General features: G+C 48.2%; 1 protein-coding gene across 25 annotated transcripts; it reads left to right on the forward strand.

Moving 5' to 3' along the window:
- Positions 1–10,459: 10,459 nt before the first annotated feature.
- Positions 10,460–165,167, forward strand: ARHGEF10L (Rho guanine nucleotide exchange factor 10 like). 25 transcript variants are annotated; one of them, XM_083453709.1, is made up of 30 exons: positions 30,109–30,401; positions 44,831–44,954; positions 48,319–48,591; positions 49,777–49,804; positions 58,628–58,719; positions 61,096–61,176; positions 61,906–62,072; positions 63,732–63,842; positions 66,207–66,309; positions 72,983–73,084; positions 79,417–79,523; positions 81,455–81,532; positions 85,263–85,442; positions 87,441–87,557; positions 87,979–88,071; positions 89,669–89,842; positions 91,337–91,482; positions 94,588–94,602; positions 95,331–95,515; positions 97,617–97,732; positions 97,950–98,077; positions 99,144–99,244; positions 105,446–105,567; positions 111,658–111,744; positions 112,515–112,735; positions 114,775–114,929; positions 125,853–125,998; positions 151,799–151,973; positions 161,317–161,439; positions 163,384–165,167. In XM_083453709.1, the coding sequence occupies exons 2-30, from the start codon at positions 44,918–44,920 to the stop codon at positions 163,908–163,910; spliced, it is 3,990 nt and encodes a 1,329-aa protein (XP_083309835.1). In that variant the 5' UTR covers positions 30,109–30,401; positions 44,831–44,917; the 3' UTR covers positions 163,911–165,167. The 25 variants fall into 25 exon arrangements, with proteins under 25 accessions (XP_083309817.1, XP_083309823.1, XP_083309822.1 ...); XM_083453690.1 differs by lacking the exon at positions 30,109–30,401 and adding an exon at positions 37,410–37,547; XM_083453691.1 differs by lacking the exons at positions 30,109–30,401; positions 63,732–63,842 and adding an exon at positions 10,460–10,519.
- Positions 165,168–288,358: the final 123,191 nt, after the last annotated feature.

A 288,358-nucleotide genomic window follows, 5' to 3' on the forward strand; every position in this document is an offset into this window, starting at 1 on the left:
AGCCTCCTTATAGCAACACCCATCTATAATACAATCATTAATACAGTGGTACCTTGGGTTAAGAACTTAATTCGTTCTTAACCTGAAACTGTTCTTAACCCGAGGTACCACTTTAGCTAATGGGGCCTCCCGCTGCCGCCGCGCGATTTCTGTTCTCATCCTGAAGCAAAGTTCTTAACCCAAGGTACTATTTCTGGGTTAGCGGAGTCTGTAACCTGAAGCGTATGTAACCTGAAGCGTATGTAACCCGAGGTACCACTGTACCAATAGTTCAAATACCGAATGTAATAAACAAAAATCTGCCCTTATACAGTAGTACCTCTGGATGTGAACGGGATCCGTTCCGGAGCCCCGTTCGCATCCTGAGCAGAACGCAACCCGCGTCTGTGCAGGTCATGATTCAACGATTCTGCGCATGCGTGTGACATCATTTTGAGCGTCTGCGCGTGCGTAAGTGGCTAAACCCGGAAGTAACGCATTCCATTACTTCCGGGTCACTGCAGAGCGTAACCTGAAAATGCTCAACCTGAAGTGACTTTAACCTGAGGTATGACTGTAGAGCCCTTTGTAGGTTCTCCATCGGTCGGAGAAAACAACAGAGACCAACCAGAGAATATTGAGAAGCGAAGCAGCTAATAATTGATTGTTGATTTATTGATTGTTGCAACAGGGTGCTCCCCTCACATGCAGGAAAGGAGGAGGACCCAGAACAAAGGTGTGCCTACCCTTATATAGACATTTTAAATTGCCTGCCCTGGTCCAACACCACCCCCAGAAACATCATACCAACATCACTGAAAGGGGTGTAGCTGAAGACCACCACCCCAGATACATCATACCTACATCACAGAAGAGGCGGTCTACAACAGAAATCTGAGTGCGTTGTTTATCTCAGTGTTTTTCAACCTTTTTTGCGCAAAGGCACACTTGTTTCATGAAAAAAATCACGAGGCACACCACCATTAGAAAATGTTAAAAAAATTAACTCTGTGCCTATATTGACTATACAGTGGTACCTCACAAGACGAATGCCTTGGAAGATGAAAAACTCACAAGACGAAAGAGTTTTTCGTTTTCTGAGTTGCTTCGCAAGACGGATTTCCCTATGGGCTTGCTTCGCAAGATGAAACGTCTTGCGCCTTTTTTTTAAAACCGCCAATGCATTCCTATGGGAAACCGTCAATACACAGCGGTGCTTCGCAAGACGAAAAAACTCGCATAACAAAAAAACTCGCAGAACGAATTAATTTCGTCTTGCGAGGCACCACTGTATATAAAGTAATTCTCTTGAATAGGAATCAAATAAACACAAAGAAAGTATTTTATAATTACTTTATTATGAAATAGTAAGTAAACAGAAATATGAAAAATTATAAAATACTTTATTCAGTGCGCAACCTGGGCCTGTTTGGCTGAAGACAAAGCTGATATTCTGGCTGGAATCGAAGAAAGACACACATGTAGCTCTTCGTCAACAGCTCTCAGTCTCTCTCTGTATTTAGTTTTTATAGCAATCATGCTTGAAAAGCTCATCTCACACTGGTATGTAGTGGAAAATGAGAGCAATGTCAAAATAGCTTTGTTTGCCAGAAGGGGGAACTCCTTGGCAGTATCCAACCAAAAACTGTCCAAAGGTAGATCAGCAAATCTTAGCTTGAAACCACGATTTTGTCTCAGTTCAGTTAGTTCCTCCTGCTCCTGTAAAGTCATGTCCTTTCCACCAACTGATGCTGAGCTATAAGGGTCCCTAACCCAGTCAAGGCATTCAGTGGAGACTGAAGAGAAATAAAATGACAACTTCTCCGGTCCTCCTGGTGACTCGAGTCACGATGTCGTCTTCTCTCCGCTGCTGCACACACTGTGCTCGGGCGGGAAGGAAGTCGGAAGATGATGTCCTACTGTGATAGGCTGGAGTCTGGACCAATCACAGCCCGGACATCAGAAAAGTGGAGGGTGTCCCCCTGAGGAGCGCCAATCGGCGCCCCTGCTGGCCGAGGGTGGGGTCAACCTCCCCCCATACCCAGGACACAGTCCGGCGCCCGCCTAGTGGGCAAAAATTTGAATTATTTTTTTAAAAAATCTTTCGGATTTTTCAATTTTTCCCACAGCACACCAGGCAACATCTCGCGGCACACTAGTGTGCCGCGGAACAGTGGTTGAAAAACACTGGTTTATCTCCTGTCTGGCATGTTACCTGTTAATGGTCACTTAATTGGATTACCTGGGGAGCCAGGCCAGTCTTTTGGAATGAGCCAGGTCACAGGCTCACCCTATTCTCTTAAGACAAGATTTGTGAGCAAAAAGACAATGGGGAGGCCTTTCCATTTTCAACCTTGCAGAGAAATATATGAGGTCAATTTGGGAGGGACAAAATGGTTTCAGGACTTTTTCTGTGGGGTTTCAGACATGTGGTTAATATAAGCAGTTATAAATATATATATGACCTTAATTTTTTTCATTTCACGAATTATATAATTTAGATAAGGTGGGGGCACCCCCCCCCATGTGCTAAAACTGATGGCAAATAATTGAGTGCTTTCTGGCTGGGGAATCCTGAAGGCGAGAGCCAGCTTTCAGATTGCACAGGGCTCATCGGCAAGCACGATTCTCGGCTGCGGAGAGAAAAGGGGGAAGGATAAGCATGAAGCGACTTCTGAGCGCCTAAAAAAAAAAGGAAATTGCATAATAATAATAGGTAAAAGGTAAAGGTAAAGGACCCCTGGATGGTTAAGTCCAGTCAAAGGCGACTGGGGTAGTGGACTAAACCACTTCTGGAGCAACGGGACACCGTGATGAAAACCAGAGTGCATGGAAACACCATTTGCCTTCTCTCCACAACAGTACCTATTTATCTACTTGCACTGGGGTGCTTTCAAACTGCTGGGTTGGCAGGAGCAGGGACAGAGCATCGGGAGCTCACCACCGACGAGGAGATTCGAACCGCCGACCTTCCGATCAGCAAGTCGGAGTGCAGACAAAGGGCCAACGAAATGATCAAGGAGCTGGAGCTGGGATAGCTCTGTTGGTTAGAGCGTGGTGTTGATAATGCCAAGGTTGCAGGTTCGATTCCTGTATGGGACAGCTGCATTTTCCTGCATTGCAAGGGGTTGGACTAGAATCTTTGGGGGGCCTTCCAACTCTACGATTCTATGGAGTGACCCCTGATGTGGGTGCTGAATAATGTGGACGACAAAATATAAATATCTGTGGGACCTTTTTGGGGAAAAACATCCAGGAGTTTTTGAGAACCACCTTCTGGAATCACATGTGCAATAAAATGCAACACTTCCTGGGGTTTGCTCTAGCAATTTTAAGCTGAGATTCCTGAATTGCAGGGGTTCGGACTAGATGACTCTTGGGTTTCCCTCCAACTGTTCTACTATTCCTTCCATCCAATCGGATTGCCCTCTTCCATCGCAGAAGTTGCATTGTTTGCTGTCATTCCAATGGAGGCCTTTCCAACCGGAACGGCTGGGACGTGAGCGTTCTGTGATGTCACAGCAGGACAGCCAATCCCCAGCTACCCCTGCTATACTCCAGAGATATCTGGTTGCCCGGGTGCACTTTAATCGAAAACCAGTGGTAGCAGAATGGATGATGCAAAGACAAGCAGGCGCCTCAGGAGTCGAGACTGAAGCATTGTCTCAGCTTCCCCCCAAAATGGGACTCTCTCGTAAATCCCTCCGATTCTCCAGCTGCGTTCAAAATAATTGGTAGGTTGCCCATGTCAGTTGTCTGGGCTTGTTTGGTCGTTAAAGTCTTCTCGTCGTCGGTGTGTCTGGAGTACAAAGCGCAGTTCGTAACAGGCGGTCAGATTTCTGTTTTGCTCTTTTCCGGATAAACCCGAACAAACCGAATTTAATTTGAAACAAGTGCTATGATAGGAGGGAGTCTGTCTTCACTTTCTCCCCCTTTCCCGCTAGTATATTGAATTTACAAAACTTTTTGTTGTTGTTTAGTCGTTTAGTCGTGTCTGACTCTTCGTGACCCCATGGACCAGAGCACGCCAGGCACTCCTGTCTTCCACTGCCTCCCATAGTTTGGTCAAGCTCATGTTGGAAGCTTCGAGAACACTGTCCAACCATCTCATCCTCTGTCGTCCCCTTCTCCTTGTGCCCTCCATCTTTCCCAACATCAGGGTCTTTTCCAGGGAGTATTCTCTTCTCATGAGGTGGCCAAAGTATTGGAGCCTCAGCTTCAGGAACTGTCCTTCCAGTGAGCACTCAGGGCTGATTTCCTTAAGAATGGTTCTGTTTGATCTTCTTGCAGTCCATGGGACTCTCAAGAGTTTCCTCCAGCACCAGAATTCAAAAGCATCAATTCTTTGGCGATCAGCCTTCTTTATGGTCCAGCTCTCACTTCCATACATCACTACTGGGAAAACCATAGCCTTTACTATAAGGACCTTTGTTGGCAAGGTGATGTCTCTACTTTTTAAGATGCTGTCTAAGTTACAAAACTTAGTAACGTACAAAGTACCTTTCCCAATCTACCAAGCGGATACTCATTTTCTCCAGCTCTGTCTCTGGCTGGCAGCAACTGTCCAGGCAGAGAAGGGTGTTTCTCTGTAGGTACTTCTCTGGTCCCTTTAAATTAGAGGGTGGGGGACCTGAGACCTAGTGGAAGTTTCAGGACAGCTAAAAGGAAAGTACAGCTCAAAAAAAAAAAAAAAGCACATTGTTAAACTATGGAACTACCTGCCACAGGAGGCAGTGATGGCCACAAACCTAGATGGTCTGAGAAGAGGATTAGACAAATTCTTGAAGGAAAGGGCTAGCAATGGCTGAAAGCTACAATGGCTATGCTCTGCCTCCCTAGCTGCAGCCAGCAATGCTTCTGAATACCAGTTGCTGGAAACCCCAGGAGGGGAGAGTGGGTCTTGTGTTCAAATCCTGATTGCTGGTTTCCCATTGAGGCACCTGGCTGGCCAGTGTGAGGGCAGGATGCTGGACTCGATGGGCCCCTGGCCTGTTCCTTCTGCAGGCTTTTCTCATGTTCCTGTGACCTTCTGCATGCAGAGCAGCCGCTCTACCGCTGACCTACAGCCCCGCCAGCTCTAGAAGTTGGGGTTCTACCACCCAGACGCTAAGATGACCCACCAGAAGTTGGCCACCAGCCTTCTGTGCACTCCTGGCTTAGATTGGCAGCAGCACAAATCTGTCAAGAGGATGAGCTTTGCTTTGCTAGGAAGCACCCAGGCAGCGTGGGAGAATCTTAAATTTGATGCCACACCTCTTTCAGGTTAGGCGACTCCCTGCCTGAGAGACAGCTCTCCAAATGCAACGGATGTCTGGGCATAACACTCACACACTCCATTTTTATTTATTACTGTACTACGAATCAAAGCAAGCTTTCCAATTCATATGATCAGATCAGTCATAAATCCCCCCTAGCATTTATGCTTAGTTTGGGGGTGGGGATTTTAATGCCCAATTTGGAGCAACTGCAAAGGGTCTCTGGCTGCCTGTAGGCTTAGTCCTGGATAGAGTTGCCAGATTTCAAAAAGTAAATTTGTTTTAGGGAAAAAATTGCTGGGAGTACCTCCCCCCAAAATAGTGATTTTTAAGCTTTTGGAGTTTACAGTTTCCCCTTGACTCTGTATCCTGAAACCCAGGAGAACGAAATTATTTTCGTTGAATTTTCCCCATTTTGTTGATCAGTTCCTCTAAGTTAGTGAGGATCGGGTCCAAGATAGATGATTCCCCTCGTTGCTTCTTCCACCTTCTGGGAAATGAAATTGTCAGCGAGGCAACAGAGGAGTTTGTCGAACCTTACATTCTTGGCAGAGTTCCCACAGATATTGGGGAAGTTGAAGTCTCCCTGACTAATATATCTCTCCTTTTTGAATGTTTGGTATTCTGCTCTACAAAGGCACCACTCAATTCTTCAGTCTGGCTTGATCTATAGCAGACACTTATAGTAAGGTCACTGTTGTTTTCCCCTCCTTCAAGTTTTACTGATATCCTCTCAATCTGCCTTCCATGGTCCGGGTCATAGATTTACACATCCTTTATATAAAACGGTACTCCTCATCCCTCCCATCATGGATGTTGGCAAATTGGATTTTTAAAAGCCAACATAATATTAGAATTGAAGCTGTCAGAGAAGCTGTGTTTTAACACTCAGGAACTTGGCCAAGTCTTCTTCTTCTTCTTCTTCTTCTTCTTCTTCTTCTTCTTCTTCTTCTTCTTTTGAGATTATTGATTTTTATATTATGGATGTATGTTCTGTATTATTTCATTAATGCTATTGCCTAGCTCAAGTTTGTCATGGCCTTTGGCTACAGCAATAAACTGATGAACTTGAAGATACTGCAAAATGAGTATCCTTGCCCCCGGAAAATTGAGGCTCTGTCTCTGGTTGATCGTCACAACAACCCTGTGAGGTAGAACATCCAAATCCACTCAGCAAGCTTCATGGCTCCTACCTTATCCTCATGTAGACTGAGCTGAGAGACAACCAACCAAATTCACTTAGCTAATACCAGGGATTTGAATTGGGGAGGGGGTATTTTGCCCATCTAAGCCCTGCTCAGAGGAGACCCTGGGGCATATCCATAAAAGTAAAGGGACCCGTGACCATTAGGTCCAGTTGTGGCCGACTCTGGGGTTACAGCGCTCATCTCGCTTTATTGGCCGAGGGAGCCGGCGTACAGCTTCCGGGTCATGTGGCCAGCATGACTAAGCCGCTTCTGGCGAATCAAAGCAGCGCACGGAAACGCCGTTTACCTTCCGGCTGGAGCGGTACCTATTTATCTACTTGCACTTTGACGTGCTTTCAAACTGCTAGGTTGGCAGGAGCAGGGACCGAGCAACGGGAGCTCACCCCGTCGCGGGGATTCGAACCGCCGACCTTCTGATCAGCAAGCCCTAGGCTCTGTGGTTTAACCCACAGCGCCACCTGCATCCCTACATGGGGCATATCCATAGGGAAAGGGAAAGGTAAAGGGACCCCTGACCATTAAGTCCAGTCCCAGATGACTCTGGGGTTGCAGCACTCATCTCGCTTTATTGGCCGAGGGAGCCGGCATACAGCTTCCAGGTCATGTGGCCAGCATGACTAAGCTGCTTCTGGTGAACCAGAGCAGCGTACGGAAATGCCATTTCCTTCCCACCGGAGTGGTACCTATTTATCTACTAGCACTTTGACGTGCTTTTGAACTGCTAGGTTGGCAGGAGCAGGGACCGAGCAACGGGAGCTCACCCCGTCACGGGGATTCGAACCGCTGACCTTCTGATCGGCAAGCCCTAGGCTCTGTGGTTTCAACCACTGTGCCACCCGCATCCATACCATACTTAAGAGACACCCAACAGGCATTTAAAGCCTATGACCCCCCCAATAAAGAATGGGGGAACCATAGTTTTCCCACCCACAGAACTACAATTCCCAGCACCCTTAACAAACTACAGTCCGCAGGATACTTTAGGCAGGAGAGTTAAATGTAAACAGTTACAATCGTCAGTAGGATTGGAATATCACTTGTAGTTTAAGGGTGAATTCTGGACATAATGGAAAGCGTTAAAGGATTTGGGTTATCATGAAAGGGAGGAAAGGATTAATAATAGGACCCACAAAGGGGAGGATCTTGTTTTCCACCACAAAGTGGAGTCTTGTTTTTGTTCTTTTTCTTCTTTTGGAGTCCTTCTTTTGCAAGCCACCAGAGGGCACCCTTGAGCTTCCCCACAAGCTCATCTATTAAGAGCACAGAGAATTTCGATGAGGGAGGCAAATAAAATAAAATAAAAATATTGCAGGGAAAGTCGTCAGCATTTGTGGCTGCATTACTACCCACCCCTTGGGCAGGGGGAGCAAAAGACAGGCAAAGGCGGTCCGAGAATTTCCTTCCTGCCAGCCCAATGACTTCTAGTGGGGATGCAGCGTAAAGATGGTACTGCATTTACGGGATTTTAACCCTGTCCTTCCTCCAAATGTCAAAATGTGAAAAGAGTACAGTTTAAAAAATAAAATAGAAACATACCTAATTTTTCCCCAAAACGATCTCATATCCCCCCAAGTATTCTGATTTAACTGTGATCCCTGCATTGCAGAAGATTGGACTAGATCAGGGGTCAGCAAACTTTTTCAGCCGGGGGCTGGTCCACTGTCCCTCAGAGCTTGTGGGGGGCCGGACTAAACAGTGGTACCTCAGGTTAAGTACTTAATTCGTTCCGGAGGTCCGTTCTTAACCTGAAACTGTTCTTAACCCGAAGCACCACTTTAGCTAATGGGGCCTCCTGCTGCTGCCGCACTGCCGGAGCCCGATTTCTGTTCTTATCCTGAAGCAAAGTTCTGAACCTGAAGCACTATTTCTGGGTTAGCGGAGTGTGTAACCTGAAGCGTATGTAACCTGAAGCATATGTAACCCGAGGTACCACTGTATTTTGAAGGAAAAAAATGAACGAATTCCTATGCCCCACAAATAACCCAGAGATGTATTTTAAATAAAAGCACACATTCTGCTCATATAAAAACACCAGGCAGGCCCCACAAATAACCCAGAGATGCATTTTAAATAAAAGGACACATTCTACTTATGTAAAAACACGCTGATTCCTGGACCGTCCATGGGCCGGATTTAGAAGGCGACTGGGCCGGATCCGGCCCCCAGGCCTTAGTTTGCCTACCCATGAACTAGATGACCCCTTCCAAATTTGCAGTTCTACCAGTCTGTGGTTCTTGTTCTCGGTCAATAGGACCAGTGGGGAATTCTATAGTTCTCCTCAAGGATTTGGTCCCCTAGTGTCTCTTTGAGGGGAAATGTGAGGGGGAACGATGGGAAAAGTCAAAGGAAGACCAAGGCAGGCTTGGCTGCCAGAAGTGGCAAACTTTCCAGGCACGACGGAGCGCTTCTCTCCCCATATTTGAGGACTTGGACGGCAAGCAGGCCTTAAAATTGCTTCCCATTGAGGATGTCCGGAGGAAGCCTTTGGCTAAAAGGAAAACAATGACTTCCTCCTCATCTGTTTATTAGAGGAAACAGACCCGGAGCGAAGACCGCAGGGAAACCCACGCAGCCGTAATCTGAAGCACAGAGCAAAATGCAACACAAGGAAGAACATGGGGGAAAGGCTTAGTGCTTGGCATTCAGAAGGTCCCGGGTTCAATAGGAGAGACTCTTTCCACCCCTATCCCGAAATCCTGGAGGGCCTCTGATGGCCGGTGTAGCTAAGCCTGAGCTAGATGGGCCAATGCTCGGATTGAGAATCTAGTATTGTCTGCACTGACTGGCAGCAGCTCTCTAGGGTCTCAGGCAGGGGACGTTCCCAGCCCCACGTGGAGATGCTGCCATTGGTGATTGGACCCGGAGCCTATGCATGCCAATCAGCTTCTTTACCACGGACTTGCTTCCTGTTCGCTAAACCCCAAGTAAGATTCTAGTCCTCATGTTCCTGAACAAAGGGCTGGTTTAAACAGGGAGCTGCCTTATTCCATGTTGGACCACTGGCCCTGCCTAGCTCTGTATGGCATACACTGATTGGCAGCAACGGCTCTCTAGGGATCCAGGCAGCTGTCGATCCCTGCCCTACCTAGGACACAGAATCATAGAATGGCGGGTTCAAGAGGGACCCCCAAAAGCCATCGGGTCCAGCCCCCCAGCAATGCTGGAATCACAGTTAGGTAAAGGGTAAAGGGACCCCTGACCATTAGGTCCAGTCGTGGCCGACTCTGGGGTTGCGGTGCTCATCTCGCTTTATTGGCCGAGGGAGCTGGCATACAGCATCCGGGTCATGTGGCCAGCAGGACTAAGACGCTTCTGGCGAACCAGAGCAGCACACGGAAATGCCGCTTACCTTCCCGCTGGAGTGGTACCTATTTATCTACTTGCACTTTGACATGCTTTCGAACTGCTAGGTTGACAGGAACAGGGATCGAGCAACGGGAGCTCACCCCGTCGCGGGGGTTCGAACCACCAACCTTCTGATCAGCAAGTCCTAGGCTCTGTGGTTTAACTGACAGCACCACCCATGTCCCTTAACCACAGTTAGTAAAGGTAAAGGGACCCCTGACCATTAGGTCCAGTTGTGACTGACTCTGGGGTTGCGGCGCTCATCTCGCTTTATTGGCCGAGGGAGCCGGCGTACAGCTTCCGGGTCATGTGGGCAGCATGACAAAGCTGTTTCTGGTGAACCAGAGCAGCGCACGGAGCGGTACCTATTTATCTACTTGCACTGGTGTGCTTTCGAACTGCTAGGTTGGCAGGAGCAGGGACTGAGCAACAGGAGCTCACCCCATCATGGGGATTCGAACCGCCGACCTTCTGATCGGCAAGTCCTAGGCTCTGTGGTTTAACCCACAGCGCCACCCACGTCCCTTAATCATAGTTAACCACGTGCAATTTGTGACATTCTGTATGCAAAGCAGGTGCTCCACCTCTGAGCTGTGCTGTCCTTCTGGGAACCCGACCTAAGTCCCGCCCAGCTGACTCAGTTTGCATTTCTGCCTCACCTGAGCTCCAGAAATAGGAGGGAGCGGCAAAGACAGGATCCAAGCCGGGGAAATTGCAAAGGACCACAAACAGGTAAGGCTCCCTGCTGAATTTCAGGGGGTCTCTGCTCTAAACTGAGCATCTCTCTCTCTCTCTGTCTATAGCAATTAATTTTTTGTAGTTTTTCCCCCACACCGAAGCTCAGAGCGGGTTTGGATATGCTTTTGTCTCAGGCCTGAGTTGGGAAGCTGCCTTGTGCGGAGTCAAGCAGCAGGCAGCTTTCTGCTACCTGGAGATGCTGCCAGGAATCGCTACCGGCACCTTCCACTTGCAAATCGGTTCTGCCACTGAGCTGCTCTTGAAGGCTCTTAAAGACTAGCTGGCTGAGGCCTGGAGCTGTTGGCCCAGTGACAGAAGAGAAGGGAGCATGCCTGAGCATGTGCAGAGTGCTTTTCGTTCAGCCACCAAGGAGCAACCATTGGCAGCTCATGTTAACCCTAGGATTCAGACAAAGGGGGTCCAAGCTCAGATCTGCCTCTGTTTCCCCTCTGTAAAATGTGCCCTGGATTGGCTCTGTTCCAGGGGAACAGCGGGAAATAAATTATAATATAATATAATATAATATAATATAATATAATATAATATAATATAATATAATATAATATAATATAATATAATATAACTTTGTATGGCTGTGTCTCACACTGTCAACCTAGCCCAGTGCTGCCCACTCTGACCGGCAGCAGCGGTCTTTTAGCTTCGGGCCTTCTGCATGCCAGCTACATGTTCTGCCGTTGACCTGTTTCCTGAAAAGGCAGGTCCATGGGAAGCTCCCTTACACTGACTCAGACCCTTGGACCATCTAACCTAGTATTGCCAGCACTGACTGGCAGCAGCTCTGCAAGGTTTCTGCCCAGAGACCTTCCCAGTCCTACATGGAGATGCTGCTGGCAACTGAGACCTTCTGCATGCCGAGCAGGTGCTCTGCCACTGAGCTATGCCCCACATCTCATGCAAGAATCAATAAATATCCATGCATGTTTATGGGGCATCCCCAGGCAGGCCACATGCAGCTCAGTGCAATTTAGGGATCAGGAGTGATGAGCCCAGACCCAGGGCTGGAAAGGGGACCCCCAGACCTCTTTATACAGCCGCTAGAACTCACTCTAGCCACATCCCTTCTTGCCTGATGACTGCAAGTGAGGTCTAGCACCTTCTGTATGACCAAAGGTCCCCCTGCTTTGCTTAGTAAATGTAAAGGGACCCCTGACCATTAGGTCCAGTCGTGACCGACTCTGGGGTTGCGGCGCTCATCTCGCTTTATGCCGAGGGAGCCGGCGTACAGCTTCCGGGTCATGTGGCCAGCATGACTAAGCCGCTTCTGGCGAACCAGAGCAGCGCACGGAAACACCGTTTACCTTCCCGCCAGAGCGGTACCTATTTATCTACTTGCACTGGTGTGCTTTCGAACTGCTAGGTTGGCAGGAGCAGGGACCAAGCAACGGGAGCTCACCCCGTCGCGGGGATTCGAACTGCCGACCTTCTGATCGGCAAGTCCTAGGCTCTGTGGTTTAACCCACTACGCCATCCGCGTCCCTGCTTTGCTTACATCTTGTTTATTTCTGTATTTATCGCCTGCCAATTCCTTCCAGAAGCTCAAGGCAGCAGCCATGGTTCTCTGCCCCCACAACAACAACCCTGCAGGGTAGGCTAGGCTAAGAGAGTCACTGCAACTGGTCCCCAAGGCATACCCGCCAATATTTCTCCGATGAAAATAGGGACATCCTGTTCCATAATAATAACAGGTAAAATTTAAAGGACCCCTGAACGGTTAAGTCTAGTCAAAGGTGACAATGGGCTGGCAGCGCTCAGCTCGCTTTCAGGCCGAGGGAGCTGGGTCATGTGTCCAGCAAGACTAAACCGCTTCTGGCACAACGGGACACTGTGACGATTGCCAGAGTGCACAGAAACACCGTTTACCTTCCCGCCGGAGTGGTACCTATTTATCTACTTGCAGTGGTGTGCTTTCGAACTGCTCGGTTGGCAGGAGCTGGGACCGAGCAACGGGAGCTCACCCCGTCGCAGGGATTCGAACTGCCGACCTTCTGATCAGCAAGCCCAAGAGGCTCAGTGGTTTAGACCACAGTGCCACCCGCATCCCATAATAATAATAAGATCTGGTGAACAGAGCACAGCAGAGGCTATATTTTCTGAGAATCCTCCGGAAAAACAATCTCTCAAAGGACCTGTTGATGGCATTTTACCATTGTACTGTGGAGAGTGTATTAACTTATGGTCTGTGTGTGTGGTTTGGGAGCTGCATGGTCAGGGAAAAAACAATGCTGTCCAGGGTTGTAAAGACTGCAGAGAGAATAATTGGGTGCACTCTTCCCACCTTGGATCAAATCTATGCTTCCAGGTGCCCTAAGAAAGCGCAGGATACTGCACACCCCGGAAATGATCTCTTTCAGCTTCTTCCTTCTGGAAGAAGATACAGGGTTATAAAGACTAGGACTAGCCGCCTGAGAAACAGTTTCTACCCAAATGCGATTTTGGTTTTAAACGCAGTGTAAGGAGTCTCTATGGGAGTATATTGTATTTAAAAATGGTGTATCAGAGTTTTTAGGGAGCTATCCAGGTTGGGATAGCAGGCTTGCTGGGTTTTGAATGTTTTGTGTAGATTTTTCAGTTTCGTTGTTCTGTATGGGACAATGACAATAAAGATTATTGTATCATATCATAATAATAGTAATAATATTAACAATAATACTCTGCGCATCTTACTGTGTTATGCCAGCCACTCTGGGCGGCTTCCTACATAATAGAACATTAAACATTAAAAATAACCTTCCCTATACAGGGCTGCCTTCAGATGTCTTCTAAAGGTTGTACAGTTACATATTTCCTCGACTCGTGTGTGTGTGTGTCGCATAACTCCATACCCTCCAACATTTCTCCGATGAAAATAGGGACGTCCTAAGGAAAAGCGGGACATTCCAGGACTAAATCAGAAACCAGGACGGCTTCTGTAAATCCAGGACTGTCCCTTGAAAACAAGGATGCTTGTGAAGGTCTGGCAAGGTGACCCCCAGCGAGCGACTTCATGGCCAAGGGCGAGATTTGAACCCAGGTCTCTCCCAGGCCCTTGCCCCACTCCTTCTTTTGCCTGCAGATCAAGCAGCTTTTAAAGCCACAGGTGCCCGACTCAATTAGCAGGCAATTGCAGGGAGAGGAGAATGTTTCCCAGCCTCTCCCAGAATTATTATTTTTTCCAGCATGCCTCTGCTTTTCTCATTTCTCCTGGACGCTCCCGATTTTCAAATGCCCAGTTCGCGAGGGAAGGGCTTCTGTTGTTGTCTACAAAACAATGCAGGAAATGAATGTCTGTGGGGCGTTGGTTTTGGGAAAGGGTGTGGTGTTGTGGCTTGGGGGAAAAGAGCACAGGGATCCTTTTAGGGAAAGAGGCGGATTTAGGGGAGGGTGACCTGGGCGTGGAGCAACTATGATGGAGAATAGAAGGTGAGAGGCAGGGTGTTTGAATTTTGGCGTTGCCCAGGGCGCCACTGAAATTTGAGACCCCAAGGTCATGGGAGAAGTTTTCCTCCCTCTCTCGTATCGCTAGAACTGAAGCTGAAAGTTGGACGATTCGGGACAGAGGAAAGGAAAACTTTCTCTATGCAGCGTGAAGTCAGGCTGTGGAACTCTCTCCCACTGGAGGCAGTGATGGCCAGCAACAGCGGAGGATCTGCTATGAAACTAATGGAGCTTAAGCTTCAGGGGCCCTAATCCTGGAAGGGCCCCAGAAGCAAATTCTGCGCCTGTTGCTTAAAATGTTTGGGTCTAGTTGACCCCATTTGAGCTGCGCAACTCAAATCAGTTGGTTGATTTATTTATTTATTTATTTATTGTTTGATTATATCTACAACAATCAAAAAGCAATGACAAACCTAGACAGCATCTTAAAAAGTAGAGACATCACCTTGCCAACAAAGGTCTGTATAGTAAAAACTATGGTTTTCCCAGTAGTGATGTATGGAAGTGAGAGCTGGACCATAAAGAAGGCTGATTGCCGAAGAATTGATGCTTTTGAATTATGGTGCTGGAGGAGACTCTTGAGAGTCCCATGGACTGCAAGAAGATCAAACCGATTCATTTTTAAGGAAATCAGCCCTGAGTGCTCACTGGAAGGACAGATCCTGAAGCTGAGACTCCAATACTTTGGCCACCTCATGAGAAGAAAAGACTCCCTCGAAAAGACCCTGATGTTGGGAAAGATGGAGGGCACAAGGAGAAGGGGACGACAGAGGATGAGATGGTTGGACAGTGTTCTCAAAGCTTCCAACATGAGCTTGACCAAACTATGGGAGGCAGTGGAAGACAGGAGTGCCTGGCGTGCTCTGGTCCATGGGGTCACGGTGTCGGACACGACTAAATGACTAAACAACAACACAACGATCGAAAGGCTGAGAGTCAGTGGTACAGATGCTGTAAAGATTTGGTGATCAGTCGTAGAACAATTCCAATGAGTTTGATAACAGGGGTTACCCAGACCTCGTGGCTGGTTGAGAAGGTGCTCCCATAACAATTTGGGCCCCCGAAATCTTGGTGTGCTGCTGGCCACCAGTTTGGATGGCTTTAAAGGAGGATTAGATCTTGGGACTCAGCTACATGAGTTAAAAAAACCCATTTTGAATTCGTTATAAACATGCAACACCAGATGGCGATGGAGAGCAAGAAAAATTCTATGCAATTTTTACATAGCGTTTCCTCCCCTTTTGTCATAACGATTTAATTTCTGACTTACCGTATTTTCCGCTCTATAAGACGCACCAGACCACAAGACGCACCTAGTTTTTGGAGGAGGAAAACAAGAAAAAAAAATATTCTGAATCTCAGAAGCCAGAACAGCAAGAGGGATCGCTGCACAGTGAAAGCAGCGATCCCTCTTGCTGTTCTGGCTTCTGGGATAGCTGTGCAGCCTGCATTCGCTCCATAAGACGCACACACATTTCCCCTTACTTTTTAGGAGGGAAAAAGTGAGTCTTACAGAGCAAAAAATACGGTACTTATAGCAGTTTCCTCCCCTGTGTGTAGATCCACCCCGATTCATGGAGGGGAGGGCTGTGTATTGTTACTTGACAGTGGTTCTTCTCTGCCTCCACAGTTGGAAGCAGCAATGTTTCTGAATGCCAGTTGCTGGAAACTGCAGGAGGGAAGAGTTGTGTTCGAATCCTGCTTGCTGGTTTTCCACAGGTGATTGTTCAGCTGCTGTGAGAACAGGACTCGGCTCTAGGTGGGCCATTGGCCTGATCCGTCAGGCAGGCTCTTCTTATGTGCTCATATTCTTACGTGCAATTGTTTTGGAGCAGAAAGGGTGCCTTTTCTTGCATCAGTAGCTGGACTTCACAATTCTATGACCCTAGGATTTCGTTTTATGGGACGCGGGTGGCGCTGTGGGTAAAAGCCTCAGCGCCTAGGGCTTGCTGATCGAAAGGTCGGCGGTTCGAATCCCCGCAGCGGGGTGCGCTCCCGTTGTTCAGTCCCAGCACCTGCCAACCTAGCAGTTCGAAAGCACTCCCGGGTGCAAGTAGATAAATAGGGACCGCTTACTAGCGGGAAGGTAAACGGCGTTTCCATGTGCGGCTCTGGCTCGCCAGAGCAGCGATGTCACGCTGGCCACGTGACCCGGAAGTGTCTCCGGACAGCGCTGGCCCTCGGCCTCTTTGAGTGAGATGGGCGCACAACCCTAGAGTCTGTCAAGACTGGCCCGTACGGGCAGGGGTACCTTTACCTTTACCTTAGGATTTCGTTTAATTTTGTGGTTTAATTTCCCATTCAAATCTTTTCTGATGAAACGCAGCATCAAAGGATTTGAAATACGCAAGCAAACAGTGGGCTACTGCTTCACCAGCTGGGCCGGCAAATGCCTTGCGTCACCCGAGTCCTAATTCAGAGTTCAGGGGCCATCTAGTCCAACCCCCTGCTATGAAGGAATCATTATGCAAAGGCTGTTCCCATCTATCTCTGCATTACAAGGAGCATGTTGATGGGCTTGTAAATAAGCAATTTTTCCTGTGGTGACTGAGAGCCATTCCCCAGGCAAGGAAATCTATAAACCTTTTTCTTTTCTGATTTATTTTAGCTTGCAGTCGATTAATGTGATCTATACGTGATCTTCTAGGATATTCCTTTTTTCATTTCTTGTTGAAGCCTTAATAATAATAATAATTCTGGACTTATTTGAAAACTTGCAGTCATTGCTACATTATTTTTGTGCATTCCTGATAGCAGGCCCTCTCCTTTGAATCTTATGTCGCCATGACCTTTTGGTTAAAGCAATAAGCTGGCTTGCTCATCAGTCCAAGAACCTTGGCTTTCCTTTTAAACAAAGCAGAACGCAGAGTTTCTCAACCTCATGTTCACAATGTCTACTGAAATCTCTGGCGCATATGTGTGAGGACCAGGAAACCGAATTACACAGGGTTTGACTTTTGATCCATCCGGCTCAGTATTTCCTACTCCAGCCGGCAGCAGCCATGCAGGATCTCAGGCAAGATGTCTTTCCCAGCCCTACATGTTGACAATGGGGACTGAAAATGAAACCTGCTGTATGCTAAGCAGAAAACAAATAAAAATCCTAGTCCTCATGGTTCTGGGGAAAAAGGGCTGATTTAAACAGAAACATACGAAGATGCATTGTAACAAGTCAGGGGGCTATGTAATGTCTGCACTGACTGGCAGCAGCTCCCATGGGTTCCAGGCAGGGAACATGCCCTGGAGATAGATGCCTGAGACTGAACCTGCAGCCTTCTGCATGTATTATATTATTATTATTATTATTATTACATGCCCATCTGGCTGGGTTTCCCCAGCCACTCTGGGCGGCTCCAGACAGAATATTAAAAACACAATAAAACATCAAACATTAAAAACTTTCTTAAACAGGGTTGCCTTCAGATGTCTTCTATAAGTCAGATAGTTGTTTATTTCCTTGACATCTGGTGGGAGGGCATTCTGCAGGTTGGGCGCCACTACTGAGAAGACCTTATGCTTGGTTCCCTGTAATTTGGCTTCTTGCAGCGAGCAAACTGCCAGAAGGCCCTCGGGACTGGACCTTAGTGTCCGGGCGTAACGATGGGGTGGAGACGCTCCTTCAGGTATGCAGGGCTAAAAGTCATTTAGGGCGTTAAAGGTCAGCACCGACACATTGAACAGTGCTCAGAAATGTACCCCTGAGCTATGGCTCTTCCATAGAGCTGTCCTATGCGCACACTTCCTTGATATTCTCATTGATTTCGGCGGTAACAATTTATTTTGTTTTTCTTGGCACCTATTTTGGATTTCCATTTTGGGTTGTAGTGGGCTGGTGGAAACGAGACACACAAGGGAACCTCAGCTGCATGGAAAATAGCCGGGAGCCCTGACTTGACGGAAAAAGGTTGCACAAAGCGAGTTCAACAAAAGTTCCTTTAAATGCCGAAACCAACCAGCTTGTTATAACCAGGCATGTTGTTGCGTAAGGTCTCGGTGGGATCCGGATAGGGCTGTTGATCTGGCTTGCCCGGTTCGTCTTCCCAGCTTCTGATGGCAAAACAGCTTATGATTGTTGACAGTCGGGGATTGAGGAAGATTTAAGTGCCAGATTTTAGTGGGGATGTCCTTGTAATTTGGGGTAGGGCAGGGGAGACCAAAGGTGTGTCCTCTGATCTCCCGTCCTGAGTCAGCATCTTGTAGCTCAATACTGCCTGCATTGGCTGGCAGCAACAGCTCTCTAGGATCCCCCCCCCAGCCCTGCCTGTAAATGTTGCTGGGGATTGAACCCAGGGCCTTCTGGATGCAAAGCAGGCGCTCTACCAGAGAAGAATGGCAGATCAAGTTGATGGATTATGGAGAAATGGCTAAAATGACCCAAAGAGTCAGAAATTAGGAAGACCAAAATTTTAATCTCTATCTATCTATATCTATCTATCTATATCTATATATCTATATATCAATCTATCAATCTATCTATCTATCAATAATCTATCTATCTGTCTATCTATCTATCCATCCATCTATCTATATCTATATCTAATCTATGTCTATATCTATATATCAATCTATCAATCTATCAATCTATCAATCTATCAATCTATCTATCAATCATCTATCTATCTATCTATCATCTATCTATCTATCTATCTATCTATCTATCTATCTATCTATCTATCTATCATCTCTCTCTCTCTCTCTCTCTCTCTCTCTCTCTATCATCTATCTATAATCTATAATCTATCTATCATCTATCATCTATCTATCTATCTATCTATCTATCATCTATCTATCTATCTATCATCTATCTATCATCTATCTATCATCTATCTATCATCTATCTATCATCTATCTATCTATCTATCTATCATCTATCTATCTATCTATCTATCTATCATCTATCTCTATCTATCTATCATCTATCTATCATCTATCTATCTATCTATCTATCTATCATCATCTATCTATCTATCTTTCATCATCTTCATCATCTATAAAGCAATGCAGCTGCTCTATTATGGAGCTATGGTGCTTTGCTTAAAAGGAGAACAAGATCCCAGTCCTCATTCTATGCTTTCTCAAGGCCAGAGTTCAGGGATGATGGGAGTTGTAGTCCAACAACATCTGGGGACCCACAGGTTGAGAAACACTGACCTAAAGGAAGCGTGCCAATTCTCCACTTGATTCTGTCTTATTTCATTTATTTTCTTTCAGAAAGTGGTGGACTCTCCTTCCTTGCAGGTTCTTAAGGAGAGGCTGGATGGCTGTCTGCCATGGATGCTGTACAGTGGTACCTCAGGTTACATACGCTTCAGGTTACATATGCTTCAGGTTACAGACTCCGCTAATCCAGAAATAGGGTTAAGAACAGTTTCAGGTTAAGTACAGACCTCCGGAACGAATTAAGTACTTAACCTGAGGCACCGCTGTATTTGCAGTTCCTGCATTTCAGGGGGTTGGACTGGATGACCTTTGGTGTCCCTTCCAACTCTACAATCCTATGATTCTGTACTGCCTCCCCTCCTCCCTTCCACCCCTGCCTTGCCACTCTGACAGTCTCAGTTGCTTAACACAGACTTCCAGCAAGCGTAATCCACCTATTGGGTTGCTCAGGTCGGGCTATCTGATCAAGGAAGTGCCTCAAATCCCCATTGATCTTTCCCTTGACGGATTTTTACTTTTTTATTTTTTTTAAAAGCAAATTAAAAATCTATATCGCAGCTCTTTTTGCAGCTAATACCAAGAACGCACGGTGGCATTTTAAGAAATAAAACCCAGATAATCTTAGCACACCTGCTTTTAAAGATGAAATGACAGGTTTGGGAAGGAGACAGTCACTACGTGTCAGAAAGGAGCTTAAGACTTGGCTGGGTGTTGCTGGTGGATAAGGGAAGAAGGGATTGGAGAGAGAGAGAGAAAGAGAGAGAGAGAGATGGGGAATTCTGTTCTTACCCACAAGATTTCTCTCTCTAAGAAGGTACCTAAAGTGCTCCCACCTAAAATGGGACAGAGTCCGAGTTGCCTAGCATAGATATATTTGATCCAGACATACCGTATTTTTCGCTCTATAGGACGCAACTGACCATAGGACGCACCTTGTTTTAGAGGGGGAGAAGAAGGGAAAAAAATTTCTCTCCCTCTCTGCACAGCGCCCTTTCAGCGAAGCGGCAGGAGAAATGGAGACCCTTCCATTTCTCCTCCCGCTTGGCTGAAGGGGTGATGTGCAGCTCTCCCTCTCTGCTGAAGCCGGGAGAGTCTTGCTCTCCCAGCTTCAGCAAAAGGAACCCGAAGCCTCTGGCTATCCCTGAAGCCTTCGGAGCGCAGTGCAAGTTCCCGCTGCGCTATCCAGGCTTCAGCGAAAGCAACGAGAAGCCTCCGGAGTGGTCCCTCTGCGCTTCAGAGGCTTTGCATTGCTATCGTTGAAGCCAAGGAGCCTGCATTCGCTCCATAGGACGCTGTGATGGCCTGGGATTCCGATTCGGAGGATGAAACAGAGGAATCCCGGCCTGCACAGGAGTCCCCGCCTCCAGGGCCGGCTGAACTGGGGCCAGGCCTAGATGCTGAAGAGCCTGCACCTGTGGCAGTGCATCAGGAGCTGGCCCCAGGTGAAGCCCTTCTGGCCCCAGAGAGGCTTGACGACTCAGTGGCCACAGGTGAGCCTCCTCCAGGGCCCAGTAACCCTTCGGCCTCTCCTGATCTGCAGAGGTTTAGAGCAGAGAGGCGAAGGGAACTGGTTGCCCCCAGGAGGAGTGCTCGCCTTAAGGCCAGAGGAGGCGGGGCTCCTGGGGGCCGGGACCGCCCCTGGCCTTAGAAGAGGATAAAAGCCCAGTCAGCCCGGCCCCAGGTTGCGGGAGCAACGTCGTTGTTGGCTTCGGACCTTCCAGCGTTCTTGATCCCTGCTCGGCCTCCTGTTCCTGACTATCCGGTACTCCTGTTCCCTGCTCGGCCTCCTGTTCCCGACCATCCGGTGTTCCTGTTCCCTGCACAGCCTCCTGTTCCAGCGTTCCTGTTCACCGCCCGGCACTCTGCCTCGGACCTTGCCCCTCTTCGTGTGGACTTTGCTACACCCAAGGTACCTTACCCCCGGGACCAGCACAGTTTGCTCCCGCCACCTCCCGCACTCCCCCTTCGTCGGGGTGCGTTCGGGAAGAGCCAGAGGCCATGGCTGAACAGGCGGCTGCACTGGTGGCTTTGGCCCAGGAGAACCAGGCCTTGTCTCACACCGTGCAGCAGCTCAGTGACGCGGTTGAGGCACTTCAGCAACGCTTGGAAGCCCTACCGGCTTCTGGGGCCGACGCCCCGGCTCCGGGCAAGTACCCAGTGGCTTTGCCTGAGAAATTTGATGGAGCCCCGGCCAGCTTTCCCATGTTCCTGGCCCAGGCCAAACTGTATATTCAGGGGCGAGCCCGGAACTTTCCTGACGACCGTACCAAGGTGCACTTTTTGATTAGCTTGTTAAAGGACCAGGCGGCCAAGTGGGCGTTGCCGCTACTCAGGCAAGACTCCCCCTTGCTGGCAGACTATACGGGGTTTTGCAATCGTTTGGAGGCCGCGTTCGGCAACCCCCAGAAAGAGAGTCAAGCCAACCGGGCGATTCGGCATTTGAAACAGGGCAAGTCCACGGTGGCCACATATACCACGGAGTTCCGGCTGTTGGCACAGGACTTGACCTGGAATGACTCGGCACTGCGGGACCAGTATCTCGAAGGGCTTTCGGACGAGGTACTGGACCAGTTGGCCACAATGGAACGCCCCACCACGCTGGACACTCTCATTCAACGGAGTCTACAAATAGGCGACCGGTTGGAGGATCGTCGTCAGGCCCGGGGTCGCCGACACTTCCAGTTCACGGCACCAGCTTTTTCCGGCAGCCCCACGGTCACAACTGATTTAACGGAGGAGCCTATGCAGCTCGGGGCAGTGCGGCCACGCCTTTCCCCCGCAGAGAAGGCGCGGCGTCGGGATGGAAATCTCTGTCTTTACTGTGGCGGAAGTGGACACTTCGCTCGGTCCTGCCCTGAGAAACGCCAGCCGCAGGGAAACCGCCAACCCCAGTAGCTGATGGCCCTAGCTACCGGGGGTCCCAAACCGTACAGAATGGGCCCGCACCAATGGACTTGCAACATCTTATGGTTTCGGTACGTTTATACCCTCCAGGTGGGCCCTGGATCCTCACCCATGCTTTGGTAGATTCAGGGGCAACCCGCTCCTATATGGACGCTGCTTTTGCCGCCCATCATCAGGTGCCACTTCGGAACAAGCCAGTACCGGTCCAGGTGGAAGCGATTGACGGACGACTTCTGCGTTCAGGTGCCGTTACTCAGGAGACCCAGCCTCTGGTCCTGTGTCTCCAGCAGCACCGGGAGTTGCGAACTTTGGACATTGCCTCTATGCCCCGCTTCCCCCTGGTGCTCGGGATGGACTGGCTGGAGGCCCACAACGTTCAGATTGACTGGGTCAAACGGACCGTGCACTTCCCAGACCCATGTTCCCATGCTCAATCCGGAACGCTGGCGGCCGCGCCCTCAGAGGAGGCAGCACCCACGCTCCCAGCCGTGTACCAGGACTACCAGGACGTGTTCGAGGAACGGGGGGCAGACCAGCTGCCGCCGCATCGGCCTTTTGACTGCGGCATAGACCTCCAACCCGGAGCGCCTTTACCAGTGAGTCGCTTATATTCCCTAACAGAGCCAGAGCGCGAGGCTTTGCAGGACTTCTTGCGCAAGAACCTGGAGCGTGGGTTCATTAGGCCTTCCACCTCGCCCACCGCGGCGCCGGTGCTTTTTGTTAAGAAGAAATGTGGGGAACTCCGCCCTTGCCATGATTACCGAGCCCTGAACAAAATTACCGTCCCAGACCGGTACCCCTTGCCCCTTATCTCGGAGCTGCTGGAGCGGGTGCAAGGGGCACAGGTGTTCACCAAGCTGGACCTCCGGGGGGCCTACAACTTGATTCGGATCCGAGCCGGGGATGAGTGGAAGACAGCGTTTGGGACCCGGTACGGGCAGTTCGAATATTTGGTTATGCCTTTCGGTTTGTGCAACGCGCCTGCTGTGTTTCAACGCTACATCAACCACGTGTTTCAGGACCTGTTAGACAAGTACGTGGTGGTGTATTTGGATGACATACTGATTTACTCCCGTGACCCGGCTCGCCATGAGGGACATGTCCGGACCGTGCTGCAGCGCTTGCGTGAGCACCGTTTGTACGCAAAGCTCAGCAAGTGCGAGTTCCATCAGCGGACTGTGGACTTCCTTGGTCACCGGCTCTCTCCAGATGGGGTGCAAATGGACCCGGGGAAGGTGACAGCGGTTCAAGAATGGGCGGCACCCCGGAACCGCAAGGACCTACAGCGTTTCCTGGGGTTCGCCAATTACTACCGGACCTTCATCGCTGATTATGCTCATCGCACCACCCCGTTGACCCGGCTACTGCGCCCAAAGACGCCGTTTTCCTGGGACAAGGAGGCAGAGGAGGCGTTTCAGGGGTTGAAGGCCTGTTTCCAGAGGGCACCAATCTTACAACATCCTGACCCCTCTCGACCCTTTGTGGTGGAGACCGACGCTTCCAGTACGGCTCTCGGTGCCGTCTTGTCTCAACAGATTGGTCCTGAAGCGCCACTCTTACCCTGTGCCTTCTATTCCCGCCAGCTCCTACCAGCGGAGCGTAACTATACTGTGTGGGAGCGGGAACTACTGGCCATCAAGGTAGCCTTTGAGGTCTGGCGCCACCATCTTGAGGGGGCACGACATCCGGTGGAGGTGAGAACCGACCACCGGAACCTGGAGTACCTCCAGACCACCCGCAAGCTGAACCAAAGACAGATCCGGTGGGCGTTGTTCTTTTCCCGGTTCCAGTTCCGGATCCGCTACATCCCTAGCTCTCAGAATCAGAAGGCGGATGCCCTGTCCCGGAAACCTGACGACAACGCAGACACGGTACAGCAAGCAGAACCCACCACGATCCTACCTCCGGCTGCATTCCTGGCCACCCAGGAGGCGCAGCCACTGCAGGTTCGGGTGCGGGAACAGCAGCGGGTCGACGCTTGGGCCCAGGAACGACTCCGGGAGCTGGCTGAAGGGTCCAGCCCACAGTATCCGGGGCTGGTCCTGCATCAGGGCCTTCTGCTGCACCACGGTCGTTTGTACATCCCGCCAGGGCCACTACGGCTGGAGGTTCTCCGGATGGCCCATGATGCCCCAGCAGCGGGGCACTTTGGACGGTATCGGACCACCCATCTGGTCAGTCGAGAGTTTTGGTGGCCCCGCCTGAAGGCTGACGTGGCTCGCTACGTTGCTGGTTGTGATGTCTGCCGGCGCGCCAAGGGACCTACCGGGCGACCCCCCGGCCTACTTCAGCCATTGCCAGTTCCACCGCACCCTTGGCACACGGTTTCGTTGGACTTTGTAGTGGACTTACCCTCGTCTCGTGGCTGTACCTGCCTTCTGGTTTTCTCCGACCATTTCACCAAGATGGTGCACTGCGCTCCCTGTCCATCTGTACCCACAGCCAAGGAAACTGCTCAGCTGTACCTTCAGCATGTCTTCCGCCTGCATGGCCTACCTGAGCGCGTGGTGTCCGACCGGGGCGTTCAGTTCACATCCCGGTTCTGGCAAGCACTACACCGGACCCTCGGGACGGAGGTCTGCCTCTCGTCAGCCTACCACCCACAGACCGATGGCCAGACGGAACGGGCGAACGCGGTGCTGGAGCAGTACCTCCGGTGTTACTGCAGCTACCAGCAGGATGACTGGGTCGACCACCTGGCATTGGCGGAGTTCGCCTACAATAACGCGGTGAATGCGTCCACCCAGCAGACCCCGTTCCAGGCCAGTTATGGTTATCATCCACGGCTGTTTCCAGAGGTGCTGCCGACATCCGCAGTCCCGGCGGTGACGGAGTGGCTTCAAGAGCTCCAGTCCCAGCAACAGCTTTTGGTGGAGCAACTGCACCAGGCCAAGGAAGCGTACAAGGCCCAGGCCGACCGCCACCGCCAGGTGGGGCCGGAACTTCGCGTCGGTGACCTGGTTTGGCTCTCCACTCGCCACCTCCACCCCTCTCGACCTTCGCGGAAGTTGGACGCCCGCTTCACCGGCCCGTTCCCTATCGTAGACCAAGTCTCTCCTGTGGCATTTCGTCTCCGGTTACCCGCAACCCTGAAGGTTCACCCGGTCTTCCACAGGTCCCTTTTGAGTCCGGTGGCCCCACCCGACGAGTTCCACCCGAACCGTCCCCGACCGCAGCCAGTGTTGGTTCGGGGAGAGCCTGAGTACGAGGTGGAACGCATCCTGGACTCCCGATACCGCAGGGGGAAGCTGCAGTATCTCATTGACTGGAAGGGGTACGGACCGGAGGACCGTTCCTGGGAACCAGCGGCCAACGTCCACGCACCTGCCTGCCTCCGAGAGTTCCATGCGACGTACCCCGGCAAGCCGGGTCCGGACCCTCGGTTGAGGGGGGGGCCTGGGAGGGGGGATGGTGTGATGGCCTGGGATTCCGATTCGGAGGATGAAACAGAGGAATCCCGGCCTGCACAGGAGTCCCCGCCTCCAGGGCCGGCTGAACTGGGGCCAGGCCTAGATGCTGAAGAGCCTGCACCTGTGGCAGTGCATCAGGAGCTGGCCCCAGGTGAAGCCCTTCTGGCCCCAGAGAGGCTTGACGACTCAGTGGCCACAGGTGAGCCTCCTCCAGGGCCCAGTAACCCTTCGGCCTCTCCTGATCTGCAGAGGTTTAGAGCAGAGAGGCGAAGGGAACTGGTTGCCCCCAGGAGGAGTGCTCGCCTTAAGGCCAGAGGAGGCGGGGCTCCTGGGGGCCGGGACCGCCCCTGGCCTTAGAAGAGGATAAAAGCCCAGTCAGCCCGGCCCCAGGTTGCGGGAGCAACGTCGTTGTTGGCTTCGGACCTTCCAGCGTTCTTGATCCCTGCTCGGCCTCCTGTTCCTGACTATCCGGTACTCCTGTTCCCTGCTCGGCCTCCTGTTCCCGACCATCCGGTGTTCCTGTTCCCTGCACAGCCTCCTGTTCCAGCGTTCCTGTTCACCGCCCGGCACTCTGCCTCGGACCTTGCCCCTCTTCGTGTGGACTTTGCTACACCCAAGGTACCTTACCCCCGGGACCAGCACAGACGCACACACATTTCCCCTTAATTTTTGGAGGGGGAAAAGTGCGTCCTATAGAGCGAAAAATATGGCATTTCATCCAGTTTCTCTGCTGCCTTGCGGGGTCTCTTCGGGAGAAGAAAAGGACAAGGAGCAAAATTTCCACAAATCTGGAACGGATGGCGCCTTGTATGCCTCCTTCCAGCAACTCCTGCCACCAAGCTGCTGCCAAACACATTGCTCTGTTTTCCTTTGGACCCAGTGGCGTAGCTACAGAAGCAGCTCTGGTGCCCAGGGCGGCACCCGCTGCCTCCCCTTCGGCTGTAGGGTGGCTGAAGGGGAGGTGGCAGGCAGACGCAAGCCCAACACTGCTGTTTTGGGTAGCACGGAGCCTGCAGGCACCTGAGCCGTTGCGTCACTCACATGAGAGACATGTGGCTCGGGCACACTGCAGGTCAGGCCCCACGGTAAGTGCCACCCTCTGCAGTGTGGCACCCAGTGCCCCCCCAGCTAAGGCCAAAAAAAGAGGTAAAGGTAAAGGACCCCTGGACAATTAAGTCCAGTCAAAGGCGACTATGGGGTTGCAGCGCTCATCTCGCTTTCGGGTCGAGGAAGCCAGCGTTTGTCCACAGACAGCTTTCCAGGTCATGTGGCCAAGAGGACTAAACTGCAATGAGATACCATGACGGAAGCCAGAGTGCATGCAAATGCTGTTTACTTTCCCGCCGGAGTGGTACCTATTTATCTACTTGCGCTGTCATGCTTTCGAACTGCTGGGTTGGCAGGAGCTGGGACAGAGGAACGGGAGCTTGCTCTGTCGCGGGGATTCGAACCGCCGACCTTCTGATCAGCAAGCCCAAGAAGCTCAGTGGTTTAGACCACAGCGCCACCCACGTCCCTCTCCCCAGCTACGCCTCTGTTTGGACCCATCAAAAAGGCCAAGAACAGGATTTTGTCATCTGGGCACCCAAAGACCTCCTTGCACACCACCCAGGCTTGCTCCCGGGGGGAGGTTGCTTGTGTGCTCTTTGACTACAGCCCTGGAGGCTGTAGTGTACTCCAATGTTTCTCGAGACAGACGTACGCCAAAAGTGCATTTCCTGAGTTTTTGCATATTGCAAAAGAGGAAATCCATTGTGCAATCATACCAATCAATTTTGCATTGATTTATGCCATAAGATTTATTCCCCACTTGGTTGTATATCTGAAGGAGCGTCTCCACCCCCATCGTTCTGCCCGGACACTGAGGTCCAGCTCCGAGGGCCTTCTGGCGGTTCCCTCACTGCGAGAGGCCAAGTTACAGGGAACCAGGCAGAGGGCCTTCTCAGTAGTGGCGCCCACCCTGTGGAACGCCCTCCCATCAGATGTCAAAGAGAAAAACAACTACGGTACCTGACATTCAGAAGACATCTGAAGGGAAGTTTTTAATATGTGACATTTTAGTGTATTTTTCATCTTTGTTGGAAGCCGCCCAGAGTGGCTGGGGAAACCCAGCCAGATGTGCGGGGTACAAATAAATTATTATTATTATTATTATTATTATTATTATTATTATTACTGTAACAGGAAACCTCAAAGCGGTTTACAAAGTTATCAATGAAAACAGTGAAGGAAAAAAGAAGGCAACTTCTTTTTTCTCAGTTTGGTGGGATTTTATTGAATACATAGAAAATTTACATTTGTCTCTTCCACAAGCTTCTCGGGGAATTTGAGATAAGTAACGTTGAAGTGGTTGAGAATTTTTATTGACATAATATAAAGCTTTTGGCTCTTGCTGCTCCTAGGCTTATATTTCTGTACATCTTGCAAGTTTGGTGTGTTACACACTCCTCATTTCTTATGGCAGTACGCTCTGCTTAACTACAGTCGTACCTTAGTACTCAAACAACTTGGAACCCAAATACTGCAAACCCGGAAGTAAGTGTTCAGGTTTGCGAACTTTTTTCGGAAGCCGAACATGCTCCGTTTTGAGTGTTATGCTGAGGTCTGTCTGTTTTTGCTATTTATTTTGTATTTTTGTGGCTCTTTTTTTTGTTTTTGTGACTGTGTGGAACCCAGTTCAGCTACTGATTGATTGACTGCGTGCCTCCAGTACATTGTTTATTGCTTTCATTTTATGGATCAATGGTCTTGTTGGATAGTAAAATTCATGTTAAATTGCTGTTTTAGGGGTAATAACGATTGAAGAACCAATAGTAAGTGTAAAAGAAGGATTAGAAGAGATTGAACAATTTGGGAAAGTGGCAGGGTTCAAACTAAATAAGAAGAAAACCAAAATAATTGCGAAAAATATGGAGCAAAGTACCATAGAAGCAATGCAACAACAAACAGAGATAGAGGTGGTTAAAAAGGTAAAATGTTTAGGAATTTGGTTACCTCCTAAAAACATTGATTTATTTCAGAACAATTATATACTGGTATGGAACGGGATAAGGAAAGATCTGGAGGTGTGGGGCTGCATTTTGCATTACTTTCTATGGGAAAGCGTGGCTTGGTTTTGGAACACTTTGGTTTTGGAACAGACTTCCGGAATGGATTAAGTTTGAGAACCAAGGTACCACTGTATTGGTATCTTATCGCAAATATCTGGAAAATCAGCCTCATCATATCTCCTCATGAATATGACATCCCACGCCAGCTTTGGTTTGGCGGGGGTTTTGTGTGTTAGTCTCATGAACTGCTATTCTGTTAGCTGGGTTGTATGGATAAAATTCAATAAAAATACTTTTAAAATTATTTAAAATAATAAAAAATAACAATAAAAAGTAATATTTGAAAGATATGTGATTTTAAGTTGTTTCAAACTATTTGAAAATGGTTGCAGCCCACTCAAGTACCTTAGGGCTAAGAGCAGGCAATTAATAATCACAGTAGCAATAATAATATTATTGTGTTTTTCCTAATATATGCATTTTCAAACGCAACTTCACCTCATTTTGGTATGCAATGCACACTCTTTGTGTGTGTGTGTGTGTGTGTGTGTGTGTGCGCGCAAAGCAATTATTCCAAACCTTTTTCATGCTATTTTCCCTAATCCATGTATTTTTGCACACTTTTCACCCCAGTGCTTTAGACGCATTTCTAGGCCAGAGTACTGCATTGCAAAATTAAGAGGCTTGTGGATTTTCAAGGGTGCATTGAAAGGTTTTGCAGGGTTTTCTTTTTTTTTGTTTGCAGTGAAAACCCCATGTTTTTCCAGCGGCCCACAAAACCAGTAATCGATACATCAAACATGGGGTTCGTACTTAACATTAACATTGTTCTGATGAAAATAGGGAGGTCTTGTATAATAATAATAATAATAATAATAATAATAATAATAATAACACACTTCCCATCGGGACTGGGTTTCCCCAGCCACTCTGGGCAGCTTCCAACATATATAAAAACAGAACGAAACATTAAACATTAAGAAACTTCACCATTTTTCTTTTCATTCTTATTTATGATTACGTTACTTTGTCAAAATAATAAGAAGAAAACAAATACACTACAACAAACACAAAACACAAACACAAACAAAAAAACCCTTTCCTATCCATGGCTGCCTTCAGATTTCTTCTAAAGGTTGTCTAGTTACTGATCTCCTTGGTTCGGCCCCCCCGCATAACTCCAATATTTCTCCAGTGAAAATAGGAACGTCCTAAGGAAAAGTGGGATATTCTGGGATCAAATAAGAAACCGGGACAGCTCCTGTAAAACTGGGACTGTCCCTGGAAAATTCAGGACACTTGGAAGGTCTGTGGATTGCAAAATTCAGGGTCCCTTCCCAACCAGTGCCAAACTGTTGTTTCACAGCCTTTTGCGGTCGCCGGGCCTTCTTTGAGGAAAGAGAGAGTGAGAGAAAGTGGGGAAGAGAGCGGTGGCTTGTTCGGAGACCTTCCACCTCTGTCCTCTGACGTGAGGCGCCTGTGGTCCAGCCTCCCTCTCCTCCTGAATATTCATGGCCGGAGAGCCTCTACGGAGCCTGGAGAGAGGCGGAGAGGCCCACAGCTGCTATAGGGGGGAGCCTCAGAGCTCTGGGATCAGCTGGTAGCTCTCGGCTGCTCCTAGTGACCGAGAGAGGGGGCGGATGGAGGCAGCTCCCTCCCTGCCTCTCTCTCTGTGTGCAGCCTGGACCGAGTACCACATCGGTCACAATTCGGACAAGGCCTAAGATCTCCTTTCCAGCGATGGACGGAAGGCCAGGCAGCGGCGAGGAGGCTTAGCCGGACTCATCCATGCACCCTCTAAGCATGGATTGGCGGCGGAGAGAGGAAGGCACCGGACTCCCAAGCCGCAGCGTGGGGCTGCTGCCACAGACCGCTTCTTTGTAACATCGCAACAAAGAGCAGCGAGAGCTGCGGGGGGTAAGTGGACTGACCCCCCTCTTTGACCTTTCCAGACTCCTTTCTGGGAAGGCCACTCGGAGGCTAGATTTGTCCGGCAATATAGACCATGTGGTTCCTTTCTCTCTCCCCCACCAAAACAAACCTCCCTAAATTTGCCTTCTCCCTCCCCTCCCATTTCCAAGATTTTTAAGATGGGACCATAAAAGAGGGTGTCCGCACGTGGCAGAACGCCCCCCCCCCCCCAAATGCCCTCGTGCTTGGTGCACAATAGCAAAGCTAGATTTTTTTTAAAAAAAGCCGTTTGGAAAATTACCCCCGCCTCCTGCCACTTGCGGAAAGGTTAAGCCCCACGCCACCATATAATGCACCCCCTGCAAGGCCAACGGGACGTTGGTGACCTTTGCGAGGTCAGCAGAATTGACAGGCGCTTGACGGAGACGCGGTTTATATATAACCCTGCTGGGGTGCATGTAAATCAATCTGTCTTGGGATGGGGGGGGGGAGAGGAAGCGAGGAAGGGGAATGTGTGCAGAGATGAGCGTGGGTTGGTTTTTTTTTAATCGCTGGATGTGTTTTTGCGGGGGGCATGGGTGTGCGCTCTGGGGACAGTGGGGAGTTCTGCGGGCGAATTTCAGGGGATGAGGGAAATCAGGTGATGGAGGGAGCCACGGCCGGGCGGCATGCCTGAACACCCCATGGAGGGGGGGAATACTTGGGCGCAGTGCTCCCTACCTAGGAAAAGTGGCGATGAAGCCCCAGAGCGAGAGATAGACCTTTTAAGGGACAATGAATAAGTGAGCAAGGAACAGGGTTGTTTGGGGCAACAGGAAACGATGACATAGATCGCGGAAATTTGAATTCACACCAAACGTTTAAGGGATGTTCAAAGCACATGGCTCTGCCTCCCAAAATAATTCCAGGAACTGTAGTTTACCCCTCACGGAGTTGAAATTCCCAGAACCCTTAAGAAACTAAAGGACCTGTAGTTTAATCACACGAAGCTACAATTCCCGGTGCCAACATGAGAGTGGTCCATGGCACCTCTGCTTACAAAATGTGCTTGAAAGTATTGTGTTGATGTGACTAACAGATTAATTAAACCTTATGGGGACTTAAGTCACACCGTCAGACGTGTAATGTGTTACCCTTATTTGACAGACCTGTATATACGCACCTATGGGTGCAGAGGGCAAATGAATGAATGAAATAAAGTGTAAACAAGAGGGTAAAATGGCAAAGGAATATGAACAGGACCATTCAAGTAGAGCTCAAATGTGCGCAGATTAAGTGTCTGGGAAAAAGTTGGAACCTCAACGGCAGAGCATTTGCTTGGAGTGCAGAAGGCCCTGGTTCAATGGCATCTCTGCATAGGGCTGAGAGTGTCCCCTGCCTGGAAACCCAGAGGTTCATTGCTGCCAGTCAGTGTAAACCGTACTGAGCTCGATGACTCAACAGAAGGCAGCTTGGCACCGCTGAGCAGATTGACACCTGTTGTGGGGGCAGGGATGCTTGGTCTCCGTTTCCGGCTGAAGCAAACAGAACCAAGCTTTCGTATTAGTTCAGGACGAGTAAAAGAAAGTCCTTCTTCATGCAGCCCAGAGTTAGACTGTGGAACTCCCTCCCACAGGATGCAAGGATGGCTCCCAACGTGGATGGCTTTGAAAGAGGTTTGGACAAATTCAAAGAGGAGAGGACTGTCGATGATTACTAGCCGGGATGGCCAAGCTCTGCTTCCACGGTTCTGAATACCAGTTGCTGGAAACTGCACGGTGTGGGGAGACTGCTCTTGCGTTCGAATCCTGCTTGCGTGTTTCCCATTGGGGCACCTGGTTTGACTACTTTAAGAACAGGGTGCTGGACAAGGTGGGCCACTGGCCTGATCTGGCGAGATCTTATGTTAAAAAACACCCTGAGAATCTGAAATCGACAGTCTCCCACACCTCATTCCAGCTGTTCTGATCTTTAGTTTCTACTTTCCCAACTCTTCCTCTCTCTTAAAAGGATTGCATTGATTTCCACATATAAAGGTAAAGGTACCCCTGCCCGTACGGGCCAGTCTTGACAGACTCTAGGGTTGTGCGCCCATCTCACTCAAGAGGCCGGGGGCCAGCGCTGTCTGGAGACACTTCCGGGTCACGTGGCCAGCGTGACATCGCTGCTCTGGCGAGACAGAGCCGCACACGGAAACGCCGTTTACCTTCCCGCTAGTAAGCGGTCCCTATTTATCTACTTGCCCCCGGGGGTGCTTTCGAACTGCTAGGTTGGCAGGCGCTGGGACCGAGCAACAGAAGTGCACCCTGCCGCAGGGATTCGAACCGCCGACCTTTCGATCGGCAAGCCCTAGGCGCTGAGGCTTTTACCCACAGTGCCACCCGCATCCCACAGCGCCACCCGATTTCCACATAGATCTGGCATTAAAGGGTCTTGGGAAATGGGGTCATGTGATCGTGCTTTAGACTGGAGAGGAGAAGATTTCGTGGAAACACAACCTTGGCCTCCTGATCTCTGAAGGGCAGAAGTTGCAGTAGACTTTTGGTCCCTGTTGCTCCAACGAAGCAGGAACTTGAGCCAGCAGGTGCAAATTTCAGGGGAAGTGGCTTTTGGTTAAGCATTAAGAGAAACTTTTCTTAAGAGTCGTTTGCTAGTGGAAGACACTCGCTTGGAAGATGAGGAGCTCTCCTTGGCTTTGGAGATATATATTTTTAATAGCAGGTGCTGGACCAGTGGCAGATTGTGGGGTGGAAAGCAGCAGTAGGCAGATTCAGAGGCAGCGACTGGCATCCTGGTTTTGTCTGCCATCCTCCTGCTGAGTTCTTCAAGGGCAACCCTGAGACTGAAGAGGAGGAAGATGGCAGAAAGGGCCATCGCCCCAGGACTGGATGTAAGTAAGGAGGCAGGCAGGCAGGGGTTGGCCGAGGCTGGGGGTGCAGGGCACAGTGCCCTATTCACCTTCATGGACCACCCAGGGACGCGGGTGGCGCTGTGGTCTACACCACTGAGCCTCTTGGGCTTGCCTAATGGAAGGTTGGCAGTTCAAATCCCCGTGACAGAGTGAGCTCCCATTGCTCTGTCCCAGCTCCTGCCAACATAGCAGTTCGAAAGCACGCCAGTGCAAGTAGATAAATAGGTACCGCTGCGGCGGGAAGATAAACGGCTTTTCCATGGGCTCTGGTTTCCGTCATGGAGTTCCATTGTCCAGAAGCAGTTTACTCCTGCTGGCCACATGTCCCGGAAAACTGTCTGTGGACAAACACTGGCTCCCTTGGCCTGAAAGCAAGATGAGCGCCGCAACCCCAGAGTCGCCTTTGACTGGGGCTAGTCACACTTCTCTGAAGTCTCTCAGCCGCACTCAACTCACAGAGTGTTTGTTGTGGGGGAGGAAGGGAAAGAAGATTGTTAGCCGCTCTGAGAGTCCTTAAGGGGAGTGAAAGGCAGGGTATCAAGTCCAAACTCTTCTTCTTCTACTTCTTAACCGTCCAGGGGCCCTTTAAAGGTAAAGCTAAAGGGACCCCTGACCATTAGGTCCAGTCGTGGCCGACTCTGGGGTTGCAGCGCTCATCTCGCTTTATCGGCTGAGGGAGCCGGCATACAGCTTCTGGGTCATGTGGCCAGCATGACGAAGCCGCTTCTGGCGAACCAGAGCAGCGCATGGAAACGCCGTTTACCTTCCCGCTGGAGTGGTACCTATTTATCTGCTTGCACTTTGACGTGCTTTCGAACTGCTAGTTGGCAGGAGCAGGGACCAAGCAACCGGAGCTCACCCCATTGCGGGGATTTGAACCGCCAACCTTCTGATTGGCAAGTCCTAGACTCTGTGGTTTAACCCACTGTGCCACCCGTGTCCCTCCAGGGGCCCTTTACTTTTTTAAAAACCTTTTAATGGACTGAACAGACATATTTTCAAGACGCTGTATTAGAGATCCTGCAGAAGACTAGATGACCACTAGGGCACCTTGCAACCCAACGGTTCTAAGATTCCACAGGGGGTGGCCACACCTCATGGGTAAGGCCCCTGTTTTTTGTGTGTGGAAGGTCCCCACACCCTCTAAGTGTCCCTATTTTCCAGGGACATGTGTCCTATTTTCTAGCTGCTTGATCTGCAGGTGAAACAAAGTGTGAGACAAGTGCCTAGGAGAGACCAGGGTTAAAATCTACCCCTCAGCCCTGCTGTCATTTGCTGGGCGTCATCTTGGCAAGTGTCCTTGTTTTCAAGGGACAGTCCTGGATTTACAGAAGCTGTCCCGGTTTCTGATCTGACCCCAAAATGTCCTGCCTTTCCTTAAGACGTCCCTGTTTCCATTGGAGAAAGTTGGAGGCTATGGAGTTATGCAAACCCCTAGCCAAGGAGATAAGCACAACCTTTAGAAGACATCTGAAGGCAGCGAAGTTTAATGTTTCATTGTGTTTTTAATATGTGTTGGAAGCCGCCCGGAGTGGCTGGGGTAACCAGTGAAATGGGCGGGGTATAAATCATGAAATTACCATGATTATCATTATGGAACACGACGTCCCTATTTTTGTCGGAGAAATGCAGGAGAGTATGGATCCCTATTTCAAAGCTGGAAGACTCAGAGAAAAAGTTCTTCTTTGTTAAACTCTGGAACTCCCTGCCACAGGACGCAGGATTGCTTTGAAAGAGGGCTGGGCAAATTCAGAGAGGAGAGGACTATTGATAGCTACTAGCCCAGGATGGCTGGAGGCAGCAATGCTTCTGAATACCAGCTGCTGGAAACTGCAGGATGGGCAGAGGGTTCTTGAACCCGTGTCCCATTTGTGGGTCTCTGCTTGGGGCATCTGCTTGGCTACTGTGAAAAGAGGGTGTTGGAGTTGATGGGCCACTGGCCTGATCCATCAGGCTTTTCTTATGCTCGGAATGTACCTAATGGATGGCAAAACCCATTTTATGGAGGTACCGCCTTTGAAATGTTTGTGTGTATGTGTGTGTATATATTTAAGGTAAAGGGACCCCTGACCATTAGGTCCTGTCGTGACCGACTCTGGGGTTGCGGCGCTCATCTCGCTTTATTGGCCGAGGGAGCCGGCGTACAGCTTCTGGGTCATGTGGCCAGCAGAACTAAGCTGCTTCTGGCGAACCAGAGCAGCGCACGGAAACGCTGTTTACCTTCCCGCCGGAGTGGTACCTATTTATCTTCTTGCACTTTGACGTGCTTTCGAACTGCTAGGTTGGCAGGAGCAGGGACCAAGCAACGGGAGCTCACCCCGTTGCGGGGATTCGAACCGCCGACCTTCTGATCAGCAAGCCCTAGGCTCTATGGTTTAACCCACAGCGCCACCTGGGTCCCGTATATATATTTACATACATACATATAAATAGCAGCAGTGGGAACCGTGTAGAGGAAGAGGAAGATGGGGCTTCTGAGGGCAGCCATCTGCAAAGGGCACAGATCTGTTGGCCCCAGGGGACAGTGCCAAAGAGCCACAGGGCTCCCTTCGCTTAAACTTTGTGGTTCTAGTTAGTGGGGCAGGGATCTAGTTCCTGCCTAGGTACCCCCGCAACACCACACATCCACTTGCTTGCCTATAAATTAAGTTCAAATTCGTAGCTCAGCCTCCTGCAACCTGGTGCCCTCTGGGTGTTGTTGGACTACAACTCCCATCGGCCCCAGGCAGCGTAGTCAATAGTTGGGGTGATGATGGGAATCGTAGGGCAGACCCACACTCTACATTCAGTGGCGTAGCGTGGGGGTGCAGGGGGGGCGGCCGCACCGGGCGCAACATCGGGGGGGGGGGGGCGCGCTCGCACTCGCAGCTCTCTGCCCCTACCTGGCTCACTCACTCTCTCTCACTGCAGTGCTGGCTGTGCGAATCCGATCCGAGCCGCCGGGTCGCCGCCCACTGTGGAGGGGAGGGTGCCAGGCATGCGGTGCGGTGTGGAGAGAGAGCGAGGGACTATCTGGGGGAGGGACAGTGCAGCGGCGGGGGGGGCGCAAATTACTTGCCTTGCCCCGGGTGCTGACAACCCACGCTACGCCACACTCTACATTTGAAGCATATTCAATGCAGGGTTTTTAAAGCACATGGCTTCCCCACAAGTGAATCTTGAGAACTGTTGTTTTCCTCTCCCGGAGTTCCCATTCCGCAAACTGCAGTTCCCAGAAAGTCACATGCTTAAAATGTACAGTGGTACCTCCGGTTACGTACTTAATTCGTTCCAGAGGTCTGTTCTTAACCTGAAACTGTTCTTAACCTGAAGCACCACTTTAGCTAATGGGGCCTCCCGCTGCTGCCGCACTGCTGCTGCCCGATTTCTGTTCTCATCCTGAAGCAAAGTTCTTAACCTGAGGTACTATTTCTGGGTTAGCGGAGTCTGTAACCTGAAGCGTTTGTAACCTGAAGGGTATGTAAGCCAGGTACCATTGTACATCGAATACACTTTAAATGCAGAGCGTGGGAATTGTAGTTTGTGAAGGGTGCTGGAAACAGGAGTTCCATAGGGAGGAAATCTATGGTTCCCAAGAGGGTTTTTTTTTTGGGGGGGGGGGGAGGTTGGGTGACTCAGATGTGCATCGGACATGATTTAAATGTACAGTGTGGCTCTGCCCGAAACATTTGGAGGCTAGGCAGGCTAGAGAAGGCTGCTGGGGAGCATGCCGTGGTTTGCAGGCAGTGCAAGCTGAGATCTGTACATGCTCAGGGGCACTCTTGGCTTTCCCAGCTGTGTGCTACACGTGTTGGAGTGCGCAATGACATTTAATGCACGCTGGGTGCTGCCTTTGAGGCAGAACTGAAGAGGAGGAGCTCCTTGCTGTTTTCTGAAGCGAAATCCGAGCTGATCTGCCATTTGTTGCTCCGTGGCCTCTTGGCGAGTCCTCCTTGTTACCGTCCCAATCTGGGACGGGTGTCGTAATGGTTTCCTAGGCCCTCTGCCTCCTCTGTGATGGTTCAGGCAGTGTGACTGGAAGCCTGCGTGCCGGAGAGGGCGGGGCTCTTTTTTCTTTAGCTGTGAGGGGAGGAGGAGGCGAAGGAAAAAATGTATATTATTCAGCGGATTGTTCCAAGGTGGCTCAGAAAAGCCTCAGGGATGGGAGTTGAAAGGAGCCTTTTTGCATGACTAGCCCAGCGGCCTCAACGCTGACTCAGGCCAAACCCTCTGCTGAGCACAGCATCCTGTTCTCACAGCGGTCAAAACAGATGCATCTTCTGGTAAGCTGGCATCCAGCTGCAAGCCCAAATTCAAGGTAAAGTGGTACCTCAGGTTAAGTACTTAATTCGTTCCGGAGGTCTGTTCTTAACCTGAAGCACCACTTTAGCTAATGGGGCCTCCTGCTGCTGCCGCGCTGCTGGAGCATGATTTCTGTACTCATCCTGAAGCAAAGTTCTTAACCTGAAGCACTATTTCTGGGTTAGTGGAGTATGTAACCTGAAGCGTATGTAACCTGAGGTACCACTGTATTACTATTAGACCATAGAATCCTAGAATTGTAGTCTTGAAAGGTACCCCAAGGGTGTTTGTTTGTTTGTTTATTTGGTTTTTCAGATTAATTTTTTACAGTCACATATCCAACATACAACATAGAAACAAGATTCCAGAGAATCTCCTGGATTTCCCTCCTCCCCTTTGTGGGTCCTATTGTTAATCATTTCCTCCTGCATCTTCTATGATAATCCAGAATCTTTTACCTCTCTATTGTGTCCAAAATTCACCATTAAACTACAAGTGACATTCCAATCCTACTAACGATTTTCACTGTTTACAGTGATTTTAAAGATAAGTTTCCCCCACTCCTTATTAAAATTTTGGTCTTCCTGAATTCTGACTCTTCCGGTCATTTCCGGTCCACTTGATCTGCCATTCCTCTCTGGTCGGGATTTTATCTTCTTTCCATCTCTGGAACAAAAACATCCCCGCAGCCGTGGTCGCACACATAAATAGCCTTTTCTGCTCCCTTGGGATTTTAGGCACCGAGAATTTCTAAATGGAAGGCTTCGGGTTGGGTTTTTTTAAGAAAAAGTTATTTTAAACATTTTTTCCAACTCATTATATATCGTTTCCCAAAAACTATTTTCCCACCTTACATTTCCACCACACCCCTAAGGGTCATCTAGTCCAGCATTTCCCAACCTTGGGCCTCCAGCTGTTTTTGGACTACAACTCCCATAGTCCTCAGCTAGCAAAACCAGTGGTCAGGGATGATGGGAATTGTAGTTTGAAAACAGCTGGAGGCCCAAGGTTGGGAAACACTGATCAAGTCCAACCCCCTGCAATGCAGGAATCTCAGCTAAAGCATCCATGACAGATGGCCATCCAACCTCTGCTTAAAAACCTCCAAGGAAGGAGAGTGTCCACCAATTCACAAGGGAGTCAGTCCCACTGTCGAACGGCTCTCATTGTCAGAAAGTTCTTCCTGATGTTTAGTCGGAATCTCTGTGCTGGTCCTGGGGGGTTACCGTGTGGCGAGGTCCATGTCCAGTCTGGGGTCAAGGGTGTGGTGTGTAGGCTGTCCATCAAGACAGAAGCAGGGTCCAAGGCAAGGAGTCGGGGGAGGTCAGGAACTCTGGCGGAAGAGCAGGACAGGGTGCTGGCAGGAACAGGCTACCAACAATGTTGCTCCCGCAACCTGGGACTGGGGCTGACTGGCTTTTATCTGCCCTGAGGCCTAGGGCAGCCCTGGTCCACAAGTGACTCGCCTCTCCTGGCCTGGAGGTGAGCACTCCTCCTGTGGGAACTTAGTTCCCTCTGCCCTGAGCCTCTGCAGCTCAGGAGAGGCTGGAGGGTTACCAGACCCAGAGGCAACCTCCTCTTCCCCTGACAGGTCTGAGAGTGGAGCACCTGCAGGCAATGGGTCCTCCATCACCTCAGGGGCCAGAGCAGACTCAGCTGGTGCCTGCACCTGAGGATCCAGCACAGGTGAGGACCCTTCAGGCTCAGGCCCCAGCCCCGGCTCAGCTGGTTCTGGAGGCGGGGACTCCTGTCCAGGCTGGGATCCCTCAGGTTCAGCCTCTGAGTCCAAATCCCAGGCCATCACAATCTCCTTCCTTGTCACTTAAAGCCATTGGTTCGAGTCCTACCCTCCAGAGCAGCAGAAAGCAAGCTTGCTCCCTCTTCCATGTGAAAGCCCTTCAGGAATTTGAAGATGGCTTTTATATCACCTCTTTATCTGAACGATCGTCGTGCCCCAATTATGCCCAGGAGGCCGGTTCAATATGCACATGCCTCACATTTTAAAACTAGGGTCACATACAGTGGTACCTCGGGTTACATACGCTTCAAGTTACAGACTCCGCTAACCCAGAAATAGTGCTTCAGGTTAAGAACTTTGCTTCAGGATGAGAACAGAAATCATGCTCCAGTGGCGTGGCGGCAGTGGGAGGCTCCCAGTATGTTTCCGAGCACAATTCAAAGTGTTGGTGCTGACCTTTAAAGCCCTAAACGGCCTCGCTCCAGTATATCTGAAGGAGCGTCTCCACCCCCATCGTCAGCCCGGACACTGAGATCCAGCTCCAAGGACCTTCTGGCGGTTCCCTCACTGCGAGAGGCCAAGTTACAGGGAACCAGGCAGAGGGCCTTCTCAGTAGTGGCGCCCGCCCTGTGGAACGCCCTCCCATCAGATGTCAAAGCGATAAACAACTACCTGACATTCAGAAGACATCTGAAGGCAGCCCTGTTCAGGGAAGTTTTTAATATGTGACATTTTAGTGTATTTTTCATCTTTGTTGGAAGCCGCCCAGAGTGGCTGGGGAAACCCAGCCAGATGGGTGGGGTACAAATAATAAATAATAAATTATTATTATTAGCTAAAGTGGTGCTTCAGGTTAAGAAAAGTTTCAGGTTAAGAATGGACCTCCGGAACAAATTAAGTACTTAACCCGAGGTACCACTGTATAACATTCGTTCTGCCCTTGCAAGAAATCACTCTTTCATTGGGGAACTCCGGAACTCCCTGCTGATTGATATTGGGACAGGTATCTCTTCGCCGTATTGTTTTTGGTGAAAAATGTGGAGAACAGGATGGGACCATTGGCTCAATCCAGCAGCTAGGCTTTTCCAACAGTCTCTGTTTCTCTGTCTGTGTGGTTTGGGCAATGTTGACACAACGCTGGAGATTGAGCAAGTTTGGGCTGTTCTCTCCCAGCGAAGAAATGTCTCATTGCTGGGAGCGATTGCTGGTCATGTGGACATTCTTGGCTCCTGGAGATGTTTGGTTTCTCCAGTTCAAGATTTGTGTGTTGTCGAAAGTTCTCTCTTTGCTGCCTGCCCCTCCTGACAGCCAAATGATCTGAAACCAAATGAGAGATCTATTTTCCGGAGGCGGCACAGGGAGAGAGGTTAAAGATTTAATCGCCGGCCCAAAGGTGGGATTGAACGGCAGGCGTTGAACCGGGGAAGAAGAATTTCCAGCCCACAGGCTGAATGTGGCCCCCTGGCTCTCTCAATCTGGCCCACAGGACTCTCTCCAAGCCACTCCCCTTGTCCCAAATCCACACCCCCTCAGTGGCCCAGATCTGAACCCTCCTCAGATTCTTTTGCTTGGCTGAGATGCATCCCTGAAGTGTTATCAGGCTTCTGAACAGAGGAGAGAGAGAGAAGGGGAAAAACGGTGAGACTGTGTGTGTAGAAATCGCTGGCCTTTGCTTGGCTGAAATAATAGAAAAATAGAATGGTATTGTTGGAGGGAACCCTAAGTGTCATCTAGCCCAACCTCTTGCAATGCAGGAATCCTGGGGTGGACTTGAACCACCAACCTTCAGAAAGTTGCCTATTGCCCCACCCACTTTTACTCCTGACCACGCCCACTTCTGAACCCGAGACACTTTGCCTGTGCTGAGCCACTGAGTAATTAAACAATTATTATTATTGCTGTTGGAAAGACCCTGGCCCATGAAAATAATTGTGGTTTGTTTCCCCTGGATTCCTAGCCTTATTTATTTTATGTGCTTTTATACTTTCATACTTTACATTTTGGATTTTAACAGCATTGCTCCATTTTTTAAAATGTTGTACACTGCTGAGAGATTTTTTAAAAAATGTGCTTTATGAATGCTTTTTTGATGAACAAATGAATAAAGGAAAATAAAGGGTGAATGTTAAGCAAAATGTATAGTCCGAGTGCATGGGCAGGGCTGTATGTACACACACACACACACACACACACGCACACACACACACACACACACACACACACACAGGTGTACAAACATACACAACCACACAAACAAAATACTTACTCTTGCATTAGAACTAGAAAAAATGGCCTGTCTATGTGGAAAATTGCAGTCAGATGTGACGTGACCTATCATATACAGTATTTGCATTCCCACTGTCAAAACAATGTGGATTTTATTGTTGCATTCCTGCAACACGCCAAGCCTGGCCAAGCCTCCCTGTGATGTTCCTGGGTGTTCTCATCACCTGGGAGGAGAAGAGGAGAACTCCCAGCAACAGAATGCAGACAAACATTCTTGTCCTGTTGGGAAAGTGAAAGATTGGCTTGGCCAGGAGACGAAACTCTAAAGGGCCCCCACAGTTATCCAGAGCAAGCAGTGCCCATTTTAAAACAATATACAGTGGTGCCCCGCAAGACGAATGCCTCGCAAGACGGAAAACCCGCAAGACGAAAGGGTTTTCCGTTTGCAGAGGCGCTTCGCAAGACAAATTTCCCTATGGGCTTGCTTCGCAAGACGAAAATTGACAAAAATTCTTGCGCTTTTTTTCGCTCCAAAACCCCTTTTTCTGAAGCGCTAAGCTGCTAAAAGCATTTTAGCAGCAAAAACGCTAATCCCTTAAGCCTTAAAAAGCCGTTTTTAGCCCTTAAACTGTCAATAGCGCTAATCCGCTAATGGGCTTGCTTCGCAAGACGAAAAAACCGCAAGACGAAAAGACTCGCGGAACGGAATCTTTTCGTCTTTCAAGGCACCACTGTACAGAAGAAGAAGAAGAAGAAGAGTTTGGAATGGATATCCTGTCTTTCACTCCCCTTCAGGAGTCTCAAACATTCTCCTTTCCCTTCTTCCCTCACAACAAACACTCTGTGAGGTGAGTGGGGCCGAGAGACTTCAAAGAAGTGTGACTAGCCCAAGGTCACCCAGCAGCTGCATGTGGAGGAGCGGAGACGCGAACCCAGTTCACCAGATTACGAGTCTACCACTCTTAACCACTACACCACACTGGCTCTACACCACACTATACAGTGGTAGCTTGGTTCTCAAACTTAATCCGTTCTGCAAGTCCGTTCCAAAACCAAAGCGTTCCAAAACTAAGGTGCGCTTTCCTGTAGAAAGTAATGCAAAATAGATTAATCCATTCCAGACTTTTAAAAACAACCCCTAAAACATCAATTTAACATGAATTTTACTATCTAACGAGACCATTGATCCATAAAATGAAAGCATCAATTAATGTACTGCAGTCACAGAATCAATCAAATCAATCATTAGCTGAACTGGGTTCCGCACAAAAGCAAAACAAAAAAGCCACAAAAACGCAAAATAAATAGCAAAAACAGACAGACCTCAGTGTAACACTCAAAATGGATGTGTGGCACTCAAATTGGAAGCGTAACACTCAAAACGGAGCACGTTCAGTTTCTGAAAATGTTTGCAAACTGGAACACTTACTTCCGGGTTTGCAGTGTTTCGGTTCCAAGTTGTTTGAGTACCAAGGCGTTTGAGAACTGAGGTACCCCTATATATAACGGAGGCTGAGCATCAGGAAGCCTTACTGAATCTGTCGACCCGCAGATCTTGTGGCTCCATGATATACCGAGAGCCCTACTTGTTTCTTGACAGCTTCCATATGCTCACCACCTGACAGATTTGCTCTAAAGCTTACTGAGGTTTGCTTCTTTTTAAAAAAACCAATACCCACCATCTGGCTCCGACGGGTGAGTCTGCGATGGAGGAAAATTCGCAGACTTACATCCTCCCTCGCCCCCTTGCAAAAATAAGCGGTGGAAATGGTTAATTGATCTAGAATTTTGCAAGTCTTTTTTTTAAAATAAAATAAAAGTGAGTCAGATTTCACTGTAGGGCAAATAATCACTACAGTGGTACCTCAGGTTACATGCGCTTCAGGTTACATACGCTTCAGGTTACAGACTCCGCTAACCCAGAAATAGTCTTCAGGTTAAGAACTTTGCTTCAGGATGAGAACAGAAATCGTGCTCTGGCAGCGCGGCGGCAGCAGGAGGCCCCCATAAGCTAAAGTGGTGCTTCAGGTTAAGAACAGTTTCAGGTTAAGTACGGACCTCTGGAATGAATTAAGTACCTTGTGGTAGCTTGGTTTAAGAACAGCTTAGTTTAGGAACAACTTAGATTAAGAACACTGCAAACCCGGAAGTAGGTGTTTTGGTTTCTGAACTTTGCCTTGGAATAAGAACGTGTTTTGCTTCCTTTTGAGTGTGTTCCAAATGTAAATTGAGCCCCCAGCTACTATGGGAAAGCGTGCCTTGGTTTAAGATTGCTTTGGTTTAAGAACGGACTTCCAGAACGGATTAAGTTCGTAAACCAAGGTACCACCTTACTCCTGCAAAACCTGACAAATGGGTAACAGGATCCACATGAGATTGTCTGCAGTTTTATGGACTCTGCCATATGCCAACTCGCAGAGGCTGGAGGGTTTTCTCCCTCTTCTCCTGCATCATCATGTGACAGGGCTAATGGCAGAAGGAGGGTTAAGGTTCCTGGGACGGGGTTCATTGCATCTTAGGACTCAGCTGTTGTTGTTTAGTCATTTACTTTTGTCCGACTCTTCGTGACCCCATGGACCAGAGCATGCCAGGCACTCCTGTCTTCCACTGCCTCCTGCAGTTTGGTCAGACTCATGTTGGTAGCTTCAAGAACACTGTCCAACCATCTCGTCCTCTGTCATCCCCTTCTCCTTGTACCCTCAATCTTTCCCAACATCAGGGTGTTTTCCAGGGCTAAAGGTAAAGGGTAAAGGGACCCCTGACCATTAGGTCCAGTCATGACCGACTCTGGGGTTGCGGCACTCATCTCGCTTTATTGGCCGAGGGAGCCGGCGTACAGCTTCCGGGTCATGTGGCCAGCATGACTAAGCCACTTCTGGCGAACCAGAGCAGCACACGGAAACGCCGTTTACCTTCCTGTCGGAGCGGTACCTAGTTATCTACTTGCACTGGTGTGCTTTTGAACTGCTAGGTTGGCAGGAGCAGGGTCCGAGCAACGGGAGCTCACTCCGTCACAGGGATTCGAACTGCCGACCTTCTGATCGGCAAGTCCTAGGCTCTGTGGTTTAACCCACAGCGGAAGGATATTGAGTGGAAATAGTCCAGATCACAAAAGAACATTGGATGCACATATTCTGCAACTATCACCTTTCTGCCTGAACCAGATTCTGGGATTCCCAGGCAGGGAAGCAACTGTCTTAGATGGGGGAAAGCATTAGGGGGAAATGAGACTGGGGGATTTGCTTCCTGGAAGAACAGAGTCCCACCTGAACAAATTTCTTTCCCCCCCTTTCCGCTTAGGAAAACAGCAGGGAAAGGCTCCGGGAGAGAAACGTCAGAAAACAGTGGTTGAGAGACAGACAGACACACAGACAGAGAGAAAAGGAGATGGCCACCTCTCAACCACCCCAACCGTCTTCGATAGGTACTGTCACTGAGGCATGTCCTCTTACACTACTTCTGGCTATTTCTGCTTTTTCTAAAGAAAACTGGTACCTGGAGACTTAGGGCTGTTAAGGAGGGGAAAGGTTTTATTTGACAACAAGATTAGCTAAGCAAAAGATCTGCCAGGAGATGGAATTCTTTGAAGACACAGATATTTAGATCTATCTATCTATCATCTATCTATCTATCATCTATCTATCTATCTATCTATCTATCTATCATCTTTCTTTCTTTCTTTCTTTCTTTCTTTCTTTCTTTCTTTCTTTCATCTATCTATATCATCTATCTATCTTTCTATCTATATCATCTATCATCTATCTATCTATCTACAGTATCTATCTATCATCTATCTAATCTATCATCTATCATCTACCTCTCTCTGTCTCTCTCTACCTACCTACCGCTCTCTCTATCATCTATATCTATCATCTATCTATCTATCTATCTATCTATATCTATCTATCTATCATCTATCTATCTATCTATCTATCATCTATCTATCTATCTATCATCTATCATCTACCTACCTACCTGCCTGCCTACCTACCTACCTTCCTCTCTCTCTCTCTCATCTCTCTCTCTCTATATATCTATATATCTACTGTATCTATCCATCATCTCTATCTATCTATCATCTATCTATCATCTATCTATCTATCATCTATCTATCTATCTATCTATCATCTATCATCTATCTATCTATCTATCATCATCTATCTATCTATATCATCTATCTATCTATCTATCATCTATCTATCTATCTATCTATCTATCTATCTATCTCATCTATCTATCTATATATCTACTCTATCTATCCATCATCTCTATCTATATCTATCTATCTATCTATCTATCTATCTATCTATCTATCTATCTATCTATATCTACCATCATCATCTATCTATCTATATCATCTATCTATCTATCTATCTATCTATCTATCTATCTATATCTATCATCATCATCTATCTATCTATATCATCTATCTATATATATATCTACTGTATCTATCTATCTATCTATCTATCTATCTATCTATCATCTATCTATCATCTATCAATACCTATCATCTATCATCAAGATTTGGTAGATGCAGGCTTGTAAACAAGATGGCAAATGCACTTCTTATATTCTCTTCAGTTCCTTAAACTACTTGCAGAGTTCTTACAGCTTTAGGTGTTAATACTTGGGTTCCAAAAGAAGGTGGTACTTTCTGTCAGTTTTCCAACCTTCTATAAATCTCACTCCACCAACCTCCGGTCTACCTGATCCACTCCTCATCAAATAGCCACACCTTTCTGGTTTTTATTTCGTTTTTAAAATAGAGATTGGGGCAGGGGCAGCTGTCTAGGAAACTGACGCATGCCCCACCACCCAGGTGACGCAGAATACGTTCCAGCCGTTCAGAGGGAAACTGAGCTTTCCTGCAGATATAAAGCAATTTTCTAGTCCTCATTGGTGCTGCTAAGGCAGAAACAACAAATTATAAGGGGTGGTGCAAAGGAGGTCCTGGGTGTAATTTTTCAGCCATCGGCACATAAGTCTTGAAAGTGCTTTGCGAAATGTGTTGGGTTGTTTCCGCACAGTTATTTTATCCATTCTGAATCTTTCAACGTTCAGTTTCAGTGGATGGCTGTGGTTTCTGACGTTACAAGAGACGGAGGAAAACTTGTCTCTAGATGCTTTCTCCAGGCTACGCATCATGTTATAAACATCATTGCAGGGGGGTTGGGCTAGATGTTTTGAGGGGTACCTTCCCACTTACAGTTCTATTGATTATGTGGAATCAGCAGACAAAAGTCTAAGATCTTTTCCTTCCATCGCCAGCCAGGTCAGTTTAGAACTTGGCAACAGAGGGCAGAGCTTCTAGCACAGTATTCGGTTCCTTCCTGCTCCCGATTTAGCACGCCCTCCTAGCCTTGAGCTCCTGCCAGAAAGCAGGGAATTAATCCTGAGGCATAAAACCTCGCCGCCACCTGCAAACCTGTTTAATGACAGCGGCTTGAGTTTGCAAACACTCCCCCTCGCTCACCGTTTGCCGCAAGGCAAAATAAACTATTATCGGGTTATTATTATTTTTTTTTAAAAAAATTGGAATATGGGGAGAACAAAGGAATCTCTATGTGCCTTTTTTAATGCCTCATAATGCTCGTTCTGCATTTGCAAGGACTCAACCAGATCCTCCGCATTGGAACTCCCTGCCTATTGATAACAAACAGTGCTGTGTTAACGGAAAAATCCAAGGTTTCCCTTGGACAAAAAACAAAGACACCAACCAGGATAACTTGGAGCAAAACAGCCGCCTGTAGGCTTGGCCTTTATTGATCTGTTGCAACAGAGTGCTCCCCTCACCTGCAGGAGAGAGGAGGGACCCAGAAAAATGGCATGCAAGGCCTTATAAAGACTTTTGAAATTCCCACCCCCAGAAACATCATACATACATCACAGAAGGGGTGTAACCTAAGACCACCCCTCAGATACATCACACCTACATCACAGAAAAGGGGGTCTAAAACAGAAATTTGAATACTGTTTTTCTCCTGTTGTTGTTTATCTCCTGTCTGGCAGGTTACTTGATTGGATTTCCTGGGGAGCCTGGCCATTCTTTTGTTAGTGATGGATACTTAGTTCCTGGGCCAGGTCACAGGCTCACACCCTATTCAAACACAGACATACCCTTAAGATAGGATTTGTGAAGGAAAAGACAATGGGGAGGCTTTTCCTGTTTGACCTTGCAGAGAAAAATTTGCTCAGTTTAGGAATCAAAATGGTTCCAGGTTGGCCTTCCTGTGCTGATCTATGTATGTGCTTGGTTGGTACACTTATGAACATTACCATATATCTAAGACCATAAATTCCTATCACAGCTGTGTTCTTTTCAATGCCGGCCAAAAACATTCATGGGCCAGCCTGCCCAGATGCTTAGAAAAATGATGTGAGTTCCATTTTAACTTTAAAGTATTGCATTTCCCCCTCGATTTCCTTGTTTTATCTTTTTGTAAACAACAGCTTTTTAAACAACAACAACCACCACCAAGAGGTGTATAAATGTAATGAAATAATAATAATAATAATAATAATACAGCTAAATGGGACATAGGAGCACAAGAATCTGCTTACCAGGCATCAGAACACTTGTCCATCTAGTTCAGTGCTGCCCACACTGGCCGGCAGCAGCTCTCCAGGATTTCAGGCTGTGTGCAAAGCAGGTGCTCTCACCCCTGAGCTATGGACATTCCCTTAAAAATAAAGCAAGCTTCTGGCCCTCATTGTTCTGAATGAAGGGCTGCAGACCACCAAATTGCTGATTTGGGTGTGCCTCCCTGCTCCCTTCTGCTTTCCAGGAGACGGGGCCACGCAGGGCGTTTTGGAGATCTCGACGGAGGGGGACGATGAGGGGGGCGAGGCCTTTGACTTTGAGGACAGCGAGGACGAGGACGGCCGGGTAGTGGTCAGCAATGCCAGGACCGAGCTGGGCACCAGGGGGGCTGTGCAGGGACCACCTCAGAGGCGGAGATCCAGCATCAGCGACGACCTTGAACCTCTGGATGACTGGGAGGCTGAAGAGGCTTTGCTGGAGGACCGGGTCCCTATGACCCATTCTGACTCGAACCTCGGTAAGTGCGTCTACACCAGGCTTCTGAACCAGTTTCAACCCTCGACCAGTTACCGGCAGCTTGTGGGTTTTGGGGTGGGGGTCAGTCTGGATGATGTCTAGAGACTCTTCCAGTTCTCAGGGTCCAGTACCCAGTAATGGTTAAAACCTAAGGGCTCATCTAGATTCTGCATTAAAGAGCGGGTTTCCATTCGATAATTTCCTGTTCTCAGATTTTCAGTCTCTCTTTTTAAAAAATGTATCTTGCTCAGGGGTCAGCAAACTTTTTCAGCAGGGGGCCGGGTCACTGTCCCTCAGACCTTGTGGGGGCTGGACTATATTAAAAAAAAATTAAATTGAACAAATTCCTATGCCCCACAAATAACCCAGAGATGCATTTCAAATCAAAGCACACATTCTACTCATGTAAAAACACCAGGCAGGCCCCACAAATAACCCAGAGATGTATTTTTAATAAAAGGACACATTCCACTAATGTCAAAACACGCTGATTCCCGGACAGTCCATGGGCCGGATTTAGAAGGCGATTGGGCCAGATCTGGCCCCCGGGCCTTAGTTTGCCTACCCATAATCTTGCTCAATTAAAACCAGGGAGCTCAGAATTACCGTATTTTTCGCCCTATAGGACACACTTTTCCCCCTCCAAAAATGAAGGGGAAATGTGTGTGCGTCCTATGGGCCGGTGCGTCCTATGGGGCGAAAAATACGGTACACGCTTCGCTTGCCCTGCCCTTCCCTCCATTTTAAACCTCACAATGACCGTGTGAGGTAAGTCAGGGCTGAGGGAGAGCAAAGGTCGTCCCATTGAGCATCATGACCGGCCGGGGATTCGGACCCAGGTCTCTCTGGCCTTCCTCCAACCCCCTCTCAGCATAGCTGTCAACCTTCCCTTTTCTTTGCGGGAAATTCCCTTATTCCAGCGCCGTTTCCCGCTGCTTCCTGCTGCTATCCCGGATTGTTAGATATCCCGTAGACTGTCCCCGAGACAGGTGAGGCTGCTGATCCCTTATTTTCAAATCTGAAAGTTGACAGCTATGCCTCTGAGCCATAGTAACCAATCTGATACGTTGCAATTCCTGTACTGCAGGTGGTTGGGCTAGGTGAGGATCTATGATTCTGTGATGCTAGAACTGATGACTTTCTTGGGTACCAAATGACCATCTTTTGTCTATTTCTTTCCCGGCAGATCACCTGGGCTCACAGACACATTCAGAGTAAGTGGCTCTAAAAAGAATTCTGTGCATGCATACTGTAGATATATTGTATGAAATATACTCAGAGTCGCAAAGTGATTTCATGCTCTTTATTCAGCTCATATTGGTGAGGAGGAATGAATGAAAGTCCCCTCAAAGTATCTGCTTTATATACATTATTTACACAATGCGCTGCACATGATTGGCTAATTCCGGAATTCTACTGTAAGCCAATCAGGTTGTGGATTCACTTCTATCTGGAACATGTTTGGGTGGTTCCTGCCAACCAATCATACTGCTGCATTGTTCTAGGACCAATCAGACTGCTGCATTCTGAATCCTATTGTTGTAGGACCAATCAGACTGCTGCCTTTTGGATCCTATTGTTCTAGGACCAATCAGACTGCTGCAGTTTGGATCCTATTCAACTCAGTACATAACATAGTATTTTTTAAAAGCAAGAACGGAAAACGAGCATTTGTGAGATGGCGTGAAGAAAACCCCAGCCACCTCACCCTTCCTGCTTTTGGTATCAGTGTTTCTCAGGGCAACCTTTCCTTTCCAGAGGTTATGCCTGGCATGTATCTTTGTTAATTTAAAATGGAACGCGGGTGGCGCTGTGGGTTAAACCACAGAGCCTTGGACTTGCTGATCAGAAGGTCGGCGGTTTGAATCCCTGCGACGGGGTGAGCTCCCATTGCTCGGTTCCTGCTCCTGCCAACCTAGCAGTTCGAAAGCATGTCAAAGTGCAAGTAGATAAATAGGAACAGCTTTGGCGGGAAGGTAAACGGAGTTTCTGTGTGCTGCTCTGGTTCGCCAGAAGCGGCTTAGTAATGCTGGCCACATGACCCGGAAGCTGTACGCCGGCTCCCTCGGCCAATAAAGCGAGATGAGCGCCGCAACCCCAGAGTCGGCCACAACTGGACCTAATGGTCAGGGGTCCCTTTACCTTTTATTTGTTATGTGCAAATGGCTTTAGGTCCATAAATTACCATTTGTCATATATTCAACACAGAAAACAGTGACAATTTGTTGTTGACAAAGGACAGCTAAACAGCCTTGGTCCAGTATACCTGAAGGAGCGTCTCCACCCCCATCGTTCTGCCTGGACACTGAGGTCCAGCGCTGAGGGCCTTCTGGCGGTTCCCTCACTGCGAGAAGCCAAGTTACAGGGAACCAGTAGTGGCACCTGTGGAATGTGTCCTGTGGAACGCCCTCCCATCAGATGTCAAAGAGAACAACAACTACCAGACTTTTAGAAGACATCTGAAGGCAGCCCTGTTTAGGGAAGCTTTTAATGTTTAACAGACCACTGTATTTTGATACTTTGTTGGAAGTCGCCCAGAGTCGCTGGGGAAACCCAGCAAGATGGGCGGGGTATGAATGAATGAATGAATGAATGAATGAATAAATAAATAAAATTATTATTATTAAGGGCCCCATTACCTTCGGTAGCTTAAGGCCTCATCAAACCTAAATCTGGCCCTGCCACTGGTCCTCCCTAACCACTGGTCATGCTGTCTTGGGCTGGTCAAGGAACACCTGTGGGGTCACAGTCTCCCCATCCCTAAATTAGACCCTCACTTGCCTTCACTGCCCTGGGCTACTTCCATCACAACTCTGCCTTCTTTTAACACATCAATGGAGAACCTGTCGCTTTTCAGGTGCTTCTGGAAAGCAACTTGCCATTGAACATTGGTCATTCTGGCTGGGGATGATGATGGGAGTTGTTGTCCAGCCGCTGCAGCTTGCCCATTCCTGAACTAGACCCTCACTTGCCTTCGCTGCCCGTGGCTGCCTCCATCACAACTCTGCTTTATACTAAAGCAGGGAGGAGAAACCTGCAGCTCTGCCGATCAGGGCTTCCCAGACTCGGGTCAGCTGTTTTTGGACTACAACTCCCATCATCCCTAGCTAGCAGGACCAGTGGTCAGGGATGATGGGAATTGTAGTCCAAAAAACCAGCTGGAGACCCAGGTTTGGGAAACCCTGCCTTCGATTAAAGAAGAAGCTATCAAATATATTGAATGGTGTTCAGTTAGGAGTCGGCGGTCAGGAATGATGGGAATTGTAGTCTAAAACCAGCCGGAGAGCCAAGGCACTTCTCCAGCTGGAATCTAGCTTCCTTTTACTACCCCTGACTTGGCACCGATGGGAGTTGTAGTCCAGCTCCATCTGTGAGGCCTCACCCTGGCTCACCTGAGGCTTGGGCTATCACCCTTGCTAGCCCAGAGACATCTTCTGGGTGGGGGTATCAATTTCAGGAGAAATGCCTAGAGATCGTGGTAGCTGCTTCCTCCTAAAGTTCTTGGGTTGTTTCCTGGATCTGGCAGCTGGAGGGTTAAACGGCAGGTAGCTCCCTCTTCCCTACTGACTCCTTAGCCCCTCCCTCTCCAGGTGATAAGAGAGGGAGCTTTTGGGATGCAGCCAGCAGTGCCTGCAGGCCTTGAGTGTCAAGGGAAGTTCTTGTTTACATGGCCTGGTCTGGCAGCTTAGATTATGGGTGTTTCAACAGCCTTTTCCTCTCAAGGTAAGGGGGTGGGGGCCGGAGAAGTCCAAGTTTCCCCCATGCAAGGCAGGCTTCAGCCTTGGAGGAGGAAAAATGTGTTTTTAATCCTAATCCCTACCAGGTGGAACCAGGTAGAAAACAGCAGCTCAGTATGGGAGACCTAAATTATAATAATAATTTTATTTTTTCTATTTATATTCCGCCCTTCCCGGTTCAGAAAACCGGGCTCAGGGCAGCTAACAACAAATTTAAAACAATTGAGGTAACAAAAACCCCATAAAATACAGTATAAAACATGAATAACAATAAATTCAGAATTCAAAAATCAATTTAGGGGGAACCAAGGAACAAGAGTTCCTCTGAGCATGCACAAAGTCCAGGCGGTTTGAATCAGTACCACTGGGACTGAAAAGGTCTCCAATTTGTCAGGCGTCGTTCAAATTTGTCGGTTGGTTTGTTTGCAAAGCCTTACTGGGTATAAGCGACAGGGTTTAGTAACTTTTAGAAGGCAGGTTTTTCGTGTTTGATATTGACGCAAGGATCCTGGGGAACACATTCAAATCTGGGTGTCTCTGTGTGAAAATTGCTTCGCAGATAAAACTCTTGTTGCACCCCCACCACCCATATAATTCTTGGCTTGGCTGTTGTTGTTATGCCTAGAGTCTAAAAAAGGGTGTGTGTGTTAGGGCAGCAACTTAGGCCTGGAGGAGCTAATGTGGACCCCTGAACCTCTGGGTGTGGCCCCCAGAAGCCTCCCCAGGCCACGCCTCTCCCTAGCCCTGCCTTGCACCCTCTTGGAGGGATTTTGCCTGGCTGAAAGTGGCTTCCCTGAAGGTCTCCTACTTTGCAAGAGGGAAGTTGCAGAGAGCAACCAGTTCCACGTATGAAGAAAGGTTGCTGTGTTTCGGTCGTTGAGAGGACTAAGAAGAGACCTGCTAGAAGCGTATACAATTAAGGAAAGTTTCCCTCCATCTCTCATGACACTAGAATCGGTGGGCGTGCAACGCAGCTGAATGTTTGAAGATTCAGGTCCGATACAGGAAAATCCTCCTTCACATTTGTTGCTGCTGCTGTTGTTGTTTAGTTGTGTCCGCCTCTTCGTGACCCCATGGACCAGAGCACGCCAGGCACTCCTGTCTTCCACTGCCTCCCGCAGTTTAGTCAAACTCATGCTGGTAGCTTCGAGAACACTGTCCAACCATCTCATCCTCTGTCGTCCCCTTCTCCTTGTGCCCTCCATCTTTCCCAACATCAGGGTCTTTTCCAGGGAGTCTTCTCTTCTCACGAGGTGGCCAAAGTTTTGGAGCCTCAGCTTCAGGATCTGTCCTTCCAGTGAGCACTCAGGGCTGATTTCCTTCAGAATGGATAGGTTTGATCTTCTTGCAGTCCATGGGACTCTCAATTCTCCAGCACCAGAATTCAAAAGCATCATTTCTTTGGCGATCAGCCTTCTTTATGGTCCAGCTCTCACTTCCATACATCACTACTGGGAAACCTCCTTCACATAGCGGAGAGCTAACCTGCGGAACTCGCTGCCACAAGAGGTAGCGGTGGTCACCAACTTGGACGGCTTTAAAAGAGGATGGGACAAATTCACAGAGGAGAAGAGGGCTATGGATTGCTCCTGGTCGCAATGGCCCTGTTCTGCCTCCACAGTCAGAAGTAGTGATGGAACTTGCAGGAGGAGAGAGGGATGTTGTGATCAGATGCTGTTTCTGAGTTTCTGTTTTGTGGCATCTGGTCAGCCACTGTGAGAACAGGATGCAGATTAGATGGGCCACTGGCTTGATCTGGCAGAGCTCTTATGTTTTTAACTCTGCAAAGGTAAAATCCACAGCGGTATATAAGCGTACCAGCCAAACATTTCTCCTGAAATAGCAATTTTCCTCCATGCTGGTCCCCACGACATTGCAGAGTACAGCTCACGAAAGCCACCATGCTGCTTTCTGCCTGCAGATTCTTAAGGAGGGGGAAAAAACTGCAAGACATATTTCCAAAAACCTGGTTGCTTAATCAGCCTGTTATTCAGCTTATTTCCATAAGCCCACTTAATTTAATTGCTGTTTTCTTCCCAGTGATTACCTGGCGTTTGGTTTTGAGAGCTAGCTTTGCTGTTGACAGCCTAAATATTTACATTGTTTCCTTATGTTGATGGTCAAAAACAAATGTTGTGCGGGATTAAGTAGATTCAATACGGATAAAAGAAAGCCCTCCTCCGCCCAAGGCGTAGTTAAACTATGGAACTCCTTGCCACAACAGGCGGTACTGACCGGTGGCCGCCAACTTGGATGGTGCATTTTCATGAAAGACCGTCAGCACGTGCTCAGAGGTGCCCTGTTTCCATGTATGTCTCTTATTCCCATTTGTGGATCACTCAGGGATTGATTCCCCCATTTTCACTTTTTCCTTAGAGCAAGCCTGGGGGCCTCCCTCCACGTTGGGGCTGGTGAACTCTTTACGTGCACAGTGGCTAGGGGTGAGCATCTTGTCCTAAGGGTGTCCCCAAGCTTTCTTTCCTGAAGTTTTGGCTTTGTGGCCGGAGGAACAGGGATGCAGGGTATTGCGAAACGTAGATCCCGGAGGTGACATATGAACTTTGGAATCTGGGGGCCTTTATAAAAAAAGAGAGAGCTGTTTTGGGAAACCAGGAAGACGGGGATTTCCAAAATGTCATGGAAAGGCAGGTTTTAATATGTATATCCCAGACCAGATGGCGGTGGTCAAGGTGGAAGTCCAATACTGGCCTCTAGTGGCAGCTGGGGGGAAAGTATTTATTTTTCAACGGCTGTTACAATTGCACTACAGTGGTACCTCGGGTTACATACGCTTCAGGTTACAGACCCAGAAATAGTGCTTCAGGTTAAGAACTTTGCTTCAGGATGAGAACAGAAATTGTGCTCCAGCAGCGCGGCAGTAGCAGGAGGCCCCATTAGCTAAAGTGGTGCTTCAGGTTAAGAACAGTTTCAGGTTAAGTACGGACCTCCGGAACGAATTAAGTACTTAACCCGAGGTACCACTGTATATTAAAAAAAAACCACACACACCAAGGCCAGTGGCTCACCTAGTCCAGCATCCTGTTCTCACAGTGGCCCAGAGATGCCCCTCTGGGAAACCGGCAAGCAGGATTCGAACGCAGGAGCAGCTCTGACCTCCTGCGGTTTCCAGCAGCTGGTACCTAGAAGCATTACTGCCTCCAGGTTTTCTTTCCTCCTCTGTCAACGAGAGGCTTTTAGCAATCCATTTCCAAAGCCCAGCCATTAGAGGACGGTGTGTGTGTGTGTGTGTGTGTGTGTGTGTGTGCAGACAGGCAGAGAGCCAGCAAGAGGCGAGGCCTGGCATCTTCAGAAGGATGCTGAGCCTTGGTGGGGGGTGGAGCAAAGCAGCCGAGGAGGGCGAGGCGGAAATATTGATCGCTGCCTTGCCTGGGCACTGTCAGCATAAAGGCAAGAGGGAGAGAAATTGCGCCTTCCACTGCAGCGAAAGGAGCTGAGGATAAAATGGCGCAGCAGCCTTTGGAAGCTGGAGCTGCAGACTCGGGGCCCACAAGCTGCCTTTAAGGGTAGGTCAACTGAGCTGATTTGGGGATAATTTCTCCCACTGCATAGTCTGCCCCATTGCTGCGATTTGGGTAGTGGGCGGGGGTTGAGACTCGAAGCCACAAACCTCTTCCCTCCCCACTGTGTTTTCCTCTTGTGCTGCTGCTCTTAGATAGCAAGCCTGTGGGGAGGGAGCCTCTGGTTTTGAGTAGCTGCAGGGGAGCTGTGCTGGGAGCTCTTTTGGCACGAGTGCGAGGTGTAGTTGCTCGAAAGCCGGGTGTGTGTGTGTGAGGGGAGGAGGAGCCTCAGGTTCGGGGGCCAAATGTATCCGCTCTCCCCAGTTGACCTTCCAGAAGTGCTTTTTGCTTGGCTGCAAAAGTTTCCTTGAACTCTGTTTGCGTGTAATAGCTAGCCTAATGTGCAGAGGTGAAATTTGCATCTGTTGCTTCCGTCCACTTTTGCAAATGGACCCGCCCACCTCTGACACGTGACCTCGGAAGGGAATTGCTTGCTCAGCTTTTGCTGTAAGTTGTGCCAAGAAAGTATCAGTCATCCTCTGTGGGAGGGACTTCATAACTTAGGGGCTGCCACCGAGAAGGCCCTGTTCTGAACCAACCTCTGAGAGCAGCAGAGGAACCAAAAAGACCCTATTTGCCGATCTTAACCCCCCCCCCCCAATCCACCAAGGGGGAAGAATGTAGCCTTTCGGCTATTTGGGGTATGACTCATTTAGGATTTTAAACTTTAACGTTTAAAACATTTTGATTAAACAAAATTTCACTAAAGTCAAATAAGGGCTCCACGGGGTTGTCAGTTGTGACTTAAGAACATCAGGAGTGCACAGCTGGATCAGGCCGATCGCCCCTCAGGTCCAGCATTGTGTTCTCACAGTTGCCCAACCAGATGCTCCAAAATCCACAGGCAGGATTCGAACTCAAGACCATCCTCGCCTCCTGCAGTTTCCTGCAACTGGTATTCAGACGCACTGAGGCCTCCAGCCGTGGAGGCATGGCTTGGCCGTCATGGCTGGTAGCCGCCAGGAACCTAATTCTCCTTCACAGATTTGTCTGCTTCTCTTTTAAAGCCTTCCACGTTGGTGGCAATTTCTGCCTCCTGTGGCAGGGAGTTCCACATTTTAACTGCGCTGCATGAAGACACGTTTTTTGCATCTCCTGAGTCTTTAAACATTCAGCTTCCGTGCGTTCCAGTGAGGGGGAAGGAAGCTTGTTTATGCGCTTTCTCCATGCCACGTATAATTCTAGAAATTTCTGTCATATCACCTTTTACTAGCGTTTTCTCTAAACTAAAAAAATTCCCAAATTTATCTGTTTTATTTATTAGATTCATCATAAGATCTCAGGGCGATTCAACAGGGTAAATATAATAATAATAATAATAATAATAATAATAATAATAATAATAATAATTTTTTATTTATATCCCGCCCCCCCCCCAGCCGAAGCCGGGCTCAGGGCGGCTAACAACAATAAAATAATACAACATTCTAAAATCATTTCATTATAAAATTAATTCAAATCAAATTAATGGCAACCATTGTGCTAGAGTTCTGTGAAGATTGCCAAAGGAGGGGGTCAGGCTGTGCCCTGGCCAAAGGCCTGGTGGAACAGCTCTGTCTTGCAGGCCCTGCGGAAAGATGTCAAGTCCCGCTGGGCCCTAATCTCTTGTGACAGAGCGTTCCACCAGATCGGAGCCACAGCCGAAAAAGCCCTGGCTCTTGTTGAGCCCAGCCTAACCTTTCTGTGGCCTGGGACCTCCAAGATGTTTTTGTTTGAAGACCGTAAGTTCCTCTGTGGGACATACCAGGAGAGGCGGTCCCGTAGGTACGAGGGTTCTAGGCCGTATAGGGCTTTAAAGGTTAAAACCAGCACCTTAAACCTGATCCTGTACTCCACCGGGAGCCAGTGCAGCTGGTATAGCACCGGGTGAATGTGATCTCGCAGCGAGGACCCCGTAAGGAGTCTCGCGGCAGTATTCTGCACCCGCTGGAGTTTCTGGGTCAGTCTCAAGGGCAGCCCCACGTAGAGCGAGTTACAATAATCCAGTCTGGAGGTGACCGTCGCGTGGATCACAGTGGCTAGGTCAGGGCGAGAGAGGTAAGGAGCCAACTGCTTAGCTTGGCGGAGATGAAAAAATGCCGTCTTTGTTATAGCTGCAATCTGTGCCTCCATGGAAAGGGAGGTGTCGAAGATTACACCCAAACTCTTAACGGACGGTGCTGGCACTAATTGCACCCCTGCAAGAGATGAGAGTTGCCCCCCCAATCTGATATCGTCCCGACCCAGCCAAAGGACCTCTGTCTTTGAAGGATTTATCTTCAACCGGCTCCCACGTAACCATCCAGCCACAGCTTCCAAAATGCTGCTTTTTGGCTAGAACACTTAGGAGTGTGTGTGTGTGTGTGTGTGTGTGTGTGTGTAGCAGCTTTTCTCTGGGTTGTAAAGCGAAACACCCTTTTAAAAATCACTCCTGCGAGTTCAAGAACCTTGCAAGTGTCGCAAACCGGTTTGGCAAAGTCTGTAAAAGAGCACCGACTTTCTGTGTTTGCCGAGAAACCACATTGCGAAGACCTGGAGGCAAGTGTCCTTGACCGTCTGCCCACGGCTATCCTCTTTCTGAGCCTGAGTTTGAACAGGATCCCTGTTTGCGTACCTGTTTTTTTAAAAGCGAAGAGCAGGTGTGCTGAGCCGCCGGGAGTTTACAGGTCTTTTGGGCTGTGGGGTGTGGAGGAAATGGCTTGAGGCATCCGCCCGTCTCAAGGTTGTCCCTTTTTGCCTTCAGGTTCCTGGGCGCCGTCAGCAATGGGGAGATTGCCGGGAGCGCGCAAACTGGGGTGCGGTCCCACAGCTGGAAACGGAGGAACTCCCGGCGAGGTAATGGCCTTGGGGGACGCGGCATTTGGGCCTGAATAATAATAATAATAATAATAATAATAATAATAATAATAATAATAATTATTTGTACCCCGCCCATCTGGCTGGGTTTCCCCAGCCACTCTGGGCAGCTTCCACAAAGACAAAAAATACGCTAATATGCCATACATTAAAAACTTCCCTGAACAGGGCTGCCTTCAGATGTCTTCTGAATGTCAGGTAGTTGTTTATCTCTTTGACATCTGATGGGAGGGCGTTCCACAGGGCGGGCGCCACTACCGAGAAGGCCCTCTGCCTGGTTCCCTGTAGCTTTGCTTCCCGCAATGAGGGAATCGCCAGAAGGCCCTCGGCACTGGACCTCTGTGTCCGGGCAGAATGATGGAGGTGGAGACGCTCCTTCAGGTATACTGGGCCGAGGCTGATTAGGGCTTTAAATGTCAACACCAGCACTTTGAATTGTGCTCGGAAACGTACTGGGAGCCAATGGATTCCTTGTGTTGATTCCTGTGTTGCAGGGCGTGGACTAGATTACACCTGGGACCCCTCCCAACCTTAAGAGTCTTTGATTCCGTCATTCATTCATTCATTCATTCATTCATTCATTTATTCATTCATGTTAAAGTGTTAGTTCTGACCTTGAAAGCCCTAAACGGCCTCTGTTCTGTATACCCGAAGGAGCGTCTCCATCCCCGTCGTTCAGTCCGGACACTGAGGTCCAGCTCCAAGGGCCTTCTGGCAGTTCCCTCCTTGCAAAAAGTGAGGTTACAGGGAAGCAGGCGGAGGGCCTTCTCGGTGGTGGCGCCCGCCCTGTGGATCGCCCTCCCATCAGATATCAAGGAAATAATCAACCACCTTACTTTTAGAAGACACCTGAATGCAGCCCTGTTTAGGGAAGTTTCCATCATCATCATCATTTTTTTATTTGTATACCGTCTTTCTATCTTACAATACTCAAGGCAGTTTACGAGCTGAAGATCTAGCAATCTAATGCGATACAAAAATGTGATAATAAAACAAAACTTTAAAATAAGCAACCTACATCAAAAAGTAACACTCAGCAATTGTTATAGTATAAAATAATAATATCAACAGATAAAAGTTAAACAGAAATCCACTCAACAGTTACAATAAATAATTTCTAAGCTATAATCAGTAAAAGAACGGCAAGCCACAGTACGTAAAATAATACAATACAAATTCAGAAGCAGAGACTAGAGGGTAGAAAGAGGCCTTGCCTGATGGAGTCTTTTAATGTTTAATGCTGTATTGTATTTTTAATATTAGGTTGTGAGCCACCCAGAGTGGCTGGGGAAACCCAGCCAGATTGGTGGGGTATAACTAATAAATAACAACAACAACAACAACAACAACAACAACAAACAACAATAACAACTAATAATAATAATAATAATAATAATAATAATAATAATAATAAATAAATAAATAAATAAATTATTATTACGCAAAGGTTGGGTGGCTATCTGTCCGGCATCCTTTAGCTGTGATTCCTGCTTTGCCGGGGGTTGGACTAGATGACTCTTAAGGTCCCTTTCAATGCTACAGTTCTATGATCTGAGGGTTTGGGGAGTACTCTGGACTCTTTACCATACAAACATTCATGTTTTCGTTCCAGCAACCCACAGGTTGTACCCAGCTTAATGAATGAACCCAGAACCATAGGATGCTGTGTCATATATGGAGCCTGGATCATTGATCCATCTAGTTCAGAGTCGCCTGCACTGACTGGCAGCAGCTCTCCAGGATTTCAGCCCTGCCAGGAGATGCTGCCAGTGTAGGTTGAGCTTTGGACCTTCTGCCCGCCAAGCAGGTGTTCTGCCACTGATGTGGCCCCTCGGCTCAATATTCTGGTCCTCGTGGTTCTGTATAAAAGGAAACATAAGAAGCTGCCTCTCACCGAGTCAGACCATTGGTCCACCTGGCTTAGTATTGTCTGCACTGACTGGTAGCAGCTCTCCAGGATTTCAGGCAGGGGTCTCTCCCAGCCCTGCCTGAAGATGCTGTCGGGGATTGAACCTGGGACCTTCTGCACGCGAGGCAGGTGCTCTACCCACTGAGCCACAGTCCTCCCCTGGTTATGCCACGCCAGTTGCCTTCAGTGGGTCTACTCTGTCAAACAGTGAGCATGCACCCCAAGCTTCTAGACCTCATTGTGGCTTTTCTGTCCCTTCCTTACTGATCGAGCAACATGATCCTGTGCACAGGCAGTGTTCCGAAAATGCTGTGCAGTGGGAAAACAGTTGCCGGTTCAACCAGAGTTTCCGGGCGGTAGAAATTTCCCCGTTTATTTTATTTTTATTTTTTCTGGCCTCGAATCCAGCCACTGCCTCTTCCCACCTTGTGTTGATGTCGTTCCAGGTGGTCAGGCTAACCCCCCAGCCCCAGAAGATGTGATCTATGATGACGTTCCTTACGAAAATGTGGACCTGATCCAGCGTGGTACGGCACCTCCCACAATGCCTCCTTTACCTATCTAGGTTCTGTGTCTTGTTACCTTGAGCACTATCGTTTCCCCTCCTCCCTATTGATTTTAAATCACAACCACCTGCATTGTTTTCCTGAAAGCATCTTCATCAACACTGAACTCCAAGCCACGGTTCATCAAACGACGATTCACCAAACCGGGGTTTGTTTGAGATGTAGGGTGGCTTTTTCAAATTGCTGTTTTCCTTGTGCAGAAAAAAGTACACAATGAACTTAGTGCAGGCGAAGGAAGATAACACAACTCTATAGTAAGTGTTCTGTAGATCCTCTATTTTAATTTCACTTCCGGCTAAGCTACAGGAAAGCAACTGCATGGGTTGGGCTAGATGATTTTTTTGGGGGTCTCTCCCAAATCTACAGTTCTACGATTCTAATTTCCAGCACTGAAGGTCTCTAGCCTGGAAGGTTTTGCAAAGCGGCCAGCCTTTTCCTGCCTTAATTCATCACACTGGAAACGTTATTCCTCGTTCTCTGTGTTATTTCCTCCTTCCACTTTCAGGGGCTGCCTTGCTCTGCCTGTCGTCTCTCATCATATTCTATTCACACCCTTTTTCCTTTCCTTCTCTCCCTTGGAAGGTTCCTGTTTCAGAGGACCAGTATCCACCCATCACCATCCTTCCCCAGTCGCGCCCACTGTTGCGTCTCTGCGGTCCTTTTCGCTAACTCCCTGTCTCGTCCTTCCAGATTCCGACAGGAGCCTCATCTACGAAGATGTCCATCAAGATGGACCACAGGAGACTGAAGATCTAGGCTGGAGCTCCAGCGAGTTCGAGAGCTACAGCGAGGAATCTGGGGAGGAGAGCAAGCCGGGTGCTGAACCAACAAAGCACAAAGTCTCTTTCCAGCCAAAGGTAACAGGAGAGGGAGAGAATCTTGCACGTCCCTCGTCGGAGGCAATACCCCATAATAGCAGTGGCTGGGAATCACCACCAGGGAGAGCTCTGGTCCTGCTTGTGGGATCCCCATTGGATGGGCTGCTGGCCTGATCCAGCAGCCAGGTGGTTCTAATGCTCGTGTGGCCTGCTTGTCCTTGAGGACTAGGAATTTAGGACTCCAGTCTGAGTGAACACCAATATCTGCTCTGATTTGTTCTCCATGCTTCAAATGAGCACAGAGCAGGGAGGCTGGCGCTCTTCAGATGTTGCTGGACCACAACTCCCATCATCCCTGACCCATCGGGGCTGGGGAGCGGTGGGGAGTTGGGGTCCAGCAACGCCTGGAAGGTTGAAGGTTCCCTGCCTCTGAACTAGACTGTCCCTTGCCTTCACCACCCTTGGCTACCTCCACTTCACTTCTCCTAGCTGCCTCCACCACTTGCCTTCACTGACCCTAGCTCCTTCCACCACTCACTTTCATGGCCCCTACTTCATCTCTTGCCTTCACTGACCCTAGCTGCCTCCATCACTCACTTTCGTGGCCCCTACTTCATCTCTTGCCTTCACTAACCCTAGCTGCCTCCATCACTCGCTTTCATGGCCCCTAGTTCATCTCTTGCCTTCACTGACCCTAGCTGCCTCCATCACTCACTTTCGTGGCCCCTACTTCATCTCTTGCCTTCACTGACCCTAGCTGCCTCCATCGCTTGCCTTCACTGACCCTAGCTGTCTCCATCACTTGCTTTCACTGACCCTTGCTGCCTCCATCACTCGCCTTCATGACCCCTAGATCATCGCTTGCCTTCACTGACCCTAGCTCCTTCCATCACTTGCTTTCATGGCCCCTACTTCATTGCTTGCCTTCACTGACCCTAGCTCCCTCCATCACTTGCCTTCACTGACCCTAGCTCCCTCCATCACTTGCCTTCACTGACCCTAGCTTCTTCCATCACTCGCCTTCATGACCCCTAGATCATCACTTGCCTTCACTGACCCTAGCCTCCATCACAACCCTGTCTTCTTTTAATATGGGGAACCTGTGACCACTCTGGATTCAGCCAGATTAGAAGTCCCATTATCCCTGACCGTTGCCCATGCTGGCCGCTGGGGCTGCTGAAAGTGAAAGAGTCCAGCCACATTTTGTTTCCTTACACGGCAGTTATCACCCACCTTTTTCCTCTTAAGGAGCTCCAGGTGGCATATATAGCACTCCCGCCTCCTTTAATCCCCATAGCAACTCTGTGAGGGAGGTTTGGCTGAGAGAAGGCAGTGACTGTCCCCTCAGGTCACACCCAGTGAGCATCATGGCCCGGTGGAGGGATTCGAACCCCAGTCCTGGTCCAGCACTCTAACCATTATGCCGCACCCACTCAAATAAGGGATCAGGGACGGAGGGCCCTTTCTAGACAGTCAAAGGCTGTGTCAGGGCTGCTTATGGCTGTTGGCTGTCCTAACCCCGCTGCTAATTTGAGGGTGGCTTGCTGGTGGTTTGGGGTCTTTTGCCTTTTGTTCTGGGTCTTGGCTTAGAGCATCGTGTGTCTGCTTACCTGGATTTTTCTGTCTCTGCTTCCCCCCTCCTTGCTGCCGCGGCTTCCTCTGTCCTCATGCTGGCTTTTTTTTGGGGGGGGATACCAGCTTTCTCCTGACCTTCATAGGTTGAAGGAGAGGTACTCCCGGACTAAGAGGGACATCCAGGCTTTGAAAGTCGGGGGGAGAGATATGCTGAAGCAAAGATACGACGGCAAGGTACTGTCTTTCCTCTGCACCCCCTCGATTCCCCCCCCACTTCTCTTCTGTGTTTGGGTCGCGAATCACACTCTTCCTTTCTGCCAACCCGTTGCCCCCCTCTCTCTCTCTCTCTCTCTCTCTCTCTCTCGGCTTTGCAGAAATTAACCTATTAAAATCTAAAAACACTAAAACGCTGCATCTTTTTCGCCTTGCAGTTTCCTGTCCTACACAGGAAGGGAAGATTTCTGCACTCCAAGGGGTGGGGTGGGGGTGCTGCCAGCCAGGGGGTGGGGCCAGAGGCCAAAGTAGGTGGAGAATAATTGTACTTTTGCAAAGGTACCCCAAGAGTCATCTAAGTCCAACCCCCTGCAATACAGCAGCTGTAAACACTATTTATTGCATTTATATGCCATGGCGCAAGGCCTCCTTTAAACCCCACAACAACCCTGCAAGGTAGGTTAGGCTGCGAGGCAGTGACTGCCCCCCACAAGGTCGCCAGTGAGCTTTATCCCAGCGGGGATTCGAATTCTGCTCTCCCAGGTCCAACACTCTAACCACTGCACCACTTGGCTTGTTTCCACGCACACGACTGTCTCTCTGGCTCTGCCGTCCAAGCAAGCAAGAGGCATGATCGGAGCTCAAGGCAAAAACACTGAGATTCCTTACCAAAGCTGAACTTGTTATTATATTCCCTGCTCCTTTGTTGCTCTGTTTATTCCTATGAGCCACCCATCAGAAATAATAATAATAATAATAATAATAATAATAATAATAATAATAATAATATATTTATTGTCATTGCTCCCTTCGGGGACAACGAAATTACTTGACTGCTCCATAAAAACACCAATTAAACAATACAGTATAATACAGCAAGGGAGATTAGATGACTTTCAAAGTCCGGGCTTCCCATTCAGAGCCAAGATCGCTCTGGAGAAGAAGCTGTTCTTATGACGGCTCGTTCTTGTCTTCATCGTCCTGTATCTCCGTCCCGACGGCAAGAGCTCGAAGAGACAGTGACCAGGATGCGATGGATCTTTTACCATGTCCAGTGCCTTCCTATGGCACCTTGTGGCATAAATCTGCTCTAAGGTGGAGAGTGGGCAGCCAACAATGCTCTCTGCTGCCTTAACAACCCTGCACAACCCCATCCTGTCCTGGGTAGTACAGCTTCCGTACCACACACATAAGCCATAAGTGAGCACGCTCTCAATGGCACAGTGATGGAAGGCAAGCAGCAGTTTCTGCGGAAGATGGTTTTTCCTTAGTATTCTCAAAAAGTACAGTCTCTGCTGCGCCTTCTTCACAAGCCCCCTTGTGTTGACACTCCAGGACAGATCCTCTTGTAATTCAATGCCCAAAAATCTGAACATTGTTAAAGTGGAGAGGGGCGGGCAACCTGGGAGATGCCCCCTCACCTAAATTATAAATCCAAGCTAGTGTATAAAGTCTTTGCAAGTATTTTAAACCACTATTTTTAGTAGAAAGGTGCTTTAAAACAACAACAACAACAACCCTGTGCCGTTTTGCAATATGTGGGCTGCAGATGTGGGTGGCGCTGTGGTCTAAAGCACTGAGCCTCTTGGGCTTGCCAATCAGAAGGTTGGCGGTTTGAATCCCCTTGATGGAGTGAGCTCCTGTTGCTTGCTCCCAGCTCCTGTCCACCTAGCAGTTCGAAAGCACACCAGAGCAAGTAGATAAATAGATACCACTGCAGTGGGAAGGTAAACAGCGTTTCCATGCACTCTGGTTTCCATCACAGTGTCCCGTTGCACCAGAAACGGTTTAGTCCTGGTGGCCACATGACCCAGAAAGCTGTCTGTGGCCAAATGCTGGCTCCCTCAGCCTGAAAGCGAGATGAGCACTGCAACCCCATAATCGCCTTTGACTGGATTTAACCGTCCAGGGGTCCTTTACCTTTATCTTTATATGGGCTGCATTCAAATTCTTGTAGGCCTAGTTCCCTGTAACTTCGCTTCTCGCAGGGAGGGAACCGCCTGAAGGCCCTCGGAGCTGGACCTCAGTGTCTGGGCTGAACGATGGGGGTGGAGACGCTCCTTCAGGTATACTAGGCCGAGGCCATTTTGGGCAGGCTTCCTGAAACTCAGCCCTCCAGATGTTGTTGGCCTACAACTCCCATGATCCCTAGCTAGCAGGACCAGTGGTCAGGGATGATTGGAATTGTAGTCTCAAAACATCTGGAGGGCCGAGTTTGAGGAAGCCTGGTTTAGGGCTTGTAAGGTCAGCACCAACACTTTGAAGTGTGAAATTCTTTGAAAAGAAGTTGATTGCTGGATGAGATGGGCGCTGGGCATGATCCAGCCCAGCTTCTCCTTACGTTCTTGTGCTGATTTCTCTCCTTCTGCGCCTGGTTCCTCGCAGATGACCCAGCTGATGAAAGCGGCCAAGAGTGGCACGAAGGATGGCCTCGAGAAGACCAAGATTGCCGTCATGAGGACTTTCATGAATAGGAAGGATGTTCCAGGTAACATTTCATTCTGTTAGTGTTAGCCGTGCTTTCTTGGGTGACAGTGCAAAGGACCCAAGAGCCCTGCTGGATCGCAGCAAAGACCTCTCCAGTCCAGAATCCTTTTTCCCATGTTAACCAGTCGGATGCCTTCAGGAAGGGCTCTCCTCTCCCTATCCTGAATGAACTTTTCACCCATTTTGATGCCTAGCCATGGCTTCTTCCCAAGAAACTTGGCACCCTCTGTCTCCAAGATGAAGGACGGGATGCTCAGAGGCCACAAACCATGATGGCTATGTTCTCTCTCCACTGATGGCTCAGGACTGCAATGCCTCAAGGACCGCCTCTCTATTCTATTACAGTGACCTCGGGTTACATACGCTTCAGGTTACAGACTCCGCTAACCCAGAAATATTACCTCAGGTTAAGAACTTTGCTTCAGGATGAGAACAGAAATCGTGCTCCGGCGGCAGCGCAGCGGTGGCGGAAGGCCCCATTAGCTAAAGTGGTGCTTCAGGTTAAGAACAGTTTCAGGTTAAGAATGGACCTCCAGAACAAATTAAGTTCTTAACCCAAGATACCACTGTATTCTGTTTCTATGCCACTTTTTATTTATTCAAATAAATCCCGAAGCGGCTTACAAACAAAAGATAAACATAACATCATGGAACATCACGAATATGGCGTAAATCGTATGGAAAACATAACAGATCATCAGTAAAACAATCCCAAATTCCAAATAAAACAATTATCATCCATGTAACGCTATTAGCAAAAACAACAACTAAAAATAAGCTACACCAAAAATTGTATTATAGGATTCACAAAGTAAGACAGCATTCATATCTATCAAACAATATTAACAACATATGAAGATGCCCAGACTCTGAGATCTTCTGAGGCCCTTCTTAATGTGCCTCCTCCTCTAGAGGTCCAGAGGGTGGCAACATGAGAACGGGGCCTTCTCTGCAGTGGCTCCCCATCAGTGGAATGCTCTTCCCAGGGAAGTTCGCCTGGCGCCTTCATTATACAGCTTTCGTGTCAGGCAAAAATGTTCCTTTTTAACCAGGCCTTTGACTGATTGACATCCAATGCCCTTTTAAAATGTGTTGGAGGGGAATTATTGGATAGTTTTGTTATTATTTTTATTACCTATTTGGTATTTTTATATTGCGATTTTATGTTGTAACCACCTTGAGACCTGCAAGTATAAGGCGGTACAGTGGTACCTCAGGTTACAGATGCTTCAGGTTACAGACGCTTCAGGTTACAGACTCTGCTAACCCAGAAATAATACCTTGGGTTAAGAACTTTGCTTCAGGATGAGATCAGAAATCGTGCGGCGGCAGCGGGAGGCCCCATTAGCTAAAGTGGTGCTTCAGGTTAAGAACAGTTTCAGGTTATGAAAGGACCTTCGGAACGAATTAAGTACTTAACCCAAGGTTATCACTGTATACAAATTTAATAAATAATAATAATAATGGCTACTGTAGTGGTTCTAGGGATTGCTTGTGCGTAAGTTGCCTTTACTCATGGCTAGCTTGGATGGTTGAACCCTTTCTGACAGGACAGCCTCTAATCCGTGGCTGCCTCAGTCGCTGGCAGAATCCGTCAGTGGGCGTTTCTTAAACCGCTTCCAACATAAAAGCTGTTTGACGCCCAGTCTCCTCCCCCGTTGCCTGCGCGAAAGCTTTCTGCGCAAGGTGGGTGTGGGCAAAGGAGCACTTGTGCCCTCTCCGCTGGTCTCCTGCGAAGAGTCCTGGAGCCACCTCTCCGATTCCTCTATCTCCTCCCCTTCTCCACTGGTGTTACGCTGATTACCTTCCCCAGCGGATGGGCTATCCCTCCTCCTACTAGGACCCTCTCCTCCATCGTCCGGGAGCCTCCTCTCCGCCTCCCGCTCCGATGGCAGTTCCCTGACAGCTACCATTGCTGGGAATCACAACTGGGGAGTGTTGCTGTTGTCCTCAGGTCCCGCTTATAGGATTCTCATTATGGAAACCTCGTTGGCTACCATGGGAACAAGTTGCTGCCCTGATCCGGTGGCAAAGCTGTTCTTAAGTTTCTCAGGTTTGGTCTTTCCCCGTCTGGAATTCCCAGACACTTTCTCTTTCATTTCACTTCAGAGGTTGAGTCATACATTCACATCCTGCTTCTGTCTTCATCACAACCGCTTCCATTGAGTCACTGAGAAAAACTCCTGTGCGCTGCAGAGAGGACGATGAATTTTGCGCACGTCACAGGAATGGCTCTTGTCATGTGGCTTCTGGTGCAGCAAAACATCCTGCGCTTAAAAATAGCATAAGACTCATGCACGGGCGTCGTCAGGATTTGTTAGGGAGGGCAGGATTCATGTTAGTAAGGAGGCAGAACTGAGTTATCTGCTACACGATTGATCGGTTCGTTAAGTACCGTATTTTTTGCTCTATAAGACTCACTTTTCCCCTCCTAAAAAGTAAGGGGAAATGTGTGTGCATCTTGTGGAGCGAATGCAGGCTGCGCAGCTATCACAGAAGCCAGAACAGTAAGAGGGATTGCTGCTTTCACTGCGCAGCGATCCCTCTTGCTGTTCTGGCTTCTGAGATTCAGAATATTTTTTCCCTTGTTTTCCTCCTCCCAAAACTAGGTGCGTCTTGTGGTCTGGTGCGTCTTATAGAGCGAAAAATACAGTATTTTTGTTTATTTACTTTGTGGGGTGGGGTGGGGTGGGGGGCAGCTATGCCCATGGAGCCATGGGGTGTCTAAAGAGAAGCTCTTTGGGCATGAACTCAGCACACCCACCCACTGGCGGAGGAAGAGGAGTGGGGTGGGGAGTGCACTGCCCCCGGCAGCGTGATCCTCATGGGGTCCCATCGTGGCTGTCCCTATGCCCGCGCTGGGTGCCGTGCCCCCACAGGTGGCATGCTACACCCCCGGGATGCATGCGAGCCCCAGCTCTCCACTCCCCGGTGCTGGAGCATGAAGCTCTGCCACTGCATACCTCCCTGTTCCTAAAAATAAAATAAAAATCCACTGTCCTACTTAGGGGATGAGTGTCTAGCACCATGGTTGTAGCTGTACAGTGATACCTCTGGATGCAAACGGGATCCGTTCCGGAGCCCCGTTCGCATCCTGAGTAGAACGTAACACGTGACTGCGCGACTCACGTTTCACCGCTTCCACGCAGGCGCGTGACGTCATTTTGAGCATCTGCACGTGCGCGAGCGGGCAAAACCCGGAAGTAACACGTTCCGTTACTTCTGGGTCGCCGTGGAGCGTAACCTGAGAACGCTCAGCCTGAAGCATATTTAACCCGTGGTATGACTGTACAGTCGTACCTCAGGTTAAGTACTTAATTCATTCCGGAGGTCTGTTCTTAACCCGAAACTGTTCTTAACCTGAAGCACCACTTTAGCTAATGGGGCCTCCTGCTGCTGCCATGCCTCCGGAGCACAATTTCTGTTCTCATCCTGAAGCAAAGTTCTTAACCCGAGGTACTAGTTGCGTGTTAGCGGAGTCTGTAACTTGAAGCGTATGTAACCCGAGGTACCACTGTAAAGGCTTTCTTTTATAAAAAACAAAAAATCTTGCATTATCCTACACTGTCTTGTAAATCCCTTGATGTGTGCTAAATGTGTCGAGGGGACATATTTATTTCGTTTCTTCTTGCTACGTTTTATATTCCCTCTTTCTTCCAAAGAGGCTGCTATGGTTTTGCTCTTCTCTTCCCTGGATGATGAGGCACCCTTGGTGAGGATGCTTTGGGTTCGGCCCGTCAGCCTGGGTCTTCTGTCCGATGGGGACGGCATTTCCCCACCTCCAGCCTGCAGGGATCTGAGATTACATCCGCGAGCTCCTTTTCGTAACCTTGGGTGCAGCTCAACAGGCCCTGGAGATTTGAATTCATAGCTAGGTGTTCCCTTACTTTTTCTATCTTTTCCTATCTTGGGCTATAGCCCTTTCCTTGCATCATTTATTCTGTTATTACCAGGTTGGGCATTGCTTTCCCTTTGGGTTAAGACAGAGGCAAAGTAGGTGTTTTATCAGTTCTGCCTTCTCTCATCTTTAGAGGAAGCTGTGGCTGTTTAAAGCGATGTTTTTTTTCTGGCGGTACTCAAGCGTACGCAGTAACGGCACCTTTTCCCCCTGTGAAGAAAATCACTGGTGATGTTGTAGGGCTTTAAATGTACCTCCTCCTCCTCCTCCTCTTCCTTCTTCTGCAATCCCTCGTAGCCGAGTAAGATTGTCTTCCATAAACACGGTTTTCACAGTGAGTCCATAAGTGACTGTGGAGGGCAATTCTGGATCTACACATCTTTCCACAGTGGGGACCCACTGGCGGACAAAGGTGGGGGCGGGGCTGGGTGCCATCCCGGGTGTGTGTGTGTGCCACCATGGCCGCCCCTGCCCCCCCGGGACTCAACCCCCCCAAGACACTCGCTGCTTGCTGTGGACCCCTGGGACTTGTGTCACTTTCCGCGCACACCCCAGGATGTATCCAGGGCAGCTGTTTACCAGCTCCATCTGGTACGCAGGCTGAGACCCTACCTGCCTGCGGACTGTCTCACCAGAGTGGTGCATGCTCTAGTTATCTCCCACTTGGACTACTGCAATGTGCTCTATGTGGGGCTACCTTTGAAGGTGACCCGGAAACTACAACTAATCCAGAACGCGGCAGCTAGACTGGTGACTGGGAGCAGCCGCCGAGACCATATAACACTGGTCTTGAAAGACCTACATTGGCTCTCAGTTCGTTTCCGAGCACAATTCAAAGTGTTGGTGCTGACCTTTAAAGCTCTAAACGGCCTCGGTCCAATATATCTGAAGGAGCGTCTCCTCCCCCATCGTTCTGCCTGGACACTGAGGTCCAGCTCTGAGGGCCTTTTGGCGGTTCCCTCACTGCGAGAAGCCAAGTTACAGGGAACCAGGCAGAGGGCCTTCTCGGTAGTGGCGCCCGCCCTGTGGAACGCCCTCCCATCAGATGTCAAAGTGATAAACAACTACCTGACATTCAGAAGACATCTGAAGGCTGTCAGGGAAGTTTTTAATATGTGACATTTTAGTGTATTTTTCATCTCTGTTGGAAGCCGCCCAGAGTGGCTGGGGAAACCCAGCCAGATGGGCGGGGTACAAATAATAAATTATTATTATTATTATTATTATTATTATTATTATTATTATTATGCTGCTCCTAGTGCTGAAAGAGGTAGCTCTGCCACTATGGGGACATAGGATTCCAGGCAGGAGTTGATCATGGTGATTCCTGGCCTGGCAGCCCAAACTCTTGCACAACTGTGAGACCATGCATGTCTGGGAGGGTCAACTAAGTTTTACTCATTGAAATTACCAGAGGATCCCCATGAATTTCAGTGGCTTTCTCTTTCTTTCTTTCTTTCTTTCTTTCTTTCTTTCTTTCTTTCTTTCTTTCTTTTCTTCGTAGCCAAGTATGATTGTCTTCCATAAACACGGTCTTAACAGTGAGTCCGTAAGTGACTGTGGAGGCCAATTCTGGACCCACATGTCCTTCCACAGTGGGGACATAGGTTTACGGGTGGGAGTTGATCGCGGTGAGGGTTTGCCAAACGTGCCTTCCTCTTCGCCTGTTTCTCCCTTTCGTTCTGAGTTTGACTTCAAAGCCCCTGACACCTTTGGTAGGCCCACAGCTTACATGGGGGTTACGTTCGGGCAAAGGCCAAAGCGCGGAAAGTCAGGAAGACCCCCCCCCCCGAACCTCTCCTGCATGACTATCCCTATCTTACCTGCGAGATTTTGCTGGAATCCTATGCAGCCTTCCAGAAGCCTCATGCAACCTTCCCAGAGCCTAATAGAGGTATTATAAAGCCCTTTTAGCAGCAGCAAAATCCAGCGCAGAAAGAGCCTTTTAAGCCCTCTGCCATCCTTACTCGGTTCCAGGAAGCTTGCCTGCCGTCTCGGACAGTCTCTTCTGACTGTTCCTCACCCCCCAAACGAGTCTGTGTTCATTCATTTATTTTCGCAGCATCTGCGCAAAGCTGTAACTAAATCACACGTAAAGTAGCTTTTTTTAAAAAAAAAATTTGTTTGTTTCACAAGGAAATCTTTAATAAAAACAAACAAAGAACAGGTTTATTTGCTGCATGGTGCAGATGGGGCTCATATCAGCTGCTTGCCCCAATTCTGTCTGTCTGTTAGTTTGTTTGTCTGTCTCTCTCATTCACACTCACGGAAAGTACAGCAATCTTTTCGCTTGCGTGTGCCACGCTGAGTTCACAAGGAGGATTCCCAGCCGCAGGGCCTCTGAGGCCACAAAACCCCACTTCCCTCTCTGGGCAGTTACAAAACATCCCTGGGGGGGGGGGTGTACCTCCTTGCAGGATCTGCTTACGTGGGCAAAACGAACAACTGGGAACAAGCGGAACTTGCTTCGATTTTTCATGTTTCTTTCCTCTTGTAGCTTAGCTAACTTAACCAGGGCAAATACATGCATATAGATGCAATTGGAACGCAGCTAGGGCATGTGCCGTCTGAAGCTGCACCCTGGGAGACAAGCACCCACTTTGCTGGTTTGGGGTGGGGGGCAAAAATCCCTTTGGGCTTGCTGCCCCCCTCCCCAGTGGCTGTTGAGAGAACTTCCCTGAAGTTAGCAAGCATGCCTGGCTGTGTAAGGAAGGGGAGAAGAGAGTAAACACAGTATTTTCTTTCTGTTTTTCTCGTGATGTTTCCCTGGCTGTAGGGGACGTGGAGCCAGGCAGGAGCGCCATGGAGCCAGGCAGGAAGCGCTCTTTGTCCTGGACTGGGGAGCTCTCCAAAGCCCACAAGTTGTCAGTGGACAGAGGTACGGATCTGGGGGCCTCTTGCCCTCCCGGATCCTGTCTCCATTCGAGACGAGGTAGCATGATTTGCAGTGGAGTTTTGTTGTGTGTGAGCTTCTGTGTCTTAGCTTGCCTCTGCTAGTGAAGAGGGCCTTGCTGGGGGTTGCCCCCCCCCGGAACCTGCACACTTTGCACATGCTCGAGAGTGCTGTTGTTTTTGCAGAGCCTGCCAAAAGCAGGGCGGTGTTGCTATGGGGGGGGGGGAGGGGGGAATCTGGAAGCCCTGCTCCCAACCACGTACACAAACACAGAGGACCGCTTCGACCTCCCGCAGCCAGAACGCATTGCAACTAGTGGCCTAGAGCAAAGGCACTCTGTGTGTCCTCAGAGACCCTCTGTTATTTATTTAGTTTATAAAAAATATTTCCATACTACTATCTTCAACACCTCCCTTTCCATGGAGGCACAGATTGCAGCTATAACAAAGACGGTATTTTTTCATCTCCACCAAACTAAGCAGTTGGCTCCTTACCTCTCTCGCCCTGACCTAGCCACTGTGATCCACGCAACGGTCACCTCCAGACTGGATTATTGTAACTCGCTCTACGTGGGGCTGCCCTTGAGACTGACCCAGAAACTCCAGCGGGTGCAGAATGCCGCGGCGAGACTCCTTACGGAGTCCTCGCTGCGGGATCACATTCACCCGGTGCTATACCAGCTGCACTGGCTCCTGGTGGAGTACGGCATCAGCTTTAAGGTGCTGGTTTTGACCTTTAAAGCCCTCTACGGCCTAGGACCCTCATACCTACGGGACCGCCTCTCCTGGTATGTCCCACGGAGGACCTTACGGTCTTCAAACAAAAACATCTTGGAGGTCCTGGGCCACAGGGAGGTTAGGCTGGCCTCAACCAGAGCCAGGGCCCTGCAGGACTTGACATCTTTCCGCAGGGCCTGCAAGACAGAGCTGTTCCACCAGGCCTTTGTGGTGAGCGAGCTTGAACCCTTGCTTACTGTGCGCAGATCTGGTTGCGCCTTCTAGTTGCGGGTGCGGACCTCGTAGTTGCTTGTGCCAGCCGCTGCATAGAGGCACACCTGTGGCTAGAGCTCATGGTTGACCAACATTGCAGTCTTCGTTGATGTGCTAACCCTTGCTTTCCGTAGTTCGCTGCTTTGACAGCCTTCGGATTTTGGAATGTCAGATCTTCAGGGCAAGGACTTGCCTGCCTTTTCTCCTTTGCTGTTTTGGGACCCTCCAAGTGTCCCTATTTTCCAGAGGCAGTCCCAGATTTGCAGAAGCCGTCCCGGTTTCGGATTTGACCCTGGAATGTCCCGCTTTTCCTTAGCACGTCCCTATTTTCATCATAGAAATGGGCATGGAGTTGTCCGACCCCCAAGCCAAGGAGAAACAACCTTTTAGAAGACATATGAAGGGGTTAGCCCTGTATACGGAAGTGTTAAAAAAAAGTTTAATGTTTTATTATGTTTTTATACACAGTGGTACCTTGGTTCTCGAACTGCTTAGTTGCCAAACAAATTGGCTCCCAAATGCCGCAAACCCAGAAGTAAGTGTTCCGGTTTGCAAACGTTTTTTGGAAGTTGAATGTCCGACACACCTTCCGCTTCCGCAGGAAGCTCCTGCAGCCAATCGGAAGCTGTGCCTTGGTTTTCAAATGGTTTTGAGAGTCAAATGGACCCCAAGAACGGATTAAGTTTGAGAACCAAGGTACCACTGTATGTTGGAAGCCGCCCAGAGTGGCTCAGGCAACCCAGTCAGATGGGTGGGGTACAAATAGAATTATTATTGTTATTGAATAGGATGTCCCTATTCTCATCGGAGAAATGTTGGCAGGTGTGAAGGTTGCTCCAAGGGACGCTGATGGTGCTGTGGGTTAAACCACAGAGCCTAGGACTTACTGATCAGAAGGTCGGCGGTTTGAATCCCAATGGGGTGAGCTCCCGTTGCTTGGTCCCTGCTCCTGCCAACCTAGCAGTTCGAAAGCACGTCAAAGTGCAAATAGATAAATAGGTCCCGCTCCGGCAGGAAGGTAAACAGAGTTTCCGTGCGCTGCTCTGGTTCACCAGAAGCAGCTTAGTCCTGCTGGCCACATGAACCACAAGCTGTACGCCGGCTCCCTCGGCCAATAAAGCGAGATGAGCGCTGCAACCCCAGAGTCAGCCACGACTGGACCTAATGGTCAGGGGTCCCTTTACCTTTTATGAAGGTTGCTCCAGCCTGCTCTGGAGTCAGGGGTCAGCCTGGTTTGGATTAAAGGCCTCGTTTCAACAGAAAGAGAGGAAGCTGTCAGAACAGTGGTCAGCACTGGCTGGCAGCAGCTCTCCAGGGTTTGAGGCAGGCTCCCCCCATGTCCCAGGCCTACCTGGAGATGCCGCCAGGGATTGAACCTGGGTCCTTCTGCATGCCAAGCAAGTGCTCCAGCCCTGAGTTACACCCCTTCTTCTCTTCGACTTCTGCCACATGCTCCATTAGGAAATGATTTCTGGGGGTTAATTTTAAGAGCTTGCAGGCTCCTCCTTCACCTATGCACCTTCCATTATTTTTATTGTTTTTAGTTGTAGAAGACAGGTGGGGGGGGTGTCTTCAGAATGCAGTTGCATTTAATACCCCGTTGCATCTGGAGGGCAGAAAATAACAGAAGCGTAAAGGTAAAGGGACCCCTGACCATTAGGTCAAGTCATGGCCAACTCCGGGATTGCAGCACTCATCTCGCTTTATTGGCCGAGGGAGCCGGCGTACAGCTTCCGGGTCATGTGGCCAGCAGGACTAAGTCACTTCTGGCAAACCAGAGCAGTGCACGGAAACGCCGTTTACCTTCCTGTTGGAGTGGTACCTATTTATCTACTTGCACTTTGACATGCTTTCGAACTGCTAGGTTGGCAGGAGCAGGGACCGAGCAAGGGGAGCTCACCCCGTCGCAGGGATTCGAACCGCCGCTCTTCTGATCGGCCAGTCCTAGGCTCTGTGGTTTAACCGACAGCGCCACCCGCGTCCCCTGAAGCATAGAGCTGGACAATTGGAAAGGGGGGGGGGAACCTTAGGGGTCATCTGGTCCAAACGCCTGGGGTCCTCATAGGGAACCTCAATTTTGCAAACTGACCGTATCTTTGGCAGAAGGTAATTTAGCCGCCGATGCGATTTTTGCTACCTTCAATGCGTCGGGTGGGTCTGCCGGTTTGTCCCTCTCCAAAATATTTTCCTCTGCTGGTGGGGGTTGCGAGGTTCTCCATTCATGCCCCCCTCCAGCCCAGCACTTTCCCTGTCTGCCCCTCTGGCTGTTTCCGTCCCGAACCCTTCTTCCCCGCATGGCTGCTGTCCCAGCAGAGCAGCTGTTCCAAAATTAGGGAAGGAAAAGGTCACCCTTTGCTGGTCTATTTCTGGTGCCCTCCGATCCCCACCCCTCCCTGGGCAGCTAACACCCTCCGCTGCTCTTCCTTCTTTTGCCCTCCGCCCCTTCTCATTTGCCAGCTCCTCCTTGCAGCTGGCTGCGATGCAACCTTTCCGCTGCCGGAGACCCCTTTGCCAAGATCTCCCCGCACGCGAGTGGGAACTAGAGATTGCCCTGAGCTCGGAGAAAGAGGAAGTTTGGGGACAGTCAGTCGAGGCTGGCTAGAGGGTTTGGTGGGACGGGGTGGAGGGTCGGGCGAGCGGCACCCCTGAAGGGTGAGATGTGGCGTAAACGGCACCGGTCCAACCGGGACTTCATCATCATCCGTTCCTCTTCCTCCTCCTCCTCCTCCTCTTCGTCTCTTTCAGGTAAGGTCCCTTGCATTTATTTATGTTTGACTCAGGCTCCCTCCTTCAGCAAAGAGCCAAGCTCAGAGGTCCCATCAGCCGCTGAGGTTTACTCCTCTCTGGCACCCCCAAAGAAAATAAAAATAAATCATTGTCATGTGCCACTCGGAGATGACTCAGCAGGCAAGTTTTGCTTGCTGTCGGGGTCTGGGACGGGAAGGTGTTTTTCTCATCTTCTTATGTCATGGATGCTTTAGCTGAGATTCCTGCATTGCAGGGGGTTGGAGTAGAATCAGGGGTCAGCAAACTTTTTCAGCAGGGGGCCGGTCCACCGTCCCTCAGACCTTGCGGGGGGGGGGCGGACTATATTTTGGGAGAAAAAATGAATGAATTCCTATGCCCCACAAATAACCCAGAGATGCATTTTAAATGAAAGGACACATTCTACTCAAGTGAAAACACCAGGCAGGCCCCACAAATAACCCAGAGATGCATTTTAATAAAAGCACACATTCTACTCAAGTGAAAACACCAGGCAGGCCCCACAAATAACCCAGAGATGCATTTTAAATAAAAGGACACATTCTACTCATGTCAAAACACGCTGATTCCCGGACCGTCTGTGGGCCAGATTTAGAAGGCGATTGGGCCGGATCCAGCCCCCCGGGCCTTAGTTTGCCTACTCATGGACTAGATTAATCTTGGGGAGTCCCTTCCAGCTCTAGAATTCTATGGTTCTATGAAAGCGGAGGTGGTTAAAGCCAGTTTAACTTAAGAACCTGGTTGATTGCATACTCAAACCTTTTCTCCCTTGCCATTTGCCATATTATTCCGAGGGCATTCTGATTTCCCATTCCCATGGTTGGGAGAACTGGGGAGTTGAGACTTCCCAAGCAGTGAAGGGAAATGCTGTCTGCGCACATGTTCAGCCTGGTGCAGCATGAAAAGGCAAGCTGACCCTTGACCCCAGAGCAGGCTGGAGCAACCTTCACACCTGCCAACATTTCTCCGATGAGAATAGAGACGTCCTGTTCCATAACAACAACAATAATTTTATTATTTGTACCTCGCTCATCTTACTGGGTTGCCCCAGCCACTCTGGGTGGCTTCCAACATATATAATAAAACATGTAAAAACTTCCCTATCCAGGGCTGCCTTCAGATGTCTTCTAAAGGTTGCATAGTTACTTATCTCCTTGGCTTGGGGGGTCATGTAACTCCATACCCTGCAAAATTTCTCCGATGGAAATAGGGACAACCTAAGGAAAAGCAAAGGGACGTGGGTGGCGCTGTGGTCTAAACCATTGAGCCTAGGGCTTGCCGATCAGAAGGTTGGCGGTACGGATCCCCACGACGGGGTGAACTCCCGTTCCTCTGTCCCTGCTGCTGCCAACCTAGCAGTTCGAAAGCACATCATAGTGCAAGTAGATAAGCAGGTACCGCTCTGGCGGGAAGGTAAACAGCGTTTCCATGTGCTGCTCTGGTTCACCAGAAGCAGCTTAGTCATGCTGGCCACATGACCCGGAAGCTGTAAAGCGAGATGAGCGCCGCAACCCCAGAGTCGGCCACGACTGGACCTAATGGTCAGGGGTCCCTTTACCTTTGCCTTTAAGGAAAACCAGGACATTCTGGGATTAAATCAGAAACTGGGACGGCTTCTGTAAACCCAGGACATCCCCTGGAAAGTAGGGACACTGGGAGGGTCTGAAGCTTCCCTTGTGGGGTTGCAATCTGAGCAAAAGCTCCATCGGCCCCCTGAGTTGGTAGGAAGGTAAATGCAACAGAGGGAGACGAATACAGAGCCTTGGGTTCTGGAAGACGCGGCAGGAAAGGGCTGTGATGATATCACGGAGGACAGAAACGCCTGCCTCCTGCTGCGAGGCGTCCTGTGATGATGCGATGATGGTAGCGGCTATCGTCGAAAATAAAAGGATGACGCTATCATTTTGGCTCGGTCTACAAAGCATCTTGGAACTTGCACGATTGTGCTGAGATGGTTCGTTTGGGGGCATTATTTCTCTGGACTTTGAGCTGCTCTGGATACATGGTTGTGAAAGCTCCAGGATGCAGAATTCTGTGTCAGATACAGAGGGTTGTTTTCAAGAGGTCCCTAGCAGGCTCTGAGAGGAGAGTTGAACAGGGAATAGCAACTTTTAAAGAAAAGGGCACAGGGAGTCATATTAGACCCAATTAACAGACATGGCTAATCTGGGTCCCTTCGTTTCAGTGGGGCCACCCTGGAAGGATTTAATGGGACACAGCTCTTTCCTGAGCCCCTTTAAGGAGCATGAGGCTTCTATGAGGACTAGAACCATTAAAAGCAATGCTTTGATGTTGGCAGCTGAATCTTTAAGGGTGCGTTGCTGGACTGACAATCCTGAAAGTGTGTGTTGAATCCTCTGGGAGAAGCAAAATTCACATTTCTAATTCCACGTTTTGGCTGGTTGTCTGAATATGCCCGTTCCATATTCCCTGTTGCTTTGTTGTTCCTGGCTGCCCACAATAAAATTCTTCCAGCGCATTGTGTTGTGTTTCTCCCTGCAAGGGCCAGTAGCCCTGGAGATGACCTTGTGTGAATCTTGTGTCTGCATGCGTCCCCTCCAGGCGATTCCGAAGAGGAGGAAATGGGATTCCTGGAGGTCCCGGTGAATGATTTGAAGCACCTGTTTCCCGAGTTGGGCCCAATGCCCGAAGGGTTAAGCCCTCAGCAGGTGAGTGCTTGGGAACGTGGCTCATTCTTAAGTTTTGGAGCACCTTGAGGGAGGGAAAGCTGCACCCACCTTGGCTGTTTTGGGGAAAACTCTGGCTTTTGCAGAGACCCTAAAATATAGCTCAGTGCCTGTGGATATCCATTTTTTTTTTTTAAAAAAAGATCTGCTAACAAGTGATGAGAAGGACTTTTTTTGCCCGAGATCTTAGAATCTAGAGACGGGGGCAGGGAACCTTTTCCAGCCCAAGGGCCACATTTGCTTCTGGGAAGCCACCCGAGGGCCGCATGCCACTGGTGGGTGGGGCCAGAGGGGGAAATGGGGGGAGCGATGCCTGCACATTTCGCCTTTGTAAAAAAAGGCTTCTTTTACAATCTAGAGGCATGATCAGAGTTAAAGGGCACCTTTTGCAGCCAGGAAAAAAGCATTAAAGGAGGGTGGGAAACAGGGCTGGTGAGAGGCATGGTCTGGGATAGGGTCCCACCGGCCAGAAAAGAGAGCCCTGGGGTCCGCAATTGGTCTCCCTCCGCTCCTCCTGCTGAGGGTGGCACTGTGGTCTAAACCACTGAGCCTCTTGGGCTTGTCGATCGGAAGATGGGCGGTTCGAATCTGCACAACGGGGTGAGCTCCTATTGCTCTGTCCTAGCTCCTGCCAACCTAGCAGTTCGAAAGCACACCAGTGCAAGTAGATGAATAGGTACTGCTGTGGCAGGAAGGTAAACAGCATTTCTGTACGCTCTGGCTTCCGTCACGGTGTCCCGTTGCGCCAGAAGCAGTTGAGTCATGCTGGCCATAGGACTTGGGAAGCTGTCTGTTGACAAACGCCGGCTCCCTCGGACTTAAAGCGAGATGAGCGCCGCAACCCCATAGTCGCCTTTAACTGGACTTAACCATCCATGGGTTCTTTACCTTTACCTTTTATATATTAGTCCTTGGTAGGCCATTGCCCTGATTGCTCCCACCAGACTGGTATATTCTGCAACACATCCTTGAGCCCTGAGTTGAAGAAAAATAAGGCACTCTGCACATGCCCAGAGTTTTCTTACAACCAATCCCTCTTCCCGTGGAACTCTGGGAATTGTAGCTCCATGAGCAGGGGTCTCCCTTAGTGATGCCCAGCCCCCTGAACAAATGTCTGTTCCTAGGAGTCGTTGGAGGAAGCCACGATAACAGCTTTCCTACCGAAGCACCCTGAAATTAATACGTAATTGTGTTGGTTTTGGATAGAAAGGCAAGCCACTTAGGTTTTAGAGGAACTCCAACTGTAGCAGGCCAATGCAAGTAGATAAATAGGTACTGCTGCGGTGGGAAGGTAAACGGCGTTTCCATGCGCTCTGGTTCCCGTCACAGTGTTTCCGTTTTACCAGAAGCGGTTTAGTCCTCCTGGCCACATGACCTGGAAAGCTGTCTGTGGGCAAATGCCGACTCCCTCGGACTGAAAGCGAGAAGAGTGCCGTAACCCTGTAGTCGCCTTTGACTTGATTTCAGCATTAACTTTTTTAGTGCTGATCAGTCCAATAGACCTATTTGGTCCCTGCATGCTGCCCTAGCCGGCAGTTCTTCCTCTCTCCTCCATGATGCTCTCTTGAGTCACCCCAGTGGCATAGCGTGGGTTGTCAGCACCCGGGGCAAGGCAAGTAATTTGCCCCCCCCCGCTGCACTGTCCCTTCCCCAGATAGTCCCTCGCTCTCTCTCTGCACCGAACCGCACGCCTGGCACCCTCCCCTCCACAGTGGGCGGTGACCCTGCGGCTCGGATCGGATTCGCACAGCCAGCACTGCAGTGAGAGTGAGTGAGTGAGCCAGGTAGGGGCAGAGAGCTGCGAGTGCGAGCGCCCCCCCCCCCGATGTTGCGCCCGGTGCGGCCGGCCCCCCCTGCACCCCCCACGCTACACCACTGAGTCACCCACACCTAATCCGATCCCCTCTCTACAGGTTGTGCGCCGCCACATTCTGGGCTCCATCGTCCAGAGCGAGAGAAGCTACGTTGACTCCTTGCGGAGGATCTTGCAGGTGAGAGAGCTTTCTGCTTCGTGAGCGGGGAATCAGGCACAGGGCCTTCTCGGAGGTGGCACCTGCCCTGTGGAATGCCCTCCCATGAGATGCCAAACATCTATTTGACTTTTAGAAGGCATCTGAAGGCAGCCCTGTTCAGGGAAATTTTTGGTGTTTTACTGTGTTTTCAATTCTTTCTTTGGAGCTGCCCAGAGTGGCTGGGGGAAGCCACTCAGTTGGGTGGCATATAAATAATAAAATTATTATTTTATCAACCTTTTGTCCCCACCTGCTCTTGCCCACCCACCCCTGAGCGAGTGGCTTCCACTGTCCTCTCACCAAACATGAACACAAACTTAGCAAAAGCTGCCATATACTAAGTCAGGCCATCAAGTCCTCTTCCCACCTTAGATCAAATCTATGCTGCCAGGTGCCATAAGAAAGCTGCAGAGATAGCGCAGGATAGTGCACACCCCGGAAATGATCTCTTTCAGCTTCTGCCTTCTGGAAGAAGGTACAGTGGTGGCTCGCAAGACGAAATTAATTCGTTCTGTGAGTTTTTTCGTCTTGTGAATTTTTTATCTTGCGAAGCACGGTTTCCCATAGGAAATGCATTGACGGTTTCCCATAGGAATGCATTGACGGTTTTAAGAAAAAGGCGCAAGACATTTTCGTCTTGCAAAGCAAGCCCATAGGGCAATTCGTCTTGTGAAGCAACTCAAAAAACAAAAAACTCTTTCGTCTTGCGAGTTTTTCGTCTTGTGAGGCATTCGTCTTGCGAGGTACCACTGTATAGGGTTATAAAGGCCAGGACTAACCGCCTGAGAAACAGTTTCTACCCAAATGCAATTCTGCTTCTAAATGCAGCATAAGGGGTCTCTATAGTATAGTGTATTTTAAAATGGGGTTTCAGAGTTTTTAGGGGTTTTTGAATTTTATGTAGTTTTTATGTAGTTTTGTAGTAGTTTAATGTAGTTTTCAATTTCATTGTTCTGCATGGGACAATCACAATAAAGATATCGTATATCGTATAAGTCCACCTAGCCCAGTGTTGTCTGCACTGACTGGCAGCAGCTCTCCAAGGTTTCAGGCAGGGGACAATCCCTGACCCCAGTGGGAGATGCTGCCAGGGACTGGGCCTGGGACATCCTGAGTGCAAGGCAAGGGCTTTACCACTGAGCTTTGGCCCTTTCGTGTTTAAAGTAAAGCAAGCTTCCAGTCCTCATGATTCTGAATAGAGGGCTGATTTAAACAATGTCACCTTATATTGTCAGACTAGCTTAGTATTGTCTACACTGACTGGCAGCAGCTCTTCAAGGTTTCAGACAAGGCGTCTTTCCTAGCCCTACCTGAAGATGCCACTGGGGATGGAACCCGGGGCCTTCTGCAAGCCAAGCAGCTGTTCTGCCCACTGAGCTATAGCCCTGTCAAGGAAACCAGGAAAGTCACACATTTCTTGGGAGATCAGCTTAAAAAACAACAAAAAACCCCAGGAAATCTCTTTCCCTTCCCCAAACAAGCAAAAGTCGTCCTCTGAGCTCTACCCATTTCACCAAAAGCAAAGAGACATTCTGGTCCTCAAGCTTCTGGGCAACTAAAAATGATCTAAACTCTGTGTACACATCCACATGTGCCCCATTGTATTTTAAACTTAGAGAGGCCAATGAACATTCATCTTATTTTAATGAACTGACTTTTGCACAACTTCGGGAAGCTTTTACAGAGTTACGATTAAATACAATAAACTCTGCTTATAGAGATGGGAGAAACAGAGGCATACCAAAAAACGAACGTGTTTGCATTAGGGGATGTCCTGAAGTAGAGGACCTTATGCATTATATCTTGCACTGTCCCTTATATGATGATGCAAGAGAAAGATTTTTAGTACCTATAATGACAAGATCCCCTGGCCAGAGCCCCTCTGACATGATTTTATATCTCCTCGCAGACACAGATAAGTATGTGACCTGGTGTCTAGCACTCTTTGCAAGGAAAATTAGAGCAAATTATATAGCCAAGGTAGCCATCAACTGTAAAGGAGATGACTTTGACCCTATCTGTCTACATGAGGCTATGCTCTATCTTTGTTGCCAAACTCCGAGTATAAATTGCACACTGTATTAATTGACATTGTTTTTTGATATATTAGTGGCCATGTGATGATTTTAGCTTATGAATTTTGTTGTTTAATGTCTTGATTTGGGGTACTTTTATAGCTCTGTTTAGAGTATGTAATGTTTTGATAATATAAATGTTTTAAGTCTTTTGTATCAATCCAGTATATTTTCTTTTAATTGTCGAATGATTCTGTGTACATTGCAGCAGCCTTTGGCTATGTGCAATAAAACTGAATGACTGACTGACTCACTCGCAGCAGTTCTCTGGGGTAACAGGCAGTAGATGTTCCTAGTCTTTCCTGGAGAGGCTGCTGGGCGATGGAAATTGAGACCTTGTGCATTTTTTTAAAATCATTTTTATTAATTTTCCAATAAAAACGGCCAATCAGCATATCCAATCATAATCCAATTAAAACAAAAAAACTAAAATAAAAAAGACCAAATTATAATCCAATTGTAATTACAGAGGTGCCCCACAAGACGAATGCCTCGCAAGACGGAAAACCCGCAAGACGAAAGGGTTTTCCGTCTGCAGAGGCGCTTCGCAAGACGAATTTCCCTATGGGGTTGCTTCGCAAGACGAAAAATGACGAAAAAATTTGATATTTTTTTCCGCTCCAAAACCCCTTTTCCTGAAGCGCTAAGCTGCTAAAAGCATTTTAGCAGCAAAACCGCTAATCCCCCAAACCTTAAAAAGCTGTTTTTAGCCCTTAAAATGTCAATAGCGCTAATAGCGCTACTCCGTCAATGGGCTTGCTTCGCAAGACGAAAAAACCGCAAGGATTCTTTTCGTCTTGCGAGGCACCACTGTATTAATTTTTTGGGGCTCCCCATAGTATGGACTTCTGAAGCATATTTCCAAATCTTCATTCCTTCCTCTCCTTGTTGTTTTCCTATTTTCCACATCCCAGTTTAAATGCTTTAAAGTTCTCTGTCCCTGGCTCTACGATTCTCAATCATGTCAGAAATCATTTTTCATTTCGTCCGTTGAATACGGCTTTATTTCTGTAAATATATTTTTCAACTGTCTATTTGCCAGCGCAGCTTTCCCTGACTCCATTCCAATCTTCCAATCCGGGCTGTTGTCCAAGTATGTTGTCTGAAGTTTAATGACACATCAACTCCCAAGTTGTTAATCATTCCAATGTGGGCTGTTGTCCAAGCTTTTCGTTTGAGATTTAATAACATAGTAGCTTCGCTGTGGGTTAAACCACAGAGTCTAGGACTTGCCGATCAGAAGGTCGGTGGTTCAAATACCTGCGACGGAGTGAGCTCCCGTTGCTCAGTCCCTGCTCCTGCCAACCTAGCAGTTTGAAAGTATGTCAAAGTGCAAGTAAATAAATAGGTACCGCTCTGGCGGGAAGGTAAACGGCATTTCCGTGCGCTGCTCTGGTTCACTAGAAGTGGCTTAGTCATACTGGCCACATGACCCGGAAGCTCCCTCAGCCAGTAAAGCGAGATGTGCGCTGCAACCCCAGAGTTGGTAACGACTGGACCTAATGGTCAGGGGTCCCTTTACCTTAGCTTCCATATTGTTACTGTAAAGAGACCTTGTTCATTCAAGGCAAATACTCTGTCAGGGAGCGACCTGCTTTTCACGGCTCCGTGTCTTCCATCTCCACTGCTGACAGGATTACAGGAACCCTCTTGTGGAGATGGAGCCCAAAGTTCTCAGCCTCCGGAAATGCCAGGTGGTTTTCTTCCGGGTCAAAGAGATCCTGCAGTGCCACTCCATGTTCCAGATCGCCTTGTCTTCGCGCGTAGCTGAGTGGGACACCACGGAGAAAATCGGTGACCTCTTTGTGGCCTCGGTGAGTGTTTGCAGGACTCAGCTGGGCAGGGGCGTCACATTCCTGGAGGAGGAGGATGAGGATGAGGATCAAATTTTAATTATTTTTTTTAAATATAATTTTTTATTAGGTTTTTTTTAACATATCATTTTCAACAGTAATTAAACATACTTTTACATCTTATTCAAATTTTTGACTTCCATCAATCCTGTCTGAAAATTTTCCAATCTAATCTCTCAGTATGCATTTCTTATCTTCCCTATGACATTTCAAACTCATAACCAATATCTCTTTCTTTTTCTACTTTGTAACACTTCGTATATTTCTCCTTACAAAACTTCTTGTAGTCCTACTAGCGTAATTTGTTGATTACAGTTGCTCTTAAAATAGTTCATATACTTCTTCCAATCTTCTGTAAATCTCTGGTCCCGCAGGTTTCGAATCCTTTCTGTCATTTTGTCCAATTCTGCATGGTCCATTAATTTCGTCTGCCATTCTTCTTTCGTTGGAATTTCTTCTTGTTTCCATTTCTGGGCTAACAATACTCTTGCTGCAGTTGTTGCATTTAAAAACAATTTAACATCTTGCCTATTAATGTCCTGACCTATAATACCAGGTAAAAATGCTTCTGGTTTTTTTTTTAAGAATGTATATTTCAACATCTTTTTCATCTCATTATATATCATTTCCCAGAAGTTCTTTACTTTTTTACATTCCCACCACATATGATAAAATGTTCCTTCTTTTTCTTTACATTTCCAACATTTATTATTTGTCTTATACATTTTAGCTAATTTCACTGGTGTAATATACCATCTATACATCATTTTCATCATATTCTCTTTCAAAGCGTTACAGGCTGTAAATTTTATCCTTTCATTCCACAACCTTTCCCAAGTACCCTCAGCCTTCACCTTGTAGGTCCATAGCTCCTGTGTGGAATGTCCCTGGAAACTTTGAGCTGCTTCAAAGGACAATCAATAAGGGATGAGGAGGGAATCTGAAATGGAGAAAAGCAGCCCTTCTAGTTTAACATCTTTGGAAATGGAGAAAACAGCCCTTCTAGTTCAGTGTCGATGGTCTGGGCAAATGGAATGGGCACTAACTTAGTTTAATGCCTACGTTCCAGGAGGCAACGATGGCCCCCAACTTTGTTGCTGTTGTTTAGTTGTTTAGTTGTGTCCGACTTCGTGACCCCATGGACCAGAGCACACCAAGCACTCCTGTCTTCCATTGCTTCCCGCAGTTTGGTCAAACTCATGTTGGTACCTTCGAGAACACTGTCCAACCATCTCATCCTCTGTCATCCCCTTCTCCTTGTGCCCGCCATCTTTTCCAACATCAGGGTATTTTCCAGGGTGTCTTTTCTTCTCATGAGGTGGCCAAAGTATTGGAGCCTCAGCTTCAGGATCTGTCCTTCCAGTGAGCACTCAGGGCTGATTTCCTTCAGAATGGAGAGGTTTGATCTTCTTGCAGTCCATGGGACTCTCAAGAGTCTTCTCCAGCACCAGAATTCAAAAGCATCAATTCTTCTGCGATCAGCCTTCTTTATGGTCCAGCTCTCACTTCCATACATCACTACAGGGAAAACCATAGCTTTAACTATATGGACCTTTGTCAGCAAGGTGATGCCTCTGCTTTTTAAGATGCTGTCTAGGTTTGTCATTGCTTTTCTCCCAAGAAGCAGGCATGTTTTAATTTTGTCACTGCCTTGCCGTGGCGAAGGGGCTTGAATAACTCAGAGAAGCTATGAGCTATGCCGTGCAGGGCCACCCAAGATGGACAGGTCATAGTGGAGAGTTTTGACCAAACGTGATCCACCTGGAGCAGGAACCGGCAAGTCACTCCAGTATCCCTGCCAAAGAAACTCCATGGACAAAGGCCTCCAACTTAGAGGGCTTTAAAAAATCAGACATATTCATGGAGGAGAGGGCAGTCAATAGCTACTAACCACAATGGCTTTGCTCTGAACGAAATAGGTGTGCAAACTCACTCTCTCTCTTCCCGCTTCCACCCCAGTTTTCCAAGTCTATGGTGCTGGATGTCTACAGCGAATACGTCAACAATTTCACCACTGCCATGTCCTTGATCAAGAAGGCCTGCCTCACCAAGCCTGCCTTTCTAGAGTTCCTCAAGGTCAGTAGTTTGCTACAAGAGCTGGGAATTGTAGCCGTGGCAGGGGTGAACTAGAGTTCCCAGGATTCTTTGGCAGAAACGATGTGCTCTAAATGTAGGGTGTGGGTGTGGCATGAGCGAGGACCAGGTTCATGTTCTGACTCTGCTCTGGGCTAAGAGAGCCATGGGCCAAGCTGCTCTTTCCTGGCCTCGGTTTTCCCAGTCTGTAAAATGGGTATGTTGCCGCAAGGGTTGGTTACGGCAGTGAATAGGATAGGCTCTGCCAAGCCTCCTGCATGCCAGCGTTGGGTCCAGAGACTGGAAATTTGCTGTCTGGGCTGAGAAGCCCGACCAGCATTATCTCCAAGGAGGGAGGTTGAAAACCAACAAATTGGAAGCCAGAGGTCCTCACATTAACAGCGGGTGATTCTTCTCTTGGCAGAAGAGGCAGATGGGCAGCGTCGACCGGGTGACTCTTTACGGCCTGATGGTGAAGCCCATACAAAGATTCCCCCAGTTCATTCTACTCCTCCAGGTACCCTTTTAAAAGTGCTTATCAGATTATTTCCAAAGGTGAGGGAGAGCCTTTGCCCTCTATCCCAGGGGCCAGACAGAAAGGTCTGAACAACCTCATTTGCAATGCTGTGTACATTCCCAGTTGTTTTACCTCAGAAAGGATATTGTGGTGTTGGAAAAGGTTTGGACAAGGGTAACCCTATGGAGGAAGGTTACAGCATTTGGGACTTTTTAGCTTAGAGAGAAAGTGAGTCAAAGGTGACTTGATGGAAGTTTATAAAATTTAGACCTAGCTTGGAGAAAGTGGATGCAGAAAAGAATTTCTCCCTTTCTCATAATACAGTGGTACCTCGGGTTACATACGTTTCAGGTTACATACGCTTCAGGTTACAGCCTCCGCTAACCCAGAAATAGTACCTCGGGTTAAGAACTTTGCTTCAGGATGAGAACAGAAATTGTGCTCCAGCAGCACGGCAGCAGCAGGAGACCCCATTAGCTAAAGTGGTGCTTCAGGTTAAGAACAGTTTCAGGGTAAGAACGGACCTCCAGAATGAATTAAGTAAATAATAATAATAATAATAATAATAATAATAATAATAATAATAATTTATTATTTGTACCCCGCCCATCTGGATGGGCCTCCCCAGCCACTCTGGGCGGCTTCCATAGAACCCAAAAATACACTAAAATATCACACATTAAAAACTTCCCTGAACAGGGCTTCCTTAAGATGTCTTCTGAATGTCAGATAGTTATTTATTGTTTTCAGCATTCGAAAAGCGAAATGATCGGCTTCTGAGGTGCCCCTGTCTTTTTATATGTGCTGGAAGCTGCCCAGAGTGGGGTATTATCATCATCATCATCATCATCATTATTCCTGGCTCCTACCTACAAGTTTCCCACGGGGGGGGGGGGCATCTGGTTGTCCACTGTGAAAATAGGAGGATGGGCCTGATGAGTCCTTGGCCTGATCCTGCAGCCAGGATCTCCTTATGTTCTTAGGTTCCTCATATCATTGGAGGGGAAGACCAAGCTGGGAGAAGGATGGGTGGAAAGTTTGCTTTGCGCATGGGGTGGAAATGCATGTCTCAGCTACCAGCTTGCTCCTCCATTGGCCCAGGTGTTTTATTATTATTATTATTATTATTATTATTATTATTATTAAGTACAAATTAGAAAAAAATACAAACATACAAAAAAAGGAAAATACATGTAACCAAGAGAAAATTAGAAAACATTTTACCTCTTCTCATATTTACAATTATTTACACCTCTACAAAACAATATTCACAATAAAGAAAAGAAATGAATGGTAAAATATAAAAGAAAACAACAAGAAGAAGATAAAGAAAATGAAGAAATAAGATAAATAATTTTAAAAGTAGATAAGTATTCACTATACACAGCCATTTCCAATCTATATTTATGTTCAATGATATCCTTATCTATCTTAATTAAAATATTTTTAAAAGACTTCCACTGTTTGCCTCACGCGTTTTTGGTAGTCCATTCATCAAAACCTCTGTTCTTTTCCTTTGAGTCTCCTTAATGGCCCAGGTGTTTGGGGTGGAGGTCCCTCTTCCCGCCTGACGGCTCTCCCCTTCTTCTTCTTCCAGGACATGTTGAAAAACACTCCCAAGGGCCACGCTGACCGGCTCTCCCTCCAGCTGGCTCTGACGGAACTGGAGACCTTGGCGGAGAAACTCAACGAACAGAAGCGACTGGCGGACCAGGTGGCCGAGATCCAGCAACTCACCAAGAGCGTCAGCGACCGCAGCAGCATCAACAAGGTAGGCTCAAGTTCTGGTCTTTCGAGTGCTTGAGGGATGCAAAGACCAAAGAGGCTCTCTCCTCATGACCAGCTCTCTGACCCACTCTCTGACCATCTGCCAAGACACTTAGCTGACATAGGCTGCACTCCCATGGCTCTTGATCCCCGTTTTTGCAGTTACAGTGGTACCTCAGGTTACATACGCTTCAGGTTACAGACTCCACTAACCCAGAAATAGTACCTCGGGTTAAGAACTTTGCTTCAGGATGAGAACAGACATCGTGTGGCGGCAGCGAGGGGGCAGCGGGAGGCCCCATTAGCTTCAGGTTAAGAACAGTTTCAGGTTAAGAACGGACCTCCAGAACGAATTAAGTACTTAACCCAAGGTACCACTGTGTATTTTATCACATTTTCAGAAAATCCATCTGTATAGTCGTACCTTGGTTTTCTTTCTCCCCCCCCAAATGCTTTTTAAATTAATTTTCCAATTTAAACCAACAAAATTCAATAAATTTCAACAATCATCCACACACATCCTTATCCACCACTCTGCTGAGCAATGACTTCCCTCCCTCCCTCCAACAAGTTTTCCTATTTCACTCTACTTCCCAGGTGGTCTGTGGGTTAAACCACAGAGCTTAGGGCTTGCCGATCAGAAAGTCGGCGTTTCAAATCCCTGCGACGGGGTGAGCTCCCGTTGCTCGGTCCCTGCTCCTGCCAACCTAGCAGTTCGAAAGCACATCAAAGTGCAAGAAGATAAATAGGTACCACTCCGGTGGGAAGGTAAACGGCGTTTCCGTGTGCTGCTCTGGTTCGCCAGAAGCAGCTTAGTTATGCTGGCCACATGACCCGGAAGCTGTATGCCGGCTCCCTTGGCCAGTAAAGCAAGATGAGCGCCGCAACCCCAGAGTCGGCCACGACTGGACCTAATGGTCAGGGGTCCCTTTACCTTTACCTTTAAGGAAAAGCAGGACATTCTGGGATTAAATCAGAAACCGGGACGGCTTCTGTAAACCCAGGACTGCCCCTGGAAAGTAGGGACACTGGGAGGGTCTGAAGCTTCCCTAGTGGGGTTGCAATCTGAGCAAAAGCTCCATCGGCCCCCTGAGTTGGTAGGAAGGTAAATGCAACAGAGGGAGGCGAATACAGAGCCTTGGGTTCTGGAAGACGCGGCAGGAAAGGGCTGTGATGATATCACGGAGGACAGAAACGCCTGCCTCCTGCTGCGAGGTGTCCTGTGATGATGCGATGATGGGAGCGGCTATCGTCGGAAATAAAAGGATGACGCTATCATTTTGGCTCGGTCTACAAAGCATCTTGGCAGCTTGGAACTTGCACGATTGTGTTAGTTGGCCACGACTGGACCTAATGGTCAGGGGTCCCTTTACCTTTACCACTGCCCTTCAGGTGGAATAATCTCGAGATCTTGATGGGGTGGCTGAAATGTCCTAAGGTCCCCCAATTGATGGTTTCCTCTCTATCTATCTCTCCCAAAAATGTCCTCCCCCCCCAGCTGTTAAGCTCAGGCCAGCGGCAGCTGCTGCTCTGTGAGACCTTGACGGAGACAGTCTACAGCGACCGCGGCCAGCTCATCAAGTCCAAGGAGCGGAAAGTCTTCCTGCTGAACGACATGCTGGTCTGCACCAACATAAACTTCAAGTGCGTGTCCAGACAATTTCGCGGGGGTGCTTGCGAGAGGTGGAAGGGTCTGAGAGAGAGAGATCGGGGCATAGCTGTCAACTTTTCCCTTTTTTAAAAGGGAAATTCTCTTATTCCGAATAGGATTCCTCACAAGAAAAGGGAAAAGCTGACAGCTATGGATTGGGGCCCGCTGCAAGGGCCTGGGAGGGCTGCTGCGACACAACCCCAGTTTCTGCAGAGTCCGTGTGGGTGGAATCCCAATCAGTTGAATCACGCAGCTGACTCCCCATATGGGAAAACCATCCGATAGGAGTGGTATTCATTATCGCTGGACATCACAGCATGTTTTTAAAAGCATTAAATAAGGGGAAAAAAAACAGGATGAAGTAGTATATTGCCCCTGAGAATGCAGGTGAAACTCGGAACATTAGAATATCGTGGGAAAGTTCATTTATTTCAGTAATTCAACTTAAAAGGTGAAACTAACTACCGTATTTTTCACCCTATAGGACGCACTGTCCCATAAGACGCACCTAGTTTTTTTTTTTGGGGGGGGGGAAATAAAGGGGGAAAATTATTTCCCCCCAGGCACGGGCCTGGGGTGGGGGAAGCCCGAGCTTCCCCCGACCCCAGCCCCCAAACAGGCAGCTCTCTGCAAGCTGTGGGAGCCCAGCGCTGGCTCCCGCTGCTTGCTGAGAGGTCCGCGAAGCCTGGACGCACTGAGCCAGTGAGCGCAGGCTTCAGCATGCAGCCAACTCTCCGCAAGCAGCGGGAGCCCAGCGCTGGGCTCCCACAGCTTGCGGAGAAGTGCACGAAGCCTGCATTCGCCCCATAGGACGCACACACATTTCCCCTTCATTTTTGGAGGGGAAAAAGTGTGTCCTATAGGGCGAAAAATACGGTAATATATGAGATAGACTCATGACATGCAAAGCGAGATATGTCAAGCCTTTATTTGTTACAATTGTGATGATCATGGCGTACAGCTGATGAAAACCCCAAATTAACAATCTCAGAAAATTAGAATAATAAATGAAATCAGCAAAACAAAGATTGCAAATAGAGCAATATTGGACTTCTGAGAAGTAGAAGCATGCATATGTACTCAGTACTTGGTTTGGGCCCCTTATGCATCAATTACGGCCTCAATGCGGCGTGGCATGGATTAGTTTCACCTTTTAAGTTGAATTACTGAAATAAACAAACTTTTCCACAATATTCTAATTTTCCGAGTTTCACCTGTATTTCCTCGTCTTCTTTCGCAAAGCCCCAAATCCAGTACTTTTATTCTGTTCTGCTTGTATGCTTTTGAAAACAAATCAAGTAGCCTGGCTTGCTTGAGGAGCTAAACTTAAAAAAAGAAATTGGAAGTTTCTCCTGTGTGCCTTCGCACGCCAACTCTCTGCTTGCTTTAGAAAGGATAGAGCCCACTTTGCCACCTAGAAATGCGTGTTTTGGTTTTTTCTTTCTTTTTCCCACCTGCCAGGAACTAGTGTTAGACGCTGCTAGGGTGACACCTCGCTTCGATGCTTCGAGGTGTGAGGTTTTTTTTGTTTGTGATGCTAGGATGCCTTTGTGTGAGGCAGAGGTGAGGAAAACGGAAAAAAAATCTTCCTTTGCAGAAGTTTGCTCACCTGTATGCTTGATGTTCCGAAGCCTTAACCGGGAATATCGAGAGGAGAAAAGTGGTTAATGCACTCGCCTGCCACTTATTTTATTGGTTGCATTTATATCTCACATTCTCCTCTAAGGAAGGTGGCTTGTGTTTAAAAAGGCCTCCGCATTTTGCTTCCTGTGGGGGGGCGGGCTGCCCTGAGTGGTTTTCTTTTCATATATATATATATATATATATATATATATATATTGTCTGATGTAAGAGAGTCAAACAATGATACGACATTTCGTAGACATCTAAAGGCAGCCCTGTTTCGGGGAGTTTTTATTGTTCGATGTTTTGTTTTGTCCTTTTTATATTCTGTTGGAAGATGCCTAGAGCGGCTGTGACAACCTAGTCAGATGGGTGGGGTACAAAGAATAGAGGACTTTTTATTAAGCTGTCCCCCTCCCTCATTCAACCCCCACTACAACCCTAGAAGGAATCAGACCAGAGGCCCCAATGGGAAGTCCACAAGCAGGGGGCAATAGCCCATAGCTGTCAATTTACAGATTTGAAAATAAGGGACCATCAGCCTCAAAAATAAGGGATCAGCAGCCAAAATAAGGGATATTGCTTAGCTTATACATAAATCCAGCACTGATGGAGCCATGCTGCTTTTGCTGCGACTGACTGTGTTTTGCAGGGGGTTGGACTAGATGATCCTACGCCTCCGGCTTCCCCTGGCAGCGCGGTGGAAGTCTCGCAAGAGAGGGGCTGCCTGCCTGCCCGCTGCCACCCGTCTCCTCATGACACGCGCCTTAGGGGAAAAAGGGAGAGACGGAGACACAGCAGCTCGTGCACGCTCTCTCTCGCGTGGCGGAGGACCCCGTGCCGCTGCTTCCCTCCCGAGCCGGGCGAGCATGAAACCCAGGAAATTTAAGGGACATCATCAATAAGGGACAGCAGTGGGACAAGGGCCTGGGATAAGGGAGTTTCCCGCCAAATAAGGGACGGTTGACAGCTATGCAATAGCCCCCTCTTCTTCGGCACACTTCGCTTGGTTGTGCGGCTGTGAGATTTCATTTCATTTCCATTTCACTTTTAGTTTGTACACTGCCTTTCTAAATTACTGTACACAAGGTGGTTTGCAAGCTGAAGAAATTACAAAGTTTGAATGCTTTATAACAATCTGATCAAATACGAAAAAGGTCGTAATAAGAGCAAGCAGCATATCAAATAAAGTAACGTCCAAGAATCCATTAGAAAACAACAGTACACAATATCAGCAAATAATAAACGGAAATTCTCCCTTAACAATTGCAATAAACAATTTCTAATCAATAAAAAAAAATCAGCAAGTCCCACGGAGCATAAAATAACACGATACAAACTGAGAAGCAAAGACACGCAACTTAGCATTTTTTATTTAAAAAAATATCCCTGAACTCCTCTGGGTTTCTCTGAGTTTTCCCTGGGGTTTCCGAGATTCCAACAATGACTGCTCCTTTGATCTTTCTCTTCCACAGGCCGATTAACTCCAGGTAAGGCAAGGTTTGGGTGGTTTGCCTCATATTTTATCAGGGGCACAATTTTTGGCATGCTGGTGATGGATTGTAGTGGGCTTTCGGTTGCTTCTGCCTGCTTAGTGTTGGTATTGGTATTGGTATCACAAATATCTGAAAAATCAGCTTTATCATCTCACGCCATATGGCATGGGATATGACATCCCACGCCAGCTTTGGTTTGGCTGGGTTTTTGTGTGTTAGCCTCACAAACTGCTGTTTGAATTTGAGAACCAAAGTACCACTGTACTCTCCCCTCCTGCGGCGTTGTGTTCAGAAGCATCACTGCCTCCGGTTGTGTTGGCAGAGCATAGCTGTCATGCCCTCTCCTTCGCAAATTTCTCTTTTTAAGGCGTCCAAGCTGGTGGCTGTTACTGCCTCTCATGGTAGGGCATCAGAAGAGCCTGGTTGGCTGGATTAGACCCTGCAGTCCAACCTCCTGTTCTCCCAGTGGCCAACCAGATGGGATATTTGCAAGTGGGACCCAAACACAACTGCCCCCTTTCCTTTCTGTGGCTTCCAGCAACCGGTGTTCAGAAGCGTGGTGGTTCTCTTGAGCATGTTGCGATGGGTTTTTAAGCTTGGCTGAGCTTGGGATTGAGTAGCACCCCTCTCCTGCACGGCTGGACTGGATAAAAAACCTTCTTCCTCGACAATTATTTTTCTGTAAAACTGGATTCCCCTCTCCCGCCCTCCTCTCCTTGCAGGGGGCAGCTGGAAATCAGCACCCTGGTTCCCCTCGGCCCCAAGTACATCGTGAAATGGAACGCCGCCCTGCCGCAGGTCCAGGTGGTGGAAGTCGGGCAGGAGAGCAGCGCCCACGAGAAGGACAACGTGGTCATCCCCAATCTTGGGCTGAAGAAGCACATGCCAAGCAGCCAGTCCTCACACAGTGAGTAGGCGCTTTTGCTTCCGATCGAACCAGTTTTGGAATGCGATCCAAATCTTTTTTTTAATATAAAAAAAATTATTAGTACTTTTACATAAAGAGAAAGAAAGAAGAAAGAACAATACAAAAGTACAGAAAATAATACAAAATCAAAAGAAATACAAATAAAAACAATTCCATTTTCATAGAGTTCCTTGCATTTACTTATTTCCCAGACTTCCTCACACCTCCCCTCACTGTATTCCAAGTTAAAAATTTAATCAGCAAATCCCTTCCCTCTATCTTATCTTAATCTTATCCAAATTTTTCATACTTAACCGCATTGTTGCTATTAACCCATTAGCCTCCATCCGATGTCATTCTAACATTCATTAATCTTATAGTATTTCTGTAAATAGTCTTTAAATTTCTTCCAATCTTCATCCACCGTCTCTTCTCCCTGGTCTCGGATTCTGCCAGTCATTGCTGCCAGTTCCATATAGCCCATCACTTTCATCTGCCATTCTTCCAGAGTGGGTAAATCTTGTGTCTTCCAATACTGCGCAATAAGTATTCTTGCTGCTGTAGTAGCATACATAAAGAAAGTTCTATCCTTCTTTGGCACCAATTGGCCGACCAGAATGCGATCCAAATCTGTCACTTCAGGGGTGCCCAATTTTTCCCCCAAGAGGGGCCAGATTTGATGAAATGAACTTGTGAGGGCTGACCAAAGTTGTTGAGCTGGAACACAAAAAGGAGACTTTTGAGGGCGCCCGAAACTCTTCGCTGCTCTTTTTCCTCCGGTTAATGAGGAGATTAAAGGGTAGGAGGTGCTCAGAGCGGCTGCTTGCAATGTCACTTGTCGTTGGGTTGGGGCTATTTTTCCTCCTTCCTTCTGTGTTTGGACCTGCTCCATTTCAGACACTTAAGAGATGTGACCCATCCCAGTTTAGGGAAATTTTTAATGACTGATTTATTAATGTATTTTTAACCTTCTGTTGGAAGCCACCCAGATGGGCGGGGTAGAAATAAATTATTATTGTTGTTGTTATTATTTATATAAGGGACCACCTCTCCTGGTATGCCTCGTGGAGGACCTTAAGGTCCACAAATAACAACACTTTGGAGGTCCCGAGCCGCAAGGTGGTTAGATTGGTCTCAACTCGGGCCAGGGCCTTTTCAGTACTGGCCCCGACTTGGTGGAACGCTCTGTCACAAGAGACCAGGGCCCTGTGGGACTTGACATCTTTCTGCAGGGCCTGCAAGACAGAGCTGTTCCACCTGGCCTTTGGTTTGGACTCAGTCTGACCCTTACGTTTCCCTCCTCTTATGGTTTTGATCTATCGGCTACTTTTAAAATGAGGCTGCATTTTAAATTGCATTTTAACATGTATTTTAAATTGGGGTTTTTTCCTATTATGTTTTTATTGTAATTTTACTGGTGTTAGCTGCCCTGAGCCTGGCTCTGGCCAGGGAGGGTAGGGTATAAATTAAAAAAAAATATTTAAAAACTGCCACATGGGCCAGATTCAACCAGCCGGGGAGCTGAATTAGGCCCCCAGAACAGACTTTGGACCTGCCTGCTTCAGGTCCACAGCAATTGGGGAAAAAATAAAAATAAAATAGTGACGTCCCAGCTGTCTCCTCAGAAATCAACGTCCTTCATAAGTACCCAGGGCTCACAAGGCAATTCTATACCTCCTTGCAACATATAATGTTGCTAGATTCTGCACATCCAAATTAACTTGATTTTCTCATTTATTCATCTACTTTAAACATATACTCTTATAAAACTGCAGATGATTACAACAATCCTGCCAGTGTTCTTATCTGTTTAAATTTTATTTTATTTTTGCAAATATTCCATAAACCGTTTCTATTCCTTTGAGGTTTTTCGCAAACCATGTAGCGTATAAATGAATGAATGTAAATTCTGTAGATTTATATAAAATGGGCTTGTTACGGCAGGATGTTTTCAGAGAGAAAAATGCAACGGCGTTTGGGTTCTCCTTTTTTTTAATCGACTGGCTTCTAGTGTTTAGCTGTGGACATGGCTTCCTTTGGGCTGCTGACGTCATTGTGTCGTTTGTCCTTGTGGTTTCTCCCTGTCCCTTCTTACCACCAGATAAAGTGTACCTGGGTCCTCCTCGCCTGTTTCAGGAGCTACAAGATCTCCAGAAAGACCTGGCTGTGGTGGAACAGATCACTCTGCTCATCAGCACCCTTCATGGTACATACCAGGTGAGCCGTGTGAGGGTTTGTTTTAATAACCCTTCAACATAAGGTCCCAGGGCGGGTTACGACAATTAAAACACAGCATTAGGATTAAACGACAATGCACAATATTGATGATGATGATGATGACCAAACTGCGGGAGGCAGTGGAAGGCAGGAGTGCCTGACATGCTCTGGTCCATAGGGTCCTCTTTTCTTTAATTTTCCCCTCTCTGGTTCCTAGAATCTAAACATGACTGTCGCTCAGGACTGGTGCTTAGCTCTGCAGAGGCTGATGCGGGTGAAAGAGGAAGAGATCCATTCTGCAAACAAGTGCCGCCTCCGTCTCCTACTCCCAGGGAAGCCAGACAAGTGGGTTATTCGACCTTCAGCTATTTATTTGCTTTTTTTATTAAAATGCCCCAGGCACTGGTTGTGGCTGATGGTGCACTCTAAGCCTTTGACTCCAACTCCATTAAAGGTAAAGGGACCCCCGACCATTAGGTCCAGTCGTGGCCGACTCTGGGGTTGCGGCGCTCATCTCGCTTTATTGGCCGAGGGAGCCGGCGTACAGCTTCCGGGTCATGTGGCCAGCATGACTAAGCCGCTTCTGGAGAACCAGAGCAGCGCACGGAAACGCCGTTTACCTTCCCGCCGGAGCGGTACCTATTTATCTACTTGCACTTTGACGTGCTTTCGAACTGCTAGGTTGGCAGGAGCAGGGACCGAGCAACAGGAGCTCACCCAGTCATGGGGATTCGAACCACCGACCTTCTGATTGGCAAGTCCTAGGCTCAGTGGTTTAACCCACAGCGCCACCTGCATCCCTTCCAACTCCATTAGCCCACTTTAAAACACAAAGTGCCATGCCGACTTTTGAGTTACACAGGATTCTTCATCAAGCTGGATGCCCTCTAGATATTACTGGAGTCCAACAACACCTCCCTTTTCTACATCCAGGTTTAACAGGCAAAGGAGGATGCAGAATCAATTGTCTCCAGCAAATACATGCTCCCTACTTTTTTAAAAAAATATCTTTATTAATTTAAAAGAAATTTCTGAAAAACAGACGTACATACAAGGAAACAAACATACAACCAATCAAACAAACAAATAATAGAAAAATCAAACAAACTACCACACTATAAGATATAAGAAGATTAATATACAGTAATTATCATCACATATATTCCTGGTATTGAACTCAATTATAAAATTTATAGAAAAGAAATTTAAAACTGACTTCCAATTAATCTCACTGTGCTTTGTCTATTGGCAGAATTAGACTGATCCCTGTATTGTATAAATATAATTTGTAGGGAGTTAAAAGGAATGATATAAGAAATATGTAACTGTGTGGTATAAAGTAATGGTTAGACAAAATACACGCTCTCTAATCCTTTTTTTCTTTCCCTTTCTGGACTCTTTCCCACCTCAGGTCTGGGCGCCCTGTCAATGTCATGGTAGTCTTCATCACCCCCAACCCCCTCAGCAAGATCTCCTGGGTCAACCGCTTGCATTTGGCCAAAATTGCTCTGCGTGAGTAACTTCATTTTTAAAAAATATTTGCCGGATCAGCTGGTATTTTGACAATGTGCTATGCAGGCTTCCAGGTTACACCGGACTCTACTTTAGGATGTTTTTAAGGAGGGAAGAAAGAAATCGAGTGAGAAAACAAATGTTTTGAGCAAAACTTTGCTTAGCAAGGGAATGTGAGAGATTTGACATCTTCTTGTTGGTTGGTTGATTTTTTTCCATGGATTGTGGGCTGCCTTTTAGGGTCAGATAAAAGGTTTTTTTTATTATAGCAAGGCCAGCATCCACAAACGCCCCTAGGAGGCTCACAAGGAGATTGTGAAAGCCCTGTTCATAGCTGTCAACTGTCCCTTATTTGGCGGGAAACTCCCTTATCCCAGTGCCGTGTCCCGCTGCTGTCCCTTATTGATGATGTCCCGTAAATTTCCCGGGTTTCAAAGGAAGTAGGTCCTCTCCCTCCCTCCCTGAGTCCGACTCGGCCTCTCCAACCCTTCTCTTCGCCAGCGGTGGCAGCAACAACTATACCCCGCAGCTGTGCGCTGCTCTGTCTCCCCCCCAAGCCCAGACCCCCCCAGGCAACAGTCTTCCCCTGGCCCGAGCCCCCTTGTCTTCCTCCTCTTCCTCTTCGTTGTCTCCGCCTCCTTTCTCCAGCGGCAACAGAGGCAGCGGCAGCAGCAAAAGCGCCGCTGCCGCCGCCCCCTGGCCCAAACACATCACCCCGCCAGTTTCCAGGATCCTCGAGTCCCTTCCCGTCAGGGAACGGCGGCGGCTCAGTGAGAATCCCCCCCTCCGCCTCCTCTCTCCTCTCAGCGACAGGAACAAACCAAGCCTGCCCTGAGTGTGCGGGGGGGGTGTGTTTTGCAATCTCAGCCCCCCGCTCCCCCTTCTCCTCCCTCCCATCTAACGCAGCCGCGCAAGCTGTCCTCTTCCTCTCTCCCTCCCTAGGAAGTGTGGTGGGGAGAGATGAGTGAGCGGGGAAGAAGCGAGAAGCGGAGGGCATGGCGAAAGGAAGGCTTGCGGGGAATGGGGGGAGCTGGCCAGCCCCCACTTCATGCTGGTCACATCATGGGAACCACTGCTTGAGGCTTCGTTTGGGTGCTGGTTGCCTAAAATCCCTTATTTTGGCTGCTGGTCCCTTATTTTTGAGGCTGCTGGTCCCTTATTTTCAAATCTGTAAGTCAACAGCTATGGCCCTGTTGCTTCTGTCATTTGGTGATTCACTATCCAAAGGTAGATAGCCTCTGAGCATCATGTCTTAATAGCCATTTATGGATGTGGAGGTGGCCGCAGTGGTACCCACTGGAGACTAGTGGGGATGAAGGCAGAGAGACCAAAAAGTGGGTGGAGACGGTGATTGGCTGAGCCAGAGCCAATGAGAAGCAGCGCTGACCGCCCCCCCCCCAATGGGGCTGTTTGGTTGTTGGTTTGTTGATTGCATTTCTAATCCCCTTTCCTTCAAGGAGATCAGAGCAGTGTACGTAACTCTCCCTCCTGTCATTTAGTCCCCTGCAACAACCCTGTTTGGAAGGTTAGGCTGCGAGGCCATCCAGCAAGCTTTGTGGCTTAGTGGGGAGACTTTCCCAGGCCCTAGTCCAGAACTCTAACCACTACACCACACTGTTGTTATCAGAAGGCAGGCAGATGGAGGCTGGCTGAGAGCAAAGCCGGTCTGATGGGGTGATGCCCCGCTTGCCCGAAATGGACCAGCCACTTCTGAGCTCCAGAGAAACGGAAAGAAGTATTCGGGGGCAGCCTGATTCCCTGTGGAAGTGAGTTCCGTAAGTGTGGGGCTACCACTAAAAAGGCCTCATTTGATCTGCAGTTCACCATGGGCCTCTGCTAGATAGACTTCTCACTCCCCCCCCCAAATGACTTGTGCCTACACCCACTGTCTTACAGTGGGGATAGGCAATCTTGTTCCACACTTTGTGAGAAGAAAAGCTTTGATTTCTGCATTAAAGTGGGTTGGGCTAGATGACCCTTGGGGCCTCTTGCAACTCTGCAGTTCTATGGTTATTTAGTCTGTCTACCCTTTTTTTGCCTGTGTCCCCCCCGAAAAAAGAAACAGCACCTGCCTGTTTTCATATATTCATAAATTTCAGGTGTGTGTCAATCTTTGGGGAGTTTGTTATGAGGTTCCCCTTCCCGCATCTAATTAGCTGCCTTTCGCATTGTGTTTTTGATTTTTCTGTAATTAAAGATCCCAGCCGCCACTCCCAGAGTTTCCCAGCGAAGGAGAAAATAAATTATACTGTTTTTGTCCCCCGTGAACGTCAGGAGTATAAACTAAATTTTCAGGAAGGAAAGACAGACACTTGAGTGTCTGGGATGTTTTTCTCCTTCTAACCTGATAATATTTCCCATCTATTGGTTTTAAGCAGTTGGTCCCTTAAGCAGTTGCCGTATTAAGCGGTTGGTCCCTTACCTTTCTCGCCCTGATTTGGCCAAAGTGATCCATGCGATGGTCGCCTCCAGGCTTGATTACTGTGATACGCTCTACGCAGGGCTGCCCTTGAAGCTGACCCAGAAACTCCAGCGGGTGCAGAATGCTGCGGCAAGTCTCCTTGCCACGGGATCACATTCATCCAGTGCTTTACCAGCTGCACTGGCTCCCGGTGGTGTACAGGATCAGGTTTAAGGGACTGGTTTTGACCTTTAAAGCCCTATGTGGCCTAGGACCCGCATACCTTTGGGACTGCCTCTCCTGGTATGCCCTGTGGAGATCCACAAATGACAACACTTTGGAAGTCCCAAGTCGCAAGGGTGGTTAGATTGGTCTCAACTAGAGCCAGGGCCTTTTCAGTACTGGCCCCGACTTGGTGGAACGCTCTGTCACAAGGGACTAGGGCCCTGCAGGACTTGACTTCTTGGTGTTCCACCAAGTCGGGGCCAATACTAAATAGGTCCTGGCTCTAGTTGAGACCAACCTAACCACCTTGTGACTTGGGACATCCAAAAATGTTGTCATTTGTGGACCTTAAGGTCCTCCGTGGGGCATACCAGGCGAGGCGGTCCGGTATATAATTAATAATAATAATAATTTATTTCTACCCCGCCTATCTGGGCGGTTTCCAACAGAAGGTTAAAAATACATTAATAAATCAGTCATTAAAAACTTCCCTAAACAGAGATGGGTGACATCTCTTAAGTGCCTGAAACAGAGCCGGTCCCATTACAGAAGGAAGGAGGAAAAATAGCCCCAACCCAAAGACGAGTGACATTGCAAGGTCGTCCTTCCGAGCAGCCGCTCTGAGCACCTCCTGCCCTTTAATCTCCTCATTAACCGGAGGAAAAAGAGCAGCGAAGAGTTTCGGGCGCCCTCAAAAGTCTCCTTTTTGCGTTCCAGCTTCCTCCGAGCTCCCTCAGGATGCTCTTATCACCGTTCCCTATTGAACTCGAGCAAAACTGCTGCAGCAAGAAAGTCTCTCTCCCCCTCGCCTTATTTTTAAATGGAAGAGAGAAAGGTTTGGCTGGGGGGGGGGGGGCTGCAAAGAGAGAGAAATTCATTTGAAAAGCTTATTTGAATTCCCGTCTTCCCGCAGGCACTGATGATTTGATTTCCTTGGTTTTATATATATATAAAAGCAGTTTGTTGGCCTATTTTAATCTGAAATGCCTGGGGGGAAATGACTGCAGTCTCCACTTAAAAATAAGATGTGTGTGTGTGTGTGTTTCTTTTTTAAACGTGGAGGAGCGTTGACTTTATTTTCTTGCAGCTGCTTTTCTTTCCCCCATAGCTGCTGAGGGTAATGCAGAGGGTGCTGCCTTTTGTTGTTGTTTAGTCGTTTAGTTGTGTCCGACTCTCCGTGACCCCATGGACCAGAGCATGCCAGGCACTCCTGTCTTCCACTGCCTCCCGCAGTTTAGTCAAACTCATGCTGGTAGCTTCGAAAACACTGTCCAACCATCTCTTCCTCTGTCGTCCCCTTCTCCTTGTGCCCTCAGTCTTTCCCAACATCAGGGTCTTTTCCAGGGAGTCTTCTCTTCTCATGAGGTGGCCAAATTATTGGAGCCTCAGCTTCAGGATCTGTCCTTCCAGTGAGCACTCAGGGCTGATTTCCTTCAGAATGGATAGGTTTGATCTTCTTGCAGCCCATGGGACTCTCAAGAGTCTCCTCCAGCACCACAATTCAAAAGCATCAATTCTTCGGCGATCAGCCTTCTTTATGGTCCAGCTCTCACTTCCATACATCACTACTGGGAAAACCATAGCTTTTACTATACGGACCTTTGTCTGCAAGGTGATGTCTCTTCTTTTTAAGATGCTGTCTAGGTTTGCCATCCCTTTTCTCCCAAGAAGCAGGCGTCTTTTAATTTTGTGACTGCTGTCACCATCTGCAGTGATCATGGAGCCCAAGAAAGTAAAATCTCTCACTGCCTCCATTTCCCCCCTTCTATTTGCCTTAGGATCCTAGAATTGTAGAGTTCAAAGGAACCTCAAGAGTCATCTATCCCAACCTCTTGCAATGCAGGAATCTCCACTAAAGCATCCATGACATATGGCCTTCCAACCTCTGCTTTAAAACCTCTTGAAGGGAGAAAGCAGCAGGGGGAAGGACCTCTGAAGGTTTTCAGCATGCAAACAAAGGCATCCCCACAAGGAGACTTCAGACCGTTAATTTGGCATCTATCCTCCCTGTACCCCCAAAAAACCACAACATTGTGCTTTGGGGTACAGATTTGTTGTAAAGTAGGACATTCCGGGGGATCCTGTGGAGAGACAAAACCACCTGTGGGGCCCCAGATGTTGTTGAACTACAACTCCCATCACCCCTAGCTAGCAAGGCCAGAGCTCAGGGATGATGGGAGTTGTAGTCCAACAACATCTAGGGACCCGCAGGTTGAGAACTGCTCAGAATGGCCCCTGATTCCACCTTCTGTGCGACAATCCTTCGCTGTCCAAAGTTGGCACAATGAGTAGAGCTTGCCCTCTGTCTTGCTTGCCAGGCTCTGGGATGCTCTTGTGTGGGTTACAGAATGGTCCTGGGAAACTCCCGCAAGTCTCCAGAGCATGGGTGGGCAAACTAAGGCCCGGGGGGCCGGATCTGGCCCAATCGCCTTCTAAATCCGGCCCACGAACGGTCCGGAAATCAGCGTGTTTTTACATGAGTAGAATGTGTCCTTTTACAGTGGTACCTCGGGTTACATACGCTTCAGGTTACATACGCTTAAGATTACAGACTCCGCTAACCCAGAAATAGTACCTCGGGTTAAGAACTTTGCTTCAGGATGAGAACAGAAATCGTGCTCTGGTGGTGCAGCAGCAGCGAGAGGCCCCATTAACTAAAGTGGTGCTTCAGGTTAAGAACAGTTTCAGGTTAAGAATGGACCTCCAGAACGAATTAAGTTCTTAACCTGAGGTACCACTGTATTTAAAATGCACCTCTGGGGTATTTGTGGGGCCTGCCTGGTGTTTTTACATGAGTAGAATGTGTGCTTTTGTTTGAAATGCATCTCTGGGTTATTTATGGGGCATAGGAATTCGTTCAATTCCCCCCCCCTCCAAAATATAGTCTGACTCCCCACAAGGTCTGAGGGACAGTGGACTGGCTCCCTGCTGAAAAAGTTTGCTGACCCCTGCTCCAGAGCCCTATAGGCAAGGCTCTCTCACAGCCTTAAAAAAAGGGTATCTGTTTTTCAGCGCCCCATTCGAAACCATGATTGCGTACGTAAAATCTGCCCACGTTTTGTGAGCCCACTGTCCCCGCCAGCCTGGGCCAGGTGATACCTGGTTTTCAACATTGCAATATACCACCAGCTAAACATTGCAATGTACCGAAATACCACGGTGTCTGAAAAAAGGATGGAACTATGTAGAGGCGAATACTGGGGCTGGGCGATATTTGGTTTTCAACATAGAGATATATCCTTGTGAAATAAGGATGGAGATGTTTTTAAACTTCATGAGATATCACCAACCAAACATTGCGACATACCGATATATTGTGATATATCGATACATCATGGTATATGTCTGAAATAAGGATGGAACCATCTAGAGGTGAACACTGGGCTGGGTGATAGCTGGTTTTCAACATCGTGATATATCACCAGCTAAACATCATGATATTCATCTCTTCACCATCCCCTCTGTTCATCCATTTCAAACCCCTCTATTGTCTCCCACACGGATGGCTTCACCAGTGGCTGTTTCTCCTGAGCCCAGAAGGATGTGTGACTCACATTCCCTCTCTTCTCTTGCAGGCGAGGAAAACCAGCCTGGCTGGCTGTGCCCGGAAGAGGACAAGAAGTGCAAAGCCCCCTTCTGGTGCCCCATTTTGGTCTCCCGCATGCCTGCCTTCTCTTCCAGAGCTCTGGACCTTCAGGTAAGACAGACCCACACCCTGCCCCGATGGGGCCTAAAGGACATTATGGGCCAGAAGGAGTGTGGGTTAAATGGCTGCCCTCTGCTGGTTTAGTGGCCTGGTTCATCCAAGCATAGTGCTGTCTGCACTGGCTTCCAGCGGTTGCCCAGGATTTCGGGCAAAGAAGGTTCTCACTCCTAGCTAGAGATGCTGCTAGGGGATTTTTGCATGCAGAGCAAGAACTCAGCCACTAAGCTACTAGGGTTGAGCGATATCTCGATATATGCCCCATACCGGTCTGAAGTGCATATTGTAATAGTGGTTCCATAATTTTTGACCTGGCAATATATTGCAAATCATGATTTGTGTTTGTGTCCTATGCAAAAATCACAATATTGGGGAAACTATGAAGCCAGTCAATGCCTCTACTGTACATAGCTCCATCCTTATTTCAGACATTGTGATATATCGGTGTATCGCGAAGTTTTAGCTGGTTGAAAACCAGATACCGTCCGGCCCTAGAAGCTACTTGTTGTTGTTATTTAGTCGCTTAGTCGTGTCCGACTCTTCGTGACCCCATGGACCAGAGCACGCCAGGCACTCCTGTCTTCCACTGCCTCCCGCAGTTTGGTCAAACTCATGCTGGTAGCTTCAAGAACACTGTCCAACCATCTTGTCCTCTGTCGTCCCCTTCTCCTTGTGCCCTCCATCTTTCCCAGCATCAGGGTTTTTTTCCCAAGGAGTCTTCTCTTCTCATGAGGTGGCCAAAGTATTGGAGCCTCAGCTTCACGATCTGTCCTTCCAGTGAGCACTCAGGGCTGATTTCCTTCAGAATGGATACGTTTGATCTTCTTGCAGTCCATGGGACTCTCAAGAGTCTCCTCCAGCAGCATAATTCAAAAGCATCAATTCTTCGGCGATCAGCCTTCTTTATGGTCCAGCTCTCACTTCCATACATTACTACTGGGAAAACCATAGCTTTTACTATACGGACCTACAAAGCTACTGTCGCTCCCCAAATATAAAGTGAGTTTCTAGTCCTCAGGGTTCTGGATAGGAAGACATCTTCTACAGAGTCAGACCTTTGGTCCCCAGGGTTTCAGGCACGGATCAAGGACCACTGAGCTATGCTCAGTGTTCATCTTAAAATAAAACAAGTCCTCTGAGTTTAAATAGGATGCTTCCTTATCTGAGTCAGATCCTTGGGCCCCAGTACTATCTGTGAAGATGCTGCCAGCAGGGATTGGACATGCAAGCAGAGCAAGCGCTCAGCCCCTGAACCACCCCGTCACAAAGCTCAGCAATAGAGAATGTGACTGACAATGCTTCTTCTTCTTCTTTGGCGATCAATCGTAGCCGAGTAAGATTGTCTTTCATAAACACAGTTTTAACAGTGAGTCCGTAAGTGACCATGGAGGCCAATTCTGGATTCACACGTCCTTTCACGGTGGGGACATAGGTTTCCGGGCAGGAGTTGATCACGGTGAGGGTTTGCCAAGCGTGCCTTCCTCTTAGCACGTTTCTCCCTTTCGTCCTGAGTCTGAGCGTCTTCAAAACCCATGACACCTTTGCTAAAGGCTGTTTTCCAATTGGAGCCCTCGCAGGCCAGTGTTTCCCAGTTGTCTTATATTCCCCAGTGTTTATATTCCTTTTTTTTTTAAATTCTAGATATAGGTAGGTAGCTGTGTTGGTCTGCCGTAATCGAAACAAACAAACAAAAATTCCTTCCAGTAGAACCTTAGAGACCAACTAAGTTTGTTATTGGTATGAGCTTTCGTGGTATATAGCTTTATTAGAATAGGTCTCTCCATGGTTTTAAGTTTGGTAATAAGCTGTAAACTTAAAACCATGGAGAGACCTGGTCTGAATAGAGACATTGGATTCTTATCTCATTATACATGACAAATGGCCATCTCATCCCTTGCTTTTTCCTGTGAGACCAATTGAAGTCATTAACAGTCATCAACTGGTTTACCACACCTATCAGCCAATCACCCATTCCCGCCACTCTTCTGGGTAATACCCCTCCCCACCCTCTCACTATATATAAGGGTCTGGTGACTTTTGTTTCAGTGTATCTGAATAAGTGTGCATGCACACGAAAGCTCATACCAATAACAAACTTAGGTAAAGGTAAAGGGACCCCTGACCATTAGGTCCCGTCGTGGCCGACTCTGGGGTTGCGGCGCTCATCCCGCTTTATTGGCTGAGGGAGCTGGTGTACAGCTTCCGGGTCATGTGGCGAACCAGAGCAGCGCACGGAAATGCCGTTTACATTCCCGCCGGAGCGGTACCTATTTATCTACTTGCACTTTGACGTGCTTTCGAACTGCTGGGTTGGCAGGAGCAGGGACCGAGCAATGGGAGCTCACCCCGTCACGGGGATTCGAACTGCCGACCTTCTAATCAGCAAGCCCTAGGCTCTGTGGTTTAACCCACAGCGCTACCCGCCTCCCCATAACAAACTTAGTTGGTCTCTAAGGTGCTACTGGAAGGATTTTTTTGATTTGCCTTGAGAGAGTCTTTAAATCTCTTTTGTTGACCACCAGCATTACGCTTTCCATTCTTAAGTTGGGAATAGAGCAGTTGCTTTGGAAGACAACAATCAGGCATCCGCACAACATGACCAGTCCAACCAAGTTGATGTTGAAGAATCATTGCTTTGACACTGGTGATCTTCGCTTCTTCCAGTACACTGGTTTTAGTTCGCCTGCCTTCCCAAGTGATGTGTAAAATTTTCCGGCGACGCTGTTGATGGAATCTTTCGAGGCATGCCTGGCATGCAGAAGGCCCCAGGCTCCATCCCCGCTGGCGGCGTCTCCAGGCAGGGCTGGGAAACAGCTTCCTGCCTGAAACCCTGGAGAGCCACCGCTGCTGCCAGTCAATGCAGGCAACATGGAGCTAGATGGAGCAAGGGTCTGACTCCGTAGAAGGCAGCTTCCTCCATTTCCTATGCAGTCAAGCAATCCTTTCCTACGGCGTCTGGCAGAGTAAACCCTTCCGGAGTTCCAGGCGGGGTGTGTGTGTCTGTCTCTGCCCTACCTGGCGATAGAATCAGAATTGTAGAGTTCGAAGTGGTACCCAAGGGTCATCCAGCCCAACCGCCTGCAGTGCTGAAGAATTCCAGACAAGCGGCCACCCAGCATCTGCTTAGAAACCTGCGCTGAAGGAGATGCCGCCACCTTCCGAAGGAGTCTGTCTCACCATCAAACAGCTCTTGCACTCAGAAAATTATTCCTAACGTTTAATCGAACTCCTTTCCCATCGTTTGAACCCGCCGGTTCGGGTCCTCCCCCTGGATGCTGCCTGCGGAATTTGAACCCGGGACCTTGTTTTTGTTCAAAACATGGGCTCTGCTCCCGAACTACCTTCTCTCCTTGCATCCAATAAAGCAATCCTTTCCTCTTTTAAGAACCGGAGGAAATCTGCTTCCCATCGTTAGCGCTGCAGAGGGCTTCTCAATGTCACCCCCTCCCCAAAAAAAATCCAATTAGCAGCAAATGCAGAAGTTTCCTGGCCACTCGTTGCATCCATCTCAACCCCACCCCTCCAGTTCTAGAGGGAACAGCTGTGTGTGTGTGTCAGTGGTGGCTTCTCTGTGTGTGTGTGTTTCTGGTTTTGTGTGTGTGTGTGTTCTCTCTCTCCTGAAGGCCTGGCTGCCGTTTTGTCTAATTAGACCAAATGCCGGGGAGATTTCCTCCGGGGACGGCGAAGAGTCGTCGTCCCCCACCCGCAACGCTTCTCTTTCTTTGCCAAAGCTTTATTCCATCAGGCTGGCTTCAGATTTTACTTCTTTTGATGATCTATGGTTTCAATGCAACCACCCGGCTTGGGGAAAAAAATATGATGAAGGCAAGCAGCTGGAACGGGGGGGTGGGGGGAGGCACGCGTCTGGATACATATATTATGATTAATCCACAAAGCTCCTTTGACTCCAACATGTCCTTTCCTCCTGTACCCTAGAGGATCTGGGACAGCTTAGGGGGCCTTTAAAAAAAACAGTGTAAAGTGTGTCCTTTGGTTTCAAAGGGATCCCTGAATTTCACCTCTGGTGAAAGACAGCTGTGCTCTCTTTTTTGGGGGGGGGAACATGGAAAGTTTTGGATCCCCCCCCTTTTTTCTAGGTTGAGGGGAAATCGGCTCATGCGCCCCATGGCGGAGCTTAACTCTTGCTGCAAAGATTAGCTATTTCATAGTCTAATCCAAGCGTAGGCAAACTCGGCCCACCAGATGTTTTGGGACTACAACTCCCATGATCCCTAGCTAACAGACCAGTGGTCAGGGATGATGGGAATTGTAGTCCCAAAACATCTGGAAGGCCGAGTTTGCCTATGCCTGGTCTAAATTGAATGATAGGAGTCTGGAGGCACTTGGAGGATGGGTGGCGGCTAACAGATTGAGGTTGAATCCTGACGAGAGAAGTACTGTTTTTTGGGGACGGGACAGGCTGGTGTGGAGGACTCCCTGGTCCTGAATGGGGTAACTGTGTCCCTGAAGGACTACGTGTGCATCCTAGGAGTCATTTTGGACTCACAGCTGTCCATGGAGGCTCAGGTCAATTCTGTGTCCAGGGCAGCTCATCTGGTACGCAGGCTGAGACCCTACTTGCCTGCTGACTGTCTCGCTAGAGTGGTGCATGCTCTATAATAATAATAATTTATTATTTGTACCCCGCCCATCTGGCTGGGTTTCCCCAGCCGCTCTGGGCAGCTTCCAACAAAGATTAAAAGTACATTAAAATGCCACACATTAAAAACTTCCCTGAACAGTTATCTCCTGCTTGGACTACTGCAATATGCTCCATGTGGGGCTACCTTTGAAGGCGACTCAGGAACTGCAATTAATCCAGAATGCGGCAGCTAGACTGGTGACTGGGAGTGGCCGCTGGGACCATATAACACCGGTCTTGAAAGACCTACATTGGCTCCCAGTATGTTTCCAAGCACAATTCAAAGTGTTGGTGCTGACCTTTAAAGTCCTAAAAGGCCCCAGCCAAGTATACCTGAAGGAGCATCTCCACCCTCATTGTTCAGCCCAGACACTGAGGTCCAGCTTCACTGTGAGAAGTGAGGTTACAGGGAACCAGGCAGAGGGCCTTTTCGGTAGTGTCACCCGCCCTGTGGAATGCCCTCCCATCAGATGTCAAGGACTTATAGAAGACATCTAAAGGCAACCCTGTTTAGGGAAGTTTTTAATGTTTGATGTTTGATTGTGTTTTTAATATTCTGTTGGGAAATCCCAGAGTGGCTCGGGAGGCCCAACCAGTTGGGTGGGGTATAAATAACATGTTGTTGTTGTAGTTGTTGTTAGTTGGAAGTCATCCTGAATAAATTATCATTTATTATTATTAATTCTGTGGAACACCCTCCCATTGGATGTCAAGATCAGTAACTAGACAACCTTTAGAAGACATCTGAAGGCAGCTCTGTATAGGGACTTTTAATGTTGAATGTCTTACTATGTTTTTATATATTTTGAAAACCACCCAGAATGGTTGGGGCAATATAGTCAGATGGGCTGGGTACAAATAATAACATCATCATCATCATTATTACAATGGTACCTTGGTTTTCGAGCAGCTTAGTTCTTGAACATTTTGGTTCCCAAACGTCGCAAACCTGGAAGTGAGTGTTCCAGTTTGTGACCATTTTTTGGAAGCCGAATGTCCTACACAGTTTCCATGGCTTCCCATTGAGCGCAGGAAGCTCCTGCAGCCAATTGGAAGCCGCGCCTTGGTTTTCGAACATTTTCAGAAGTCGAACGGACTTCCAGAATGGATTATGTCCGAGAACCAAGGTACGACATTATTATTATTATTTAGAATTTCCTTTGTGAGCTCTGAGCATTACATAATGATAGGATGCCTTATGCCCTGGACCATGTAGTTCAGTATTATTCATTCATTCAGCTTTATTTGATTGTTGTTGTTGTTATTATTAAAAATATTATTATTGCATGGTCCCATCTCCAAGGCTCTCTGGCCTGAAACTCTGGACTGGAGGTCCAGTCTAGTCTGTACAAAGTTAGCTGGACCCATGAACTGACTCGGAAAAAGGCAACTTTGTGTGTTCCTAAATGTCCCCCCCCCCTCCTTTTTAATCCTCTGTTCAGCTTGGTGCCGCCGTCCACAGCCCGGTCCATTCTTCCTTGCTGGGTTTCTCCGCTGTCAGCACTTCTCTGCCGCAAGGCTATCTCTGGGTGAGTTTGTGTGGCGAAGCGGGGGCTTGCCATTGACTGCAGGACCAGCCTCCTCTTTGCTTTTTTTGGGGTGGGGACATCATCTGATGCTTGCAGCAGCAATGGCAATTTGGTATAATAAGGGATGCAGGTGGCGCTGTCGGTTAAACCACAGAGCCTAGGACTTGCTGATCAGAAGGTTGGCAGTTCAAATCCCTGTGACGGGGTGAGCTTCCGTCATTTGGTCCCTGCTCTTGCCAACCTAGCAGTTCGAAAGCACGTCAAAGTGCAAGTAGATAAATAGGTACCACTCCGGCGGGAAGGTAAACGGCATTTCTGTGCGCTGCTTTGGTTTGCCAGAAGTGGCTTAGTCATGCTGGCCACATGACCCAGAAGTTGTACGCCGGCTCCCTTGGCCAATAAAGCGAGATGAGCTCCGCAACCCCAGAGTCAGCCACGACTGGACCTAATGGTCAGGGGTCCCTTTACCTTTACTAAAGCCGGTGAGATTTAGGGCAGACAAATCCAGTTGAAGGAAGTGGGAGCCATCTTCAGATTCCTGAATGGTTTTCATGTGGAAGATAGAGCCAGCTTGTTTTCTGCTGCTCTCAAATGGCAAGAAAGATAAATATTAGGAAGAATTTTGGGGTGGCAAGAGCTGTTTGATGGTGGGGTGGACCACCTCAAAAGGTCCTTCATGGACTGGATAAATCTTGAGGTCCCTCCACGATTGCAAGAATACTTCTTTAGGAGAATTCCTTCTCTCTTCCTCTTCTTCTCGACTCCTCTAGGTCGGCGGAGGGCAGGAGGGGGCTGGCGGCCAGGTCGAAATCTTCTCCCTGAACCGGGCAGCGCCCCGTACTGTGAAGTCCTTTCCGGTTTCCGCCCAGGTCCTGTGCTCGGAATACATTCCCGAAAGGAGCGAAGAGGAGAGAGCCGACAGTTTGGAGACGTCTGCTGACCAGGCCTTGCCGCCACAGCCGGTGATCTGTCTCGGGCTGCAGGACGGCAGGTGAGGAAGCGTGTATGCGATTTCTGGCAGGGAGACGCAACAGAGCCTTCTTCAGGCTGGCTCTGCCCTGAATACTTCTCTTTTGTTTCTCTTTTTTTATATACCTCGAGTTACATACGCTTCAGGTTACATACGCTTCAGGTTACAGACTCCGCTAGCCCAGAAATAGTACCTCGGGTTAAGAACTTTGCTTCAGAATGAGAACAGAAATCGCGCGGCAGCAGCGGGAGGCTCCATTAGCTAAAGTTGTGCTTCAGGTTAAGAACAGTTTCAGGTTAAGAACAGACCTCTGGAACGAATTAAGTCCGTAGGCAGAGGTACCACTGTATATACATTTTTATTGATTTAACGTATCAGTTCCAACAGTCATACAACAAAACTTCTCATCTTATACAATATTTTTTAGTCTTCCGTCAACACCTCTGATGGTTTTCCATTCTTCATCACTTATTAAGCATTTCTTAATTTCTATATTACATTTAATTGTCCTTAATAATTCTCTTCATAGTCTTTCTTGCAATATTTCAAATAATCTACCTTATAAAACTTCTTGCAGTCCTACTAGCGTAATCTGTTCATCACCATTACTTTTCAAATAGTTTATTTATTTAATCCAGCCTTCTAAGAATCTCTGAGGGACGCGGGTGGCACTGTGGGTTAAACCACAGAGTCTAGGACTTGCCGATCAGAAGGTCGTTGGTTCGAATCCCTACGACAGGGTGAGCTCCTGTTGCTCGGTCCCTGCTCCTGCCAACCTAAAAGTTCAAAAGCATGTCAAAGTGCAAGTAGATAAATAGGTACTGCTCCGGCGGGGAGGTAAATGGTGTTTCCGTGCGCTGCTCTGGTTCACCAGAAACGGCTTAGTCATGCTAGCCACATGACCTGGAAGCTGTACGCTGGCTCCCTCGACCAGTAAAGTGAGATGAGCGCCACAACCCCAGAGTCGGTCACGACTGGACCTAATGGTCAGGGGTCCCTTTACCTTTAAGAATCTCTGATTTCGCAGGTTTCGAATCCTTCCTGTTAATTTATCTAGTTCTGAAGTTGATAAACTTCATCCTCCATTCTTCTTTTGACGGTAGTTCTTCCTGCTTCCATTTTTGTGCCAATAAACTTCTCTTTTGTTTCTCAGTGTTGGCTGGTCTGTTAGTGCAAGTGAGGCCCTTAGCCATTAGCCCCAGCTAGCCCCAACCTCCCTGCCTTCTTACTTACACCCAGACCAGGGTATGACCTTGTCTGCCAGCTTTCTCCTTAGGGATACCACTTGCAAAAGCCAGCAGGGAGGAAGATGGGGACAAAATGAGCATTAGTTGCCTCTGCCTCTCATTTGCTCTAGCGCCATCTGCTGTTGGGCTCCCTGCATTCTGACCCACCAGTAGCCTTGAGAGGGTGATGGGACTCAGGCTGCAGAGATGGCACAGCAAATTGTTGGCAGTTTGCTTAGGCTGGGTTGGGCTGTGTGTTTTTCATGGTGGGGGAGGCAGAATTCTTTATGAATTGCACTTGTTTTGAAAAACTTTAAAATTGCATTGCTGGTGGTGATTTTTGGCTCCCCCACCCCCGGCAAATGATAAAATCATTAACATTAGCTGGTCTCATTGAATTTTTAAAGTTAATTTATTTTGTCAAAATCTTATACTGTTTGAAAAAAACAACAACTCCCGGTGTGGTTTTTTCAAAAGGGACCAAACGGTAAAATTACCCATAAGAAGAATAACCTAAGACTTTCAAAAAGGTTCAAATAGACTAAAAACAGATTAAAACTCTCTCTCTCTCTCTCTTTGAAATAATTTGTATTTGATTTTACAAGTATAACATTATTACAACACAGATTAAAACTCTTAACAGGTTTGCTGTTGGAGATTTGAACGCCAGGGTTTTCTCGCCTTACATGATTGTGTGTGCGAAACAAGCACAAGGCCTTATTCTGCATCTCTCTGATCAGCCACCAGGGGTCACTCCGTCTGTTCCAGTTTTCCTGTGTTAATCCCTGTCCTCTCTCCACACTCTAAACGGAGCTCTGCTCTTTCTCCCTCCAGCATCCTGGTTTATGGAAGCGTGGACATGGGGACGCAGTGCCTCTTGACCGGCAAGAGCCCGGGGCTCCAGCCTGTCCTCTGCTTGAAGCACAGCCCGGACTACCTCTTTGCCGGCCTGCAGGATGGAACAGTGGCTGCTTATGCGAGAACGAGCGGTGAGCATTGGGCAAGAGAGTTGGGCAAGACCCTGGCTTGGTCCTCGGGTGGCTTTAGAAGAGGGCGAGGCAGATTCACAGAGGAGGCGATCAATGGCTACCAGGTTCCCCCATAGCTGTCAACTGTCCCTTATTTGGCGAGAAAGTCCCTTATCCCAGTGCCGTGTCCCGCTGCTGTCCCTTATTGATGATGTCCCTTAAATTTACCGGGTTTCAAAGGAAGCAGCTCCTCTCCCTCCCTCCCTGCTGGCCAGGGGGGAGGGAAGGCTCCAAATGTGTTGCTTGGCTGCATTGCTCACTCAATAAGGAGTCTAAGAACGACTGGGGGGTGGAGCTTGCATGCCTTGTGCCGATCAAATCGGCCGCATTGCCTGGGGACTCGCCTTTGCTCAGCGCTTCCCAGCAGAGAGGTGATGGTGGTTTTCCTTGCTGCATCCCCTTTGCCGGGTTGCTGCGCTGTGGGAACCACCGCTTGAGGCTTCGTTTGGCTGCTGGCTGGGCTTTCTGCCTTTGGCTCAGAGGGGCTCAGAAGCCGAACATACCTGTGCTCTGAAAATCCCTTATTTTGGCTGCTGATCCCTTATTTCCAAGGCTGCTGGCCCCTTATTTTCAAATCTGTAAGTTGACAGCTATGGGTTCCCCATTGTTGCAGGATGCTTCTGAATGGTGGTCTCAGGAAACCACAGGACGGGAGAGGGCTCTTGTGTTTGGGTCCTGCTTACGGACTTCCCCTTGGGGCATTGCTTGGCTACCATAAGACCAGGATGCTGGACTAGGCGGGCCACTGGCTTGATCCACCAGGCTGCTTATGGAGCCTCCAGGTCCAGGGGCAGTCTATCTAGGTTCCTAGGTTCTTAGGTGCGTTCAGCCCCTGTGAGAGCAGGGTGTGGGGCAGCAGGCCCCTTCTTATGAACAACAGTGAGAGAGGAGCTATGGCCGTCATGCCTTGCTGGTGGGCTTCCTGGAGGAATCTGACTGGTCCTCTCCTTAAAAGCAAAGCAAGCTTCTAGTCCTCATTGTACATAGAATAAAGGGTTGATTCAAACAAGGAATGTAGGAAGCTGAGTCCAACCAAGGGTCCATCTAGCTCTGTATTGTCTACACCAGTATTTCCCAAACGTGGGTCTCCAGCTGTTTTTGGACTACATTTCCCATCATCCCTGCTAGCTAAGGATGATGGGAGTTGTAGTCCAAAAACAGCTGGCGACCCAAGTTTGGGAATTCCTGGTCTGCACTGACTGGCAGCAATGGCTGCCCAGCGTTTCAAGCATGCAGCAGTTTCCCTTGCAATTTGTGCTTTTTGATTCATTTAAAATCTATTTTTATTTCTGGCAGATGGCAAAAGAGATTGGGGGTGGGGGCAGGGAGTGGGGAACCTTCCTCTGTACCTTCACTCCAAACCCCACCCACCGTCAAAATGAAGTAAAATCTTTATGCTAATCGGCTTTTAAAATGCAGGCTCTGGGATTCAAGTTTAGATCTGGAGACAAAACCTCCAATTTGAGCGCTCTGTAATTTCCTATTGATTCGCTGTAAGTTCTCTCTGACGGCAGGGAGGGTGGCTGTTTTACGGCCACTGAAGCCTGTCAGCTGCCTGCTTTAAATTCTCATTCCCTGTAAATGTTTGATGAACAGAGAATATTCTCTCTCTCTCTCTCTCGTTTGGGTCAGTTCATTCTGATTTCACCAGGCACGTCGGACGTCACAGGCGCAGGGCAATGTCACCTGTGCATGCCTCTGTCTCTGTGTGTTTGCATGCCGGGTTAGGGTCATCCTTTGTTTGCTCCAAAGCCGCTTTGATTTGCTGTTTTTGAGGTCTTCTCTGTTTACGGAGAGCGTTTCATCATCCGTTTTTTAAGGCTGAAAACACACAGCAGGGGAAGCCTCGGTCAGAAAAAGCCAACTCTCAAAAGATCAAGGAGTTAGAATACTTTCCCCAATGAGGAAAGGCTAAAATGTTTGAGGATTTTAGTTGTCGGGGGCATATTAAAAAGGGCTGTGTAATTAGGGAGTGGATAGGGAGATGTCCCCAAGAATTTGATAGGATGTTAGGAAGCTGAGTTATATACCTCTGCCACTGAGCATCTGGTTAGCCACTTTGAGAACAGGACGGGCCACTAGCCTGGTGCGGCAGCCAGATTCTTAGGTTGTGCTTTGCGGAGCCATCTGCTTGGCCGCATTTGTGAGCTCAACGGCCCAATTCGGCTGGGTTCTTTTGAATGAGTCCCCTTCTCTCATTCATACCCAAGGTTCATAGAATCATAGGTAAAGGTAAAGGGACCCCTGACCATTAGGTCCAGTCTTGGCCGACTCTGGGGTTGCGGCACTCATCTCGCTTTATTGGCCGAGGGAGCCAGCGTACAGCTTCCGGGTCATGTGGCCAGCATGACTAAGCCGCTTCTGGCGAACCAGAGCAGCGCACGGAAATGCCGTTTACCTTCCTGCCGGAGTGGTACCTATTTATCTACTTGCACTTTGATGTGCTTTCGAACTGCTAGGTTGGCAGGATCAGGGACCAAACGATGGGAGCTCACCCCGTCGTGGGGATTCGAACCGCCGACCTTCTGATCGGCAAGTCCTAGGCTCTGTGGTTTAACCCACAGCGCCACCCGCGTCCCACCATAGAATCATAGATTCATAGAATTGTAGAGTTGGGACCCCAAGGGCTATCTGGCCCCCAGCCCCCTGCAATGCAGGAATCTCAGCTAAAGCATCCATGGCAGATGGCTACCCAACCTCTGCTTAAAAACCTCCAAGGAAGGAGAATCCATAACCTCTCTCCACTGTTGAACAGCTCTTACTGTCCGAAAGATATTCCCGATGTTTAGTTAGCACCTCCTTGTAACTTGAAGCGATAGGTTCAAATCAGGGTGGATTTGATTTAAATCAAATCGATTTCAATCACGATTTCAATCACTAGTCAGTAAGACTTGATTTCAATCACTAGTCAGTAAGACTTGATTTAAATCATTTTTTCTTAGCAGAAATATTCATTCTTGCTGGTATAATCTTAATATTTACCAGCAGATGAAGGTTTCAATTTGGGAATAATAAGTTTTCAGTTTTTACAGTTACATCAAAAATTACTGATTTGGTTATACTATTAGAAATACGTAGACCGATAATTATGAAATTCTTGTGAGGTTTAATAAGTTAACTGTTTATATTTGGACAGCTTTTCTGCTGTGCTTTTATTGGAAGGAGAAAAACAATCCTTTCCTTAATAACAGTTTAAACAATTTATTTAACTAAATCAATAACATTACAGCGTATGTATCCATGTTTGTTAACTGATGTGGTTCAACTTTTTTTTTAAAAAAAACAAACACAACTTAAACTGAGTTTTAGCACACATGAAAAACTTACAACAAATCTTTATTTCCTGATGAATAGCCTTTGGACTATAATGTAACTTAAATAGAAAACTACCTTTAGAAAGATTTTCCCTCCAAAAGCATTTTATTTTAAAAATCCAATTTAAATTAAAAAACGAATCTGATTTAAATTAAAAATTGATTTTTTTGATTATTATTATTTTTAAAAATCATTGATTTTTATCCACCCTGGTCTGAGTCCTACCCTCCAGAGCTGATCAATCAGATGCCTCAATAGGAAACCGCAAAGCAGCACCTGAGCTCAACAGCAACCCTCGCCACCTGTGATTTCTAGCAGTTGGCATTTCGGGGGCATTTACTGCCTCTGGCTAACGGAGGCAGAGCAACAGCCATCAGGGCTGGTAGCCATTGCACCTTCTGGCGCTATCAGAAACCGTTTCTGGTCCTTTTTCCTTACTCCTTTCAATGCACGGAGAAACACCAGCCTCCCAGCTATTGAGAAAACAGGTGCGCCTCCGACAAGGTATCTTTGCCCGACAGAGGTGGCGCCGACCCCCTTGCAGATGCGAGCGGCAGATCGGCCGCACCCACATCTGCCTGGGAGACGGCAAGCTTTCGTTCGCCCCCTTCCCCCGGACACCTTCCCCCCCTCCTCCCCCACCTCCCCCCTCCATCTTCCAGGCAGACACACTTTAATTAAAAACCATAACCGGCTTATGAGACGCTAATTAATAAACGCAAAGCGTTTGCCAAGTGGAGATCGGAGGCTCCGCGAGAAAACATCCGTTTACGACCCCGGAACGGAGGCAACGAGGCGCAGATCGCGAGTGTTTAATGGAACGTGGAGAATGGGGGGTGAGGCGGGGCGGTGGGGGGGGGTTAGACACAAATCACTTTGAAAAACATACAGACTCAAAAGGTTGTGGGGGGGGGGGGGAAGGGAAAGGGAGATTAATCCCGGCCCGATTAGGCAGAGAGGCTCTTTCGAATTCTGCCCCTTCTCCCCCCGAAGATAAAATCTTGGAGGGACCAACCATCCTACGAGGTTGGGTAAACACCGTATTTTTCACTCCATAAGACACACTTTTTTCTTCCTAAAAAGTAAGTTTTGTGCCACTGGGGAAGTGGTAATTCTTTATTGATCTGTTTTGGATGTTGTATGTGATGCCAATAAAGGTTTTACGATACGTTATGATGTCCATGGCTACAGCCTGCACCAAAAAAATCACACACCTACTGTTTCCTGGGGCTGCAATGGTGCAAAAATGTGGTTACAATGCGCGGATCCACATGGATCCTCAGGATCTTTGCATTGGGTCACCCCAAATTCACCATCAGATCACACGTCTATGGCCACAGCATGAACCACAAAAATCATACATCCACTGTTTCATTCAGAATATTTTTTTTCTTGCTTTCCTCCTCTAAAAACTAGATGCATCTTATGGTCAGGTGCATCTTATGGAGCGAAAAATACGGTAATACTGTAGGACAGGTGCACGGGCCTCCAGAAGGCCGTATTCCCTTCCGGGCAAGCTTTTGGGGACCGCGTGCCCCCTGGGGGCCAGGGGCAAAAGTGAGTGGAGCAAGAAATGTAAATTTTGTCTTTGCAAAGTAGGCTGGTGCCTGCACAACTTTGCCACCTGCTCTCTTGCCTCCATCAGGTAAGAGGCATGACTAGAATTTTGTGTGCCTGTTGTGCTGCAGCGGTTAGAGCATCGGGCTAGGCTTTGGGAGAGACACAGGTTCAAATCCCTATTCGGTGAAGAAGCAGCTTCCCTTGGGGGCAGGGGCAGTTACTGCCTTTTTTCAGCCTAAGCTAGAATCCTTTTTCTTTGGTGATCACTCATAGCTTAGTAAGATTGTCTTCCACAAATATGGTCTTAAGTGACTGTGGAGGCCAGTTCTGGATCCGCACGTCCTTCCACGGCGGGGACATAGGTTTCTGGGTGGGAGTTGGTCGTGGAGAGGATTTGCCAAACGTGCCTTCCTCTTAGCTCGTTTCTCCCTTTCGCCTTGAGTTCGAGTGTCGTCAAAGTCCATGACGCCTTTGGTACAGGCTGTTCTCCAATTTGAGCGCTCACAGGCCAGTGTTTCCCAATTTTCAGTGCTTATGTGAGCTCCTGTTGCTCGGTCCCTGCTCCTGCCAACCTAGCAGTTCGAAAGCACATCAAAGTGCAAGTAGATAAATAGGTACCACTCTGGTGGGAAGGTAAACGGCGTTTCCGTGCGCTGCTCTGGTTCGCCAGAAGCGGCTTAATCATGCTGGCCACATGACCCGGAAGCTGTACGCTGGCTCTCTCGGCCAATAAAGCGAGATGAGTGCCACAACCCCAGAGTTGGTCATGACTGGACCCAATGGTCAGGGGTCCCTTTACCTTTATATTTCTAATTTTTTTTTAAGATTTACCTTTGAAAGTGTCTTTAAACCTCTTTTGTTGTTCTTTCTAACCTAGTATCATAGAATGGTAGAGTTTGAAGGGACCCCTAGCCCAACTCCCTGCAATGCAGCCAAACCACCAAACTCCTGGTTAACAGCCCGACGCACTGACCCATTGTGCCACCTAGGGAACCTACCTCAAAGGGTTGTTGTTGGGATTAAACAGGGTGCCACCTGGAGCAATCTTGGAGGGAAAGGTGGCATATCCAGTCAACTAATGGATAATATGAAACTTCCTTCTATGTGCACGACATGTCATGTGTGTGTGTGCTTGCGGGGAGATGTGATCTGGGTGGGCTGCAAGAGAGACCCTGAATGGTGTGAGACCCCCTCGGCTTTCCATCCTCCTTCATCTGCTGAATAATACAAAGGAGCTTTCTGTATCTTGATTGCATTAGATGGGGCCGGTGACAGACTGAAGCTGTGCTGCGTCCCGGAATCAGGGCACTGGGGAGCCTCGCCGAAGCCCATTAAGAATCCCTTGGCTGTTTGCTGTGTTGGTACAGCAGGGCAGCCTTTGACAGTTCCTTCTGCTTTCCCTGTCTCTCCTCCTTTGCCCTTGCAGCAGAGCTGGCAGCGGCGGCTGACGCTTTCAGGTTTTTTGATCTTCCCCTTCCCGTCAGCGTCCTTCCGCTTTCGAGACCGCTGTGGGCCACATTCCCGCAGCCTTTCCTTCAAGGCCGGCACAAAGCAGGGTCACTCATCATCAGCGCCCAAAGCTCAGGGCAATCCTGTGGGTGGGAGAGGTCAACCCGTTCCCTGCGGTGGCCCTGCCCTTTGAGTGATGGGGAAGCTGCCTCTGACACTCGCTTTGATGGGGAGTGGCTGGTCTTCAGGCTCGATGCGGGCTTCTCGTTGGTAATGGGCAGGACAAATGTGGAAAGGTGAAAGCTCTCGTGGGAAAGGACTTGCCTTTGTGGGCCGAAGGTCCCCGGTTCAGTTCCTGGGAGCATAGCCAGGCAGGACTGGGAATACTCCCTGTCTTAAACTCCGGATAGCTCAGTTGGTTAGAGTGTGGGGCTGATAATGCCAAGGTTGCAGGTTCGATTCCTGTATGGGACAGCTGTATATTCCGGCATTGCACCGGGTTGGTCTAGATGACCGCCAGGGTCCCTTCCAACTCTACAGTTCTATTAATCCTTAAAGAGTTGCTGCTGGCCAGTGCAGACAATTGTAAGCTAGGTGGATCAACAGTCTGACCCCAGCAGAAACTTCCTGTTTGGTTCAGAACCATGAGGACTAGGATCCTGATTTTTATTTTTTCGTCCAGATCATAATAGAGAGGGAAACCTATGCTTGTCATATCATAGGTCCCTTATTTAACGCCTGGCATCCCCAGGCAGGTTGGTGGCTCTGTGACATCAGAAAGGCCAGCCAATCGGTGCTATATATATATATATGTGAAGCTAGCCAATTAGCAAGCCTGGTTTCGTAGGATCATACGGCAAGGGACGTCTAGTCCCTTGAATGGATGGCGAGGGACGTCTAGTCCAACCCCGTACTCCTTGGGCAATGTGGCATGTCTGACCAAAGCGGGGTGCAAATAGAGAACAGATATCTCTGTACATCCCAAACTTCAATCTTGTATATCTGTATTCAGCCAGGGAAGCCTTTTTTCACTTCAAGGCCTACCCCCCACCCCACCCGCCGCGCATCTCCAGCACTTTCCCTCTGAGCGTTTTCCTTTTGGCTGGAAATAACTGAGATCCCGTCCAAAATAGCGATGCTTCTGTCTAGCTGGTAAGAGCTACAATTCACAGAGAAAAACGGTGCCTGCGTCGCTGAGAGGGGGAGAAATGTTGAGGCGAAGTGGATAACAGGGAACGTAATAGTGCCATTTGGTGTGTGATTTGCGGTGAGATGCTGTGTGTGTGTGTGTTGGAGCTTCCTGTGGTTTTGCCAGTTACCGATCTGGTCTTCAGTTTGCCATATCAGTGGGGAGAGCTTGCCCCCCCAGCCTGCTGATATGTGGTTTGCCCATGCTGTGGGGCTTTGGGCAAACAGACAGCATTGCCTCTCCCCTCCGCTGTTAAGGTGCTTCCTGTTCCAGCTCCTCATTTTTTATTTTTCTGATTCATAACACACATACAAACACACACACACACCCATTCAGCAGCCATGCAGCCTGTTTCTACAGGGCTTGGCAGTGGCTGGGCTGTTCCGAAGGAAAATAAAAGGCTCATTTCCCATATGTTTGGCCGCCCGTGCCTTGTTTTTGACCCTCTGATGTCCAGTTTAAATCAAAGGCAGCCCTGGAGAAGTTTTACCAGGTTCAGATTTACAGCATCAGTATCTTTTTTTGGAGGGGGAAAAAAAAGTTAATTAGAGCTATAGAGTGTTGCTGTATAGCCCCCACTGAGCCAGGTCCGAATTGCTGAGTCAACATGGAGAAAATGGAGTAAAGTTTTTTCCCCTCCCTCTCTCATAACACTAGGACTGGGGGACATCGGTTGAAGCTCTGTATTGGGAGATTCAGGACAGAGAATCATAGAATTTTAGAGTTGGAAGAGACCCCGGGGCCATCAAGCCCAACTCTCTGCAGCGAAGCGTTAAACTGCAGAACTCCTTCCTTCAGGAGGCTGTGATCGGCACCAACTTGGATGGCTTTAAAAGAGGATTGGACAAATTCACAGAGGAGAAGGTTTTTGGTGGATACTGGCCACAATGGCTCTGCTCCGCAGGATGTGATGTCAGAAGGGCCAGCCAATCAGTGTTGTTTGTGGAGCTAGCCAATTAGCGGGCCCAGTTTCTCCTGAGAGCCAGTGTGGTGTAGTGGTTAAGAGCGGTAGTCTCGTAATCTGGGGAACCGGGTTCGAGTCTCCGCTCCTCCACATGCAACTGCTGGGTGACCTTGGGCTAGTCACACTTCTCTGAAGTCTCTCAGCCCCACTCACCTCACAGAGTGTTTGTTGTGGGGGAGGAAGGGAAAGGAGAATGTTAGCCGCTTTGAGACTCCTTAAAGGGAGTGAAAGGCGGGATATCAAATCCAAACTCCTCTTCTTCTTCTTCTTCTGAGCTCAATCCTGCAGGGAAGATTAATCCCTGGCAGAGCAGAGGAGCTTCTGAGAGGCGTTGTGCGGTGGGCAAGATTTGGAAGTTCACATTCTGGTGTGAATTATCCAGACAAACCTCTGGTTTTCGGCATGGCAGGAATGTACAGTCAGGTCCCGCTATCCAAAAGCTCCTTATATGGAAATTCACTTATCCAGACACGACGGATTAGTAACCAAACCATTGCAGATTCAAATATCTGCACAGCTGGATCCGTGTGTAGTACTGTAAACAAATAAGAAGCCTTAAACAATGCTTACTTTGTATGTTTTGCTGGTCTGTGGCAGCTGTTTCACTGGAAAACATGGCGGGAGGGAGGAAGGCAGGGGGAGAAATCTGACAGGTAAAGACATTTTCCCCTTCCTCGTTTGCCTTTTGCGAGGTTTCAGAGAAGTTTCCCTGGCGTTTCCCCCTGTCATTTCAGGGTCAAAGTTCCATGTTTGGGACCTCATTAGAAAATTTCGGTGTAAATTTTTCCACTTGCTGTGTGAATGTCTGCCTAACCAATGATTTCCTAAGAACACATTGTGTTTGGTTGATGAGACCCGAATGTCTGAAGGTTCCTTACACAAGGCAGGAGCATTTGCTTGCCAGTTCTACGCCAGCCTCCCCCAACCTGCTGCCCTTCAGACATTTGGGACTGATAACACCCCTCAGTCCCAGCCAGCTGTGAACGGTGGACACCGTAGTCCAAAACATCTGGAGATGGAGAAGGTTGTTTGACAGAGGAATGGTCTCTTTTGGAAGATGGTGGACTCTCCTTCCTTGGAGGGTTTTAAGCAGAGGTTGGATGGCCATCTGTCGGGGATTCTTCAGCTGTGATTTCTGCATTGAAGAGGGTTGGATCCAGATAGACCTTGGGTGTTCCTTCCAACTCTGCAATGATACAGATGAGGAGATTTCACCCCTCCCATACCCAAGAATCTCCTGAGCAGTCTGCTGATTCTGCAGAGAGGAGGAGGCGTGTTCTGATATCTACATATTCTGCTCCAGCACCACAGTCAGTGAGTGAGTCGGTCAGTGAAAGAGAGAGTCGGTCAGTGAGAGAGTCAGGGAGTGAGTCAGTCAGTGTGTCGAAAAGACTGAGTGTTAACTCTGTGTAGATAAGGTCGCTGCAGAAAGCAGCTGAAACACTCAGTGCACTCCAGCATCTCCATTTGTATATAGTTTGTATAGTACAGTAGCTGTTAGTGAATAAAAGAAGATATTCTTCAGCGCTGTCGTCCGAGTGATTTATGCTCTGCTGTACTCTGCTGTACAACGACTGTCTTCTTGGAGTGTTTTGCGGTGGTCACAGCTCTGAGTTGTGAGTCCGCAGCACTTAGACCTGTTCCTGAGAGAAAGGTGGTCTTCTGGAAGTGCTACCCAGCTCGCCTAGCCTAGTCGGGGCTGAGTGGATGAGTCCAGTTGGTGAATGGCTCAATGGCGATGCTGACAACAACTCGGTGATAATATGGCCTGTCAGCAACTCTCTGGGGTCTCAAACAGAAGCTTTTCCTGTCCGCAGATGAATTTTGGATCTGAGCTATGAAATGATAATGTTGCATCTCAACATCCTGCAGAATTTAGTTGGCTTATTACATGCATAGGCAAACTGGGCCCTCCAGATGTTTTGGGACTACAACTCCCATCACCCCTAGCTAACAGGACCAGTGGTCAGGGATGATGGGAATTGTAGTCTCAAAACACCTGGAGGGCCGGGTTTGCCTATCCCTGGCTTATTAGAAAGGAACCTAGGAAGCCGCAACATACCAGCTCGGACAATTTGCCCAAGTACCCTGGTGTTGCCTGTTCTGACTGGCAGCAGCTCTCTGGGATCTCAGGCAAAGAGAGACCCCCTTTCCCTCTCACTGGATCCTTTCAGCTGGGAATGCAGGGGATTGAATTTGGGGCTTCCCACATACAAAGTGTATCAGAGCTGCCAGGCTTGCCCAGGTTCTGCGGCTGGCTCAGGCCAAACCAATCCTATGCCTGTTTTCTAGGATTTGAGTCTTGCTCCATGCAGTGCTCCTTGACGGTCCTTGTCCTAGAAAGCAGCTTTCTGTTGACAGCCGCCACCCCCTTTTCTAATGCCGCTCTCGCTCTTCCTTTCTTCAGGGGGGTTCTGGGACCTGGAGGCTGAGCCTGCCTGCCTGACAGTGGGGCTGGCACCAGTACGGACCCTTTTGACCCTGGACGATGCCGTGTGGGCCAGCTGCGGAAACCAAGTCACTGTCTTTGATGCTGCCACCCTGAAGGCTCAGGTAGGCCGTGTGATGCCCCTCTGGAAAACCCTTTGCTGGCTTCCTGCCTGCGCTGGAACTCTGCACATGCTTCTTTGTTGCGTTCCAAAAGCAAGGAAGGATTGGACCCTGATTAATAGAATACACACGAGGCTTGACCAGCAAGACTCTGGGAGGAGGTTCCAATAATAATTCCACCCACCCCTTGGCCCAGGTCGTTTTATTCACAAAAGAACCTTTTACACAGTGTTTGTAAGAACCAATCAGATTTCCTCTGAGCATTTCAAAAAAACCCACGTTAAAGTTAAAACTACAAAGAGCTAATTTGAGCATGCATACGTAGTTCAGAATAAATAAAATAGGAAACAAGGAGGAATGCTTTTAGGAAACTCCGGAGGTCATAAACAGCAGTAAACAGGAAAGGAAGAACAGGTAGTATTTTCCATCTCCTTGTGAACTCTCTTCCTGGCCCTTAAGATCTACCTAAAGATTAACAAACTACATCAAAGTTACATACTATCTTTATGGCTCAGGATGCCTGGTGAATCAACTGGCCTGTGTATTTAGAATGCTTATACGTGCCTGTCAGGCTTGAGAAAGCAAATGGCAGAGGTGCAGAGGCTTGTGGGATTCAATCAGAAATTATTGTCAATGAATCAAACCCAGTCAACGCAATGCTTTCATTGCGGACACAATGGCTTGCTCCATATTTTCCTAATTCCTCATAGCAATCCCACCTGACTCCCCCACCCACATTTCTCCATTTACCATCCATTCCCAAGACATCCCTGCCTGTGAACTTATCTTCTCCAACTTCTCTCCCTCTGAGCGATGATCTCATGCTTTCAATGATTTTTGGCTCTTCCCGATGGAAACTGCATCCCTGACTGCCTGCAGGATGCTGCCTCCCTCTCCCTCATCATCCAAGCCTACCTTGGGTACCACTCCCATGCTAACACTGTCTCTTGTCAGGCCTAGGTCAGGTGTAGTTCGCTTGGGGGATAAAGGACTCTGCAGGAGAAATCAGGTCTGGCATGCAATCTGGCCTGCGAGCCGGTGGGTTCTCCGTCTTCTGCTATAAGCAAACAAATGTGCCTTTAACCTTCACCTAAACCTCCCCCTGTCGCCTCTGGATTATTTTGGTTTATTCATTTATTGCATTTAGATCCCCCCCATTTCTCCAAGGTTGCTCGAGGTGGCAGGCATGAAAATGCCAAGCCCAGTCATTTTAACAAAACCTGATGAGGAACGCTTGAGGGACTTGGGGATGTTTAGCTTGGAAGAGAGGAGATATGAGAGCCATCTTCAAAGATCTCAAAGGCTTTCCAATGGAAGATGGAGCAAACTTGTTTTCTCCTGCTCCAAAGGGCAGGGCCTGATATAGGTATTTGAGTGGCAAGAAAGGAGACCCAGAATAACTTTCTGGCAGGGAGAGCCATTTGACAGTGGATAGCTCAGTTGGTTAGAGCATGGTGCTGATCACGCCAAGGTTGCAGGCTCGATTCCTGTATGGGACAGCTGTATATTCCGGCAATTGCAGGGGGTTGGTCTAGATGACCCTCAGGGTCCCTTCCAACTCTACATTTCCATGAAACCTTAGAGAGCTGCTGCCAGCCAGTGCAGGTGGACCAACAGTCTGACCCCAGCAGAAGCCTCCTATTTAAATCAGCCTTTGGTTCAGAACCATGAGGACTAGGATCCTGATTTATTTTTAGGTCCAGATCATAATAGAGAGGGCGACCTATGCTTGTCATGTCATAGGTTCCTGGTTCAACGTATAGCATCCCCAGGTAAGGTTGGGAGGGAACGCCCCCATCTGAAAGCTTGGAGGGCTGCTTCCCGTCAGTGTAGACAATCTGAGCAAGATGGAGCAATGGTCTGATTTGGTAGAAGGCAGGCTCCTATTTAAACCAGCCCTTTATATATTCAGCGCAATGAGGACTAGAAACTTACTTGATACTTTTGGAAGGGTGGGAGTTCAGTGGCGAAGCATCTGCTCTGCATGCAGAAGGTCTCCAGGTAGGGCTGGGAATCTCCCCTTATCTGAAAACCTTGTGAACCCTTCCATAGCCCTGGGGTAGCGCAGGTTGGTGGCTTTGTGACATCAGAAATGCCAACCAATCAGTGCTCTATATATGTGAAGCTAGCCAATTAGCAAGCCTGGTTTCGTAGGATCATAGAGTTCAAAGGGACCGCAAGGGACATCTAGTCCAACCCCCTGCTCCTAGCGCAAGGCGGCATGCCTGACCAAAGCGGGGTGCCAGCTAGATGATCCTCACGGTCCTGTCTAACTCTACAATTCTATGATTCTATGGAAAGTAATGAACTCTCCTTCCTGGGAGGTTTTTAAGCAGAGTTTGGATGGCCTTCTGTTAGGGATGCTTTAGTTGAGATTGCTACATTGCCGGGGGTTGGAATGGATGATCTTTGGGGGGGATCGCTTCCCTCTCCACGATTCTATTATTTTTACAATGGCTTTGTCTTTTTTTTTTTGCATTTTTAAAAATGGCTTCATGTTGCATTTCCACATGTCATCACACGCCGTGTTGACATCTTCTATGAGTGAGTGGTACAGCAATATATTCATTAAGTAGGACTGCCCTTTCTTGCACAGATGCACACAACCCCCTTGGCCCTAAACGGTTCGATTTGGGTGTGTGTGTGTGTGACAGATCTGTCCCCCGCCGCAAAATGCCTTTCCACCCTGCCAGTCCTCTGGGTCGGCCACCGTGTGGCGCTGTTGCGGCACGCAGCAGGGCTCTGGTTACGGGCTCAGACCTAAGCGAGTGCCCTTCCACCCAGGAGCTCGCTCCATCTCCTCCGTAGATGCCTCTCTCTTTTGGAAACCGCAGCCGCTGCAGTGGTGTGTGTGTGTGTCTGTGTCTGGAGGGGTCTTCTTTATCATCTCTGCAAATTTCTCGCCTGACCGCCCCTCCTCCTCCTCCCCCACCTCCCAGAGTCTTTGTTCTATTATTCATGAGCTGCGTCGGCTGACCACCCCGCAAGGCCGGCTGAACTGTGCCAGCTTGTGAATCCGGGGGTCTGGCATTGTTGCATCGGGAGGAACAAAGGTGGGGTGGGGTGGCGGGTGAAGAGCTGGATCTTGGCCGCTGCCAGGGCGCCGGAGCTCAGATGCTCATTCGAAGCACTGTGGCAAAACTTGCCTTCTGGTTTCTCCAAAGTTTCTTCCGCCCTGGGGGTCTCTTAGGTTGGGGTGGGGGTTAGGAATATAAGAGTCAGCTGGGTCAGGTCAATGTTTCTGCCATAGCTTAGGGGGCGTGTTGATAGAATCATAGAGTTGGACCCCCCACGGGTGGCGCTGTGGTCTAAACCACCGAGCCTCTTGCGCTTGCCGATCAGTAGGTCGGTGGTTTGAATCCCCGTGACGGGGTCAGTTCCCGTTGCTCTGTCCCAGCTCCTGCCAACCCAGCAGTTCAAAGCAGGCCAGTGCAAGTAGATAAATAGGTACTGATGTGGAGAGAAGGCAAATGGCGTTTCCATGCGCTCTGGTTTCCATCACGGTGTCCCATTGCGCCAGAAGCGGTGTAGTCATGCTGGCCACATGACCTGGAAAGCTGTCTGAGGACAAACGCCGGCTCCCTCGGCCTGAAAGCGAGATGAGCGCCGCACTCGCGCCCCTTTAACCTATGTATATATACATGTTCTCTATCCCTGTACATTTCTGATCTGTGGCCGTAATAAATCAATGGATTTATACCTTCCAAAGCAGGGGAAAACAAGCTTGCTCCATCTTCCATGAGAGAGCCCTTCTGTTGACTGAAGATGGCTGTCATGTCACTCTCAGTCTTCTCTTTTTCACCGCCTATTCCTCCTGTGGCTTGGTCTCCCTCCTCTGCACACATTCCAGCTTTCAAATTTCCTTCTTCAATTGTGGTGCCCAGAACTGGACACAGTATTCCAGGTGTGGTCTAGAATAGAGCGGTACTATTACTTCCCTTGATCTATACTTCTGTTGATGCAGCCTAGGATCATATTAGCTTTTTTCCGCTGCCGCATCACACTGTTGACTCAAGTTATATGTATGGTCTGCTCAGATCCATTGCACATGGGCTGCTGTCTAGCCAGGGGGTCCCCCATCCTAGATGAGTGTATCTAGAACCTTCCATTAGTCCCTACTGAAATCCCCTTGTTGTCGTTGCTAATCATTTTTTTTCCTATACTGCTTTATATTTTTAAGAAAAAAAATTTTTAAAGCAGTTTAAAGGTAAAGGTAAAGGGACCTCTGACCATTAGGTCCAGTCGTGGCCGACTCTGGGGTTGCGGCGCTCATCTCGCTTTATTAGCCGAGGAAGCCGGTGTACAGCTTCTGGGTCATGTGGCCAGCATGACTAAGCCGCTTCTGGCGAACCAGAGCAGTGCACGGAAACGCCGTTTACGTCCCCGCCGGAGCGGTACCTACTTATCTACTTGCACTTTGATGTGCTTTTGAACTGCTAGGTTGGCAGGAGCAGGGACCGAGCTCACCCCGTCGTGGGGATTCGAACTGCCGACCTTCTGATCGGCAAGTCCTAGGCTCTGTGGTTTAACCCATAGCGCCACCCGTTTGCTACACCTTAAAACAATCCAGAATAAAACATTACATAAGAAAGTCAAATGTAAAGTTTTGTTAGTTTTGGCCCAGTTCTCCAGTCTGTTAAGTTCCCCTTTGCAGCTTGTCAATACCCTTCTTAAAATGGATTGCCCAGAACGTGACAGAGGACTCCAGGTACAGACTGAGCAAGACAGAATAGAGCAGTTCTGTGACTTCCCTTGATCGGGACACTAGACTTCTGTTGACGCAGCCTGGAATAGCATTAGATCTTTTTGTTGTGCCCCTCCCCACTCATAGGGTTGTGTTTTCAGGAGGGGGGTGCAAGTGCTCCTCTGCTAAATGGCCTTCTCGGTGCACAGAGATGGCCTGACCTAGATTTGCCTCTGCTTGCTTCAAACTGGTTATTTCACCGGGCAATAATAGCCCAATCTCCCACACGGCGAGGACGCCGGGGGGATCCTATTTGCTTCTCGACTGGGCTTTTTAGTAGCAAATGGCTCTTGCTCGCGATTCTCCCAAATGGCAGTAACGGGACTTTCTTTTTGTAAAAATAAATTATTATATATATTTTTTTGCTTTTACAAGTCCTGAAAAATTGGCGATGCAGCAATCTTTTCTGCTGAGTCAGCTCCCAAGGAGATGCCTTTGTTCTTTACGTCCATTAGGGGAGCTGCGTTTAGGGTCATGTGCAAAACTTCAGCAGGGACTTTCTTAAAGAGACAGATCACCTGAGAATAGGCAGGGAGGGAGGAAGCATGAATTTTGGAAGGTTCAGGACAGATAAAAGGAACTCCTTTTCACAGAACAGAGTTAAACTGTGGAACTCACTTTCAGAGGAGGCAATGATAACCACCAACCTAGATGACTTTAAATTCAGGGAGGAGAGGGCTATTGATGGCTCCTAGCCAGGGGATGCGGTTGGCGCAGTGGGTTACACAACAGAGCCTAGGACTTGCCGATGAGAAGGTTGGCGGTTCGAATCCCCATGACGGGATGAGCTCCCCTTGCTGTGTCCCAGCTCCTGCCAACCTAGCAGTTCGAAAGCACATCAAAGGGCAAGTAGATAAATAGGTACCGCACCGGCGGGAAGGTAAACGGTGTTTCCGTGCGCTGCTCTGGTTTGCCAGAAGCGGCTTTGTCATGCTGGCCACATGACCCGGAAGCTGTACACCCTTGGCCAATAAAGCAAGATGAGCGCCGCAACCCCAGAGTCGGTCACGACTGGACCTAATGATCAGGGGTCCCTTTACCCTTTACCCTTTACCCTTTACCTTTTTTACCCCTGTTACCCTTTTTACCCCCTTTACCCTTTTTACCCCCTTTACCCTTTACCCTTAACCCTTTACCCTTTGACCTTCACCCTTTACACTTTACCCTTTAACCTTTACCCCTTGCCCTTCACTCTTTACCCTTTGGCCTTTACCCTTTACCCTTTAACCTTTTTACCCTTTTTACCCTTTTTAGCCCCTTTACCCTTTTTACCCCCTTTACCCTTCATCCTTTACCTTTTACCCTTTGGCCTTTACCCTTTGGCCTTTACCCTTTATACTTTGACCTTTACCCTTTACCCTTTGACCTTTACCCTATGACCTTTAACCTTTACCCTTTGACCTTTACCCTTTGACCTTTGACCTTTACCCTTTACCCTTTACCCTTTGACCCTTACCCTTTACCCTTTGACCTTTACCCTGTGACCTTTACCCTTTGACCTTTACCATTTGACCTTTGCCCTTTGACCTTTGACCCTTACCCTTTGACCCTTACCCTTTACCCTTTGACCTTTACCCCTTGCCCTTCACCCTTTACCCTTTACCCTTTAACCCTTTTACCCTTTTTAGCCCCTTTACCCTTTTTGCCCTTTTTAGCCCCTTTACCCTTTTTGCCCTTTTTAGCCCCTTTACCCTTTTTACCCTTTTTACCCCCTTTACCCTTTACCCTTCAGCCTTTACCCTTAACCCTTTATCCTTTGACCTTCACCCTTTACACTTTACACTTTAACCTTTACCCCATACCCTTCACCCTTTACCCTTTACCCTTTATCCTTTGGCCTTTACCCTTCACCCTTTTTACCCTTTAACATTTACCCTTTACCCTTTACCCTTTACCCTTTGGCCTTTACCCTTCACCCTTTTTACCCTTTACCCTTTAACATTTACCGTTTACCCTTTACCCTTTGACCTTTACCCATTGACCTTTACCCTTTGACCTTTGACCTCTACCCTTTGACCTTTACCCTTTGACCTTTGCCCTTTACCCTTTGACCTTTGACCTTTACCCTTTCACCTTTGACCTTTACCCTTTCACCTTCACCCTTTGACCTTCACCCTTTGACCTTTACCCTTTGCCCTTTACCCTTTGACATTCACCCTTTGACCTTTACCCTTTACCCTTTAACATTTTTACCCTTTTTAGCCCCTTTACCCTTTTTGCCCTTTTTAGCTCCTTTACCCTTTTTACCCTTTTTACCCCCTTTACCCTTTACCCTTCAGCCTTTACCCTTAACCCTTTATCCTTTGACCTTCACCCTTTACACTTTACACTTTAACCTTTACCCCTTACCCTTCACCCTTTACCCTTTATCCTTTGGCCTTTACCCTTCACCCTTTTTACCCTTTAACATTTACCCTTTACCCTTTACCCTTTGGCCTTTACCCTTCACCCTTTTTACCCTTTACCCTTTAACATTTACCCTTTACCCTTTGACCTTTACCCTTTGACCTTTACCCTTTACCCTTTACCCTTTGACCTTTACCCTATGACCTTTACCCTTTACCCTTTGACCTTTACCCTTTAACCTTTGACCTTTACCCTGTCACCCTTTGACCTTTACCCTTTGACCCTTACCCTTTACCCTTTGACCTTTACCCTTTGACCTTTACCCTTTGACCTTTACCCTTTAACCTTTGACCTTTACCCTGTCACCCTTTGACCTTTACCCTTTGACCTTTACCCTTTACCCTTTACCCTTTTTACCCTTTTTAGCCCCTTTACCCTTTTTACCCTTTTTACCCCGTTTACCCTTTACCCCAACCCCTTTACCCTTTTTACCCCCTTTACCCCCTTTACCCTTTATCCTATGGCCTTTACCCTTTATCCTTTGACCTTTACCCTTTAACCTTTACCCTTTACCCTTTGACCTTTACCCTTTACCCTTTGACCTTTACCCTTTGACCTTCACCCTTTACACTTCACCCTTTAACCTTTACCCCTTACCCTTCACCCTTTACCCTTTACCCTTTACCCTTTGGCCTTTACCCTTTACCCTTTTTACCCTTTACCCTTTAACATTTACCCATTACCCTTTACCCTTTACCCTTTGCCCTTTGCCCTTTACCCTTTACCCTTTAACCTTTTTACCCTTTTTAGCCCCTTTACCCTTTTTGCCCTTTTTAGCCCCTTTACCCTTTTTACCCTTTTTACCCCCTTTCCCCTTTACCCTTCAGCCTTTACCCTTAACCCTTTATCCTTTGACCTTCACCCTTTACACTTTACACTTTAACCTTTACCCCTTACCCTTTACCCTTTGACCTTTACCCTTTAACCTTTGACCTTTACCCTTTCACTTTTACCCTTTGACCTTTGACCTTTACCCTATGACCTTTACCCTATGACCTTTACCCTTTGACCTTCACCCTTTGACCTTTACCCATTACCCTTTAACATTTTTACCCTTTTTAGCCCCTTTACCCTTTTTGCCCTTTTTAGCCCCTTTACCCTTTTTACCCTTTTTACCCCCTTTACCCTTTACCCTTCAGCCTTTACCCTTAACCCTTTATCCTTTGACCGTCACCCTTTACACTTTAACCTTTACCCCTTACCCTTCACCCTTTACCCTTTGGCCTTTACCCTTCACCCTTTTTACCCTTTACCCTTTACCCTTTGACCTTTACCCTTTGACCTTTACCCTTTGACCTTTACCCTTTGACCTTTACCCTTTGACCTTTACCCTTTACCCTTTGACCTTCACCCTTTGACCTTTGACCTTCAACCTTTGACCTTTACCCTATGGCCTTTACCCTTTGACCTTTACCCTTTGACCTTTGACCTTTACCCTTTGACCTTTGACCTTTACCCTTTGACCTTTACCCCTTGACCTTTGACCTTTACCCTTTCACCTTTACCCTTTGACCTTTACCTTATTTCTCCGACTTCCCCACACCTCCCTTCCCTGTATTCCAAATCATATATTTAATCAGCAAATCCCTTCCCTTGTCTTGATTAATTTTTGTCTTAATTTTAATATCTTAGTATAGCCTAATCTTCTTATATCTTAGAATATTAAATCTTTTAATTTTTAAACTTTTTACTAATAACCTTTTACATTCAATCTGATGTCATTCTAACATTCATTGATCTTATAATATTTCTGTAGATAATCTTTAAATTTCTTCCAGCCTTCTTTCACCGTCTCTTCTCCCTGGTCTCTGATTCTGCTGGTCATTTCAGCCAGTTCCATATAGTCCATTACTTTCATCTGCCATTCTTCCAGAGTGGGTAACTCTTGTGTCTTCCAATACTGTGCGATGAGTATTCTTGCTGCTGTTGTGGCATATATAAAAAAGGTCCTATCTTTCTTTTGCACCTGTTGGCCGACTATGCCTAGGAGAAAGGCCTCTGGTTTCTTCGGAAAGGTGTATTTAAACACTTTTTTCATTTCATTATAGATCATCTCCCAGAAGGTCTTAATCCTTGGGCATGTCCACCAAAGGTGGGAAAAAGTACCTTCAGCTTCTTTACATTTCCAACATTTATTATCGGGCAAGTGATAGATTTTTGCTAACCTGACTAGGGTCATGTACCATCTGTATATCATTTTCATAATATTCTCTCTTAGGGCATTACATGCCATGAATTTCATACCAGTGGTCCATAACCGTTCCCAGTCAGCCAGCATTATATTATGACCAACATCTTGTGCCCATTTAATCATTGCAGATTTCACTGCCTCATCCTGTGTATTCCATTTCAACAGCAAGTTGTACATTCTTGACAGAGTCTTAGTTTTGGGTTCTAGCAGTTCTGTTTCTAATTTTGATTTTTCCACCTGGAAACCAATTTTCCTATCCAATTTATAAGCCTCCATTATCTGATAGAAATGAAGCCAATCACGGACTTTGCTTTTTAATTTGTCAAAACTCTGCAGTTTTAATTTATCTCCCTCTTGCTCCAAAATCTCCCAATATTTTGGCCAGTTGGCTCCATATTGAGCCTTTTTAGAGCCTTTGCTTCCATTGGTGACAACCACCTTGGGGTTTTATTTTCGAGCAAATCTTTGTACCTAGTCCAAACATTAAACAATGCTTTCCTGACAATGTGATTTTTAAACATTCTATGCACTTTAACCTTGTCATACCATAAATATGCATGCCAACCAAAAACATTGTTAAATCCTACTAAGTCCAGTATATCTGTATTTTCAAGAAGTAGCCATTCCTTCAACCAGCAGAAAGCTGCTGCTTCATAGTAAAGTTTTAAGTCTGGCAGGGCAAAGCCGCCTCTTTCCTTTGCATCCGTTAATATTTTAAATTTTATTCTTGGCTTTTTGCCCTGCCAGACAAATCTAGATATATCTTTCTGCCACTTCTTGAAACAGTCGGTTTTATCAATAATCTGCAATGTCTGGAATAAAAACAACATTCTTGGCAATACATTCATCTTTATCACAGCAATACGGCCTAGTAATGAGAGTTTCAAATTTGACCAAATTTCTAGATCTTTTTTTATCTCCGTCCAACATTTGTCATAATTCTCTTTATATAAATTCCTGTTTTTAGCTGTCATAGTAATTCCCAAGTACTTTACTTTTTTAACCACTGTCAACCCTGTCTCATTCTGAAACCTCTCTTTCTCAGTTTCTGTTAGGTTCTTTTCCAAAACCTTTGTTTTAGATTTGTTCAGTTTAAAACCTGCCAATCGACCAAACTCCTGAATCATTTCTAGGGCTCTTTTCGCACTAGATTCTGGCTCCTGTAGTGTCAAAACTAGGTCATCTGCAAATGCTCTTAATTTATATTGTTTAGCTCCGACCTGTATCCCTTTGACCAATTGGTCCTTTCTAATCATGTTCAGCAACACCTCCAGGATTGATATAAAAAGCAGTGGGGAAATTGGGCAACCTTGTCGTGTTCCTTTTTCTATTCTGAACTCCTCTGTTACAACGTTATTAACAATTAGTCTAGCTTTTTGTTCAGAATAGATTGCACCTATACCATTTTCAAATTCTTGGCCTACCCCCATTCCTTGGAGATTCTTCTTCATAAAACTCCAAGAAATATTGTCAAAGGCTTTCTCGGCATCCACAAATATCAATACTGCTTTTGTGTTTATATTTTCCTGTAAAAGTTCCAAAATGTCTATTACATTCCTCACATTGTCAGATAAATGCCTACCCGGGAGAAAGCCTGCTTGGTCCTTATGAATCTCCTCTATTAGGACTTTCTTTAATCTTCTAGCCAAAATGTCTGCAAAGATTTTATAATCCACATTGAGCAATGATATAGGGCAGTAGTTCTTAAGCTGAGTCTTTTCAGATTCTGCTTTTGGTATAAGTGTGACAAAAGCTTCTTTCCACGTTTCAGGTGCCTTTCCCCCCTGTAATATGTCATTACAGACTTCTTTCAAGGGTTGAATCAACCAGTCCTTCAATGTTTTATAATATCTAGAAGTCAGTCCATCAGGTCCCGGAGATTTGCCCAGTTGCATATTCTGAATGGCACTTTCAACCTCATTTTCTGTTATTTTAAAACTCAAATTTGGATTTATTCTCTTGAGATATTTTCTGTAGCCCATTTACTTTCAAAAATTCCTCTATGTCCGACTCCTTCTGTGGTTGTTCTGAATATAGCTGTTTGAAGTATCTTTGAAAAGCACTCCTAATTTCAACTGCGTTCTGTATACTTCTTCCTTCTACTTCCAAATTTGTAATTGTATTTAATTTCTGTCTCTTCCTCATTTGCCACGCCAATAGTTTCCCACATTTATTTGCCGACTTAAAAGTTTTCTGTCTCATTTGTCTGATCTTCCATTCAATCTCTTGATTTATCATTTGCATATATTGAACTTGATGTAATTTTATCTCTCTTAGAATTTCCTGTGATTTTGGTTTTGCTCTCAGTCTCCTTTCTCCTTCTTTAATCTTTTCCAGGATCTTATCTCTCTTTTCCTGTTGTAGCCTCTTCTTAAGGGCATTCTGTTGTGTCAAGAACCCTCTCATAACAGCTTTACTTGCGTCCCAAACTGTTCTTTTCTCCACTGTAGTGTTCAAATTTATCTCAAAATTGTCTCTCAAGGTTTTTTGGGCCTTCTTAGTTATTTCCTCATCCCTAAACAAGGTGTCATTCATCCTCCATCTAAAGAAACCAGTTGGTAGTAAGTTCATCACCATCTTTACTGCATTATGGTCGGAGCAAGTCTTTGAGCAGATTTCCACTTTTTTTGTCTTTGGTGCCAGTCCTCTAGTGATCCAAATTTGGTCAATTCGTGTCCAAGTCATTTTGGCTTCAGAAAAGAAGGTTCCCTCTCTTCCTAGGGGATTTTTGGTTCTCCAAATATCTACCAAGTCCAGGTTGTCTGTCAATTCAAAAAAAGTTTTTGGTAGTCTACCATCTTTGGTGACTACCTGCCGTTGTGCCTTGTCCATATTTGTAGAAACTACTCCATTCATATCACCCATCAAAATCACATTGTACTCCAAATAGTCTGTCAATGTCTCATGCAACTTTTTAAAGAATTCAGATTTTCCTTCATTCGGTGCATATACACCTACAATCAAATATTTCTCTCCATGATGCTGAATTTCAATTGCCAGATATCTTCCTTGTTCATCTTTAAAGATGAGCTTTGGTGTTAGGCTCTCCTTAGCATATATGACGACTCCTCTTTTTTTTAACTTTGTCTGATGAGATAAATTCTTGGCCCAATCTTTTATTAATTAAAATTTTCCTGTGGAGCCTAATCACGTGGGTTTCCTGTAAACAAATCAAATCCAATTGTTCTTTTTTTAGTATGTGAAAGATCGATTTCCTCTTTCTAGCCGAGTTCAAACCGTTACAATTCCAGCTTAATAGTTGCAGAGACATGATGTGTTTATTGTGTTATATTCCTCCAGATGCTCCCAAAATGTCCTCTTTATCCACTGATCCCAGTGGTGTCTTCTTGTCCAAGTTCAGAATTGCTTTTGCAGTGTCTAACCTTTTCCTCTCTAATGGATCCAACGGGTCTTGTTCTTTCAAAAGTTCTTTCTGCAGGTCCTCCTCGTAATCTTTTAAAAATTTATCTTTATCCTCCACTGATCTTATTTTTATCTTTCTTCCTTTGATACTGAAAGAAAGACCTTCAGGGAATTCCCACCTGAAAATAATGTTGTTCCTTCTCAGCTGGGTCACCAGATCTCTGTAGCTGGACCTAAGGTCCAAAAGATGTTTCGGGATATCCTTGAACAGTTCCACTCTTGATTTGCTTATTTCCAAAGGTTTTTGAAAGTGCAGTCCCAAAATTTTATCCCTCTCCTCTTTGGATCTGAACGTAATCAAACAGTCTCTTATCTTTATTCTCCTACTTGTTTTGCCCAGTCGAAAAGCACTCACTATTTTAAATTCTTCTTTTTCCAAATCCAAATCCCAAAAATTTGCAAATTCCTGTTGTAAGAAAATCAATTAGTCCCTCTTTCTCAATTTCCGGCACTGCTCTGATTCTCAGGTTCGTTTGTTTGTCTTTCAGTTCAATCATAGAAAATCTTGCTCTGTAGTCATCAAGTTGCCTGTTAATCGGTGGTATCCTTTCCTCTGTGGCAACCGCAGCCTCCTTTGCTTCCTCTGCTATTTTCCTTGTCTTGGCCGATTCCTCCAATAATTTCTGAATAGAATCCATATTATTATTAACTTTCTGACCCAAGTTATTAATGCTTTCTGTATTTTGCTTGATGCTTGCAGTATTTTGATCTATTTTAGATGATGCCTCTGCCACTCTTTTATTTGTTTCTGCAACTTCTTCTGTCAATTTATTTATTGATTCCTGAAGTCTTGCAAATCCTGCATTTATAAGTTCTTCAGTCGAAGACATCACTTTTGATTTGGATTGTGCAGAGGCACCTCCTGTTGGGTCAGGTATAGAAGCTCTCCTTCCTGTGTGAAAGGATTTGCCAGACCTTGTGGTTTTCTCTTGAAGCGGCTCTATTTTCCCTTTCCCATCTGCCATACCACACCAGATTATCTCAAGGTCTTTTCCCAGCTGCAGCTAACTAACAGCTTAAAAAAAAACAACACTGGAAAATTCCTCAGTTACTTTGTAACAGTCCCAATGCCCACCAGGGGACACAATATTCACAAAGAGGAGGAGAAGATAAAATGTCTCCCGTCTTCCCCCTCACAGAAACTTTAGTGTCAAAATGGTCCCATCAAAAGTATCAAGGTAGTCCCATCATAAACAAAGTAGTCAATTTGCAGAGATAGAATTCCCAAAGTCTCTTTCTGCGATCTCTTTCCAAAGCTTTACTTTCAATTTGACAGCTCAGGACCAGGCGTCCGAGCGGTGTTTCTCAACAATAAAAATCCTTTTTCCACGCAGGCAAAGTAAATTCCAATCCTTCCCCCCTCTTTCCCTGCCACCCGAGGGGGGGGGGGAGTCCTTCCCAAGACGTCATATTTTAGTCCTTTTAAAAGCACTTTTATAGGTTTTAGCACACAAAGTCTTTGCTTTAATCTGTTTACAGAGCGGAAGGCTGACTTCCTGTTTAGACCTTACCGCTTCGGTTTCCAATTAAGTTGTCTCTTTTACTTTAAGTCCCGATTCTTTTCCAAATTTTTAAGCTTGTTTCCTTTAAAATTTGATATTTCCCCTACTCACGGGTACTTCTTTTATAATCCAAATTGTCCCAAGAAGAAGCTGGCGCTCTCCGGTTACAGCTGTGCGATGTCGCTCCGAGGAAGTAGCGATAGACTCTCAGCACCGCGCCGACCCCTGCCACGCTCCGGAGCCCGTACCGAGCTCCTAAGACGTTTTGGGGGGGTCTAGTGGTGCCCGCCGAGTCCCACGGTCGTAGGCTTCCTCGGCCTACGATTTCACGGGTTCACCGCGTCGCCGTAGCGGTAGAACCCTGGCTTTCTCGGAGCTCTCCCCTCCGCTGTTCAGAGGGAAGCCGCCATAAACGATGGCGCTCAACCCGGAAGTCCCCTTACCCTTTACCCTTTTTACCCCCTTTACCTTTTAACCTTTACCCTTTGACCTTTACCCTTTGACCTTCACCCTTCGACCTTTACCCTTTGACCTTTACCCTTTGACCTTCACCCTTTACCCTTTGACCTTTACCCTTTAACTTTTACCCTTTACTCTTCACCCTTTACCCTTTGACCTTTACCCTTTAACTTTTACCCTTCACCCTTCACCCTTTACCCTTTAACTTTTACCCTTTACCCTTCAGCCTTTACCCTTTAAACTTTACCCTTTGACCTTCACCCTTTAACCTTTACCCTTTAACCTTCATCCTTTGACCGTTACCCTTTACCCTTTGACCTTTTTACCCTTTTTACCCTTTTTACCCCCTTTACCCTTTACCCTTCACCCTTCACCCTTTGGCCTTTACCCTTTACCCTTTAACCTTTTTACCCTTTTTACCCCCTTTACCCTTTAACCTTTACCCTTTAACCTTTACACTTTGACCTTCACCCTTTGACCTTCACCCTTTACCCTTTTTACCCCCTTTACCCTTTACTCTTTACCCTTCACCCTTTACCCTTTAACTTTTACCCTTTACCCTTCACCCTTTACCCTTTAAACTTTACCCTTTGACCTTCACCCTTTAACCTTTACCCTTTAACCTTCACCCTTTGACCTTTTTACCCTTTTTACCCTTTTTAGCCCCTTTACCTTTTTACCCTTTTTACCCTTTTTACCCTTTTTACCCTTTTTACCCTTTTTACCCTTTTTACCCCCTTTACCCTTTACCCTTTACCCTTCACCCTTCACCCTTTGGCCTTTACCCTTTAACCTTTTTACCCTTTTTACCCCTTTTACCCCCGTTACCCTTTAACCTTTACCCTTTAACCTTTACACTTTGACCTTCACCCTTTACCCTTTTTACCCCCTTTAGCCTTTACTCTTTACCCTTCACCCTTTACCTGTAACTTGCCTTCTCGCAGTGAGGGAACCACCAGAAGGCCCTCGCAGCTAGACCTCAGTGTCTAGACCTTTACCCTTTAACCTTTATCCTTTAACCTTTCCCCTTTCCCCTTTAACCTTTAACCTTTTTACCCTTTTTACCCTTTTTACCCCCTTTACCCCTTAACCATCACCCTTCACAATTTACCCTTTGGCCTTTACCCTTTACCCTTTAACCTTTTTACCCTTTTTACCCCCATTACCCTTTACCCTTTACCCTTTGACCTTCACCCTTTACACTTTTAACCCCCTCACCCTTTACCCTTTGACCTACACCATTTACCCTTTAACCTTTGATCTTTACCCTTTGACCTTTACCCTTTACCCTTTGACCTACACCATTTACCCTTTAAGCTTTGATCTTTACCCTTTGACCTTTACCCTTTAACTTTTACCCTTTACCCTTCACCCTTTACCCTTTAACCTTTACCCTTTGACCTTTACCCTTTGACCTTTACCCTTTGACCTTCACCCTTTAACCTTTACCCTTTGATCTTCACCCTTTACACTTTATCCTTTAACCTTTACCCCTTACCCTTCACTCTTTACCCTTTGACCTTTACCCTTTACCCTTTACCCTTTTTACCCTTTTTACCCCCTTTACCCTTTACCCTTTTTACCCTTTTTACCCTTTTTAGCCCCTTTACCCTTTTTACCCTTTTTACCCTTTTTACCCCCTTTACCCTTTACCCTGCTTCCCTGTAACTTAGCTTCTTGCAGTGAGGGAACCACCAGAAGGCCCTCGGAGCTAGACCTCAGTGTCTAGACCTTTACCCTTTACCCTTTATCCTTTAACCTTTACCCTTTACCCTTTACCCTTTAACCTTTACCTTTACCTTTACCTTTACTTTTAGCTATGCTTTGCTGGCTGGACCCAGCAGGCTCTGCTTATGTTCTCAATACAGGTATGGCTAAGATGCTGTTGGACTCCATTTCCCATCAGCGCACAGTCCAGGGCTTACCCATTCACAACAATGGAGGCAAAATTCAATTCAGCTCGCATTTAAAGGCCCAGCCACTTAATTTTTATGCTTCAAAACCATGCAGCGACTGAAACGCAGCCGATCTTTCAGAATTCGCACACCTCCGAATTTTGCAAACCCTGTTCCACCAGCCGAGCCTCATAATCCAGGAATACATATATACCTTTTTGCTTAGGCAAAGCGTGCCCGAAAACACATCTCTTCACAAAACCAACCTACAAAAATGTGCTATAATTAGGCAAAATTGCTTTGTAAATAATTGCCTTGGATATCAGCCAAAAACTGCATGCAGGAAAAGAGAGAGAAAAGTGTCCGTTAGGAGAAATCTGTGCCAAAATCCTCATGAATATTCATGGGGATTTTAAAATTAAAGACAATTCAAACTAATGCGGAGAGGCGGTAGAGCTTAAATCGAAGGTGGAGAAGGGAGAGGTTCCCCAAGATTGGCATTTTTGCCCATGCCTGATCTAGAACCCTTTAAAAAAAAACCGTGCATGGCTCTAGAACTGATAGGACAGCCAAATTAAACTACCTGAAAGGCTGTCCCATGAAGGATGGAGCAAGCTTGTTTTCCTACTGCTCTGAACCAACAAATTCAAAGGGCCAGAAAGGAGAAGCCCACTAAACAATAGGAAGAACTTTCTGATGGACTCATAGAATCATAGAACCGGGACAGACCCCAAGGGTCATCTAGTCCAACCCACTGCAATGCAGGAATCGTAGCTAATAATAATAATAATAATAATAATAATAATAATAATAATAATTTATTATTTATACCCCGCCCATCTGGCTGGGTTTCCCCAGCCACTCTGGGCGGCTTCCAACAAGTATTAAAATACAGTGGTCTGTTAAACATTAAAAGCTTCCCTAAACAGGGCTGCCTTCAGATGTCTTCTAAAAGTCTGGTAGGTGTTTTCCTCTTTGACATCTGGTGGGAGGACGTTCCACAGGGCGGGCGCCACTACCGAAAAGGCCCTCTGCCTGGTTCCCTGTAACCTCGCTTCTCACAGGGAGGGAACTGCCAGAAGGCCCTCGGAGCTAGACCTCAGTGTCTGGGCAGAACGATGGGGGTGGAGATGCTTCTTCAGGTATACTGGACCATCCAACCTCTGCTTAAAAACCTCCGAGTCCACAAACTCCCGACGGAGTTTGTTCCACTGTCAAAAAGCTCTTAACAGGCAAAGCATGGGCTTTGCACGGGCTCTACTGCTGAACTACCGCCCTTTCCTTAAAAATAAAGCAGGTTTCTAGTCCTCATCATTCTAAGCAAAAGGCTGATTGTAATAGGAAATGACACGGTCAGGCTCTTTGTCCACCTAGCTCTGTATTGTCTAAATCAGCCTTTCTGAACATGTGGGTTCCCAGAAGTTGTTGAACTACAACTCCCATCACCCCTAGTTAGCAAGGCCAGAGCTCAGGAATGATGGGGATTGTAGTCCAACAACATCTGGGGACCCACAGGTTGAGAACCACTGGATGGACCGGCAGCATCTTTCTAGGGATGCTCACATTCTTATGCGGTGATGCCTTGGATTCAACCTGGGTCCTTCTGCATGCAAGGCAGGCGTCCAGCCTCTCAGCTACACCCTTCCCTTAAGTCGCAGTGATATGGGAAGCTGCTTTCTTCTGACTCAGTCGATCTTCCTCTACTGTCTACACTGGCTGGCAGTGTCTCTGCTGCTTTCAGCAGAGTATTTCCCCAGTCTTACCTGGAGATGCTGTTGGGGGTTGGGACATTCTGTATGCAAGGCAGATGCACTCCTCCTCCTGTGACCCTTTCTTCTATGAAAGCATACAGTGTGTGTGTGTAGCAGGTCTCCAGTCTTCCAAGAGGCCGGAGAGTGATGCTGCCGGATGATGAAAGATCACTTTGCCTATTAGACAACTGGCTTCAGACCAAGGTGTCCATTAATTAACCAGCTTGGGATTATGGATAGTTACTTAGAGTGGCACCTTAAGGAAGGTGCTTTGTGAAAGTGAAGGTGACTGCGTGGTGGGTGGGTGCCTTTCTCTGCAATTTTATTTTATTTTTTGCAGGGAGAGGGAAGGCCTTGATATTGCTTCTGGGCCTCAGTTGCCTCAAATGCACATGTTCCTATCCAAAATGAGAGTTCCTCTGAGCAGGTGCAGAGCGCGTTTCCCAGGTCTGGCAGGTTCGGAGGGTTGCAAGAAGCATTCAGCAGCCCCTCCAAGTGTCCCTATTTCCCAGGGACGGCCCTGGGTTTACAGAAGCCATCCCGGTTTCTTATTTGATCCCGGAATGTCCCACTTTTCTGTAAAGGTAAAGGGACCCCTGACCATTAGGTCCAGTCATGGCCGACTCTGGGGTTGCGGCGCTCATCTCACTTTAGTGGCCGAGGGAGCTGGCGTACGGCTTCCGGGTCATGTGGCCAGCATGACTAAGCCGATTCTGGCGAACCAGAGCAGCGCACGGAAACGCCGTTTACCTTCCTGCCAGAGCGGTACCTATTTATCTACTTGCACTTTGAGGTGCTTTCGAACTGCTAGGTTGGCAGTAGCAGGGACCGAGCAATGGGAGCTCACCCCGTCGCGGGAATTTTAACCGCCGACCTTCTGATCGGCAAGTCCTAGGCTCGGTGGTTTAACCCACAGCACCACCCGCGTCCCTTAGGATGTGCCTATTTTCATCAGAGAAATGTCACAGAGTATGGAACTGTGAGATCCCACCCCAAGCCAAGGAGATAAGTAACTGCACAACCTTTAGAAGACATCTGAAGGCAGCCCTGTATAGGGAATCATTTAAATCTTTTATTATATTTTTATATATTTTGGAAGCCAACCACAGTGGCTGGGGCAACCCAGTCAGATGGGCAGGTATTATTATTATTATTATTATTATTAGTAGTAGTAGTAGTAAAATACAGCTATTAAAATACCAAGCAACGGGAGCTCACCCCATCGCGGCAAGTCTGATCGGCAAGTCCTTGGCTCTGTGGTTTAACCCACAGCGCCACCCGCATCCCTATTATTATTAGACGTCCCTATTTTCATTGGAAAAATGTTGGAGGGTATGTGTTCAGGATGGAAGTGGAACTGTCTGACACTGAGCTAGATGGACCCAAGAGCCATAGTCCGTCAAAAGCAACTTCCTACATCAGTTCCTAGAACTGAGCAGAAGAGACGGGAATGCATGTAGCTGCTTCAGGCAGACCACGGGTCATTGGCCCATCTAGCTGAGAATTACCTGCACTGACTGCCAGCAGCTCTTCAGGAACCATTGGCCTGATCCTGGAGGCAGTTATTGTGCTCTCCCGGGCCTGTACATGTGAACAAACCTTCACATACACACTGCCACCACCAAGCTGCTTGCTCCAGCAATCTCTGTTTTCCCCTGATTGTGGGGATGGTGGGGGGAGGATGTTGGCACCTCCTCTGCCTTGGCACCTTCCGTCAGCCGAAGTTTGATGCCTCGTCAATACTAATATGACTTTTTACGCCTCTCTTGCTGCCCGGCGGGATTTATGAGAGCGCTGTTTTTATATAGACATTTCGAGGTACATAAATGCCGCCGTTCCCGCCGTGGGTAGGGTTGTGTCAGCGTTTTCAATATAATATTCTGGGTTTTATAATGCAGGCAATAAAAGATGGTCGCGCTGAGCCGGAGTGCTGCACAGCAGAACCTCAGTCCCAGGGAAGGGGGTGGTGGAATACGCTGTATTTCTGTTATAGGGAGAGGGGAGAGTGTTAGCGGGCGGTTGATTTGTGGGTGTCATCTACATCTAGTTAGAGTGGGGAAGACGGTGACTCAAACTCGCAGCCTTAAAAAGTGAAGGGGGCTCACTTCTGGGGAGAGGTCTCAGCATTTGAGGCTTTTTAGTTTAGAGGAAGGGTGGGGGAAGAGGCGACCTGATATAAAATTATGCGTCGCATCCCTGAAACTCCAATGGAGCTGAATGTGGGAAGTTTCAGTCTTTCTTCACACAGCGTGGAGTTAGACTATGGAACTCTCTGCCACAGGAGGTAGGGATGCCCACCAGCTTAGTAAAGGTAAAGGGACCCCTGACCATTAGGTCCAGTCGTGGCCGACTCTGGGGTTGCGGCGCTCATCTCGCTTTACAGTGGTACCTCGGGTTAAGTACTTAATTCGTTCTAGAGGTCCGTTCTTAACCTGAAACTGTTCTTAACCTGAAGCACCACTTTAGCTAATGGGGCCTCCCACTGCTGCCGTGCCGCGGCTGCACGATTTCTGTTCTCATCCTGAAGCAAAGTTCTTAACCTGAAGCACTATTTCTGGGTTAGTGGAGTCTGTAACCTGAAGCGTATGTAACTTAAAGCGTATGTAACCCGAGGTACCACTGTATTGGCCGAGGGAGCCGGTGTACAGCTTCCAGGTCATGTGGCCAGCATGACTAAGCCGCTTCTGGCGAACCAGAGCAGCGCACGGAAACACCGTTTACCTTCCCGCCGGAGCGGTACCTATTTATCTACTTGCACTTTGATGTGCTTTGGAACTGCTAGGTTGGCAGGATCAGGGACCGAGCAACGGGAGCTCACCCCGTCGTGGGGATTCGAACCGCCGACCTTCTGATCGGCAAGTCCTAGGCTCTGTGGTGTAACCCACAGTGCCACCCACGTCCCTTGCCCACCAGCTTGGCTTTAAAAGGATTAGACAGATTCACGGAGGAGAAGGCCACTAGCCACAATGGCCATGTTCTGCCCCCCATATTCTGCATCTGAATACCCGTTGCTGTAAACACAGATAGGAGGGGAGAGTGAAATTGTGCTCAAACCCCTCTTGCAGGTTTCCCCCTTTGGCCTGATCCAGCAGCCCGGGATCTTTGCTGCTGTTACGTCAATTCGGCACATAAATCAAGGGTAACTTTTTGCACACTAACATCTTTCGGAGGTGGAAGCAGGCAGCCGGATCATTTTCTTTTTAAAAAATGTTGTTTTATGGTATGTTTTATGGTACTTTTACGACTTCGTGTTTTTGTACTGTAAACCGCCCTAGTCATCTTTGTATTAAAAAAACCAGTACAGAAATCGAATAAAACGGTCAATAGTAAGGGTGTTTCACAGGAGCCGGAGAGAAGCTAGCCTCCTGTGGGATGGCTAATAATAATAATAATAATAATAGTATTTTTTAATTTATATCCCACCCATCTGGCTTGGTTTCCCCAGCCCCTCTGGGTGGCTTGCAACATATAAAACACAAAACATCAAACATTTTTTAAAAAACAAGATATCCTATACAAGCAACATGCAAACCAATAAATCAATAAAAACCAATAACAACAATAATAAACAGTTTGCAGTTATACCCAAGTTAAAGTAACCGCCAACTAAACCCCAACTAAACTAAAATAAATTTCCAGTTCACCAAGTTATGCCAATGGCGTCTCTCTCATTCGCCCTTTCTTTTCTTTCTTTCTTTCTTTCTTTCTTTCTTTCTTTCTTTCTTTCTTTCAAAGTATTTGCCACCTGCAATTCCAAAAACAGCCCGGTGTAAAAATGTCACCTTTGTTTTATGGGCTGGATTGCAATCGGCCACCACAGTTTCCTACATGGTGAATGAGGGTAAAGTTTGACGACTGCAGGCGATTGCTGCTACTGATAAGAAAGGAGGGCAAAGAAGGGTTGCGCGGTAACAAAACATCCCCGGTAGTTTTGCTGTTTGGGTGGAAATGGAATTGGGGGGGAAGCATTTGCTGTATTGAAGAGATTAGGGGTTTGGGGAGCCTCTTTTAGCCTGAGGGCCACATTCCATCCTGTGCAGCAATCCGGGAGCCAGAGGCAAAAGCAGAGCGACTGATAGGAGCCATATTGATGTTGGCTAGCCCTGCCTTACGACACAGGCATGTATGAGTCTGCCTAACAAAAGAGTCCATCTATCCCATTAATGTCTGCACTGGCTGGCAGCAGTGGCTTTCCGGGTTTTCAGGTGGGGGTCTTCTTCCCCAAGGCCTGCCTCAAGATGCAGTGGGGGGGGGGGGTGAACCTGGTTCCTTTTGTGTGGGGTGTGAAATAAGAATATTGAGGGGTCCATTTAAGGCGGGGGTCAGCAAACTTTTTCAGCAGGGGAGCCGGTCCACTGTGCCTCAGATCTTGTGGGGGGCTGGACTGTATTTCCGTTCTGTTGGGATATTTCCGTTCCACCTCAAAAGGGAGCAGGCTTTGAGAGTCACAGAGTCTGCGTATTTCCTGTTTCACAGGATGTTTCTGTTGTGTCTTTGTTTTCGTTTCTCTCTCTGTGCCGGAGACACTGAAGCAGGCAGTCATGTTTTTCTTTGTTCTGATCAACACAGAAATAAACTTGTAAATAATGCTCTCCTGAGTGCATCTTTCGCTGTGCTTTATCTGCTGATAGAGCGTGCATCGGCTCTGGAATGTGGCAAGCTATTTCTGGAGCTCGTGTCACTAATTGCTGATACTGCGTGTCTGCGGGAGATCGATGGACGTCTGGAGACAACGTGGAGTCGAGATGGACTTGTCTCCCTGGCAGTATCCCAACATTTTTGGGGGGAAATGAACAAATTCCTATGTCCCACAAATAACCCAGAGATGCATTTTAAATAAAAGGACACATTCTACTCATGTAAAAATCCGCAGGCTGGATTTAGATGGTGATTGGGCCGGATCCAGCCGCCGGGCCTTAGTTTGCCTACCCATGCTTCAAGGGGTTCAGCTTCTTTGGAGAGAGTGTACCTTTTAAGGCTCAAACCGGTCAGGAAATGAACAGAGACCAGACCATGATATATGAAAGCAAAGCAGCTATAAGCCTGATCTTTATTAAAGCTGTTGCAACAGGGTGATCCCCCCCACTCACACACGCAGGAGAGACAAGGAGGACCCAGGACAAAGGTGTGCAAGCCCTTATATAGACTTTGAAATTGCCCACCCTGGAGCTCAAGACCACCCCCAGAAACATCATACGTACATCACAGAAGGGGTGTAGCCCAAGACCACCCCCCAGATACATCAGAGACTGAGCGGACTACAACAGAAATCTGAGTGCGTTGTTTTTTCTCCTGTCTGCTAGGTTACCTGCTTGGATTACCTGGGCATCCTGGCCGCTCTTTAGTTATGATAACTACTCAACTCCTGAATCCAGGTCACAGGCTCACCCAATTCATATCTTAATTGTGCCCTTGAGACAGGATTTGTGAGCAAAGAGACAATGGGGAGGTTCCCCATTTTCTTTGACCTTGCAGAGAAATATCTGAGATCAATTTGGGAGAGAGAAAATGCTTTCAGGACTTTTCTGTGGGTTTCAGACATGTGGTCTATACATATTTGTATGTGCTTGCTTGGTACATTTGTGAACATCTATTTTTATATATATATATAAGACCTTAAAATCCTTATAACAGGTGTATGGGCCCTGCCACCAAGCGGTGGCCCTGTCCTGAAAAACAAAGCAAGTTTCTAGTCCTTGCCGTTCCATGTAAAAAAGGCTGCTTGAAAAAGGGAGGTGCCCTCTGCATGGGATTTATTGGGGTTGTTGGGTTCCTGTGCTGAGCTTCAGAAGGGCTTGTAAAAGCCTGACATGTCAGAGGGGGAGAGAACAACTGGAACCTGACAGGCCGGTGAATTAAATTCTTAGGTAATTGCATCTTTGTGAGTCCATCGCTGCAGTCGGTTTGTTCTCCTGCTTCCGTTCCACTTGCTGAATAACACCCCCCACCTTTCCCTAAAAACCCCAGAAAGGATGTGCGCAGGTGGACTTCTTGGGATCTGCAACAGTGAAAATCCATTTCCCCTTCTCTTCCCCTCCCTCCACTCTTAAGCAAAAATTGAATTCTGATAGCTCGGATGCCAGCTTCTTGCTGCTGCCGTGGATTTGCAAACAAGCAATGGATTTGTGGGCGTCTCCGCTTCTGGATCTCTCCATGGCAGGGAGAGCAGAAAAGATTTGCCTGGTGCTATGGCTTGGCGGCCGCTCAAAACGGACAGGTTACCAGAGTTGGGTGAGGCGATCTAGTACACAGAGGTGACAGACCACCATCCTAATGGCGAATTCAGGCAGCTGAATGCTGATCTGTTTGAACATGACATAAGAACTTAGAAGAGGGCTGTTGGAAGCAGAGGTAGCTCGGTAGGTGCAGAGCACCCGCTTTGCCTGCAGAAAGCCCCAAATTTAATCCCCAGCAGCAATGCAGTCATTTTGGACTCACAGCTGTCCATAGAGGCGTGGGTCAGTTCTGTGTCCAGAGCAGCTATCTACCAGCTCCATCTGGTATTCAGGCTGAGACCCTACCTGCCCACAGACTGTCTCGCCTGAGTGGTGCACACTCTGGTTATCTCCCGCTTGGACTACTGCAATGCGCTCTACGTGGGGCTGCCTTTAAAGGTGACCCAGAAACTGCAACAAATCCAGAATGCAGCAGCTAGACTGGGAGCGGCTGCTGAGACCACATAACACCGGTCTTGAAAGACCTACATTGGCTCCCAGCACGTTTCCGAGCACAATTCAAAGTGTTGGTGCTGACCATTAAAAGCCCTAAATGGCCACACCCCAGTATACCTGAAGGAGCGTCTCCATCCCCATCGTCCAGCCTGGACACTGAGGTCCAGCTCTGATGGCCTTCTGGTGGTTCCCTCCCTGTGAGAAGTGAGGTTACAGGGAACCAGGCAGAGGGCCTTCTCGGTGGTGGTGCCCGCCCTGTGGAACGCCCTCCCTTCAGATGTCAAGGAAATAAACAGCTATCTGACTTTTAGAAGACATCTGAAGGCAGCCCTGTTTAGGGAAGTTTTTAATGTTTAATGCTGTATTGTGTTTTTAACATTCTGTTGGGAGCCGCCCAGAGTGGCTTGGGAAACCTAGCCAGATGGGTGGGGTATAAATAAATAAATAAATAAATAAATAAAATTCTTCTCTTGTAAAGCCATTCAAGTTGGCGGCAATCATTGCCTCCTGCAGGAGGGAGTTCCGCAGTTCTGCATAGCGGTATTTCTTGGGAGGTTGCGGACTCACTTTCCTTGAAGGCTTTTAAGCAGAGGTTGGCTGGCCATCTATCAGGGAAGTGGGGTATAAATAATAAAATGATGATGATGATGATTACAGTACAACAACAACCCTTTGCCCCTCTGCGAAGAGTATGACCGGTCCAGATGGGCCTGATCCAGCCGCAAGGCTCTCCTGACCCTGTGTTCTTCCCTTCCTTGCAGCAAACGTTTGAGGCCCACCCGGAGGAAGCAGCAAGCGTCACCCACATGATCAAGGCGGGCAGCGGCGTGTGGATGGCCTTCTCCTGCGGCTCCTCCGTCCGGCTCTTCCACACTGAAACGCTTGAGCATCTGCAGGAGATCAACATTGCCACGCGGACCACTTTTGCCCTGCCAGGTAGGCATGGGACCACCAACAGGGACAATAGCTGTGGATATTCCTGGCCTGGCAGCCAAAATTGGCACCACTGTGAAGCCATGCATGTCTGGGAGGGACAACGAAGTTTTACTCATTGAAATTACCAGAGGATCCCCATGAATTTCAGTGGGTTTCTTCCTTCCCTCCTTCCTCCTTCCTTCCTTCCTTACTTCCTTCCTTCCTTCGGCGATCACTCATAGCTGAGCATGATTGTCTTCCATAAACATGGTTTTAACAGTGAGTCCGTAAGTGACCGTTGAGGCCAATTCTGGATCCACATGTCCTTCCACAGTGGGGACGAAGGTTTACAGGTGGGAGTTGATCGTGGTGAGGGTTTGCGAAGCGTTCCTTCCTCTTAGCATGTTTCTCCCTTTTGTCCTGTGTTCGAGCATCTTCAAAGCCCATGACACCTTCGGTAAAAGCTGTTCTCCAATTGCAGGCCAGTGTTTCCCAGTTGTTGGTGTTTATACTACAGTGGTAAAGGTAAAGGTACCCCTGCCCGTACGGGCCAGTCTTGACAGACTCTAGGGTTGTGCGCCCATCTCACTTAAGAGACCGGGGGCCAGCGCTGTCCAGAGACACTTCCGGGTCACGTGGCCAGCGTGACAAAGCTGCTCTGGTAAGCCAGCACCAGCGCAGCACACGGAAACGCCGTTTACCTTCCTGCTATAAAGCGGTACCTATTTATCTGCTTGCACTTAGGGGTGCTTTCGAACTGCTTCAGGATCTGTCCTTCCTTGGAGCAGTGGGCTTGGACCTGATAGCTCCATCTCTCCTTCCCTGTGCCAAGTCAACCCAACTGCCACCACAACCGCAACCACAAATTCTTCGTTAATTTTGCTTCTGTTGCAGCCACCCTGCCCTGCGCCTTTCTTAGACCTCTCTCTCCCCTCCCCACTTTCTTCCATCTGCAAGATGGAGTAATTGTGCAATTAGGACTAAATGCATTAGCTGTTTAAAGTGTTTCATGGCTCTCCCTTTTTTTTTTTTTAGAAAAGCTTTTTTTAAAAAAAGACCCCCTTTTTTAAAAAAAGAATCGCTGCTTCTCTTCTCCTTCCCTCGGAGCGAGCGTTTTAATTTTGGTATTAATGCATATTTGAACTTAAGCTCTCTCATCCTTTTTAACTAGACAGGCCGTTAATAAAGTCTTTCTCGCAGAGAGGCCCCGGCCTTTTAAAAGCGGTAGATCTATTAGCCGGGACGGAGTCTGACGTTGCAGCATTAAGCCTCCGAGATAAAATATTTATTCTCCGTTAAGAGTCCCACCCGCCATCTCTTCCCTGAAGAGCAGGGGGCAGAAGAAGCCTTATCAGCATTGCTGTGATCTGGGTGAATCCCCTCTTGCAGCTCCCATTCATTATTCTTCAATTCTTCTTGCAAAAAGCTTGGAACTTACTGCCTTATGCTGAGTCAAACCGTTGGTCCATTGAGCCCAGTGTTGTCCACACAGACCGGCAGGCATCTCTCCAGGAGTTCAGACTGAGATCTTAACTAGAGATTGAAAATGGAGGCCTTCTGCATGCTCTACCTCTGAGATACAGTCTTTTCCTTAAAAACAAAGCATGCTTCTATTCCTCATAGTTCTGAAAGAGTCAGACCCTTAGTCCATCTAGCTCAGAGTTGTCTTCACTGGCCGGCAGGATGCTCTGCAGGGTTTAAGGCTGAGGCCTTGCCTACTCCTTCTGCATGCAGAGCAGATGCTTCGCCTCTGAGCTACAGCCCTTCCAGTGTAATATGGAATGTCTGTGGGTCTCCACCTTCCCTGTACGTTATCCTTGCAAAACATCTACTGAGCTAGACTTGTGGCTCAAGGGTGCCTTAAGCAGAAACTGCCCTAGAAATGATGGCATCAGCCAGGGCTGGGGGAACTTTTTTTCTACATTAGGACCACATTTCCTCCCAGATAACCTTCCAAGGGCTGCATGCGAGGAGTGGGCAGGGCTAGAAGGAATAGTGGGCAAGGCAGTAGAGGCAACTTTTTCCTTTGTAGAGCGGGCTTGCTTTTGTACAAAAACCTATCTCCGTCTTCCATGCAAGAGGCATCATCAGACCTCAAAGATGCGTCCCACCCAGGAGGAAGAAACTAAGGGAGGAAACAAAATCAGGGTGGTGAGAGGTTCTGGCCTGGGGAGGGTTCTGAGGACCAGGGCAGAGAGGTTTTTGAGGGCTCCATTCAGCCCCCCATCCCTGAACTTCTTCACCCTCCTTTTAATCAATTCATCGGTCAGGTCAATTGATTCCTACCGAAACCCAATCGCTTTACTGGCAACTCCCCATTTATGTGGGGGTTATGCTCCGAGGCACTATGAGTATTTTAGGCGCTGCTAATTGATCGGGCATCACATTTTAGAAAGGTTTCAAGTATTTATATATTTTTACAAGGTGACTTACGAAAGCTGGAGATGGCAGGGACCACATTCGTTCAGAGGGTTTGGGGGGACGTTGCAGGTTAGGGTGGGGGCTTCTTCTGAGCTGTGGTCACAGCAGGCTGCCGTCTAAAAGCAAAGCCTGCATTCGTCCCTCCCCCCAAGTCCCCGCTCTTTTCATATGCAAATATATGCAGGTTTAATCAGCAGAGATGTGCATTTAATCAACAACAGATTCCCTCAGTTGGATGCCTGGCCCGACTTAAGAAATCACTATATGAAATTGGTGACGCGGGTGGCGCTGTGGGTAAAAGCCTCAGCGCCTAGGGCTTGCCGATCGAAAGGTCGGCGGTTCGAATCCCCGCGGCGGGGTGCGCTCCTGTTGCTCGGTCCCAGCGCCTGCCAACCTAGCAGTTCAAAAGCACCCCCGGGTGCAAGTAGATAAATAGGGACCGCTTACTGGCGGGAAGGTAAACGGCGTTTCCGTGTGCTGCGCTGGCTCGCCAGATGCGGCTTTGTCACGCTGGCCACGTGACCCAGAAGTGTCTCCGGACAGCGCTGGCCCTCGGCCTCTTGAGTGAGATGGGCACACAACCCTAGAGTCTGTCAAGACTGGCCCGTACGGGCAGGAGTACCTTTACCTTTACCTTTATATGAAATTGGTGTCCTTTCACGGCAACCCTTGTGAGAGAGGCCACCTCGTCTGTTGAGTGGGATGGCCGGCCTCACCCTGGATGTGGGTTTTGGAGACAGGGTCCTTCTTTGCACAAGTGAGTAGTTAAAGAGCGGGACTTGCTCTCACAAGAAGCTGCAACAGCCACCAACTTAGAGGTCATTGAAAGAGGATGGAAATTGTAGAGTTGGAAGGTCACACCCAGCAATGTAGGAACCAATGCTAAAGAATCCCTGACAGACAGACAGACATCCAACCTCTGCTTAAAAACATCCGAGGAAGGAGAGTTCACCACCTTTTGATAGCCACCTCTGTTGAACAGCTCTTATTGTCCTGATGTTCATTCAAAATCTCCTTTTTGGGAGCCATTGTTTTGGTTCCTAGCCTCCAGAGCAGAAGAAAACAAGCTCGCTCTGAAGGGACACCCCTTCAGATATTTGAAGGTGGCTATCATATCACAGTGAGAGGTTTTACTTTCTTGGGCTCCGTGATCACTGCAGATGGTGACAGCAGTCACAAAATTAAAAGATGCCTGCTTCTTGGGAGAAAAGTGATGACAAACCTAGACAGCATCTTAAAAAGCAGAGAAATCACCATGCCGACAAAGGTCCCTATAGTTAAAACTATGGTTTTCCCGGTAGTGATGTATGGAAGTGAGAGCTGGACCATAAAGAAGGCTGGTCGCCAAAGAATTGATGCTTTTGAATTATGGTGCTGGAGGAGACTCTTGAGAGTCCCATGAACTGCAAGAAGATCAAACCTATCCATACTGAAGGAAATCAGCCCTGAGTGCTCACTGGAAGGACAGATCCTGAAGCTGAGGCTCCAATACTTTGGCCACCTCATGAGAAGAGAAGACTTCCTGGAAAAGACTCTGATGTTGGGAAAGATGGAGGGCACAAGCAGAAGGAGACGATAGAGGACGAGGTGGTTGGATAGTGTTCTCGAAGCTACCAGTATGAATTTGACCAAGCTGCGGGAGGCAGTGGAAGACAGGAGTGCCTGGTGTGCTCTGGTCCATGTGGTCACGAAGAGTCGAACACGACTAAATGACTAAACAACAACAACAACCATATCTCCTCTCAGTCTCCTCTTTTCCAGCCTAAACATACCCAGCTCCTTCAACTGCTCCTCATATGGCTTGGTTTCCAGACCCTTGATCATCTCGGTCACCCTCCTCTGCACACATTCCATCTTGTCAACATCCTCATTCAATTGTGGTGCCCAGAACTGGACACAGCACTCTAGATGTTCTCCAGCCAAGGCTAAACATACCCAACTTCCGCACCCGTTCATCCAAAGGCTTGATTTCCAGACCCGTCATCATCTTGGTTGCTCTCCTCTGCACATAGTCTACAAATTCATGGAGGAAGACCAGGCTGTCAATGGCTACCGTCCAGCACTGCTATTTTCTCCCTCCACTGATGGAGGCAGCATGCCTCTGAAAGCCACTTGCTGTGGATTACAGGAAGGGAGAAGTTGTCCCACCCAGGTCTTGCATTTGGCCTTTCCACTAGGGCATCTGCAAGAACAGGAAGCTGGGCTAGATATTTTAAACCAGAGGGGAGCTAACCTGTAGCCCTCTAGATGTTGTTGGACCCCAGTTCCCACTGTTCTCCACCACCATCCAGCAACATCTGGAGGGGTGCAGGTTTCTCATCCCTGAACCGGACCATCACTTGCTTTTACTTCCCCTCCAGCTACCTCCATCACAATGTTTTACACCCCTGCATTCAAAGAAGGCAGAGTTCTGATGGAGGCAGCTAGGGAGGCAGGGAAGGTGAGTGATGGTCTGGGATGGGGAAAGCCGTGGACATTGTTGGACCTTTCATCTACCTGGTCAAGGTTGGGGATTATGACCACCTATGATCCTCACCCCTGTTCTGTGGATCAAATGAGTTTTGCAGTGGGTGGGTGTCGTGTGCACTTTTATTATAAAATTTGCAAACATATATCCGTTGTTGAGCCATTATAATGAATCCCATCCACGATCTTCAATTTCAAGTAAAAGTGATTTTTTGGCTTCTGGGGGGGAAATAAAACCTTTCTAATAAACAATGAAAGGTCACCGGTTCTCATTAAAACAGGTTCTGCTTTCTGGCGCGAGCCAATTTAGCTAAAATAAGCAGATTCACATGTGCCTCTGTGTTTTCCCCCATTTTCCTTTTGCGGATCTTGCGCTGCCCCCCCCCCCGCCAAAATCATATCATTCCCTCGCTCCACTAATTGCATTAAGATAGCAGTTCTTGATAATTCCTAATTAAATTCATTGTATGAATCAATGAAATAAAACACCGTTAAGACCCAAACATACAACCGTCTCGGCGATTCCGAGAATAGAATTTGTGCCGTTAGACCAATATTGCCGAATTAATTGTTCCGGCCCTCCTTTATTTATTTGCTTTGTGAATGCCTTCCCGTGAAATGTCCCAAAGTGATTAGCCATAAAACAGCAGCAATAAAAACAGATATAAATACCATTTCCAGTCCAACACGAAGAAAACCTAGGCTAGAAATCTCCACTTAAAAGGTTTGCTGATGGAAGAATACTGCTTTCTGCCTTCCTAATTATTCAGGAATCTTCTTTGGGTGGGGACCTGCTGTTTGGTGATGAGGCAGAGATAGACCAGTTTGATCCTCATCTATATTTCCCTTCCATTACGGGTGGGGAGGAATTAAATTTGGCTTGCGTTTATGGGTGAACCTACCAGCCGATGTTAGAATTCCTGCTCCGCGATTGCAGTCATGGTTGTGAAACTGTCTTTGCACTGAAGACCACCTGGTGCCTTCAATATACAGTTTCTGGTGAATGATGAACCTCTTCCCGCCCAGCTTTCGACAGTCAAGGTGTATGTTTACAGCACTCACCTTATTTCTGTGATTATAAGTTGTTTTAAATTGATTTTGGAACCGTGCCGCAATGTTGCATTTTAATGTCGCAACCTGTCCTGGGAACTTAGGGTGAAGGGCAAGTGATTAGAAATATTATATATTATCATGTCCCATTATCATTTTCTGAAACAATACGTTGTGGAAGAAAATCAAACCCTACAATTAGGGTAAAGGTCTGTCTATTAAGACAAAGCAATTGCATTGCAGAAGACCTGCCCCCCCCCCAATCAGCTAGACTCTCTTCTGAACTAAATCAATAGGCTTTTCTGCTTATTGATGGAGCTAACAGCTTTTTATATGGATGACAGAAGTTGCCGCAACCCGGTTAATAAGAAACTAGCCTTACAGGAGAAACACAGGGGAAAAACAGCATTGCTGAAATCACACGTTGCATCCTTCCTCCAGTCTTTCATCTTCTCATCCACTTTCAGGCCAACGTTTCCCTTATGCTCTAAGAGAGACGTGGGCTTATGAATTTAAGATCTGAACAGGCTCAAGCCCATTACAGACCTAGGGCCCCGCAGACCCCAGAGCCAGACATGGAGATTGCGCATTGTGAGCCGAAATGCAGGGATCCTTTGAGATCTGCTCTCCTCCGAATTTTGCAGTGAAGTTCTCCCGCCAAGTCACACGTTCAGAAGTGCATACACTACAGGGGTGCAAAGTGTACATGAAAACTGTGTGCGTTAGTGACATACACAAAAAGTCAAGTTCTGTTAGGGGAAATCGCTTTGCAAAAGGTAATAATCAGGAGAGTGTATCTTAGGCAAAATTGCAAACCGTTAGGTGAAATTTCCTCTAAAAGCTCATGAATTCTCTCGAGGGCTCTCTTTCTCTCTGTTTGTGTATAATATCTCAAACTGACATGCAACTGGGGAGAACTGAATTAAAGATTTGAAAAAGGGGAAACAGAAATTGACCGAGGAGCTGGAATATTTTTAATTTTGGCACATAAATTTTTATTGATTTTCACAAATTTTCCTAAATTTCAATCTATCTTTTTCTCGAAATTTTGACTTCCCAGCCTTTCCTCCATGATGTTTCTATTCCCCGCCCCCATATCTGTTGCTTTATATAACATATTTTTATCAAATACAATGATCCGCTATTTCGCTTTCTGTTTTCATTCGGCTGCCGTAATTCAAACCGTACCTGTGTTTTCATTTAAAAATAAGATCGAGGAACCCAGAATACTGACAAATTTTCCCATCCTTGCCGGGGAAATGGGCTGATGGACGTGTTGCTGAATAGGAACCACCCCCTCTAACTCTTAACTTACAAACTCCCTCTCTTGTTCGATCACTTCTCCTCCGCTTCACCTGTTCCATGGTGGGATTCATGCCTGGCCTCCCTCCTGTTCATTGTTGATGCTGTTGCTAACCAGAGAGACAGGAGAGCTAATCTGTCTTGACACTCAAAACATGTTAATTTGCAGCAGTGGGTTAACCAATTGATTGTCCCCTTGGAGTGGAAAGCAATGCAGGGCTCATCTCCTTTGGCAAGGAAGGGGCACCCATGCCATAGGTAAGGTAAAGGGACCCCTGACCATTAGGTCCAGTTGTGGCCGACTCTGGGGTTGCGGTGCTCATCTCACTTTATTGGCCAAGGGAGCCGGTGTACAGCTTCTAGGTCATGTGGCCAGCATGACTAAGCTGCTTCTGGCGAACCAGAGCAGCACACGGAAACGCCATTTACCTTCCCACCAGAGCAGTACCTATTTATCTACTTGCACTTTGACGTGCTTTCGAACTGCTAGGTTGGCAGGAGCAGGGACTGAGCAACGGGAGCTCACCCCGTCACGGGGATTCGAACCACCAACCTTTTGATCGGCAAGTCCTAGGCTCTGTGGTTTAACCCACAGCGCCACCCATGTCCCCTACCCATGCCATAGAAGGAGCAAATTGGTCCATTTTTTGTTCTATCAGGCCATATTCGCACCATCCATTTAAAGCACTACAATACCACTTTAAACAGTATGGTCTTCCCCCAAAGAATCTTGGGAACTGTAGCTTGTCAAGGGTGCTGAGAGCTGTAAGGAGAACTCTATATTCCCCTTAAAGGTAAAGGGACCCCTGACCATTAGGTCCAGTCGTGACCGACTCTGCGGTTGTGGCACTCATCTCGCTTTATTGGCCGAGGGAGCCGGCGTACAGCTTCCAGGTCGTGTGGCCAGCATGACTAAGCCGCTTCTGGTGAACCAGAGCAGTGCACGGAAATGCCGTTTACTTTCCCGCCAGAGCGGTATCTATTTATCTACTTGCACCTTGACGTGCTTTCGAACTGCAACGGGAGCTCACCCCGTCGCGGGGATTCAAACCGCCGACCTTCTGATCAGCAAGCCCTAAGCTCTGTGGTTTAACCCACAGCGCCACCCACATCCCAATATTCCCCTTATGGAAGTATAATTCCCAGAGATCCCTGAGAAGTGGTGTTGACTGTTCATCTTCTCTGGGAATTGTAGCCCTGGGAGGTCTTCTTCTTCTACTTCTTCTACTTCTTCTTCTTCTTCTTCTTCTTCTTCTTCTTCTTCTTCTTCTTCTTCCTCTTCCTCTTCCTCTTCTTCTTCATTTATGCTTTTCAGATTTATACATTTCACTAATTTTACAATCATTTTAACATTTCAAACTTTGACTTTCTTCCTCCTCTTTCTGTGGTTTAAATTAAATTTATTTTTAATACCTTCTGCATATCCTAATTAACTTAATTTGCTCATTTATTCATTTGCTTCATACTCATAAAACCACAGGTTATTATAGTAATCCTGCTAACGTTCTTATCTGTTTACAATTTATCTGTAAATACTCAATAAACCATTTCCATTTTTTAAAATAAGAAGTTTGTTATCTTGATTTCTTATTCTTCCAGTAAGCTTCGCCATTTCTGCATATTCCACAAGTTTTTGTATCCATCCTTCCTTTTCTGGGACTTCTGCTTCTTTCCATTTTGGGACGAGTAACATTCTTCTCACCGTAGTAGCATATGTGAATAAGTTTCTATACAGTTTAAAGGGGGCTTCTAACAGATCTCAGCTCACAGTAATGAGATTAATTTATGTCAGGATATTTTGGTTGACTTGCCATTGGGGAAAGGGCTCAGCGGTAGAGCACCTGTTTGGCATTCAGAAGGTCCTAGGCTCAGTCCCCAGCATCATCTACAGGTAGGGCTGACTTCTGCCAGTCTGTGATGACAATATTGAATTTGATATACAATTGGCTTTCTTGTTCCTGTCTCCTGTTGCTTCATTCTGCTTGCTGGCGGGTGTCCCCTATGGCTATAGAAGTCCCAGGATGAATGGTTTGGGGTAGTTTGTGGCTAATCTACCTTTGCAGGCCAAAAATGGGCAACAGCCTCTGCTTCACCAGTTAATCTGCCCTTCCCTTTCTTCCCACAGGCCAGAAGAATGTCCGCGTCACCAGCCTTCTGATTTGCCAGGGCCTTCTCTGGGTTGGCACTGACCAAGGCATCTTGGTCCTTTTGCCTGTGCCCAGGTTGGAGGGGATCCCCAAGATCACAGGTGAGTCTCCTACTGTTGCAGCGAGGATGGGGAACACCTTTGGTCTTCCAGATGTGGCAGGGCTCAGAATCCCACCTGCCCCTGCCAGGATAATGGGAACTGGAGTCCAATCCCAGAGCCACTGGTCCTCCGTGCCTCCATTAGAAGAAGTCAGAGTTGTGATAGTAATAGTAATTTATTATTTGTACCCCGCCCATCTGGCTGTGTTTCCCCAGCCACTGTGGGCGGCTTCCAACAAAGATTAAAAATACATTAAAATGTCACACATTAAAAACTTCCCTGAACAGGGCTGCCTTCAGATGTCTTCTAAATGTCAGGTAGTTGTTTATCTCTTTGACATCTGATAGGAGGGCATTTCACAGGGTGGGCGCCACTACCGAGAAGACCCTCTGCCTGGTTCCCTGTAGCTTAGCTTCATGAAGGGAGGGAACTGCCATAAGGCCCTCGGCACTGGACCTCAGTGTCCGGGCAGAATGATGGGGGTGGAGATGCTCCTTCAGGTATACTGGACCGAGGCCATTTAGGGCTTTCGAGGTCAGCACCACCACTTTGAATTGTGCTCGGAAATGTACTGGGAGCCAACGTAGGTCTTTCAGGACCAGTGTTATATGGTCCAGTGTTATATGGTTATATGGCCCCCAGTCACCAGTCTAGCTGCCGCATTCTGGATTAGTTGTAGTTTCCGGGTCACCTTCAAGGTAGCCCCACGTAGAGCGCATTGCAGTAGTCCAAGCGGGAGATAACTGTTCAGGGAAGTTGGCTACCATCCCATCATTTTATTGCTCAGATTTTTTTTGGGGGGGGGGTGTCTCCATGTGGCCAAGTCACACGACGCATGTTGTTGGAAGGGAAGCGGAAATTTGATTTTTGCTTTAGGAGCTGGGTTGGGACAACTGCATTTGCTTCTGCTCCTCCACCCACCCTCTCATCTTATTTATTCATTTGCTGCATTTATATAATCCTGCGTTTTCCTCCCAAGGAGCTCAAGGTAGCTCTTCTCCCCCTCCTACCTTTATCCTCACAACCACCTTGTAAGGTAGGCTAGGCTGAGAGATGTAGGGATTGGCCCAAGGTCACCCAGTGAGCTCCATGACTGAGGGGGGGGGGCAGATTTGAACCCTGGTTTGTCCCAGGTCCTAGCCCAGTGTTTCCCAAACTTTGAGTCTCCAGATGTTTTTGGACTACAACTCCCATCACCCCTAGCTAGCAAGACCAGTGGTCAGGGATGATGGGAATTGTGGTCCGAAAAAAACAACTGGAGACACAGGTTTGGCAAGCACTGTCCTAGCCTGATGAGAGCCAGTGTGGTGTAGTGGTTAAGAGGGGTGGACTCATAATCTGGTAAACCAGGTTCGCGTCTCCGCTCGTCCACATGCAGCTGCTGGGTGACATTGGGCTAGTCACACTTCTCTGAAGTCTCTCAGCCCCACTCACCTCACAGAGTATTTGTTATGGGGGAGGAAGGGAAAGGAGAATGTTAGCCGCTTTAAGACTCCTTAAAGGTAAAGGTAAAGGCACCCCTGACCATTAGGTCCAGTCGTGACTGACTCTGGGGTTGCAGCGCTCATCTCACTTTATTGGCCGAGGAAGCCGGCGTACAGCTTCCAGGCCATGTGGCCAGCATGACTAAGCCGCTTCTGGTGAACCAGAGCAGCGCACGGAAACGCCATTTACCTTCCCGACAGAGCGGTACCTATTTATCTACTTGCACTTTGATGTGCTTTCAAACTGCTAGGTTGGCAGGAGCAGGGACCGAACAACGGGAGCTCACCCCGTCGTGGGGTTTAACTCCTTAGGGTAGTGATAAAGCGGGATATCAAACTCTTCTTCTTCTTCTCTAACCACTGCACCACTACTGCCCTTCTTAAAACAAATTTCTGCTATCTATGAAGCTGGTTTCTGTGTTCCTAAAAAGGCTCATGTGTTTCTCTCTCCACTGCTCAGGGAAAGGTATGGTGTCCCTTAACGGCCACTGTGGCCCGGTGGAATTCCTGGCTGTCGCTCTCAGCACCCTGGCCCCGGACATCCTCAAGAGCGACAAGGAGGATGACCCCTCTGCGGATCCTGTATCTGCCAAGGACGAGAAACCGGACAGCAAACCAGCGGATCTGGCTTCCCAGAACAGCCCTCAGATGAGGGAGCTCCGGAAAAAGGGCATTCTCCTGCAGTACCGCCTCCGTTCCACCTCTCACCTCCCCGGGCAGCTGCTCTCAATGCGAGAGGCGCCCTCCCCCGGGAACGCCCCGGAGCACACCGAGGAGGACGGCTCCGTCTACGAGATGGCCGACGACCCAGACATTTGGGTCCACAACCGGCCGTGCGCCCGCGATTCTCACCGCAAGGAAATCTCCTCCCTGGCTGTGGTTTCCGGCGGGAGAGGCTACCGGAACTTCAACTCCAACGGCAAGCCGCCAGCCAGCAGTGAGACAGACAGTACCTTGTTGATATGGCAGGTCCCACTGATGCTATAACCCCGGCCCCCTCTCATTGGCCGGCCGGCCGTCCTTCCCACAATGCCTTGCTTTGGGACACCTTGCAATGGTGTGTTGGGCTCGCCAGAGGTGGTGGCTGCATTCCCCCCGTCCCGATGGACTCATCCCCCTCCCCCTTAAATCTTTTGGGGGAAACATCTTGCCTAAAAGAGGCTTCAAATTCCTTCTCTACTCCCCCCCCCCCTCTCTCCGTCGCGATTGGAACATGCTTCAAGCCTCCCTGGTTGTTTGGAGCACACACAAACGGTATGATCGCATCTCACGTGGGGGGTTTGGTTTGGAGATTTCTGCATATACACAAAAACCGTATGTTCAAGCTGCCCCAGCTTTCTGAGTCCTTCCCTAGCCAGAGCGCTGAGTGGGCTGGCTCTCGCAAGACCTTGCGGGGTCGTCCGAGTTCCTACGGGATCTCACTCAAGTATCCCCAGGTTTCCGGAGCTGGTGTGCCAAGAAGGCCTTGCCTCCCCAAGGAAGGCAGAGAGCTCAAAAACTCTTTTTGCACTGGGGAACCCAAGCAGACCTGGAGCAAAAAGAGCTTTCAAGGTCTCTGCCTTGCTTGGGGGGAGCAGGCCGAAGTTGTATGCCAGTTCTGGGGCGCTCTTGCGAGATCTTTCAGGGACTGTGTGACCTTCTTGGGAGAGCTTTCCTTCACTTCTGGAGACAGCACCCTGAGAGGGCCTTGAGCAGTGCAGAAGGAGCTTTTAAATTCTCTGCCTTGCCTGTATTTATCTTGTGGGATTTCAGCCAACTGGACTTCAGTGGTTGAAATTGTGCGAGTTAAATATGTTTGAGGTGCGGTCACACTGTACGAAATAGAGAGATTTTGTTTCTTTGCAGTTCAAGGGGCTGTGTATTCCGACTCAGAGCACACCCACTGAAAAGAATGACGTTCACTTCAGCGGGTCTACTCTGAGTAGGAGACAACTCCGGACCTCTTATGCGCAGCCGTTTCCCATACTTACAAAACGAGCTTGCGGTTTTAAAAAAGAACTTTCCAGACGGCATAGGACTTGGCGCCCTCCTTGCGGGCTTTGGAGGTGGGCCAAAATTCCCCCCACTCCCCCCACTGAATCCTCTCCCCCCCCCCAATAGCGGCATGAGGGTTTGTGTATCCATGTGTGAATATATATATGTAATATTAAAAGCCATGTACATTATTACGTTGTATAAATAAAATATGTATATAGCGTGGGGGCATCTCAGGATGCCGGAATAAAGGTGTTTGGAAAAACGAGAGAGCAACTGCACTGGAAGCTTTGACATCTCCTTGACAGCTGGTGTGTCTGTTCCCACCGGACTCGGATTAGAATCCCGCCAGCTAAGCAAAGTGTTTTGTCGTACGATGAGATGCGGAGACATTTCTCAAGCAACGCTGGAAGTGCCCAGTGGCTGGGTGCCCTTTGGGAGAAGAGATGAGCTGGAAAAAGTGGAACTCGGTTTTGTGGGGTGCCTACGATGGTCCAAGCTTACCTGACCTCACAGGTGGCAAACCCTGCCCCTCTCTCCGGGTGGTCCAACTTTTCATTCCAAGTGGGCCGCAACAGTACTTCGACAGAGAACCCATGGGCCGCACGCTGGCTTGTGATGCGGGGCATGTGGAAGGGATGCCAAAATTTGAGGACAACCCCCCCCCCCAGAGCAATTACACTGCCTTTCCAATGCCCAGTGCCTCGCTTACCCAACTTTGGGAAGGCGAGGAAGTTAAGGGCAATAATGGCAAGTGGTGGCAGAAGTTAAGGGCAGTGAAGGCGAGTGATGGAGGAAGTTAGGGGCAGTAAAGGCAGGTAGTGGAGGAAATTAAGGGCAATGAAGGCAAGTGATGGAGGAAGTTAGGGGCAGTAAAGGCAGGTAGTGGAGGAAATTAAGGGCAATGAAGGCAAGTGATGGAGGAAGTTAGGGGCAGTAAAGGCAGGTAGTGAAGGAAATTAAGGGCAATGAAGGCAAGTGATGGAGGAAGTTAGGGGCAGTAAAGGTAGGTAGTGGAGGAAATTAAGGGCAATGAAGGCAAATGGTGGCAGATGTTAAGGGCAGTAAAGGGAAGTGATGGTCCAGTTCAGGGATGGGAAAGCTGTGGCAGCCCCAGCAGCACAGCTTATGGTCCAGAATTATCAGAAACTTAGTCTAGCAACATCTGGGGAGCCCTGGACAGCTGCCCCTGATCTCCCTCCTCCCCCCAAAGACAGGGAGGACAAAGAGGATATGGAGTGCTGCCAGCAGTCATCTTTACTGTCGTTGTTTGTGTCCCCCGGGACGGACGTCATATGTGTGCGTCTGGAGCTTCTCGGTGTGAAAAACAGCCGGGGAAATCGTGTTTTAAGAGCTGCGGTGTAAAGCTCCCTGGATTTATTGTGGGAGTTTCAGTGTGCATCTGTAGATGTTTACTCAGAAGTAAGCCCCGCTGAGCCGACTCCCTCAGAGGTGTGTTTGGAATTGCAACCGCAATGCATAAAATCTGCATAAATTTGTACAGGTGGTGGGAAAATGAGCCATTCTTTAAGAAGAGAGGAGGGCTTGCTTTCTCTGCTGCAGGTTAAACAGGTGTCCTTTTGGGGGTATGTAGTTCTCTCTTGCACACAGGAGGGGAGCTTTCCTTCGGAAGCTGGCTTTTGCACACGGCTAGCTTTTTAAATTTGTAATGGAAAGGTATCTTAAAAGAAACAAAGAAAGACCCAAATTAACTGACTAAATGTCGTAGCCCATTTGTTATTGTGCTTATCTTAGGTAAAGGTAAAGGGACCCCTGACCGTTAAGTCCAGTTGCGGATGACTCTGGGGTTGCGGCGCTCATCTCGCTTTATCGGCCGAGGGAACTGGCGTTTGTCCGCAGACAGCTTCCAGGTCATGTGGCCAGCATGACTAAGCCGCTTCTGGAGAACCAGAGCAGCACACGGAAACACCGTTTACCTTCCCGCCGGAATGGTACCTATTTATCTACCTGCAATTTGACGTGCTTTTGAACTAGGTTGGCAGGAGCAGGGACCGAGCAACGGGAGCTCACCCTCTTGCGGAGATTCGAACTGTCAACCTTCTAATCGGCAAGCCCTAGGCTCTGTGGTTTAGACCACAGCGCCACCCGCGTCTTACCTTATGGTATTTCTACCCTAACCTCTTTGGCTAAAAGGGGTCTCGAGGTGGCTTATGCAAATAGACTCATAGAAGGTAAAAGGGCAAAGGTAAAGGACCGCTGGATGGTTAAGTCCAGTCAAAGGTAACTATAGGGTTGTGGCACTCATCTCGCTTTCAGGCCGAGGGAACTGGCGTTTGTCCATAGACAGCTTTCCGGGTCATGTGGCCAGCAGGACTCTAGCGCTTCTGGCGCAACAGGACACTGTGACGGAATTCAGAGCACATGGAAATGCCATTTAACTTCCTGCCACAGCGGTACCTATTTATCTACTTGCACTGGCGTCCCTTAAAACTGCTCGGTTGGCAGGAGCTGGGACAAAGCAAAGGAGCTCACCCCATCATGGGGATTTAAACCACCAACCTTCCGATCGGCAAGCCCAAGAGCACAGTGGTTTGGAGCACAGTGCCACCCGCGTCCCTTGCAGACTCATAGAACTGTAGAGTTGAAAGGGACCTCAAAGGTCATTGAGTCAAACCCTCTAAAATGCAGCTAAAGAATCCCTGAACGATGGCCACCCAACATCTGTTGAAAAATTCCAACGAAGGGAAGTCCATCACTTTCCAAGGGAGTTTGTTCTACTGTCGAGCAGCTCTTACCACCAGAAAGTTCCTCCTCGTGTTTATTTGGAATTTCCTGTCCTGTCCTTTGAATCCATTGGTTCACATCCTGCCCTCTGGGACATAGAACCATAGAATGGTAGGCTTGGAAGGGACACCATGGGTCTAGTCCAACCCCCTGCAATGCTGGAATACTGGACTTCGATAGGTCACTGGCAGAGCTCAGGAGAGTTTGGTACAGGGCTAGCGAAGGAGCAGGGCAAGAGGTGTAGCGATGGGTGGAAAAGGAGGCTCCCCAAACTCGATGTGTTTATGTACAGATGAGTAAGTGAGAAAACAGGCAGTAATGGGATGAAAAGAGGGTGGTGGTGGGGCTCTGAGCTAGGAGAGAATTCCTGTGTCGGCAAGCGAGGCAGGTTTTTATTTTTTGTTTAAATCAGCTTGTTAAATCCATCCCAAATCCGATTTCTCGATAACTCCAATTTCATTTTCATTTTCGCCTTTCAATTATATTCCCGGCAACTCAACCTTGAAATGGGGCCATCTCAGCCGCTGCCGCTGCCTGCGAAGGCCCTATTACGGCTGGTACACGATTTCCGCAGCTTATTTTTTTCCTAATTAGACATTAAATGCATGTAACGCTTTCTCCCTTCCTTTTAAAAAGAAAGCTGTTTTCGGCTCCAGATAAAGTTGTCGTGCTTTCGCCGCGCCTCGGATCTTGGCTTGATGCTCCGGCTCGCCAATTTTGGGGGTGTTTGAATGAAAGGGGGGAAGAGAGAGAGAGGAGAAGCATTGTAAGACAAAAATAAAACTAAAAATACACGCAAAGCTCCCCCCCCCAAAAAAATTATTTCCTTCATCCACATGCCACTGCAAAACCTGTCAAAAGAGGGCAATTTGAGTACAATAGTTGAAAAGCCATTCAGTTCATTGATACAATTTCACATCTATTGGGTCTAGCATGAGGGATGACTGAATCTTTCAGCCACTTAGCATTAAGATTTTCCAGTGTTAGAAACTCCAGTGCTTGACTGCACAGGAACTTAACCCAGAGCCTTGTAGCTGAATCAGACCAAAGACCCATCTCATCCATCATCTTAATAGTACGGGTCTATTCTGAGTGAGTCAACAATGTGATTCAGCAGCAAAAAAACAACAACAACAGAAAAAGGGGTAATGCCATTCTAGGCTGCATTAACCAAAGTTCAGTGTCCAGATCAAGGGAAATAATAGTACCATTCTATTCACCACTTCCGATTTGGTGCGCAACGCTTCGGAGCATGGGTATAGTCCTCTGGGAAAGCCCCGATCTATGCGAGGGAAAAGGAGAAACACAAAGGCACTGTGTACCCCTGTAAGAAGCCCAAAAAGGTATTTTGGGCACTGGGGATCTGGCAGATCTGTTTGGGAGCCAGTGTGGTGTAGTGGTTAAGAGCGGTAGACTCATAATCTGGGGAACCGGGTTCGCATCTCCGCTCCTCCACATGCAGCTGCTGGGTGACCTTGGGCCAGTCACACTTCTCTGAAGTCTCTCAGCCCCACTCACCTCACAGAGTGTTTGTTGTGGGGGAGGAAGGGAAAGGAGAATGTTAGCCGCTTTGAGACTCCTTTGGGTCTCAAAGCGGGAGATCAGATCCAAACTCTTCTTCTTCTTCTTCTCACCCCCCAAACCGCTCTGTAAAGAGCGGGGAAGAACAGTGAGATTGAGCCGCAAGCACTGGGATCCATTCGCTAACCCGCGATGAGAACCCTTGGTATTCTGCCTTGGTCAGACCACACTGGGAATGCTGTGTCCGGTTCTAGGTGCCACAATTTAAGAAGGATGTTGAGAAGCCAGAACTTTGCAGGGTGACCAAGATGATCAAGGGCCTGGAAACCGTGAGGGATATGTTTAGCCTGGAAAAAAGGAGACTGAGAGGAGATATGATGTTGTTGTTTAGTCATTTAGTCGTGTCCGACTCTTTGTGAGCCCATGGAGCAGAGCACGCCAGGCACTCCTGTCTTCCACTGCCTCCCGCAGTTTGGTCAAACTCATGCGGGTAGCTTCGAGAACACTGTCCAACCATCTCGTCCTCTGTCGTCCCCTTCTCCTTGTGCCCTCCATTTTTCCCAACATCAGGGTCTTTTCCAGGGAGTCTTCTCTTCTCATGAGGTGGCCAAAGTATTGGAGCCTCAGCTTCACGATCTGTCCTTCCAGGGAGAACTCAGGGCTGATTTCCTTCAGAATGGATACCTTTGATCTTCTTGCAGTCCATGGGACTCTCAAGAGTCTCCTCCAGCACCAGAATTCAAAAGCATCAATTCTTCGGCGATCAGCCTTCTTTATGGTCCAGCTCTCACTTCCATACATCACTACTGGGAAAACCATAGCTTTAACTATAACCATCTTCAAATATCTGAAGGGCCCTCCCATGGAAGATGGAACGAGCTTGTTTTCTCCTGCTCTAGAGAGTAGGGCAGGAACCAGTGGATTCAAACGACAAGAAAGGAAATTCTAACTGAATGTCAGGAAGACGTTTCTGACAGTTAACAGCTGTTTGACAGTGAAATGGACCCCTTTGGAAGATGGTGGACTTTCCTTCATTGGGTTTTTTTAAGCAGAGCTTGGATGGGCAGCTGCCAGGTATTTTTTAGCTGTGATTTCTGCACTGGAAGGGGGTTCCTCCAACACTACAATTCTATCATTCTGTTTGCCACAGTGAGTGACCAGATGTCATGAGGACATTTTTTAAAATGCTTTATTTGGTCAGAGAACTGGTATGCAAAATTCAGAGAAGTGCGAATTTCAAACAAATTTCCATTTTATGCATTGGTTTTGGGATGTTTGAATTAGGTGGGTTTGTCTTAAAACGCAAACTGAACCAAACTTCTCTCACCAAAGGCCTGCCTGGATCCACATGGTATTCAAAAGCTCCTTTGTCTTTCTTGGATAAAGTTTGTTCTTTATTTAATAACCAACCCAACAGTCACTTTTATGGAGAGGAGGCTCATTCCTTTATCGCCATCTGCAAATCTTGCCTTGCTTTGTTTACAACAAGTAGTAATTGTTTAATAGTGAAGCCATAAAAAAGGATAAAATGTCTTTTCCTTTTCATCAGCTGGGGAGTGTTCATGACTCCCTCAAGTGTGGAGTGAGACCTCCTCTGTTTGTTTTGTAGGTAGGTTAATTTATTTTATAATTTATCCTCCCTGTTACATGTGTGAGCAGAATGTTTAAAGTAACCAGTTTAGTATCAGCAGTTAGCAGAGTTCAAAACACCATCTCTTTCAGCGCTGAAGTGCAAACTTTTGAGACTAGGCTACAGAGCCTTGTTGCTTTTATCCAGGTTGCGATAGCAGACTGGATCTTCTCCGTTTCTTCCTCTTGATAAAAATTTACAGACTGTAAATTTAGCACTAAAAACTTTTTACTTACATAAAGTCTTGCACACAATTCCAGAAGCAACAACTACAAGGCAGGCAAATTCTACTTCTAGGTTACAAAATACAGTGGTACTTCGGGTTACATACGCTTCAGGTTACATACGCTTCAGGTTACAGACTCCACTAACCCAGAAATTGTACCTTGGGTTAAGAACTTTGCTTCAGGATGAGAACAAAAATCGTGCTCCCGCGGCGCGGCAGCCGCGGGAGGCCCCATTAGCTAAAGTGGTGCTTCAAGTTAAGAACAGTTTCAGGTTAAGAACTGACCCCCGGAACGAATTAAGTACTTAACCCGAGGTACCACTGTACATAAAGGTAAAGGGACCCCTGACCGTTAGGTCCAGTCGCGGACGACTCTGGGGTTGCGGCACTCATCTCGCTTTACTGGCTGAGGGAGCCGGTGTACAGCTTCTGGGTCATGTGGCCAGCATGACTAAACCGCTTCTGGTGAACCAGAGCAGCACACAGAGATGCCATTTACCTTCCCGCCAGAGCGGTACCTATTTATCTACTTGCACTTTGACATGCTTTCAAACTGCTAGGTTGGCAGGAGCTGGGACCGAGCAACGGGAGCTCACCCGTTGCGGGGATTCGAACCGCTGACCTTCTGTTCAGCAAGCCCTAGGCTCTGTGGTTTAGACCACAGCGCCACCCACGTCCTTTTTACAAAATGCATAGTTGAGTTCAAGATGGAGTCTCTGTTGGAGCGGAGACCAGACAGATGTCTGCTTGCCTAAGAATCAGGGTGGAAAGGGGAATGACAATGAGGCAGAAGGAAGTAGAAAAGGTTAAAACCTTTTGTCTATTTCCCACCAGAGAACTCAAGCGAAGAAATGTCACACAGATCTCTTTCTCTGCTAATTACATTGCCTTTCTTTGCAATCTATCTAACAATTTGCAGTTCTGTGGTTGCTAGTCCCTAGCGTTACTAAACAACAAGAATGCTTTGTTACTTTGACTGGAAACCCCCTAATTTTGGTGGTGTAGCTGCTGTTGTTTGCTGGGCTCTGCAGGAGGGGAGAGTTGTGCTCAGGCCCTGCTTGAGAGTTTTCCTTTGGGGTAACTGGTTGGCCACTGGAGAGACCTGTCAGGAGTAAGTATGGACCAATGGTACCAAATAGTATGGGAAACAGCCCTACTAGAAAAATTAACTAATAAACTGAAACTGACACGGGGACAAACAGAAGAAGACGCCTTCACCCCGGTATGGCTCCCCTTTATCACATACACAGCCCAACAGGACAATGACAATAATCCACCAACAACATACAAATCAATATGGCTAACCTGATCCAAAATACCCACCCACCTCACTCACACACGAAAACAAAGATCACCACAGCCAATCACAAGCAAACAATCACACCCTAGGCCAACCCCAACCTCTCTCACCACCAAAGGAACACAAGCGAACAACACAAACAACGCTGACCCCAAACTCTACATACATTAAACACAATAGAAACACCGCCACCCGACCCCACCCCCATCCATCTTCCCTCTCTCCACCCCCCCTTTTTTCTTTTCTTCTCCCCCTAATGCCTCAACAAATGAAATGGATTTGTAAAAATGTTACATGGAAAAACAACAATGAGGCACTACACTTACTTCTGTAAAACAAGAAAACCCTTAATAAAAATTAAAAAAAAAGAAAGAAAAAGAAATGGCAAGAAAATAGACTAAAACGCATTAAAACTCCTACCAAAGCTTCATAGATTTTTGGTTGGAAGCAAGGGTCAGCAAACTTTTTCAATCACTGTCCCTCAGACCTTGTGGGGGGGGCAGAAATAAAAGAAGAGTTCGCAGTTGGTACCCCTCTTTATCACTACCTGAAGGAGTCTCAAAGCGGCTAACATTCTCCTTTCCCTTCCTCCCCCACAACAAACACTCTGTGAGGTGAGTCAGGCTGAGAGACTTCAAAGAAGTGTGTGACTGGCCCAAGGTCACCCAGCAGCTGCATGTGGAGGAGCGGAGACACGAACCCGGTTCCCCAGATTATGAGTCTACCACTCTTAACCACTATACCACACTGGCCGGACTATATTTTGAGAAATATAAATACCCTGCAAGCCGGTCCCACAGCTGCCTCTGGACCTGGAGGAGCAACGCACTCTGCACGCGCTCAGGAGCGTGTCTTGGCACCGCCCACTCACCGGCGTTGTTGACGAGCAGCAGCCGCTCCATCGGCCCATCCCTGCGGAGCTCCCAGGTGGCGTGCACCACACACTGCGGCCCGTTGTCTGAGGTCAGGTCAGCGGGCAGGCTGCGCAACCAGAGTGCCAGGCAGGTGGTGCGCAGCTCACCCTTCAGCTGCCCAGTGAGGCCGCCAGCAGCAGCGCTGAGCCGGGTGCCAGGCGTGGGGGTAGAAGGCGTGCCAAGCTCCGTCTGAAGCCCTGCGTTGCGCCCATCATTATGCCCATGGCGGGGCCCAGACTCACCATCCTGTTCGTCCATGGCCATGCCGGGTTTACCTCAGCGCTTCGGCAGCGAGGCTTCAGATTGGCTGCAGGAACTTCATGCAGCCAATCCGAAGCCGTGCCAGCATTGACACCCACCCAGAGGTGTCCACAGCTTTGGATTGGCTGCAGAAGCTTCCTGCAGCCACTCCAAAGCCGTGCCAGTGTCATGGAAGTCAGTCCCCGTGCGGCGAGGCGTCTGAAGGCAGCCCTGCTTAGGAAAGCTTTTAATGTTTGGTGCATTACTATATTTTAATATTTTGTTGGAAGCTGCCCAGAGTGCCTGGGGAAGCCCAGCCAGATGGGCAGGGTATAAATAATAAATTATTATTATTATTATTATTATTATTATTATTATTATTATTATTTTCAACACCGGTTTAGCTCTGTGCAGGGACTGACTGAGCAGGCGGCATGGTCTGTGAGCAGGGTCTGTGAGCTGTATCCAGCCCCCTGGCCATAGTTTGCCAACCCCTTCCCCTACAGGGCATTCAGTACAACCCCCTGCAATCCAGAATCATAACTAAAGCCCCCCCTGACAGATGACCACCCAACTTCTGCTTAAACACCTCCAAGGAAGGAGACGTCCGAGGTCGTATTTTCCCCTCTTGAACAGCTCTTTCCGTCAGAAAGTTCTTTCTAATGTGTAGTCAGAATCTCCTTTTAGAATCCATTGTTTTGAGTTCTGTCCTTTGGAACAGCAGAAAAACAAGCTGTCTCCATCTTCCAGGGGACAGCCCTTCAGATATCTGAAGACGTCCTTGCATTCTGACACCCCTAATATATTTTCTAAGGCTCTTCTTTGAATTTAAATCTTTTCAATAATTTGCTTTTCTTTCTGGTGGCGCATAACAATGTTGCATTCTGGGCTGCCAAACTGATCTCCTATGGACGAGAGTTCCACCACCATTCTCTCTGCCTACTAAAAACAAGAGACAGCATGGTGTAGTGGTTAGAGTGTTGGACCAGGACCTGGGGGAGACCAGGGTTCAAACCCCCCACTTGGCCATGAAACTCATTCGGTGTCCTTGGGGCCAGACCCTCCCTCTCAGCCTAAACAACCTCACAGGGTTGTTGTGGAGCTTAAACGAGGAGAACCATGTGTGGCATCTTGAGTTCCTGGGAGAAAAAGGTGGGATATAAATTGCAGGGGGTTGGGATAGAAGACCTTTGGGCTCCCTTCCAACTCTACAATTCTATAGGTAAAGGTAAAGGGACCCCTGACCATTAGGTCCAGTCGTGGCCGACTCTGGGGTTGCGGAGCTCATCTTGCTTTACTGGCCAAGGGAGCTGGCGTACAGCTTCCGGTCATGTGGCCAGCAGGACTAAGCCGCTTCTGGCGAACCAGAGCAGCGCACGGAAATGCCGTTTACCTTCCTGCCGGAGTGGTACCTATTTATCTACTTGCACTTTGACGTGCTTTCGGACTGCTAGGTTGGCAGGAGCAGGGACCGAGCAATGGGAGCTCACCCCATCATGGGGATTTGAACCACCGACCTTCTGATCGGCAAGTCCTAGTCTCTGTGGTTTAACTAACAGCGCCACCCGTGTCAATTCTATAAAATACAGTAAATAAACAGTAATATTATTGATAGCCATAAGAAATAACACAGGGAGGAAGGGGGCTGACCAAGAACAGACGAAGGTTGGTGGGACAATGCTTTTATTCACTCAAAAATAGCAGCCTCAACTGCTTTAGTGGGGTGCTAGTTTGAATAAAAATATTGGGGTGGGGGTGGCAGGTAAGCCACACCCTGCAGAATCAACAAGAAGACACTACAGTGGTACCTCAGGTTAAGAACTTAATTTGTTCTGGAGGTCTGTTCTTAACCTGAAACTGTTCTGAAGCACCACTTTAGCTAAGGGGCCTCCTGCTGACACTGCGCCGCCGCTGCATTTCTGTTCTCATCCTGAAGCAAAGTTCTTAACCTGAGGTAATATTTATGGGCATCTTAAAAAGCAGAGACATCAACTTGCCAACAAAGGTCCGTATAGTTAAAGCTATGGTTTTCCCAGTAGTGATGTATGGAAGTGAGAGCTGGACCATAAAGAAGGCTGATCGACGAAGAATTGATGCTTTTGAATTATGGTGCTGGAGGAGACTGTTGAGAGTCCCATGGACTGCAAGAAGATCAAACCTATCCATTCTTAAGGAAATCAGCCCTGAGTGCTCACTGGAAGGACAGATCCTGAAGCTGAGGCTCCAATACTTTGGCCACCTCATGAGAAGAGAAGACTCCCTGGGAAAGACCCTGATGTTGGGAAAGATGGAGGGCACAAGGAGAAGGGGACGACAGAGGACGAGATGGTTGGACAGTGTTCTCGAAGCTACCAGCATGAGTTTGACCAAACTGCGGGAGGCAGTGGAAGACAGGAGTGCCTGGCATGCTCTGGTCCATGGGGTCACAAAGAGTCGGACACGACTAAACTACTAAACAACAACAACAGCAACAAAATATTTCTGGGTTAGCGGAGTCTGTAACCTGAAGCATATGTAACCTGAAGCGTATGTAACCCAAGGTACCACTGTATTTGAATGGCAATGCTCATCAACTGGAGGGGGGGTGGCCCTCTCAAATATTTTATTGGGGGCCCAAAGGGACCTCAGCCCCTAGGAGTTGACTCTTATGGGGGAGCACAGGCCAGGCCCCATGGCACCCATAGTTTGGTCCTCTGACATATCACCGATGCTGCTGACCCCCAACTGTCTGCTCCCTGAAGCAGCCAAATTATCCTACCAAATGGTTGAACTGGTCCTTAGATAGTGACCCCCCCCCCCCAATTGGGCAGTTGAATCAGGATTCCTGTTCACCCATCCTAAGAATAAATAAGCCAACTGCTCAGGCTGCGGTTGGGATGCGTGGAGTAGGGTTTGCTCAGCTGTTTAGGGCTGGATATTTCCTCACGTTCCTGTAGTGCTTGGGCGACCTTGATTATCTCTTGATCAAATTAGCGCACTTCGGCAGGCACAGCTGCCTAATGAAGACATTCGCTTGTCGCCTCGTTTTCCGCCGGCTGTCTAATAAGGTGGGTATCAGTGCCACGGAGAGAGCGGGCAGGCAGGCGGGGGGGATAATGTTGTGCCGCAGACTGAAACCGTCAAAGCTTCCCTATCACCGCTGTGCCTCCTTTTTAAATGAGGACAGCTGGGTTTTTTTGAGGCAGGCAGGTGAGCAGGAAGTTGGCTGCCCCAGGGATCTGTGATTGGTGGTGGGGAGAGGGGGAATATTCATTTTCCTGCCCCTTCCTGTCTTGTCCGCTTGCTATACCTGGAGTGGGGAGCCTCAATCCCATTGTAGGCCAAATGTACGCACCCACCTGGCCTCTCTGTCTGGCTCGTGGGATGCTGAATGTGTGAGAAGATTCAGGAAGGGTAACAGGAAGTACCATGCTTTTGTGGGTATAAGACTAGGTGGTTGGGGTTTTTTTACTAAAAAATAATGTTAAAAGGGTGGGTAGTGTTATACACGGGGGCAATCTCCCCCCATTTTCTTAATTTCGAGTCCCCCAAAATAGGGGGCATCTTATACACAGGGCGTGTTATACACAGAAAAATATGGTACTTCTTTATGCAATGCATTGTGAAACTGTGGAACTCTCTGCCACAGGAGGCAAGGACAGCCACCAGCTTTGAAAGAGGATCAGGCAAATTCATGTAGGAGGAGAGGGCTAAAGGGCTGCTAGCCAAGATGTTTAAACTTTGTTTAAATTGCTGTTATTTTTTTACCTATGTCATTTTAAACTGTGACTGTATTCTGTATTCCTAGTTTTAGATTTTGATTTATGTGGAAATGGTTTCCCATTTGGTTGTGTATTTTTTTATGTAGTTTATTTATTGTTTATGACTTTTGTAATGATGTAAATCTTGTTATGCTGTAAGCTGCCTTGAGCATTGTTTTTTAACTGTGGAAGGGCGGCATACATATAAAAAATGATGATGATGATGATGATGATGACGATGATGGCTTTGCTCTGCCTCCACAGTTGGAAGCAGCAATGCTTCTGAATACCGCAGGAGGAGAGAGCTGCGTTCGAATCCTGCTTGCGGGTTTCCCCCGGGCATCTGGTTGGCCCATCAAGGACAGAATGCTGTTCTAGAGGGACCGTTGGCCCATCCAGCAGACTCTATGTTCTTACGTCTGTGTTTGTGCGCGAGAGAGAGGTTCAATTAGCAGTCTGGATGTCTCTGAATGTCAGCCGCTCATTGTCCCCCTAACCCAGCAGCCCTCAATCCATCCGCCACAAATTACTCCGGGCGACTCGAGCAAGCCCCAAACGGAGGGTCGTGTGTTGCGGCACCCTCTCAGACGCAGCCCTTGCTCCCCATCTCGAATTGGGGTCAAGCCACCACAGAGACATTTTGTGTTTTTTCACAGGGCCTGGCAGGGCCGGTGGGGAGAGTTGAGTGCCCTGAGTCCTTGGGGAGTCAGGGAAAACTTTATGGAACTATCCAGGGCAGCGCCAGTTGATAGAAAAATCTAATAGAAGGGCATAAATTGGTGTCAGGAGAGGGTCTGGGCCATCAGTCATACCTGCTAACAAGCAGCGATTGAACTCTCCCTTCTTCCTTCAGTCAAACACTTAGCCTGAAACCTCACTCTCTTTTCTTGTTCTGCACTATAGACACAAAATGGATGGGGGTTATTCTGTTTGACAGAGGATAATCCTCTCTCTCTCTCTCTCTCTCTCTCTCTCTAATTTTATTAGTTTTTTTTAACATAATTTTCAACAATATTTAAACATACTTTTACATCTTATACAATTTTTTTGACTTCCATCAATCACCTCTGAAAATTTTCCAATCTATTCACTTAGTATACATTTCTTACTTTCACTATTACCTTTAAATCTCATAATTAATACCTCTATTCTTTCTCTGTTGTTGTTGTTGTTTAGTCGTTTAGTTGTGTCCGACTCTTCGTGACCCCATGGACCAGAGCACGCCAGGCACTTCTGTCTTCCACTGCTTCCCGCAGTTTGGTCAGACTCATGTTTGTAGCTTCGAAGACACCATCCAACCATCTTGTCCTCTGTTGTCCCCTTCTCCTTGTGCCCTCCATCTTTCCCAACATCAGGGTCTTTTCCACGGAGTCTTCTCTTCTCATGAGGTGGCCAAAGTAGACTGATCTTCTCCAATCCTCTTTCCATATATTTCTTATATTTCTCCTTACAAAACTTCTTGTAGTCCTACTAGCGTAATTTGTCGATTACAGTTGCTCTTTAAGTAATTTGTATATTTCTTCTGTAAATCCTTCTGTAAGTCCTTCCTGTCATTTTGTCTAATTCTGTGTAGTCCATTAATTTTGTTTGCCATTCTTCTTTCATCGGAATTTCTTCTTGCTTCCATTTCTGGGCGATGGAGGATAGTCCTATGTGATTCATGGAAGAGAGGACTACTAGCCACAATGGCTAGGCTCTGCCTCCATAGCTTGAGGCAGTGACGCTTCTGAATATCGGGGTACTGGAAATTGCAGGAGGGGACAGTTGCTCTCACACCCGGGTCCTGCTTGCGAGTCCCCTCCCCCCCACAAGGGCATCTCCTTTGAACAGGAGGCGGGAGAAGATGGGCTTGATCCCGCTGAAGTTATTACGGAGGGTTGACAGATTCATAGCTGTCAACTTTTCCATTTTTCCATTCCCTTATTCTGAATAGGATTCCTCGCAAGAAAAGGGAAAAGTTGGCAGCTATGGTCAGATTCAGGTCCAATTGAAACAGAAATAACCTGAAACTGGGAGACCTGTTGAGAAATGTTGAAGACTTTTCCCTATCCATTTTCTCTAAGCCATGCATCCTTTTGTCAAATTCTACCATGTTACCTAGACAGCATTTTAAAAAGTAGAGACATCACCTTGCCAACAAAGGTCCGTATAGTAAAAGCTATGGTTTTCCCAGTAGTGATGTATGGAAGTGAGAGCTGGACCATAAAGAAGGCTGATCGCCGAAGAATTGACGCTTTTGAATTATGGTGCTGGAGGAGACTCTTGAGAGTCCCATGGACTGCAAGAAGATCAAACACATCCATTCTTAAGGAAATCAGCCCTGAGTGCTCCCTGGAAGGACAGATCCTGAAGCTGACACTCCAATACTTTGGCCACCTCATGGGAAGAAAAGACACCCTGGAAAAGACCCTGATGTTGGGAAAGATGGAGGGCACAAGGAGAAGGGGACGACAGAGGACGAGATGGTTAGACAGTGTTCTCGAAGCTACAAACATGAATCTGACCAAACTGCGGGTGGCAGTGGAAGACAGGAGTGCCTGGCGTGCTCTGGTCCATGGGGTCACGAAGAGTCGGACACGACTGAACGACTAAACAACAACAAACCATGTTACCTCTGACTCCCCTTTTTTTCTCTGAACTAAAAACCCCCAAATGCCGCAAGTCTTTGTTCACAGGAGATTTGCCCCATCCCTGAGATCATTGTGGACATGATGGCATGGTGCTAGGTCAGCGGGTGGTTAACCTCAGGCCTGTTGTGGACTTGCAGGGGTCTCTTACCCGCTCTCGGCACCACAGCACTGGCCTACCTTCCTAGAACGTTGTGCGGATTGCTGCCAGGATATTTGTGAAGCACACGGGAATGCTGTCTTAAAATCCTGTGTGGTACAGTGGTGCCAAATGTAATCTGCTCCGGAAGTCCGTTCTGTAATAAACAAAAATCTGCCCTTATTTCCTTATGGGGGACAGAAGAGCCCTTATAGAGTCCTTATAGAGTCCTCCATCAGTCGAAGAAAATAACAGAGGCCAACCAGAGAATATTGAGAAGCAAAGCAGCTCGTAAGCCTGATTTTTATTAAAGCTGTTGCAACAGGGTGCTCCCCTCACACGCAGGAGAAGGAGGAGGGCCCAGAACAAAGGTGTGTCCGCCCTTATATAGACATTTTAAATTGCCCGCCCTGGAGTCCAAGACCACCCCCAGAAACATCATACATACACCACAGAAGGGGTGTAGCTCAAGACCACCACCCTAGATACATCATACCTACATCACAGAAGAGGCGGTCTACAACAGAAATCTGAGTGCATTGTTTATCTCTTGTCTGGCAGGTTACCTGTTAATGGTCACTTGATTGAATACCCTGGGGAGCCTGGCCAGTCTTTTGTAATGGTAAATACTTAGTTCTCACCCTATTCATACACAGACATACCTTTAAGACAGGATTTGTGAAGAAAAAGACAACGGGGAGGCTCCCCCACCTCCTCCCTCCTTGCAGAGAAAACATTTGGTCAGTTTGGGAGTCAAAATGGTTTCAGGGCGGTCCTCCTGTGGTGCTCCAGACATGTGGTCCACACAGCTATGTATGCGCTTGGTTGGTACATTTATGAACATTATATATATATATATATATATATATATATATATATATATATATGACCTTTAATTTTTTATTTCAGCTCCAAAACCAAAGTGTTCCAAAACAAACGCACGCTTTCACATAGAAAGTAATGCAAAATCCGTTCCAAACTTTTAAAAACAACCCCTAAAACAGCCATTTAACATGAAATTTACTATCGAACGAGAAAGCAATCGACAGTGTACTGCAGTCACACAATCAATCCATCAGTAGCTGAACTGGGTTCCACACAGTCATGAAAGCAAAACAAAAAGAGCCGCAAAAACAAAAATGAAAAATTAATAGCAAAAACAGACAGACTTCGGCGTAACACCCAAAACAAAGGTGTGGCACTCAAATCGTCAGCGTAACACTCAAAACGGAATGGTGGCCCTCAAATCGGAAGTGTAACACTCAAAACGGAGCACATTCGGCTTCCGAAAAAAGTTTGCAAACTGGAACCCTTACTTCTGGGTTTGCAGTGTTTGGGTTCCAAGTTGTTTGAGTACCAAGGCATTTGAGAACCAAGGTACCACTTGCAGATGGCCTCTTTTTCTTGGCAGGTCGGTGGCCCCTTAAATTCTCCTGCTTTCCCTCCTCTTTCCAAAGATATTAAGTGCACTCTGAATGCCTGCTTGCTTTACCCTAAGAGCAATTATCCTTAACCCGCCCCTGTAGTGGTTTTAATAACCTTTCCCAGCTCGGGCCTGGCTGGGGGCCAAGGCTTCGCTGCGATCCCTTGGGTGGAGAGGGAGGGGCGGATTAAAAAAGACTGCAGGAGTTATTTCTCCATTGCTGCTTTTGGCTGAAGGTCGGAAGATGAATTATGCATCTCGCAGCCTTAAAAGCCTTGCCTTGCCTTTCTTTCATCAGACCCAATTCAACTCCCCCCCCCCCCAAAAAAAAACCCAGGCTAGGTGTTTAAATAATATGGGTGTTTGTGAGTCTGTGCTGCTGCAGCATAAGTTTACAGGCTCCATGACATAGAAATCTGCAGTGCATGCAGGAAATCCCAGTTTGAATTCCCACACTCAAGCATCTCCAGCTGGGGTTGGGGGGAGACTCCTGGCCTGAAACCGCTGCTGCCAGTCAGTGTAGACAATACTGAGTTAAATGGGCTCAAAGCTCTGACTCGGTAAAAGGCAGCTTCCCATGTACACGGGGAAAGGATCTAGGTGTCTTGGTGGACCACAAGCTGAACATGAGTCAACAGTGTGATGCAGCAGCAAAACAGGTGAACGCTATTCTAGGCTGCACCAACAGAAGTCTAGTGTCTATTCCGGCTCGATCAGACCCCACCTGGAATTCTGTGTCCAGTTCTGGGTGCCCAAATTTAAGAAGGGTATCGACAAGCTGGAAGGTGTGCAGAGGAGGGCAACCAGGGACTCAGCTCTTGTTGTTGTTGTTTAGTTGTTTAGTCATGTCCGACTCTTCGTGACCCCATGGATCAGAGCACGCCAGGCACTCCTGTCTTCCACTGCCTCCCACAGTTTGGTCAAAGTCATGCTGGTAGCTTCGAGAACACTGTCCAACCATCTCATCCTCTGTTGTCCCCTTCTCCTTGTGCCCTCCATCTTTCCCAACATTAGGGTCTTTTCCCGGGAGTCTTCTCTTCTCATGAGGTGGCCAAAGTATTGGAGCCTCAGCTTCAGGATCTGTCCTTCCAGTGAGCACTCAGGGCTGATTTCCTTCAGAATGGATGCGTTTGATCTTCTTGCAGTCCATGGGACTCTCAAGAGTCTCCTCCAGCACCATAACTCAAAAGCATCAATTCTTTGGCGACCAGCCTTCTTTATGGTCCAGCTCTCACTTCCAAACATCACTACTGGGAAAACCATAGCTTCAACTATACGGACCTTTGTTGGCAAGTTGATGTCTCTGCAAATAAAACGTTTTAAATGTGTTGTAAAGTGCAATATACAAATGTGACACTAGATGGCGACAGTGAGCTACGCAAAATTCAATGTGTTTTTCAAAACTTTTTTTTTTTAAAAAAAGCATTTTCACAGAGTGTTTAGATATGGGTGTAGATTTTGCCCAGGGTGATGAAGGGTCTGGAAACCAAGCCTTATGAGGAATGGTTGAGGGAGTTGGGGATGTTTACATATATGTTTAAGCATAGTCTAGACCCTTGGTCCATTGAGCTTGATGTTGTCTACGCTGACTGGCAGCAGCTCTCCAAGGTTTCAAGCAGGGGATACTAACAGCTCAACATGCTGCTGGGGACTGAATCTGGAGCCTTCTGCATGCAGAGCAGGCGCTCTCCCACTGAGCTAGAGCCCCTTCCCCTATCCCTCTTCCCTGCCCCACTAAATACCCCACCTGTTGGGGCAGGGGAATGAGAGAGGGAGTGAGTCTTGCTTTGCCTTCTCTCTCCTCCTTACTTGCATTTAGAAGGTCGTTAGCTTATGCATGAGATCCAGCACTGGAAATTAATGGACTGTCTAGGGCTGCTCAAACCGCGTCTGTTGATCTTCCTTCGGAGTCCTTTTAAACAATTGTGTGTACCCTAGCCAGGATGCATCTCAGATAAATTGAGGAAGCTAAGAGAATCCTCCGAGGTGTTTGGAGGGTAGGAGAGCATATCATTTCTTATCTATCCTTCCTCTCACTCACTTGTGGGCGTTTAACACCTAGTTGGAAGAATTTAAAATTACCATCCCTTTGCTGCATAAAATGTGGCAGCTTCAGGGACAAGGTTACTTAACCTTATTAATAATTATCCAGGATGCATTTACAGACTGGATGTTCCACAAGCATACGTTTCAGGGAGACATTGTCCTGGCCACACCTCCAGCACAGAACTAGTGCAACTATCCATTTTTATATACAGTCGTGCCTTGGTTCTCAAACGTAATCTGTTCGAGATCCAAAAACGTTCGAAAACCAAGGCATGGCTTCCGATTGGCAGCAGGAGCTTCAATCAGAAGCTGCATTGGACGTCCAGCTTCCAAAAAAGTTCACAAACTGGAACATTTACTTCCGGGTTTGCGGCGTTCACGAACCACAACGTACAAGTACCAAGGCGTTTGAGAACCAAGATACGACTGTATACATGCAGTGATGGCCAAACTTGGCCCGCCAGCTGTTTTTGGACTACAACTCCCATCATCCCTAGCTAACAGGACCAGTGGTCAGGGATGATGGGAACTGTAGTCCCAAATAATCTGGAGGGCCGAGTTTGGCCATCACTGCGAGTCCAAAACTCTTGTGTGCAGAATCCCGGGAACACAAGAGTTACTGTGCTGGTCCCGAGGGTTAACCGTGCAGTGAGATCCGAGTCCAGGGTGCGGTATGGAGGCTGTCCGTCAAAGCTGAAGCTGGGTCCAAGGCAGGTAGTTGGGTGAGGTCAGGAACTCTGTCAGAAGAGCAGGACAGGGTGCAGGCAGGAACAGGCTACCAACAATGTTGCTCCCACAACCTGGGACTGGGGCTGGCTGGCTTTTATCTGCCCCGAGGCATAGGGCGGCCCCGGTCCACAGGTGACTCGCCTCTCCTGGCCTGGAGGCAAGCACTCCTCCTGCGGGAACTTAGTTCCCTCTGCCTCTCTGCCCTGAGCCTCTGCAGCTCAGGAGAGGCTGGAGGGTTACCAGACCCAGAGGCAACCTCAGCTTCCTCTGACGGGGCTGAGAGTGAAGCACCTGCAGGCAATGGGTCCTCCATCACCTCAGGAGCCAGAGCAGACTCAGCTGGTGCCTGCACCTGAGGATCCAGCACAGGTGAGGACCCTTCAGGCTCAAGCCCTAGCCCCGGCTCAGCTGGATTTGGAGGCGGGGACTCCTGTGCAGGCTGGGATTCCTCAGGTTCAGCCTCTAAGTCCGAATCCTAGGCCATCACAGTTACTGTTTCTCAGTTGTGAGGTGTGGCGAGGCATTGCACACATTTCCAGAGACAAACTCCTCTTTGAGGAGTTTTTACATGCAAGGACTGAACTGCAGGAGGCTCTGTCTCGACATCCTTTCTTCGATATCTCCTAGCTCCTGTCCTGGGTCCCTCTTGCTGCCAAAATTGCCCCATCATGCTGGAGTGAGATCCCCTTTGCCGGCTTCTCTCCTTGCTAGTGTTCCTCTGGCTGGGAGCACATACTGAAGTTTTCCCTGCAAAAGAGTCACCTGGTGGGGACCAGCTGATGTGCGATGCTCCCCGCCAAGACCGATAACTCCAGAGACTCTGAGATTGTCTTCCCTCCAGCGATGGGGGCCGATGCGCTCCTCCTCGCGACGGCATTGACGTCCACGCGCCTATCCTCCAGGCGGCAGTTTCAAGAGGCATCTGACGTCGCAAGGCCTTCACATCCGATCAGCCTCATGCTTCTGAAGGTGAGCGTTTTTGGTGGGCTGGAGACCCTTGAAAGCGAGGAAAACATGCCGTGACCCAGTTTTCTGCTCATTGACGCAGGCTCTCCCCCTCTACTTTCAGCCCTGCTGCCACTGCTGTATTCTTCTGGGAAGCAAATCACATTCATGGCGCTGAGTTAACTTACGGAACTACCTGCCACAGGATTATTTGTATTTTTCATAGCTTTCTATTGAGTTTTTAGAATGCAGAAGAAAAGGGGCAAAGGAAACATCCACAAAGGTAAGATAAATTACCCAGTTAAAATTAAACACCAACATTAAAATTATGTTCTTAAGCACAAATGAGTACCGATCACTGAATTTGTTCCCGCTGATCCTTAGTTCAGTTCCCATCTCTTTCTTCTGTTGTCTTCCATTCTGTTGAAATATAGATTGGAAGCACCTTGGGAAAACAGACCGTGTGTGTGTGTGTGTGTGTGAGAGAGAGAGAGAGAGAGATAGAGAGAGAGAGAGCTTGTTTTTGGAATTTGATACTCCAGAAAGGGAGATGTAAGCCGATGGAGATTAAGAACCTAGGAAGGGCCCACCAGATCAGGCCAGTGACCTCTCTGGTCCAGCCTCCTCACAATGGCTAGAAACCCTCTAGCAGCACCTGAGCACAAGAGTATAATAATAATAATAATAATAATAATAATAATAATAATAATTTATTATTTATTATTTATACCTTGCCCATCTGGCTGAGATTCCCCAGCCACTCTGGGCGGCTCCCAATCGAGTGTTAAAAACAATTCAGCATTAAATATTAAAAACTTCTGTAAACAGGGCTGCCTTCAGGTGTCTTTTAAAAATAAGATACAGTGGTACCTCGGGTTACATACGCTTCAGGTTACATACGCTTCAGGTTACAGACTCTGCTAACCCAGAAATAGTACCTAGGGTTAAGAACTTTGCTTCAGGATGAGAACAGAAATCGTGCTCCAGCGGCGCAGCGGCAGCGGGAGGCCCCATTAGCTAAAGTGGTGCTTCAGGTTAAGAACAGTTTCAGGTTAAGAACGGACCTCCGAAACGAATTAAGTTCTTAACCCGAGGTACCACTGTGGCTGCTTATTTCCTTGACATCTGATGGGAGGGCGTTCTACAGGGCAGGCGCCACTATCGAGAAGGCCCTCTGCCTGGTTCCCTGTAACTTGGCTTCTCGCAGTGATGGAACTGCCAGATGGCCCTCAGCGCTGGATCTCAGTGTCTGGGCTGAATGATGGAGCTGGAGACGCTCCTCCGGGTATACAGGACCAGCAAGATCTGAGCACAAGAGCAAATTCTCCCCTCTGCCATCCCCGCAACTGGTATTTAGGAGTGTTGCTACCTCCAGATGATAGCAATGATATTTCCTGTGCGATCGGATGCGAGGCAGCCCACCACGTGGGGCATGTGGGAGACACCCCAGGGTGCTGGCACAGCCCCCCAACTTTTCCTGCACAATCATGACCTTTATTCTCAGCTTCCGTGATTCACTATGCAGCTGGCGAGTGACGCGTGGAAGACGCAGGGGAACCCATGTAATTAACACCTTGCTCTGAGAGGAACCCATGGTGGATCCCTTGCTTATTAGGAGGGTGAGAGGTGTAGGGAGGAGCTCACAGCTGCTAATCAAGCATCTCCCATGGAGCGAGAGCTCTCCTTCCCAGCCCAGGAGAGTTCCAGTGCTGTCCTGCAGAGCTGGATTAAGAAACTAGTGTGAAATACACTTGAAGTTGAGAGTGTATTTCATGCTCTTTATTCAGCTCATAGTGGTGAGGAGGAATGGAAGTTCCCCCAGAATGTCTGCTTTATATACATTATTTACACAATGGGCCCCACGTGATTGGCTAATTCCGGGATTCTCCTGTAGGCCAATCAGGTTGTGGATTCACTTCCACCTGGAGCTGGATTGGGTGGCTCCTGTGGACCAATCAGACTGCTGCATTCTGAATCCTATTGTTCTAGGACCAATCAGACTGCTGCATTTTGGATCCTCTTTAACTCAGTTCATAACATAGCGCATACTCTTTAAATTAACATTTGTAAAAAAAACCAGAAGCATTTTTGTTAGGGATTGTAGGAAAAGACCTGACAAGGAAAATAAAGAACTTATTTATGTATGCGACAACGGTGGCAAGAGTCTTAATAAAATCCTGGCAAAAGAACAGTGGCAGGGGAAATTGATGGATTATGCGGAACTGGCGAAATTGACATACAAACTGCGAGACAAGGACAACTGTGGCTTTAAAGAAGAATGGGAACCTTTTACAAATTATTTAAAGAAAAAACAAAAAGAACCGGATTCCTTGGCAGGTTTTGAATAAACATACACGAATTTATTATTGTTAACATAATAGACAGATAAATTAAGGATCTGTACAAGTTTATAATATGCAGAGAAAAATAGGTGCTGAAAAATCAGAGAGAGGTGCTGAGGGAAGTCTTGGGGGGAGGGAGGTGGGTTTTCTCGGGGAGGGGGAAGGGAATAAATGGGGGGAATCAAGATGATATGTTTTTGATAATTTGTTATGATGAAATGCTTAATAAAAACTATTTTTTAAAAAAAGAAACTAGCGCAAACTCTGGAGTTTCTATTCAAACTGTAGATGAGGAATTCCTTTTTCTTCCCAAGGACTGCTTCCCCTCATGGCGAACCTTCTGGGACCAAAGTAAGTGGATCCAGTGGAGCATTCAATAAGAGGAATATAAGCGCAGCAGCACCTGTGTTCCAACCAAACATCAGGAAGAACTTGGTGATGTTAAGAGCTGTTCAAGAGTGGAAAAGACTCCCTTGGAAAGAGGTTGGCTCTCCTTCATTGGAGGTTTTTAAGCAGGGGATGGAGGGCCATCTGCCATGGATGCTTTAGTTGTAATTCCTGAATTGTAGGGGGTTGGACTAGATGACCCCCGGAGTCCCTCTCAACTGTACAATTCTGACTCAAGATACATTTTGGTAAGGCTGTGGTCCATTAATGGAGTGGAGGAAATGCACTCTGCACAGGCTACATATCCACATGTCTGAGCCCCTCCAGAAATAGAGTGGCACTCTGGCACCATGCAGGGAAGATGAAAGAGGAGCCAAATTTGCATATGAATTAGCACTGATGCAAATTTGGAAAGGAGTAGAATTCAAATAGGAACGCAAGCCTCCCTAACACAGTTGACCTGCCTGTCGTTTCAGGCAGCTGTCCAAGGTGCTGATCCCAGTGGCAGGGTGACATCAATACCCTAGGTCAGGCATAGGCTAGCTAACAGGACCAGTGGTCAGGGATGATATGAACTGTAGTCCCAAACATCTGGAGGACCGGAGTTTGCCTATGCCTGTCCTAGGTCACCTCTAGCACTTGTCTTATGCAGATCAAATGCATTAAAATTAAGGATCATGGCTAATTTGGGACCATTAATTTCAAATGATCTACTTTGAGTAGAACTCAGTTGGATGCAGGCCCTTCAAAGTGAAATCATTAGAGAGGAATTTTAGTTATGTTCCCATTTTAACTATACGTTGGAATCTGCTCTGGATCAACATTGAGTAGAATTCCATGACATGATGTTCTTCTGGAGACCTTTCCTTGCAGCCTAACCTACCTCGCAGGGCCATAGTCGGGGTTAAACAAGGAGGGGAAAAACCATGTATGCAATAATAATAATAATAATAATTTATTATTTATACCCCGCCCATCTGGCTGGGCTTCCCCAGCCACTCCGGGCAGCTTCCAAGCAAATATTAAAATACATCAAACATTAAAAGCTTCCCTAAACAGGGCTACCTTCAGATGTCTTCTAAAAGTTTGGTAATTGTTCTCTTTGTCATATGGTGGGAGGGCGTTCCACAGGGCGGGAGCCACTACCAAGAAGGCCTTCTGCCTGGTTCCCTGTAACTTGGCTTCTCGCAGTGAGGGAACTGCCAGAAGGCTCTCAGCGCTGGACCTCAGTGTCCGGGCAGAACAATGGAGGTGGAGACGCTCCTTCAGGTATACTGGACCGAGGCTGTTTAGGGCTTTAAAGGTCAACACCAACACTTTGAATTGTGCTCAGAAACGTACTGGGAGCCAATGTAGGTCTTTCAAGACTGGTGTTATGTGGTCTTGGCGGCCGCTCCCAGTCACCAGTCTGGCTGCCACATTCTGGATTAGTTGTAGTTTCCGGGTGACCTTCAAAGGTAGCCCCATGTAGAGAATATAAATCCAATAAATTAAAATAATAAATAAATAGGAATCAAACATCCTTTCGCCTTCCTCGTGGAAACCTAACCTCGTTGGTGCTGAGGAATCCCCCCTTCAGATGTGCTGGGGACATTTATTTCCTACCTCTTTGCTCCTCAGTGCCAATGCTGGCTTTCTGAGCTGTGTGCCTTTGTAGCTGTTTCTCTCCCCATCCCACCCCCACCGTTGAGAGCTCCAGGCAAAGAGTGTTTTATTTTCTTCAGTAGTTGACTCCCTTTCTTCCCTGCTCCCGATTTCCAGTCAGATAGCTGTGACTTTCTCCCCTCTTTCCCCCCCTTCCCCTTGGCCCCTCCTGGGCACCACAAAGTCAGACATAGTCAGGAACATCGCACCTTTCATCTCCAGGCTGCCTCCCCTCCCACCTCGGTTTTGCATTTGCATCAGATTTGGACCATCTGAAAGCAAAGGGTCCCTTTCCTTCCTCCAGGCATCCTCGATTGCAGAAAAAAATCAGCTTTGGAGATGAAAGTTCTTCACCCCCTTTTTTCTTCCAGAAGGGCGGACAAAGGTGACTTAGCTTGGCGGTGGGCGGGGGACACGTACGACGTTTTCAAGAAAGCCCTTTATGCCGGGACATGGCCTCTTTCCTCTCCCCACACCGTCCAGAGGAGCTGAGGAGAAGGGTCACGTCTGAATCAAAGCGGAAGCTGGAAGCCTCGAGGGTAGGACACAACCTGGATGGCTTTAAAAGAGGATTGGACCAGTTCATGGTGACAAATTCATCTTGGATATACTCTGGCTCCTCTTTAGAGTGTATAAACCTTTTGACAAATTCACTTTGGACAAGACAACTAGCCAGGATGCCTAGGCCCTGTCTCCTGTCTTTAGGCGAACTAGTAGTGATGTATGGAAGTGAGAGCTGGACCATAAAGAAGGCTGATTGCCGAAGAATTGATGCTTTTGAATTATGGTGCTGGAGGAGACTCTTGAGAGTCCCATGGACTGCAAGAAGATCAAACCTATCCATTCTGAAGGAAACCAGCCCTGAGTGCTCACTGGAAGGACAGATTCTGAAGCTGAGGCTCCAATACTTTGGCCACCTCATGAGAAGAGAAGACTCCCTGGAAAAGACCCTGATGTTGGGAAAGATGGAGGGCACAAGGAGAAGGGGACGGCAGAGGACAAGATGGCTGGACAGTGTTCTCAAAGCTACTAACATGAGTTTGACCAAACTGCGGGAGGCAGTGGAAGACAGGAGTGCCTGGCGTGCTCTGGTCCATGGGGTCACAAAGAGTCGGACATGACTAAATGACTAAACAACAACAACAAAGAAGCAAAGATTACACTTGTTGAAGCAATCATTCTTCAACAGCCACTTCACTGGACTGGTCATGTTGTGCAGATGCCTGATTATCGTCTTCCAAAGAAACTGCTCTATTCCAGACTTAAAAAGGGAAAGTGTAATGCTGGCGGTCAAGAAAAGAGGTTTAAAGACTCTCTCAAGGCAATTCTTAAAAAATGTAGTATAAACACCGACAACTGGGAAACTTTGGCCTTTGAGCGCTCCAACTGGAGAACAGCCTTTACTGAAGGTGTCATGGGTTTTGAAGATGCTCAAACTCAGGACAAAAGGGAGAAATGTGCTAAGAGGAAGGCACGCTTAGCAAACCGTGACAGACTCAGTGTCCCTGGAAAGCATTCCTGAACCCTGCTACCCCCAAGAGCAGGTGAGCATTGAGGATATTAGAACAGAGAGTTCAGAGAGAGAAAGCTCAGATTAAACAACACAGAAGTGATGTCGAATAAGGGGGACATGGGGGGTGAGACTTGGAGCAACACCATTATTAGGGAAGGCTGTATTCCTTTGTCATTCTCTGTGAATCATTGAATCAATTGCTTGGTAAGAACTCTTATTGTTTCTCTGATTCTGGGCTGCCCTGTGGGAGGCAGCTGGTCCCCAAAGCCTGACAAGTGCCAACTCCCTGGGACCCTGGGTGTCCGAGTGCCCACATGAAGGGGTCAGGCACCCACAGATTTCAGTGCACACTGCAAGGCACCCACGGCCTCGGGCACCCATGGTTGTGGGGCCAAGTTGGCACTCTTGACTGGGGCAGATGGGCCACTGGCCTGATCCAGCAATGCTCTTCTTATGTTCTCAGGAGAGCTGCAGACTGGCCCAGTGCCCAAGCAGCTCCACCAAGAGTCAGGGAGAACGGGAATTGGGCGTCGAACAACTTCCGGTGGCCGATAGGACCCTGGTCACCAGCGTGGCACAATTTTCTCAAATGAAAGTCGACGCACGCAGAAGAGCCGAGAGACGGAATCACATGGGTGGGTTGGGGAAGGAACAAAGAAACAGCTCCCTGATAATTCAATTGCCCAAGGCAGCCTTGAAAGAGATCCCGGCATCTCCACGAACGGGAAGATGCAATTGGAAATTAACCTGATCAAGCACCCGCCCTTTTGTGTGGCAGCCAAATGCAAACAGAAGCGCTGAGTGTCTGGGAAGGGAGAGAAGCAATCAGGGCGAGGAGGGGAATCCAATTCCTCTGCAACAAGGTTAAGATGCCTTTTTCCTTTTAAGAGGGCTGGTTATTAAGTTTTCGAGAGGCAGGCGGAGCCGCCGGCGCAGACGGCCGAGAGGGCTCCTAGAGGGAAATTATTCCATCAAACACAACAAGTGAATATTTTTGAAGCGGAGATGAGCCCAGCGCTGGAAATGGCTTCTCCGGTGGGATCAGTGGCGGTTGCATAATGCGGGAGCTTGAGAAAACAGCTCCCAATTTGTGGAGCATTTCTCTCTCTCCTTTGTTTGTCATTTATTTTATCCATTGCATTCCTAGGCCACATTTTTGTCCACGGAGCTCAACGTGGCATTTGTGGCCCTCCCCCCTCCTCATTTAGCCTCCGCAATGACCCTGCGAGGTAGGCTAGGCTGGGAGTTTCATGGCTGAGTGTGGGATTTGAACCCTGCTCTCTCACAGGTCCTAGTCTGCCTCTAACCGCTACACCGCACTGCTTGATGGTGTGTCGGCCTCAGCCCAGAATACCTGAAGGAGCGACTCCACCCCCATCATTCAGCTCGGACACTGAGGTCCAGCACAGAGGGCCTTCTGGTGGTTCCCTCACTGTGAGAAGTGAAGCTACAGGGAAACAGGCAGAGGGCCTTCTCAGTGGTGGCGCCCACCCTGTGGAACGTCCCCCCATCAGATGTCAAGGAGATAAGCAACTATACAACCTTTAGAATAAATCCTGTACAGGGAAGTTTTTAATGTTTAATTCTGTTTTTATATGCTGGAAGCCACCAACAGTGGCTGGGTCAACCCAGTCTGATGGGCAGGGTATTATTATTATTATTATTATTATTATTATTATTATTATTATTATTCCTTTCAAACATGTGTGTTTAAATAGAAACCCCCAAGCAATCTTGATTCCTCCTCCTCCTCCTTTCAAAAGAAGAGCACCTGCCCATATATCCTGCATCTTCCATCCGCGTGAGCTTAATCTGGATATTGCTGAGATCTGCTCAGCTCCTCCAGTCTGGGCAAAGATGGATGGCTTCCTCTCTTAATGTTCCAGCAATGAGCGCTCCTGCGTGTGTTGCCAGGCGGGGGAAAGTAATTCAGCTAATATTTAGGGATGTTCGAAATGTGCTTGCTGACACCTGCCTGGGATTTTTTTTTAAAAAAAATACACAACCACAGAATGGCTCTACTCATTCCCCCCCCCTTTTTTTTTGGTCTTCTCTATAACATCCTCTGCCTGACAAGTTAAACACCCCATAAGCAATCTGGATGATACGGCTTGGGTTTTCCTAGAAGTGCGTCATGTGTGTGAATGCGTCCGTGAGCACAGGAAAGGAAGATTGCGTTTTTGAAAAGAGAGAGACGATAGCGTGGTGCCTTTTAATAGTGCCAGTTTGCATTTTTTTAGTACAGAAAGTATTGATCTGATGTGCAGAGATCTTTCCTATCCCACTTAATTCAAGAGGGTTCTAGAAGGTTTCTTTCTATGTGAAAGAAGCAGGCAGAATGTTACTGGTGTTTGGGTTATTCCTTCTGGGAAGCCGAGTACAGCTGGTTTAAACTGGTTCTGTTATCCTTTCTGTCAAGGTCATGCTGACTATTATAGTCAGGCCAGGAGGAACCTGGGTCACTCACTTTCTCTTTCTATCTCTTTGTTCTAGTGTTCTGTATACTATAATGTTAAGGTTTAGTCTTATTATAAGTTACTGTAAGTTTCAGTTAAGTCTGCTGCAACTGGATTTTTTATGGACTGTGCCAATCCTGAATGTATTGGATTTGTGACCATTATGCTCATTTGCCTTCAGTAGCAGTGAAGCTCTGCTGGATGAAATACAACTGCCTCTGGTCTATTTTTGGAGGGAATCCTCCAATGTGTTTAAGTTTTTACTCAGCTAACTGTACGTTGGAATCTGCTCTGGATTCTGTTGGAATCTGCAAGCAGGATTCATTGGAATCTGCAAGCAGGATTCGAACACAAGAGGGCTCTCCCTTCCGGTCATTTCTAGCAAATGGTATTCAGAAGCATCGCTGCGTCTGACTGCGAAAGCAAAGCACAGCCATTGTGGGTGGTTGCCGTAGATAGCCTTTTCCTTGTCCATGAATATGGACAATCCTCCTTCCAAGCCATCCAAGCCTGTGGTCATTCCTGTGGGAGGGAGTTCCACATGCCCTCTGTGAAGAAGGACCTTTTTTCACCTCTCCTGAACCGTCCAACGTTCAGCTTGCCTCTTGTAAGTCGGTCCTCATGCTCCCCATGTCATCTCCCCGACATCTATTTTTTTGGGAGAGGTGGCAGAGGCTCTGGAGACTTTGAGGTGTGTGAAATATACCCGGAGTCAAGTGTGAATTTCATGCTCTCTATTCAGCTCATGGGATGCTGGTTGCACTGTGGGTTAAACCACAGAGCCTAGGGCTTGCCAATCAGAAGGTCGGCGGTTCGAATCCCCGCAATGGGGTGAGCTCCTGTTGCTCGGTCCCTGCTCCTGCCAACCTAGCAGTTCGAAAGCACGTCAAAGTGCAAGTTGATAAATAGGTACCGCTCCAGTGGGAAGGTAAACGGCCTTTCCGTGCGCTGCTCTGGTTCGCCAGAAGCGGCTTAGTCCTGCTGGCCACATGACCTGGAAGCTGTACACCGGCTCCCTCGGCCATTAAAGCAAGATGAGCACCGCAACCCCAGAGTCGGCCACGACTGGACCTAATGGTCAGGGGTCCCTTTACCTTTATTCAGCTCATAGTAGCAATGAATGAAACTTTCCCCCAAACGTCTAGCTATATATACAATATTTACACAATGGGCCCCACGTGACTGGCTAATTCCAGGCTGCTCCTATAGGCCAATCAGGTTGCAGATTCACCTCCCCCAGAAGCCTGATTGGCTGCTCCTGCAGGCCAATCAGGTCGCTGATTCACTTCCACCTGGAGCCGGATTGGGTGGCTCCTGCGGACCAATCAGACTGCTGCATTCTGGATCCTATTGTTCTAGGATTCAGCTCAGTACATAACACCGTGTGTTTGTGTGTGTGTGTGTGTGTGTGTGTGTGTGTGTGTGTCCATTCTTTAACCTTTCTGCTGAGGCTGCCACTTCCAGGCTCCCAGGGTCCCAGGGCTGGGCAGGCTGGGAGCTGGGGGGGGGGGGGCGTCTGCTCCAGGCGATGCTTCATTAGCTGAGCCGCAGTTCTCAATCAATCCTCCTGCAGCATTTAATGTGCTGGGAGATTGATATGCTTAGCTGGTGACATGATCGATTCCCAGCCCTTAAAAGAGAAGGTGGGTGGTTTTTTGGTTTTGTTTCCCCCCCATAAGGGGGAGTATTGAGTGGGTGGGATTGCTCCACTCTCTGCCTCTGTCTCACACACAGACTCATAGACATTCTCTCTCTCCCTCTCCCTCCCTCCCCCCCCCACACACAAACAAACAACAACATACCTTTACAAACATAAAACCCTTTGTTGTAGCAAAATTAGGAACTGGGGAAAAAAGGAAGTTCAGGTTGGTTGTGGGTTTTTGGTGTTTATTATTATTATTATTATTATTATTATTATTATTATTATTATTACAGTGGTACCTCTGGTTGGAAATGGGATCTGTTCTGGAGGCCCGTTCACAATATGAAAAGCCCGCAACTTGAAGTGACTTATCTGTGCATGCGCAAAGCATGGTTTAGCGCTTCTGTGCATGTGCGAGCGGCGAAACCCAGAAGTAACCCTTTCCGGTACTTCCAAGTCGCTGTGGGACGCAACCTGAAAGAACGTAACATGAAGCAAACGTAACATGAGGTATGACTGTATTACCTCACCCATCCAGTCACTCTGGGCAGCTCCAGGTTAGGCACTGTTGGAAGACCAAGGACAGAAGTCCTTCTTAGAATAGAATCATAGAATCATAGAGTTGGAAGAGACCACAAGGGCCATCGAGTCCAACCCCCTGCCAAGCAGGAAACACCATCAGAGCACTCCTGGCATATGGTTGTCAAGCCTCTGCTTAAAGACCTCCAAAGAAGGAGACTCCACCACACTCCTTGGCAGCAAATTCCACTGTCGAACAGCTCTTACTGTCAGGAAGTTCTTCCTAATGTTTAGGTGGAATCTTCTTTCTTGTAGTTTGGATCCATTGCTCCGTGTCTGCTTCTCTGGAGCAGCAGAAAACAACCTTTCTCCCTCCTCTATGTGACATCCTTTTATATATTTGAACATGGCTATCATTTCACCCCTTAACCTCCTCTTCTCCAGGCTAAACATGCCCAGCTCCCTTAGCCGTTCCTCATAAGGCATCGTTTCCAGGCCTTTGACCATTTTGGTTGCCCTCCTCTGGACACGTTCCAGTTTGTCAGTGTCCTTCTTGAACTGTGGTGCCCAGAACTGCTTCTTCATGCAGTTCAGACTTAAACTGTGGGACTCGCTTCTTCAGGAAGCAATGTCGGCCACCAACTTGGATTGCTTTAAAAAAAAGGAGGGGATCAGGCTATCCAAGTGGTTTACAAAAAGATACAGCAATAAGATCAAGGAAGATTTACAGCAATACTTTAAAATGATCCTCCAAGTGTCCCTGTTTTCCACAGACAGTCCTGGATTTACAGAAGCCGTCCCAGTTTCTGATTTGGTCTCGGAATGTCCTGCTTTGCCTTAGGACATCCCTATTTTCATCAGAGAAATGGTGGAGGGAATGGAGTTATACGACCCCCAAACCAAGGAGATAAGTAACTATACAGTGGTACCTCGGGTTAAGTACTTAATTTGTTCTGGAGGTCCGTTCTTAACCTGAAGCACCACTTTAGCTAATGGGGCCTCCTGCTGCTGCTGCACCACCAGAGCATAATTTCAGTTCTCATCCTGAAGCAAAGTTCTTAACCCGAGGTAATATTTCTGGGTTAGCGGAGTCTGTAACCTGAAGCGTATATAACCTGAAGCATATGTAACCCAAGGTACCACTGTACAACCTTTAGAAGATATCTGAAGGCAGCCATGTATAGGTAAGTTTTTAAATGTTTAATGTTTTATTGTGGTTTTATATATGTTGGAAGCTGACCAGAGTTGCTGGGGCAAGCCTGTCAGATGGGCAGGGTATAAAATAATAATAATAATAATAATAATAATAATAATAATAATAATAATAATAGGACATCACTATTTTATTCAGAAAAATGTTGGAGGGTATGCTTTAAAACATAAAGGTAAAGGTACCCCTAACTGTTAGGTCCAGTTGTGGACGACTCTGAGGTTGCAGTGCTCATTTCGCTCTATAGGCTGAGGGAGGCAGCGTTTATGTGGCCAGCATGACTAGGCCGCTTCTGGCGAACTAAAGCAGTGCACGGAAGCGCCGTTTACCTTCCTGCTGGAGCAGTACCTATTTATTTACTTGCACTTTGATGTGCTTTTGAACTGCTAGGTTAGCAGGAGCAGGGACTGAGCAACAGGAGCTCACCCTGTCACGGGAATATGAACTTGCCGATCGGCAAGCCCTAGGCTCTTTGGTTTAGACCACAGTGCCCCCTGCGTCCTGCTTTAAAACATGTTGTTTAGTCGTTCAGTCGTGTCCGACTCTTCGTGACCCCATGGACCAGAGCACGCCAGGCACTCCTGTCTTCCACTGCCACCCGCAGTTTGGCCAGATTCATGTTTGTAGCTTCGAGAACACTGTCTAACCATCTCGTCCTCTGTTGTCCCCTTCTCCTTGTGCCCTCCATCTTTCCCAACATCAGGGTCTTTTCCAGTGAGTCTTCTCTTCTCATGAGGTGGCCAAAGTATTGGAGCCTCAGCTTCACAATCTGTCCTTCCAGTGAGCACTCAGGGCTGATTTCCTTAAGAATGGATGCGTTTGATCTTCTTGCAGTCCATGGGACTCTCAAGAGTCTCCTCCAGCACCATAATTCAAAAGCGTCAATTCTTCGGCGTTTAAAACATACAAAATGATAAAAAGACCAAACTTTCTAAGCCTGAGCGGGCTTGCCAAAGCAGGGGTGTTTTTAGCCGACACTGAAAAGAGCACAGCGAAGCCAATAGGCAGGGAGTTCCACATTTAGCCCTGCCCTGCATCTGATTACAGTAAGACAACAGTGCTCCTTGGCATGCCAGAAACCCACAGCCAACCCCCCTTCCTGCAATTTGAACTGAGACCTTGGTCTGCACCTGCCACCTCCGCACTAAGCCTCTATTCTGATGCCTGAAACACTTCTCCTTTTGATCCCTGAGTCTTTGTGCTGCTTTGCAACACCGATGCCAGCCGGAGCGCTGGAGGAGAAATGATTGTCGCAGGTTTCTTCCTCCTGCCTGCAACGGAGCTCTGCCTGCTTTTCTGATAAAGCCTCTCCCTGGGACCTGCTTCAGGCAGCAGACTTTCCCAGGCGCGCTGCATCCAGGAAGGTGAGATAAGGTTATTAATTTTCAGATGGGGCCACCTTTGCCAGGACGGTAATTGTAATCAGAATAGCATTGCAGAGCGAGGGGGCGACGTCATGGAAAGGCTTTGGTTGGCATTTAAAGGCAAAAGAGCCCGGCTCTGGCTTTCCGAAACCAGCCACGGAGCGAAACACGGCAGTCCTTTTGAAATCCGCACATCTCCAAACATTGAAATGCAGTTAAGAACATGCGGAGGGGCTGATGGACCAGGTCTGTGGCCCATACAAGACCAGCATCCTCTTCTCCCATTGGCCAAGCAAATGCCCCAATTGGAAAGCTCAAAAGCAGGATTCACCCATAAGACCCCTCTCTCTTCTTGTGGTTTCCACCAACTGGGATTCAGAAGCTTTGCTTCCTCCTCCTCCTCCTTCAACTAAGGTGTACAAAGTTGCATATCTTCCTGAAAGGTGTGCCTACATAACTGAAATTAACACACAGGTGTTATAAGAATTTTAAGGTCTCAAATACGGAATGAATGAATGTGTTCTTATAACACTTTTAAGCAGAAGTTGGATGCTTTCCCCAGGGTCGTCCAGCCCAACACACTGCTATGCGGGAAACACAGTTTAATGGCCAATAAGGGGCGTCCACTGTGGGGGTGGCACTGTGGGTTCAACCACAGAGCCTAGGACTTGCTGATCAGAAGGTTGGCGGTTCGAACCCGCATGACGGGGTGAGCTCCCGTTGCTCGGTCCCTGCTCCTGCCAACCTAGCAGTTTGAAAGCACCTCAAAGTGCAGGTAGATAAATAGGTACCGCTTCGGTGGGAAGGTAAACGGTGTTTCCGTGAGCTGCTCTGGTTCGCCAGAAGCGGCTTAGTCATGCTGGCCACACGACCCGGAAGCTGTATGCCGGTTCCCTCGGCCAGTAAAGTGACATGAGCGCCGCAACCCCAGAGTCAGTCACGACTGGACCTAATGGTCAGGGGTCCCTTTACCCTTTACCTTTTTTAAGGTGGTTTAAGAAACCCTACTGGGAGGTTCAGGGCTCTTTCCGATGGTGACATTTCAAAACATCAGGGGAGTGTCCAGACTTCTAAAAATCAGGCATTTCCGTAGTGGGAGAATAGGCCAGCCCTTTCTCACTTCTGCCAATGTCCCCGTTTCAATGCCTTGCCATTTTGGGGAGTGGCCCCTGTTCAAAGCAACACTTGTCCAGAGATATTCCTTGGCTTCCTCCAGCTTGACAGTTTAAATTGGGGACAGTTCCAGGAATGTTTCTGCCTCCCAGGCTAATCCCTGACATGCAACTCTCCTCCAACTCTTTCCAGTACGGATGAATTAACAAGGAGAGGTCTCTCTCTCTCTCTCTCTCTCTCTCTCTCTCTCTCTCTCTGTGTGTGTGTGTGTGTGTATGTGTCAGGCCTTTGAATTTTAAGTCCTTTAATCTTGCCCCTTGCAAACCCTGGTAGCTGATCCCCTACGCAAGCCCCTGACATTGTGGGGGTTACGGTTGCAGGCTTGAGTTATTTACCGTGTGAAGCAAGACCATCCCCCCCCCCAAAAAAAGTCATTTCACAGCACAATGGACAGTCTGTTGGATGCTGCTAACCCACCAAACCAGCCCATTTTTCTCCATAAAGACAGATTACAAGAAATCCCTGCTTGACAAGAGGGGAAGGCCCCTCCTTAATCATTTTCCTGCCATGCGCAAAGCACCCCTTTTATTATCTAGATCCGGTGACTAAGGAGGGTGCCTGGCCAAGCATGGCCTGAGCTGAGCTTAGAGAGAAAGAGGAGGGAGTCATTTTCCATCTCCTGCTTCTCCTAGCAAGAGCTGTTCGACTGTGGAACAGACCCTCTCTGGAAGTTGTGGGCTCTCCTTCCTTGGTGGCTTTTGAGCAGAGGTTTAGAAGGCCCACCTGTCAGGGAGGTAAACGGGGTTTCCGTGCGCTGCTCTGGTTCGCCAGAAGTGGCTTAGTCATGCTGGCCACATGACCCAGAAGCTGTACACCGGCTCCCTCAGCCAATAATGTGACATGAGTGCTGCAACCCCAGAGTCGGCCATGACTGGACCTGCTTTCGAACTGCTAGGTGGGCAGGAGCAGGGACCAAGCAACGGGAGCTCACCCCGTCGCGGGGATTCGAACCGCCGACATTCTGATCGGCAAGCCCTAGGCTCTGTGGTTTAACCCACAGCGCCACCCGCGTCCCAAGACTCTGCATAAGTGCATGTGTGTGTGTGTAATTTACATTTCAAAATATTCATTTAAACCACCTTAAATCAATGACACTTGCCTAAATCTGGTGCTGATCCTCACAACCCTGGAAGGTAGGCTATGCTGAAAATTGCTGACTGGCCCCCAAGATCACCCCGTGAGCTTTACAGCTGAGCAGTGGCGGGTCTTGGGATTTCAAATTTCAGTGGCGCCCTGTGCAGTGCCACAAATCAGAGCCCCTCTGTTTCTCATGCTCCATTCTATATGTATTATTTTTATTATTTTTTTCTAATTGACGTTTCAAAATATTCACTTAAGCAACCTTAAAATGTCAATGAGTTCCCTTCTTCTCTTTCCATGGTTCATTTTGCATACCACACATCCCTGCATATTTTACATGAACTAAACCATTCAGTATACCATTGTTGCATCCATCAAAACTTATTTGCACTGTTGAATTTATCTTAATGCTACCAGCATTTTTAAATGTACAGAATTTTCAGTAAACATTTTCCAGTCTTATTTAAACATATGTTCTTCTTGTTCTCTTATTCTATATGTTAAATCTGCACGCTGCGCATATTCTGTCAACTTAAGTTGCCATTCTTCTTTGCTTGGGACCCACTCATTTTCCATTTTTGGGCTAGCCAAACACCTGGGAATTTCCCTCTGAATTATCCCCAACAAAAAGGACTCTGGTTTTTTAGAAAGGTACTTTTAAACATTTTTTTCAATTCATTATATAACATTTCCCAATACTCTTTTGCCCTTTTACACGTCCACCACATATGATAAAATGTACCCTCAATCTCATTACATCTCCAGCACTTATCTGATTCTGACTGATACATTTTATGTCTCAGGCTACATTCTAAATCGTAGTTTCAGCCTCCCCAGAAGCACCTCTGAGCCTCTGCATCCAGCACAACAGAACCCATCGCATTCCCCCTAAATCCTCCTCTGGGCTGAGTTGGAATTCAAAGCCCAATTTCCCAGGTCCTAGTGGGTTGTGAGTCCATGAGGCATGTTGCCCACGGTGTATTTCTGATCAGGCATCACAAATAAACTGTAACCACTCTGCGAGGCTGCCCAATGGACCAACGCTCTCATTCAGTGCAAGGCATCTTCACACCAGCTAGCGGCACTTGTGCCAAGTTCATTTCAGCTAATCGGCTTTCCGTTCACCACTTTGCATCCCAAATGATCGTGAGGGACAAAGCAGGGATTTTAGTTGTGCTGTGAGGTTTCGGGTCTGTATCTATTTGTCCTCTCATGGTTCCCTGCTCACCGGGGACTGAGTCTTAGCAGAGCCACAGAGAGAGAGGTGACTTCAATGCAGGTGAGAAGTTCTGTTCACGTTTCGGCAGTAACACGGCTATTTCGTGGGGCTCCCCTCCCACTTGATCTGGAAGCAGCAGTCGGGGCAGAATGCTGCAGCATGATTGCTGACGGAAAGGAGACCTTGTGCTCAGAGGTCTGCCTTAAAGCATACTGGCTTACTTGAACTAAAAGGCTAAAACTAGCCTATCTGTTGTCGTTTAGTCGTGTCTGACTCTTCATGACCACATGGACCAGAGCATGCCAGGCACTCCTGTCTTCCACTGCCTCCTGCAGTTTGGTCAAACTCATCTTGGTCTCTTCGAGAACACTGTCCAACCATCTCGTCCTCTGTCGTCCCCTTCTCCTTGTGCCCTCCATCTTTCCCAACATCAGGGTCTTTTCCAGGGAGTCTTCTCTTCTCATGAGGTGGCCAAAGTATTGGTGTCTCAGCTTCAGGACCTGTCCTTCCAGTGAGCACTCAGGGCTGATTTCCTTCAGAATGGAGAGGTTTGATTTCTTGCAGTCCATGGGACTCTCAAGAGTCTCCTCCAGAACCATAAGCTGCAAAGGGATAGCAACTGCGAGGACACAGCATAGCTAGCAGCCATTGATAGCCTCCTCCTTCTCCATGAATTTGTCTAATTCTCTTCGAAAGCCCTTCAAGTTCGTGGCTACCCCTGCCTCTTGTGGAAGTGAGTTCCAGAGGTTATTTCTGCGCCGTCTGAAGATGTCCTTCCCTTTATCTGCCACGGATCTTCCAACACTCACCTTCATTGGATGTCTACAACTTTCAGTGGTACGAGAGATGGAGAAAGTATTTTCTTGGCTGATACGGAAGGGGGGGGCATGTCTTCTTCACCTCCTTCTTCGCTACAATATATCCATTCATTTCCAATTGTCAATGACAAAAGGGACTAAAATCTATAAAATTCATAGAAAATCAACGTGCCAATTTGCTCAATTTCTCTAGGACTCCATGACACCTTCCCTGTCCTCCATAATCCCTCAAGCAAGGTGTTAAGACCCTAATCCTGTCAAATCACTCTGCCTGGCCTTTCCTCTGGGCAATGCCAGGTGGCAGACTATGCATACATGGACCATTGTCTTCTCATCACCGGTACTCAGGATGTGCTTATCTACGCATATCTCCAGCTCTGCATATTCCCCCCTCCCTCCTCCATATGTTAATCCTGTGTAACCCAACCTCTTCTTAATATATTCATGATGTAATCTGTGTAACCCAACCTCTTCTTAATGTATTCATGATGTAACTGGGATGTATTTTGCACTGTATTCTGGGACATGGAGGGAAGTTTCAAAAGTTCATGTCACCCCTTTCTCGCGGTTCAATCTCGCCTTGAACCTGTTGCGCAATAAACATGGATCGTCTGCAGTTTGCTCCTCTCCGGCTGAACTCATTTTCCTCCGCAGGGACCCGCGGACTTAGTCCGACGAGCTGGGTGGCAGAGCAGCCTCGCACCCAGATTTTGCCATAACACTGGCCCACTGTCAGCTGTTGTCTCCTCTTCCTGCGACTGTGTGTTCTGCAAGTTGGCAATGCCTTTTTTCCTCTCTCCCAAATCTCCTCCTTCTTGTCAGTATCATTTGGTTGACCCCTGAGAGCAGGATATACCGAATTCTCTTTTTCTCAGACCCACGGTTGGGTGTTCACATTGGCTTGGGCGTCATCCGTGCAGACGAAGGCACAGAACTGATGGAATTAATTTTTTTTTTTTTTTAAGTATCTTGCCTATTTAGAAGACCTTCAAGCTGGCTTTGCACATCAGCCTCCACTTCTCTCTCCACAATCCCCCCCTCCCCACACTCTCCTCCCTCCAACCCCAAAGCCAACCTCTGCTAAAACATTTCCATCCCAGGTTTCCCCGCCCTGCCTCCTCCTGGTACGTCAAATGCCACTGATTAGAGGAATAAAATTTCCATCTGTTGAGGAATTTACAAGAGTTATTACTAGTCATAAAATGAGCCATACAGAAGGCGGAATGATGGGGCCGAGGGAGAGGAGATGCCTCCAGTCAGCAGCGAAAGTGACTTTTAAATAAGGTTATGGACTTCCTTATTAAGTTGTGCAAACTCACACGCACACACACACACACACACACACACATGCACACACTACAGCTGGCAGGATCCTTCTCTCTGGCACTCTTAAACGTAAAGGTAAAGGGACCCCTGATCATTACGTCCAGTTGTGGCTGACTCTGGGGTTGCAGTGCTCATCTCGCTTTATTGGCCGAGGGAGCCGGCATACAGCTTCCAGGTCATGGGGCCAGCATGACTAAGCCGCTTCTGGCGAACCAGAGCAGCGCACAGAAATGCCATTTACCTTCCCGCTGGAGCGGTACCTATTTATCTACTTGCACTTTGACGTGCTTTCGAACTGCTGGGTTGGCAGGAGCTGGGACCGAACAACGGGAGCTCACCCCGTCGCGGGGATTCAAACCGCTGACCTTCTGATTGGCAAGTCCTAGTCTCTGTGGTTTAACCCACAGCGCCACCTGCGTCCTGTGCTGGCACTCCTAGGAAGAGGAAAATGGGGGTCTTTCCCTCCTACTCCCACTGTTTCTTTGCACAGCGCAGAATTGAACCGCAGAACTCCTTCCCACTGGAAGGAGGGATGCCAACCAACATGGAGAGCTTCAAAAGAGGGCTGGCAAATTCAAAGAGGCCTGGCAAATTCATAGAAGAGGAAGCTATTGGCAGCTACTAGCCCCAGTGGGTGGGACGCAGGTGACGCTGTGGGTAAAACCTCAGTGCCTAGGACTTGCCGATCGTATGGTCGGCGGTTCGAATCCCCGCAGCAGGGTGAGCTCCCATCGTTCGGTCCCTGCTCCTGCCCACCTAGCAGTTCAAAAGCACCCTTAAGTGCAAGTAGATAAATAGGTTCCGCTTTATAGCGGGAAGGTAAACTGCGTTTCCGTGTGCTGCGCTGGTGCTGGCTCGCCAGAGCAGCTTTGTCACGCTGGCCACATGACCCGGAAGTGTCTCCGGACAGCGCTGGCCCCCGGCCTCTTAAGTGAGATGGGCGCACAACCCTAGAGTCGGACACAACTGGCCCGTACAGGCAGGGGTACCTTTACCTTTAGCCCCAGTGGCTGTGCTCTGCCTTCATGGTCGGAGGCAGAAATACCAGTTGCTGAAAACCAGAGGCCTGTGCTTTTTATTACTGGAAAATTTGCAGGCTCTAAATGAGCCCTGGCTGGGCTGCAATGGTTTCATTTAGCACAAAGAAGGTTGATCGCCAAAGAATTGATGCTTTTGAATTATGGTCCTGGAGGAGACTCTTGAGAGTCCCATGGACTGCAAGAAGATCAAACCTCTCCATTCTGAAGGAAATCAGCCCTGAGTGCTCACGGGAAGGATAGATCCTGAAGCTGAGGCTCCAATACTTTGGCCACCTCATGAGAAGAGAAGACTCCCTGGAAAAGACCCTGATGTTGGGAAAGATTGAGGGCACAAGAAGAACGGGACGATAGAGGATGAGATGGTTGGACAGTGTTCTCGAAGCTACTAACATGAGTTTGACCAAACTGCGGGAGGCAGTGGAAGACAGAAGTGCCTGGCGTGCTCTGGTCCATGGGGTCACGAAGAGTCGGACACGACTAAAGGACTAAACAACAACAAATTATTCCATATTCTATATTTTAAATCAATCTGTATTATCCATAGTATTTGTTACATTACAAGTGGGTTTCAAATCCTGCTAATGTTTCCATCTGCTTACAATGGTCTCCTAGATAAATTATAAATTTTCCCCATTCTTTTTAAAGTTTTTTTCCTCTTGGTTCCTGGGTTTTCCAGTCAGCTTTGCCATTTCAGTGGAGTCCATCTGCTTAGCTTGCCATTCCTAAACTGCGGGAGGCAGTGGAAGACAGGAGTGCCTGGCGTGCTCTGGTCCAGGGGGTCATGAAGAGTCGGTCACGACTAAACGACTAAACAACAACAACAACAGATCAGACCAAGATCCATTTTTCCTGCCAGTGGCTATTAGAGGAAGATCTCAACGCTGCTTGTGGTTCAATCTTCAAGAGCAACATCTCCAGGAAAGGTTGGGTACCTGCCCTGCCAGAAACCCCAGACAGCTGTTGCTGGCCAGTGCCGACAATACTGAGCTAGCTGGACCAATGGTCCCAAGTTAAATTCTTGTAGGACTGGAGTTGTCCTTTGGCTGAGAGCTGCTGCCGGCTAGTGTGGACAGTACTGAGTTAGGTGGACCGAGAATCTGACTTGGTACTAGGAAGCCTATCCTGTTCGGCTCCTGGAGGTTTGAGAGCTGTGAGGTGCCCCCCCCCCTTCTCACATCCTTTGTTTATCCTCCCCTCCCCTCTTTCTCCTAATTGATTCAAGGAGCTTTTGTCCTTCACCTGTTGTTTCCCTTGCTTATTTAAACCTGATTGAATGGCAAAAAGGGTAATCCAAAACAATGTGCAGGTTGATTTGAATTGCCAGGCATGTGTATGTGCGAGATTAATGGTTGGGAGCGATTAACCCTCCGTGTGCTACACAGCAGAGCAGTTGCCGGGGTTGTGCTGGGCGACGGAGGTGGAGGAAAGGAGCTCCCCCTGCCATTTCTGGACCTCCTGTGGCTACTTGAATAAAAGAGTAAAAGGAATGGAAAGTTGAAAGGGACCCAAAGAGTCCTGCAAATGCAGGAATCACAGCTAAAGAATCCCCGAAGGAAAGTATTTGATTTGATTTATACCTCACCATGGACTGCAAGAAGCTCAAACCTCTCCATTCTTAAGGAAATCAGCCCTGAGTGCTCACTGGAAGGACAGATCCTGAAGCTGAGGCCAGCTCATGAGAAGAGAAGACTCGCTGGAAAAGACCCTGATGTTGGGAAAGATGGAGGGCACAAGGAGAAGGGGACGACAGAGGACGAGATGGTTGGATAGTGTTTTCGAAGCTACCAGCATGAGTTTGACCAAACTGCGGGAGGCAGTGGAAGACAGGAGTACCTGACCTGCTGTGGTCCATGGGGTCACAAAGAGTCGGACACGATTAAACGACTAAACAACAACAATACCTCGCCTTCTTTCTTCCAAGGAGAGCAAGGTAGCACACATTAATCTCCCCCCCCCCCCCGCGAGGTAGGTGAGGCTGAGAGAGAATGACGTTTCGCCCAGTTTCACCCATACGAACCCTGGTTTCCTGGGTCCTAGTCGAGAACCATTGTAATGCAGAAGGCTTTCCGCATGCCGAGAAAAAGGACATGAAAACGTTTGGGTGTGTTGCATGGTGAGTTCCCACCCCTGCCCCCACTCCCAGTGGAAATATTGACACATGACATAATTATTAAGGTTAATGGGCTAAATAAGGCCACAACTTTATTGGTTACAGGTGATGAGCGGTATTGGCTTAGGCATTGGTCCAAACCGACTATATCCGACTTCAGCCCGTCTGCTTGAAGTCCAGGAAGGGTTTACCACCAGTAGGGGGAGTCCTGCTGATGCACATCAACTAGGAACTCCCACTGGGCCACCGATTGGGGGTGTGCCTTAGGCCCTCACCTCCCCAGGCTTCGGACAGGGCTACACCCCCCCCCCCCAGAATCCTTTATCGGACTACCCTGCACTATGTGGCACAGGTGATGGTGTTACCTCCCCTCTTCCATCTACAGAGCAATACCAATGCCTAACCGCCAATAGCAAGAAAGTTGTGGCAATTTGCTACGAGGTAGGCAAAAACCAAGTGGCTGGTGCCAATTTGCCAGGTGGAAAAATTCCTACCAGGCCCCTCAACGGCGACCAACCAAGGTCCATAGCAAGGTCAAGTAACGAAAACCTTAAAGGGCAGGAGGGTGGGTAAAGCAGGAACACGTGGCGAGAGGCAAAGAGGGAGATGCCCCTGTCCTTGGACAGAGTTTGCTCTCAGCCCCTGTCCTTGGACAGAGCCTAATCTGTGTTGGAACCCTGCAAGTTACATATATATACACCTGTATGTAGCCTATAACCTGCAGAACTGCATTATACTGTTGGCAAAGGAGATGACCCTACCTAGAACTGGCTGGTGTCTTCCTGTCCCATTGGGACATTCTGCTGGCATGGTGAATGGACCTCTTGCATATGCCCCAACACATCATATGAAAGTTCAGTGGTGGAGCACCTGCCTGGCATGCCGAAGGCCCCAGATTCAGTCCCTGCCATCTCTGTGTAGAGCTGTGAAAGCCTCTTGCTCGAGACCCTGGAGAACCACTGCCAGTCAGTCCAGACCAGTGTTTCCCAACCTTGCTTCTCCAGCTGTTTTGGGACTACAACTCCCATCATCCCTAGCGAGCAGGGATGATGGGAGTTGTAGTCCCAAAACAACTGGAGACCCAGGTTTGGGAAAGACTGGTGTAGACAATGATGAGCTGGATGGACCAATCTTCTGAGTCTTAAGGGAAGGACTTTAGATCAGAGGCAGAGTGCCTCCTTTGCTATACAGTTGCCATATTCCTCAAAGGGAAAATCCACACAAAGTTGGTCAAAGCTGCTAAGCTGTTATGTACTGAGTTGAATAGGATCCAAACTGCAGCAGTCTGATTGGTCCTAGAACAATAGGATCCAAAAGGCAGCAGTCTGATTGGTCCTAGAACAATAGGATTCAGAATGCAGCAGTCTGATTGGTCCTAGAACAATGCAGCAGTATGATTGGTTGGCAGGAACCACCCAATCACGCTCCAGATAGAAGTGAATCCACAACCTGATTGGCTTACAGTAGAATTCCGGAATTAGCCAATCATGTGCAGCCCATTGTGTAAATAATGTATATAAAGCAGATACTTTGAGGGGACATTCATTCATTCCTCCTCACCACTATGAGCTGAATAAAGAGCATGAAATCACTTTGCGACTCTGAGTATATTTCATAAGCTTTTTGGGGATTTAAAAAAATGCCCTATTTGCCATATATCCGATTTTCCTGGACAGTTTGCCGATTCAGCAAAAATCTGCCCAGAGATGCCATTTTGCCACCCAATTCCAGGATATGTCCGGGAAAACCTGGGTGTATGGCAGGCCCCATACTCAATCCCCAGGACAAACTGGCAGTGGCTCTCCAGGGTTTTAGACAGGAGGTTGAACCCAAGACCTTCTGCAGGTAGTGTGGGATGGGATACATAAATAGCAGACAAGTACAACATTCCTTAATTTCCTAGAGTGGACATGCGAGGGAATGTTTGGTCCAGCCAGTGGAAAACTTCCTGTTTCCTCCTAGCTGGGATATACTTCCTTTTGCATGTGACTAGAGGTGGGCATGACCTTACCTGTCCAGGTAACAAAAGGGCAAGTCACGCAGCACACTCTATCTTTGACTTCCTCTGCCGTTGGAGCAAATTTTAGCTAGAATTCCTCTGTTGGCTCTCAGCCAAAAGAGGACACTGGAACTATTTCCATATGGGATAGATCCATATGTATATACTTTGTAACTAAGTCTGCCTTCAGGGATCCAACTGTGAACTGATGATGTGAGTAAACTTCTTTTATATACTTTACATAAGACTGTGGCATGTTTATTCTTTTAAGAGGGATATAAAGGAACTTACCAGGAGCGTAATATTGAGAGGCTTAAACAAGCCTGCAACCAGCTATCCACTGTGCGTTTAAAAGGGGAATGTAAAACTCTGCTAAGTTATAGAACTTGCTAGCCCAAGTTAGGAAGGATATTAATAAACAATATATCCTCTCCTGCCTCCCTGAACATTCCCACAGGTAGAAGCATGTGCTTTATCACTCAGTTGCACCCCGTCCCCAAAAAACTGGTACCCAGTGAAGCTGGCCGCTGATGGTGCTTGCGGAATGCGCTGCTTAAAAACTCGAGAGTGCACAGTGGGGTACATAAAGTATATTGGGTTTTGGTACCACTGTATTTTCACCTAACCTGCCTGGGCAAACCCTTTTATTCCCCTGATGCTTCTGTTTCCACTCTTTACCATGCCAGCAATGTGAAGAAGCATCTCCATAGTTTTTTTTTTAAAAAAAAAATCTAATATTTGTATTCTTTTTTACATATTTTTTATTTGATTTTACAAATGTGAAGGGGGGAAAATAGCAATACTATCATACATATCCATATTTAAATATTCCTCCGAATCTCTGGCCTTCCTACCTTCCCCTCCATGGGTTCTATTGTTAACCCTTTCAACTGCATATTATTCAGTACAGTGGTACCTCGGGTTAAGTACTTAATTCATTCCGGAGGTCCGTTCTTAACCTGAAACTGTTCTTAACCTGAAGCACCACTTTAGCTAATGGGGCCTCCTGCTGCTGCCATGCCACCGGAGCACGATTTCTGTTCTCATCCTGAAGCAAAGTTCTTAACCCGAGGTACTATTTCTGGGTTAGGTCTGTAACCTGAAGTGTATGTAACCCGAGGTACCACTGTAATTCATATTTTAAGCTGCTCCATTTTCCCCCATAGTATTTGCTACCTTACAAGTGTTATTGCAGCCCTGCTAATGTTTTCATCTGCTTAGAGTGGTCTCTCAGGTAAATTATAATTTTTTCCCATTCTTTGTTAAAGTTTTGGTTTTCTTGGTTCCTGAGCTTTCCGGTCAGTTTTGCAATTTCGGCATAGTCCAACAGCTTAATTTGCCATTTTTCTCTGGTAGGGACTTCGTCTTCTTTCCATCTCTGGACGAAGCACCTCTGTTTTTTTAAGCTAGACTTAAGTCTGTCTTCGTAACCGAATTACCATTTTAAGCCTGCCAGAACAAAGCTGCTGTATGTGTTACTCTTCAACAAGTCTTCTGAGCGAGCGAATGTTATTTTTGCCTTTTGCGAGACTGTCGGTGTGATTGTTATTTTAAGGGGGAGAAAAGGGATGCCTTAAAGCATCCTGGCTCATTTAAACGAAAAGGCTAAAACTAGCCTATCTAAGCTTGCACCCCTGGGTGCAAGTAGATAAATAGGGACCGCTTACCAGCAGGAAGGTAAATGGCGTTCCGTGTGCTGCGCTGGCTTGCCAGATGCAGCTTCGTCACGCTGGCCACGGGACCCGGAAGTGTCTGAGGACAGCGCTGGCTCCCGGCCTATAGAGTGAGATGAGCACACAACCCTAGAGTCTGGCAAGACTGGTCCGTATGGGCAGGGGTACCTTTACCTTTAAGCTTCCCCTTTAAGCTGCAAAGGGTTGCACTGTGCTGAACTCACCAATGTGAGGATGGAAGGATCATACCTAATGAATATATCCTTCACCAGCATCTATTCACATCTCAACAGAAGGAAGATCCGGGTGCAAATGTGACGGAGCAACCACAGGCGAGGCTGGAGCGCTCATAAATTACATCCCATCACAAACAGCTGACAGTCACCTATTGTATCCGACGAGCCTCTCTAAAGCGCTGAGGTTGCTCGCTGTGTCCCACCTCTTTCGGCTGAAAAAGAGGAATAATAATTCCATAATACAAATTTGCCTGTCAGCTAAAGACCTGCCTTTTTTACGGCCACCCATAAATATTTTAGCGATACCTTCCTCCAGATAATGATAAGTTTGCCACAACTGCCATTATTTCACTTTTGTTCTTCATTTGATTAAGTGGGGGTGATCGATTGAGTGCTTAAGAGGGAATTAATTAATTCCGCCTCTTTCTTCAATGCAAAACAGAAGGAGGGAATGGCAGGCATCCCCTTCCTTTCGGAGGCCGATCCTATTTTGAAGGTGGCTTCCTGGACATTTTCCATTTTTCAGGAATGATGGTGATTTCTTTGACTGCTGCTGAGCATGCTCAGTCCTCATTAGGCTATTTTGGGGGCTTCCTTCCCTGATTTTTTTTGTAAAAACCTTTTTTTGTGTGTGTGTGCTTTTGCAAACATTGGTAGCTTTGGGCGGGGCTGGTGTCGTTTCAGCTATGCTCAACGCCAGGGGTAGTCAACCTAAGGCCCATTGGTCCATAAGCGGCCCATGAGGGTTGTTTAACAGGCCCATGGTAAAAAAGGTAAAGGGACCCCTGACCATTAGGTCCAGTCATGACCGACTCTGGGGTTGCGACGCTCATCTCGCTTTATTGGCAGAGGGAGCCAGCATACAGCTTCCAGGTCATGTGGCCAGCATGACTAAGCCGCTTCTGGCGAACCAGAGCAGCGCACGGAAACACTGTTTACCTTCCCTCCGGAGCGGTACCTATTTATCTACTTGCACTTTGACATGCTTTTGAACTGCTAGGTTGGCAGGAGCAGGGACCGAGCAACAGGAGCTCAGCCCGTTGTGGGGATTCGAACCGCCGACCTTCTGATCGGCAAGTCCTAGGCTCTGTGGTTTAACCCACAGCGCCACCCGCGTCCCCCTAAACCAGGGGTCTGCAACCCGCGGCTCTGGAGCCGCATGTGGTTCTTTTACACCTTTTCCGCAGCTCTGGGGTGGATACTAGTGAGGGGAGGAGGCGCATTGTGCGCCCGACACTCCCCACTGTGGCGGGCACTGTACTGGCTGTGACGTCGCATGGGGGCGGTGCATGCATTAGTCACACACTGTCCCGACGTCACCTTCCCATCCGCTGTCAGATCGCGGCTCCAGAGATATATTTGTTTTAAATGTCGCAATGGTTTTGCGGCTCCCAGTTTTTTTTCTTTGGGAACGGGTCCAAGTGGCTCTTTTTGTCTTAAAGGTTGCAGACCCCTGCCCTAAACCAAGCCGCCCACTCGGCGCATCCCTGCGCGCTGCGCTGAACCGACACGGTGCAGGGACTCACTTCCATGGCGCCGGAAATCGTGTCTGCGCATGCGCAGGTGCCAAAAATTGCGCCTGCAATTTGTGCGCAATCCGGTCCACGATGGGATCTCTGCTGGAGTGAACCGGCCCAGGCGAGGTAAACCTCACCGACCCCTGCTCAACACATTGCCCGATCGTGGGAAATGAAGAGACGTGATGGCTCCCAGTCCCTAAAATGAGCCCACCTTCCCCCATCGAGATAAAACACTGCTGCGTGCTTGGAAGATGTGTGTGGCTCGACCTCAGGAAGAACTCGTTGCTGGCAGAAAACTTGCTGTGCCTCTCCCGGGGTAAAGCAGCCTTTGCAAGCCTCTACAAAAAGCCGAGCGAGGTGATCGATGCCGCTGCTGGGCCGTAGCCCCGGGCGAATCTTGACTTAAATTGCTCTCGCGGCGCCCGGGGTGGAGAAGTCTCCTTGATCCTGCGCTCTCCTTCCAGACCCACCAAGGAGATGGCTTTCTTCTATCTGATCATGGCCCGGAGGAAAGTGAAAAGGAGCTCTTTGTCTGGGAGCAACCCAGGATGGGGGAAAATGCTGGTTAGGGATGCAGTTAGCCTAAAGGCAAAGAATACTTCTTCTTCTTCTTCTTCTTCTTCTTCTCTCTCTCTCTCTCTCTCTCTCTCTCTCTCGTTTTTCTGCATCTCCTCCCCCAACTGAAATGCTGTTTTGCTGGATGCAAAATGTTTTGATTCAAAACTTGACAGTGAGGTTGCTCACAATTGATGTTCAAAAATATGTGTATATGGTAGGGCTGGGCGATACATTAAAAATCTATCGTCCAAAACCGGTTTGAAGTCCATATCATGATATCGGTTTCATAATTTTTGACCTGTCACTATACTGAGAATCATTTTATATATGTGTGTATGTGTGCACTATGCAAAAATCATGACATGGGGCAAACCATGAAGCCAGGCAATGCCTCTACATAGCTCCGTGCAAATCTCAGACATCGTGATATACAGTGGTACCTCGGGTTACATACGCTTCAGGTTACAGACTCCACTAACCCAGAAATAGTACCTCGGGTTAAGAACTTTGCTTCAGGATGAAAACAGAAATTGTGCTCTGGCGGTGCAGCAGCAGCAGCAGCAGCAGCAGGAGGCCCCATTAGCTAAAGTGGTGCTTCAGGTTAAGAATAGTTTCAGGTTAAGAGCAGACCTCCGGAACGAATTGAGTACTTAACCCGAGGTACCACTGTATCGGTATATTGCGATATTTAGCTGCTGGTGTGTCACAATGTCGAAAACCAGATATCAGCCAGCTCAGTGTTCGCCTCTACATGGCTTCATCCTTATTTCAGACATAAATCATAATATATCAATATGTCATGATATATCGATATGCCACGATGATTGGCTGTTGATATATCATGAAGTTGAAAAACAGCTCCATCCTTATTTCACAAGGATATATCACTATGTTGTCTTTGTCCATGGAGATTTCTTGGCAGGGATACTGGAGTGGCTTGCTGGTTCCTGCTCCAGGTGGATCATGTTTAGTCAAAACTCTCCACTATGACCTGTCTGTCTTGGGTGGCCCTGCACGGCATAGCTCATAGCTTCTATGAGTTATTCAAGCCCCTTCGCCACAACAAGGCAGTGATCCATGAAGGAGTTCTCGAAGCTACCAACATGAGTTTGACCAAACTGTGGGAGGCAGTGGAAGACAAGAGTGCCTGGCATGCTCTGGTCCATGGGGTCACAAAGAGTCGGACACGACTAAACAACAACAATATGCTGAAAAACAAATATCACCCTGTGTTCACCTCTACATAGTACCATCCCTATTTCAGATATCATGATATATTGATATATCACGATGTTTTGCTGGTGATATATCATGATGTTGAAAATCAGATACAGTCATACCTCAGGGTTACAGATGCTTCAGGTTGTGTTTTTTCGGGTTACGGACCCGCCGAAACCCGGAAATACCAGAATGGGTTACGTCCGGGTTTTGGCGGTCACACATGCACAGAAGAGCTAAATCACGCTTTGCGCATGCGCAGAAGTGCCAAATCGTAATCCGCGTGCACGCAGACACGGTACTGCGGGTTGTGAACGTGCCTCCTGCATGGATCACGTTTGCAGCCCGAGCGTCCACTGTATATACCAGCCCTAGTATATGGAGTTGGGGACAGTGGCACAGTTTGGAAGATTATAGGGCCGGCACAATACATTTTGCTGTCTGAAGCATGGATGAGATGGAAGACCCCAAGTCCTGGCTCCCACTTATGGGCATGATAATTTCCAAAAGCTTTATTGGTGCAGTGGTTACATTGTCAGGCTAGGACATGGGAGACCAGGGTTCAAATCTCCAATCAGACAGGAAGCTCGCCAGGTTGATGGACTAGATGGAACAGACAGAAAGGACTGACAGAACTCGGGACCAGGAAGAAGAGACGGTGGATGAAGTTCGGCAGAATTTTTTAGGGAAAATTTTTTCATTTAGAGAAGTATTGTAAATTTAATGACTGTTAGGAAAATCTTGGAATGAAACTATTAGGCTTTAGTAGAAATGTTATAAGGAGTTACGTACAAATAATTTTAGGGTTTTTTCTTTTTATGGTGAGATAAGGCCAAAATAAATTAAGATAATTAAAGGACAGAATATAATGAAAGATGGAAAGGATTTGCTGAGATAATTAATAATTAGAATACAAAAGAGGGAGGTGTGAGGAGGTCAAGGAAATAAGTTAATGAAGATAAGAATATGGAATTATTGGATTTGTTTTTAAATTCACTTTTTTGTTTTTATTTTTGATGTTGGTGTATTCCTTTTTATTCTCTTTTTATTGTATTGTAAATTCTGTTTTCCCCCCGCTTTCTCTGTTTTTCCTTTTGCTTTCTCTTGTAACTTTACATTTCCAATAAATGTTATTAAAAAAAAAAAAAGGAAGCTCGCTGAGTGACCTTTGGCCAGTCACTGCCTTTCAGCCTACCCTACCTCACAGGGTATTGTCGGGATTAAATGAGGAGGGGTAGAACCATGCGAGCCACCTTGAGCTCTTTGGAGAAGAAGGTGCGATATAAACGCAAGAAATAACAATAAATATAAGAATTCCAGGATTGGCAACTATGCCTGAACATAGATCAGGTTGCAGAGTGTGCAGTCCAGTGGCTAAAACAGAGCTCGTGGCTAGGCATAAACCAAACCATTGTCCAGACACTTGACACACACCATGAGCCTCCATGTGTGTCGTGTCTGCGTGTGTCATGTTTCGAGCCATGGAACCTAGAAAGCAAGTGAGCACTGTCAGTACTCCTTTCAGCCGATGTCAGCGGCTGGGCTCACTAACTGGTTCTGCCCCTCCTGGGCTAGGTGACGGGAGCACTTTCAGAGACCTTCCAATCCTGGAAAGTAGGTCCCAGTGCACTGGAACCACAAAGCCACTTCCGACCTCGGGAGGAGGTGGTGTTGCGGGCTTCACGCCCCCAACAGGCGCGCGGAGGCTGGCTTTCAGCCCCCGCGCGATCAGGGGAATCCTCGAGGCCACGTCATCCCCTGAGCCAGCCAATCGGCTGGCTTGGGGTGTGTGGCTTGCCTCACTTAAGGCAAGCACGGCCCCGGGAAAAGGCATGGACTTGATGGGAGCATTTACAGTGACTTTGATGAATTGATTGCCTCATTTCCTAACGTTGCCATACTTTGGTCATTGCTGCTGGAGGGGCGAGTTTGGAGGGACTGTCGGTGCGCTATTGCAATAAACAAAGCCAGAAAGATTCTGGAACGTTCTGTGGCACGTAGAGTGGCAGCACTGGGGGGGTCAGGTCATTGACCACCCCAAGATCCAGTTCAGCAAAGTGGCCCTCTACCGATAGGATGGCGTGCATCTTTCCGATGCGGGAAAAAATGTTTGGCTGGACGACATATTTTCTGGGATTAGAGATTGGTTGCAGGTTTGAGGGTACTGGCGGAGAGCTTTGCTCGAGTGGCGGTTAGGCATTGATAGGGGTATTGTTATGTAGATGTGTTGGAGTGGGGAGCGCTATCACCTCCCCCAAATATTGAAGGGTATTCCAGTAAAGGATTCCGGGGGTGTGGCCTCGTCCAAAGCCTATGGAGGCCAGGGCCCAAGGCACGCCCCCGAGCGGTGACCCTGGGGGAGTGCCTAGTTGATGTGCATCAGCAGGGCTCCCCCTGCTGGTGTTAACCCTTCCCAGTCTTCAAGCAAACAGGCTGAAGCCAGATAGTCGGATAGGACCAATGCCTAAGCCAATACCGCTCTTTACCTGTAACCAATAAAGTTGTGGCCAATTTTAGTCCATTAACCTAAATAATGGTGTCACGTATTTCTACTGGTGGGAGGCGGGAACTCACCACACAACTGTGCATTGTGAGCGCCAGACTCATGCAGAGAGTAAGGCAGAAGCTAGCTGTGAAGCGTAGCTCCTTTCATTTCTAATAGCTACTACAAACTAACGAACTACTGGCTTGCATGAGTGTTTCATCTCCCACTCAGCCACCTAGTCACTACACAGATAAGACTCTCTCCGCACACAGAGTCAGGCAGTCAGTCAGGAGAGGAAGAGTAGAAGAACCGTTTCCGCCCCCTCCTTTCTCAAAACATCAGATCAGGAGATTCTGTCAACGGGAGGGGTGAAAATATCAACAAGCACATCTATACGCAGGCTGAGCCAGCGCACAGTGGCGCAACCAACACCAAGTCCTTGGAGAAAGTGGCGGGGTCGACAATGCCCGTTCAAGTATCAGACCTAGGCTCCTGCCTCTTGGAGGGCAGGGAAAGAGTTCTTCATTGTCAGGGGCCAATTTGACACTTGGGACGTCTGGCGAAACCAAAGTGGGGCTTTCTCTGGCCAATGCCTTCCCTCTGCCCAGTGTCTGGCACCACGATTCCTACCCCCCTGGGCACCTCCTCAGGATCAGGTTCCAGTGTGAATTTGTTGTTGTTGTAGGGGAGCGGTTAGGGCCAGAGGCGCTAGCTTGCGATGATGGAGGAAAGTCGTGTGTGTGTGTGTGTGAGAGAGAGAGAGAGAGAGAGAGAGAGCATTATGCTTCCCTTCCTAAGCCAGGCAGAAGCTTCCTGGGCTTTAGGAAGGAGGCTCCAGGGGAACATTTAGGGCATCAGCCCAGTGGCGTAGCGTGGGTTGTCAGCACCCAGGGCAAGGCAAGTAATTTGCACCCCCTAACCCGTGGATTTGCGCCCCCTAACCCGTGGATTTGCGCCCCCTAACCCCCAGATGTTGCGCCCGGTGTGACCGCCCCCCCTGCACCCCCCACGCTACGCCACTGCATCAGCCTAGTTCCCCAGTCCACTGTCTGCACATCACTGGGTTCCACATTGCCACACTAGTCCTCTTTCCCCCCCTTTTTCATTTTTTTAAGAAGAAGAGTTTGGATTTGATATCCCGCTTTATCACTGCCCTAAAGAGTCTCAAAGCGGCTAACAATCTCCTTTCCCTTCTTCCCCTACAACAAACACTCTGTGAGGTGAGTGAGGCTGAGAGACTTCAGAGAAGTGTGACTAGCCCAAGGTCACTCAGCAGCTGCATGTGGAGGAGCGGGGAATCAAACCTGGTTCACCAGATTACGAGTCCACCTCTCTTAACCACCACACCATGCTGGCTCTCTCCAGTCCTCCTCTTTGTGGGAATGTTGTGGCTAGTAGGAGAGGATGTATTGATTAAATATTATCCTTCCTCACTCACACTAGTGAGCTAGTAGCAGAGTACATTCCCCCTGTATATTGCAGGAAGCTGGTTGGTAGATTCGATTGAATCTCTTGAGTTAAGCAATCCAGGCTGGCTTGTCCAGATTGGATTGTTCCTGGTAAAATCCCCTTTATTCCCTCTTAAAACAACAAGGACACAACAGTCTTCTCTGAAAAGTAGTAAGAAGTTTACTTACATTCAGTTCACGGTATGATCATGAAGCCAACTTTAGCTTGTAGTTACAGAAGAGAGTGTGGGTTCATCCCATGCGGGGAATGAGCCCATGGGCTGCTGGCTGAGAGTCAGCAGACAACAAAGGCATCAAGAGGGAACAAGGTGAAAAAGAGAAAGAAGAAGGGAAGATGGCTATGTGACCAGCCCTTTTATGGGGTATCTCAGGTTCACACCCATCTACCTGGTCACACAGGGGGAGGATACTCCAGACCAGTTGTGACAGGAAGTCCTCCTGGCTGGAGCAACATTCCGCTGTGCATCCACTCTGGGCAAACAGGAAATGTTGTATTTGACTGCTTTTGTCATGTTACACACTTTTCTTCTGACCAGCCCTGGCAAGGCATTCCCACAGGCCTCATGACACCGCAACCCCACCTTTTCTGCCCCAAAGCCCCTGGACTTTGAGAGCAGAGGGAGCTTTTTCTGACCGGTGACCCAAATCCTGATTGCTCCAACTCCACCCCGGTCCTTAAACAACTGTCCTTATCCCAGCCAGCTGGCCCAAGAGAAGGAAGTTTTGGGGCTCACTTGCCCACCTGAAATTAACCCTCCCTCAAAGCCCTTGGGGACGTGGGTGGCGCTGTGGGTTAAACCACAGAGCCTAGGACTTGCCGATCAGAAGGTTGGTGGTTCGAATCCCCGTGATGGGGTGAGCTCCCGTTGCTCATTCCCTGCTCCTGCCAACCTAGCAGTTCGAAAGCACATCAAAGTGCAAGTAAATAAATAGGTACCGCTCTGGAGGGAAGGTAAACGGCGTTTCCGTGCGCTGCTCTGGTTCGCCAAAAGTGGCTTATTCTGGCCACATGACCCAGAAGCTGTACGCCGGCTCCCTTGGCCAATAAAGCGAGATGAGCGCCGCAACCCCAGAGTCGGCCTCGACTGGACGTAATGGTTAGGGGTCCCTTTACCTTTTACAAAGCCCTTGGAATTTGAAATGAAATTAAAATTTGGATTGCAACCCGAGCCAAATTTGCTCTCTTGTAATCCACCAGTTATTATTATTATTATTATTATTATTATTATTATTATTATTATTTTGGCAAAACGGTTAAGAGGTCCTAGAGAATGCACTTTCTTCCCGCTCGTAAAAGTCGCCTTGCGCTCGAGCCCTCCCTGGCTAATGAGGCGACGCTCGCTGCTCCTTCCCCTCTGGCAGAGAGGGGAGGGAGCGAGGGGTGGGGAAAGAATTGCCAAGAATTTATTAGTCTAATTACATTTCCCTAATGCGGTTGACCTCAGCTGTACGGCGGCGCGTCGATCAAAGCCGCAATCTCCCAGACATTACTGGAGTCTTAATAAGAGTCAATTGGCCAGTGTCACTCTGCGCCGGACCTTCGACGGGGGAATCTCGAGAGGTCCACTGGCTGGAGAGGAGCTGGAGGTTGAGGAAGCTACAATATTTGCGTTAATAATGGTGATTAGCTTTTTGCCGGCTTGCTGTTCTGGAGCTGGCTAACAACCTCCCCTTCCGAGTGAAGTCTCTCTCCTGCACTTGTTCCAATGCAAAAGGGGCAAATTAAGGCTGTTTCTACAGCCCGTCATTCTTATCTCCTTCCTGCTCCCGGAGAGGAGAAATCTTAGCATCCTTTGCAACGGCTGGCAGGGGAAATTAGGAATGCTTGCATGGAAGCAATTTCCCCCCCGAACGTCTGATAGCTGGGAGCATGCTTTTAATTTTTATTGAGCCTACGCTCATACCATTTTTAGTCCGTTATTAGTGCGGGGAACTGAGTGCGTTTAGGTGGCAGCAAGAGGCAGTGTGGTAACCTCCTGAAGTTGCTAGGCTGCAGCACCATCATCCCTCACGGCTGACCATACTGGCTGCTGTGGATGAACTGGGACGTCACTTGCCATTACTGTCCCGAGTGATGGCATCACAGGAGCAGTGATGGCCACTAACTTGGATGGCTTTAAAAGATGATTGGACAAGGCTATCCATGGTAGTGGCGTTGCACCCTTTATTCGACACGAATGCGCTTCCGAACCAGGCGGGACCAGGGGCTGGGTGCAGAGGGTGAACAAAACCCGCCATGCCAGCCAAACCCTCTCCACTGCCACTGTGTGGGCATGGAGGGTTCATGTAGCCTTGCCTACCCACCCACTGCCAGGGACCGTGCTGAGGAGGACTGCACCGAGGAGGAATAGTGGGAGACTGGCCCTCCCACTGCTCCTGCTCCGGATCCTGAATCTTCCCAGGAGCAGGAAGACAGTATAGACTTGGAACAGTGGTTTGTAGAAGGACATAGTTCGGAAGGCAGAAGCTGGGAAATATTGGATGGGGAACAGCTAGGAGAAGAAGGACTGGGAGAGAGAGAGTTAACAGGTTCACTGTCTCTGGAAAGGATTCATCCTCTCAGAACAAGGTCAAGTAGAGCTGATAAGGTGGCAGCACAGAAAGCAGAGTGGTTACGAGTTCAGGTTACAAGGTGCGGTAGTGACGCGGGTGGCTAGGGAGGAAGTGGGTGGAGCCCTTAATTGGGAGCACCGCCGTTCCTAGGAAATGGATTCTTTGTTCTCTCACTGTGATCATTAATGTTTCTAACTGGTAAGAAGACTCCTTTTCCTTTCTTCTGTTTATCTACTGATTCCCTGAAGCCTGACACCCACTCACACAGGGGGGAAGCCTAACGCAGCCCTTCGTGGGCACCCCCCCCCAGCACTGGCTTTCAGAAGAAATGCACTGTGTTAAATAATGGCATTGCTCTGAGTAAAGTCCAACCCCCTCCATCTCTCCTGTTTTGCATCATCCCTGTGCTGGCTGATCTGAGCTTTCTGCCTCTGAGCTCTCTGTTCTACTACTCTCAATGCCCGCCTAATCCTGGGAGAGGGGGGCTCAGGGATGCTTTCCAAAGACACTGGGTCTGTCAGCTGTCTCTTCCCAGTGCTTCTTCTTCTTGCTGTTCCTCTCCCTATATTTCCCAACTTTCCTCCTCTGCAGCCTCTGAACTATGGCCTTCTGCAAACCACTGTTCTAAATCTATATTGTCCTCCTGTTCTTGGGAAGGTTCAAGAAAAGGCGGTGGTGGTCCCCACCAGTCCAGCCCCTGACACTGGACGGCCATTCAGTGAGAGGGCCAGGGGCGCAGTGGCAAGGTCCAGCTGGGCTCCTGGGCCCAGAGACCCCCCAGCGGCAGGCAGGGCGGGAATCTCTTTGAGGGGACATCTGACTCTACCTCCCTCAAAATCATGCGCCCAGAGCTATGGCCTTCCAAGCCCTCCCCATGCTATGCCCTTGATCAATGGCTACTAGCCATGGTGCCTGTGCTGTGTCTCCACAGTTGGAGGCAGGGATGTTTCTGAAGACCAATTGCTGGAAATTTGTGCCTCGGGTGCTGCCTGTGGGTTTCCCATGGGTTGGCCACTGTGAGAACAGGATGCTGGACTAGATGGGTTGTTAGCCTGATCCATCCAGCTCATAATGATAATAATAATAATAATAATAATAATAATATTATTATTATTTATACCTCACTGCATCTTACTGTTGTATTTTAATCAATTTTTATATCTGGTGTTAGCCCAGTCTTGGCTGGGGAGGGCGGGGTATATATAAATTATTATTATTATTATTATTATTATTATTATTATTATTATTATTATCATCATCATCATCATCTGCTGGGTTTCCCAAGTCACTCTGGGCGGCCCCCAACAGAATATTAAAAACACGATCAAACATCAAACATTAAAAACTTTCCTATACAGGGCTGCCTTCAGATGTCTTCTAAATGTCAGGTAGTTGTTTATCTCTTTGACATCTGATGGGAGGGCATTCCACAGGGCAGGCACCACCACTGAGAAAGCCCTGTACCTGGTTGCCTGCAACCTCGCTTCTCGCAGGGAGAGAACCACCAGAAGGCCCTCGGAGCTGGACCTTAGTGTCCAGGCTGAACGATGGGGATGGAGACACTCCTTCAGGTATACTGGGCCGAGGCTGTTTAGGGCTTTAAAGGTCAGCACCAACACTTTGAATTGTGCTCAGAAACATACTGGGAGCCAATGTAGGTCTTTCAGGACCGGTGTTATGTGGTCTCGGCAGCCACTCTTATGCATGAAGAGGAGTGTCTTGTTCTCTCTTAAGGCAAAACGATGGGTTCTTGGGCCGCTTGCTACAGAACGGGTCATCCCACCCTCCTCCGCCAACCTCCTGTTCCTCCTAGGAAGCCTCATTATCATGCAGGCTGTGTGGTCCCGGTTGCTTCCTCCAGACTTCGCAAAGAGCTGCAGTCTACTTAAACAGCTTTCTATTCTCTCTTGGATTTGGGCCAAGGAGAAGAGGAGAGAGGGAGAGAAAGGACTGCAGTGTCTCACTCGCCGGAAAACCTCATCGCACTCCAACCCAACGGGGCTGCCTGACAAAGCCGATTCGGGACAGGCAAAAGGAATGATTTTTTTGTCAACGTGGCGCAGAGTGCGATTGTGGAATTTGCTACCATGGGGTGTGTTGACGGCCACCAACTTTAAAAGAGGATTAAGCAAATGTCTAGGAGAGGATAAGTCTGTCATTGGCTACTAGCCACTATTAATCTTCCTTCTCCATTGGTATCCAGCATCAAAATGACCTCATAACTGCACATTCCCCTCAAACTCTCCAAAACAGAGAGTTCGGCTTGCTTCCATGATTTTGCTAATAGGAATTGACGAATTGCAAATTATCTTCTTTTGTAAAACCACCTGAACATGATAACCGTAGAGCTTAACAAAACCTCGTGCCCAACAGCGTTCTGGTACTTAGGAAAAATGCTTCATTTCAGGTCAGTTAATCTGTCTATCACAATATTTTCTACCATGATTGGCAACCGCTCTCCAGAGTTGCAGGCAGGGGACTCCCCCAGTCCTGGCTGGAGATGCTGTGCAGAGCAGATACTCTATCCTTCCCTTAAGACCTAGGGACATAGGAAGCTGTCTTATACTGAAAGCCAGTGTGGTGTAGTGGTTAAGAGTGGTAGACTCGTAATCTGGTGAACCAGGTTCACGTCTCCGCTCCTCCACATGCAGCTGCTGGGTGACCTTGGGCTAGTCACACTTCTCTGAAGTCTCTCAGCCCCACTCACCTCACAGAGTGTTTGTTGTGGGGGAGGAAGGGAAAGGAGAATGTTAGCCACTTTGAGACTCCTTCGGGTAGTGATAAAGCGGGAAATCAAATCCAAACTCTTCTTCTTCTTCTTCAAACCCTTGGCCCATCCAGCTCAGGATTGTCAGCACTGACTGGCAGCAGCTCTTCAGGCTTCCTCCCAGCTAAACCTGGAAATGCCCCTGATGATTGAACCTAGGACCTTCTACAAGCAAAGGAGGTGCTCTGCCGTCGATCCACGGTTGTACACCTTGAGATCAAATAAGATTCTGCTCCCCACGGTTATGAAGAAGGGGCTGGTTTAGACCAAGACAGAGCAAGTTAACTATCCATCTAGCTCAGCATTGTCTACACTGGCTGGCAGCAGCTCTCCAGGGGTCCAGGCAGGGGGCTGCCCTACTTGGAGACGCTAACCAGGATGGAACCTGGGACCTTCTGCATGCCAAGCATGTGCTCTATATCACTGAGCCACACCCTTTGGTCTTGAATAGCTGGACCAACATACCGTATTTTTTGCTCTATAAAATGCACTTTCCCCCTTCTAAAAAGTAAGGGGAAATGTGTGTGCGTCTTATGGAGCAAATGCAGGCTGCGCAGCTTTCGCTGACGCCAGGAGAACAAGAGGGATCGGTGCGCACCGATTCCTCTCGCTCTCCTGGCTTCAGCGAAAGCAACACAAAGCCTCTTGCTCTCCTAGCTTTGCTTTGCTGGAGAGGCGCTGCACAGCTTTCCCTTTCTGCGCAGCACCCCTTCAGCGAAGCAGGAGGAGAAATGGAAGGGGCTCCATTTCTCCTCCCGCTTTGCTGGAGAGGCGCTGAGTAGAGAGGGAGAGAATTTTTCCCCCCTTGTTCTCCTCCTCTAAAACTAGGTGCGTCTTATGGTCGGGTGCATCTTATAGAGCGAAAAATACGGTATTTGCACCCAGCAGTGTAACAAGACCCCCCCCCCCGATTTCCTATAAACAACATTTTGTGGCATCTCTTGTTCAGGGGCCAATGATTAGCAAATGACATCGCTTTGACTATTGCTCAGTGCACTTTCTGAGCCCGTTAGCCTTTGAAACAAGCAAGCAAACAAAGCCCTTAAAAAAAACTGGAAAAGCAACAAAGGCGTTCAGTACAGCACAGGCTTCAGTGACGGGATATTACTGCTGACAGATCCAGCAAAGGCCACTTGACCCCCGGGCAGAGATTAGATGTCTTTCCTAGATACTCATTAAAAGGCTGTGTGGCTGCCACTGCCCTCGGTGGCTTTTCTAAATTCACCTCTGAGCAAAATGGAAACAGTGCTTTTTGAACTGGAATGGTGATGCTTAGCACGGTGTGTTTGCCTTACAGGTTATTTTGGGGAGCGTTTCCCCTCTTCCTTTGCTCCTAAGCAAGTGCGAATGGGAGCAAGCTCCTACTTCAACAGTCACCAAGTTGTTGCCGTCTCTGATTTTTGTGGGATGTGAAACACAACAGCAGCCAAGTACAACATTCCTAGAGTGAACATGTTTACACATGGGGAGGAATGTTTGTCCAGCCAGCAGGTAAACTTCCTGTTTCCTTCTGGGCTGGGACAGACTTCCTCTGCATGTGACTAGAGGTGGGCGTGGCCTCACCTGGGCAGGTAATGACAAAAGTACAGGACTGGCCGCCATCTCTTTCTCCATGACTACTTTCGTCCAAGAAGCAACATCTGCTTAGCCAAAGATGCTCTCTTGGCCTCCAGCCAAGAGAGGACAAAGGGACTGTCTCTTTATGGGATAGTTTCCAGGTGTGTGTTACTTTTCTAAGATAAGTCTGCCTTCTGGGATCCGATTGTGAACAGAATGTGAGTGAGTAAACTCTTTTTATACTTTTATAGAAGACTGTGTCATGTCTTATTTTTTATGAGGGAATAAGGGGGAAATACCAGAACAGTTGTTATAGAGGCTTTAGTGAGCCTGAGCAAACGCATCTGCTGCAAGTTTAAAAAAAGGGGAATGTTACTCTGCTAAATTGTGAACTTGTTAACACAAGTTGGAAAGGCTATAATCAGACAATATATCCTCTCCTGCATCCCTGAACATTCCCACAATTTTCGCCTATGCCTGTGCCCAGGTTCTGATAAAAGGAGGCCCTTCTTCACACAGCGCATAGTTAAACTGCGGAACTCACTCCCACAAGAGGCAGGGATGGCCAACGCCTTGGGTGGCTCGAAAAGAGGATTGGACAAATTCAGGGAGGAGGAGAGGGTGATCGAGGGCTACTAGCCAAGATGCTCTGGTCCCCGCAGTTGGAGGCAGTGATGCTTCTGAATACCAGTTTCTGGAAATTGCAGAAGGGGAGGGTGTTCTTGTGCTTGAATTCTGCTTACTGGTTTCCCACAGGTGTCTGGCTGGCCACTGCGAGAACAGGATGCTGGAGGGAAGAGTGGTCCTGAGCTCATATTTTGCTGTTGGGCTTCCCTTTGGGGGAAATCAGTAAGCTGGACCACTTGCACCATTGGGCCTGATCCAGCAGTTTCTTCTTATGTTCTTTTCATGCAAATTTCCTCCATGAAATGGGCTAAGCTTTTTTCTGTGTTGTCCTATTTCAAGCATACACTATGAACTCCCCGAGACATTTCCAAACCCTTATCTCTGCACTTAATGAGATTAATTATGCTGGAGGTTCATGTCTGTTCATTGGCATTTCGGAAAATCTGGCTAGCTAGGCTTTTTTTTAACCCTCCCCTCTCTGCGTTCCCATTGTCTTGGTTATGGTGGCAATTACAGGATTTTTTTTTGTATATAAAAAAGTGTTTCTGCTAGTCTGATCAATGCTAGCACCCTTTGACAGCTAAAACAGAAACTCCATATACCCCCCAACCAGGAAGAAGTTTCTGAATTCCACTTGTTCCTGACACCTCACCAGTTAACTGTCTTGCCAGTTAACTGTCTGACAAGGTTAAATTTCAGAAGGTTTGGGAGAGCAGAGGAGCTGTCCAGCAGGGAGCAAAAGAATGGTTGGCTCATGGGTAGGCAAACAAAGGCCCGGGGGCCGGATGCAGCCCAATTGCCTTCTCAATCCGGCCCACGGGAATCAGCATTTCTTTACATGAGTAGAATGTGTCTTTTTATTTAAAATGTACCTCTGGGTTATTTGTGGGGCTTGCCTGGTGTTTTTACATGAATAGAATGTGTGCTTTTATTTAAAATACACCTCTGGGTTATTTGTGGGGCACAGGAATTCGTTCATTTTTTTCCCCTCTTCAGAATATAGTCCGGCCGCCCACAAGGTCTGAGGGACGGTGGACTGGCCCGCTGCTGAAAAAGTTTGCTGACCCCTGGGTTGGACGGTGCTTCAGCACTGGTTAGGCTTTGACTGGGCAGCTGTAAAAAGTGGGGTTCCTGCCTCACTTATTCCAGAGCACTCCTTGTGAGGCTCAGGGAGATTTGTCATCATATGTAAAAAAGGTAAAGGACCCCTGGACCGTTAAGTCCAGTCAAGGCGACTATGGGGTTGCGGCGCCCATCTCGCTTTCAGGCTGAGGGAGCTAGTGTTTGTTCACAGACAGCTTTCCTCAGGTCATGTGGCCAGTCATAGGAACATAGATTTGGAAGGGACCCTGAGGATCATCTAGTCCAACCCCCTGCAATGCAGGAATACGCAGATGTCCCATACAGGGATCGAACCTGCAACCTTGGCATTATCAGCACCACACTCTAACCAACTGAGCCATCTTGTCAGGGGCCAGCAGGATTAAACCGCTTCTGGTGCAATGGAACACCGTGACGGAAACCAGAGTGCACAGAAACACCATTTACCTCCACAGTGGTACCTATTTATCTACTTGCACTGGCCTGCTTTCAAACTGCTAGGTTGGCAGGAGCTGGGACAGAGCAATGGGAGCTCACTCCGATGTGGGGATTCAAAGTGCCAGCCTTCCAATCGGCAAGCCCAAGAGGCTCGGTGGTTCAGAGCATCCGCGTCCTCATAAGACCATAAGAAAAGCCTGCTGGATCAGATTAATGGCCCATTTCGTCTAGTATCCTGTCCTCTCAGTGTGGGGACCACCAGAAGGCATTCGGAGCTGGATATCTGTGTGGTTGGAGACACTCCTTCGTATATAAGGAGAGCCTGCTGGATTAGGCCAGTGGCCCATCTAGTTCAGCATCCTGTCAGGCATCCACAGTGGCCAACAGGAAGCTTGCAAGCAACACCTGAGCACAAAAGCACTTGCCCCCTCCTGTGGTTTCCAACAATGGGGATTCGGAAGCATTGCAGCCTCTGGCTGTGGAACCAGAGCCCTGCCTTCAGGACAAGTAAAAGATAAAGGTAAAGGGATCCCTGACCATTAGGTCCAGTCGTGACCGACTCTGGGGTTTCAGCGCTCATCTTGCTTTACTGGCCGAGGGAGCCGGCGTACAGCTTCCGGATCATGTGGCCAGCATGACAAAGCCGCTTCTGGCGAACCAGAGCAGCGCACGGAAATGCTGTTTACCTTCCCACCGGAGCGGTACCTATTTATCTACTTGCACTGGTGTGCTTTCGAACTGCTAGGTGGACCGAGCAATGGGAGCTCACCCCATTGTGGGGATTTGAGCAGCCGACCTTCTGATCGGCAAGTCCTAGGCTCTGTGGTTTAATTTCAGCCTCTTTGGGGATGGTTTCGTCCCAGGTGATGGTGGTCTCAGAAAGGTTTTTTGGTTGTCTTCTCTGGTACCTCTTCAGAACCGGGTTCAGCAATAGGGGTCTCCTGCAGCTCAGGACTGGTCCAGCCAGGAAGATACCCTGTTGCTTTCATGTCTTGCTTTTGGGCTTCCCAGACATATTTGATTGGTCATTGTGGGAAACTGGACCAGATCAGCCATTAGCTTACACCAGTAAGTCTCTCTCTCTCCCCCATCCCAAATAGCTAAGATTAAACAGGGTGTGCCTTCCTCTCCATTGTGGATAATAAGGAATTCCTGTATGCCCTGTATACATACCTGGAACAATGAAGAGTAGCTTTAGCAGTAAATGTGAAGATCTGTGTATGTGTTTTATCTAATTTAGCACACAAAAATGTCATTAAAATCTCCTGCCAATATAACTTTCCCATCAACAGAAGCCCTCAAATCGGTTGATTGAATTACCCTCGAAAACTCGAGACATAACCTCATCTGTTCTCCTACCTTCCCCATAGCTGATGTTTTAGGGTTTTTTTCGTTTTTCGTTTTCTAATGTAGCTTAGTATTGATCGATCAATTTGCTCTTATTGCTGCTGTTTCATATTGGTTCAGGTAACTTAAACGTTTAATCCCATGCTTGTTTACTTGGATGTAAATCCCACTAGTGCCCTCCCATGTAATCCCCAGGAACTGGTATCTGTAATGTTTACTCCTATGTAAAATGGGCAAAAGACCATAGTCTTGGAATCTGGTAAATGCCCCAATGCAGGATCAGGCCAATGGCCAATTCGGTTCAGCATCCTTACAATGGCCAACCAGATTCTCCAATGGGAAATTCACCAGTTTATGTACTTTCCCCTGATGGACTGCACATATGCAGCCAGAGACTGTACCTGCATGGCAATGTCCTCTGCTCATCCCGTTTCATTCCCCTCCTGGTTCTGGGAGGCAGTATAGTACAGGAGAAAGGGACGCGGGTGGCGCTGTGGGTAAAACCTCAGTGCCTAGGACTTGCTGATCGCAAGGTCGGCGGTTCGAATCCCCGCGGCGGGGTGAGCTCCCGTCATTCGGTCCCAGCTCCTGCCCACCTAGCAGTTCGAAAGCACCCCTAAGTGCAAGTAGATAAATAGGTACCGCTTTATAGCGGGAAGGTAAACGGCATTTCCGTGTGCGGAGCTGGTGCTGGCTCGCCAGATGCCGCTTAGTCATGCTGGCCACGTGACCCGGAGGTGTCTCCGGACAGCACTGGCTCCCGGCCTCTTGAGCAAGATGAGCGTGCAACTCTAGAGTCGGACACGACTGGCCCGTACGGGCAGGGGGTACCTATAGTACAGGAGAGGGTGGGGAAGCACCTGGCTCTTCACTTGCCGAACCTGCCTCTTCCTCCTCTTCTTCCAACCCATCCTGTGTTCCACACTCGAGCTCCAAAGCTTCCCATCCTCCAATTCTTGCCTTCTGGTCAGGACAGTTCCCCACAAACCCCTCACCACCTCTCCTGAGTCAAACTCCATCTTTGCTTCCCCTGGAAGCCTGCATCCTGCCTGCCCCCAACACAAACTCCAGTAATTGCTACCAGTGGCGTAGCTATCAAGGCTTCAGGGAATCCTATCCCTCCCTCGGTGGGATGCCAAGAAGCAGAAAAGCAAGAAGAGTTCTTACCAAGTAAAGGTAAAGGGACCCCTGACCGTTAAGTCCAGTCGCCGACGACTCTGGGGTTGCGGCGCTCATCTCGCTTTATTGGCCGAGGGAGCCAGCGTACAGCTTCCGGGTCATGTGGCCAGCATGACTAAGCCGCTTCTGGTGAACCAGAGCAGTGCACGGAAACGCCCGCTGGAGCAGTACCTATTTATCTACCTGCACTTGGACGTGTTTTCGAACTGCTAGGTTGGCAGGAGCTGGGACCAAACAACGGGAGCTCATCCCATCGCAGATATTCAAACCGCCGACCTTCTGATCGGCAAGCCCTAGACTCTGTGGTTTAGACCACAGCGCCACCCGCGTCCCTCTTACCAAGTAGTTTATTCAATATTCACAGAGAGAGACGAAGGAATGCGGTCTCTCTTAGATAATGGCATCACTCCAAGTAAAGTCCCACCCCCTCAGTCCCTCCTATTCTACGTCACCCCTGTGCCAGGTGATCTGTGCTTTCTGCCTCTGAGCTCTCTGTTCTACTACTCTCAAGGCATGCCTGTTTCTGAAAGAGTGGGGGTCAGGAATGCTTTCAAGAGACACTGAGTCTGTTAGCTGTCTCTCCCCCGGTGCTGCTTCTTCTTCCTGCTGTTCTCCCAGTGTTTCCCAGCTTCTCCCCCCTGCAGCCTCTGAACTATGACCTTCTGCAAACCACTGTTCTAAATCTATACTGTCCTCCTCTTCTCAGGAAGGGGCAGGAAGAGGGGGGCAGGCAGTTCCTACCCATTCCTCCTCAACTCAGCCCCTAACATCAGCACAGGGAGGGGAAGGGGGCCATTTGCCCTTGGCCCCTTGTTTTTAGGGCACATTTTGCTCCTCATGCTGCCCCTGCCAGCCCTGTGCTGCTTTGTGAGTCTGATCCCACATCCCAGGCCCGCAAAGCAGTGTGTGGTTCGCAGAGTGTCAGGAGGAGGACGCAACAGCCAAGCGGCCTTTGATCTCAGCCTCACAAAGCATGGGTGTTGCATCCTTCTCATTGTGGGAATGTTCAGGGAGGCAGGAGAGGATATATTGTTTATTAATATCCTTCCTAACTTGGGCTAGCAAGTTCCTTTACTTAGCAGAGTTTCACATTCCCCTTTTAAATGCACAGTGGATAACTGGTTGCAGGCTTGTGTAAGCCTCTCACTATTAGGTTCCCTTAGATCCCTCTAGAAAGAGTAAACACACCACAATCTTTTGTGAAGTATATAAAAGAAGTTTACTCACATTCAGTGCACAGTTGGATCCCTGAAGGCAGATTTACCGGTAGTTACAAAGTATATACATGTGGATCTATCCCATATGGGGATAATCCCAGGGCACGCTGTTGGCTGGAAGCCAACAGAGCATCTCTAGCTAAAAAGCTGCTTCAACGACAGATGAAGTCAAAGAGAGAGAGAGTGCTGCGTGCCTTGTCCTTTTGTTACCTGGACAGGTAAGGTCATGCCCACCTCTAGTCACGTACAAGAGAAGTATGTCCCAGCCAGGAGGAAACAGGAAGTTTTCGACTGGCTGGACCAAACATTCCCCTGCATGTCCACTCTAGGAAAACGGAATGTTGTACTTGATTGCTACTTATGTATCACATCCCACACTCATGCCACTCTATCTGAGCTGCTCTGCGAGGATCTTCAAGGCTGGTGTGCAAGCATGCGCTTACCCCAGGCACCATGAAGGCAGGTTCTGCTACTGATTGCTACCACTTCCCAATTGAGCACCAAGGCCCAGCAGAGCAGGATATCACCTATGATGTGTCTTGCAAGGGCATTGGGGCTCTGATAGCTCCCCAGGGATCCTGGTCCTGATGGCTAACGGTCACCGATAACTTGACAGCTCATTAATGACTGTGACTCTGGAACTGGATGTTGCCTTCGCATTAAGAATGGGCCAGGGGAAGGATCTTAAGTTTTCCATATCCTTCCTCGCACCAGAGCTATATGCGCGAATAAATGAAATGAACAGATACATAAGAAGGAATAGACTGTCTGGTCCACCCATAATCGCGACTGATGGACTGCTGTGCGGAACGTCAAAACATTAAGAGGTTTAATTTTGACTCCTGAATGCGGATTTTGGATGTTTTATTCATGCCGTCTAAGTTCAGCTCTGGCAAATCTTGGGCTATATTTAACGCAGCTAATCATCATTGTTGACTCCCCAAGGGGCCTGGATCCCTGATTAGCACTGCCAAAGGAACGGGGACTTTAATACCCTCTTCGGAAACCTCCTGCCTTTATCAGCTTGTGTCAAGCCGTTCAGGCATTAAGGTTGAATGGGTGTTTGCGGGGAGAGCGGAGACCAGTGCCAGCCCCCACCCCACCCCTCCATGCATAAGCAATCAGCATCCCTCCACCACCAAATTAGGGTGGCTTGCAGAAGAAAGAGGCTTTCTTTAAATCAGTTGTGGTTTGGCGCTTGGATGAGCTGATTTCCAGCAGAAAAAGTGGGAAAGAAGAGTTTTTTGGGATATTATTAGAGTTCCTCCCTGAGAAGGGGACGTGGGTGGCGCTGTGGTCTAAACCACAGAGCCTAGGACTTGCCAATCAGAAGGTTGGTGGTTCACATCCCCACGACGGGGTGAGCTCCCGTTGCTCGGTCCCTGCTCCTGCCAACCTAGCAGTTCGAAAGCACGTCAAAGTGCAAGTAGATAAATAGGTACTGCTCCGGCGGGAAGGTAAACGGCATTTCCATGCACTGCTCTGGTTCGCCAGAAGCGGCTTAGTCATGCTGGCCACATGACCCGGAAGCTGTACACCGGCTCCCTCGGCCAATAAAGCGAGATGAGTGCCGCAACCCAGAGTCGGCCTCGACTGGACGTAATGGTCAGGGATCCCTTTACCTTTACCCTGAGAAGACCAGTCCATGCAACTCTCCCACTTGTACTGGGAATTTTAGGACAGTTTTTCAGAATAGTATCTTCTTCTTAGTGAATAATTTTTGATTGAGTCCTGTGTTCCTAACACTGTTAGTCCTCCTCTGAATAGACCCACTGGGCAAATGGACCTGGTGAATTTGAGTTCATTATGAAATTAATAATAGTGGATCTACTCTGAGCCAAGACTCGATTGGATACCACCTATAGTAAGCTGCTTATGGCCATGTTAAGATGTAGACATAGATTTCCTGCCTGGGGGGGTTGTCTAGATGATGTTTGGGGATCCCTTCCAGGTGTCTAGTTTGATGCTTTTACCCCCTGTTTTCTTCCCTTTTTCTCCCAAATTACTGCCTCTTTCCAAGCTGGCTGGAGGTCTAGACAGACTAGCTGTAAAATGTTTAAGGTCCTTAAAAAAAAAAAAGGAAAAAAAGGTTTCAACTGTTTTCTTTATCTTTCCCATTTTACTGTTTCTTTTTGTGGGGGTTTTGTCGTCCTCCTCCCAATAAAATTATATTAAATCAAGAGAGCGGGGTTTCACAAGAGAGGGCCGATTCCCTTGCTTCAAGGTTCGTGTTGGCTTTGGCTGAGAAATAAAATGAGCTACCTCTCCCTCAAAATATCAGGAAGCAAATTCTGGAGCTGAAGTCAAATTCAGTCTGGATTAACTGCCTTCCTATGGCCACAGGGATCTCTGTCCACATGCTTCTTCCTTAGGTCTGGCATCAGTTTCAGGTGTGGATGGTAAAATAACTCATTATTTTCTTCTGCTCTCTATCTCTCCCCCCCTTTATCTTGTCATAGGCCACAGGTGGAGAACCTCATGCTTTGGGGGACAAGTGCAGCCCCCAGGCCTCCCTGTGCAAGCCTTAGACTCTCCCTATGCCCTCCCCAGGTCCTCCTCTGTACCTGCCTTGAGTATATTACTCTGGCTGGAATATAGCCTTATCACAGGAAGGGTTGTTGCTTGCCTGGATGAAGGTGGTGATGTGCATAAAAATGTACCTCTCTCGCCCTGACCTAGCCACTGTGAACTGCATAACGGTCACCTCCAGACTTGATTATTGTAACTGACTCTACGTGGGGCTGCCCTTGAGACTGACCCAGAAACTTCAGCGGGAGCAGAATGCCGTGGCGAGACTCCTTACGGGGTCCTCGCTGTGGGATCACATTCACCCGGTGCTATACCACTGGCTCCCGGTGGGGTACAGGATCAGGTTTAAGGTGCTGGTTTTAACCTTTAAAGCGCTATGCAGCCTAGGACCCTCGTACCTACAGGACTGCCTCTCCTGCTATGTCCCACGGAGGACCTTACGGTCTTCTAACAAAAACACCTTGGAGGTCCTGGGCCACAGGGAGCTTATGCTGGCCTCAACCAGAGCTAGGCTTTTTCGGCTGTGGCCCCAATATGGTGGAACACTCTGTCACAAGAGACTAGGGCCCTGCGGGACTTGACATCTTTCCGCAGGGCCTGCAAGACAGAGCTGTTCCACCAGGCCTTTGGCCAAGGCAGTCTGACCCCCTCCTTTGGTAATCCTCACAGAACTCTAGCCCAATGGTTGCCATGAATTTGATTTTGAATTGATTTTAAAATGAATTGATTTTAGAATGTTGTGTTACTTTTATTGTTGTTAGCTGCTCTGAGCCTGGGGAGGGTGGGATATAAATAAAATTATTATTATTATTATTATTATTATTATTGGGCTGGGGGGGCTATAACGTAGCTGATGAGTCACATCCATGGCCCCAGAGCCTTTGCCCACCACTTTCATGTGCCCCCCCCAAAGGGTTTCCCCAAAGATAATTCAGCCCTTGGGTTGAAAAGATCCCCCATCCATGTCATAAGCAGCTGGTATTTGAAGACTTACAGAACCACAGAATAGTAGAGTTTAATGGGAATCCTGTCCACAGCCATCCCTGGGTTGAGTTCAAACTACCAACCTTTTGGTTAACAGCCTGGTGCACCAACCCATTAAGGCAGACTGGCCATGTTGTGCGGATGCCTGATTATTGTCTTTCAAAGCAACTGCTCTATTCCAAACTTAAAAATGGAAACAGGAATGCTTGTGGTCAACAAAAGAGGTCCAAAGACTCTCTCAAGGCAAATCTAAAGAAATGTAGTATAAACGCCGACAACTGGGAAACACTGGCCTGCAAGCGCTCCAATTGGAGAACAGCCTTTTACCCAAGGTGTCATGGGCTTTGAAGATGTTCGAACTCAGGACGAAAGGGAGAAATGTGCTAGGAGCAAGGGATGCTTGGCAAACTCTCACCATGATCAGCTGTCTCCTGGAAACCTATGTCCCCACTGTGGAAGGATGTGTGGGTCCAGAATTGTCACTTATGGACTCACTGTTAAAACTGTGTTTATGGAGGACAATCTTACTCGGCTACGAGTGATCACCACCTCGCTTTTAAGCACAATATTCACCTGCCTGCCTGTCTGCCTGCCCGCCTGCCTGCCTGTCTGTGTCTCTATATACACAGGTTTTTTGTTTTTCAGATTTGATGGATCTGACACTTGTCAAGTCCCAAATCTCTCAAGCCATCAGCTGACGAGATACTAAGTCCACCTCTGCCACCTATCGAATACAGTCACTGATGAAATACAGTCCCTGCATATCAGTTATTAAATACTGAGAGCAACGGGTAGCAATATTTGATATCTGAGCTTCCGAGAAGTGTTTGGTTGTCTTCTGTGAGAAGTAAGATGCTGGAATTTCTGTTGGCTCCAGTGGGAAATCCCTTAAATGTAACATTTCTGTTCTCAGATATAAGAAATCAAGGGGATCCCTGCAGGTGGATCAACCCAGAGGTCCATTGAGGTAAGAAATGTGGGTGTTGCTACACTAGAAGATTGATTGGTTAGTGCATCTGGCTATTAACCAGAAGGTTGTTGGTTTGAGCCCATCCAGGGATGGCTGTGAACAGGATTCCTGCATTGTAATGGGATTGGACTAGATTAGGGTTACCCAACGTCCCCAGTTCCCGGGGAGAGTCCCCAGATTTGCAGATCTGTCCCCAGACAAATTCCGTCCCCGGAATGTCCCCAGATTTGCAAATCTGTCCCCGGGAAACGTGGCAGCGGCAGCCTCAGCAGCCCGGAGCTAGCCTTTTAGCACAGTTGGCTCTGGCTGGCTTCAGGAGCTATTTGCTGCCCGCTGCCATGGCACCCGCCATTGTTCCTGCACCATGGCAGCGAGCAGCTCCAGAAGCCAGCTTGAGCCAACTGCATTACCAGGCTGGCCCCTCCTGGGCAACGGCCACCCGCCCATGACTCCAGAGCCTCCCCCAATCTGTCAAAACAAAGGGGGAAGGAGATCAGGGAAGGCTCAGGAGTCACAGGTGGGCAGCACACCGTTGCCCAGTTTTTTAAAAAACCTCTGTGTGTTTATGTTTCACAGGGTGCGAAAGAAGGGCTTTGCACCTTTATACAATATGCATGTGTGCTTGGGCCCAGGGTCTTTTGCCTCACCATTCCCACCACAGTGGTACCTCGGGTAACAAATGCTTCAGGTTACAGATGCTTCAGGTTACAGACTCCGCTAACCCAGAAATAGTACATCGGGTTAAGAACTTTGCTTAAGGTTGAGAACAGAAATCGTACTGTACTGACTCCCTGTTGCTACTCAGCATCCAAAAAAAAAAGGGGGGGGTCCCCGGATTCATTGAAAAAAAACTGGTAACCATAGATGATTCTCAGGGTCCGTTCCAACTCTATGATTCTTTGATCGCTTAGAAATGCAAAATGAGTATTAGGTGGCACCTCCAGTCTTTGAATTGCTCATGCAAAGCACACGAGCTCTTACCGTTGAGAATTGCAGAGCTCTGGAGAATATCTGACAGCCAAATTTGCAGAGGAGAACTTGGCTCATCAAACAGGGACAGGATCCTGTTTGACTCTCCTCCGTCCATGCATGACATCCTTGAATCCCACCTTTCCTTAATTCTCCCTCCTCCTCATCCGCTCTCTGCACTGACCATAGCTTGGACTCTACCATGTGATGTTCTCCCCCCCCCTCCAAAAAAACCCTCCCCCTTATCTCCTGCTAGGATCTTATTAGCTGTGTTTACATGGCCGGTATGTCGAGCGATTAATTTTTAATGGCTTGGCTTATTGCATGTTTGAATGGTCTATTGAGTAATTCCCACAACTTAAGATTAATTCCCCCTTGAGTTTGGGAGGCACATTAATCAGACTCTCTGAATGCTCACACCCCCACACACCCTAAGGGGAAGGGGGAGCAATCAATCAATCTTCTCTGCCAGGGAAAGTCATGTTGAAATGCCTCCAGGTACAAGGAAGTAGGGGGGGGGAATGGATGGAGGAAAGGAGTAATTAAGATCAGTGCTGGCTTTGTGCAGATTTGGGAGCTGGTGGAGTCTGTAGCCTGCCTGCCTACTTTAAATACTCTAGATGTTAATTGAGGATCCAGAGGTTCTTGTGTAAAGGGCAGCCCCCGCTGGGGTGCTGTCGAAAGAGGGCAGGCGAGAGGTGGTGAGGGAGACCCTCAAAAATAAAGAAAGAAAAGTGATGGGGAAGAAGAAGAAGAGTTTGGATTTGATATCCCACCTTTCACTCCCTTTAAGGAGTCTCAAAGCGGCTAACATTCTCCTTTCCCTTCCTCCCCCACAACAAACACTCTGTGAGGTGAGTGGGGCTGAGAGACTTCAGAGAAGTGTGACTGGCCCAAGGTCACCCAGCAGCTGCATGTGGAGGAGCGGAGACGCGAACCCAGTTCCCCAGATTACGAGACTACCGCTTTTAACCACTACACCACATTGGCTCTCAACATTGGGAAACTGCAGCATTGGGTGGCGATGTGGAGTATGAGATTGCTCAGCAATATTATTCCATCGTTATTATTTATATCAACCCTTTATTTGAAGATCCCAATACAACATTGAAAACACATCACAGAACATCAGTGATTAAAAACCATAATGAAACATAATAAAAAGCATGTTGACTGGTGACAGAAGTCACAAAATTAAAAGACGCCTGCTTCTTGGGAGAAAAGCGATGACAAACCTAGACAGCATCTTAAAAAGCAGAAACATCACCTTGCTGACAAAGGTCCGTGTAGTTAAAGCTATGGTTTTCCCAGTAGTGATGTATGGAAGTGAGAGCTGGACCATAAAGAAGGCTGAAGAATTGATGCTTTTGAATTATGGTGCTGGAGGAGACTCTTGAGAGTCCCATGGACTGCAAGAAAATCAAACCTCTCCATTCTGAAGGAAATCAGCCCTGAGTGCTCACTGGAAGGACAGATCCTGAAGCTGAGGCTCCAATACTTTGGCCACCTCATGAGAAGAGAAGACTCCCGGGAAAAGACCCTGATGTTGGGAAAGATGGAGGGTACAAGGAGAAGGGGACGACAGAGGACGAGATGGTTGGACAGTGTTCCTGAAGCTACCAGCATGAGTTTGACCAAACTGCAGGAGGCAGTGGAAGACAGGAGGGCCTGGTGTGCTCTGGTCCATGGGCTCACGAAGAGTCGGACACAAGTAAACGACTAAACAACAATTTAAGCATTTGTCGTCGTCCCCACACTTTCACAGGCCATAGATTTTAAAGCTGAATGCTGGAAAAACCGGGATAGATAAAAGGATATCCTCCTCCATGCAGTGGGTTGAACTATGGAACTCCCTGCCACAGGAAGCAGAGAGGCCACCGACTTGATGGTTTTAAAAGAGCATTAGACAAGCTATTGAACTCACTCCTACAGGAACAAAGGAGGATAAAGCTATCAACAGCTCCCATGGCTAGGATTCTTACAATGGGAACTCCACAAGCAGGATCCGAGCACAAGAGCAAGCTCCTAGCTGCAGTTTCCAGCAGAAACTGGGATTCAGAAACATTGCTGCCTCTGACTGCGGAGGCAGAGCTTTGCCATCATGGCTGTCAGGGACTGGGCAGAGGAGGAGTGGTGGAAACTGCCTCCCCAGTCTGACCCTTCCAGAGAAGAAGACAGTTCAGCATTACAACAGTGGTTTGAGGGAGGTCACAGCTCAGAGGGGAAAACCTGGGAAAGAACAGAAGAGGAGGAGGAGGAGGAAGAGGAAACACCAGGAAGGTGACAGCTGATGAACACAGTGTCTTTAGAAAGCATTCCAGACTCCGCCTCCCAAAACCCGGCGAGCCTTGAAAGTAGGAGAGCAAAGGACTCAGAAGCAAAGGGCCCTCAGCGCCACCCGCGGGGGAGATGATGGCGAATGAGGAAGCGGGAGGAAAAGGGGGTGGAGAGTCACTCGGGACAATACCATTATTCCAAGAGGCTCTCTGTGAATATTGAATACAAAGCAGATGGTAAGAACTTTCCTTGTCTTATCCGTTTTGATGAATATATGGCAAAATGTTGCTCAAAAAAAGATACGCTAATATGCCTAGATTAAAATGTGAAGCACTGGATGGAAGAAAAATTAGTAAGGAAAGATAATAAGAATATATAGATGCTTTGAGAAGATTGTAGACTGCAAAGATTATTGTAAGTTGTATAATGTGGGGGCGGAGGGAAGTGGGAGGAAGGAGAAAAGAATAATAGGATGGATTGAGGAAATATAAATGTAAATGTATGGGGGGATGGGGAAGAAATGGTGTTGGCTTTGGTACATCTGTATTGTAATGTAATGCAATATGTGAAAACCAATAGGGAAAAGGGGAAAAAAGGGGTGGAGGGTCACTCGGGACAACGTCATTATTCCAAGAGGCTCTCTGTGAATATTGAATACAAAGCAGATGGTAAGAACTTTCCTTGTCTTATCCGTTCCTGGCAACCTGCTGTGGAGTTGCTTCATCGGACATCTCCCAATGGCTACTAGCCGCTGATTGTAACCTCCTCCTCCATTAATTTGTCTAATTCTCTTTTAAAGCTACCCAGGTTGTTGAACACCGCTGCCTCCTGCGGGAGTGAGTTCCAACAGTGCAATTATTCTCTGCCTTGGGGCTCTGTAACCCATCTTTCGGTTGCCTTTCAAGCCATGCCTTTGGTTCTGTTTGCTACTGAGAGCCTGCCTAGATGTGAGGAGCATAGCTGTCAACTTTCAGATTTGAAAATAAGGGATCAGCAGCCTCCCCTGTCCCGGGGACAGTCTACGGGATATCTAACAATCCGGGATAGCGGCGGGAAGCAGCGGGAAACGACGCTGGAATAAGGGAATTTCCTGCAAAAAAGGGGAAGGTTGCCAGCTATGGTGAGGGGAGAGCCCCAGGAGCTCGCAGTTAGTAGAAGTTTATTAGCTTCTCTTGATGGGCCTGCATGGCTGTCCAGGAGGACCCCTGTTTTTCACTTATTAAAAATGCAGTGCTTAACCTTTAATGTCTAAGTGTCGACTTGAGATAATCTTGCATATAATTAAGAGCTGGCTTTTTCGGCACTTAAATTGCTTGGCGGTGTAACACCTATTTTTGCACTTGACTTCCCAATTTAATTTCCACTTACGTTAGCGTTCCACAGCGGTGGGGCTAGTCTGCTCCAGTTGGACCATTTATTTTATTCCTGCCGCAGAGGTGCAAAGGGTGTTTGCAGTTGCATCCCACAAGGATCCCTGCTCAGGAAATCTATGAGCTATAATATAGCTGCCTTGTTCAGAGTCAATCCATGGGCCTTCTAGCGCACTAGTGTCTGCTCTGACTGGCAGCCGCATTCTAAGGCGTTATTCATCGGGACATAGGAAGGTCCCTTATGCATTGGTCCAGAGAGCTGAGTATTACCTGCACTGACTGGCAGCTGCTCTATAGGGTATTATTCATTATTCTTTCTAATGGGCTTCTCTGATGTCCCTAGCATTTGGTAGAATTGCTCCTTTCTAAAACGTAGGTCTCTTTTAACAATTTACTCAATGATCCCAAGAGGGGTACCACTTTGTAAGGGAAGCAGATTTAGGGTGAAGAATTTGGGCCTAGCCTCCTCCCTGACACACCAGCTTTCTAAGTACAGTGGTACCTCGGGTTACATACACTTCAGGTTACATACGCTTCAGGTTACAGACTCCGCTAACCCAGAAATAGTACCTTGGGTTAAGAACTTTGCTTCAGGATGAGAACAGAAATCGGGCAGCGGCGGCGCAGCAGCAGCAGGAGGCCCCATTAGCTAAAGTGGTGCTTCAGGTTAAGAACAGTTTCAGGTTAAGAACAGACCTCCAGAACGAATTAAGTTCTTAACCCAAGGTACCACTGTACAGGGATTTTGGCATCCAGCCATTCTGCCCACCACCCTGACCTCCAGCTTTGTAGCTGCGTGGATTCAGAAGCATGTGGCTGATCTCATCTCCGGCTTGTGTGGACAAGACTTTAAATCCCTCATTTTCTCTGTGGGGCCAATGGCAAGTTTACATTAATAGCCTTCTTTCCCCGAGGCTGCAGGGACAGTGCTGGCAGGCGCCGCTGAAATTACTCTTCCGCTTTCTTCCCTTTCTCTTTTCCAATCCCACTCGGGCTTGAAGTGGAACTGAAATTAACTAGGCTTTTGTAGCAAATCCCTCTCTGTTGTGTTGCCGGGAACAGCTCAGACGGTCTCCGAAATCAAAACAGCTCTTAAGTGGCTTGTCTATGGAATGGAGGTGTTAATGGTGACCGGCTGTCAAGCCAGCCATTAATGGTGGTCGGCAACAGTGCTGCCGGGAGAGGAGAATCCAAGAGCTGCTGTTTGCCTGATCGAAACAGATTAATAGTTAGAAGAAGAAAAACAACAACCCTCCACAGTCTTGAAGGGCCTTCAGGAAGTTGGCTGGTGCACACACAGAACTGAATACAGTGGTACCTCGGGTTACAGACGCTTCAGGTTACAGATGCTTCAGGTTACAGACTCCGCAAACCCATAAATAGTACCTCGGGTTAAGACCTTTGCTTCAGGATGAGAACACAAATCGCACGGCGGCAGTGGGAGGTCCCATTAGCTAAAGTGGTACTGTGATAGCCTGGGATTCGGACTCGGAGGCTGAACCTGAGGAATCCCAGCCTGCACAGGAGTCCCCGCCTCCAAATCCAGCTGAGCCGGGGCTGGGGCTTGAGCCTGAAGGGTCCTCACCTGTGCTGGATCCTCAGGTGCAGACACCAGCTGAGTCTGCTCTGGCTCCTGAGGTGATGGAGGACCCATTGCCTGCAGGTGCTCCACTCTCAGCCCCATCAGGGGAAGCTGAGGTTGCCTCTGGGTCCGGTAACCCTCCAGCCTCTCCTGAACTGCAGAGGCTCAGGGCAGAGAGGTGGAGGGAACTAAGTTCCTGCAGGAGGAGTGCTCGCTTCCAGGCGAGGAGAGGCGAGTCACCTGTGGACCGGGGCCGCCCTATGCCTCGGGGCAGATAAAAGCCAGCCAACCCCTGTTAAGTCCGGTCAAAGGAGACTATGGGCTTGCTGCGCTCATCTCGCTTTCAGGGCGAGGGAGCCGGCATTTGTTCAGAGAAGAGACTGCTTTCTGGGTCATGTGGCCAGCAGGACTAAACCACCTCTGGGGCAACACAACACCCTGACGAAAACCAGAGTGCACAGAAATGGCATTTACCTTCCCGCCACAGCTATTTATCTACTTGCACTGGCGTGCTTTCAAACTGCTAGGTTGGCAGAAGCTGGGACAGAGCAACGGGAGCTCACCTGGTGGTGGGGATTCGAACCGCCGACCTTATGATCAGCAAGCCCAAGAGGCTCTGTGGTTTAGACCACAGCGCCACCTGCATCCCCCCAATATGTTGTTGGATTCCCCATGAGCTTCATCCAGAATCTTCCTGGCTTCTGAGTGTGCTCTGCCAACCACTAGGATGTGGTCCCTGCAAGGGAGCCCATGAGAATATGTGCTTTTCAGTCTAAGGGAATAAAGTCCTAAGTTCAAAGAGAAGATCAGAAGAATGCAAGAAGAGCCTAGTAGAGCAGGTCAATAGCCCCTCTCATGCAGCTGTTGTAAACAAAAATCTGCCCTTTTTGTCCTTATGGGGTATCCAAGAGCCCATATAGAGTCCTTACATAGGTTCCCTATTGGTAGGAGAAAATAACAGAGGCCAACCAGAGAATGTTGAGCAGTAAAGCAGCTAGTAAGCCTGATCTTTATTGATCTGTTGCAACAGGGTCCTCACTCACCACACGCTGGAGGGAGGAGGAACCCAGAACAATGGTGTGCAAGCCCTTATATAGACTTTTGAAATTGTTACCCTGTAGATAAAGACCATCCCCAGAACATCATACATCACAGAAGGGGTGTAGCTCAAGACCACCACCCCAGATACATCATACAGAAAGGGCGGTCTACAGCAGAAATCTGAGTGCTTTGTTTACCTCCTGTCTGCCAGATTACCTGTTTAATGGTCACTTGATTGGATTGCCTGGGGAGCCTGGCCAATCTTTTGTAATGATAAATAATTAGTTCCTGAGCCAGGTCAGACTCACATCCTATTCGTATCTTAAATGTGCCCTTAAGACAGGATTTGTGAGGAAACAGACAATGGGGAGGTTTCCCACTTTGACCTTGCAGAGAAGTAATTGAGGTCAGTTTGGGAATCAGAAAGGGCTTCAGGTCGGTCTTCCTGTACTGATCTATGTACGTGCTTGGTTGGTACACTTCTGAACATTTAACATATATCTAAGATCTCAAAATTCCTATCACACAGCATCCTATTCTCACATTCAGCAGCGGAGAGTGAGTTCATGGCACCCAGGGCATGCGTGCACATGCGTACAGTGGGGGGACTAGGGCATGCCAGCCGAGCCCTCACCTCCAACATGATGCCAACCCTGATCTGCCTTGCATGGCTGGGATCACAGAGCAGCAAAGGGTATGAGAAGTATGCAACAGTCATGCGCCCTTCAATTCCAGCCTTGCCCTGGCTTTGCGAGGCTGGGACCAAAGGGCACATGGCTGTTCATCCTCCTCATGCTGCCCTACCAGCACCCACCCCCCCCCAAAAAAAATGGACCTGGGGCCATTGCCTCGGCAGCCCCCCACACTCTATGGACCTGCTCACAGTGGCCAAGCAGATGACTGTGGGAAATCCACAAGCAGAGCATGGGTACAAGGGCAGTCTCTCCCCATGTGGCTTCCACAAATGGCATTCAGAAGCATTTATTGCCTGCAACTGTGGAGGTGGCGCATAGACATTGCTGCTAGTAGACCTTGGTAGCCCTCTGCTCCATCACAGAGGGCTGTTGCATTTTGGTGAAGAAGAGTTTGGATTTGATATCCCGCTTTATCACTACCCAAAGGAGTCTCAAAGTGGCTAACATTCTCCTTTCCATTCCTCCCCCACAACAAACACTCTGTGGGGTGAGTGAGGCTGAGAGACTTCAGAGAAGTGTGACTGGCCCAAGGTCACCCAGCAGCTGCATGTGGAGGAGCGGAGACGCGAACCTGGTTCACCAGATTATGAGTCTACCACTCTTAACCACTACACCACACCGGGACTCCCTAAGGCAGGGGTCAGCAAACTTTTTCAGCAGGGGGCCAGTCCTCTGTCCCTCAGACCATGTGGGGGGCCGGACTATATTTTGAAAAATAAATAAATGAATGAATGAATTCCTATGCCCCACAAATAACCCAGAGATGCATTTTAAATAAAAGGACGCATTCTACTCATGTAAAAACACGCTGATTCCCAAACCGTCCGTGGGCCGGATTTAGAAGGCGATTGGACGGATCCGGCCCCCGGGCCTTAATTTACCTCCCCATGCCCTAAGGCATCTGATAGGCCACTTGTGATGGCCTGGGAATCTGATTCAGAGGCTGAACCAGAGGAATCCCAGCCTGCACAGGAGTCCCCGCCTCCAGGGCCAGCTGAGCCGGGGCAGGGCCTTGAATCTGCAGGGCCTGCACCTGTGCCGGATCCTCAGGAGCAGACACCAGATGAATCCACTCTGGCTCCGGAGGTGATTGAGGACCCATTGCCTGCAGGTGCTCCTCTCCCAGCCCTGTCAGGAGAAGGTGAGGCTGCCTCTGGGTCCAGTAACCCTCCAGCCTCTTCTGAGCTGCAGAGGCTCAGGGCAGAGAGGCGGAGGGAACTAGGGTCTCTTAGGAGGAGTGCTCACCTTAAGGCCAGGAGAGGCGGGTCACCTGTGGGCCGGGACCACCCTAGGCCCCAGAGGAGATAAAGGCCAGTCAGCCCAGTACCAGGTTGTGGGAGCAACGATGTTGGAAACCTGTTTCTGCCAGCACCCAGACCTGTTTTTCCGGAGTTCCCGACCACGCCTGGCTTCTTGCTTTGGACCCTGCTTCCCTCTTGGTGGACAGTCTCCAGACCCTCGGCCCAGGACCAGACTTTGACCATGCCTTACGGTAACCGCCCACCCCGGGACCAGCACATCACTTTAGATGCTGATGGACCATGCATGTGACACCATCTCCCAGCATCTTTAGAGGGACAAAACAAGGAGAAGCCCATCAGAGACTGACAAACCAAAGGATACAGTCGAAGAGAGAGAGAGAGCCAAGTCAATTAGGAAGGCGGGCTGGATCTTTTGAAGATGATTATCCCACTTGGGGAACATAAACAGCACCGGAGGGGGGTCCTCTCTTGATTTCCGAAACCCGCCAGCAGCCTGTAATTCCTTTATGGAAATATATGTATATTTTAAATGTCTGGATTCAAGGCACTGGAAAATTACAGCGCATTTCAATGGCTCTTCAAGATAATGCTTTGTTTTTTCTAGCGTTCGGCTCTCTGAACATCAGCAAAGCGCAGTCAGAGGCATCGGAGGCTTTTGTCCTCTCTGCTCTCAATTTTGTTGTTTCCTTTCGAGGGAAAGTTTGCGATTTGCCTCCCCATCCCTGCTCTTTTTTAAAATAAAGAAATTCTCCGTCATTCAGTGAGGAAAAAGGTGGAGGGAGAAACGCGACGCAGTATCAACAAGAACGCAGGACTCGTGGACGTTCAATGAAGCTGAATGTTGGAAGATTCGGGACCGACAAAAGAAATTATTTCAAGCTGCACATAATTAAATTGCAGAACTTGCTCCCACAGGAGGCAGTGATGACCACCAACCAAACTGGCTTTAAAAGAAGATTAGGCAAATTCACAGAGGAGGAGGAAACTATCGGTGGCTACCAGCATCAGCCCAACTCACACAAATAGCTCTCTTATTCTTATTGTTTCTCCTCCATACAGCCATGTGAGGTGAGGGGAAAGCTTACCTGTTTGTATCTATGCCAACAGAACAACGTCTTTGGATATGTAAACTGTGGTACTTAACTAACCAGCCAAAGCCATTCCCACAATGAAGGAACTGGTTGGGTTGGTTAAGTAGCTCCTTCCAGTAGATTCTAAGCAGGCCTGGAATTTGGGACCCGGGAGATCATCCAGGCTGACCCCAAAACTAATTATTATTATTATTATTATTATTATTATTATTATTATTATTATTATTGATATTATTATTATTATTGAGTTTCCCCAGTGTGCTGGTCCCGGGGGGAGGTTACCGTGGGGCGAGGTCCAGGACCTGAGTCGAGGATCGGCAGACAGTACTCCACGGGCGAAGCGGGGTCCAAAGCGAGGAGCCAGGCAAGGACAGGAACTCTGGGGGAACAGGACTGGGTGCTGGCCGAAACAGCTCTTCAACAACGTTGCTCCCGCAACCTGGGACCGGGCTGACTGGCCTTTATCTTCTCTGAGGCCAGGGGCGGTCCCGGCCCCCAGGAGACCCGCCTCTCCTGGCCTTAAGGTGAGCACTCCTCCTGGGAGAAACCAGTTCCCTCCGCCTCTCTGCCCTGAGCCTCTGCAGCTCAGGAGAGGCTGGAGGGTTACTGGACCCAGGGGGAGACTCACCTTCCCCTGACAGGGCTGGGAGAGGCGCACCTGTAGGTACTGTGTCCTCAACCCCCTGCGGAGCCAGAGTGGATTCACCTGGTGCCTGCTCCTGAGGGTCCGGCACAGGTGCAGGCACTTCAGAATCAAGGCCCTACCCCAGTTCAGCCGGCCCTGGAGGCGGGGACTCCTGTGCAGGCTGGGATTCCTCTGGTTCAGCCTCTGAATCGGATTCCCAGGCCATTCACACCCAGCCACTCTGGGCAGCTCCCAACAGAATATTAAAAGCACGACAAAGCATCAAACATTAAAAACTTCCCTAACCAGGTTTGCCTTCAGATGTCTTCTAAAAGCCAGATAGTTGTTTATTTCCTGATGGGAGTGCGTTCCACCGGGCAGGCACCACTACCGAGAAGGCCCTCTGCCTGGTTCCCTGTAACCTCACTTCTCACAGGGAGGGAACCACCAGAAGGCCCTCAGAGCTAGACCTCAGTGTCCAGGGGTGGGGATGGAGACGCTCCTTCAGGTATACTGGGCTGAGGCCGTTTAGGACTTTAAAGGTCAGCACCAACACTTTGAATTGTGCTTGAAAATGTACTGGGAGCCAATGTATGTCTTCCAGGACCAGTGTTATGTGGTCTCTAGCTGATGACAATACTGTCATTAAAATGAGTTGTGGATTGCAGGAAGCCGTGTGCTTTAAATGTAAGGAATTCACATGGGCTGAGAGAGAGGGGGGTGGCAGACTCAATGCCAGCCCAGTGAGGGTGGCACCTGCAGCTTCAGACAGCCATCCTTGGGTCTGTTAATTTATCCAGGGGAGAGAAACTGCCTTGAACTGGTTGCGGGCACCAAGGAGTGAAGGCACCAGCGGCGTGCCATTTCACGGGGGTGTGATCAATACCTGGCAGATGGCCAGTGATATTGTCTGGTCTACACTGATTGATTCCCCCCACCCCCTCTCTTTTGGAAAAAAACAGTGCAGTGAAGAGGAGATCATTTGCCATCTGGATTTTGTAGCTCATAGACGAGCAACGAGATGCTCTTTCAGCCGATGTTTTTGGCTGGATCTGAGCAGTGAAAAATCCTTTCCCCTTTCACCAAAGCTGCAGAGGGATGCACGCTCTATTAAAGCTTTTTGTGGAGGGTAATAAATAAAAGGTCTGGATTTATTCATGCCCGTCTCTCTGTGTGTTTTAAATAACCATCCCCTTTTAAAGGAAATCTCTTTTTAAGTGGCAGAAATGAAAACCCGACCGCCTTGGGCTTAATGGTTTTGGCTGGGTTTAGCCATTTCGTTGTGGTCTCTTGGAGGACTGGAGGATATCCTGCCCCCACCCGAAGTCCAAGGGGGCTAATGATGTTAGATAATGAAATGCGATACAGCCTTTTTTAAAAAAGAGAGAGAGCACCAAAAGAAGGGTGATGCTTTGAGTCCCTTCCACTTCTTAGGGTGCTGTACCAAGTGAGGAGAAAAGCAATGACAAACCTAGACAGCATCTGAAAAAGCAGAGAGATCGCCTTGCCGACAAAGCTCCGTATAGTTAAAGCTGTGGCTTTCCCAGTAGTAATGTATGGAAGTGAGAGCTGGACCATAAAGAAGGCTGATCGCCGAAGAATTGATACTTTTGAATTATGGTGCTGGAGGAGACTCTTGAGAGTCCCATGGGCTGCAAGAAGATCAAACCAATCCATTCTGAAGGAAATCAACCCTGAGTGCTCACTGGAAGGACAGATCCTGAAGCTGAGGCTCCAATACTTTGGCCACCTCATGAGAAGAGAAGACTCCCTGGAAAAGACCCTGATGTTGGGAAAGATGGAGGGCACAAGGAGAAGGGGACGACAGAGGACAAGATGGTTTGATAGTGTTCTCGAAGCTACCAGCATGAGTTTGACCAAACTGCAGGAGGCAGTGGAAGATAGGAGTGCCTGGTGTGCTCTGGTCCATGGGGTCACGAAGAGCCAGACACGACTAAACGACTAAACAACAACAACAACCAAGTGAGGATTAGAGTCTAACATTGTTCCTTTATAAGACATGATTTTAGCTAGCCACTTAAGTGTCCTTATCAGCAGCCCCCGCCCCCCAAATGAGGCAGGCTGAAAGAGCTACAAGTTCTCTCTAGGTTCCCTCCAGACTTGTGGATGGGACCTCCCTCCCTTCCCGCAACCTCACCTAGCTGCTAAGTAGGAGAACAATAGGGAGCAGTACATGTAAGCTGAGCTTGGAAGCCAACTGGAAGCTGGAGATGCAGAGATATGTTTGATCTGTGCTGGATCCAAAGGAGATGCAAGGTGTCAAGGCTGTGAGCCCCTCCATCCTAGGCTCAGGTTGTATATATGTGAAAATAAAACCATATATCCTAAAGACTCCCCAGTCTCCAATGATCCAAGGAAACCAAAAACTTGGGCAAGTGCCTAGAACCTCTGGCTTTAAGGTTTTGTGATACAGTGGTACCTTGGGTTACAGACGCTTCAGGTTACAGACGCTTCAGGTTAGGGACTCCGCTAACCCAGAAATAGTATCTTGGGTTAAGAACTTTACTTCAAGATGAGAACAGAAATTGCATGGTGGTGGTGTGGTGCCAGTGGGAAGCCCCATTAGCTAAAGTGGTACCTCAGGTTAAGAACAGTTTCAGGTTAAGAACAGACCTCCAGAATAAATTAAGTTCTTAACCCGAGGTACCACTGTACTTCTACTGGTCACCACTGCCTTTCTGCTAATTTGTCCTGTCCTTACCCTTGTGCAATGCTTTGCAAGAAACCCTGTTTTTTGAGCCAGCTCCTGAAATTGATGCCAATCTCAAATTAAGCTTCCTGGGGTTACTGAGATTTGCCACTTCCAAAGAATCTGAAGATTAACTAGTTCCTGTAAGAGAATTTAATTGCCCTATTATAAGACACTAACCGAGCACTGATATATTTTTATATTTATAAGAAAAAAAATAAGTATTAATAAAGGGGAAATGAATTATCACCAACAATTAAAATTAATTGCATTTTCTTCCACTTAATTAAATTATTCTTTAAATAGGGACAGTGGATACATATGGGGTTTGCAGGTCATAAAGCAATGAGATGTGTGTGTTTCAGAGACAAACAGCTTAGTGAGCAGGAGGAATAATAAAACTGGAAAGTTGGAAGGGGACCAAAGGGTCATCTAATCCAAACCCCACAATGAAAGAATCATAGCTAAAAAAACCCCCCTAACAAATGGCCATCCAATCTCTGCACCACTTTCCGAGGGAGTGTGTTACACTGTTGAACAGTCCTTCCTAATATTTAGTTGGAATCACCTTTCTTGCAGTTTGAATCCATTGATTTGGGTCCTACCCTCCAGAGCAGCAGAAAACAAGCTTGCCTCATCTTCCATGTGGCAGTCCTTCATTGATCTGAAGTTGGCTATCATATCACCCCCTGAGCATCTCCTTTCCCAGGCTGAACATTCCTTCAACCATTCCTCATAAGGTTTGGTTTCCCAAACCTTTTGCCATCTTGGTTACCCTCTGCACATAAATACCCAGACACACTGCGGGTCACATGAATAAAACTCATGGACCACTGTTTGGGAACCACTGTTCTAGCTAACAGCCGTTCTTCCTAGGTCAAAACTCTATTATCCTTTCCACCCTATATCCCATTTTCTTGGAAAGGGGCCATAGTCATCTTGCTCACTCAACTGAGGACCAAAGACAGCCTTTGTTGAATCCCACGCAAGACTTCTTCTTACATAGGAACACGGCGCTGACCCAAATAGAGTTCCTAATGTTTTAATTCCACTTCTCTAAAGACCGGCAGGACACTGCGGTGGCCTTAACAGGGTTGACAACTGCTGGGGTTACAGATCCATGACCGAAGAAACAACCTGTTTGACGCAGGGAGGGGGCCTGGTTTAATGATGATGTTTTCCTGCTTGGCCAAGATGGCCTGCAGAGCTGAGTGTCAAATTATTACTCACGCAGTGGGAAGGTATTTGGGCATGAGGTCTGAAGGAATCATTGAGTGCCACAATGATTCTTTCTCCCACCCAACCCCAAGTCAGCTTTTCTTTCTAAAAAGGGAGCGTCCTCGATAGAGAGGTGTGTCGGTCAACTTGCTTCCCAACAGTGAAACTTTCGACAAAGCTACTGGTGGTACCTTGTGACACCTCCGAATAAAAATTTAGTGGCACAGAAAAGAGAGGAGTTAGAATCATAGAACTGTAGAGTTGGAAGGGACCCTGGAGATCATCTAGTTCAACCCCCTGCAGTGCAGGAATATGCAGCTGTCCCATACAAAGAATCGAACCTGCAACCTTGGCATCGTCAGCACCATGCTCTAACCAGCTAAGCCAACAGGGGCTAGAATGGGGAGCCGTTGCTGTGGTGTCCTAAAAGAATACTTTTAGGAAGGATTCAAGGGGTCTTACCATGAAAATATTAGAACACATTTCCATCTGGACAAGCCAGATTGAATTGCTTATTCTCTTAAGAAACTCACACTAGTTTGCAACCAGTTTTCTGCTGCGTAAGAAGGGGAATGCACTCTGCTAAGTGAAGAAACTTGCTAGCGCAAGTTAGTAAGGGTATTAATAAACAATATATCCTCTCCTGCCTCAACATTCCCACAGTCGTTCAGCCCGGATGCTGAGATCCAGCGCCGAGGGCCTTCTGGTGGTTCCCTCATTGCGAGAAGTGAGGTTACAGGGAACCAGACAGAGAGCCTTCTCGGTAGTGGCACCCGCCCTGTGGAACGCCCTCCCTTCAGATGTGAAGGAAATAAGCAGCTATCTTATCTTTAAAAGACATCTGAAGGCAGCCCTGTTTAGGGAAGTTTTTAATATTTAATGCTGTATTGTTTTTAACACTCGCCCAGAGTGGTTGGGGAACACTCGCCCAGAGTGGTTGGGGAAACTCAGCCAGATGGGTGGGGTATAAATAATAAATTATTATTTTATTATTATTGTAAGTCTAAACTGTCTTCTTCTTCCTCCTCCTTGGAAAGGTCAGGATAGGGAAGTGGTCTCCACCGTTCTTCCTCTGCCCAGTCCCTGACAGTCAGCATGGTGAATTCTGGGAAGGATGGTGAATATAGAATCTGATCCCAGAGGAGGCAGTGATAGCCATTGACTTGGATGGCTTTAAAAGAGGGTTGCACAAATTCATGGAGGAGAAAAGGCTTTCGGTGGCTACTAGCCATGATGGCAAACTCTGCCTCTGGAGGTTGGAGACAGCAATTCTTCTGATTAGCACAATCTAGAAAACACAGGAGAGTCCTCTTGCACTCGGGTCTTACTTGCAGCCAGTTGGTCACTGTGGAAAGAGAATGCTGGACTAGATGAGCTCTTGACCTGACCCCACAGAATCTTCTTAGGTTCCCATGTTCTTCCCCTTCCACTGTCAGAGGAGGTAATGCCTTTAGGTACCAGTGGTTGGAAATGGCAAGTCAGGAAAGTTACCCTTGTTGGGAAACTGTGTACATGCAGCTACTCACACAGAGTCAATTAAGGTTTGGCAGACAGCCAAAAGGCAATCTGAAGGAGTAAGTCTGCCTGGTGATAACAGAGACATGGAGACTGCTCCCTGATTGGTCAAGCTCTCTCAAGGAAGTGATAATTAATGGCCTACTAACTGGAATGTGTTTGAGTTCAGTGGTTCAGTGTGTCAGTGTAGGAGTTGTGAGTCGTGTCAGAGAGAGCTAGCAAAAGATCCGTGTTCTGTTCCTGTAAATAGTCCACTGTATATAATAAACACCTAACTACAAGTTCCTGGTTCTTGCTTCGTCTATCCTGTCTGCAGCCAAGTTGCCAATTGCTTCCGTGGATTCTGCATTTACTCTGCTAGGTCTGGCTAAGGTCCTGCAACTAGTCAGAAAGTTGCAAAACACCAAATAGGTTTTGCCAATAAACCTTGCACTCAGGTCCTGCTTGTGAGCATCCCATTGATGGGCATCAGGGTGGCTCCTGCAAGGACAGGATGTAGGACCAGGTGGGCCATTGACCTGATCCAGAGATGGAGGGAATCATGCTTCCAAATCCCAGTTGCTGGACAGGAGTGCTCTTGTGCTTGGGTCCTACTTTTAGGTTTCCCTTTGGGACGTCTGGCTGATGACTGTGCATACAGGATGCTGGACTAGATGAACCATTGCTCTGATGCAGCAGGACTCTTTGTATGTGGTCCAAGGGATGATTTATTTTACTAGAAGGAACCTCTGAAATGATGTGTGCTAACTCCACCTTTGGACTCAGTTATTACAGGAAGACAGTGGTGAGCTCATACATGCCCCAGAATCCCCCCCAAAAATCAGAGCACTGCAGTCATCTTTTCTCAAGCCCACCCCCCAAGTCTAAATTTCACATGGCTTTGTTTCCCCCCAAAAAACTCCATCCTCCTGTAAACCCCAAGAGTCAGTTGGGTTTCCTTCCACTGGGCTGTCCCTTCCCCCTTGAGGGATTTGTGAGCCTGCTGGAAGAGCCTTAAATCTGTCAGATGGGTGATAATTAATAATCATTTTGAGACAACGACGAGGGTGAAAACATGAAATGTGCCTGGATAATGAATATTCACGAAGGGCCGCTGATAAATGGGTGGTTGGCGCTGACGGCTTGGTGTGTCTGTGGCGCTGCCAAACCGGAGGGGAATCTGAAAGGTGAAAACGGGAGCTTGAAACGGCTTGCAGAAATGTCAGAGTTTTGGAAGCAGCAAAAAAAAATGCTTGGGAGATACTTGCCAGGTCTGCGGCTCTGCAATAAAATGTGCTGTTGTCTGGAAAAGTTACCCAGCAATTGGCTGATCTGTTTCTGAGATGCATGGAAAGTTCTTGCAGAAGAAGGCCCTTGATAGCTATTAGTCATGATGCTATGCTGTGCCTCCAGTTACACTATGGTCCTCACTCCTACAGGAAGGAGTGATGGCCGCCAAACCAGATGACCTTAAAAGAGGACCAGAGAAATTCACGGAGGAAGAGAAGGCTCTTAATGGCTACGAGCCACGAAGGCTATACTCTGCCTCTACAATTGGAGGCTTCTGAATACCAGTTGCTGGAAACAACAGGAAAAGTTTATAGAATCAGAGAATCATAGAGCTGGAAGGGACCCTGAGGGTCATCTCATCCAACCCCCTGAAATGCAGAAATATGCAGCCATCCCATACAGGGATCGAACCTGCAATCTTGGCATTATCAGCACCACGCTCTAATCAACCGAGCTATCCAGCTTTTGTGCTTGCAGGTTTTCCAATAGAGGCACTGTGGCCGCTGTGAGAACTGGATGCTGGACTAGACATACCATTGGCCTGATCCAGCAGCCTCTTCTGGCATTCTTATGATTTATTAAAGCCCCCAGATGCTGAGCAATATATGTATTTTCTTTCTTTGGTCATTGCACTTCTTAAACTCTCCTGCACCTTGTGTCTTTTGGTATTCGAGGTCTGCGAGGATGGGTATTGGGTCTTACTCACGAGAAAGAGAGCATACAAAGAAATTAGCTGGATCAGGCCAATGGCCCGAGTAGTCTAGTCTTCTTTTCTCACTGTGGGCAACCAGATGTCCCAAATAGAAGTCCACAAGCAGGACCTGAACACAAGAGCATTCAGAGAAGGGCCTCCTCCAAAATCACAGAATCTCATATGGGAGGTTAAAGTCCTTCAGACAGCCTGGGCCTAAGCCACATAGGGCTTTGTAGGTTGTACCCACTATTTTGAATGGTGCCTGGAAACTGACCACTAGCCAGTGGAGCTGTTGTAGAAAAGGGATGTGGGTGGTGCTGTGATCTAAACCACTGAGCCTCTTAGGCTTGCCGATCAGAAGGTCGGCGGTTCAAAACCTCGTGACAGAGTGAGTTCCCATTGCTCTGTCCCAGCTCCTGCCAACCTAGCAGTTCAAAAGCACACCGTTGCAACTAGATAAATAGGTACCACTGCGGTGGGAAGGTAAACGGCGTTTCCGTGCACTTTGGTTTCCGTCACGGTGTCCCGTTGTGCCAGAAGCGGTTTAGTCCTGCTGGCCACACGACCCGGAAAGCTGTCTGTGGACAAACACTGGTTCACTGAAGCGAGATGAGCGCCGCAACCCCATAGTCGCCTTTGACTGGACTTAACTGTCCGGGGGTCCTTTACCTTTACCTTGTAGATAAGGAGTCCTACAATAAAGAAGGGATGCGGGTGGCGCTGTGGGTTAAAGCCTCGGCACCTAGGACTTGCTGATCGAAAGGTCGGCGGTTCGAATCCTCGCGGCGGGGTGCGCTCCCGTCGTTCGGTCCCAGCGCCTGCCAACCTAGCAGTTCGAAAGCACCCTTGGGTGCAAGTAGATAAATAGGGACCGCTTACTAGCGGGAAGGTAAACGGCGTTCCGTGTGCTGCGCTGGCTCGCCAGATGCAGCTTGTCACGCTGGCCACGTGACCCGGAAGTGTCTTCGGACAGCGCTGGCTCTCGGCCTTTAGAGTGAGATGAGCGCACAACCCTAGAGTCTGGCAAGACTGGCCCGTACGGGCAGGGGTACCTTTACCTTTTACAATAAAGAAAGAAACCCTTTCGGAAGGTTGAGCTGTCCTTGGTGCTGATGGCCCTAGCCTGACACTAACCACTACTCTGCATTGTTTCTAAGATAAATCACTGCCTTGTAGTCCTTTTGCTCTTTTCCCAGTCTCCCTCTCCACTTGCCCAGGGTTTCAGCCATCCCTGGCAGCATGGACCTCATTTGTGAATTGCGTTTCTGCTTGTTTGACTCTATAATAACATAGGAGGCTGTTGGATCAGGCCCGTTTCCCCTCTAGTCCAGCATCCTGACATCACAGTGGTCAGCCAGATGGCTGTGGGAAACCTGCAAACAGGATCCAAGCCCCCAAGCACCTTCTTGTGATTCCCTGCAGCTGATATCCAGAAGCATAACTGCCTCCAACCAGAGAGGCAGACAGCATAGCCATCACAGCTCGTAGCCAGCGATAGCCCTCCCCTCCAATAATTTTTCTGTTTTGTCTTCAGTGGCCACCTAGGGTGGGATATAAATGAAATACATAAATATGCTTCGTGCCCCACGAAGGGCTTGCACTTCCAGGCTGACGTTCCCTCTGGATTCCTCTGGGTTTGTTTGCATTGCGGCAACGCTGGGGAATTGAAGCTGTTTTGCACAAATAAAGGCCCCTCGCTCCCAGCCGCCAGAGCCTCAGAGAATAGGAGACAGCTTGCTTGCAATTCTCCAGCTGTCGTGGTACAAGTCACTCTGGGAAAGAAGGCTCTCCCGCCTCGCTGTCTCCCCCCCCCTCTTCAACATCTGTCCTTTGCTCTCTCTGAAAGGTTATGCAGTGGGAATTCTTGGCACGCTCTGCACTCTGAAAAGGTCCCAGATGCTGATTGATTGGTGAGTGAGACGAGTTGGGAATGAACTCCCATTAAGAACGAAATGAGGGATCTTCCAGCCTGGGTAAGATGACATCAGCCAAAGGTGGAATCCCTGGGGAGTATGGGTGCAAGCACCCACCCATGCTAGTTTCTCATTTTAAAGAACATAAACAGAGACCTGCTGGACACTGTTCTCACAGTGGCCACACAGATGCCTGAGTGGAAAGCAGGACCTGAGCACAAGAGTCCTCTCCTGAAATATACTCGGAGTCGAGTGTGGATTTCATGCTCTTTATTCAGCTCATAGTACTGAGGAATGCAAGTTCCCCCAAAGTGTCTGCTTTATATACATTATTTACACAATGGGCCCCACGTGATTGGCTATTTCCGGGATTCTCCTGTAGACCAATCAGGTTGCGGATTCACTTCCACCTGAAGCTGGATTGGGTGGCTCCTGCAGACCAATCAGACTGCTGCATTCTGGATCCTATTGTTCTGGGACCAATCAGACTGCTGCATTTTGGATCCTATTGTTCTAGGACCAATCAGACTGCTGCATTCTGGATCCTATTGTTCTAGGACCAATCAGACTGCTGCATTCTGGATCCTATTGTCCTAGGACCAATCAGACTGCTGCGTTTTGGATCCTATTGTTCTAGGACCAATCAGACTGCTGCATTTTGGATCCTATTGTTCTAGGACCAATCAGACTGCTGCATTCTGAATCCTATTGTTCTAGGACCAATCAGACTGCTGCATTTTGGATCCTATTGTTCTAGGACCAATCAGACTGCTGCATTTTGGATCCTATTCAACTCAGTACATAACGTCTCCCCTCCTGAGGTTTCCAGCAACTGGAATTCAGAAGCATTTCTGCCCTACATTGCTGCTGTCTGAAAGCCTACAGATTGCTGCCAGCCAGTGTGGAGATTACTGAGCTCTATAGACCAAGGGTCTGACTTGGCATGGCAGCATCCTCTGCCCCTCCTCAATTGCATGTGAATACTTTTTCGAGAACGGCAAGAAAGAAAAATCACGCAGGAAAATGTATAGCCGAGGGACACATAAACCCAGGCATTTGACTGGGACATCAGTCTTTAAATCACTGTGGCATTCAGTCTCCGGCACTCGTAGAATATATTTAGGTAGGAAGAGACCTGATTTTTGCCCAGCTGATGGCAGAGGAAGACAGGCGAGAATCCGCCTGAGCCAAAACTCAGTGGAATTAAGGCATCTCATTGTTAATAAAGACTATTTCATCTTCAAGTCTCTTTGTTTTGAGTACCTACGCTGTTTTTCCTGTGTCTCATTCATATATGTATTTAATGGCGGCGAGCTATTCATCAAGTCTGATGGCTGCGTCTGCTTTCTCTGTTCTCCCTAATTTCCCCTTTTAAAGCCACTAATCTAAGCTGCTTTCAAGGAAGGGGACTCTTTTGCCAAGAAAATACATGACCTCCAACAGAAGGAGGGAGGGACCCACAGCAAGCACAGCTCAGACCTCTTTCAGCACTAGGTCTCTTGCCTGGATTTTTTTTTAATCCACAGCTTATTGTTTTTCCTGTTTTTTTAATGGAGCATATTTGAACATTTGCAGCTTAGGAACAAAGGGATCTGCCTTATCAGACCCATTGGTCCATCTAGCTCATATTGTCTACACTGACTGGCAGCAGCTCCTTCAGATGTTCAGGCTGCCTTCTCTCCCAGCTGTGCCAGGAGATTCCAGGGATTGAACCTTGGAACCTATGCATGTAAGGCTCTACCATTGAGCCACAGCCCTTCCCTGCTTCAAATCCTTAAATTGTAGCCTTTGTGGTTCTGAGTAAAGGGCTGATTCAAAAACAATGTATCAAATCACATTACTGGTCCTTTTAGTTCCGAATTGTCTCCAGTGACTGCAAGAGTCTGTTCAGGATTTCAGGCAGGAGACATTTCCAATCCCACCTGGAAACTTTGGAGGCTGAACACAGATTCTGCATGCAAAACAGGTGCTCTGCCACCATTCAAGGAAAGCTATATCGGAAAGAAGAGTAATAGCTTAGCAATAATATCTTTCTATATACATAGCAATGTAGGGCTGTCATCACGCTGCAGTTCACAAGGCTGCCAGTAGGTGGCTAGGTCAGCTGCAGTGTGAGGAATGGCAGGCAGGTGAGCGAAGAAGGTACAGTTCACATTGGTTGCTCCACTTGCTTTTGTCTATGACCCCACGCACCGCTGGCATGTGCCCCCCAAGAATGAAGGGAATGTGGACCTCTGGTTGCAAAAGTTTCCTTGCCCTACAATTTCCTTTCTGCTCTCTTTCGTCACTTGCTCGCTGCCGCCTTATTTAATCTGATTCCACTCCATTGGTCTCTTTGAAGCTGTCAACACTGGACCCCTTGCTGCCACCCCTCAAGCAAGTGGATTTATATTTCTGAGTTTCTCCCTCTGGTGAAAACACTGAGCTTGGGGGAGCTGGCATTTCAAGGGGCCAGGAGACCATCTGGGCATGGCCTTTCCTGGGTGGTTAGGGGGATGTGCAGAGCAAATAATGCCATGGGGTTTTTTTTGGGTGGGGTTGTTGTTGTTTTTTTGCCTTCCCTATGGATTCCTGCATTGCAGGGAGGCTGGACTAGCCGACCTTCCCAGCTCTATGATTCTATGACTCTGTGATGCATGAGCAAATGCCCTCCCGCAGTGCCAGGCTTTAGAGCTTTCTGCCAGTGTGGTAGTGCCTTCTCATTTCAATGAGCCAACTCTCCTCTCCTGAGTTTCATTTTTAATTAAATTATTCAGTACTTTGAGGTTCTTCAAAGTGTGCAGAGGAGCCGCAGGAAGGGAGGAGGACACCCCCCCCCTTTTAAATATGCCTTTCCTGTTTCATTGGGCTTCTGTCCTTTATCTCTCCGCTTCCAACGAGTCACACACTTTTCTCCTTTGCTGTTATCTGAAGCGTTCCCAAGCCTTGAACTTGCCAAATCCTAGTACCTAATTTCTTAAAAGGAGGTTTTGTACTTCCGTGAGATGATTAGATCACATCTTCTCTCTCCCTCTTTCTCTCCCTCAGGCATCTCTCTATATATCAGATGTAGCCCTTCTCTCCCCTAATGTTTCTTGCCTGTTCTTCCTTCCCAGCTCCAAACAAAGCAAGAAAGCCTTAGTTCCTGCATATGTAGACCATGCTTAATCCAGTGTCCACCACTATATCTTGTGGTAATGAGTTCCACTGGCTACCTGCACATACTGTGAACACCTTGAATTGAACCTGGAGATGAACTGGCAACCAATGCAGCTGTTTTAGAATATGGGTTTGAGGCAGGAAGAACCAGCTGAACAAATATAAGATGGGGGACCCCTGACCGTTAGGTCCAGTCGCGGACGTCTCTGGGGTTGTGGCGGTCATCTTGCTCTATAGGCCGAGGAGCTGGATTTGTCTGCAGGCAGCTTCCGGGTCATGTGGCCAGCATGACTAAGCTGCTTCTGGCAAACCAGAGCAGCACACGGAAATGCCGTTTACTTTCCCGCCGAAGCGGTACCTATTTATCTATTTGCACTTTGATGTGCTTTCGAACTGCTAGGTTGGCAGGAGCTGGGACTGAACAACAAGAGCTCACCCCATCGCGGGGATTCGAACCGCCGACCTTCTGATCGACAAGTCCTAGGCTCTGTGGTTTAGACCACAGCACAACCCGTGTCCCTACGGCTTGCCAGTAGTACATGTGAAAAGGATCTAGGGGTCTTAGTGGACCACAAGCTTAACTTGTCAACAGTGTGATGCAACAGCAAAAGAAAGCTAATTCTATTCAACAGAAGTCTATTGTCCACATCAAGGGAAGTACCAGTTCTACTCTGTTCTGCCTTGGTCAGAGTGCTGTGTCCAGTTCTGGGCAGCGCAACTGGAGGAGGATGTTGACAAGCTGGAATGTGTGCAGAGGAGCATATTTGACTATTTGCAGCTTAGGAACAAAGGGATCTGCCTTATCAGACCCATTGGTCCATCTAGCTCATATTGTCTACACTGACTGGCAGCAGCTCCTTCAGCTGTTCAGGCTGCCTTCTCTCCCAGCTGTGCCAGGAGATTCCAGGGATTGAAGCTGGGAACCTATGCATGTAAGGCTCTACCATTGAGCCCTTCCCTGTTTCAAATCCTTAAAGTGTAGCCTTTGTGGTTCTGAGTAAAGGGCTGATTCAAAAAGGATGTATCAAATCACACCACTGGTCCTTTTATTCAGAATTGTCTACAGCCAAGATGATCAAGGGTTTGGATACCAAGCCGGATGAGGAGCAGTTGAAGGAGCTCGGTATGTTTAGCCTGGGAAAGAAGAGACTGAGAGGAGATCTGATAACTATCTTCAAATTTCTGAAGGGCTCTCACATGGAAGATGGAGCAAGCTTGTTTTCTCCTGCTCTGGAGGGTAGGACTCGAACCAGTGGCTGCAGGCTCCAAGAAAGGAGATTCTGACTTAACATCAGGAAAAGTTGTCTGACAGTAAGAGCTGTGTGACAGTGGGAATGGTCTCCCTCGGGAGGTTGTGGACTCTCCTTCCTTGGAGGTTTTCAAGCAGATCTTGGATGGCCACCTGTCATGGATGCTTTGCTTGAGATTCCTGCATTGCAGGTGGTTGGTCAAGATGACCTTTGAGGTCCCTTCCAACTTTACAAATGTATAATTCTACAATTCTATGCCACTGCATTTTGGACCACTTTAAGTTTTGAAGTCATCTTGGGCAACCCTTGGCAGGTCCAAATCCAGCAGTGCTCTACTGACCTCCCCTTCACATGGGTATTTACCTACCTATGGTGTGGCCTCCCCAAAGACCAAAATATGAAGAGATGAAAACCTGAATAATAGAGTTGGGGAGCAAGGCAAGTTCCATCAGCCAGCCACCTTTTCCCCTACATGTTCTTCCCTTGAGGTACCAATCCTAATTTGATTTCCATCTGGGTAGGGTTGAGATGATGCTAATTGATGGGGAAGGTCTTGTGCAGTGGCCTTGCAAGGTTGTTTTCCTTTCAATATAGCATTTTGTGCTCTGTTATTTTCTGTTCTCCTGTGCCCTGACAATTAAGCTCTTTTTTACAGGTGTGCTGAGTGCGCAGAGGTCAGATTCTGTCCTATCTGTGCATTCTTGGAACACAATCAGAAATCTGCTGGTTTCATTTTTTTATTATTCTGCAATTGTGAAGCATTTTAAAAGATATATTTTTAAAGCTATGATTAAGAGCGCACCTTCCAAGGCTGAAAATCTCATTATTTCCTTTTAATAAACCCAATATTTAAATGCACATATGAATATATACATGTAATTGATGCTTGCTTTTCATCCGGCTTTGTAATAGACGAGAATAATTCAATTAATCTGTACATCATACATGATGAAGAACGGGCAATAGTTATACAATCAAACCTGGAAATGCCTGTTACGCAAAGTATCTTTCTATCTTCGTCTTCCCTGACTCAAATTAATTCTGGCTTAAAAACCAATCCATAGCTCCAAATACAATCAACTACACTTCAGTAGTGACATAAATATAATAAAGTGCAATATAGGCCAAGGTTATAAATACAATCATTTACCGTAATAATAACTCAACACTATTTTAAATTAGTTTGAGTGAATTACAGCAGTTAATATCTAATCCATATCTATTCCTCATAAAGTTCATGAATAATCCCCAATTACCATTAAAACTTTCTGTTCCCATCCCATAACTGAATGCACTCTGCAACCTTTCGCCGTTTCTGCAATATCCCAGATTTTAACCAACCAAATTTTCATCTTGCTGTCCCTCTGATGTGTAACTATCAAAAGGTTTGGACCTGACAATGGGTCCTGTAGCAGCTTGACAAATTTCCTTCCTATTTCCATTCAAATAACCTGACAACATCAGGAGAGGATCTGTTGGCATGTTGTAGCCACTTAATAGAATGCAGTTTCCCAGGACCAGAAGAGGTGTGAAGAGGGAGGAGGAGGGACAGGCGTAATGGCAGAGTCTGAGATTGCTTGGGGAAAACCTGGGGGAAGAGATGATTTCGGCAGCTGCGGAAAGGCAGGGAACTTCAGCCTCCACCACGACCTCACAAGGCCTACCAAGAAGAGTTGTTGTGCTCATTAGGCATGGCTAGCCTGAGCAGTCCTTGTTTCTTCGAACAGTTAACATCACTTACTCCCATAGCTGTCAACTTACAGATTTGAAAATAAGGGACCAGCAGCCTCGAAAATAAGGGATCAGCAGCCAAAATAAGGGATTTTCAGGGCACAGGTATGTTCAACCTCTGAGCCCCTCCGAGCCAAAGGCAGAAAGCCCAGCCAGCAGCCAAACGAAGCCTCAAGCGGTGGTTCCCACAGCGCAGCAAGCCGGCAAAGGGGATGCAGCAAGGAAAACCACTGTCACCTCTCCGCTGGGAAGCGCTGAGCAAAGGCGAGTCCCCAGGCAATGAGGCCGATTTGATCGGCACAAGGCATGCAAGCTCCACCCCCCCAGTCGTTCTTAGACTCCTTATTGGGTGAGCAACGCAGCCAAGCAACACAGTTGGAGCCTCCCTCCTCCCTGTCCAGGAGGGAGGGAGGGAGTGGAGCTGCTTCCTTTGAAACCCGGGAAATTTAAGGGACATCATCAATAAGGGACAGCAGTGGGACACGGCGCTGGGATAAAGGAGTTTCCCGCCAAATAAGGGACGGTTGGCAGCTATGCTTACTCCGTGTGATTTATTGCTGGCTGGTTCCCTGACACTGCGATTTCTGATTTGCAGAGGGCTGGACTTGATGTCCCTTGGGGATCCCTTCCAATTCTACAGTCCTATGAATCTATGATTCTTATGTTATGTTCTTATGTGCTTCCCAAGCCACCCAATCTGCTCCATCTGTAACTCCATCCCCTGGGGGTTCTGGTGATTGGAGTTTTCGCTCAGGAAGGTTTACGATGCTCCTGGTCCCTTCTTGATGGAATTACAGCCAAGCTGAGTTTTCTGCCTTCAGCCAGGGCTCCATTACTCGAGTGGCTATATAGATTCCCCCCCCCCCCACCGCTCCCCCCATTTCCTTGTTATGACATCATTACAGGTTTGATAAGGATGTAAACACCTGTTTATTATAAATCCAATTACATCCTTCCTGGATGTATAAATCACACATTTAATTCCACTTCAGAAACATTTCTGTCCTAAGCGGAGAAAATAACCGCTATTTATTTCCGTCATGAATTCTCGCGGTGGCATAAATATTTATTAAGCCATGCATGATCAACCCCATTCATTTTTATTTTATTATTAACAATGAGAAAAATATATCGCAGGCCTGGCCTAGAGACTCGTAGCCTCAAACTCCCTTTGAAGTTTGTCCTGGCTTCCAAGCAAGCAGAATCTTGTGAAAAATAAAAAAAGAAAAGGAGCAAAAAAAAAAAAAAAATGTTCAGTGCATCTTGTTGTGGGAAGTAATTTCAGATTGGTAAGTCTGAAGGTATTTGTAGCATCTGTTGCAGGTACAGTTTTCAACACCTAGTTTCAGAAACTCAACCTGTGGGTGATCACGGAAGGCTTATTTATGAGGTGTTCACAGCCACACATTCCACTAGCCATACTGACTATGCTCCAACTCCTCAAAAGATTCCATCAACGGTGTCTCCGAAAAATTTTACACATCACTTGGAAAGACAGGCAGACTAATGCTAGTGTCCTGGAAGAAGCAAAGATCGGCAGTGTCGAAGCAATGATGCTTCAACATCAATTTCGTTGGACTGGACATGTTGTGTGGATGCCTGATGATCGTCTTCCAAAGCAACTGCTCTATTCCGAACTTAAAAATGGAAAGCGTAATGCTGGTGGTCAACAAAAGAGATTCAAAGACTGTCTCAAGGCAAATCTAGAAAAATACAGTATAAACACTGACAACTGGGAAAAACTGGCCTGCGAGAGCTCCAGTTGGAGAACAGCCTTTACCAAAGGTGTCATGGGCTTTGAAGACACTCGAACTCAGGATGCAAAGGAGAAATGTGCTAAAAGGAAGGCACGCTTGGCAAATGCACACCGTGATCAGCTCCCGCCCGGAAACCATTGTCCCGACTGTGGAAGGACGTGTGGATCCAGAATTGGCCTCCACAGTCACTTACGGACTCATTGTTAAAAGCGTGTTTATGGAAGACAATCTTACTCAGCTATGAATGATTGCCAAAGAAGAGAAGAAGCTCTGCCTCCATGCTTGGAGGCAGTAGTGCTTCTGAGTACCAGCTGCTGGAAGCCACAGGGAAGCAAAATGCTGTTGTGCTCGGGTCATGCTTGCTGGTTTCCCTTTGGGGCACCTGGTTGGGCCCTGTGAGAACAAGATGTTGGACTAGATGGGCCAGTGGCCTGATCTGCCAGGTCTTTTTCTTATGTTCTTATAATAATACAGTGGTACCTCTGGTCAACCTGAGCAGAACGCAACAATGGGAGCTCACTCCGTTGTGGAGATTTGAACCGCCGACCTTCTGATTGGCAAGCCCCAGGCTCTGTGGTTTAGACCACAGTGCCACCCGCGTCCCACTAGCAATATCTACCATGACAGAAATAGGAATACTGTACGACCGGAGGGCAAGCCTCAAGCAGGACCCTGAATTGCAGGGGGTTGGACTGGATGCCCCTTGGGATCTCTAATATTAATAATAATAATAATAATAATAATAATAATAATAATAATAATAATAAATAATAATAAATAATAATAAATAATTTATTATTTATACTCTGCCCATCTGGCTGGGTTTCCTCAGCCACTCTGGGCAACTTCCAACAGAATATTAAAATACAATAGTCTACTAAACATTAAAAGCTTCCCTAAACAGGGCTGCCTTCAGATGTCTTCTAAAAGTCTTCCAACTCTATGATTCTATGATCTAAGCACAACAGAGCCTGATGCAATGGATGTGATGACACCTTACCTTCTTTTCCATGTGTGTGGAATCAGACTAGATACCGTATTTTTTGCTCTATAAGACTCACTTTTTAACTCCTAAAAAGTAAGGGGAAATGTGTGTGCGTCTTATGGTGCAAATGCAGGCTGCGCAGCTATCCCAGAAGCCAGAACAGCAAGAGGGATTGCTGCTTTCACTGCGCAGCAATCCCTTTTGCTCTTCTGGCTTCTGTGATTCAGAATATTTTTTTCTTGTTTTCCTCCTCCAAAAACTAGGCATGTCTTGTGGTCTGGTGCGTCTTATAGAGCGAAAAATATGGTATGCAGCTGAACCTTATTTCAAGGTTGATCATTTAAACTGAGCCTACCACCCTGCCCCCCCCCATCATTTTCTTTCGCTCCATAGATCTACTGGTGCTCATCTTATGCGCGCCGAGGACATCCTGTAGACAGTCCAAAAATTCCTCACTGGTGGATAACCAGCAGCTACGGATGCCCACGGCCGGCGTCATGCCAGCATCCCCAGCCAGCAGCTCTCTCTCTTGACACAAACATCTGTCATCCTGACAAAGGAAATAAGGGCAATTATGGGGAGAGGCCATTGATTTTGGCAGGAGAACCCAGCTCTCATATTCGCCCCCTCTCCCCATCCTTAACACACACATGTTTTCTCGGTGAGGCTGTCTCCCCGCATCCTTTCCTGCATCCGTCTTGAGCATCATCGCCGCCTCTTGCCAGCGGCGTCAATAACAGGTCGCGGATGAAAAAAGCCTGACTCTCCGGGTCTCCTTTCCCCCTTTGCATAGCTCAGTCACCCAGGGCAGCATATTCTTCTTCTTCCTCTCTGTGTGCCGGAGTTTCAGCCTGAAATATATGCACGCCCCACTTCTCCCTTTCTCTCCCATACCCTTGCTCCCAGGATATACGCCGGGTTTTGTACTACATGCTTTGCGTGTTGACAATGATTCCTGCCGGTTGTCAGGTAGCATCAGAAACCTAAGGAGGACTTCTTTACGGGTGGTTGGCTTAGCAGATGGACCGCAGATTCTCAGCGTGGAGAAGGAGTGCATTTGAAGCCTCCCAAATGGAGAAAATTAACGTGGATTCATCTTCACGCAGAGTTAAACGATGGCACTCGCTCCTGCAGGAGGCAGCAATGGCCACCAAGGTAAAGGTAAAGGGACCCCTGACTATTGGGTCCAGTCGTGGCCGACTCTGGGGTTGCAGCACTCATCTCGCTTTACTGGCCGAGGGAGCTGGAATACAGCTTCTGGGTCATGTGGCCAGCAGAACTAAGCCGCTTCTGGTGAACCAGAGCAGTGCAAAGAAACGCCGTTTACCTTGCCGCCGGAGCAGTACCTATTTATCTACTTGCACTTTGACATGCTTTCGAACTGCTAGGTTGGCAGGAGCAGGGACCGAGCAATGGGAACTCACCCCGTTGTGGGGATTCGAACTGCTGACCTTCTGATTGGCAAGTCCTAGGCTCTGTGGTTTAACCCACAGCGCCACCCATGTCCCACCAAGCCAGCAAGGTAGAGGGCTTTAAAAGAGGGCTGCTGGACAAATTTGCAGAGATGACAAGCTGGAATGTGTGCAGAGGAGGGCAACCAAAATGATCAAGGGTTTGGAAACCAAGCCTTATGAGGAACAGTTGTGTGCTGGGCCCGGGGGTAACCTGAGCAACACGGTCCAGGTCCAGTCCCAAATCCAAGGGTTCTGCGAGGAGTCAGTCCGACGGGGCCAAGGCAGGAAACCAGGCAAGGTCAGGCATAGGGTCTCAGGCAGGTTCTAGCAAACAGCAATGTTGCTCCCACAACCTGAGGCAAGGTCCGGCAGCCTTTTATCTCTGATGGGGTAACGGCCGGTCCCGATCCCCCGACGACTCACCTCCCTGTCTCTCCCAAGGGCGAGCACTCCTCCTGCGGGTATTCAGGTCTCTCCTTCTCTCAGACCTTAGTCTCTGCAGCTCGGGAGACATCAGTGGGTTACTAGACCCAGGGGCCGCCTCAGCCTCCCCTGACCAAACCGTAGTGGAGCAGCTGTAAGTGATGGCCCAGCTGAAGGCAACGAGGCAACATCTGGAGCCAGGACAGGCTCAGGCCCCTGACTCGGCCCAGCTGGTGCTTGTTGCAGGGGAACCTGTGCAGACTGGGGCTTTTCAGAATCAGGCCCCAGACTAGGTTCAAAGGATGCCTGAGGCAAAGGATCCGGTGCAGACTGAGACTCCTCTGGTTCCGAGTCCGAGTCCGAGTCCCAGGCCATCACAAGTTGAAGGAGCTGGTTGTGTTTAGCCTGGAGAAGAGACTGAGGGAAGAGATGAGAACAATCATCAGTTGTTGCAAGGGCTGTCACATGGAAGAGGGAACAAGCTTGCTTTCTCCTGCTCTGGAGGGTAGGACTCGAACCAATGGCTTTCAAGATACAAGGAAGGAGATTTCAGCTAAACACCAGGAAGAGCTTTCCGACACTAAGAGCTGTTCAACAGTGAATAGACTCCCATGAGAGGTGGTGGACTCCCCTTCCTTGGAGGTTTTTAAACAGAGGCTGGATGGTCATCTGTCATGGATGCTTTAGCTGTGATTCCTGCATTGCAGGGGGTTGGGCTAGATGACCTTTGGGGTCCCTTCCAGCTCTACATTTCTATGATTCTGGGCTATGAATGGCTGCTAGGCATGATGGCAATGCTCTGCCTGCCTCCACTATTGGAACAGTAAAAACCTCTGGATGTCAGCTGCTGGGAACCACAGAAGGAGAGAGCCTGTCCTGATTGCAAGCTGGCCGCAGGTTCAATCCTATGACATTGATTATTCCTACTTTTGCCCCTTGATATTTGCTTCCTTTTCCAACCTGCTCTGTTTTTATCTGCCGCCTTCCCATATCTTTGCCTTGTTTAAATTGTAGCTTTAAATTTGTGTGTGCGGCGAAAGGAACAGTTTATATTGGCCAACTTATAAATGGAACAAACAAACATCGGTGATTCTGCGTGGCTGTGAATGTATTTACTAACCGCATTTACTTGGTTCGTCAAAATTCCCAGTGCGCCATTCAGATATATTTATTTTTTAAAAAAGCAAACGTATGCCATATTAAAGCATCAAAATTATTGAAAGATGTGTGTGTGTGTGTGTGTGTGTGTGTGCCTCTCTGTGCGTGTGACTGGTAAATAGCAAAAGGGACTGCGGAAGAGCAATAAAATTGACAAACCACAGCGGAACCCGAAATGAAGAGTTTAAAAATGAAGCAACATCACAATTCAATGAGAAGCATGGGGAAAAGAAAATCCTAAGAATATAGGAAGAGCCCTGATGGATCCAGTCCATCTTCTAGTCAAATCTCCTGTTTTCAAAGTGGCTGAACAGTTGCCTGTGTAAGGGAGCAAAGCTGCAGCGGTTCTCAGCCTGTGGGTCCCCAGAAGTTGTTGGACTACAACTCCCATCATCCCTGGGCTCTGACCTTGCTAGCTAGGGGTGATGGGAGTTGTAGTTCAACAACATCTGGGGACCCACAGGTTGAGAAAGGCTGGCTTAGAGGCTAGTACTTAGTGCTGGTCTTACTCAGAGTAGACTCCTTGAAATCAATTTCCTAGATGGCAAAATTGTCGAAGGAGCTCAAGATGGCCTTCTCCTCCTCTCCATTCCAACCTAACAACAATCCTGTGAGGTAGGTTAGACTGAGAAAGGCAGTGCCCGGCCCAAAATCACCCAGCAAGCTTCCTGGCTGAGTGGGGGGATTTGAACCCGAGTCTTGCACTCCAACCACACCGCCACACTGGCCTTATGTGTGCGCACCCTCAAAACCAGACATATGCGCTTGGCTTGGCTATTGAATCTAGCGATTCTCCACCATTCGCAAGCAGCTGAAATATCTTGGTTTTGTTGGGGGAAATTGGATAACAACCTCTTTGGAAGACAGTGACCTTCTTTCCGACAAAAGGGCGCACTCCACCTGCCACAGGGCTTTAGAATTTGCTTTCTTTCCTTTTCTCCCTTCGCGGGGGCACCTCCTGCCTCCTCTCGCCTCCACGTGGCATTTCGAAACGCTTTGTCGGTCGGGGCCTTATTATCCGCATGGTTTTCTCTCCTCACTCTCCTTGTCTCCGGAGGAGGCCCTTCCTTTCGCTGACAAAAGAGAATTTGGGTCAATGAGATTAACTCTCCCTGCAAGGGGAGTGCAATGGGGGCAGGATGGGGGGGGGGAGAAAGAAGAGTCTTGTTCCTGATCTCAAGTGGCCTCTTCCCAGTCCGCGTTCAAACTCACAGCTTGCAGCGATTGTGAGCTGCAGTGGCTCTGCCCTGTCTCCACGGTCAAATGCAGCGATGCTTCTGAATACCAGCTGCTGGAAACTGCAGGAGGGGAAAGTCCTCTTTGGATCCTGTTTCGGGGTTTGACACTGAGGCTTCTGGCTGGCCACAATGAGAACAGGATGCTGGACTATGCAAGTCATTGGTCTGATCTAGGGGGTCTCTAAAGGTAAAGGTAAAGGGACCCCTGACCATTAGGTCCAGTCGTGACCGACTCTGGGGTTGCAGTGCTCATCTCGCTTTACTGGCCGAGGGAGCCGGCGTACAGCTTCCTGGTCATGCGGCCAGCATGAGTAAGCTGCTTCTGGTGAACCAGAGCAGCGCACGGAAATGCCATTTACCTTCCTGCCAGAGTGGTACCTATTTATCTACTTGCACTTTGACGTGCTTTCGAACTGCAGGAGCAGGGACCGAGCAACAGGAGCTAACCCCATTGCGGGGATTTGGACTGCCAACCTTCTGATCGACAAGTGCTAGGCTCTGTGGTTTAACCCACAGCACCACCCGTGTCCCTTCCAGGGGGTCTCTGGTCATGTACTAATGCACTTCTTGGCAGCAGCGGCAGAGCTAGGCGCTTGGGCACCTGGTGTGGCACGCATGCCCTGTGCCCAGAGGTGCGGCAAGCCAGGGATCGGGGTGGGGTAGACCAGGGCAGGGCACAATGCACGGAGCCTTGTATGTCATGGAGGATCTTGCTCAGGTGGAGCTGCCGTGAGTGATCCCGCAAGGAAGAGCATGAAGAGCAGCGCCCAAGGCGGGTGCGAGCATACCAAGAAAAGAAGAAGAAGAGTTTGGATTTGATATCCTGCTTTATCACTACTCTAAGGATAGGGACTTGACATCTTTCTGCAGGGCCTGCAAGACAGAGCTGTTCCACCAGGCCTTTGGCCAAGGCACAGTCTGACCCCCTCCTTTGGTGATCCTTGTAGAACTCTGGCCAAAGGACTGGTGAATTGATTTTGAATTGATTTTAGAATATTGATTTTAGAATGCTGTGTTACTTTTATTGTTGTTAGCTGCTCTGAGCCCAGCTTTGGCTGGGGAGGGCAGGATATAAATAAATTATTATTATTATTATTATTATTATTGTTGTTGTTGTCTCAAAGCAGCTCACAATCTCATTTCCCCTTCCTCCCCCACAACAAACACTCTGTGAGGTGAGTGGGGCTGAGAGACTTCAGAGAAGTGTGACTGGCCCAAGGTCACCCAGCAGCTGCATGTGGAGGAGCGGAGACGCGAACCCAGTTCACCAGACTACGAGTCTACCACTCTTAACCACTACACCACACTGGCTCTCTGCCAAGCCTCTGCTGCCTACTTGTGCACAGACCCTGCACATCCTGGGAGGACCCTGCTGCCCCCTCGCCACCTCCTTCATTTCCCGCTCCTTGCGCAGCTCCAGCTCGGCAAAGAGGCCCCGGGCGAAGGTCTCCAGCAATGCCCGTGATGCCAGATCGCCCTCGCGCATGCCGCCCACCAGCAGCAGCTGTGCCCATCCGCATGATCCGCCAGCATCTGGAACTTGTACAACAGCAGCAGAGCCTCCATGGAGTCTGCCCACTGAGAGGGAGGCAGCTGAGAGGGAGGTGGCAGGTAGACATAAGTCCCATGCTGCCATTTTGGGCAGCACGGAGCCTGTGCCCAAGCCACCACCCAGCATTTTGTCACCCCCTTCAGTGGTGACACCTGGTGGCAGCGCGCACTCCCCCGCATCCCCCTTCCTATGCCACTGCTTGCCAGCCAATGTTCTTCTCTGGTCTAGCAACTCCTTTCTAGATATGGGCAAGCTATCCCCAGTTTGATCTGCAAACCTTCTGTCAGGGGCTGTGTTGAGGAGGGCTGCACTGAGGAGGAATGGTGGGAGCCCCCCTCCCCCTGCTCCTGATCCGGATCCTGAATCTTCCCAGCAGCAGGAGGACAGTATAAATTTGGAACAGTGGTTTGCAGAGGGGTATAGTTTGGAAGGCAGAAGCTGGGAAATACTGGATGGGGAACAGCTAGCAGTAGAAGAAACACTGGGAGAGAGAGAGGGTTAACAGATTCACATTCTGTGGACAGCATTCACCCCTCTTCTCCAAAGTCACAGAGAGCTCAGAAAGTGGCAACACAGAAAGCACAGAGGGTACAAGCTCAGATTACAAGACGTAGAAGTGATGCAGATTAATAGGGACAGAAGGGGGTGGAATCCTTAATTGGGAGCACCACCATTCTGGGAGATGTGTTCTTTGTTGTCTCGCTGTGATTATTAAAGTTTCTAACTGGTAAGGAGACTCATTTTCCTTTGTTTTGCTTATCTACTGCCACGGCGGTAGAAGCCGATTCCTTGAGGCTGGATACCTTCCCAGTTAGCTTGGGAAACCTTCTCAACCATGCAGACAGACAGTTTGTTCCCAGAAGTGGGATTTTAGATAAGAACAAGCTCTTGTTTCACAGGGGAAAATGTGCAGGATGGGGGGGGGGAGAGACAGAGGCAGGGAGCAGGGGCATATAGTGTGGGGAGTGTCGGGGGGCATAGCCCCGGGTGCATGACTTGGAGAGGGCACGAGCCAGATACCCCCATGCAGAAATCTCTGCCCTGCCTGCTTCCAGGAGTCTCTGGGCCCTGAAGTTTGGCCTGGCCTGGCCTTGCTGCCATGCTCCCAGCCACCTCGCTAAGTGGCTGTCTGGTCAGTGCTGGGGGATGCTCCCGCCAAGGCCATGTACAAGCCTCCCTCCCTGCACAGGTAGGTGGGTTGGCAGATGGTGCAGTGTGGCCCCATGAACCCTCTGTGTCCCATGCCCACCCACCAGGCAGCGAGGGTTGTGCTAGGCTTGTGGGGCGGGTTTTTTTTTAATCCACACCTGGGCACCAGTGAAGGTGCAACACTGCTGGCAGAGAGGGAGATTTCCTGGGACCAGGGTGGCATAATCAAGGATGGTGCAGTGGTCTAAACCACTGAGCCTCTTTGGCTTGCCGAAGGTTGGAGGTTCGAATCCCTGTGATGGGGTGAGCTCCCATTGCTCTGTCCTAGCTCCTGCCAACCTAGCAATTAGAAGCGGTTTAGTTATGCCGGCCACATGACCCCAAAAGCTGTCTGTGGACAAACGCCATCTCCCTGGGCCTGAAAGCGAGATGGGCGTTGCAACCCCACAGTCGCCTTTGACTGGACTTAACCATCCAGGGGTTCTTTTTGTGTTTTAAAAAATCAAGGATGGCATGAAAAATTAAGGAAAAAACACACATACATGGAATCTGTCATCTTCCTTCAGAAGGAGATTCAGATGAAAGTAGGAAGAATAGAGGAGAATATCAAATAGAATATCAAATAGAGGAGAATATTGGGAGCTCTTGTATGCTGATACAATGGCCTTTCTTTCTTTCTTTCTTTCTTTCTTTCTTTCTTTCTTTCTTGGCTCTAAGATCTTCTGAGGAGGCCCATCTCTAGGTCCCACCACCCACACACTTGGTGGGGACACAGGAGAGGGTCTTCTTGGTGGCTGCTCCCAGACAACTTTGGATCTCCCTCCCTGGAGAAGCCAGACTGACTCTTTCCTTGTCGTTCTTCCACCACTAGGTGGACCACTGGCCTGGTCCGGCAGACTGTTCTTAAACTCTTAACAGTGGCAGAGAGCTAGAGAAAGCCTTGAGCTAGAGAAAGGGTGAGAAAATTGTGCTATATCTATTTCAACATAACAAACATAGATTTTTATTTTTTTAAACTGTAATCATAACGGGGTTAATGCTGTTTTAATCAGGTTGCCGGCGCACTTGTGAATATCCTCATCTAATTCCCAGCATTGCACATTTCCAAGCCGGTGGAGACCTATCTGTGCAGGCCATTAGGACTTAATTACTATTTAAGTGGTCTCATTTGTTCCCTGCCACCCCCTGTGCCCCCACCCTGTCAGCAAGATCAGGGGGGTGGGTTCAGGAAAGCCTCTCCCTTTAGCCCGGAGTTTTATTTCCCCGCTCTTGGCCGAAGATCTGATTGGATCTCCGCAACTCCTTTTCGAAAGCAGCGAGGTCTGTCGTCCTTCTGGCCTCTGATTGATGATGGTGCAATCCTCTCCCTCTGCTTAGCATGCGGACAGAGATCCTGGGCGATGAGATACCCATGCTGCTAAAGGAACCCTGGGAAAAAGGAGATATCAGCGCTGCGGAAGGGGGGGGGGCTGTGTGCGCACGTACGGAGACGCAGGCCAGATAACTCCTGCGCTCAAGGGAAAGGTGGTCAGATACATTATTCATTAAGAGCAAATTGGGATGCCCTTAACCTGGCTTGCCAGGAGGATGCTGTGCCAGATTCCTTTTCGGGGGATCTGGGGCATGAGCTTGGGGGGGGGGGCAAGAGCCACAGGAACACTTCATTTATGTGGCAGGGCTAATGCCAGTTGACCATGTGACAAAGGTGTCAGAGGCTGTGCAGAAGAGCTCCTAGAAATGTCATTCGGCGTTTTACACTCTTGGCATGCTCAGAGGCCGAGGTGGTCCAGGAGACAGAGACGGTGAGCCCATCCCATGTCAGTGGCAAAGCAGGGACTGATTTGAAAAGACCCCAGAGAGCAAGGGTGGTGAGAGGGAGGGCCACACTCACTTCCTGGCGACCGTCTCTGGGCCAATAACATCCACGCAGCCGTGGTTGCATACATAAATACAGTGGTACCTTGGTTTACAAACTTAATCCATTCCGGAAGTCTGTTCTTAAACCAAAGCATTCTTAAACCAAGGCGTGCTGTCCTATAGCAGCAGGGGAGTCAATTTGCAAATGGAACACACTCAACAGGAAGCGGAACATGTTCTGCTTCCAAGGCGAAGTTCACAAACCAAAACACCTACTTCCGGGTTTGCAGCGTTCTTAATCCAAGTTGTTCAGAAACTAAGCTATTATTAAACCAAGGTACCACTGTACAGTGGTACCTTGGGTTACAGATGCTTTAGGTTACAGACACTTCAGGTTACAGACTCCGCTAACCCAGAAATAATACCTCGGGTTAAGAACTTTGCTTCAGGATGAGAACAGAAATCACACGGTGGCAGCGGGAGGCCCCATTAGCTAAAGTGGTGCTTCAGGTTAAGAACAGTTTCAGGTTAAGAACGGACCTCCGGAACAAATTAAGTACTTAAACCGAGGTACCACTGTAGTTTTTTCTGCTCCCTTGGGATTTCGGCACCTAAAAGGAAGGCTTAATCTTTTGCATTTTTATCCCACCCCTTTCTTCAAGGAGCTAAAGGTGACGTATATGGTTCTGCCCCTTCCTCATCTCATCCCCACAACAATCCTGTGAGGTAGGCGTAGTCTGGCTCTCTAACCACTACACCGCACTGCCTCTAGTTTCCAGTTTCTACACTCATTTCCCCTCTCTCTTTCCTCCACTCAGGCAAACAAGACGCTTGCTCAGAGTTCGAGGAGAGTTCTGCTGCAGAGAACCTGCCTGGCATGCAGAAGGGCCTAGATTCAAATGGAGGATGCGATGGGGAAGAAGAGCTCAGGGCCTGAGACCCCAGAGCAGTGGCGTAGCGTGGGGGCCGGCCGCACCAGGCGCAACATCTGGGGGTTAGGGTTAGGGGGCGCAAATTACTTGCCTTGCCCCGGGTGCTGACAACCCACGCTACGCCACTGCCCCAGAGAACTGCTGTCAGTCCAAGGAGAGGGAGTCCAGGACTTAGATGTGGCCTTGACCTGATTTGGTATGAAGTAGCTTTTTATATTTATCTTATGGGGAGGATAAGGCCAGACAGGGGAAGGTACTCAAGAAGAGCTGAGGAGGGGTGTGGAGCAGAGAGAGTCTCAGGGGCCAGCTAGTAAGGACTAGAGGGCCGCATTCGGTTCCCCAGCCCTGACATATCTGGAACACCCGTAGCTCGTGTGAGTCAGGAGCGTCTAACAGCTTGCGATGAATAATCTTCCAAATGTGGAAGATGAAAACTAGACTCGGGTGGTTTCTCCCCCTCTTCCTTCCTATCCCTTCTGGTGAGTGTGCATCTGCATGAGTGTGTAAATGCATTTTGTCACTCGCTGACAGCTTGATGAAAAGCGATCAGGAGGGGAGAGATCCGTAATAGGAGGGGTGGGGGAGAGAGAGAGAAAGAGAACGAGAGGAGAAAGTGACGGGCTGACATTTCCTTGGCATCTCGGTGATCCAGTTTGCCTCCACTTTGGGATTTCTGGGGGAGGATTCTGAGGCTGAAGAGCAGAACGCCTTCCTCCTCCCTCCCCGCACTGCAAAAAATAAATAAATCACAGGAAATCACAGGAAGTTCCGGAGACAAGTATGGCTACATCGGAACACAGAACAAGGGGGAGATCCAAAGGAGAGGTGCTGCCCTTTCTGATGCCGTGTGGAATGGACCTCCTGTCTATATAAGGACATGTCAGTTTGGATAGCTCAGTTGGTTAGAGCCTGGTGCTGATAATGCCAAGGTTGTAAGTTCAATCCCCGGATGGGACAGCTGCATATTCCTGCACTGCAGGCGGTGGCGGAGGAAGGGAGGTGCGGGGTGTGTGGTCTGCCCTGGGTGCCATCACTGAGGGGGGTGACAAAATGAGTTTGTTTTAAAAAAATGGCTCATGAAACTTTTTAGGAGTGACGTGGTGGCTTAGGCATCCGCAGGTTCCCTGCTGCCTGAAACGGCAGCGTGGGACTTGCGTCTGCCTACTACCTCTCCTTCAGCTGCCCTACAGCTGAGGGGGAGGCGGTGGAGAGGCTCTAAGCATTGGAGAGACTCGCCCCGCCCCCATGGGTGGATTGCTCCGCCCCCACGGTGGATCGCTCCACCCCTGGCTGCAGGACACGCCCCCGCACCAGGTACCCAAGTGGCTAGCTATGCCACTGATTGCAGGGGGATGGACTTGATAATAATAATAATAATAATAATAATAATAATAATAATAATAATTTATTTATTATTTCTACCCTGCCCATCAAACCTATCCATTCTGAAGGAAATCAGCCCTGAGTGCTCACAGGAAGGACAGATCCTGAAGCTGAGGCTCCAGTACTTTGGCTACCTCATGAGAAGAGAAGACTCCCTGGAAAAGACCCTGATGCTGGGAAAGGTGGAGGGCACAAGGAGAAGGGGACAACAGAGAACGAGATGGTTGGACAGTGTTCTCGAAGCTACCAGCATGAGTTTGACCAAACTGCGGGAGGCAGTGGAAGACAGGAGTGCCTGGCATGCTCTGGTCCATGGGGTCACGAAGAGTCGGACACGACTAAACAACAACAAACAACAACACCCTGCCCATTTGGGTGGGTTTCCCCAGCCACTCAGGGCGGCTTCCAACAAAGATGAAAAATACATTAAAATGTCGTTACATTAAATAGATGACCCACTGGGTCCCTTCCGACTCTATAATTCTATGATTCTATGTTAAGATGATCCCTGCTGGATCAGGCCAAAGGCCTGTCTAGCTGAGCATCTTGTTCTTATGCAGAAGCTGCCAGAGTGATGTCAGGAAACCCGGTTTTCAGCTCCTGCCCTCACTCTTATTTGGCTTTATGTCAACGCCGAGGAACGTCAACCCTCTTCTCCGTCCTTCCTGTGGCCAGTTTGCCGCTCTGCCCAAAACGTTTGTTGCCGGTCAGCTGTGATACGGCTTCTCTCCCCTTCCTACAACGTCCCAATCGGGGACCGCAGAGCAAATGTGGTGACGTCACAGCACGACGTAGCCAATCGGGTTCCGCCGTTGCTGATGGAGAACAAAGCCTACTCAGAGTTCCTGAAAAGGCGGAGCATTTCGGAGCAAATCCCTGAAAATTCAGCAAGTTGGGAGGAGAAGGAAAATGTTTGTGGGGGACTGCCCTCCCTGCCACACACTTCCTGTCCCTGCTCTGCTCTGTACCATGGGGAAACAGATATTGCAGTAGCAGATTCATGTGCAGGATGGAGGGGGCATTAGAGCTGAGAGCCATCTGGAATAGTGCGGAGGAATGGAGAAATATTAATAGCGTGAAAGAGGCATTCCCTCCTTGCCTGGGATTTGCAGCATTATTAAAGGACTGTTAATCTTTATGCTCTGGAGTCGCCGTGTGTCCAGAGGGACCTCTCTCTCTCTCTCTCTCTCTCTCTCCCTCCCTCCGCTTTTTAATTTTAACGGCGGAGGGAGGGGAGGGATGGCGGCTGGGGGCTGGGGGAGAGGATGCACATAGAATTGTTTACGTGGCACCATAAGAGCCTAAGAACATAAGAAGAGGCCGCTGGATCAGGCCAGGGGCCCGTCGAAGCTCAGCAATCTCTTTTCACAGCAGCCCAACGCATGCCTGCTGGAAGCAGGGTGCAGGATCCGAGCACAGCTGCTGTGGTTTCCAGCAAGTGGCGTTGAGCAGGGGTCCCCAAACTAAGGCCTGCAGGCCGGATAAGGCCCAAGGGACTTGTTTATTCGGCCCGCGGCAACGCCTGCCACCGCCGCCCACTCTTACCAGCGCTGCACTGAGCGGCTGCCCACTTCCGGGTCGTAGGAGGACCAGAAATAGCTTATGCGCATGCGCAAGCGTTATTTCCGGTGCACATCAGGTTTGGAGGAGGCCTGTGCACATGCACACAAGCTATTTCCGGTGCTCCTCTGACCCAGAAGTGCGCCGGAAATAGCGTGTGCGCACGCGTATGGGCACATGCTCCCATGCCCGCCGCGCGATCGGTGCTGGAGACACCGGCCCGAGGCGCGGTAAGTTTGCTGACCCCCGGCATTGAGGAACATTGCCGCTTCTGATTTCGGAGGGCAGAGCAGAGCCATCGCGGCTAGGATAAGGTTACCAGATTTTTTTCAATGAATCTGGGGACACTTTAAATGAATGAATGAATGAATGAATGAATGAATGAATGAATACCACACGTTCGGGATGTTGATGCTGCAGTGATGGCAGTGGCAGAGGGGCGGCCGCCACCTTGACCTCAACCGCCATGTTTCCCCTTCCTCTGAGACTTCTATCATCTTTCTCCATGAGCTTGGCTGGCCCCTGAGTTGTTGGTTCTTCGGTGGTGGTGGGGGGGGGGAAGCGGTGCGCAGTCATGGAAGGAGGGTGGAGAAGGAGGGCCGAGAGCGGCGTGAGGCTCGGGCAGCGCAATGTCTCCCTTCCCATTGGAGCAGCCCCAATCCCATTCCTACTTGCGTGCAAGCAGGAGGGGATGGGGATCCCTCAGCTGGGAAGGGAGGCTTCTCATTGCCTAACTGAGAGATCCCTGCCCCCTCCTGCTTGCACGCAAGTAGGAGTTGGGAGGCTGCTGTGATAGGTAGCCTGAAGCCTCCCTTCACCGCTTAGTTGCTGGGGTCAGGGAAGGTGGAGGCAGCCCGGAAGCTGCATCTTAGAGCCCCTGCACCACCGTCATATGGGGACTTCTGAGCAGCTCCTGAAGCCAGACAGAGCCAACTGCTCTGGGCTGCTGAGACTGCCGCTGTTGCATTTTCCGGGGACATTAGATGGAATCCGGGGACATTCCAGGGACGGAATTTGTCCGGGGACTTATTCACAAATATGGGGACTGTCCCCAGGAAACGGGGATGCCTGGTAACCCTAGGCTAGGAGCCATCATTGGCAGTGGCCATAGAATCGTAGAATGGTACAGTTGGAAGGGATCCTGGCGGTCATCTAGTCCAACCCCTGCAATGTAGGAAACTCAGCTAAAGGTGGCCATCCAAGCTCTGCTTGAAAACCTCCAAGGAAGGGGAGTGCACAACCTCCCAAAGCAGACTATTCCGCTGTCGAAAAGCTCTGACTCTGTTTTTCCTGAAGTTTAGTTGGAATCTCCTTTCTTGGAGCTTGAAGCCATGGGTTCGAGTCCTACCTTCCAGAGGCATAGGAGGCAATTTGATACTGATTCAGATGGGCCTTGGGCCAATCAAGCTCAGTACTGTCTGTGCTGACCCTAGGAGACCAGGGTTCAAATCCCCACTCAGCCAGGAAGATTGGGGGCCAGTCACTGCCTCTCAGCCTAGCCTATCTCACAGGGTTGTTGTGGATTAAATGAGCAGGGAGAGAGGAACCATGTATGCCACTTTGAGCTCCTTGGAGAAAAAGGTGGGATATAAATGTTATAAATAAAGACATAATAATATATGCATTTCTGCCTATTATACATATTTTTAGAAAGTCAAAATCTCCCCTCTCCCCACACCATCCAAGCACCTCTACAGTCACCAGATCATGGACTCAGCTATACAGCTGCAAATGAAATGTTTAAATGCATTGTGAAGTGCATTATACAAATGTGACACTAGATGGCGACAGTGAGCTATGCAAAATTCAATATATTTTTCAAAACTTTTTTTAAAAAAAGCATTTTCACAAGGTTTTTTATGTGTGTCCCTTTGAGCTTCACAAGAAGGGAGATTTGCCGCCACGGCATCACACCCAGAGTATTTTTGTTTTCTAAAAACTATTTTTATTGAAATTTATCCATCTGATCCAAATAACAAAATAGAACTTCATGAGACAAGTCACATAAGAACTCAGCTGAACCAAACAAAGGCTGGTCAATGGGATGTCACAATCACAAGAAGAAAATATAAAGCTGGTTATTTGGATATTTGCAAAGAGATACAGACAGATAAGCGGATAGTACCAGCGTGAGAAATGAGAGGTGTGTGTGTGGCACAGGACTTGTAAGACATACAGAAATGGAAAACTTTAGACGAAACACCAAGAGTTAAAGGCTCTATATCACACCAATAAATAGTTTCAACCAATCCAATGTTATTTATCCTAAATTTCTCATGAGGCATGTAGATGAGACAAATGTAAATTTCCTTTAAAAAAAAATGTATTCAATAAAATCCCACCAAAGTGAGGCAAAAGAGGTTGCCTTTGTTTTTTCTTTTAAGAAAACAAAAGAAAACACAGTGTGGTGTAGTGGTTAAGAGTGGTAGTCTCGTAATCTGGGGAACCGGGTTCGCGTCTCCGCTCCTTCACATGCAGCTGCTGGGTGACCTTGGGCCAGTCACACTTCTTTGAAGCCTCTCAGGCCCACTCACCTCACAGAGTGTTTGTTGTGGGGGAGGAAGGGAAAGGAGAATGTTAGCCGCTTTGAGACTCCTTCGGGTAGTGATAAAGCGGGATATCAAATCCAAACTCTTCTTCTTCTTCTTCTTCAGGTTTACCAGGCAAGTTTTGGAAGTTCGACAGAGAGGCCTCTTCCCTTATATAGTACAGTAAATCCAGGAAGGGGATCAAGCGCCTCTTTATTTCCCTGTAACTCCCCCCCTCCCCAATGCACCGCAAACGCAATTGTCATGCAGTGTTCTCACCAAAGGCAGAGGCGTCTGTCTCCAGAATTATTTCTACAATCTCTCCCTGGCACTGATATCTCTCGCTTTGCAGGAGTCACGGCTATAAATAGCTCCCCCCCCCCCCAATTCCACGACATTCTCATTCTTTTTTTCTCCCCCCTATCTCTCTCTCTCTCTCTCTCTCTCTCTCTCTCTCTCTCTCTCTCTCTCTCTCTTAAAAAAGTCATCCTTCTGTTCCTTTCTGCCTTGCCCTCCCCTCCTAGTCTGGTAGCCAAGAGTTTCTTTAAAAAAGAAGAAAGTCTTTAGAAATAATGCGAGCCCACTTGCGGGGCTCGGTTGGGGGGAGGCGAGGAGGGTGGGGTCTTAAGGCTTCCTTTGTAACTGTAGGCATTGAGCGAGACGAGATGCAGGAATTAAGCTGGGGAGGGGGGCAGAGTGCGAGGGTGTGTCAAGGCTGAGCTGCAGGAAATAGTTTACAACAACAACAATAAAAAAAATTATTTATACACCACCCTCCCCAGCCAAGACCGGGCTCAGGGCTGCGGCTAACAACCGATAGAAAAACAAATTGATTGAAATACAGTGGTACCTCGGGTTACATACGCTTCAGGTTACAGACTCCACTAACCCAGAAATAGTACCTCGGGTTAAGAACTTTGCTTCAGGATGAGAACAGAAATGGTGCTCCAGTAGCGTGGAGGCAGCAGGAGGCCCGATTAGCTAAAGTGGTGCTTCAGGTTAAGAACAGTTTCAGGTTAAGAACGGACCTCTGGAACGAATTAAGTACTTAACCTAAGGTACCACTGTACAACTTAAAAAACAAGATTAAAATACAACCTTAAAACATTAAAACATTAAAATGCAGCCTCATATCAATGGAAACTCAAATCAAAAACGTTTTTTGGGAGGATAAAAACGTCAAGTCTTCACCAAGGCTAACTACCCAGACTGGTTCTGCATGGGCCAGAAAAAAGCCAGGAAAGTCCCCAAATAGGAGTTCCATTACAGGAGGAGAAAGGAAAAAAGAAAGAGGGGAAGGAAATCAAATTGACTCCAAGCCAAAGGCCAGGCGGAACAACTCTGTCTTACAGGCCCTGCGGAAGGAAATCAGATCCTGCAGGGCCCTGGTCTCATGAGACAGAGCGTTCCACCAGGCCGGAGCCAGTGTTGAAAAGGCCCTGGCTCTGGTTGAGGCTAATCTGACTTCCTTAGGGCCCGGGACCTCTAGGGTGTTGCTATTTGTGGACCTTAAGGTCCTCCATGGGGCATAACGGGAGAGGCGATCCCGTAGGTACGAGGGTCCTAGGCCATGAAGTGAGCTCAGAGATAAGAACGGGAGCCCTGGAACTGGGAGCCCTGGGAAAGGGATCCATGGGAACTGTTGTCGCTGTCACGTTTGGCTAATGTGGGATGCAGGATGCTTGGGCTAAGTCCCCATCTGCACTATACACTTAAAGCAGTATCATGTCACTTTGAGCACACATAGCTTCCCCCAAAGAATCTTGGGAACTGTAGCTTTTGAAGGGTGTGGAGAGTTGTCAGAAGACTGCCCTTACCCTACTCCCCTCACCGAGCTACAATGTTTTCCAGGGACAGTCCTGGACATACGGAAACCATCCCGGTTTCTGATTTGATCCTGGTGAGTCCCACTTTTCCTGAGGAAGTCCCCATTTTCATCAGAGAAATGTCGGAGGGTATGGAATTATGCGACCCCCTAGCCAAGGAAGTCAGTAACTATACAACCTTTAGAAGACATCTGAAGGCAGCTCTTTGTGGGGAAGTTTTTGGAAGCTGCCCAGAGTGGCTGGGACTCAGTTAGACCTGTGCAAAGGATTTAGGGGGATCACAGCGGGAAGAGAGGGAGGAAAGTCCCATTGTGGTCCACTCATGCAATTATTTAATTGAGTATCACCCTATGTCTGCATGTCAAGCTTCTGTTAAAAGCACAGCTACAATGGCTGCTTGAAAACACTACTTGGGCAGAAGGTGGAATCTTTTAGAATCATAGGCCACCACAACCAGTAGCATTTGGTGGGGGGAGGCACTTAGCATATCTCCCAACACTGACATCACTGTGGCTTACAAGAAGGTAGAGGAGGAAGGAGGTGGTGTGAACACACGGGCATGAGCACGAGTTTGGCTGCACCGGTGTGTTTGCACTGTGCCAACCTTACTCAACCCTGCCAGCACCAGCAATGTCAATAGTGGGAGGTCATGTAAGTGTCAGGACCTTACCCTGCCGACAGTGCTAGCTGCAACCCAACGTGGAAACCCTACGCATAATCCTACTAAATCTAGTTGGTTTAATAGCAGTATTAGGCTAGCAAGATCTTGTGAGATCTTCCTGAAATCTCACAAGATCTCATGAGCTCTGTAAGATCTTGCAAGAGCTCAGTGAGATCTCACAAGAATCTGCCATTGTTGCTGCCAGGCACTGCTGCACAATCCAGGTAAGGGAGGCTTGGGCAGTGGTGAAATTCTCAGCATGTTGTACGCTGAAAGAAAATTATTTTAAAATGATGTACCGGTGGTATTTGACTCCTAGTTAGCTTGCAAAAATGTATAAGACAAGTGTAAATGTCTGCTGGAAATGTAAGCAAAAGGAAGGCACCTTCTATCATATGTGGTGGACCTGCAAGGTTCTAAAAGCATTCTGGGAAATGATATACCATATTTTTCGCTCCATAAGAGGCACTTTTTTCCTCCTAAAAAGTAAGGGGCAATGTCTGTGCGTCTTATGGAGCGAATGCATGGTCCCTGGAGCCGAATTGCCCAGGGGCAAAAAGCAGGTGGTGTTTTTTTTATTTTTTTAGAAAGAGGGAAGGGGGTGTTGAAACAAAGCCACTGAGCAGCTGATCAGCAAGTGATAGGAAGGGGAGATAAGGGACTCTAGCGATAAAGGAGGCTGCCTGGGAGGGGGGAGGTAAAGACAGCAAACTTGCAAGGAGAGGAGACAGGGAGATTAAAGCAATGAGGAGAGAAATTAGAAGAAAAGGAGGAGCAAAAAACTGCTCCAGCTAAGGAAAAGACACTAAGGCAAACAAGAGGGAAGGGGGTGTTGAAACAAAGCCACTGAGCAGCTGATCAGCAAGGGATTGGGAGGGAGATAAGGGACTCTAGGGCTCAGGGCTCAGATCCCATGTCCTTTCCCTGCAGCAGCTGCAAAGTCTTCCAGTTGGGCACCTCCATCTATGTGCCACTTCCTTCTGCCCTGACAGAGCAGCATAGGAGGCTTTCAGCCAAACAGCCCCATGAAGGCTGCTCTCCCCATCCCCCATGGAAGCTGGTCCCTGGGGCTCAGAACTTGGCCAGTTCTTGGAGGTCCATTCCCTTTGTAAAGCTAAGCTTCAGCAAGTGAATCCTCGAGTTGAAGCTGGCACAGAGGAGCGGAATTCTCTTGAAGGCAACCAGCGAAGGCAGACAGCAGCTACACAGGCTCCACACCCTCACAGTGAAGGCCTCCCCTTTTGGGCACAATTCAAATCCCAAGAAGGGAAATTCCAACTCAGTGTTAGAAAGAACCTTCTGGTGGTGAGAGCTGTTAGACGGTGGAACGGACTCCCTCAAAAGGTGGTGGACTCTCCTTCCTTGGAGGTTTTTAAGCAGAGGTTGGATGGCCATCTGTCAGGGATGCTTTAGTTGTGATTTCTGCAATGTGTGTGTGTAAAAGCTAAAGGACCCCTGGAAGGTTAAGTCCAGTCAAAGGCGACTATGGGGTTGCGGTGCTCATCTCACTTTCAGGCCGAGGGAGCCGGCGTTTGTCCACAGACAGCTTTCTGGGCCATGTGGCCAGCAGGACTAAACTGCTTCTGGAGTGACAGAACACTGTGATGGAAACCAGAGCTCATGGAAACATTGTTGACCTTCCCTCCGCAGTGGTACCTATTTATCTACTTGCACTGGTGTGCTAGGTTGGCAGGAGCTGGGGCAGAGCAACAGGAGCTCACCCCATCATGGGTTTTCAAACTGCTGACCTTCTAATTGGCAAGCCCCAAGAGGCACAGTGCTTTAGACCACAGCGCCACCAGTGTGTTTGCATGTGTGGGTTGGACTAGATAAGCCTTAGAGGTCCCTTCCAGCTCTACAATTCTATGATTCTACAAGCTCACTTGCGGTGCACGTCACAAGGGGACTTGAAGGTGGGAAAGATTCGTGCCTCCACCCCCCCTCCTTCATGCCAGTTGCGGGCAGTAATGAAATGCTAGTCACACGCCCGTAATGAACTGCTGTGAGAGAAACTCTCTTTTTTCCGAAGCTCCCAGCAAATTAGATCTGGATTATTGGAGCAACGAGAATTGAATGATCGGAGATCTTATCAAGAGGGAGTTGGGACTCGTTCCTGCGCTTTTTTACGGCCCTGAGCCGCGTGTGTTTAATTACCTGGTATTAAACCTTCCCTCTCTCTCTCTCTCTCTCCCCCTGCTTCCCCTTCAACAAGAAAATGAGCAAACAAACCAAGACCACTGACACAGATCAGCAGCACGGAGCGTGGCCGCAGGGTGGAAAGACCTGATGCGCCACTTTCCTCCACCTCTTTGGGAGAGCGAGGCGGGGAGAGTGGAAAGTGCGGGAGGATGAGGGCAGCCAAAGGTAGGCGACTGCAGAGGAATGCAAAGTTAGGAGCCCTCCAGAGGGAGGAGAGGAGGAGGAGGAAATCTGTCGGAGCAGATGGGCGAGATTTCTTTGCAAGCTCCTGAGCAATTTCAGCTCCCCGGGAGCTTTGCCGGGACATCAGCGCAGCTGGAACAGAGTCTCCCTGGCTGGTGACGTGGAAACCAGGTTGCACCGTGGCGCTCCCTGCTAATTGGCAAAGAGCTGCCCTCCCGGATCTGAACCCGGATTCTGTCAAGGGTGTCTTAGAACTATTATTTGAATAATAGAATTGTAGGATCGTAGAAGCCCCCGTGGGTCGTCTAGTCTGACCTCCTGCGATGCAGGAATCTCATTTGCAGAATCCCTGACAGATGGCCATCTGACCTCTGTTTAAAAACCTCAAACGAATCATGTGTGGGATGTAATCCACTGGGAGCAGTCAAATGCAACATTCCTTGTTTTCCTAGAGTGGACATGCAAAGGGATGTTGGTCCAGCCAGTCGAACTTCCTGTTACTCCTGGCCTGGAGCATCCTTCCTTGCATGTGACTAGTGGGAGACCTGGCAAAAGGCCAAGGTGTGCTGCCACTCTGTCTCTCCTCCATCTTCCTTTCGTCCTGCAAACTTCATGGACTGAACTGCTGGCTGCCAGCCAAGCAGTCCCCCAGGTCATCTCCCTTATGGGATAAACCTGTTTGTACAGGAACATACTAGAACACATTTCAATCAGGACAAGCCAGATTGAATTGCTTATTGTCGTAAGAAACTCACATGAGTTTGCAACCAGTTTTCTGCTGCGTAAGAAGTGGAATGCACTCTGCTAAGTGAACAAACTTGCTAGCGCAAGTTAGGAAGGATATTAATAATAAATACCGTATTTTTGGCTCTATAAGACTCACTTTTCCCCTCCTAAAAAGTAACGGGAAATGTGTGTGCGTCTTATGGAGTGAATGCAGGCTGCGCCGCTATCCCAGAAGCCAGAACAGCAAGAGGGATTGCTGCTTCCACTGCGCAGCGATCCCTCTTGCTGTTCTGGCTTCTGAGATTCAGAATATTTTTATTCTTGTTTTCCTCCTCCAAAAACTAGGTGCGTCTTGTGGTCTGGTGCGTCTTATAGAGCGGAAAATACGGTATATGCTCTCCTCCCACCCTCAACTTTCTCACATCATGGAATCAACATGATGTGGGAATGTTGAGGGTGGCAGGAGAGGATATATTTATTATTAATATCCTTCCTAACTTGCGCTAGCAAGTTCCTTTACTTAGTAGAGTCCAACTCCCTGCGATGCAAGAACCTCAGCTCCAGAATCCTCGACAGATGGCCATCCGACTTGTGTTTTAGAAACCTCCAAGGGAGGAGAGTCCACCACCTTCCAAGGGAGTCCATCCCACTGTCAAAACATCTTTTACTGTGTTGTAATTCTTATTAGCCTGCCCTTAACCCTAAGGTTCCAGGGTGGGTTGTAACATCAAAACACCATATTAAAAGCAGTTTTAAACATCGTACAACCAACACAAACAAGGCAGGTCCCAAAAATATACACATCAACTGCCTAAAGCCAAGCTGAAGAGGTATGTCTTCAGCATTTGGCCGAAGCTGTATAATGAAGGTGCCAGGCAGGTCTCTGTGGGGAGAGGGTTCCACAGCTTAAAGGTAAAGGTACCCCTGACCGTTAGCTCCAGTTGCGGACGACTCTGGGGTTGCAGCACTCATCTCACTCTATAGGCCGAGGGAGCCAGCGTTTGTCCGCAGACAGCTTCTGGGTCATGTGGCCAGCATGACTAAGCTGCTTCTGGTGAACAAGAGCAGTGCATGGAAACACCGTTTACCTTCCCGCTGGAGTGGTACCTATTTATCTACTTGCACTTGATGTGCTTTTGAACTGCTAGGTTGGCAGGAGCTGGGAACCCAACAACAGGAGCTCACCCAGTCGCAGGGATTCGAACCGTCAACCTTCTGATTGGCAAGCCCTAGGCGGTGGGGTTTAGACCACAGCGCCACACCATAGAGAAGTGATTTCTGTAGCGGCAGCAGCAGCCACAAGTATTTGAGGGTGGAGGAAACACCATGAGGACCCCCTTTGCTGATTTTAGCACCTGAGATGGTACATAGGAAAGGAGGCAGTCTTTCGTATATTGAAATGGTTTCACAACGGGGGCTTGTTTGTTTGGCTCTGGGGGTTTTACCTGTCCCCAGATAATCCTTCCCCTACCCCAGTTCTTGCAAAGAGACTAGATTGTGTTCTAGAACTTTGCACATGCTAAGAGACTCATAACTCAGTCTTTGGGGCTTAAAGGCCCTTGGCTATGAAACAGACCCCATATCCAGTCTTATATGGCCTGCTAATCAAGTTAAGACATAACAAAGAATTGCTTCCACGTTATGCAGCAAATTTACCCTTGAACAACCTGATTCTGTGTGGGGGTTTTTTAAAATAAAAAATATAATCTCTCTCTTTTATTGCATATTTTCCCGCCTAATGAGAACGAACTGCTTCTTTTAAGTATGTATCTCTGGAAAAAAAGGTGTATTAATTATTCGCCCCTCCGCTCCCCTTCCTTCTCTCTCTCTCCCTCCCCCCCCCCAAGCAATGTGAACTGATGTATTCATAAATTGCTGAGGAAAGTTAGATAAACAGGGAGTTTACAGGATCATTTTTCTATTTTCCAATTTGACCAAGAAGGCTTTTAATCAATTCTATGCGCTGTGCACTCTGATTAAGCCCTAGGAAGGCTGTTCATGCTGAGAGCCAAGATGGGGTCCCGGGGAGTCAGGGAAATTGGCTCCTAATCAGAGATGAATATGGGTCAGATCCCCACCCAGTGCTCCACTCCTCATTCCTCCCCAACCCTATCCATCCACCCCACTCCTGACCCCAAAGCTTCTCTTTGCACCTTCTATTTGCATCCTGGGGTTGAGAACATAAAAGTCTCCTGCTGTCTCCAGCAATGGACATTCAGAAGCTTTCCTGCCCCCAACTGTGGAGGCAGAACATAGCTATAATGACTAGTAACTATCCTGGTCAGTCTGTGTATGCAGTGGACCAATGGTCTAATAAGACATCACCCTATGTTCCTACTGTATGTACCACCCTGTGTATACACCAATTAGCCTCCAGAAAGCGGTCCTGAACCACTGGGTAACTGGCAGCAAGTCCCACTGGAGTGCACCACCCCATGGCAGATGTTGGCAGGTCAACACGTCCAAGGTCCAAAGTCCAGCCAGGCCAGGTTCCCAGCTCTGCAGCCGATCCAGAGGTCAAGGCACCAGGAGGTCCGTTCTGCACAAGCATAGTCCCAAAGAGCATCTCTGGATCACCCAAGCCATGGTCCAACCAACGTGGGAAGCTGAGCAGACCCAGCACCTCAGCTCTGGGCTTGATGAGGCAGGTGACCCTCACCTGTTCTGTGCCTACTCCAGCTGAGCAATCGCACACCTCCTTCCATAGCTAGTGAACCCCACCTGGTCAGCTAGGGAGCTGAGCTGTGGGTCCTTGCCTGCCTCAGCCTCCTAGAACATCTCTCCCACTGCTCCCTATGCCTCAGAGCCTGCCATGTTCATTGAGACAGGGCTCTGGTGATGGGTCCTGTGTGGTTCTGGTTCCTATGCACTGACCCCCATTCCCTCACCATCCTCCATCACCCCATCAGTATTTCCTACACCAACCTCTCCTTCCCCATCCCAGGCTTGCCCCGGTGTGTCCCAGTCTTGGCTACACCCCTAGCTGGAATCCTCTTCCTGCCAGTTCATGGCAAAAGCCTTGAAGACCCTCTGTGTGCTTCTGAG

Source organism: Podarcis tiliguerta (assembly GCF_965153285.1).
Source record: "Podarcis tiliguerta genome assembly, chromosome: 8".
Taxonomy (NCBI): Eukaryota; Metazoa; Chordata; class Lepidosauria; order Squamata; family Lacertidae; genus Podarcis; species Podarcis tiliguerta.

Bases quoted from the DNA above. Each gene is read 5' to 3' on its own strand.
- ARHGEF10L (XM_083453690.1), top strand. From the start codon at position 37,452: ATGACTAGCCCAGCGGCCTCAACGCTGACTCAGGCCAAACCCTCTGCT. The intron at 49,805-58,627 runs GTAAGTGGCTCT...TTTTGCCTTCAG, and splicing joins GGCTCACAGACACATTCAGA to GTTCCTGGGCGCCGTCAGCA. The intron at 88,072-89,668 runs GTACCCTTTTAA...TTCTTCTTCCAG, and splicing joins AGTTCATTCTACTCCTCCAG to GACATGTTGAAAAACACTCC.